Genomic DNA, 264,335 nt, shown 5'->3' on the forward strand with positions numbered 1-264,335 from the left:
CATTATTAGTGACTTTTATGTAGTTTTTGGTTATTGTGTCTTTTTTTCTAGGCAGAAGGCGGCTTTTCTCATCTCTTTATAGAGGAATAAGATCACATTCTTTTTCCTCTGCGTAGCCTTCAGCATCATCTCACTCCTTGCTGTTACCTGGTCTGATGAGTCTCTGATGATTTCTGCTGTGACATTCGGATGGAAGGTTCAGAATTTGGCGTCAACAACATAACAGCATGGATCCATCCTGCCTTGTATCAGCGGATCAGGCTGGTGGTGGTGGTGCTGAAATGGCGTTGGGAATATTTTTCTGGCACATTTTGGGCCCATTAGTACCAATTGAGCATCATGTCTCAAACGGCACAGTCTACCTGAGTATTGTTGCTGACCACGTTCATCCCTTTATGACCACAGTTTATCTGTATCTACTGATGCTACTTCCAGCAGGATAATGTACCACGTCATAAAGTGCCAATCATCTCAGACTGGTTTCTTGAACATGACAGTGAGTTCTGTACTGTACTGGAATGTCCTCCACAGTCACCAGAGATCTCAATCTAATAGAGCAGCTTTGGGATGTGGTGGAACGGGATCACATCATGGATGTGGATGTGCAGCCGACAAATGTGCAGCAACTGCGTGATGCTATCATGTCAATATGGACTAAAATCTCTGAGGAATGTTTCCAGTACCTTGTTGGATCTGTGCCACAAAGGATTAGGGCAGTTCTGAAGGCAAAAGGCGTCCTACCAGTGACCAGTGTGCTTTATATAGATCGCTTAAATAGGGCCTATAGAATGAAGTTGCCTGTTTGTTAATGCAGTAATTTGCACTTGTTATAGGATGTTGGTATTGGGCAGAGTTTGAACAATTTTTGTTTTTTTAGGTCATTTGAGAATTGTTTAGGGCAGGGGTGTCCAAACTACGTCCCGCGGGCCATTTGCAGCCCGTTTCCTTTTTTGGAGCGGCCCGCGAGGTATTTTAGAAATAGAATGAAAGTTGGCCCGCTGTTAAGCAGTTTTTTATAATGTGAGATTCAAAGTTTGAACGCTAGGTGTCAGAAACGGGCCAAAGAGTCTAAAAGCGGCGAGGGTGCGCATTTTTAGCTCAGAAAAACTGGGCAAAAAGTCTAAAAGCGGAGAGAGTGCACGTTTCTAGTGCAGAAAACGGCCCAAAGAGTCTAAAAGCGGAGAGAGCGCGCATTTCTAAGTTGCTGTAATTAAGGAGTTTAATATTAAGAGACATCATGAAATTAAACATCAGTTTGAAAAATCTTAGTTTACACAACACTGTTAAAGATAAAGGTAGTAAGTCAAGTAAAATGGTGTGAAAATGAAATAAAAAAAAGTATTATTTAAAGTGGTGTATTTCATTATTTGTTTTATTATAGAGTCTGTGGCCCGTGACTTCAAATATATTTCTCCTTCTGGCCCCCAACAAAAAAAAGTTTGGACACCCCTGATATAGATAGACATACAGTACCAGTTTGGTCACACCTTCTCAATGTGTGTGTGAAATTTTTTTTTCTCAATATATCAATATCAATATACATCATCAAAAACTGCAATTAGTCCAGCTCCCCTTAATCTTTCAGCACATCCATAGCAACCGCCACACAAAGGTCTTGGCACCACCCCTAACAACAGCAGTCAGGTAGCTCCAGTACTGTAGAAAATGTGTAATGCATAATTAAATACATTCAGGCTGAAGTGAAAAGTTTGAATTTCTGCTCCTGTAATAAGCAGATATATAGTTCTCTCCCCTGAGAATAAAAACACGCAAACAAACACGCGAAACGACACTTCTAAAGATAAAGACAGTAAGTCAAGTAAAATGGTGTGTAAATGAAATAATCAGGAAAAAAGTATTATTTAAAGTGGTATATTTCATTATTTGTTTTATTACAGAGTGTGGCCCGTGACTTCAAATATATTTCTCCTTCTGGCCCCCAACAAAAAACGTTTGGACACCCCTGGTTTAGGGGCACCTACTCTTCAGAGAAAAAGGAGAAAGTGTCCGTCTGCAATATGATAGATTTAACTGAAGTTGCTGGTCTGAACAACTAATAATTTATAAAAGGAAAATCATGAAAATGATCAGGGATGCCCAAACTTTTTTATACCACTGTAAGAGCAAAGCAGGTAATCCTCCCTTTGCTCTTAATCCATACTCAGCTCTTCAAGGCATGGGCTCCACAAGATGTTGGAGAGCCGAGACCAAGACTGAGACCAGATTAAGATTTAAAAATACAAATTCAAATTCCATTAATTCTTATTTTTAAATGTAAAAAAAACAATCACGATTTGCCCTCAAATAGCTTGTCACTAAGGTTAGCTAGCTTGCTGCTAGCTTCGGTTTCTTTCCCCGGTAGTTGTCACTAAAGTTAGCTAGCTTGTTGCTAGCTTCAGCTCACTTCCCGGTTTCATTAGTGTGTAATTTAGCTCGTTGCTAAGATAAGATAAGATAAGATAAGATAAGATAATCCTTTATTAATCCCGCAATGGGGAAATTTACAATGTTACAGCAGTACAGAGGAAAGGACAGAGAAACAGGCCAGGAAAAAAAAGATATATAAAAACAAATAATGATAAATCTATATATACAAAAACAATTACAGGAAATATATAAAAGCTACTTTAAAAAAATTATATATAGTAAAGGAAATATATATATATATATATATATATACATCTAGTGCATAGAGATATAATTATGGTAGGGTGTGACCAGTATTATTGCACAAAGAGTAGCAGTAAATAAATATCAAATAAATAGTAGATAAAAAGGTGAGAGAAATATTGCACGTTAAACATATTGCACAGATGGTAGATAAGGTGACATGTAGTGAGGTAGATATTGCACACGGTAAGCATTACAGCTATATTGAGTAGTATGTAAGTTTGTATGAAGTACTGAGATAATAAACTAGTGTTTAGTTTGAGTGCGGTGTGTTGTAAAGTCTGATGGCGTGTGGAAGGAAGGACCTGCGGTATCTCTCCTTCACACAGCGCGGGTGCAGCAGCCGGACACTGAAGGAGCTGTTCAGTGCTTTCAGAGAGTGGTGCATGGGGTGAGACAGGTTCTTCAGCATGTTCTTAAGCTTAGTCCTCATTCTCCTGTCTCCCACCACCTCCACTGGGTCCAGAGGACACCCCAGGACAGAGCTGGACTTCCTGATGATTCTGTTCAGTCTCTTCCTGTCGGTGGTGGAGATGCTGCTGCCCCAGCAGACCACTCCATAAAAGATGGCTGATGCCACCACAGCATCAAAGAAGGTCCTCAGTAGTGTCCCCCGCACGCCAAAGGACCGGAGTCTCCTCAGGAGATGCAGTCTGCTCTGACCTTTCCTGTAGAGAGCAGCCGTGTTGTCGGTCCAGTCCAGCTTAAACAAAAGGTTAGCTATCTGGCCACTAGCTTTAGTTTTCTCCCAGATAACATTAAAATTTTAGTTATCTCAGTGCTACGGTTAGCTAGCTTATCACTAAGGTTACCTATCTCATTGCTAACTTTAGTTCTCTCCCCAGTAACTTTAGTACTTTAGTAACTTTGTTGCTATGGTTAGCTAGCCTGCTGCTACCGTTAGTTATCTCATTAGTTTGCACTTACTTGTCCTTGTGCTTTCTTTCTACATGTCTGGAAAAAATAATAATGGTCTCTTAGGTCACAATGATTCATATTAACAAAGAGTATAACTCCAGTGAGCCAGTGAAAAAGAGCACATTTAACCTAACATCAGACTATTCACAATGAAAAGCGCATTGATTGAATACTGAAAGAAAAAGCGGAACTAGCTTGTTTTTTTTCGCTGCTAGCCAATCTGTGTGTAGATTTTAGGCATAATTTGGTCTGTTTGAATGATCTTTTGAATGATCTTTTTTCACCTGAGATTTTTTGGCCTTGAGACTGAGTACTACAACACTGTCATGAACATTAAAACAAGTAAACACAAATATACCAACAAGCATTCATGAAAACAGTCTATTGTCAAATGGGCTTGATATATTATAAGAGTTGACATTTGCACTGATTTTGTCAAATGGTAGCAATTCATTTGTAGCTATATCAAATTGTTTGCAAAGATATGTTTTTAAAATTTTATAGAAAAAAAGGAATATGGTGATAATAACAATGATTAAAGTAGTATTTTGGCCATTATTTGTATATGTCTGCAGTATATACGCAAGCATTTAATAGTGAAATACCAACAAAAAAGCCTATTTTGCCTTTTGTTGAACCACTCCTGGTTCTATCATTGACCCTGATGGGGCTCATCACTGAGGTCCATATGCCATCCCAGATTGGCTAACGCTACAATCCCCACAAGGGTAGGGATGCTTTTTATTTTCAAAAAGGTGCTGTGGCATAAAATATATACCATCTATAATGTTATATTTACCATTTCACGTGACCTTGCCTGGTCTCAAGGCTTTGAAATGTAAAGCATATATTTGCTAGTGTACAGATGTGAAGGACCCTGATAAACATGGCCCTGTAGCCTGCATGGCTGTGATAGCAATGCTAATAACACAAGAGAGGGGCAGCCAGCACAATAGCGATGCTAACTGTACCGTACCTCTGCCGCTAGTACCACAGTAGCAGTGTCACATACAGCAAAACGAGCTAACGTAAAGTGTGTGCTGTACCTCCAGAGCCATTTTAAAGTGGAAGAATACATATATTTTGTTAGGAAGAAACAATGCATGTTCAAGGTGACTTTTGACTTGGTTGGCGCAAGCTAGTCCATCAAATATAAAGAAAGTTTAGCAATGTCTTCGATTAGTTTAGAATGCTTCTCACACAATGTTTCCAAATAGGCGAATACTAACAGTACGCAGTATTTTTTGCTCTGTTAGGTGCACTTAGATTAAAATAATTTTTTTCCAAAAATGTATGATTTCTACCAGTCAGGTTGTAAGGAGCAGTAAAGCCACTCTGCTGAAGTACAGCTTTAAACAGATGTTTCAGTTTAGTTTCTCCAGCCCCGAGACTTGAGCAGTATTAGCATTAGCCACTAACAGCGCTAAGCGCTAGCTCTTTTGCCATTCAGAGCTGAGTATTATCAGCCTGGAGCCTGCTGTTTACTCTGGCTAGCACTGCTGGAGCAGCTTTAGCAATACCCACTAAGCGCTAACTCTTTTGCCGATCAGAGGTGAGTATTACCAGCCAGTAGCCTGCTGCTAACCCCAGCCAGCACTGCTGGAGCAGCATTCGCATTAGCCGCTAACTTTTTTTGCTCTTCAGAGGCAAGTATTATCAGCCTGTAGTCTGCTGCTAACCCTGGCTAGCACTGCTGCAGTAGCATTAGGATTATCTGCTAACCACACTAAGCGCTAGCTCTTTCGCTGTTCAGAGGCAAGAATATATCGGACTGTAGCCTGTACGCTTACTATGTTAAACCAAACCATGTGGTATGAACCGCTAGATAGTTTCACCCTGGCATACCGGAACACTCAGGGTTCCTTAGTGTGGCACTGTCAGTGGCATTTATGACCCGCAAGCAGTTAGCCGTTAATGCTAATTCTGCTGCTCCCAGCTTTAGTGTAAATCTGGAAATCTATGCTAACTGTAATTAAACAAAAGCATTTCATTCACCCAAATAAAGAGTTTTCGGGAGAGAAATTTGTGTCGATTAACATCCAGCGCTTGTTTGACTTTTTTTTGTTTATTTTTTTCTAAGAATTACTGTTTTGTTTACTTATCTTAGTTTTTAGTTACTCCCCCATGATCACCACAGCACCAAGACCTGCTGTATTAGTTGGAAAATATGGCTACGCCCATTAATGTGTGCCTTATTATCCAGGTCAAAAAATATGGTAACATTACACTGACAGAAGTGATGTTGCAGCAACATAACCAAAAAAAAAAAGAAAAAAGTTACATAAAATGTTTTAAAAACATCCAGAAAACTTGACAGATTGAATGTTCTAAGATCATCAATTGATATATTCAGAAAATATTCTACTACCAAAAAAATATTATTTATTATGGCCTGTTTAGTTAAAGTGTTACATCACTCACTATCCCTATAGGATCCCACAAATCAAACCTTGCACTAAAAAGCTCTTGTTTGGCATCAGTCGTTACATTACCATGCTGCACTTCAGCTCTGTCATTGAAACCTTTTATTATAGATAAAAATCTGACATATTTTGCAGGCCTATGGTGTGCAACAGAAAATAAGCAGAGAAAAATTGACAGAAGTGTAGAAAAACGTGTTGATTTTCTGCTTTTTTAAGGAAAATTGTCTATAAATAGGGCTATAACTAGGATTGTGCAGTGGTGCTAATCAATACCATGGTGTTAGCCTTCACAATATTCCATTACAGAAAGCTGTAGAGATCCCTCTAACCAGTGTTGTTTTGATCAATCAGGAGAAGGTGGTGGCTCAGTGGTGAGAGTGCTGGGTTATTGATCACGAGGTTGTTTGTTCAATACCTGGGTCTGCTAAGTCTTCACCGTTGGGTCTTTGATGCTAAATCCTTTCGGCTTCAGAGGCTCCAGAACACGACCGGCCACGCACTCTGACCCCGACATGAATTCCTTTTTACTGACAAACTATAGTGACAAAGAAGGTTAATAATCATGTGGGATGCTCTATTGACCTTCAAAATAGTACACCTATTTAGGGCTCATTATGCCAGAAGCTGCACTAGGTAACTCTGGTGAAGTGGGAAAGTTCCTGAAAACTGTGTAACTGAAAGCTTCATCAAATTCTATAAGTAGAAGGCAGGGGTGTCCAAACTACGGCCCGCGGGCCATTTGCGGCCCTTTTCCTTTTTTGGAGCGGCCCGCGAGGTATTTTAGAAATAGAAGTTGGCCCGCTGTTAAGCAGGTTTTTATAATATGAGATTCAAAATTTAAACGCTAGGTCTCAGAAACGGGCCAAAGAGTCTAAAAGCGGAGAGGGTGCGCATTTCTAGTGCAGAAAAACGGGCCAAAGAGTATAAAAGTTGCCGTATTTAAGGAGTGTAATATTAAGAGACATCATGAAATTAAACATCAATTTGAAAAATCTTAGTTTACACAACACTGTCAAAGATATAAAAAAAAAATAGTAAGTCAAGAAAAATGGTGAGTAAATTAAATAATCAGGAAAAAAGTATTATTCAAAGTGGTATATTTCATTATTTGTTTTATTACAGAGTCTGTGGCCCCCAACAAAAAAAGTTTGGACACCCCTGCTCTAAGGCAAAGTTTCTTAATTTTCCAGTGTGACTTGTACGCTTATGATTGCTGGCTTCAGGCAGGTTGCCAGGTTGAGAACAATGAACTACAGAAACAAGCAGAGTTCAAGAACTTTTATATTCCTGTCTGTCAGCATCTGTTGGCATGTTGTAGCATGACAGTATTACTCAGCACTAGTCTGCATCTCTTTACCTACCTCAAATACTTGCTGCCTTTATGATCTGAAGTTCTTCAGATGTTGTTCTGGCTTCTTTAAAGACCTCCTGGATGAGTTGTCCATGCCCTTTTGGATTAATTTTGGTAGGCCGGTCACTCCTGGGAAGGTTCACCAGTGTTTCATGTTTTCTCATTTGTGAATAATAATCCATTTGCTCACAGACCACTAAGCATGACTGATAGACTTAAATGTTGAAATTACTTATAATGGCAATCCTTTCTCGTGGTGGTGATAAAAAAAAAACCTAGCAATAAAGTCCTAGCTAACTTTAGCTTAATCTCAGTGTTTAGCTGTTCAAGAGAAATTTGGTCGTCATCTTATCTGTCTTGTAGTCCTTCTGGGGTAAGAGTTTAGTGGTGTTTAAGTCCATCTCTGTAGAGGAATTTTGGCCCACTCTTCTTTACAGAATTGTTTTAATTCAGACACATTTGATGATTTTCGAGCATTAACAGCCTGTTTAAAATTAGATACGTTCAGCACGATGTTCTTTTTCTGAAATTATTTGATAGTTTTATGCCAGATATAACAGTACACAACTTTAAAAAGTTCCCCTTTGGTCTCATTAGTACATTTAATATAAAAGTCTACAGTTAAATGTTGTTCTGGGTTCTTTTGTGACCTCCTGAATGAGTTGTCCATGCCCTTTTGGAGTAAACTTGGTCATCGTCACTCCTTGGAAGGTTTACTAGTGTTCCATGTTTTCCCAATTTGTGAATATTAGCTTTTACTGTGATCCACTGGAGTCCCAATGCCTTACAAATGACTTTGTGAATGTTTTGCCTGATAGACCAGTCTTTAACCTTGTTTCTCATCTGTTCTTGAGATCGGGCATTTTTGAGATACATTTTTCACACAGGGCCAGGTTGGTTTGGATAGTTTCTTTCCCTTAATAATTGAAATCATTATTTAAAAACTGCTTTTTATATTTACTTAGGTAAATTTGAAAATCTGAAAAATAAATAAATAAACTAAATAAATCTGTAAGGGGACAAATACTTTTTCACGGCAGTTCTGCTCCACCTTTCCAGGCTTGTTAACCCGAGCTCCTCCACAGCTTGTGAAGGACCCAGAGCTAATCTTCCTCCTCCCTTAGCAATGCTCATGTTCTTTCCACAATCCAGTGCTGGAGAAATGACCAGAAAGTGAGCCACAAAGCCTGGACACCTGCCTCGGCCTGCTGTTGCTAAGCTGCCTAACAGGTGGCAAAGAGACTAACAATAGAGCAGTCTACAGCTGAGACGCACTGCTGCGAACGCTCGCTGGCATTATAAGCGAATAAATTAGGCCCGGGTAACTGTTCTATAGTGCGCTAATGCAAGTCGTAGCATGCTACATTACTAAATATGAAATGATTGATGAGTGTGTTTAACGCTCCAATCTGGAATAGGCGAAACAGACACAATGACTCATTTACCTAATTTACTAATCCCCAAACACAGAATCTCATTAAACCTCACGCCCACCCGCCAATTTGCATCTTTTGTTTTAGCATGTTTGAAAGCATCAGCCCTTTTTATTTCTTTCAACATTCACTTGCACCTGGACGTCAAATGCACCTGGTTCTATTTCACATAGCTTTCTGTGGCCTGAAATACCTTAAATTTTGCATGCTGCATGTTGTTTGCATGCATCCAAACACAGGACCAAGGTGCAAATTACCCTTAAGGGGTAAAAACAATAATTTGGCCGTGTCAAAACATTTAAATATATTTTTTTACATATAATGTTAAATACTACAAAAACCAATGCAGTATCTATGCCTGGAAGAATATTATGATACAATAAATGCTGCTGTGGTGGCAAACATGCTTCAGGCTTTAGATACTATTTTTGGCGCTTTTAAGGTGGAACAGAACACTCAAATAGGAATACGGCTTCTAATAATTAAGGGGTGGGAATGAGTTCATTAAGGCGTGGCCACAGCTTATTAAGCTGTGGGAATGAGTTTATTTACTCTAGCTAAATTAATGCTCATGAAGAAACTGAATATTACACCAAAGCTCCTTTTAACCCAAGGATAATCTTTAGTAAGAAAATGGTGAGAGAATTGGTTTATTTTTATTTTTACCTTGAAAAAAATTATGGTAATATTTTGCTAGAGTCTCTAGCAGTGATAAAGGGCATAATTCTAAGTAAAAACTCATACAAATCCTCATACTAAAAGCTCTCAGACACAGACAGTATGCAGACCCATTAACTTACTTGCTTGGGGTTCCCGCTGGTCCTTAAAGTCTAAAACGTCTTAAATTAAAATGTATTAAGGTCTAAATTGTCTTAAATTTACTGAACATTTGCTGTAGATATTACAGTTTCAGACAGTCTGTTTAATGCCTATTTAGTGGCAAGTAAGCTAACATTACCGGCGAGAGAACTAAGGTTAGCGGAGCGCTAGCTAACATTGGCAGCGAGCTAGTTAACGTTACTGGAGAGAGGACTAAGGTTAGCAAAGAGTTAACTAACATTACCGGAGAGTGAACTAATGTTAGTGGAGAGCTAACTAATATTAGCGGCAAGTTAGCGAACATTACCATTAAGAAAACTAAGGTTAGCGGAGCGCTACAAACGTTACCGGGGAGAGAACTAGTGTTAGTGGAGAGCTAGCTAACATTAGTGGCAAGTTTACTAACTTTACTGGAGAGAGAACTAAGGTTAGCAGAGCGCTAGCTAACCTTAGCAGCGAGCTAGCTAACGTTACTGGAGAGAGAACTAAGGTTAGCAGAGCGCTAGCTAACATTGGCAGCGAGCTAGCTAACGTTATTGAAGAGAGAACCAAGGTTAGCGAAGAGCTAGTTAACATTACCAGGGCGAGAACTAACATTAGCGGCAAGCTAGCTAAAATTAGTGGGGAAAGAACTAAAGTTGGCAAAGAAATTATGACTACATTTTGGGTCTTGTAATTATATTTATTGAGGTCTTAAAAATGTCTTAAAAAGCATTAAATTTGACCCTGAACCCTCGAGAGCTGCTTTAGCTGTGAAACAAAAGGACCATTTGGCCACACCTTGATTTGGCTATGATTTAATGAACTCATTCCCACACCTTAATAAGTCGGGGTAATGCCTTAATTATCTCGTACATACGCATTAGGATCTCGTTTCTGTGCCTTAATAAGGCATGGTCACGCATAATTTGTTTAGTTTTTTTTAATGATGTCACTTTAGGGTCTCTGTAGATTTCTGCAATAACTGCTTTTTATTTCTTTCCTCTTTTAGAACCTTGGCAAGCAATGAGTTTCTACCAAGAATAAGCTATAACCTTAAATATGTTAGCCGCTATTGTTTAGCATAAAGCCTTCATGGAGCTCAAAACGACTGCCAGCATGAAGCATTTATGATTGGAGGATTCCTCTGTGAGATTGCGGTAGATATCGTCTGGAATAATTTAATCTGGGATCTATCAGAGCTGTATCTGCTGTAGGGGAAACGTGTCTTCCAGCGGACAAAAACAGAAAGGTGGAGAGAAGATGTCGGAGAGAGACGAGCCTAGAGAGCAGCTGACACTCCATCATCCAGCTCACTTTCTTTTGTACGCTTATCCCTTATATATCCAGACATACACATAGGCAGTCATGTACACACACACACACACACACACACAATGCTTTGAAGCCCAGTTCATCCCTCACCAGGGAGTGTGGTTTGTCCTCCAGACATACCACAGCTACGCTGGAAATGAACCCATAGAAACTCAGCAGGATTTGTAAACGCTGCGTGGGATGAATATGAAAAATGATTATTCCACAATGACTTTGTGATTCTGATGTTATATTGAAAATTTTAATGTAGCGGTACGCTCAAATCCTCTTTCCTGAGCCCACGGCTTAAATATTCAACTCAAACAAAGCAAAGTAAACGTGGAGGTAAAAAAAAATAATAATAAATTAAATAATGCTTAAAACATGCACAAATAGTGCCAATAAATCAATGAGAAATTCCTAAAATAACTGAGCAAAATAAGAGCCTTAGAGAGAGAGAATATATTTAAGAATATAAAATATACTGTTCAAATAAGGCTAAAGCTTTTAAAGAAAAACAGTAAAAAAAAAGAGAAAAAATCTAATTTATGCAATTTATCCCCTTTAACTCTACTCTAAACACAGTGAATAAGACATGTTTGGGGTTTGCGGTTTGTTGATTTTCTTCTCTTTTTCTTGGAGTTATGAGGCTAATAAGGCTTAAATCTCAAAATCTACAAATTAATCACACTCTAGACTGCAATAACTGCAATACACTTCCCTATGTGGTATACGCTACTGTATAACTTACATACTGCTGTATATAGTAATGTACATAATGTACAAAACCTAGCGGAAAAGCAACAAAGAGTTTGTGACAGCCGTCACATTTTTTTTGTAGTTGCAATTCCTACCCAGACCTTTGGGGGCAGTACTGCTTTTTTACTCCAGATTACAAGCCATTCAAAAATGGAAACCATGTGGTAACAATGGAGGTTCAGAGGAAGCTGTAGCTTCATTCCTCTTACTAAAGAACTCTTTGTTTGAGGAACTTAAAGCTCAAAGCTCAATGTAGGTGGTTTGATTATATTTGTGATAGAAAAATCTTGGTGCTTATTTGTACTTTATTGAAGATTTGTTCTGTTTTTTTATTTATTTATTTCAGAAAGGTTCTTGTCACTCTGTCAATTAACTCAGAAGGACTTCTAAGGATAAATCTTGCCACCATCTACAGCAGGTTCACTGAAGCTTCTTCACAACCAAAACAAAGTTGGATTATTTCCTCGCTTTTTCACTACATTTCTCAGGATTTCCAAGGACCCCTAAGGACTATTTCAGCCAGACCTGGTAAGAATTATCCAATTCTTTTTGAAAGACCCTTTTGAAAGAATTTAAAAGACTGGAGAAAATAACGTTAATTTCTTTGGGTGTGTTTTTGGGCATTTATCAATCAGTGAGTTGTAGATATTGATTTTCATTTCTGTGATTTTTGTTTGTGGTGAAATTATTTTAAAAAGGTGTTATTAAATCATAACCTTACAAGTTGAGATATAATCAACCTTAAATTACCAACTGGCCAAACTAATTCTTTACCCTTACAGAAGGAAAATATATGTCCCAATATGTTAACTGTCAATATATGGAATTATTTAATTCCACATTTAGAATGTATTTCAAGTCATTGTACATTTGGTCTAAAAAAATGCAGTTTAAAGGATTTGTCTTTATTGCAATATATGTTTTTATATTTAGCAATATATAGATATATACATGGTCCATGCATATATTGCCCTATATTAAACAATATATGTAAATGAAAATAGATGAAATAGATGAAAATGTATTATTTAATATATTGCACTATATTTTCCAATATATTGCCATATATTATTGTTTCATAAAGGTAGACTAATCACAGGAAAGGGTGTGCTAGGTCCTAAGCCTTGTTAATTTTTTCTCCAATTCCAACCGTATGTGGGTGTGGGTTCTGAACATAGCATGTTATAACCATCTAAACATGGGTGTTATATAACATCTAAACATAGCTGTAAACATAGGAATAACCACTGTTTCTGCTTTTTCGGCCGACATCGGCACCTCAATTTTAGCATGCTGGCTACGGGCCTTGTTCAACATTGCTACTGTGGCGTTTGCCAGCTAAAGGACTTTTCCCACTTCACTACCACACCGGTCTAAAATTGCTATAGTAGCATTAGCATGTCGGCTACAGGTCTTTTTAGTTTGGCAGAGCTAGTCAATGGGCACCTCTTCTCCTCTTTTGACTTTAAGCCTTCTCACATATTTATAAATAACACTATATGTATATATACAGTGGTATTACAAAGTTTGGGCACCCCTGATAATTTTCCTGAATTTCCTTTATAAATCATTGGTTGTTCAGATCATCAATTTCAGTTAAATATATCATATAGCAGATGAACACAGTAATACTTTAAAAGTAAAATGAAGTTTATAGGATTTTTCAGAAAGTGTGAAATAATTAGCTAAACAAAGGTGCATAAATATAGGCACCCCAACAGAAAAACTACATCAATATTCAGTAGATCCTCTTTTTGCAGAAATAACAGCCTCTAAACTCTTCCTATAGCTTCCAATGAGAGTCTGGCTTCTGGTTGAAGGTATTTTGGATCATTCTTCTTTACAGAACATCTCCAGTTCAGTCAGGTTTGATGTTTTTGAGCCTAAACAGACACTTTAAATCACACCACAGGTTTTTTTTTTTATAATATTTAGGTCTGGGGACTGAGATGATCATTCCAGAACGTTGTTCTTGTTCTTCTGTATGAATGATTTAGTGCTTTAGTAGATTTTGAGCAGAGTTTAGTGTTTGGGGTTGTTGTCTTGTTGAAGTATCCAGCCCTGTTGCTTCAACTTCAACTTTCTCACTGATTCTTAATCATTGTTCTTAAGAATATTCTGATATTGACTGAAATCCACTGAACTTTAACAAGATTCCCAGTATCTGCACTGATCACACAGCCCCACAGCATGATGATGGAACCACCACCAATTTTTTTTACTGTGGGGAGCAGTAAAGTGTTTGTGTTGGAATGCTGTGTTCTTTTTCCACCATGCATAAATAACCGCCCTCCAAATAACTCAAATTTAGCTTCATCAGTCCACACACAGCACCATATTGCAAAATGAAGCTGGCTTGTCTAAATGTGCGCTAGCTTTAGCATACCTCAAGCGACTCTGTTTGTGGCGTGTGGCTCAAAAAAGGCTTCTTCTGCATTAATTATTGTCCCATACAGCCTCTCCTTGTGTAAAGTGTTCTGAATAGTTGATGTAGGTCTTTGGGTTGACTATGGCTGTTCTCACCATCCTTTTCCTCTGCTTATCTTATCTTATCTTCTTGGCCTGCCACTTCGGGCTTTAACTAGAACTGTGTCTGTGAGAGCTTTTTGTATCTTTTTCCCTAAACTATAATGTTTAATAATCTTTTTTCAGGTCATTTGAGAGTAGTTTTGAGGATCTTGTTCGTCTTGAGCTTGTTTGTCTGCTATGATACATTTAACTGAAATTGCTGATCTGAACCACCAATGATTTAAAAAGGAAAATCATGAAAATTATCAGGGGTGCCCAAACGTTTTTACACCACTGCGGTTAGCACAATATTGTTTGCTTGCTATAGCTACACTGGACTTGTAGCGCTAGTAAAAAAAAAACACTAAGGACCTAATAACTAAAAACCATCTGACACCAAACATGTCTTGTCTGACCTGAATTCTGAAATCATACTATTGCTTTAAGGAAAAAGTGCTGCATCAATAACTCCAGTTTTGGCATTGCGTGCCCCAGGAGGAAAACAAAAATCGTAATATTCCCACAGCTTTGAACCGCATTGCTTGACATTCTGCTTCAAAGGCTGACGCTGTGCTTTCTACTCCACCCAGAGACCAATTAAAGGATTTAGACCTGTGACGGTCTCCCTTACCTTTTACCCCTGCTGTATAGTCAGTGAATGGAACACTGATCTGTCTGAACAGACAACAGTAATGATAGCCAATTAAAGACAGCTCATTAGCTCAGACAAAACAAATGAGATCTGCTTGAACGTTCTGGAACATTCTTCACCATTACCTGAGAGTTCAATCGACCCTCGGAGAAGAGTCTATTATTCAAAGAGGCAGTCTGGTAAACTCTATCTGTGACATAGTTCGGAGTGAACAGTAAATCTGTAGAATACAGAACGAGGAGCCATTCGAAAAGTTGAACCATTTGGCAAGACAAGACAGAGTACCGCGCTCCTTTCCGGCAAAGTGGCCAGTAAATGACTTTTTATGACATTTAAAGCGATGGCTCAGACAAAAATCCAATTTTCAAAGTTTCAAACGTAGTCATCCAAGCAATTTGGAGTCTGAAGTTTGCTTCTCTAACTTTTGCGCTGGACTTTCGAGACTAATGTGGCTAACAAGCAGTGAAAGCTTTGATCGGGCTAATTAGCATCATACAATATGCATGCCTTAATCATGAAACATCCTGGCTCTGAACTTACTTGTTAACAAACCTGTAAAAATAAAGGTCAGGCATTTCTGCTAGATGACTAAATGTTAAACGCTGTGATCAGTGATGGAAGTAAAAGCATTACTAACGCCGTTACTTTTTTCAGTAACGACTAATCTAACTAATCACTCTGTTACTGTAACGCCGTTACCATTTCCCATACCCCATTACTGCACGGTACTTTAGCCCAGGGGTGTCCAAACTTTTTTTGTTGGGGGCCAGAAGGAGAAATATTTGAAGTCACGGGCCACAGACACTGTAATAAAACAAATAATGAAATATACAACTTTGAATAATACTTTTTTCCTGATTATTTAATTTACTCACCATTTTTCTTGACTTACTATCTTTATCTTTGACAGTGTTGTGTAAAATAAGATTTTTCAAATTGATGTTTCATTTTGTTTCAACTTTTAGACTCGTTTTTTCTGCGCTACAACTGAGCACTTTCTCTGCTTTTAGACTTTTGGCCTGTTTTTCTGCGCTAGAAATGCGCACCCTCTCTGCTTTTAGACTCTTTGGCTCGTTTTTCTGCGCTAAAACTGCGCAGCCTCTCCGCTTTAAGACTCTTTGGCCCGTTTCTGACACCTAGCGTTCAAACTTTGAATCTCACATTATAAAAACCTGCTTAACTTTCATTCTTTCATTCTATTTCTAAAATACCTCGTGGGCCGCTCCAAAAAAGGAAACCGTAGTTTGGACACCCCTGACTTAGTAGGATATAGCAAATAGCAGCACATTTGTGTCTGTGTATGTGTGTGTAATGAAATGAAAATGAAAACACAGGTATCTTTTCTTTGCTTTTTTTTAGTAAAATACATCATTCTACTTTCTAAAATAAAATAAAAAACTTAGAACAAGTAGTTGGTCAAGCCCATTCATAGAGAACTTGGTGGTTCTCTCTTTCTGTGAGACACTATTGGCTGTAGGGAGCCCCTGCTCTCGACTCACAGTCGCTGACTGGATCAGATATTTAGCGTGTCCAATGTTTGCGGTTTGTTTACAGTAGTTTACAGTAAACGACTGTGCAAGCGCTAAAAGATCCTCGATTTGCCTCCGAGCAGATATTTTGTCAGCGATTAACGATGACTGACTGAAAAAGTCAAATTGTGTAGTGGAAACCTGGCATTAGACAAGGATATTAATAATTTTAGTAAAAAACCTGCAGATAAATACATAACTATGAATTGAAAAGAAAAATATATAGTCTTTGCCTCAATAAATCCCAGTCTTGTTCTTGACTCAGACTTGACTCTCGTACTCAGCTGTAGAGACCTTGACTACAAAACTAGCTGCACAAATATAGTTTATGAATTAACAATAGTTTAAAAAGTTTACAAAGTATCAGATTCTACCATTGTGGACATACATGGTTTTTTTTTTCACAGCAATGTACTATATATTGGCAAGATTTCTGTGGTGTGAATCACATATAGCCTCATTTAACATGTTTACCAGTCTGTTTTGTTAAGATAGGCTCACCAGTATGGGTGTTTACATTAAAAGCTAGTCAGCATGGGAATAAATCATGAAGGCGAATGCATAATATATGTGGTCTCCTCAGCCCATATGGCTCTCACATGTGTAAAGGCGTGTGTTTATCTGTGCTTTTTTTTTTTTGGGCAAGACTGTTAACTGGGCCAACTGTATTTTTCCAGTATAAACTCCTCATATAATGAACATGGACAGTACACAGCTCCGCAGCTCTGCACGCCAACAAAATAAAAAAAAAACCCACACATATGAGTAAAGGTCATGTTAGCATGTTAGCAAGTGTGAAGTGATTTTATTGGCTTGGCTGAGTTCTATTTTCTGCCCTCAGGAATGTATACGGAATAAACTGAGTATGATTGTATGCATATGGTAGATTGACTCTTACAGTCACAGTTATTGGTGGCAGCAGAGGTGGGAAGCAATTAAAGTATTAGTACTTGGATGCGGTACTTTAGTTGAATTTTTGCTTTATACTGTATTTTTACTTATATTTTCAAAATTTCTGAGATGGATAACCCAGATCCAAGGGGACGGGCCATACTGGAAAACAAGGGGTTAGGGGTTCTATTGCTTTTATACAACAGTTTATATATATATATATATATAAAATTAATTAAGAAAATAAAATAAAAGAACTTTAAGAAATTCAGTTTGAATATGCTTTAATATGGACTGTGCCTTCCGCCAAAAAGTAGTTCCACCACAACTGTAACAGAACTGAAACTTAACTACAAAACGGTGTATGGTTCATACAGACTAACACCACAAAAGTTAGCTTGAAATCAAAATTGGGAATAAGCGAAGATGGTAACATTAGGAGCGTGAAATAACGCTAATACTCTCCTCTCCTGCTCTGTGGAGTCGTCTTCAGGTGAAAGCTGCGCATTTTTTTAAGCATTTGTGTTTGTTTTGCTGGGTGGTTTTAGCTAGCCGGCTGGACTGTGGTTAGGTTAGCGTAGCTTGCTTTAGCTCAGCATTAGCTTAGCTAAGCCTAGCCTAGCCTGGCTGGTTAGCGTTCTGGCTGTCAGACTGCATTAACCGAGTGATTTTCTTTCCCTTTTTTCCACAAGACGAGCCAGCACTGCGGGCGAGCGTGCCACGGCTGAGCGCTAGCCTGTGCTACGCTAACGCTGCTGTGGGTGTCCTGTGTGTATACACGTTACAGTTTAGTGTGAGAAGGCTGTGATGTTATCACATATATCAGCACGGCTAGAACACTTCTCAACCAATCAGATTGTGAGGTCTGAACTAACTGTTGTATAAAAAGAAATATACTTGGGCCTGACCCTCTATATCAGGGGTATTTAATTAGAATTCAGTTTGGTCCAGTTAGAGAAACTTTCATCAGGCTAACTTGTGTTATAATTCAGTGTTTTATTCTGTTTACTGAAGAAGCCTATAGTAGTTCTGTCAGTGTTTTATCAACAACTGAAAGACAAAACAAATTACACATACTAGTACATTTCAACAATATGTATTGTTTTAAACAGGCCTGTCACAATAATTACATTATCAACCTATCATAAAATAAATTAAAACACCCTCAATAATTTAACATATCTAGTCTAATAATGTGAATCTGTATCTTCACTTTGTTTCAAAATGCTTTATTTATTCTATTTAATTTTATTTATATTAGATTTAGGCCTGCCTGTCATAAGAATAATTACATGAATGATAAATTGTACAATATATGGAGAAATGTTTGATGAACTTGGCCAAAATATCAGCTTTTTAAAAAAAAACAGCAGCTTTATTTTATTCAATATTATTACTGTATCAGACTTTATTACGTTGTGGGTAAAACTGATGGGCGAAGTTGCCAATGCTTTTTGTCCCCTGGGGGCTGCCTTAGTTTTGAGGTAGGGTTGTTTTGGGAGGAGAGAGAGCGCGCCTGTGAGCGAGGGATTTTTTTTTTTTTTTTTTTTGCTGAGGAAGTTCTGATCAGGTGGACTAAAGTGGAATATTTTGCACTCTTGTCTCGGTTGTTTCTCCTTAATTCCTCCAAGTAACACAGCTCAGTTAAATTACTGTTAGTATGTTTTATAACTGTAGTAATTTAATGTATTTTTTTCTGGTGCGCACCATCTGTATTTTCATCTTTTCTCGCTTTATTCTCCCACTTCTCACCATCTGCTTCGAATGTGTGGCTCCGCCCTCTCGCATCTGCGCAGATCTGATTGGTAGAGAAGAGCGTTTGGTGATTTTACAGCACACATGATTGGTCTGTGAATTTACTGCGCTGTAAAGCACGTAAACCATAAAGACAATAAACGTTCCGCCGCTTTAAATGAACACGGTCAGAATTAAATAATTCTCAGTAGTTTATCGGTTTGGGTCCAGATCCGACTGGGTCCGGACCCGGACCGCGGTCCACCTATTAGTGACCCCTGCTCTATATTTTTTAACAGAATCATGCAGCTTTTAATCAGGTATTCAGGTGTTTGTGCCTGCTGCTGTTTGTATGCTAAATATAACATCAGCTGGGAGCCACCCTACATTGATGTAGATTTCGTATATTTATATTTACTTCTGCCAGACAGCTCTGACCAATCAGAGGACACATCCTGCTCGTGTGGTTTAGGTTCATGCCTGTGTAAAACCAAACCAAACAGAGGGAGGAAACGTTCCAAATAAACAAACTCATCAACTGATTCAGAACATAGAAACAAACTACAGGTGTGAAAACGCCTTTAGACAATGCTGATCCTGTAGCTGTGAGTTCAGAGATTTACAGCTCTGGTAATTCTGTTAAAATCATAATGTCATGTACAGTGAATAAATGGCAAAGTGGCAGTAACTTAAGACTTTTAAAGGTTAAGCCTGAGAGAGAAAGAATTAGAGAAAGAGAGAAAGAGGAGAGGGAGAGAAACGGAGAGCTATTTCAGACAGCATCACAGATGAACAGATGAAAGTGTGTGTATCATGAACAAAAAAAAAATCAAAAATCAAAATTTATGATTGCATCACCTTGCCATGGCAACACAGTCCTCTCTGGGGGAAATCCACCTGGCTGTTGTCTTATCTCATAAGGTATACAATACCTGTCATTCATCACAGCTGGATTCCTCTCACTCTCTCTCTTCCTCTCTCTCTTTCTCTCTCTCTCTCTCTCTCCCCCTCTTCCTCCCTCCCCCCTCTTCCTCCCTCCCCCCTCTTCCTCCCTCCCCCCTCTCTCTCTCTCCCCCCTCTCTCTCTCTCCCCCCCCTCTCTCTCTCTCTCTCTCTCTCTCTCTCACTCTCTCTCTTCCTCTCTCTCTTTCTCTCTCTCTCTCTCTCTCTCCCCCTCTTCCTCCCTCCCCCCTCTTCCTCCCTCCCCCCCTCTCTCTCTCTCCCCCCTCTCTCTCTCTCCCCCCTCTCTCTCTCTCTCTCTCTCTCTCTCTCTCTCTCTCTCTCTCTCTCCCCCCCCTCTCTCTCTCCCCCCTCTCTCTCTCTCTCTCTCTCTCTCTCTCCCCCTCTCTCTCCCCCTCTCTCTCTCTCTCAATTTTATAATTAAATTTTTCAATTTAAAAAAGCTATATTGGCATGAATTGCAATTAACAACTTTTGCCAAAGCAATGAAACAAGAAGTTAATATACAAAAGGTAAAAAAATAAAAAATAAATACATATACAAATATGTATTGTATATGTTTCTCTCTATCCCTCTCCCTCTCTCCCCCTCTCTCTCACTCTCTCTCTCCCTCCCCCTCTCTCTCTCCCTCTTCCGCTCTCCCTCTCTGTCTCTCTCTATCCCTCTCCCTCTCTCCCTCTCTCTCCCTCCCCCTCTCTCACTCCCTCCCTCCCTCCCTCTCTCTCCCTCCCTCCCTCCCTCTCTCTCCCTCCCTCTCTCTTTCCTGTTTGACTAAAAAATCCAGTTCACACAGTGTTCCTCTTTTAACCCGTCTTCCCTCAGCTGCAAGGCTAATGTAGCTAAAATGTAACGGAAGCGTTGGAAATGAAGGTGTTTCAGACAGATTATAGACAGATTATGAAGCATAAACTAAGTTCATACTGCTGTTGTACTATATAGAGTATGTTCGGTCCTAAGACACTTCCAGGTCAGAAACCTGAAAATTAAATACAGCAACCTTGTGTAAAAACCTTGTTTAGATGACTATGAATTTGACCTAAACTTTGATCAAAACAGATCTGTGAAGTGTGCACCAGCATTTATTGCCATTGTGCAAAAAAACAAACAAAAAAAAACTAAAATTAGGCCTGCGCAAATATTGTAATTATTACGTTTGTTTTCAATCTTTTTAGGGTCATGCTTTTTGCTTTATTTTAATTTAATTTTAAGATTTTAAGTCACAGGGCGTTGCATTCACTCATCCTAAATGGTATAATTAGAGCGCAAAGAATGGCCTTCGTCAATTTACCTAAAAAATAAATTGTTAGTTTTACAGTCACTTGCTGACTATGGACAGTACAGGTAGCGATCGTGCATTTACAGTGGGTACAGAAAGTACTCAGACCATTAAAATTTTTCGAGTCGTCTCTCAAATATGATTTTTTTTTTTTTTTTTTTTTTTTAAACGTTTATGCACGTATCAATTTGCCTATGTGAGGCATTTTAAGGACCGATTCCTGTATTAATGTATTATTCAGTTTATTTCTAAGTATTGTTTATATATATATATATATAATACAAGATAGCCAAATCTGATCTGAATAAAACATCAGATTTGGGTAATGTGATGATGCCTGCTGGACCACTCGGAACCTCCACCTTGATGGATGGATGGATGAATTGAAGATCTATGTTCTTCTAATTGTGTTTTTTCTGTGTTCTTCGTTCTTCTGAACAACAGATCAGTAACTTTACTGACAATCTTGTTTTTTTTATATTACAAAAGTATACATTCCTGCGTAATTGCATTTCGTGTTCCAGGTGTTCTGCTGCGTCCTCGAACGCTTGCACCAGTAATTCACCCGCGTAACTGTTCATTCGGAGGTAATTGGGCGTGTGTGTTTTGAGTGTCGTCTCCGTTTAATGTTGATGGATTGCGTTTGCTATCTTCTCCACACAGCAGCTCTTACATAGCCGCGTTATGTGACAGGTGAAAATTGCATGTGTCGTTTCGCGTGTTTGTTTGCGTGTTTTTATTCTCAGGGGAGAGAAATATATATCTGCTTATTACAGGAGCAGAAATTCTAATTTTTCACTTCAGAATGTATTCAATTATGCTTTTTCTACAGTACTGAAGCTACCTGACTGCTGTTGTTAGGGGTGGTGCCAAGACCTTTGTGTGGCGGTTGCTATGGATATGCTGAAAGATTAAAAGGGGAGCTGGACTAATTGCAGTTTTTGATGATGTATATTGATATTGATATATTGAGAAAAAAAAAAATTCACACACGTTGAGAAGGTGTGACCAAACTGGTACTGTATGTCTATCTATATCAGGAGTGTCCAAACTTTTTTTGTTGGGGGCCAGAAGGAGAAATATATTTGAAGTCATGGCCACAGACTCTATAATAAAACAAATAATGAAATATACCACTTTAAATAATACATTTTCTTGATTATTTTCATTTACACACCATTTTACTTGACTTACTATCTTTGACAGTGTTGTGTAAACTAATTTTTCAAATTGATGTTTAATTTCATGATGTCTCTTAATATTAAACTCCTTAATTACGGCAACTTAGAAATGCACACTCTCTCCGCTTTTAGACTCTTTGGCCCATTTTTCTGCGCTAGAAATGTGCACTCTCTCCGCTTTTAGACTCTTTGGCCCATTTTTCTGCGCTAGAAATGCGCACCCTCTCCGCTTTTAGACTCTTTGGCCCCGTTTTTCTGAGCTAGAAATGCTCACTCTCTGCTTTTAGACTCTTTTGCCCCGTTTTTCTGCTCTAGAAATGCTCACTCTCTCCGCTTTTAGACTCTTTGGCCCGTTTTTCTGCTCTAGAAATGCGCACTCTCTCCGCTTTTAGACTCTTTGGCCCGTTTTTCTGCGCTAGAAATGCGCACCCTCTCCGTTTTTAGACTCTTTAGCCTGTTTTTCTGCGCACTCTCTCCGCTTTTAGACTCTTTTCCCCCGTTTTTCTGCGCTAGAAATGCGTTTGTCAGCCTGTATGCTGGAGATCAAGGGTATTTAATTAGAATTCAGTTCGGTCCAGTTAGAGAAAATTTTGCCAGGCCAAGGTCCGGACTGTCGCCATTTTTAACTTGCGTTATGTTTCAGTATTATATATTGTATTCTGAAGAAGCCTACAGTAGTTCTGTCAGTGTTTTATCAACAACTGAAAGACAAAACAAATTACACATACTAGTATATTTCAACAATATGTATTGTTTTAAATAGGTCTGTCACAATATTTACATTATCAACCCATCATAAAATAAATGGAAACACCCTGAACTTATCGAGTCTGTTAATGTGAATCTGTATGTTCACTTTTTCAAAATGCTATATTTATTCTATTTTATTTTATTTAAATTAGATTTAGGCCTGCCTGTAATGATGATAATTACATGAATGATAAATCGTACAATAAATGGAGAAATGTTTGCTGAACTTGGACAAAATATCAGCTTTTGTTTAAAAACAGTGGTTTTATTTTATTCAATATTGTCCTCTGGGGAGTGGAACACTGTGGAAAGGAGAGGTCTATGAGAATCACTGGCAAGATAGCGGCACATGCGACCAAAGAAACCCACAAATTTGAGTATTTTCCTTGTTAAAAATTACGATAACCACTGTACTACCATAGTACCACTAGTAGTTTATCTCAGTAGCTAGCTAGCTAACTAACTAAATTTCCTGTTCCACCTTAAATGGTAAAACAGACGACAGAGGTTGTAGGGTTTAAGGTGGACAAGAAACTGGGAAGATTTCATCCCTTCCCCATACAACTCTGTTCTAGAAGAAAGGGTTACGCTCGAAAACAAGGTGTAGGGGTACAAAAGACAAACAGGATTGGGCTTAACTGTAATCAGTATGGGTATTGAAATATCGAAATCGATCGAAATTATGTCCTGGTCTCGAGCCTCGAAGTCAAAAAGAGGATCTCACTTTTTTTAAGTGTTTTTCTCAATGGGTTTCTTGTAGATTTAGCTTTACTGCACTGAGATGTGATCACTATTTTTAGAAAGAGTAAGTTCTGCTCTTTCTAACCGTATATGGATTATATTTATGTGTGAAGGGATTCCTGAGTAATTAAGCTGAGAACACAAGGTGTGATTTAGGATGGAAAATCCGTCCGTAGGGTTCTAAGGGTTAATGAGCTTCCAATTTCGGCCAATTTATGATTCCCAATCTTATCTTCCTTTGTGTCCACTCTCTGTCCCTCTCCACGACACTCCTGATCCACAGCGGCGTATCTTGCCTAGACTGGGTGATCCCTGCTGGGCACAGCTGCAGTGGAGCGCTCTGGGACCGCTGGAGGTCAGGGGCTTTAGCTCGCCTAATGCGATCAAAAGCTATTAAAACAGTGAGCCTGCAGACCGACGGGCAATGAGCCCGAGACTCCACCGTCTACTGCTGCACATCCTCACTGACCACACTGAGATACTGCAGAGATTATAACCCTCAGAGATACATATACAATCTCTTACTATTACTATAACACCACTCACTTTCACAACCAAACCTCACATTCAAAAACCACTCTCACAAACCACACTGAGATACTGCAGAGATTATAACCCTCAGAGATACATATACAAGCTCATTTTAACTATCACACCACTCACACAAACAACCTCTTACATTCACAGTCACATCTGTCACACGCACAATCCAACCTCATATCCACAATAAAACCACATACATTCACACACCACCCACATTCACAATCAAAAAAACTGAGTTGGAAAATATCAAGGTTCTCATTTGATGAGTGAGATACATGCGTAACGTCTATTATATGTGAGGAAAAGATGAGATGTTTTTCTCAGGTAATAGAAAACGTTAGTTCAGACTGACAGCAAGAACAGTCTGTGCAACACTCCATAGAAAGGGGAATGATAGCAGGGTCGCGTTGTAAAGAAGGATATCTTTAGCTTTCAGACCAGTAGTTTATAGAGAGTAGTCTATATCATTTTGTTAATTAAAACATCTCCAAATCTCTCCACATATGAGTGTCTTATTATTTACATTTCTCATCATATTAAACCCAGGTAACAGACTTTAAGGGGTTACCTTAATTAATTCTTAGTTCGTATTTGTTTTGGGGTTTTTTTGTTTGTTTTTCACAATTTTTGGGAAAAACACTAGAATGTGCTCAGTGTTTTTGCTAATTCTTTGCTAAAAAATCATTCCTGTTTCTTTCAGTCCTGTTATTCATAACATAAAGAGCAACAGGAATGAGTTCCAGTAACAGGAGTGAGTTCCAGTAACGGGACTAAGTATATTGTCTCCTGGTTAATGCGCTCTTTGCACAACTACTTCCGCATTCTCATCAGTGCTGCTCCAGCGTTTCCTGTTTGGCTTTTCCAATACACTCGTTATGGCAGTATTTTCAGCTGGTGTTTACAAGAGCTTCTAAAAATTAACCTCAACGTCAAGGAGACCAGTAAAGCCTACCACTAGAAAGCTAGAGAAAGGCTTTAAACTATATGCATCTTCATACCTACACAACTACGAAGATTTTTTTCTTATATTTTACTTTAGCCCACACTGCTCAGCATTAGCTAGTATAGCTAACTAGCTTGCTAGGTGCATTACTGTTAGTTGTTAGTTTCTTCTGTTACCAAATGGAAGTCTAATAAAATGCTAGTAATAATAATAATTCTAACTATAATGATCATTATAAAAATAATTATACAAATGCTAGCCATAAGAATAATACAAATGCTAGCTATAATAATAATAATAATAATAATAATAATAATAATAATAATAATAATAATAATACAATATTAAAAATAATAATATCTAGCTATAATAATAATAATAATAATAATAATAGTAAAAATAATAATATCTAGCTATAATAATAAAAATGCCAGCTATAATAATAATAATAATAATAAAATAATAATAATAATAATAATAGTTAAAATAATATTTAGCTATAATAATAATAAAAATGCCAGCTATAATAATAATAATAATAATAATAATAATAATAATAATAATAATAATAATAATAGTAAAAATAATAATATCTAGCTATAATAATAATAATATCTAGCTATAATAATAATAATAATAATAATAATAGTAAAAATAATATCTAGCTATAATAATAATAATAATAATAATAATAATATCTAGCTATAATTATAATAATAAAAATGCCAGCTATAATAATAATAATAATATCTAGCTGAAAGGAAATAGGAGTAACAAGACTACCGTATTTTTCGGACTATAAGGCGCACCGTATTATAAGACGCACTATCAAAGAACGCCTATTTTCTGGTATTTTTCCATACATAGGGCGCATCGCATTATAAGGCGCGTTAAGTGACACTAGAAAGGGTGCCTATATCAAAGTGAACAGGGGTGGCGCCATGTTTCCCTTCCCCCACGGGGGGGGGGGGGTGTCTTGCCGGTGGAGCGTCTCAGTATACAAATCTCTTTCAAAGTCAAACGAGTGCTGGATATTAATCTACACAGATTCCTCTCCTGAAAACTGTTTATTTGGGTGAGTAACGTGCTTCAGTTTATTTACAGTAAGCTTAGATTTCCAGATGTCCACTAAGGCTTGCTGCACCAGCGTTAGCATAGCTATCCGCTAGCACGCTAGCTAGTCCCCTAAACTAGTAAAGTTAACCCAAACTTAAACGACAGCGTTACACTGAGTAATCCTGCGTGTTCTGGTAAGACAGTGAGATATTAGCTAGCGATTCGTCCCCCGTAGCTTGTTTTAACACGGTAAACAAGCAGATTACAGGCTGATAAAACTCACCTCTGAGAGAGTTAGCGCTTAGCATCTAGCTAATGCTAGCCAGGCAAAGCAGCACAGACTTACAGGCTGATAACTCACCTCTGAACGGTGAACGCTTAGCGATTAGCATCTAACTCTAATAATGCTGCTCCAGCAGTATTAAAAGTACTAAATTTAGATAATACTGATCTCTGAACAGTGAAAAAGCTAGCTAGCTTAGCGGTTAGCATCTAGCTAATGCTATTGCTGCTCCAGCCACGGAGCTGCACGGCTCTGCACGGAGTGTGTGTTTACTTTAGATAATTTAGATAATACTGATCTCTGAACAGTGAATAAGCTAGCTAATGCTATTGCTGCTCCAGCCTCGGAGCTGCACGGCTCTGGACTCTGTATAGCACTCTCTATGACGCTGCACCGAGTGTGTGTTTACTGCTCCTTACAACCTGACGGGTAAAATCCATACAAAAGGCGCACCGTATTATAAGACGCACTGTCAATTTTTGTGAAAATTAAAAGTTTTTAAGTGCGCCTTATAGTCCGAAAAATACGGTATTTTAAAATTTTAAAGAGTAGAAAGTTTAGATAATTGTGTGGAATTGTAAGAAGTAGAAGTAAAAAGTTGTGAAACAAACAAAGAAAATAATAATTATTCACAGTATCGGTAAAGTATAGATAACCAACATTTCTACTTAAGAAAGGTCACAAAATATTTGTACCTCATTACTTGGCACCTGTCTACAGAAATAATAAATAATTTGTTTCCAACAACTGACCTTCTTGGTGTGTATATTATATATACAGCTCTAGGAAGAAAAAAATAGATCACTTAAAAAAAAAAAAGATGAGTTTCTTTGATTTTACTAAATTAAAAACCTCTGAAATATAATTAAGAGGAAGATGGATGATCACAAGCCATCAAACCAAACTGAACTGCTTAAGTTTTTGCACCAGGACTGAGTAGCATAAAGTTATCCAAAAGTAGTGTGTAAGACTTGTGGAGGAGAACATGCCAAGATGCATAAAACAAAACTGTGATTAAAAAAAAAACAGGGTTATTCCAGCAAATATTGATTTCTGAACTCAAATTTTATTAATGTGAACTTGTTTTCTTTGCATTATTTGAGGTCTGAAAGCTAAAACCAGTACCAGGGTTTAAAATACAGAAGTATTTTAAACCCTAGTATCTATACATTTACCTACAGAGTAATGAAAGAGAATACTTTTCACACCTTTGTTTCTGCTTTCTTTCATCATCTTCCTATATTCAGCTCTGAAAAAAATAAGAGAACACTTAAAAAAAAGATGAGTTTCTTTGATTTTACCAAATTGAAAACCTCTGGCTTATAATCAAGAGGAAGATGGATGATCACAAGCCATCAAACAAAGCTGAACAGTTTGAATTTTTGCACCAGGAGTAAAGCAGCATAAAGTTATCCAAAAGCAGTGTGTAAGACTGAAAACTGTGATTAAAAACCAGGGTTATTCCACCAAATATTGATTACTGAACTCTTAAATCTTTATGAATATGAACTTGTTTTCTTTGCATTATTTGAGGTCTGAAAGCTCTGCATCTTTTTTGTTATTTCAGCCATTTCTCATTTTCTGTAAATAAATGCTCTAAATGACAATATTTTTATTTGGAATTTGGGAGAAATGTTGTCTGTAGTTTATACAATAAAACCACAATGTTCATTTCACTTTCAAACATATACCTATAAATAGCTAAATCAGAAAAACTGATTCAGAAACTGAAATGCTCTATATATCCAATTCCTTTTATAGAATCTAAGCCAAAAATATTTGCTGTGTTTATTTGCAATATTTGCCAATCCTCAAAAGGAAAGTATTGATATTTTAATAGCAAAAGTCTGTTCCATCCCAAGGTACCAACACACACTCTCACTCGGAATTGTGAAGTGAATGAGATGCCCTTTCCAAACTAAATTGGAACCAACTCAGTCATCAAAACACACTTAAACAGAAGGGTCGCACTCGGAGCTCCGAACCACATTGGAGAAATGGCACTCTCTCTGTCAGACTCATTCTCTCTCTCTCTTTCTTTCTCTTTTTCTTTATTTCTATTTCTCTCTCTCTCCCTTTCTCTCTCTCTCTCTTGTTCTCTTCATGCTCCAGTCGCTCTCCATGACTCAGCTCCTGGCTGTACGGCGACAGAATCGAATGAGCCTAATGAGCTTTTTGCATGGCTACTTGATTAAGACTGTGCGAAAATCAGACTTTCAAATGCTAGGGGTTACAAATTATGGGTTACTCCCTCTATCTCTCTCTTTCTCTCTCTCTCGCCATCTGAAGTCTTCCTTTAAATCTGAAGATTGACCCACCAGACGTTCTTTCGAAAGCCTCACATAACCTCTAATCAGGCCCTGATGGACTGAAGCACTAAACAAAGGCGTAGCTGGAGGAGCACGGTGGGATCAGGAGCTGGAAAACCTGGTCAAAGAAACGCTGTTTTAATTGAAACAGATGTGCCGTATAACCCATAGGTTGCACAGCCGTCTGAACTGAAACGTGCGAGGCAATTTTCCCTCTTCTCACCAGATAGCGTAGCTGTCTGCACAGATGTTCTGCTAGCGCTGGCTACGCTTGAAAGAGACAGACGTGACTAGCAGCTATAAAGTGAGTCTACGAAAAAAAAGAAGAAAAAAAAAATAACATTCACCCAAAGTTCATTTTAGTAGAAAGGAAGTATAGACATAGAGAACCTTATATCACCAAAGAAAAAACACACCCCTTGTGGAAGAAAAAAAAAATTAACATTGCACTTTAAGCTTGGTCAATTCATTCATCATAAAGACTATGTGCTCACAGTACTTGAAAGTCGCCCAAATGTGATTTATTTTATTATTTTATTTTATTTTATTTTTTAAAATGTGACCCATATCTAAACTGATGCTCATGCACTAAAGAGCTAGGAACAGGCACACTAATCAAGGATCGCTGTGAAGGTGTTCCAACTCACTGTAAAAAGGCCATAATTTGACCAGGCCCACTTATTTAGTGTGCATTGTTTTGTTTTTTTTTCAACTTTGTTTTTAAGCTATTTTGTTTAGCTTTAAATTTGCAGCTGTGTTCTGTTGGCCACATTTGGCCACACTCCTCAATAGACTAGTTTCCATTGGTATCACTCAAACTCCTCTAAATTGGTTTAAGTCATACCTCACCTGCCACACTCAGTTCATTCAGCTCAAAACTTTTACTTCTCAGCCTTCCCCTGTCACTTCAGATGTGCCCCAGGGCTCTGTCCTGGGGCCCCTCCTATTCATCATTTATCTCCTTCCCCTTGGTAATATCTTTCGCAAAAATACAACATCCAATTCCACTGTTACGCGGACGACACCCAGCTCTGCCTTGCCACCAAACCCACCTCCAATCTTCCATCCTCCTACCTTTCTGATTGTTTGGCTGAAATAAAATTATGGTTCAATTCAAATCTACTAAAACTTAACAGTGATAAAACTGAGGGGTTCTCCTCCTAGGCACAAAATCAGTTTTATCCAAAACCAACAGTTTGTCTCTTACCATTGACAATTGTTCCGTCTCCCCCTCCCCACAGGTAAAGAGTCTGGGTGTCGTCCTGGACAGTGCTCTTTCATTTCAATCACACATCAACAACATCACCCGGTCTGCCTACTTCCACCCCCGCAGTATAAACCGTCTTCGCCCTTCTCTTACTCCTCATGCTACTGCCGTTCTTGTACACAGCCTTGGTACCTCTCAAATAGACTATTGCAACTCTCTTCTCTTTGGTCTCACCAATAAAACTCTCCATAAGCTTCAACTGGTCCAGAATTCAGCTGCCCGTATCATCAGTAGAACCCCCACCTTCCACCACATCACTCCTGTTCTCCAACAGCTTCACTGGCTACCGGTCAAGTTCCGCATCAACTACAAAATCTTTCTGCTCACCTTTAAGGCCATTCACAATCTTTCTCCACCATATCTCTCTAATCTTCTCCATCTTGTTCCCTTCGATCTTCCTCCTCCATCCACCTTCTTCATCCATCTTACCGTCCCCCATCACTCGCCTCACCACCATGGGGAGCAGAGCCTTCAGCCGCTCTGCTCCCCAACTCTGGAACTCTTTACCACCTCATATCAGACAAATTATCTCACTCTCACAATTCAAATACACACTCAAAACTCACCTGTTTAAACTTGCCTATTCCATCTGATCGTTTCTTGCATTTTCTCTTTTTTTAACCTGTTTTTAATGTTGTGTATTTTGTATGTTTTATTTAAAGCTTATTTTGCACTTTGTAAGATGTCCCCGAGTGACAGAAAGGCGCCTGAAATAAAATGTATTATTATTTTTATTATTATTATTATTATTATTATTATTATTATTATTATTTTATTAAAAACACAGAAGTTACAGCACAAGCTATCTGCTATTTTTGGAGGCAGAGACAACACACCAAATATTTGAGGTCTGTTACCTCACCATCCCTGTAAAGCAGATTTGATACATTCAATTGATTCAATGCTGTTTTTTTCTTTCTTTTTTTTTGCAGATAAATATCTCCTAAATTGATGATTAGCTATCAGGTGTATTTTAATTTAATTTCATTTAATAGTTTATTTAACAGGGACAGTGTACATTAATTAACATTACTGTAAATGCACCAGAATTAGCCTAAAGGCTGTTTTTAATCCGTTGTCCCTGGACAGATCTTGAAATTGTCTAATCTAATCTAAAAACAACATTAAGATGAACAATAAACAATGCAAACATAAAAGCGCAATAAAACATATCTCACAGTGTATAAGTTTGCTAAAATACAGCTGTAGCTGAAAAGACAATCTAACTAAAGATACTTTCTACTTTTCCCAAGGGGGAAGAAAAAAAAACTGTCACATGTTATCAGTCTTTCACAGGTTTGTCAAAAGGTGCAGCTGATTTTTCTAATATTTTAAAGAGAGAACAGGTGTGTACAGACATCTGATGCGTATATATATATAACTGTATTTCATCCAGAATAATAATGAATGTAATTCATAATAGTCATGTTGTAAATCCTGGAATGTAATATATATATAATGAAACTAATGTCATGACCAATGTTCAACCAGGCCAGCTGGGATTTTTTAATCTGATATTAAACTTATACACAAGCCCATGACTAATGATTTAGACCGTCTTGTTCATAATCGATGACTAAAGAACTTTTTATTCTGGTGATTCTTGACATGTTCACTGATATGAAAACATTACCTAAGGATTTTGAGTGAAGTACATGATTTAGCTGCTCATCCATTATGTGGTGCTGTGTGTACAAACGGTTTTGAGAAATACCCACATTGTGGTGCAAATATCATTTGAAATCTAAAGGCCTACTACTGATGGAATGGGTGTTCATTTATAGATTTCCATTCAGAACAGTGCACAGGTTGTATTAGTGCTCCAAATCCTATTGGTTATATTATTGATGCAGTTTAAAACACACATATGTGTGTCTTCAGAACGTCACCATCAAATTCCCCGGTGAAAAGGAATTCCTCCACATTCAAAACAACAGTCGCAGCTCAACAAAGCTCAACCTGACCGCTCAGACACAAGTGTAAATAAATCCCAGACAAAATACCCACTCATGACCCTAAGTGACTAAGCACACAGGGGGGCTCTGCTGAGCCGATGACCAGTGGCAGTGCTTTATGGCTGGCTTTGGGGGACGAACATGAAAGCCGTAGTGCATCTTTGAAGCCTCAGAAAGCCTAAGCTGCACAATGCATCTCAAATAGATCAGAGAGGGAGAGAGGGTTTGAAAGAGGGAGGGGAGAGAGAGCTGGTGAGAGAGAGAGAGAGGGGAAAGGAAGAGAGAGAGACTGCAAGCATGAGGAAGAGTGAATAAGAAAGAAAGAAAGAAAGAAAAAACGGAGAAGGGAAAGAGAGAGAGGGAATGAAGGAGAATCAAGGATGGAGATATATGAAGAGAAAGAAAGAGATAATGAGGGTGGGTGGGAGAGAGAGCAAAAGGGTAAGAGAGAAAAAGAGGGTTTGAAAGAGAGAGGGGGGAGATGAGGGACAGATAGAAGGAGAGGGAAGAAAGACGGAGAGGGAAAGAGAGATGAAGGGAGAGAGATGGAAAGGGAGAGAAAGAAGGTGGGTGGGAGAGGGAGAGCAAAAGGGTAAGAGAGAAAAAGAGGGTTTGAAAGAGAGAGGGGGAAGATGAGAGACAGGCAGAAGGAGAGGGGAGAAAGATTGAGAAAGAGAGAGATGGAAAAGGGGTAAAGGGAGAGCAAAAGAGTAAGAGAGAAAAAGAGGGGGGGAGATGAAAGACAGACAGAAGGAGAAGGGAGAAAGAGAGAGGGTGAATGGAGGAGAGGGAGAGAGAGAGAAATAGGGGAAAGGGAGAGAGACTGCAAGCACAAGGAAGAGTGAGTAGAAGAGAGAAAGGAAAAAGAGAAGGGAGAGAGATAGGTAATGAGGAAGAACCAATGATGGAGAGAGATGGAGAGAAAGAAAGAGGGTGGGTAGAGGAGCAAGAGCAAAAGGCTAAGAGAGGAGGAGATGAGAGACAGAGAGGGGGAAGAGAGAGAGAGAGAGAGAGAGACTGCAAGTGTGAGGAAGAGTGAGTAGGAGAGAGAAAGAAAAAAAGAAAGGAGAGAGAGAGAGGGAATGAGGGAGAATGAAGGATAGAGAGATATGGAAAGAAGAAGGGATACGTGAAAGAGAGAGAGGGGGAGTGAAAGAGGATGGAGGATAGAGAGAGGAGAGGAAGAAGGAGATGGTGAGAGAGTAAGAGAGAGCCTTAGCCTTTAGATGACTGTAATCACTTCTGGCAGTGGTTTATATTAATGATCAGCTGTTTCTGGCAGTGCAGAATTAAAAGATAGTGAATCTCAGTTCTGAAAAACAGAGATATCTTCAAGAAACAAAGCTGATTATTTTCTGTTCACATGTGGCCACAGATTAAAACACTTTAACATCAAAAATCTTTAACCTCACCTGTGGAGAACAATAAGTGTTTAGTGCCGTAGATGAACTGAATAGCAGCATCTGCTGTACCACTTTAAAATAAGACTACCCTTATAAAGGGTTTATAAATGGTTTATAAATTAGATTATTTTTTTTTATTACTAATTGGGTTGTAAATGCCTTGAAAACCTTTGATAAGCACTTATTGATAATAAACACATTAATTGAAAGGCATCAGTGATCCGTTGTTCACTTATTCATTTAATTTATAGTAAGTAGTTCAACATAATTATAAATATATCAATGTGATGAATGATGAGTGTGAATAAATGAGTGTGAAATCACTATTCTTTGTTATATATATTTTTTTATTAACTGCTTATTAATAGGTTTTAAAGTATTTGCATCCTAATATTTATAAATATTAATAAATCCATTATAAAGGTAGTCTTATTTTAAAGTGGTACAGCATCTGCTAAATACATAAATACTGTGTTTACAGGAGGATTATTATCAGAACGCTGCGTCTTTTTGTATTTTTCAACTTAATTTTTTTTTTAATTCTCATCAAGCATGTGCCCACCCTGTTACCACAAGCTGCATGAGAGGGTGGACAATTTTTGCAAAATTGGCATCTCATTTTAATTACTTTAATATTTTAACATTTAAGCTTTTACCTCAGCTAAATATAGAGACAGTATAAGAAATATTAAGTGAAAATAATTTACTTTAATTTTTTTTTAACATGCAGCAGCAAGTGTCTTCACACTTTTTCCATTAAAAATGAAATTGTATAAAGACTGTGATGCAAAAATGTGGATGCCAAAGGTTACTTTTTTTCGGTACCACTTTAAAATAAGACTACCTTTATAAAGGCTTTATAAATAGTTTATAAATTACTTTATTTAAATTAATTACTATTGCTTAGGTTGTAAATGCCTTAAAAAGCTTCGATAAGCAGTTACAACACGTCAGTTAAAAAGACACCAGTGATCTGTGGATTGTTTAGTCATTTAATTCAACTAAGTAATTTAATTCATAGTAAATAGTTAAACATATTTACAAATATATTACTGTAGCAGGTCTGTTGCTGATTGATATGAGGTTTGACAGTATAAATAAGTGTAGAATCACTATTTTGCTCATTTTTAGCTCACTGTTGCCATTTCTATTCATGCGTTGTCATATATATTTGTTAACTGCTTATTAATAGGTTTTAAACTATTTCCAACCTAATTAATAACCAATAATAAACTGCTTTATAAACCATTTACAAACGCTTTATAAAGGTGGTCTTATTTTAAAGTGGTACCCTTTTTTCCTAAAGGAGTGGTTTTCTTAGAATCTGTACTAAGTAACTTGTTAGTTCCAGGTTTAGATAAAGTCCAGATTTGTATATTATCATTTCTGTTTACTGACCTTTCATAATTACATTATAAACTGAAGAAATTAATTTTTTGAGTGTGCATCATTTATTTTAATTTTCAGAGTGATATTCAGGTGCTTAGAGTTGTACAGTTTTGGGCAACCCTGATAATTTTCATGTTTTATTTTTATAAATCATTGGTTTTTCAGATCAGCAATTTCAGTTAAATGCATCATATAGCAGAAGAGCACAGTGATATTTGAAAAGTGAATTGAAGTTTCTAGGATTTACAGAAAGTGTGTAATAATTCTTTAAACAAATTTAGGCAGGTGCATACATTTGGGCACCCCAACAGAAAAATTACATCAAATATTTAGTAGTAGATCCTCCTTTTGCGGAAAATAACAGCCTCTAAACGCTTCCTATAGCTTCCAATGAGAGTCTGGCTTCTGGTTGAAGGTATTTTGGATCATTTTTCTTTACAAATCATCCCTAGTTCAGTCAGGTTTGATGGTTTCTGATCATGAACAGCCGCTTTAAATCACACCACAGATTTTCAGTAATATTCAGGTCTGGGGACTGAGATGATCATTCCAGAATGTTGTACTTGTTCCTCTGCATGAATGATTTAGTGCTTTAGTAGATTTTGAGCAGAGTTTAGTGTTTAGGGTCGTTGTCTTGTTGAAGTATCCAGCCCCGGCGCTTCAACTTCAACTTTCTCACTGATTCTTAAACATTGTTCTCTAGAATCTGCTGATATTGACTGTAATGCATGTGACCCTCAACTTTAACAAGATTCCCAGTACCTGCACTGATCACACAGCCCCACAGCATGATGATGAACCACCACCAAATTTTTACTGTGGGTTGCAGTAAAGTGTTTGTCCTGGAATGCTGTGTTCTTTTTCCTCCATGCATAAATGCATAAACTGCCCTCCAAATAACTCAATTTTAGTGTCATCAGTCCACACAGCACCTTACTCCAAAATGAAGCTGACTTGTCCAAATGTGCTTTAGCTTTAGCATACCTCAAGCGACTCTGTTTGTGGCGTGTGCTCAGAAAAGGATTCTTCTGCATTAATTACTCTCCCATACAGCCTCTCCTTGTGTAAAGTGTGATGAATAGTGAATAGTGAACGATGCACAGTGACGCCAGCAAAATGATGATGTAGGTTCTTGGAGTTGATCTGTGGCTCTGTTGACAAATGTTCTCACCATCCTTCTCCTCTGATTATCTGAGATTTTTCTTGTTCTGGCACTTCAGGCCTTCACTAGAACTGTGTCTGTGGTTCTTCCATTTCCTCACTATGTTCCTCACAGTGGAAACTGACAGCTGAAATCTCTGAGATTATTGAGATTTTTGTATCCTTCCTCTAAACCAGGGGTATTTAAATAGAATGTAGTTCGGTCCAGTTAGAGAAAATTTCTCCAGGCTAAGGTCCGGACCGTCACAATTTTTAGCTTGCGTTATGATTCAGGATTATATACTGTATACTGATGAAGCCTATAGTAGTTCTGTTGTGTTTTATCAACAACTGAAAGATAAAACAAATTACACATACTAGTATATTTCAACAATATTTGTTGTTTTAAATAGGCCTGTCACATTAATTACATTATCAACCCATCATAAAATAAATGGAAACACCCTCAATAATTTAACATATTGAGTCTATTAATGTGAATCTGTATGTTAACTTTGTTTCAAAATGCTTTATTTACTCTTTGATTTTATTTATATTAGATTTAGGCCTGCCTGTCATGATAATAATTACATGAATAATAAATCGTACAATATATGGAGAAATATTTGATGAACTTGGCCAAAATATCAGCTTTTGTTTAAAAACAGCAGCTTTATTTTATTCAACATTGTTACTGTATCAGACTTTATTATATTGTTTGTAAAACTGATTGGGGAAGTTGCCAATGCTTTTTGTCCTCTGGGGTAACACCGCTCGGTTACATTACTGTTAGTATGTTTTATAAAGGTAGTATTTTAATTTCTTTTTCTGGTGCGCACCATCTGTATTCTCATCTTTTCTCGCTTTATTCTCCGACTGCAGCTTCTCACCACCTGCTTCGCCTGTGTGGCTCCGCCCTCTCGCATCTGCACAGATCTGATTGGCAGAGGAGAGCGTTTGGTGATTTAACAGCACACGTGATTGGTCTGTGAGTTTACTGCGCTGTAAAGCACGTAAACCATAAAGACAATAAACGCTCCGCCGCTTTAAATGAACACTGTCAGAATTAAATCATTCTCAGGAGTTTATCCACCTATCCGCCTACCGGTCCACCTATTAGTGACCTCTGTTCTAAACCATGATGTTGAACAATCTTTGTTGAGTTGTGTTTTGAGGTTCCCATGTTGCCACTCTTTTGAGAAGATGCAAAGATGAGAAAACCTGCAACCGTTCACCTTAAATCTTTCTCAGAAATGGAATAATCTGTGTATGTAGGTCAAGGGTCAATAAGCTTACAAAACAGATTTCATGTTCCAGTAATTAATGCTAAATGTATTTAAATCAATAAAAGTTAGTTTAAAGAATTATTGCACAATTTCTGTAAATCCTATAAACTTATTTTTACTTCGCAAATATCATCTGCTGTTCATCTGCTATATGATATTATTATTATTATTATTATTATTATTATTATATATAACTGAAATTGCTGATCCGAACAACCAATGTTTTTTCTAAAGAAAAATCATGAAGATTATCATGGGTGGCCAAATGTTTTTCATACTACTGTAATTGCCCCCTCTGAGAGAATTATTGGCAACAGCTGCCACTACCTGGTACCCTGCCTTGCGGCCAATGGTTCTTCATCGGCTCTGGACCCGCCGTGACCCTGAGCAGGAAGAAGCAGATCAGAAGATGGACTAACTGTTTTTTTATGTTTTTTTTTTATACGCTCAGCTGGATGAACTGCAGTCCGACGTCCGGAAGTCCGAGACTCCCCTAAGCGCTTGATAATGTAATCTTGTACTGGAAGTGTGTGTGTGTGTGCGCGTGTGCGTGTGCTTGACATTTTAGGTGGGTTCTACATGCACACGCATGCTCAGGCATGGCCTTTCTTTACACTGGTGGTCACCTTTTAATGGAATACTCCAGCCTTTTTCAGCCTAATGTCCCTCTGCCAAATCTGTAGAGTACGGTCTATTACCTCTTTGACACAGAGATTAAAATGATTTGAATGCAATTCTGTGCTTTTAGAGGATGAATAGAAAACACTGGAAATGTGTATATAAATGCAGACTGTAGTCCATGGTAATAGATTTGTGGAAATCTGTAAAAAGTCTAGCAATGTGTGAAGAAAAAAAAAAATAGATGTAAATGGTGTATTTATTGTGATGTGTGGTCTTAGTTTTCCAACACACATAGAGTTTTACATTTAGGCCAAAAAGTTTGATTTGGAATATGGTCTTATCTGTGTAGAGGAAACTCCACAAATGGGACTTATATGGCTTGCTCTCTCAACTCTTCCATAAAGGACAGAATTGTGGAGTACTTGTGGGAAGACTAATATGTATCTCATGGACAGATTCTCCCACCTGAGCTGTGGATCTCTGCTGCTCCTCCAGAGTGACCATGAACTATGTTCTCCTTACCTGGGCTGTCAGTTTAGGGGTATGGCCATGTCTTAGAAGGTTAATAGTTGCGCCATACTCCATCCATATTGGAATTAAGGATTGAACAGTGCTCTGTGAGATTTTTATAAAATAAGCAAAGTAATCAGTAGGGTTGGGCTGTATTGACGGTATTTCGGTATACCACGGTATTTAAATATGGTGACGGTATTGTAAAATAGTGACGGGTTTATTATTCACGTGACGTGCCAAATCTGTACTTTGAAAAACGGGACATTTAAGACATTCTGCGCATCCAAAATGAAAGAGCAGTGGGAGGGGTAAGCAGTTGGAGCTCACTGATTGGTTATGGGGTGGGGATTCTCACTGAGGAGATCATACAGCAAAAACTCAATAAACTCTACAGGTTTCACTAATTTTTACCAAAATTATCGCCACAAATAGCCACATTTGTGCTGGAGTAGCAATAAAACCCCCAACAACCAACCAACCACTGAAATGATCAGATTTATCAGTTTATCCTGCAGCGCGGGGTGTTCAGTGTGAGTTACTCACAGATAAATTTACAGCTGCTTCTCAAATATTCCTCATCTCCTGTTTCTCTACAAAACAAAATCGCGCTCATATTCTAATCCCATACAGAATTCTGCAGTTTACTCAGGGTTTTCTGGCGTTATTTCGCGGCTAGCTCGAGTGCTGTAAATTATAAGTTATTCCGTGGACCGCGAGGCTCTGCAGTTTTCATTATTTCGTTCGTTTTCATTAACAATAATACTTTGTTACTTAGCTATATGGTGATTAGCATGCCGTAGCTTTATATAAAATAAAAATAGTATTAAAAGACAGATGACTATTTCCTGGAGCCTGGACTCGACCCGAGATTTTACATTACTTTCCATAATAATAATATAATAATATAATAACTAAACTAAGCTCAAAATGCTAAAAGAAATCTAAATTATAAAAACGAAATAGTGTACACACAGGTACAAAAATAAAATAATATAAATAACTAAAATCCCCCCCCCGTATACCGCATACCGCCATATATTCTGACCACGGTCTGACCACGGTATGAAAAAATTCAATACCGCCCAACCCTAATAATCAGACACTTACAATGCTTAGTAAAACAAAAAATTTGTATCTGGGAAACAATAAGATGTATTGCCTTTAAATTAAGGCTGTCAACATTAAAGTGTTAATGCATGCTATTAGTTCGGAATCAGTACCACACCTTTTTTTTATATATACAAAAATTGTAACACAAGTTAATTACACCACTATGGTTGCCCCCACTCAACACACTGATTTTTATGTTGCTAAATGACTGAAAAGCTCCAACACGGACAACACAATGACAGAGGAGACATCCCCCGGTGTGCAGTGTTCAGTAATAATGCTCCAGAACCCGTCTCGGTTCAGACTTCCAGCTCCGACCCAGATAGTGAGCTTTTTTGGGGGCAGGTGAAACACAAAGCACATGGAGCAGATAGAACACTCAGACTTACTCTGGTAGTATTCTCCTTATTTTTTTCACTAGTTCATACTAGGGGTGTCATATCGTATCGTACGCGATAATACCGCCAAAATCGTGAGCGATATTATACCCTGAAATATCGTGCCATATCACCCACCCCCCATTATTACATCAGGGTACTACTTTTATGCTGTTTTTAGCAAAAGAAAATCTGAGATGATTTTTCGGGAATTTTTAAAATCTCAGTTAAGTGTGTCATATCATATATGTGCAATAAGACAATTTAATATTCATTTTGGTGCAGTAGTGTATTCTTGAAATCATTTTTTAAAGTTTAGTATTTCGTCATTACGCCAAGAGTATCGTTATCGCGAAAATACCATGAAATATCATGATATTATGTTAGGACCATATCGCCCACCCCTAGTTCATACACACAGTCTGGTTCTATCTATGTATAGCTACACACATATCCCACGCAGTTAGCTTAAGAGGCTCTTAAAGGGACGGTGTACACAATACTGAATACTGGCTGTTACATATTTCCCCCAGGCCATTTAAATGGTCACCCCCCCCTATTGTGAGCATGTGTGCAATACCCTTAACAATAACACTTCCTGAGATTTTTCTATACTCAGCAAATTTTTAGTTTTAATTCAGAAACCCTTACAACTAAGCTGAGATGTTTACAATAAAGTTCAGATTTTTTTTTTATTCCAGTGCCCGACGTTGGTTTTATCTCACCTTAAACATACAAGTACATATATATACTAGTATTTTAATTGACACCACTAATATAAATATAATTGCATATTGCATTTTTTATTTACATTTAAAATATCCACTATAAAGAAAAACAAGTGCAATTAATCACAGAATATTGTCATGATTAATCTGATAATTTTTTTCTTATCGATCGACACCACAATTAGATTAGAGAAAAAGAGAGAGAAAGAGACAGAACACGTGTGTGTGTGTGTGTGTGTGTGTGTCATAAGAGTGAGAAAGTTTCAGGTGTAACACTAGCCTGTAGGTAATGTTAAATTGGGACAGAACTCTAGATGAACTTGCGTTGGGCCTCAGCAATGAGTTCAATTATAGCAACTAAGCGGAACACACTCTCCAGGCATTTGGAAGTGTGAAAGGGAAGCGAACGGCGATTAATTATATATGGAGAAAGAAAAACACCTGCTGAAAGCTCCCAGGGCTAATTAATATGATCTACTGGTTCCATTTGCATTTAAAAACCATGTTATGAAGACAGAAAAAAGGACTTTGTACATATTTAGATTTTTTTTTATTCACTCACTTTTTTATTCACTCATCTGTGTTCATTATATAATTCACGGTTTGTGTAGAATAATATTTTTAGATGTTTTATCTAAACTGTCACAGTTTCCATATGTACTCCACCAGGATACAGGAGGTACATAACATGCCATAATGAATGCGTTCACGTAGTTTGAACACACACAGCTTGTCTAGTCCCTGTAGTATTGAAGGATTACCAATAGAATAAGACCCTCTGGAACAGATAAACATGAACGTATAGATGCCAGTACTGTAGGTGTGTATAGGTATTTTGAGAGTACGGGGTTGTAAGTTGGGGATGTGGTGGCAATCATCCAAAATTCCCGACTTTGATGATTTTGTCACTAAAAGCAATCAAATCCTCACAACAATGCTCAGAAATCAAGTATAACGTCTTCCCTGGACAGTAGAGACAGTTACTCCAACAAAATCAGAAAAAAACCCTTCAGAGAAAACAATGAATAAGCCACAGTAATAATACATTTCTATCATTTTTTAGCCACAGACTCTATTCCATTTACCAAAGACTCAACTTCCCAGGATGCACCTGTGTCTAACCTCCCAGACATGCCTGGTCACGTGATGCTTTGTTGTTCTAACTCACCGGCCTTCTAATTATTTTTACCTGGTCCTTCTAGTATAAATAGCCTCCTGTTTTTGTTCATTGTTGCCCGGTATTGAATCTGTTTTCATAGCTCTTTTACCCCACTTTTTTTTTTTTGCTTTTGTCTTTTTGTTATCAAGTTATCAACTTTTTTTTTGTATATTTGATTACTCTCTTTGTCTGGGACTTAGTTGTTTGTTGGTTGCTGACCAATTTGTGTACTTTAGACTTCTTTTGCCTTGCCCTATTTCATATTTGTTTGATATACTACAATAAACACTGGTATGTTGTGTGTCTCTGCTGCCTTTTTGTTATTGACCTTGCCTGTCCCTGACCTTTCCTATAGATTAAGCCCAGTTATTTAATAAACTGTGTGTGTTTGGTGTCTGCGTGTGTCTGTAATGGGTTTGGCCACCTTGACATTTAGTGTCTCTACTATGCCTTTTAGCTTCCAAAGACCTTAAACACGTCAACCATGATGAATAATTTTTGTTTTATTGTATTCTGTAGATTTTGTCTGGTTAGGTTTGATTTCACACTGCAGTTTAAGGTACACCAAGGAACTTTACTGTGTTCTGTTATCATCAGTTCTTGTTACTGTATTTGTGGGCATACTCCCTATTCACACTGATTGGTTACAGTTACAGTATATACAGGGGTTGGAATAAAACTGAAACACCTGTCATTTTAGTGTGGGAAGTTTGGTGGCTAAATTGGAGCAGCCTGGTGGCCAATCTTCATTAATTGCACATTGCACCAGTAAGAGCGGAGTGTGAAGGTTCAATTAGCAGGGTAAGAGCACAGTTTTTCTCAAAATATTGCAATGCACACAACATTATGTGTGACGTACGTTCAAAAGAGGACAAATTGTTGGTGCACGTCTTGCCGGCACATCTGTGACCAAGACAGCAAGTCTTTGTGATGATGTATCAGGTGTCATGTAATGTCAGCATACCACCAAGAAGGACGAACCACATCCAACAGGATTAACTGTGGACGCTGTAAGATGAAGCTGTCTGAAAGGGATGTTCGGGTGCTTACCCAGAGTGTATCCAAAAAAAATATTGTACTATTTTGCTTATGCCCCGATCAGACTACACGATTTTAACCCGATTTTGACCCGATTTTGTTGGCACCGACACATTGCATGCATCAGATCTGAATTTTATTATTGCAAGCGACAAAGGTCCGTGTAGTGTGATGCAGTCAAAGAGCAGTAATTTGACGTGAGCGGCGCCGTCGGAGCGCCGACGGAAAGACTAGCATGCTAGAATTTTTTGTATTTTATCACCTAGTTTGACACATCCTGCTCCGCGACGTGCTCCCTGACTCTGACCAATAGGAAGATGGAGCGCTCTGTGGCGCACAGATGTAAACATGGGAAAAAGCAGGACTGTGCTCCTGAAGTTCTCTGGACCAGAGAAACAGAAGAATAATCTGATAATCATCTAATAATCTATTTCATCCATGAGATATTCTGTTTACATTCACTGAAACCTAAGTAGCTACATCTTTACCATTCCTTACGTTCTCTCTGGAGTACAAAAATCATGTGATGTCCATTTGGGTCACTACTGCTTAGTCTGACAAAAATGTTGTGTAGTCTGAGCTTGGCATTAGAGTGTGCTGTCGTTTGTTGGTTGGTGGTTGTTATAATAGATCCTGGCTGAGCCCTATGCATAACTCCAGTTGTTAGGTGCAGGATTAATCCTCTTCCTGTATTATTGTACTATACTGCTACACTGTGACAACGTGGTTTCCCACTTCTTTCACAGTATACTTTAATTATTCCGCATATATATATATTTTTTTTAAGTACACTATTATATTATATAAATATACAACTTTATCACAAGAGAAGCAAAATATACTTACACAATGCTTAGTAATAGTGCTGGGTGATATGGGGAAAATCATATATAACAATATGAAATTCTTATATCACGATAACGATATATATATATATATATATATATATATATATTACCACATTTAAGTATGTTTTCAGTTATTCTTCTAAAAATGACAAAATATCATTGCTTACTTTTTTCCAACTTTATTTTTTAAAGTGACATTAAACCCAACTTTCACAAATGAGAATCACTACCTTTTAGTGGAGCAATATATATATATATATATCTCAAATGAAAACAGATGAGGTAGATGCAGTAGCTAATTATTTCAAAAGAACAATGCATCTCTATTGTTCAGCTCTGATGAGTTTAATAACGTAAAGCATGTCGCAAACCGGCGTGTCCGTTCGTGTCCGTCAAATAATGTAAAGCAGCGTCATGTCACAAAACCACATTATGAAGCTTTTTTTGGGAAGATTACTTTATTAATCACTTATATAAACCGAGTTTATGCAAAGTGACCACGCTAGTACATTTCATACATTCATAGCCTACTTTATATATTTGCATGAATAATTGATGAAATTACTGCTACTTTGTAAGACAAAAATTCTAGTCAGAGAAAAAATAAGATTTATTGCCCTTAATTTAGACAATTTTTCTTGCTAAGATTTAGTATTTTGTAAAGCAGCTTTATTGTCAAAGATAATCAACTACTTTCTGATGTTTCTGCTTCACTTATAATAAGAAAAAATTACAAAATTGTCAACTCCTGAGTTTCATAAGCCTTTAGCTATGAGAAAATTATGCTGCAAGACTAGTAGTCTAGTAAAAATCACTAGTCCGTCAACACCTAACTGTTTTACGGTCTGTTACAACTCTGATATAACTGATAGAACCATGAATTGATTGGGTCTTTTTAAAAGAAAAAAAGGAAAAGCTTGCTGTGGATGCTGCCTGTAAGGTGTAACGCACATCCGCATTAATTCAGCAAATCCCCTCAGCTGTTTCCTCTGGTTTCCAGTGCCTCTGGTAAAGCGAAGGGGATGGAGAGGAAGTGAAGAACAGTCTCCCCTGTTATCGTTTTACCTCAACAGCAGTGGGCTACAGATGCCTGGGTGGGCATCGTGTCATGAGGCTGGATTAATATTAATTCATACTGAATCATTTTCATGCTGAATTATGCGTCGGGATGCTAATGCTGACTAACGCTTCCTCAGAAAGCCCCGTCTCACAATAACACAGCTGTGGACCTCCTGTTCTACCTTCTTCTAAGGCCTGATGTATTGCAGACCTGGCCTGTGTTTGTTTCTGTGATATTTATTATTAATAGGGTCTACTCATTCTGATAAACAATAATTGTATCATATCATCATGACATGAGAGACAGAAATTATATAGCGCTAATCAACATTGAACTGTCAGACATGCTTTAATAAAACAATAGAAATATGATTGGGTGTAACTGGGTTGTATATAGGCACGTAAAACAGTGTCTGAGCATATATTGCCCCCTAAAAAGTCACACTTGCTGTTCATATATCAATATTTAAATACCTAATAAATACATTAGGAAGTCTCTTTAACAATACCAGTCAGTTCTATAGACAAAGATATAGATAAAAGTATTATGAAAATAAGATTTTTTTTATTTATTTTTTTAAAGAATTTGTACATACATTTAAAAAATACTCATAAATGAAAGTAACATGACTGATTGATTAAAACATGACTGAAATAAAACAAAACAGTTAGCATATAGATTTAAAATAAATAAAAAAAAATGCATCAGATGCATCACAAAAGCAAAGAAACAAAAAAAAAAACTAACACTGTGTACACACACTGTTTAGTCTCTGCTTATCTTAGATCTTTAAAGCCTTTTAAGATCTTTAAAGCTCAAGTCCAAGTACATTTAAAAAAAATTGAATATCCCTTAAAAGTTACTTTATTTAAATAATTTAGTTCGAAATGTGAAACTCATATATTATATAGATGTATTACATACATAATTATCTATTTTAAGCATTTATTTCTGGTATTGTTGATGATTTTAGCTTAGATCCAATGAAAACTTAAAATCAGTGTTTCAGAAAATTATATTATTATATAAGACCAATTGGTGCTTTTGGAAGTGTGGGCAGTGTTGCTGCTGGACAATGAAATCTTACTGTTGGGAACTTTTATAGAGATGTGGATTTCATTTTCCAGCAGGACTTGGCACACTGCCCACACTGCCACAAGTACCAATTGATCTTATATAAGACTTTAATTTTCTGAGACACTTATTGTTGGTGATTATGACTTACAGCCAATGTAAACCCAAAAATAAAAAATAAAAACTCTTAGCATAGATCATAGTGTGTGATGCATCTATTTAATGAGTTTCACATTAAACAAACAAAAAAAGTAACTTTTTAATAATATTCTTATTTATTTGTTTTGAGGTGCACTAGTGTCATTGTCGTAGGAACTGGGGGGATGTGGGGGGACATGTCCCACCCAATATTAGAAGCAGGTGGATTTGTCCCCCCCCAAAAATATCGCTTCGCTCAGCTCAACTGTAATATTAATGAGGAGACGGAGCACTGTGTGTGAGTGGGAAATTTCTTAACGCCAATTACCGAGCCAGTTCAGGAATTAAGTTCAGCCTCTCAGTAGAAACAGCTAATCAGCTCGATGGTTTCGCGGCGCGCGGAAGAGAGTCAGCATGCTGGTGGTGGGAAGCTCCTCCCCCTCGCTGTGAGATTTAGCATTGGGAACGGGATGCAGCAGCAGCTGATGTTAAAGGTCACCTTTACTTGGATGTAACTAATAATAAACAGAATACAGAAAAAAGGGATTAATAGTGATTAAAAGTAATTCCACAAATGTTGTTCTAGGAAACTATAGGGTGGGCTTTGGTTCATTATAGCAAATGTGTCCCCGTCAAATATCAAACCCGCTCCTATGCCCTTGACTAGTGTATATATTAACCAAATCGTCTAATAAAACATGAAATGAATTTCACCAAAAAAAAGATCACATCTTCAAGTACTTGTGAATAATCTGGTTACTGCAGAACATGAATGTCTATCAGTAATCCAAAAAATTACCATGTTGTTTACATGAATGTTTACATGGGTAATCAGGTGTTTTCTTTGCAACCTGCCAATAAATGTACTTATTTCCACTACCCTGGTCTGTTTTCACTTGTGCACAGATTGAGACATCCCAGAATGCTCCAGTTAGGGGTGCTCAAGCTGTGAGAAATTGATGCTCAAGCTGTGAGAATAATTTCTCTCTCTCTATCAGATTTTTATACCTAAAGCTAGATAATAATGTTCACGACTGCTTAAATAATTGGATATGTGTGCTTGTATGAAGATCAAATGTTCATGTGTTTACCATGTTCAAAAAAAGAATAGAGGTTTAATATTTAGTATTTTTTTACATGACTATATCTGTGTGGACCTGCTTCTATTACTTTCATAGCCGTGGATTTTCTGGTGCTTCTTGCACAATTGTGTTGTTGGCAGTACTTCCTGATCCTGGCATTGCTAAAAGCTAGCCCAGCCTTCAAACACTCCAGATATCAAAACCCCTCTAATACTGCCTTTCCCATCTCTCTGCTTCCACGAGCCGGTCCCTGAAACATCACAGGCTTTAAAATACAGCGAGAGTGTATTATTATGTCGTCTGTTGTAACGCACCGCTCGCTTTGTTGCTCTCCGCTGACTCTCCGTCTGCTCTTTACCGCATTTCCCCAGCCACTTAAAACACACTTCACATGCTTCTACCCGCCGCTCTCCGCGCGCAACCCACTTGTTGTTCTAGTTTTATCTGTGGATCTCGTCGGCGGCTGCACCCTGCTGAGGGTACCGTCGCCTCCTCCTGGCATCTGTGGAACCCATCGGCGCATCTGTTGCGTGTTATCTGCTGTGAATAATGGCGGCCGAAGGAATTAAACGAAAGATCTAAGCGTCTGAACGTATAGCATGTTTAAAATAACTGTATCAAGCACCATGGAAACTGCTCTCGCCTTCATTCTCTCTCTCTCTCTCTCTCTCTCCGATAGCCCTGAATAACAAAAGAAATAGGAATTTGGTCTTTTTTTCCCTCTCTCACAATCACTCTCTCTTTTTCTTCCTCTCTCTCCCTCGCTCTCTCTCTCGCGCTCTGTCTGTCATGGCTCCAGGGCTGCCGGTAGCCTCAAATGAGAGCGTGAAACCCACAAAGAGAGGAGAGGATATACTCACAGACAGTGAAAGAGATGAATATTCAACGGAAAAATCTTGAGACAGAGAATGAGGGAGAGAGAGAGAGAGAGCGTCAGAGTGAGAGAGACAGAAAGAACGATAGAGATCAATAGAAAGAAAGTGTGAGAGCAAAACCAAGAGAAAGCAAGCAAAAGTGAGCAAGATACAGAGAAAGAGAATGAAAGAGCATGAAAAAGACTGTGAGTGGGTGATGCAGAGACAGAGAGAGAACTAGGAAAAAAGAGAAAAAAAGAAAAAGTGACCAAGATAAAGAAAGAGAATGAAAGAGAGCATGAGGGAGAGAGAAAGAGAGAGTAAGCGCAAGAGAGAGAGAGAGAGAGAGAGAGAGAGAGAGAGAAACAAACCAGCAAGAGATAGAAAATAAAAATTTCTGCAAGCACGCCACAAACAGAGTCGCATACCTCACAGTTCCCTTAGAACCAGAGTTAAATTTATGGTTCTCATAATGCTGAAGCACATTTTACTTAAACTTAATGTTAAAATGTGAAAAAAAAACCACACATATAGTATACCGCAAACAATTTACACAGCAATCCCTCAAAAGCCAGGAAATTCCCAACCTAAGAGACCCACCTATCTCCTCCTTTTTGCCGGCTATCATTTTAAAAACATGGCCACAGTGTTATAGACACAAAGCCACACTCACTGTCACTGTCCGCAGCCCTGGTGCTCAGCTGTTAGCCTATAGCTAGTGAGTGCAATTTTACGGTTGATTAGCTCAGCTTACACTGACACTGCAGCGTCTTCTATTACAGGAGTGGCACAAATGAATCATGTCAGTATTTGTACATATTCTTTTTTCCCCAGCACTGCATTTTTGGTTACTTTTGAGCACCAGAGGGGTGTTTCACAATGACCCTTTTAACACCTGCCATTAACATGCATACTGGGTGACCTGTGTCTAGCACAAAGTGTGAATGGAATACAGTGGGCCATATTTTCATGTCTAAAAGTTTAAAGGAGTTTTTCTGCTAAAATCCACTTTTTCTACAGTAGGTCTCTCTGAGTTTTACGATACACATGAAACTCTTCCTTAAAATCTATTGTCTGCATGAGCTATTAAAATAAAAAAATCAGAAAATGAGTCGATCAGGAAAAGCACAGTGTCTACGTCAACCTGTAAACTATTCACCCACATCAGTAATTCAGAGCTTAGGAACAAATGGTTTGATAGTGTCTATGGACCACCGCCAGCGAAGTACAGTTGAGATAGGTAGGCTAAGTGTTTGTTTAGAACAATTCTGTTTACACTAGTTAAAAGTGGATTTTTACTTTCTGGACCTGGACTACCCACCTCTGTGTTTACATAGGTTTACATAGGATCTCCGGTGGATTTTGCGTTTTACAGAGACTCTAAGACTAGGTCAGTGGCTGAACTGCACTTAGCAGTAACATATGACATTTGCAAATTGTTATTAGTGTAAAAATGTTCTCTCTCTATTTTAAAACGTTTCTAACTGTTAACCTCTGCGTCCTGGTGTCGCAGTGCTGTTAGCCAATCAGAGGCAATATGTTTGCATGTATGAATATTCATAAGCAAGAGCCAAAATCCTACTGTTTCTCCCCCCCACTCCTCCACCCTGACTACAGCAGCGTTATACCAGATCACCAGAGAACTAGACATTTAAAAATTAATTTAAACTAATTTAAAACAATAAAATGACACCTTTAAATAGCAAAGATAAATTCCCAAAAAACAAATTCAGAAATGGAACGCTTTATTCGTCTGCACCCACTATCAGACCTCACTCCAACTCCCATAGTTCACCTGACCTAGTATGTCCTTTATGAACAAAATAGATTAAAAAAAAATAATAATAAATAAAAAATCAATCCCTGGACACAAGGAAACCAACCAAAACCACCCAATCCATTCAATAAATCAATATTAAATAACAAAAATCAAAGAAAGATTAAGGAAGATTAGGACATTAATACAGCTCTGGAAAAAAATGCAAGACCACTTAAGTTTCAGAATCAGTTTCTCTGATTTTGCTATTTATAGGTTTATTTTCAAGTAAAATATACATTGTTGTTTTATTCTATAAACTACAGACATACAGAGGGCATTTATTTGCAGAAACAACAAAAGATTCAGAGCTTTCAGACCTCAAATAATGCGAAGAAAACAAGTTCATATTCATAAAGTTTAAAAAATTAAAAAATCAATATTTGTTCAAATAACCGTGGTTTTTAATCTCAGTTTTCATTCATTTTGGCATGGCTTCCCCCACCAGTCTTACACACTGCTTTTGGATAACTTTATGCTGCTTTACTCCTGGTGCAAAAATTCAAGCAGTTCAGCTTGGCTTGATGGTTTGTGATCATCCATCTCCATCTTAATTGTATTCCAGAGGTTTTTAATTGGGGACAATCAAAGAAGTTGATTTATTATAGATTTATTATAGTTTTATTTATTAATACGTTTTAAAATCTAATTCCAAATTATATTAAGATTAAAATGTTTTTGTTTTTTTTGCTCTTTAGTCTTTGAAGTTAATTCTGTTAGAAATGTGTTTTTCTATTTAAGTAAATAAACACGGAATGTATTGCTAATATATTTTGTGCATGTGTCTCAGATACATCCACTTACCTATGCAGCCATAATAGATCCCAAAGGTGCTTGCTAGCAGACAACAACTACTAGATAGATGGGGGTAGGGTGGGGGTCTAGCAACAGTGCACGCCACATCCCTCCTATACATGCCAAAAGCACACTTAGTCAATGGAAACTGTTCACATATATATTTCTTCCCACTCGCAAGGCCCCCCTACACAGCAACACACTCTCTGTACACAGCCTCAGCAACCCCCTCCTCTTATGCATTATCTATATGTGCCTCAGATCCATCACAAATAACCTTTAAACACACACCAGAATAGCTGTAGGCAATGTAATGTATCCAATCCAGCGCTGGGGTTTACCACCAACCTGAGCGGGCTGAAGCCTCGAGCTGTAGAGATTTGGAGGCCCCTGCTGACCACATGCAGGCATTTGAATAATAAAGAATAATAAAACATCAAGCTTTTGTTTCTCATAACAGCTAATATTAAATATTACTATTGTTAGATTTTATGAACAAGCAACACCACCACCAGTCCAGTCTCAGTACCGTCTTCTTTCACAGCCATGCCTTTGTAGTGTGTGCAGTATGTGGTTCAGCATTGTCTTGTAGAAAAAATGCACGACTATTCCTAGAAAAGATGCCGCTTTTTAAGGTCTTTATGCGATGTACTTTTAAACATTAATGCTACTGTTACAGGTTTTAAATCAGACACAGGTTCAATTTCCTGTGGAATATACAGTATATTAATTCATTAAATCTTTCGCCCTTCCATTTCAGAGACAGTGTTGGGCACGTTACTTAGAAAAAGTAATTAGTTATAGTTACTAGTTAGTACTCGTTAGTTACGGGTTACTAACTGAGTTACTCCACTACAAAAGTAACTAGTTAACAGTAAAAGTAACTATTGCGTTACTTTTGCATACCCATCAAGTTTTTAATTTAAAAATAAGGGAAATTTTCCGCCGCCCGCTTTCAGTCGTCCCACCAGCCCAACTGAGGTTCAGTATCCCTTACATTTTAAGACAAGTTTACAAGAAATCTAAAATAACCACCTGCAAACCTTTTACAAACTACAGTTAGATGATCAGAATGTAATAGTCCTACCTTTGTTGACACTGAAATGTTGTGGACATTCATACATATGTAATTCTTATAATACAGCCTAAATGAAAACACTTTTCTAGATATTAAGTCTTCACTTTTCTGTCAGGGATGCACTCTTTTATGTTAATTTATTTTATTCAGTGGATTTAAAATTGAACAAAGGGTGCACACATTCTGCAAAATGAGCTTTTACTAAAGGACATGGACCAGATATATTCCATCAGTGAATCCATTCCTCAATAAAGTACGCAAAACAGTACATCAGCAATGGATTCCACGTAGCAATGTAATAATGTAAACAATTCACTTCTTTCTGTCTAATACACTGCTGGATTTACATAATCATTGAGTTATGGTCCACAGTGGGCTAAGGGATTTTAACAGGTAACTCAGTAAAGGATTGTTTATTAGCTGATCAGTTGGATCCGGTGGAAAACACACAATTTAGAGGCAGGGAGTAGAAACTGCTTTAAACTACCAACATAAAGTACTGTACGAAATTCTGTCTATCCTCTACATCCAGCTTCTAGCAAACTAACTGAATTTTCATTTATTATAGCTTACAGTAAGTCCTGCAATCCTAAATTAGTAAATACAAGTAAAAACAAATAATTAGTTACTGGCTGATCAGGTACATCAGGGCAGGTTGAACATTATATATATATATATGGGTTCTGTTGGGGTCTGTTTTGATTGGAAGACAAGTGTTTTTAACCTGCAGAAACAGATCCAGAAACAGTGTAATCACAGGTTACATGGTTAGCTCGTTACCTTTCTTTTAGAAAAATCGCTGTATATCCAGATCTGTTTTAACGTCAGCTGCTCCGACTAGCTGCCTGAACTCACAGCGACGGAGTGAGGGGGCTTCCCCCCACTGACCCTCCTCTGCGCTCCGCAAAACCAGCAAGCTGATTGGCTGTTTCTCCTGAAAGGCGGAACTTTCTCCTTGAACAAGCACCCGCCCACAGGAAGAAGGAGCAGGCAGTGGAGGTTTTAGTTGAGAAGAGGGTATTTTAAAGCGTCGAGGGAAAAGAGCGACAACTTACGAGGAAAAAGGGCAGTAATAACAGAGCATTTCAGGCTGGACAGTAGGAGTGGGCGATATGGCTCTAAAATAATAGCACGATATTTTATGGTATTTTCACGATACCGATACTTTTGGCGATATGGTAAAACACTGAATTAGAAAAATTATTACAAATTTTATTGTTGCATGCAATATGATATGGATAATTGAGATATTAAAAGTAATAATTTGATCAGATTTGTAACAGAAGTCAATGTATCAGAATGTCATGATACTTATAATAATGCACTCCAAATATCTCCATATATCAGGATTAAAGTAAAATAAATGATACTGGACAGATATAATCTGTCTCTAGTAGATATATAATGGAAAATAAGAACAGTGTGAATTTTTCTTTTGCTAAAAACGGCAAAAAAGTAGTATCCTGTTGTGATAATTAGGGGTGGGTGATATGGCACCATTTTTCAGGGTATGATATAGTTTACGATATTCTAAATTTTTGGTGATATCACGAACAATACGATATTTGCTCTTGCCTCCCACAACAGCAGTTTTTAATGCTGCACCGTCTCAGCCGAGCACACGTTAGCCCTGGAGCCGAGAGAAGGTTAACATATAACTCATAACATATCAATGAGATTAACATTAATGTAGCTTAATAACATAACAGCGCTGTGGGGTGCTGATCTTTAATATTACTGTCTAATATGCGGTTAGTTTATAAAAACAGACAATACTGCACTTAATACAGGCTTTATGTAAGTGAACACAACGCTGAGGAGTTCTTAAACAAATGCATGCCGGCTTGGAGAGAGGAACTGGCAACATTTCTGCTGTATAGTTTTGATACTTACAAGAAATCCTTGTTGTAAAAAATGTAACTTAATTTATTAAAGTACTAATTATTAAATTATTATTATTTCTTCATTTATTTCTATTTGTGTTTGCAATTTGGAAATGTATGTTGTGAATTTAGAAATATAACTTATCTAAAAAAGGAAATCAATTATCGAAATCGTGACACCGCTAAATAAATTAAAAGCTGATTCCGATTGGGGAAGGAAAGAAAATAAAAAAAATAAGAAACTCACTGCTCCTCATGCGGGATCGAACCCAGGTCGTCAGGGCTCAGTACACTACCGCTGCCCCAGCTAGTGAATTGGGATACAGCCGTAGAAAAATGCGGTTATAAGGAGCTAGGGAGCCTGAGAACGAGCGGAAAGACGAAAACGGGCGGAAACTAAAGTCACGTCGAGAGCGACGGGAGAAAGGTACACAAAATCTGGCCAAAGAGGCATTTTATTTATTTATTTATTTTTCCCATTATATTTCAAACAACCTCACGGGCCAGATGTTTCATGCTTGTGGGCCACATCTGGCCTAGACGGTATGTACTATACCTTTTAGGTATAAGTGGACTCTATTTCTGGGTTATATTTTTGTACAGTTTATATATATGAATATATATATATATATATATATATATATATATATATATATATATATATATATTGTTGAGTCATGCGATGGAGTCATCACACAGTTTTCATATTGATTACCGCAGCGGTGCTCCTTTTACCTTTCATTTTACTCAGTTTCAGTGATGTGGCACTGTCACTAACCTCTCTCTGTCTGTTTGATCAAGTCTCTCAGTTCCTGGATGTTGCCGGCGGCCTTGTCTGTCTCATTTTCGTCTGCAAAGCAAAGATTTTTTCTTTTTTCCCCCCAAATCATTCCTTTATATCATCTGACAGCATGGCTGCTTTAAACACTGAGACCGTTCCTTTAACAGACACTACCGTGCAGGCTATAGGTAGAGTCTTATGTAATATCTAATTTGAACTTATTTAAGGGTTATTGACCTTTACGCAAGAGTCCATTAAGAGCAGTCTCCTTCAGGGAGCGAGTGAGAGACTCCTCGTATAATTGATGTGCTTTACGGGGTGACTGGGGCTTGGAAGTGAAAGAGGAGGTGGTGTACATTTACCTTCCACTGCATCCATGTCTGCTTGCCTCATCACCACCATAACCCATACCATCCTGGCATGCACCATTACATCCCCATACTTTGCCATATACATAGAAATTTGGGTACCACTTTAAAAATCATTAATAATCAGTTATAACACATACGCAGAAAGGGCAACAATATTGATGGCTGTGGGTTCACTAGAGTAGAGTAGTTATCTGTGTTACTGTAGCCTTTCTGTCAGCTCCAACAGTGCTGCTGTTCTAAAGACATTAAATAAAACCCAATAAAACTCCAATAAATCAGCAGTTGTAGAGACACTACTTTTAACCCTTTGAACCCTAGGCTGTTTTGGTGTGTTTTTTTTTTTTTTTTTTTTTTTTTGTCAGTTCCTTTTTCAGGTCTTATAACACAGTAATTATATCAGACAGACACATGCCCTGAGCTCTTTTACTCCAGAAGACATACGGCTGCTCAAAAATATAATCATTTAAAATGTAAAAGGAAGCAGAATTGTTATATTTTCCTGGAACTGATCATGTTTTGGTCAAAATTTTACAACATACAACATTTTAATGCTTGTTTGTTTTTTTTATTATTATTTTTGAATGTATAGACTTTAAATATAGTCTAGTCACACCTAAGATATCTTTTCAAAAATGGTTAGACTAGAGTGTATATGATTTGAAAGCATAAGAATATTGATGATAGTTCGTTACATGGCTTATTAATAATTACTTTGACAAAATACATGGAGAAACAGCATCAGACGGATTTATTATTCTGGATAATCAATAATCACACCTCTAGGATACATATAGATACTAAAAACCTGATACTCAGAGCAGCCTATGCCTTTCAGTATTTTTTTAGGATGCACAAAAAAACTATATACAAAAATGTAAACTTTTTAATCTAAATAAATAAAAATGTTGAGCGCAAAATATCTACTTAGTAAAAATGTGCAAGTAAAATAAAAACTATATAAAGTAGTGCACACACCATACCTAGCTTTAGTTTGAGTAAAGCAGGTAGTTTCACACTTTTTCTGTGGACACTTTTGAGTCTTTATTAACTGATATTATTTGGTTTGAAACATCATATAAATATGTTTGAAGCACTAAAGGTAAATAATATTGGTTGGGGGAGGAGATCTCACTTTTTTTTTTTTTTAGGTGATTTTCTTAATGGGTTTCTTGTAGATTTAGCTTTACCGCACTGGGATGTCATTGCAATTTTTTAGAAAGAGTAAGTTACGCCATTTCTGACCATATATGGCTTATGTTTTTGTGTGAAGGGATTCCTGAGTAATTAAGCTGAGAACACAAGGTGCGATTTTGGACGTAAAATCCGTCCGTAGGGTTCTAAGGGTTAATGCTGCCATATAACTGGCTGATTAGACAACTGCATGATTGTATAGGTGAAAAAAGTGCTTAGAGTTGGTGGCTTGTTAAGGTTTGATGACCCTTGCTATTAGCAATAGAGGTCAGAACCATGCATGAGCATCTCTTCGTAGATACATACAGCATTAGGCTGTATGTAAATGTGAGCAGTATGTTTATACTGTATGCAGAAAACATCTTCGTTAAAGTGGAAGCCAATGAAAGGATATGGAGAGAGAGAGAGAGAGGGGGAATGAGAGAAAGAAGAAGTGGAGGAAGGATGGGTACAGAGAAAAGAAACGAGAGAGAGAGGAGGAGACAAATAGCATAAAGCCGGACTGACTAACTCTGTTTCTTCATTAAAGTTTCATTGGCGAGCTGATTTATTCCTTTCTGCAGGACAAAAGGCAGACAGGTCCATTGCTCTCTCTGCTCCTGCCTTCTTTCCCTTTCTCTCTCTCCGTCCCTCTCTCTGATAAGGGCACCACCCATTCAGCCTGCAATCTAATGTATAATTCACGCCGGCGACGCCAGGAAGATCCCTCATTAGACATCCAGAAGCATTTACGGCATTCGGGCCTAATTCACTTTGCGAATGTGCTGCTTTAGAAGAGGAGATTGAGTTTTCTGACTCCGGTATTAATTGCATTACAGGACTAAACACTAACCTGAATATCAATAGTCCTAATTACTTTAATTTCTTTCATATCCCATTGTATGCTTCAACAGCAATTAATTTGTGTAGTTTATTTGGACGTCAGTGAAGCCATTTAACCCATTAGAGCCCAGACTCATGTCTGAATACTGATACCTATGGGTGTCACAATTTCGATATTTTATCGAAATCGATCGAAATTATGTCATGGTCTCAAACATCGAAGTCAAAATGTGATCGACAGTCCCTCTCTCTAAGCTACGCAAGCATGCGCACGCTACGCAAATAGCGCAACACACTGTAGCTCAAAGAGCAGCCCTTTCTTCAGAGAATGTGGACATTCTCATCTTATTAAAGAAAAACTTGAAAATATAACAATAACAGTTGTTTTGTCTAGCCTCAAATATGTTGATATTTTTGGTACCTTAAGGAGCATCTTTCTCTCAGATAAAGTTAATAATGTATCTTTATTAAATAAAAAAACTTGTCATTCTCAGGAACCGAGTCTTATTTTTCATGTTTAACTGTTATAGTAGGATAGAGTTCAGTTTATTAAGGCTCTAATTGTTCTATTATTTTGCACATGACTGTTCCTGTATTTTTTTTTTATTATTTATTTTGTTATGTTGCACATTGCTGTTTTAATGGTGCACACTGCTGATACCCAAAAAAAAAGCCACTAGATGGCATTACATATATATCTTAATTAAATTATTTAAATTTGACCATTAGTGCCTAATGTGGTGTATTACAGATCACATGTATCACTTTGCATCACTTGTATCAAGCCCACCGTTTGAAATAAGAGATTGTAAATTTGATATATCAAACCATTGACTGACCATAGACTAATCTAAAACTGGCATAGGCCTCCATGCTGTTAAAAAAAAAAAGAAAATCGAGAATCAAATCGTGACCCTAAAATCAGAAATAAAATCGAATCGAGGATTTAGAGAATCGTGACGCCCCTACTGATACCCAATTAAAAATGTAATCACATAAATTCAGTGAACAGCTCCTTTGTTTTTTTTTGCTTATTTTGGGCACATGACTCAAGGTTTCACTTGCATTTTACAATTTAAAACCAGCTCAGAAGCATCTGAATAGTTGAAACTATTATATATATAAATAATGTGTGTGTATATATGTATATATATATGTATATATATATATATATATATATATATATATATATATATATATATATATATATATATATATATATATATATATATATATATATGTATAAATCCTGCTTCTATAAACTGCAGCTTAATCGCTCTCTGGTGAGAATATGTGATTAATGTATTAATGGTGGAAAACTTTAATAATCTATAATAATCTCTCCTTCTGTTATTCGTTTAGTGCGTTATTTCTCAATTTTCAGTTTTAAACCATTTCATCGTCATCTGTAGTTTGATTTTTAGTAAGGGGGGGATAAAAATCGTTTATCAAAAATCTTAATTTTTTTGTCCAAAAAATTTGAGATTATTTTTCAGGCCATAATCGTCCAGCACTAGTTGAAACTCTTGAAACAGTAGAACCTGTACAAAAGCTTAACATTTAAAAGGAGCATGTTGTATGTCAAGCACCACTTACACTTATAGCTCAGTTAATAAGGTAAAATGAACAAACACAGATTCACACGCTGTCCTGTGATGCTCTCAGGATGTTCACAGTATATCTCACCATGGGCTCTTTTGGGTTAAAGGTCTCCTTCTGCTAAAATCCACTTTTTCTTGTTCTTTTTGAAATACTATAGGTCTCTCTGAGTTGTATATGATGCTGCTGATGAAACTCTTCTTGAACTTCCCTTGTGTGCAGTAGCTAGTAAAATTAAATATTCAGAAAAACGAGTCGATCAGGAAAAGCACCATGTCTAAGGGCGTTTTAACACTAGCACTATTTGGTCCGGTAAAAATGGTCCGTTTGTAACTTTAGTGCGGTTGGATTGAGCAGGTGTGAAAACAGTAATCGCACTCGGGTGCGGATCAAAAGAACCGGACCGAGACCAGCTAGACTCGGTCCGGTACCAAACGAACTCTGGAGCGGTTCTCTTGTGGTGAGAACGTGATCCGGTCTCGATCGGATCCAGCTATTAAATATAAGCCATTTATTTGAGCTAATCTGCTGATAAAGCAAGCACAGTTTAAACTGATATATTAGCCAGATAGCGCTAATTACCACAGCTGTGAACAAACACTGTGTCCATGCACGCACGGTCTGCGCTGCATTCACTGCTCACAGCCGCGTGACTCTGTTTATTATGTAGAAATCTTCTCGCTGTATTTACTTTTTTCGTATATTTATATTTAACGTACTCCCATGTCAGACAGCTCTGACCAATCAGAAGACACAGGCTGCTCGCATGGTTTATTGATGCGCATTTTGGTGCGTTTACATTTATGCCTGTGTGAAACCAGACCGAACAGAGCGAGAAAACGCTCCAAGAAAACGAACTCATTAACTGATTCGGACCAGAGAAACCAACTACAGGTGTGAAAACTCCCTAAGTCAGGAAAGCAGGAACTTTAGCTCTGGCTATTCAGAAAAGGCTCGCCTGAGGTTCACCCGTGTGAGACTCCTCTTTCTGTCGAGAGCTCTTCTCCTGTTCCCTGCTGCTCAGACATGCCTGACCATTCTTTGGATTGCACCTTTACTTAAAGCTTCTATTTAACATCCGCGTGTGTCTGAGTTCTGCCCAGCTATGACGCAAACAGATGTCCGGACATTCTCTTTTAGGATTTTCTGGTAGAGAGCCCAAGACCATTACACTACCACCACCATGTTTGACTTCCAGTATATTTGAAATTATGGCTGTGCCTGAAATGGCTCCCTACTCCCTCATTAGTGTTGCGCTATTTAGGAAGACACTATGTAGTTCACTAATTAGTGATAAAACAGGAGTGAATTCGGACACTATGCAAAAACACACACAGGTGAGAGAGGGAGTTGAGCTGTGTTTAAAACTCCATAAACACACTGAACTAAGACTCTGAATTAAAGTTAGTGAAGCTCTGAGCTGATCATGAAGTCATTTATCTGCCTGTTATATTTACGCTGTTTAAAAGATGATCCTCACCATATTGAACTTCATGAAGAAAACCTGAAATGAACAGCGTACACCGATACAGTATCTGTATTGGTGCAACCCTAGTAAGGAGTAATACCTTTTCATGGCAATATATCATTCTTAAAGGCACAGTAAAGACCCACCAACCATAAAAGTAGACTCATTTAAAAAAAGATAGAATATGGCTTCTTTCAGCACATGCTTGAACACATATATAGACCCACGTGACTAGCAGGCCTGTACTGAACCCAGACAGCTTTCCGTTCCTTTAACAGCAGTGTGGGGAAACTGACAAGCGAGCGATCCATCAATATGGAGAGAATGTAGTGAATGGGGAAAAGAGAGAGATGATATTTGATAGCCTTCATATTACATCTGTAGTCAGAGCGCGAGGAGAATGATTGACAGCCGCTTCAGATATTCTCCCGCTGCCATCTAACTGATCAGCGTGAAATCCATGCACGTTGTTCAGTTCACCGCCCTGCATACATATCTGCAGCTCAGGCATACCACACATGTAGAAAGGTAAATGGACACACACGGACACGGAGGCTGACGCCGGGGGGGGCGCCCGGGGTGGCCTCTTTCACTCCCGCGTTCATTTCCAGAGAATCCTAATATGAATGTCGATAAGTGAATAATTTCAGGTGTTTTTTTATAAAGCTCCCAGTAGCTCTATTCTGTAGGCCTATTAAAAAACAGTATTTGCTACAACACAGTACCGCTTATACTGCTTATGTTCATGAATTAGAAACCGAGAATTCAATTCAAACAACAAACAACGTATTGTTTTCAAAGTGCTGTCAATGTTCAGATGGTACATTTTCTTTTTATTCATGCAAAAATATGGATTAAATCACAAAGCTAACTCTCTTAATCTCACATGCATGAAATATTTGAGATTAATCACAAAATATTATTTTTTAATAGATTGATACCACTAGTTTTTTTTTTGTTTCCGTTACTTAATTCATCAGGAACCTTTGCTTTCAGAAACTGATTGCGAACTGATTATGCAGTTCTACCAGGAAAACTCCAGAGGCAAGCGTGCAATACTTATAACAGCTTTAATTTTGATAGTATTAACAATGTATTTTATAACAATTTATGTAAAGTTGGTAAATGGTGTAGGCCCAGGGGCGGAGCCAACCCCCAGACAACCAAACTGGAGGCGGTAAGGAGGAAGGAGGGAACATGAAACGGCACCTGCAAGCAGAGAAGGACGTGTAAGGGGAGGTCTTATGAACACAGGTGGAAGCTGTTGATTGGTTGAGATACGAGTGACGAGCACAAGAGTTTCCCGCTAGAACTAGCGCTGAAGCTTATAGTCCTAGCCCTGATTATCAGTCTTTGAGAGAAAGTCATGTAATGTTTGAGGGTTAGACCTTTCGGAGCAGTGGAAGACTCAAGGAGAGGTTTAGGGTTTATCTTTTACATTGTAAATTTAATATTGAAAACATTAAATTATACAGGAACATGTGGAAGTATTTTTAAACAAAGTGTGAACAAACCAGAATATGCTTTGTACTTTAGAATCACATTTATCACATTAGTATCACATTTCGTCACCTGGAATAGTTTTCTTGAATGAGTTCCTGGGGGTGCTGAACAATAGTTGCTGCTTTGTCTTCACGCTGTGAGGCTCCAGCTCATCCCAAATCACCTTAAATCACCATCTCCGTTAATCAGGTTTAGGTCAGGTCTCACACAGGCCAGACCAGGGATAGACACTCACAGATAAAATTACAAGAGTTTATTACAAAAGGGACTAGGTTTACAAGGCTTGTTAGGGACAGACAAGATCAGTAATAGAACGACAACAAATGTAAAGGTACAGCAGGATCAAACACGGTAAATCCAAAATAACAAAGAACAAGGCAAAAGAGAGGTCCAAAAATACAAAACAAAACGGTCGTCAACAGGTAATCAATAGATAATCGGCAATACAAAAAAGGATGAGTAACTAAGAAGGCAAAATAATGAAAAGTGTCATCAAAGAGCTAAGAAAAGGAAAAAAAGAACTGAGCACACAGAGTGGTATATATACTAGGGAGGGCAGGTGGAGCCAATTATTAGCCTGGAGAGCGGTAACGCTGTAGCATCATGTGATCAGTGGAGTCAGGAAAGTCCGGTGTGGGTGCATGCTGGAAAGTTGAGTCTTTTATAGCAAAGTTCAGAGTCTTGAGCAGGATGACTGACAGCATCAGGACTGACATCAGGGGATTGTGGAGGACAAACTAATTTTTTGCCGTTTACTGTTATTCCATATGTTACTATGTTATTCACTTAATAGTTTATTTCTTTAATATTAATCTACAATGCAGAAAATAAATTAAATCAATAAATAAAGTAAAATACTGAATAAGAAGGTGTGTCCAAACTTTACACTGGTACTGTATGTTAAGGAGTGCCCATCAATGGTTGCCCTTCTGCCCTTCCAGCAGTAAAAACTTCCGTTATGTAGCTCCTTCTATGAGAAGACTGAGGCAGTGTCACTACTGTACTAGGCAGTGGATTGGATATGATGTGGTGCCCTGTAAGTGCCTTACAATTGAATAAACTGTTTAAACTTATTGGTAAAAAACTTATTCCAGTATTAAGTGCAGTATTAACTACTGCATTTATTTCTTTTCTTGAGTTTTAGCCACACTCCTTTTAGACTATACAGACCCTGTGTTTTGTAGCAGGTACCCTTTTTACTTTGTCACCGCTGACATTCAAACAGCCACTGAATCCACTATGGATTTGGAGTATATGGAACATGTTAAAAAAATTTGACCTCAATTTGAACTGGTCCAGTTAACAGCCAATAGAACCTGAGTATCAAGAGTAACCACCAGTGGCAATTGCTCTAAGACTGCAAACGAAGCTCAGCTTCCCCTAAAATGTAAAAAATGAGTGATTAAATATATACTGTTGCGTGTACATGTCACTGATTAAATATGCGCTACAGAGCGCTGAACTTAGTTCAGAATCAGCTTCTTATCACTGGTAACGTCACAGCTTTCCTCTCACTCATTCCCGCAGCTTCACAGCGCTGCTTTAAACAGTGCACAGACTTTAATAGCAGAGCAAAGCGCGCAGCGAAACGAGACGAGGCATTGGATAAATGCTGGGCTTTGTCCCGCCCATCAGACGCTCAGCATCTCTGGGGGTCTATGGGGCAGTGGGCTTGGCTCGGCCGCTCAGGTTCTGCATGATGATTGGATGGTCTGTCTGAGGCGGAGTCCCTTTTTGATTGACAGCGAAATGAGCGAATCAGCGATCTTTTAGCGTAAAAATTGGTGATAGGTGCATTTTCATTCTGTTCTTGTTGAACCGGAGACTTTCCTAATCCTTATAGCGGCATTTTCTTTGATAAAAACGACTAATATTGTGTTATCATTAAAAATGATTTAAATAATTTTAATTAATAAAGGGATTTTTACCTGCATTTTTTCTATACCAACTTTAAACTTGCTGATGCCTAGAACACTTTTTATAGTTCTACCATATTTTGCACTAGTAGTTCATTCACTAGTTAATTCATCTACTGTTTACGTATCTTTTGCACTGCTTAATTTAATTTAAATTATTATATAACTGTGTATTTGCACTTTCTGTTTGGCTGACATCAGTTATCCTCACATTATGCACATCAACTGGTGTTCACTGTCTATTGTGTTCAACTGCACTACCTCCATTCTCCATCTCCATTACACACACACACACGAAGACTGTACATTTACACTGTATATTCTATTTCTTATTTGATTGTATTTATAAGTATCTTTATATTTTATCTTTTTTAACTTTGTGTATTGTGTAACCTGCTGCTGGATGCCAAGAATTTCCCCCCGGGGATCAATAAAGTATCTATCTATCTCTCTATCTCTCTATCTCTCTATCTCTCTCTCTATCTATCTATCTATCTATCTATCTATCTATCTATCTATCTATCTATCTATCTATCTATCTATCTATCTATCTATCTATCTATCTATCTATCTATCTATCTATCTATCTATCTCTTAAAGATTTTGCGTAATGTTTTTTTTAACTGATCATTTTATGTTTATTCATGTCATAGCGTCTTTTTTTATGTAATTGTTTAATGGGTACCTGTTTGTTGTGTAGTGAAAACTTATAAAAAAATAATGCGTTTTGTTTGCCAAAAAAAAAATATCTCAGGGAGAGTTGAATTTTTGTATAAATAAAACTACATATGTTAAGATGTAGGCCGAAATTAAGCTTCCCCTCCTTGAAAGACCAGCATCCGCCACTGATAAACACAGAAAGTAGCTTTACCTTTTTTTTACAGTACTGAAGTTGGCTGATGGTGGGTGCTAATAGATGGGGCATTTCATTTCTGTTTTTTTGTTTCGGGTATTTTTTTTATATTGCCTTAGCCTTAGTCCACACTGACACATGTCTACTGACAATATGTCATAGAAAGCACTAGGTTTGGTTGACTCGGACTCACAGCTCACAGCCATCAACTCACCCAGAGCAAGAGCAAGGCATATTGTGCTTTCTCGGGGCTCCAGCAGCTGATGGCAAGCTACTGGTTAGTTTTTTGTCTGGCTTCAATCGGCACGACTGGCGATTATGATGTTCTCTTTCGAGAGCAGTCGACTGCAGGCTTCAAACGCAGTCGCTGCAGCTGCTCTCCTCTAACTGTGTGAGCTGAGAGACAGCTTGATGACTGCAGATTCTGCTTGCAGTTTTAGCCGTTAATGCTGCTGCACCCAGCCTTAGTGGAAATCTGGACATCTCAGTGCTTACTGTAAATAAATGGAAGCGCTTTCAGGAGAGAAATGTGTGTAGATTAACATCCTGCGCTCATTTGACTTTAAAATATATATATATATATATATTTTTTTTTTAGGAATTACGGTTGTTTTACTTTCCGTTAGCTTTACCTAACTTGGTTACTTAGGCAAAACTCCTGTATCACATAATGTATAATTTGGTACGCCTTTTGTATGAACATAGACCATAAAATAGACGTTAATTAATAGTGTGCCTTAGTGGTGTGACACTAATATAAAAATTATATAACGCAAATTAAACAGACTGGTTTCTCTCAAATATTGATTTTATAAGAAATAAGAATAAGAATAAAAAATACAAATAAAACTTTTCTAGGTCTTATATAGTGCAAACAATAAGTGCAAATCACAACCAGTCATATTAAGACTATGGTTTGTGTTTTTTTTCCCCTAAATCTCTTGTAATTTAACTATGCACAACCATACCCAGTCATATTAAGACTATGCTTGAAGTGCAAACAGAGACAGAACATTTTTTAAATACAGTACAGAGTTAAGGGATTAGTACAGCTGCCTATGAAACAGTCACGTGTAGGATTTACTTACAGTATTTATATATGGTTTGTGTCTTGTTGGTCACTCTGTTACTGTTTATTGTTTCCACTGGAGCCAAAATGCAGCCAGACATACAACTTAAAAACGGAGTATGCAGCCTATGCGACGCATAGGGGCGCTGCACTAAAGGGGGCGCCAAATGAAAGCCCCAAATATTTTTTTCTCAGGAGAAACAGCCAATCAGTTTGCTGGTTTTGTGGAGTGCGGTGGGCTAGAAATGACAGAAAGTATCTCCTCCACCCCCTCCCCCCTGGGGGCTCTAATACTACGTTTGCGTACACCACAAACAGAACGTCCTCCTGCTGTGTTGCCAGATCCTGCTTAAAAAGTCCACACTAAACTATTTTTTTCCACAAAACAGGTTAAAACTTGACGAGAAATATCATCACGTTTAAGCCACCAGATCTCGTCATACCCCTAGTGTGCCTTATAATCCTGTGGGCCTTATAATGCAAAAATATGGTACTGTAATACTCTCAAAATGAGAAATATTAGATCTTTAAACTACATTAATAGCATGTTTTGCAGTGCAGCCTTTAAAATTGACCAGTTTTGAGTTTAATTTAGCTTTTTAAGCTGTTAAATATGAACACTATGATGTTTAACTGGTTTTCTGGTAGGAAAAGGGGGCTGGCTTTTTTTATATGCTGTTTCTCCACCAGATTTTATTAGGTTTTTTTTTTTTTTCGGCAGTGTTTTATACTGTCTGTACTTTGCTGTACTGTGTTTTTGAGCCTAGGGTTAGTATTGTATGCAGATCATGATGCCGATTGTTCCTTGTCTGATGTTCAGCTGTGGGCTTTGGCTGCTGAACACAGTGTATCCAGTTGATGCATTTTCCTACATGTGCTGCTCTGGTAATGAGCTTCTCCGGTTTAATATCTGCTCTGAACTAGCACCTGCTGTCGGCTCGGCGGTACAGACTGCAGGGATCTGGCGTCGGAGGTGTTACATTCTCTGTGTTCGGTAATGGTGTGGATTTTTATTCGTCCCCAGATGGTTATTTAACCCTCGCTTTATATGTGGACTTACTGAAGAGAACTTTACCAGCAGATGAATATTAACTGCTTGGTCAGTCTGCTTTTAAACTAGTAATGTTTAAAAAACTGCTTAAATGTTTACTAAAAAACTGTTCTGTTTCTGATCTGATGGTCAGATTTGATTATGACAGATTTGCACATCTTGGCTGGATTTTCTAAGTCAGCCTTATAAAGTAGAGTCACCTGGAGTGGCTTTCAGTTAACAGCTGTGCTGAATTTATCAAGATTTAATTACTTGAATTTCTTTAGTTGTTCAGATCAGGAATTTCAGTTAAATATATTGTATAGCAGATAAACACAGTAATAGTTAAGTGAAATTAAGTTTATAGGATTTACAGAAAGTGTAAAATAAGTATTTAAACAAAATTAGGCAAAATTTGGGCACCCTTGTCATTTTATTGATTTAAATATTAGCACTAATTATTGAAACACAAAATTAGTTTAGTAAGCTCATTGACACTGGACCTTCATACACGGTTAAATCCAATTATGAAAAAAAAAAAAGTTTAAGGTGTCCAATTGCAAGTTTTTCTCCTGAGAGCCTTGAAACACAACTCTCAAATGACCTGAAAACCAAGATTGTTCAAAATCATGGTTTAGAGGAAGATACAAAAAGCCATCTCAAAGATTTCAGCTGTCAGTTTCCACTGGAAACAGAGTGAAAAAATGGAAGATCACAGACAGTTCTAGTTAAGACCCGAAGTGGCAGAACAAGAAAAATCTCAGATAATCAGAGGAGAAGGATGGTGAGAACAGTCATAGTCAACAGAGCCACAGACCAGCTTCAAAGACCAACATCATCATCTTGCTGCAGATGGTGTCACTGTGCATCGTTCACTATTCACTATTCAGCGCACTTTACACAAGGAGAGGCTGTATGGGAGAGTAATTAATGCAGAAGAAGTCATTTCTGAGAGCTAGTGCTTAGTGTGGTTAGCCGCTAATGTTAATGCTGCTCCTGTTTCAGTGCTGGAGAAACTTCACTGAAACTCCTGTATAACGCTGGACTTCACTGGAGTGGCTTTACTGCTCTTTACAACCTGACTGGTAAAATTCATACGTAAGGCACACTAAGGCGACTCTTATTGGGAAAAAACATATTTTTTTTAGTTCCGAACAATACAGTAAATTAACTCTGACTGAGAATTGGTTGCAATATCGAGGTGTAAATATTTTTGAGTGGAAATACATATTGTGTGCATATGGTATGATTTGTGATGCATGCAACATAGGCTGATGATTAGAGTCTTCTCAGAAAATGTGATTGACCTTTTTCTATTTAGAAAGAGGTTCATTACAGATCAATAAAATACCTGATATCTCCTCTTCCACTGACATCAGAGCTGGTTTAAATATTACACGAATATTATTATTATTATTATTATTATTATTATTATTAAATACGCACCCGAGCAGCAGTGATCTAAATGACATTTCTTTGTATCTGTCTCAGCTCAACAAACACGTCAAAAAAGGCAGTCTGCCAAATCATGTAATCCCAGCACTCCCAAAATCCACCCCTAAAAGCCTCATGAAGGACTTGTTTATATTTCAAATCCTAAAATCCCCAAAACAAACAAACCCGAGCAGCAGACGAGTCAATTACAGACGCGCGGTCTAGACGCGTCAGTCTGCGCGAGTTTGTGACAACTGGAAACACAGTCTGACAGTTCTTCACCAGGAAATCGACGCCACAGGATTATTACTCCGAACTGACTGTCCTGCTGCTGCAGGAGGAGGAGGATATAGCAGGACTGTTATTATAGTCAGAAGATGATTCAGTGAACTGGAGTGTCAGAATATGAATTATTAATAAATAATATTTTTTTTCCAGTTTATTTTAAAGGGAGCTCAATTGTTGCGTGCATTTGTACAGGTAACTTAAGTAGAAATGTTGGTTAGCTATACTTTACTGGAGTAATTATTTTTCAGATTACTTTCTTTTTACTTTCTACTTCCTACATTTTCTGAACTTTCTATTCCTTACATTATAATATATAATATAGCCTCGTTACTCCTATTTCATTTCAGCTTGTTTTCATTCCAGCTTCTCATTGTTCAAAAAAAAAAAACCCTATCCAGATAAATCTCTCCATCCAGATAGAGTGAATCTGATTGTGATTGGATATAGAGAAGTATAAACATGTACCATTCCAACAACCTATTGGTTTATACACGAACAGGGTGGTTCTATTCAAGTTTCTTTATGCTAATGTCACTATAAGGAAGCCATCCAAACGGTTCATAGAAGCATATGATTCCTTAAAAGCGTATTATACACTTTCTTTCACGTGATTCTAGGGGCATTTGAGATTCAAGTGGAAATGCAAAAGCAAATATTCACTTCAATTACTCAGGTAGAAGTATAGAGAGTAGAGTTTAAAAATATTTGAAGTATCAACTCAAGCTTTTCACTCTAGTAAAGGTGTAAAAGTGCTGTTCTCAAAAATAAAAGTATAAAATTAAAAGTAATGTAGGGGGAAAAATGCCATTAAGTACAAAAGCTTAGTCTCATCAAAACACGATCAAATTCACTCTATCTGGATGAAAAGATGTTTTTTTTTTTTTGAAGATGAGAACCGGAATGAAAACAAGCTGAAATTAAATAGGAGTAATAAGGCTGTTTTTAAAATGTAAGAAGTAGAAAGTTTAGATAATTGAGTGAAACTCCAGTATGAAGCTGCATTCGTCTTTCCCTCTATCCTGACTAGTCTGCCAGTTCCTGCTGCTGAAAAACAACATCCCCATAGCATGATGCTGCCACCACCATGCTTGACTGTAGGGATGGTATTGGCCTCGTGATGAGCAGTGCCTGGTTTCCTCCAAACATGACGCCTGGCACTCACACCAGAGTTAAATCAGGGGTGTCCAAACTTTTTTTGTTGGGGGACAGAAGGAGAAATATATTTGAAGTCACGGGCCACAGACTCTGTAATAAACAAATAATGAAATATACCACTTTAAATAATACTTTTTTTCCTGATTATTTTCATTTACACACCATTTTACTTGACTTACTGTCTTTATCTTTGACAGTGTTGTGTAAACTAAGATTTTTCAAATTGATGTTTAATTTCATGATGTCTCTTAATATTAAACTCCTTAATTACGACAACTTTTAGACTCTTTTGCTCCGTTTTTCTGAGCTAGAAATGCGTACCCTCTCCGCTTTTAGACTCTTTTGCCCCGTTTTTCTGCGCTAGAAATGCGCAGATTATAAAATCCTGCTTAACAGCGGGCCAAGTTTCATTCTATTTCTAAAATACCTTGCGGGTCGCTCCAAAACAGGAAACGGGCCGCAAATGGCCCGCGGGCCGTAGTTTGGACACCCCTGAGTTAAATCTCATCAGACCAGAGAATTTTGTTTCTCATGGTCTGACACTCCTTCAGGTGCCTTTTGATAAATTCCAGATGGGCTGCCTTGTGCCTTTTACTAGGGAGTGTCTTTGGCCACTCTGCCATACAGGCCTGATTGGTTGATTGCTGCAGAGATGGTTATCCTTCTGCAGAGAAGGTTCTTCTCTCTCCACAGAAGAACGCTGGAGCTCTGTCAGAGTTCAGGTTCTTGGTCACCTTCCTGACCAAGGCCCTTCTCCCTCGATCGCTCAATTTAGACGGCCGGCCAGCTCTAGGAAGAGTCCTGGTGGTTCAAAACTTCTTCCATTTATGAATGATGGAGGCCACTGTGCTCATTGGGGCCTTCAAAGCAGCAGAACTTTTTCTGTATCCTTCCCCAGATTTGTGCCTCGAGACAATTTTGTCTCGGAGGTCTTACAGACAATTTCATTTGACTTCATGCTTGGTGTTTGTGCTCTGACATGCAGTCAACTGTGGGACCTTATATATAATAGACAGGTGTGTGCCTTTTCAAATCATGTCCAATCAACTGGATTAACCACAGGTGGACTCCAATTAAGCTGTAGAAATATCCCAAGGATGATCAGTGGAAACATGATGCACCTAAGCTCAATTCATGGCGAAGACTGTGAATACTTTAGTAAATTTCGAGGAAAGAGATTAATTTAATACAATTTGGAATAAGGCTGTAAAGGCTGTGTCCCACTGCGATTGCGTCTAAATATCCACTAAAGTACGTCCAAATTTCAGTGGACGCAGTTTAGTGGATATTTAGTGGATATTTAGACGCAATATGGACGTAGTTTAGTGGATATTTGGACGGCACCGTCCAAGTGGACGTAGTTTAGACGTTGCCGTCCACTTTAGACGCAAAAGTGGTTTTGGTACCTCCCAAAATTTTCGGAATAGACGGCGACTAATATGGACGTAATTTAGTGGATATTTAGACGCAGTACGGACGTATTTTAGTGGATATTTGGATGGCACGTAAAGGTGGACGTCGACGTCCATAAAAATATTTTTCATCGCATTTCCACACTTTCCAAGATGCCAGCCAAGAGGAAGGGTTCCGCTAAGACGGCCGCCGCCAAGCGATTTTGTACATTGAAACTGTTTTGATTTTTACATGTCAATGCTTTGCATGTTTCTGCTTTCTTCCTACAGCCTTGAAAAGAATAATTTTTTGAAACAAAGCATTCCAAAGGCCCTTCTCAGGGCCTATAACTGCTCCCAAAAGAGTTGATCATCGAAACAATGAAAGTAACATTAATTTTGCAAACATGAAAAAAAAAAAATCGTTAGAAGTAAAAAATATTTTTTTTGCATTACAGATGCTTAAAAACCCCTTTAAAACACATTTAAACATTAAAACATAAAAATACTTAGAAATCAATGATGCTGCAGGCGTCTGCTAGCCGCTAGTTTTTAGTTATTATACTGCCATTTGTTCAATGTTCTGGCTTTTTTCCCAGCCTATTGCTACTTTTAGATATAGGCATAGGCTACTGTTCCTGCACAGCATAACAAAAGAAAATATATTATGTAATTTCTATTTTTATTTGAAAAATAACAAACGAAAATAAACCCATAATGTTGACAAAAATATAATCTAACAAATTTCAAAATATAGAAACAAAAAAGGTTAAAATGGTATTAATATAACAGTTTAACAGCTGGATCAAACAGTTATACGGATTTCTCTCTCTTGTAGCTCAAGAAGAAATGATGATTCACTAGAAAAAACAACCATATATAGTTGGAAGTCGACGTCCAAAGAGTGGAAGTGGACGTACAAATTTGGAAGTCGGCGTCCAACTTCAATTTAAACGGAATATGGACGTAATTTGGACGCACTGTGTCCATTTGGACGCAGTGGACGCAGTGTTTTCTGATAAATTTGGACGTACTTTAGTGGATACTTAGACGCAATCGCAGTGGGACAGGGCCTTAACGTAACAAAATGTGGAAAAAGTGAAGCGCTGTGAATACTTTCCAGATGCGCTGTATTTCACAAAGAATAAGAAAGTGGATTTTAGCAGAATGAGACCTTTAAGGTAATCTGTTACTCATTCTGCTGTGGGATGCATCTACACCAGGGGTGTCCAAACTATGGCCTGCGGGCCATTTGCGGCCCGTTTCCTATTTTGGAGCGGCCCGTGAGGTATTTTAGAAATAGAATGAAAGTTGGGCCGCTGTTAAGCAGGTTTTTATAATGTGAGATTCAAATTTTTAAAGCTAGGTGTCAGAAACGGACCAAAGAGTCTAAAAGCGGAGAGAGTGCGCATTTCTAGCGCAGAAAAACAGAGTCCAAAAGTTGCTGTAATTAAGGAGTTTAATATTAAGAGACATCATGAAATTAAACATCAATTTGAAAAATCTTAGTTTACACAACACTGTCAAAGATAAAGATAGGAAGTCAAGTAAAATGATGTGTAAATGAAATAATCAGGAAAAATGTATTATTTAAAGTGGTATATTTCATTATTTGTTTTATTATAGAGTCTGTGGCCCGTGACTTCAAATATATTTCTCCTTCTGGCCCCCAACAAAAAAAACTCTATAGGAGTCACTGATTGTGGCAATTTTGACACCTGACACCTAAAAAAAAAGTGACTGGTTGATTTGACAACTGAACATTCTACAAATCAATTAGTGTGAAGTCATATATGATCACAGGATGAAGTAAAATTCATGGTGCCGGTGCTGGTGCCAAGTTCTTGAGCGGTTCTGTTTTTTTTTTTTTTTTCATCGCAAAATCACATCTTCTCGGCCACAAAAGTTCAAAGTCAGGAAAAGAGTTATTGGTTGCTGAACTGCAGTGTGAAACCGAAACTAAACGGACTGAATGTGGAGCATATAAAGTAGTAAACATACAAAACTTGGTTTTGACTTTGGTCTGGATTTTCAAGGTCTGAAAATGCTCTAAGGCTCATCATTGCACTCGACTACAGCTTACCAATAATTGATAGGACTCAGCCATGAAATAAATATTGGACACTGGACACACATGCACTCATACATACACTACAGTTAGCTTTTGAAGCTAATGTGTTGCTGAAGGATACTCCCCTGTTTTTTTTTTTTCTTATCTCTCTCTCACACACACACACACACACACACACACACAGACACACACACACACACGTACATCTGATGCTGCAGACGGCTGAAAGACCACAGGGAACTGATATCGGCTCCCAGTTGGCAGATGGAGTAGTCTACTTCTGCTAGAGGAACCGTACAGTTCATCTGATGGGTCCATCTAATAACCTCTCAATCCAGCACGCTACCAGCACCGGCTCATCAGAACGGAACTGGGGACCATCCCTTAAAAGCGATAAGACTGCGGGAAGGCAGTCAACACCATCGCAGTGTTGTGCCCTGAGGCAGGACTGCAGTGTGAGCGCAGAGGATGTAGTGCAGAAGTGTCATTAGAAGCCGTGAGTGCTCGAATGAGCTTTATAACGTACTGACAGAGCGGCGGGCGAGCGGCCCTGAGTGGACTGCTTTTAAAGAGCTGGTAGACGATGCAGAACAGGAAAGAATCTTATACTGTTCAGGGGGTCAACAATGACTTTATGGTTGTATTGTTAATAAGAAGTCCTGAATGCATGGATGGGCAGGGCTGCACACAGGTGGAGGTAGGGGGTTTTAGAAATTCAGCCTCTAGACAGCAATCAAAAACATTAACAGAGGGTGTTAAAGGACATAGAAAATATCATATTAAGAAGATATGATTATACATTATATATTTCCAAACCTATTCGCTCATCTGCCATCACACACAGACGAACTGGAGTGCCATCTCATTCTTACTCTACAGGGCTCTCAAGTTTTGAAGTTTGGTGGGCGTGAGATTGGGGGTGGGGGTGGGTTTTTTGTTTTTTGGTGGTGAGGGTGCGTGCAGTTCTTCCTCAGTTGTTCAACGGGGGGTGGGGGGGGGGTGTTTTTTAATAATCGGACAGTTCTTCGCGCCTGACAGTCTGCCTGACACTCCACCCTCTTTGACTAGGTCTGCCTAACAACAGAGCGATCTATACTCTGATTGGCTCAACGAGAGTACATTATAACATGCAGCAGATGGATTGGCAAGCGTGAGAAATACCACGTGTGGCGTGTGACAAAGCGTGAGACTTGAGAACACTGTTACATCTACATTTTGCAGCTATAACAGCTTTAAACCTACCGGGAAGACCTTCCCCAAGGTTTAGGAGTGTGTTTATGGACATTTTTGACCATTCTTCCAGACGCATATTTGTGTGGTTGTAGTCATGACTCTAACATTCTTGCACCATGGTTGCTCATTGGTCCTTCCTGTGTGCACTGGTGTGCAGTCATGTCATGTTAAAACAGAAAGGAGCTACCCCCAAAACTGTTCCTGCTAAATTGGGAGCATAAAAATAGTGAATAGTGCCAAGACTCTTGGTCTGCTGAACAATTGTGAGTTTATTTCCCTGGAACTAAGGGGCTGAGATCAAATCCATAAAAACCAAGCCCACACCATAATCCCCCCTCTGCCAAACTTTACACTTTACACAATGCAGTCAGACAAGTACCATTGTACTGGCAACTACCAAACCCAGACCTGTCAATCAGCTGTGTGGCACATCATGGGTCCAAGGGCGGCGAGTTCTCAAGATGCAGTATAGAGACGGACCGATCAGTGTTTTTGTGGCCGATTCCAATCGTCGTTCACCTCGATCGGCCGACTGCCGATACCCATCTTGGGCAGGGCCAAATGCCACATTAAAGCTGCTGCTGCAGCTCCGACTAGTGATTGGATGAGAAACTGCTGAAGGTTTTACCGTCCATCCACACATCCGTACTGTTTAACCCTAAACTCCTGAATCAGATCGGCTGAAATCATAGGAATATCGGCCGATCGCCGATACCGTATTTTGGCTGATACCGGTACACTGCCGATCGATCGTTCCATCTCTAATGCAGTGCAATGAGAAGTTGAGCCAGGGTGAACTTTATGCAAATTAATTCATCCTACATGATGCATCTTTCCAATCAGAAGAGAGCTGGTGTTTGCTCAATACGTCTTCTCAGTTAAATATATGAATCATTCGATCCAGGTTCAAATGTTTCGGTGGAAAGCATGGAGCAAAAGTGACCATTGTTTCAGGTTCACTGTCCCTGCAAAATTACACAGACTAGAATCAATGCAATACAGCACAGAGAAAAGCTACAGAGCTTTGGTGGGTTTTAAAGTATCAGTATATAATTTAAATTAGAAACATTTGCTTTGGTTTATTCCTAGTGCAGCGAGACAATGAGGTGTTTTAAAAACTCCAGTAAAGCACTGCCACTATGAGCGGGAGGTTGCAGGATCAAACCCCCGCTCATGCAGCTTTGCCATCAAACTGCCGGCGCTCAGAGGGAGCACAATTGGCCCTGCTCCCTCTGGGTGGGTAGATGGCGCTCTCTCCCCACATCACTCCTAGGGTGATGTCTGCAGCACAGGGCGTCTGTGAGCTGATGTATCAGAACAGAGTCGCTGCGCTTTACTCCAAGCTCGCTGTGATGCTGATCGGTAATGCTGCATCAGCAGCAGCTCGAAAAGAAGCGGTGGCTGACTTCACATGTATCGGAGGAGGCATGTGCTAGTCTTCACCCTCCTGGTGTGTTGGGGCATTACTAGTGATAGGGGGAGTCCTAATGAGTGGGTTGGGTAATTGGCTGTGTAAAGAGGAGAGAAAATGGAACAATTTTGACATAAATTTTATGGGTTTCAAAAGGGTTATACAAAGTGTGTTACTGTGTATTGGAAACACCATGCCAATACTGATCAAATCCTTCTTTTAATACGTCAAAAAGAAGAAAATAAAAAATATATAACATTCAACGTGTTATTCTCTAATCTGCAGCAGTGGTGTGGTAGAATGATGAAAGCTTACTGTGTTCATTTATTGTGTCTGTTACGAAAAAACTCTTCATATCTTCGTATCTTCATGATCACGATTCAGTCTCTACTCACTCACTCACACTACCACAGGGATAGACGATACTGGAACAGGCGGGAGATGAAAGCACTCCATCCTATTTACATTCAGACTGCAGAGGAAGTCTTTCCGCTGGATCTCTCCACTCTGAGTTAGAAGCTGTGGTGGTACAGCTCCCCCTTCTGGGCACCACCCTCCATCCTCCTGTCCTGAGATATGAGGACTCAAACCTAAAGATCACCAACTCAAACTATGAAGTATTGAGCTCAGTTACATATATTTGATATGCTGATTAGATCAGGAGTCCTTGGCACATTTACTTTTTTTATTTGTTGGTTATTTTTATCCTATTTAAGCCTGTCAACATGCATCCTCATTAGAGGACTAATAAGAGTAAATTGAATATACACTCTGTCACAAAAAATATATATGCATCCAGAAGGAAACAAGCTACCATCACAAAACTTAACATGTATGTATAGTATGAGGAGATCTTTTTATTAAGAAGTTATGGCATGAAAAACGTAACAAATCAGTAAGTCGTAAAGCCACCTCTGGCAGCTATACAAGCCGAAACACGGCGTTGCATCAAATCAATTAGGTCACCTATGATCCCCTGTGGAAGATCATGACATAATCTTTGCAACTGGGCAGTTCATTCACCAGTATTTTTTTTTTGGGACAACTGCAGTTGCCTTCCAAGCATGTCCCAGCTGTGCTCTGTTGGCGAGAGGTCTGGTGACCTGGCAGACCATGAGGGTATGTCTTATATTTGAACACATTGCTGGGAGAGTCGTGGAGTATGTGGACGAGCGTTGTCTTGCTAATAAAAGTGTGGAATCTGGGCAACTTGATAGCATAGGAAGTACAACGGGTGTTAAAATGTCGTCCGCGTAACTGTGAACCATTTATAGTGCCTTGAAGGACGACTACAGGTGATCCGTGTGTCCCAATATATCGCTCCCCACACTGTCACACCTTGTCTAATCATCGTATGCCATTTGACAACAAATGCCGGATCGAACCGCTGACCTCGCCGCCTCCACACGCGTGTGCGGGCGTCATCAGCACTCAGACTGAATCAGGATTCATCCCTGAAGATCATACGCCTCCAGTCGGTCACACTCCAGCTTGCCCGTGTTCGTTAAAAAAAAACAGTCGACACTGCCTATGATGTGGGGTCAGTAGGAGTGTGACACGAGATTAAAACGGACGATATTTCTCGTCAGGCTTAAACCTCGTGAAGGCAAAAAAACAGTTAAGTGTGGACTTTTTAAGACGGATCTGGCAACCAAGTAGCGATAGCGATAGAGTATGATGGCTGAGAAGTGAGAGCAGCTCTCAGCAGAAGAGGAAAATTCGGGCATTTGTGAAGATGCTTCTGCTACTTTTAAGTTGTATGTCTGGCTGCATTTTGGCTCCAGTGGAAACAATAAACGGTAACAGAGTGACCAACAAGACACAAACCATATATAAATACTGTAAGTACATCCTACACGTGACTGTTTCATAGGCAGTTGTTCTAATCCCTTAGCTCTGTACTGTATTTAAAAAAAAAAAATCTGTCTCTGTTTGCACTTCAAGCATAGTCTTAATATGACTGGTTATGGTTATGCATAGTTAAATTACAAGAGATTTAGGAGAAAAAAACACAAACTTATCTTAGTGGATCCTTTTACCACCGCCAGCCAGTCGTCTCCGGATGGTTTCCCTTGTTACCACCGGATGCCTGGAAGGTGGTAAATGGCGTCGAATCAAAGCTAGTGACGTTGTTGGTGCGGACGTAGCCGCTCTTATGACTGTGCGATCCTCACGGTCAGTTGTGTTCCTGGGAAACCCTAAACCTCCGCAACGGAAGACTATCCCTTCCGTAATCCATTGTTGCCAACACCGAGCAACTACCATATCACTCCGACCGAGGTGACACCAATACGTCTGTTTGACAAACCTGCTTCTCTGATGTCTACAATACGCCCTCTCTCAAAGTCCGACAACTGTTGGTACTGCTGCCGGTTACGTCGGAGGCATCTTTAGCCACAATACCGTCCATCCAAGTCAATAGATTCATTTGAATAGCCCTACGGCACGAGCAATCATGCGTTTAAACTCTTCTAGCTTCGCAGATCATATGTGCATAGCATGCTTACCCTTGTCTCATTGTCATGCAACTTTGCTAACAGATTGATTACTACACCCTTCTCAAAATCAGGAGAAGGGTCACGCAGACACAAGAGGGCAAAAGCCATTTTAAAAAGGCGCTGTTGAGATGGTGAACAATCATGTGAAGCACACGCCTTCGCTGTACTGGTTTCCATTTTTACACTCTGAAGAAAAACTCAAGCCCCAAATTATCAATTGTTTCTGACCCTGAACTTTTTTCATGTTTGGAGGAGGGTAGAAATATGACGCATCTAAAAGATTTTACGTGTTACAGATCACAGTTCAACTCTATCTGAAAAGCTCTACATGATATTTTAACTGGCAAATCAATAAAACCAGAGTAAAATAAAACCAGAGTGACCCACTATTCAGCCCAGTGTTCACATTGTTTCCGTTTAAAATGAATTAGAGTTCATTTAGCCTTTATTAAGATCACAGTGAGGACTGTCAACAGTGTGTGTTGGTGAGTAGTTTATGGTAGAACTATCACAATGTGTTTCTGAGTGAGGAACCTTAGTAGTGCTGGGCGATATGGAAAAAGTCATTTATCACGATATGGAATTTTTTATATCACGATAACAATATATATCATGATATACCACATTTAAGTATGTTTTCAGTTATTCTTCCAAAAATATAACAAAATAATATCATTGCTTACTTTTTTCCAACTTTATTTCAAAGTGACATTAAACCAAACATTTAGTGCAGCAATATGTATGTATCAAATGAAAACAGATGAGGTAGATGCAGTAGCTAATTTGCGTCTCTATTCAGCTCTCATGAGTTTAATAATGTAAAGCATGTCGCAAACCGGCGTGTCTGTGCGCGTCCGTCAAATAACATAAACCACTGCCATGTCGAAGATTACTTTATTATCACTAATATAAACCGAGTTTATGCAAAGTGACCACGCCAATACATTTCATCGTAGCCTACTTTATATATTTGCATGAATACTTGATGAAATTACTGTAGAAACGATCGGGACGATAGAAGTTAAGTAGCACGATAAGACACTTTTCTATCGTCCCCACGATATTTATCGTCATATCGCACAGCACTAAGGATTAGTGTTATATTTTCTGTAGTTCAGAGATGTATTGATCATAAAGAAACGCTCTGCTGGGTAAAAACCTGTTCGCCGTCTGAAGGCAGACTTCAGTGTAATGCGGTATTCCAAATACACTCTACCCTTTAAAGACTGGTTTATACTAGGGCTGGACCCGAATATTCGGGTATTCAGATATTCGTTCGTTGAGTAGGTATTCGGTTTTTAATTTTGGTATTCGGATATTCGTTTTTTTTCTCCTTTCCAGAGTTCCACCTCACTCTAACCACTTCTGTTCTCGCGGGTCCCGTCAGAATATCTTGCGCGCGGGACAGAACTGAACTGTTATTGGCTGGAGCGGGAGTTTAATCCAGACGATGCGGGAGCAAATTAATAAATAGTTAAGAAAACTGTAATAATTGTAAAAAAAAAAAAAAACTAAAGAAAACTCTCAATGCGCAGGATGGACCGACACACACACGCACACACCGATGGTGTTTGGACTGGGGTAAGGAACGGGACCGCACTATTCTGCGCTGCTGTTTTAATAAATATATAAGTAAATTTGAAGCATTAAATGTAGTTTATTTAATTTATATTAGGAACGTGGGGCGGGAGCGGCAGAAATGTGTATGTGGCGGGCGGGCGCGGGATTAAAAGAAGCAATTTTTTTGCGGAGCGGTAACGAGACAGAAACGCGGGAGCGTGGAAGAGTGGGTTTAAAAATCAGTCTCGCGCAGACCTCTATTATACATGATAAAAAAAACGAAACTGATTTATATAATAAAACGTAAGGGGTAATGTGGCAACAGTAGGGGCTAAATCGGTTACAAAAGCCTGGCCTACAAAAATGATGTCTGAACGAATTTCCTCTTATCTAATATAATTTAAAATGGTTTAAAAATATAAAATAATTTCTAAGCAAACGAAATATTTAATATTGAGCTTATAGCCCAAGTGCAAAAATACAAAATCAGTAATACGGCTATGCCCTGCACAATCCTTAAACCGAAATAGACCAAGTACAATAACGTCATTAACAATGAATTTCCTCTACTCTAATATAATTTAACATGGTTTAAAAATATAAAATAATTTCTAAACAAACGAAATATTTAATATTGAGCTTATAGCCCAAGTGCAAAAATACAAAATCAGTAATATGCCCTGCACAATCCTTTAACCGAAATAGACCAAGTACAGTTTACAATGACTGTCCTCTAATATAATCAACAATGTTTAAGAATATAAAATACTTCCTGAACAAACGTTTTTTTTGTTTGTTTTTTTAAGCAAATAGCCTAAGTGTGAAAACACAAACAGCAATTTACTGGGCTGGCTTGCGCAGCGGAGAAACCGTGCAGCAGCCTCCTAGCCTGCTTACGCAGCGGATAAGCCGCGATTTGCTTTTTTTTATTTATTTTTTTTACCTCTTTTTTTAAAAACGAATATTCGAATATTCGCTTCGAATCAGTGCCGAATATCCGGAGCTCAAAAAACGCTATTCGGGCCAGCCCTAGTTTATACCTGATACTTGAATTTATGAAACTACGCAGAGTTACTGACGCAGCTGCCAGGCAAGACACTGAAACTTTTGGGGGCAGTTCTGGAAGTGGACAGTATAAAGCAGCTTTAGTCCGGTCTGGAGGAGCATCCAGACACGCCAGTGGTGCTTCTTTTAACTGTGTTAAAGCTCAATAAAGAGACACCTCTCAGATTTATTTCTTTTCCCCCCACAGTCACGTTAGTATGCCAGAGATCCGGCACGGTGCCGGAATACTATCAGCCCTGTAGGAGTAGAGAGGAGAGAGCATGGCCAATTGTGCTCCCTCGGACTCCGGCTGCTGATGGAGAAGCAATGTGATCTGGGATCTTATAAAAGGTAATCAAAAATAGGTGAACTGGAGGAAATACTTTATTTAATGTTGTTCACTAGAACTAGTTAGGACTCCTCGAATCACATGACCATTGCAGAGAAAGCTACAAAAAAATTAATCAATCAAAGGTGTCGGAACTTTTTAGTAACCAAACTACACCGTTTCAGTTTGAAAAATGTGTTTAAAAGCAAAACAGAACAGCTTTTAAAGGGACCAACCCAAGGTTACATAAAGTAGCAATTCTTTTATTAAAGGTAAAATTATGTACAGGTAATCAAAGACAGTGTCCTGGAAATTGGTAAAAATTGTTTATACATATATATAGATATTTATATATATATTTCCTGCAAATGTCTTGGTTTGCATTTTTCCTCAAATAACAAAGAAAAAAAAAATGTATAAAAAAACCCCAAACAATTCAGAAAAAGTACTCTAAGCAGTCTAACGACCCATAGGCACTATTTACAGAAAATATGTACAATTTCAAAACACAAACAAGAAGAAAAAAAAAACACCCCAAATTCAAACTCTAATTAACTTATCACAAAAAACTCTTTCGCCACAGCTTTACAAAAAAAACAGAGAAAATAGAAAGGGATTTTATTCAGTATGGCTCTGCTTTATCACACGTCTGATAGAGACAGAAGACACTTAGCTTAGATTAGTCATCCGGGAGGAGCTCAGGGGCTCGGGAGTTTGGGTGGGGGGGAGGAGCTCAGGGGCTCGGGAGTTTGGGTGGGGGGGTGAAGCTCATGTTCAATTCAACCAAACACTCTAAAGCTGCTCTACATCAACGAACTGAAAGAAAACAGGGAACAGTTTAAGACATTTCCAACAGGAGATGAGAGAACAGGCTAACTCGGTACTGACAAAACCACATTTAACTAAATTCACAAGAAAGAAAGAAAGAAATCTGAAAAACTGAAAAAAGTGGAAAAAAAAAAAAAGATGGAGGAAAAGTACAACAAAATTTATCTTAAATCAAACTTTTTTGTTTTGGTATTGCAATATATAATAGAGGCCCATGAAAAACAAAAACTCATTCAATCTGGAACATGTAAACTGAATTAATAAAACAAACAAAACCCTAATTCTCCCTAATTTTATCCCATGTTTACCCTGATATATCAGCGCTGATATTTTCTACACGTTTGTGTAATGTTAATTTAATCAAAGCCACTAGAGCTGGGCAATATAACAATATGTTATTGTATTGTGATCTTATTTATATTATTTGTATATATGATATGAGTATATTATGGATTCCACAATTTCATTACATCATGTGTAATTAGTCCTGTTTAGCTGAATAAAGAAAAAAAAAACACTGTTTAAATAACTAATATTTAATTAGCCTTTTTAATGTTTTATCTGCTGCTACTTATGCATAATTCTGTCTGCGTCATGAAAATTAAAAATTCTTTTAATATGGTGACACAACCACAATTTTTTAATCATATTGCCCAGCCCCACCCAGAACTGCTGATTTTATACTTTAAAAGAAATAAAATAAAAAATAAATACACAAGTTCAACTCTCAAATCATCAAAACTTTTCAGTCAGTGATTTTTAAAAGCATTTTCCATTTCTATTCGATAACTCTTTCAAAGGAAACCTTCCAAAAATGATATGCAGGACAAGTGAGACATTTTTAATAAAGACAGTATTAAAATAATAATAAAAATAAAAAACTCCTGGCATGTTCTTAAGTTGTAGAATCTCTCTTTCAAAAGAAAAAAAGATGATGGAATTGTTTTACTGAGACACAGCGTCGTAGGCCCGTCACGATAATTATATTACCGATTTATTGTGCAATATATGAGCACGACCTCAATCATTTACAATTTCAGAGGAAACCCGTTATTTTCTTTTCTTTACAAACAAAGAAATGCAAGTCTAAATAACTCTTTTTATGTGATTAAAAATATTTAAGGAACACATAAGGAATCATGAAGTAACTTAAAAGTGTTAAACAAACCAAAATATTCTGAAGCATTTAGGTGATCTTATCTGTGGTTCTGTTAACTTGCGTTTTCTGAGGCTGTTAACTTCTTCTGTACTTATCCTGTGCAACAGAGGAACCTCTTGCTCTTCTTTTCTTGGCACAGTACTGATGAGAGCCAGTTTCATCAAAGTTTTCGATGGTCTTTGTGACTGTACTTGAAAATACTTTTTTTTTACTTAATTGAGTAGTTGAAAATTACTCAAATATTTCACTATTTACTGTATACCTGTAACTCTACCTCTTCACAACTTTACAACTGATAATCTCAAACACATTAAGAGACAAGAAGTTTAAGTAATTAACTCTTAATTAGTTCAGCACTGCTGTTAACTGAAAGCCTGAATTCCAGGTGATTCTACCTCATAAAGCTGAGTGAGCTAGTCTGCTACTTTGAAGAATCGAAAATATAAAACATATATTCTAGTTTAACACTTATTTTTGTTTACTAAATAAATGTATATGAATTTTTACATTTGTATGTATGAATCTACAATGCAGAAAAATTTCAAAAAATAACAAAACACTATATTTAAGATGTCTTAACTATTGACTTGTACTGTATATTTCAAAGCAGATGCTTCTCAGCCAGTTCAAGTCTAAAAAGAAGCAAATTATAGCTTCTCTCACTATATGAGCCTCTGTTTGGAGATTAAAAAGAGCAGAGAAAGGAGCAGAGAAACTGAAAGAATGGACATGCATTAGGGATACGGTGTTTCTAACACCTTTAACAATACACAGAATAAATATCTGATTTTATGTCTGTGTAAAAGGGCCTTTAATCAGCAATGTTCAAGACAGGGTTGACGTATTATCTGTTTCTTCCAGTGTGACAGAACAGTGTTTGAGTAGCCTGAATAGCATGATAGCCCACTTTTGGAAGCTTATCTTAAGTGAAAAGCTTCGAATAAACCAATTTTTAGTAGCTTTAAAAGAAAATCTACATTCCTTAAAAGAACATGCCAGGTACAAACAAAAATAAAATTAATAAAAAAAAAATAATAATAAATAAAAGTAGCAATTATTCAGAACATGTATGCTGAGCAAGACTGCAAAGCTTGTATTCCCACTTGAAAAAGAGAGCCAGAGAGGCTGTAGATGTTGTGAATGTCAGGGGAGTCCAGTTAAGGTGAAGGTCAGACAAATTTATTCAGCTTCAGATCTGACCTTTATCTCAGTGCCTGGTTTACCTCGCTACAACACAGCCAACAGGGCGGCACTACGGAACTCATCGTATTCTTCGCCGTGATGCTGTATAGTAGAGGGCTGCTATTTGCAAATGTCTTTTTTTTTGTGGGTGTTTGGATGAATCATGAGTCATTGCAATGATTCAACAAACCAAATCAGCCTTTGGTCAAAAGAAAATGTATAAGAAAAAAAAAAATATATATATATATAAAAAAAAAAAAAAAAAAATTAAAACAAAAAGCCAAAAATGTGTTTTAAATGCAGGGTAAAGCAGGGCACAACTTCCTAAAGAGTGGTAGCATTTAAAATATATTCAAGTACAACATGGTTTTGGTCGTCATCTCATTGTCACCGCAACGTCATCTACTTATTATTATTTAAAAAAAAAAATAATCACATATTGATTGATGAAGTGTTAAGTGATCTCGATTGCTGAGTTTGTTTAGTGAATTGTTTTAATCCCATTAATCTTTAAACTTGCTCAAATCATTAAAAAAAAAACAAAGTTAGGATGTGCTCCACTAACCCCTACTTTAACATATATAATTAAAATTGCAATAAAAAAAAAATGCATATCTGACATTTCTGTTATAAATGTTTTTTTTTCTACCAGGTATAATTTTGACAAGCCAGTCCCAAGCACTACCATCCAGAGGTAATGACTGTAATTTAATCCCAGTTATATGACTCCATTCTGTATACTGACTAATAATTTAATTGAATCATCTATAAATGCATTATTGGTTGCAATAAATAGTAACCAAGGTTTAATTTCAATTTAATTTCCTAAACAAATGTCTCACCATTATAAGCAACAGTCCAACGTGATGGCATTTGATAATAAATAGTGGATGACTTTTAAACATAAAAAATAATTATATTCTTTCTTTCTGTCCAAATACGTCACTGTGGGCCTAAAGCGGGAGGGGTTATGATTCCTTTCAGAAATTTCAATACATACGCACTGAAATGCAAATGTGTATGAGTGTGAGAAAGGTGTGAGAGAGAGAGACAGAGAGAGAGAGACACAGCATTTGAATAATGCTTGTAAAGACCCGTGAACTCTTTGTGATGAGCGTAACCCCTGTTGACGCTGACCCACTCCCACCACAGGTCTTTGTGCCTCCAGTGATGACATGCCTCCAGCGGGCTGCCAGGTCCTCCGATATTCCTCTAAACGGTGCCCCTTCGCTAACAGTGCTCCAGGTAATCAATCACCCGTGAGATGGACTTCTGCCCTGTGGTGCCGACAGAACACTGAAAAAAAAGAGAAAAGAAAAAAAAAGAGAGAGGAAATAGAGCATTATTGGTTAGTTAAAGTCTTACTAAAGTAAGAGACATCACTTCATGCTTGTTGCATCATGTATCACGTTAGTGCCGCAAAGATTTAGGTGTGAAGGTGATACAGGCATACGGGGTGGCTCAAGGACACATATGGGATCATAATCCCATTATTATTGTAGTTAGAGGTTGGACAATATATTTATATTGTGATGTAACAAATACTTTCGATCGTATCAAAACGTGATATCGAATATGAATATTTTTGCATGGAAACATGCTTTTAACTCCCTAAAATTCACTATGAAGTATAGTAGCCAACTGTCTTGATATATTGAGCATCGAAAAAATATTACATTACCAACCTTAGCAGAGTTCCTAAAGAGTGGTAGCATTTAAAATATATTCAAGTACAACATGGTTTTGGTCGTCATCTCATTGTCACCGCAACGTCATCTACTTACTATTATTAAAAAAAAAAAAAATCACATATTGATTGATGAAGTGTTAAGTGATATCGATTGCTGAGTTTGTTTAGTGAATTGTTTTAATCCCATTAATCTTTAAACTTGCTCAAATCATTAAAAAAAACGTGATACAGGCATATGGGATCATAATCCCATTATTATTGTAGTTAGAGGTTGGACAATATATTGTGATGTAACAAATACTTTCGATCGTATCAAAACTAGGCTGAAGACTCCATTCAAAGAAAATCTAAAAAAACAGGCTAGCTAGTAGCCAAAAAATATAAGGGAAAAAAAAAAAAGCTTTACTGCAGAATTCGGAGCACAACAGTATCCATGTGGTAGATCTGATTAAACTACAAGATTTTCAAAAACTGTATTTATGTAATGAGGAACAGCGTATTGTTGTGGGCATTTGCAGGAGGCTTTCCAGGTTTTGATATTGCCAAATGTATCGCAGCATTATATACATATACATATATATATATATATACATATATATATATGTGTGTGTGTATATATTTGTGTATATATGAATATATATGTATTTACATGTATATATATATGTGTATATATATGTATGTGTGCATATGTGTATATATATATATGTATGTATATACATATATATGTATAATGTGTATATATACAGGTGCTGGTCAACGAATTAGAATAATTTGAAATAGTGCAATCATGAAATTCTTTGAATGCATTTTTTGTGTAGAAAGCAAATCAGGTGTTCACCGCACCTGTCCTACTCGTTAGACTAATCACAGAACTCGTTACCTGGAAAAATTTTGCTCAGCTGAGCTTTCCAAAAGGCCCATTTAGGCCATTTAACTGTGACACTGTTGTTTTATTGAATTAGAATAATGGAGAAACCGTTTCATTGAATTAGAATAAATGCTCGAATTTTTGTTTTCTGTGAAGAGTGTTCACTGTGCAGTATAAAGTCAGGGTTGAGTAGAATTTCTAAGTTGTAAAATCAAATCATGGGTAAGCAGCGCGACCTCTCAACCGGAATAGTGGCTCAAATTCAAGCCCTTCGCCAACAAGGCTTGACCCAAACTAAAATTGCTGAGCAGCTCGGCATCAGCCAGTCTTCCGTCTGCAAAGCTCTCAAGAAAAACTGCAGCAAGCGCACCAACTGTTCCGGCGTCCGAAAAACTTCTGCTCGCGACAACAAGCAGCTGAGAAAGATCGCAGTCAGCAACCGGTTCAAGTCCACTTCCGAGCTCACCGACTTGTGGAACAAGCAGACCGGCGCTGACGTCTCCAGATCAACCACTTACCGTCGTCTGCGCGAACTCGGCTTCAAATCTCGCGTTCCAGCAGTAAAACCGATGCTGAACAAGAAACAAATGGAGAAACGGCTGAAGTGGGCCAAAGAACACGGCGAGTGGACTGCTGAAGACTGGCAGAAAGTGGTCTTCAGTGACGAATCACGCTTCTGCATCTCCTTCGGTGACCAAGGTCCTCGTGTCTGGCGTCGTGGTGGCGAAACCTACAACCACGAGTGCGTGAAAAGATCCGTCAAGTTTCCCAAGAGCGTTATGGTCTGGGGATGCATGCCCGCTCGAGGTGTAGGGAAACTCTGCTTCCTCAAGAAGACTGTCAATGCTGCCATATATCAAGATGTTCTGGAAACGTTCCTGATTCCGACTGTTGAGGAACAGTTCGGCGAAGAAGACTTCATATTTCAACAGGATCTTGCACCGACTCATGCGGCAAAGTCGACCAAAGATTGGTTCACTAAAAAACAGCTTGAAGTTTTGGCATGGCCGGCCAACTCGCCTGACCTCAATGTCATTGAAAACCTTTGGGCCATCGTCAAGCGGAAAATTTGCGACAGAAAGCCTACTACGCTGGACCAACTGAAGCAGAACATCGCCACTGCCTGGGAAGCTGTGAGTGAGGAAACTTGCGACAAGCTGCTCAAATCGATGCCGCGGAGACTTCAGGCAGTCATACAAGCCAAGGGGGCAGCCACAAAATACTGAGAAAGTGATGATTGTAATTATAATAAAAATTATTCTAATTCAATGAAACGGTTTCTCCATTATTCTAATTCAATAAAACAACAGTGTCACAGTTAAATGGCCTAAATGGGCCTTTTGGAAAGCTCAGCTGAGCAAATTTTTCCAGGTAACGAGTTCTGTGATTAGTCTAACGAGTAGGACAGGTGCGGTGAACACCTGATTTGCTTTCTGCACAAAAAATGCATTCAAAGAATTTCATGATTGCACTATTTCAAATTATTCTAATTCGTTGACCAGCACCTGTATGTGTGTGTGTATGTATGTATATGTATATATATATATATATATATATATATATATATATATATATATGTGTATATGTATGTATGTGTGTGTGTGTATATATTTGTACATACATACATACATACATATATATATATAACACATACACACATACATATATACATACATATATGTATATTTATTTATTTATTTGTATGTATGTATATATATACACACACACACATACATACGTGTGTGTGTGCATGTATGTACGTACGTACGTGTATATATATATACACACATATATGAATATATGTGTATGTGTACATGTGTGTGTACATATGTACACATATATATCTATGTCACTATATCTCTAATATATAGATACATATATGGAGAGAAATTATTATTAAATAAAAATATAAACAAACAATAGCAAATATATGTAGCCGTTTGTTTATTTTTATTTAATAATTTCTATTTAAAAAGAAGTTAAACCTAAAAATATGAAGTGAGATGAAAGGAAAAAAAAAAAAAAAAAAAAAAAAAAGAATAAGTTTGCCTTATAGTGCAAAAAAAATACGGTTAGCTGTGTGGGTTGTGAGCTCTGCCAGGAGTTATTATCTAGTTAATAAGGTAAAAATTCTTCATTCTATTTTCTCATTATTGTGATGAGTATATTACAATATAACAAAAAAACATAAATGCAGACCTCTAGCTGACATGGAACAATATCCTGTAAGATGTAAAATAATACTGGATTAAGAGCCTCAGAGTGGTCCAGTGGACTATGCCACAGTCACTATAATCAGAGCATAATTAATTGGCCTTCAAATGATTATAAAGTAAAATATACACTTTAAATGCATTAATTAAGATAATTGGAAGCTGCTATAACCACTAGATGACCTAAAACACTGTGCTAAAAGATCAAAAGGCTAACAAAACAAAAAAAAAAATCATATGTAAATGGATGTAACAAGTTCTTCTTAAACCCCCAACAAGTTTTGTGCTGGTTTTATTCATTTACTGTTAATGTAATTGGCATAGTTAGTTCTAATAAGGCAAGTTATGTATGAGTTATGAGTTATTCTAAACTTAAAATGACAATCTACTCCCATTTTCAGGTGCATTTACAGTCCTTACCGTCAGATTCATAAAGTTTAGGAACTTCTTCAGCATCTCCGTCATAATGGAGAAATCCCCTTTAGGAAGGCTCTCCCTCACTGACTTCACATTCAGCTGAAACAGACAGCGCGACATTAATTGTTAAACCATTGCTAGTACATAAAACATTAGTTATTTTAGTAAAAGTAAAATCACTAACCGGACTGTCTTGACAGAGGCAGCCCAGCAGCAGGGCAGTGTAAGACGCTACAATACTGTCCTCCATGTGCTTCCCAGCATGCTGCAGTGCTGTTACAGAGACAGAAGAGGAGAGAACACACCCATCAACACACCCATCAATCTGAAAAATGGACTGTTAACGCTGAGAAACGCCTCAGCACCTTTATTAAGGTCCAGCTCCTCGTCTTCTTCCTCCTTTTCCTTCTCTTTTGTGTCGTTCGTCTCGTTGTTTTCTGTGGCAACCCACTGAATCTCCCCCGAGGTCTCCTGCCACTCTCCGCTCTGGTCAGCCTGAGACTTGGGCGCTTCACTGATGAGGTCGTCAGTCTGGGCTTCGGCCAGAACCGCCGCTCTCTCCCGCTCCAGGAACAGCTGAGCACACAGACGCACACATCTCTGTCAGATTCTGATAAACTCTTTAGAGATGAAGCAGAGACGATGACATCAGCGAACAAATGTGTCCCCGTCCTAAATCGTCTCAGAAATTATTGACATAATTGGAACCAACAGTACTAAATACAGTACTATTTTTTAAATAATCTTTTAAACCATTGCACATATTACTGAAAATGAGTGTGTGCAAATGTATATATACACACCCATATATATATACAGTTGTGGTCAAAAGTTTACATACACTTGTAAAAAAACATAATGTTATGGCTGTCTTGAGTTTTCAATAAGTTCTACAACTCTTATTTTTCTGTGATAGAGTGATCGGAACACATACATGTTTGTCACAAAAAACAGTCATAAAATTTGGTTCTTTCATAAATTTATTATGGGTCTGCTGAAAATGTCACCAAATCTGCTGGGTCAAAAATATACATACAGCAACAAAATTTGTCAATTTTGGTGATGTAGCGAGTTGTGTCAATCAAATTAGCTTCATGTCATGGCCTCTTCACTTCTTGTAAGTGATTCTGATTGACTACAGCTGTTGACTTCTCATGAGCCCATTTAAATAGGGCTCATTTGACCCAGTGATTAGACTCAGCTACAAAAGCTACAATGGGAAAGTCAAAGGAACTCAGTGTGGATCTGAAAAAGCGAATTATTGACTTGAACAAGTCAGGGAAGTCACTTGGAGCCATTTCAAAGCAGCTACAGGTCCCAAGAGCAACTGTGCAGACAATTATACGCAAGTATAAAGTGCATGGAACAGTTGCGTCACTGCCACGATCAGGAAGAAAACGCAAGCTATCACATGCTGCCGAGAGGAGATTGGTCAGGATGGTCAAGAGTCAACCAAGAATCACCAAGAAGCAGGTCTGCAAGGATTTGGAAGCTGATGGAACACAGGTGTCAGTCTCCACAGTCAAGCGTGTTTTACATCGCCATGGACTGAGAGGCTGCCGTGCAAGAAAGAAGCCCTTGCTCCAGAAAAGGCACCTTAAGACTCGGCTGAAGTTTGCTGCTGATCACATGGACAAAGATAAAACCTTCTGGAGGAAAGTTCTCTGGTCAGACGAAACAAAAATTGAGCTGTTTGGCCACAACACCCAGCAATATGTTTGGAGGAGAAAAGGTGAGGCCTTTAATCCCAGGAACACCATGCCTACTGTCAAGCATGGTGGTGGTAGTATTATGCTCTGGGGATGTTTTGCTGCCAGTGGAACTGGTTCTTTGCAGAAAGTAAATGGGATAATGAAGAAGGAGGATTACCTCCAAATTCTGCAGGAAAACTTAAAACCATCAGCCCGAAGGTTGGGTCTTGGGCGCAGTTGGGTGTTCCAACAAGACAATGACCCAAAACACACATCAAAAGTGGTAAAGGAATGGCTAAACCAGGCTAGAATTAAGGTTTTAGAATGGCCTTCCCAAAGTCCTGACTTAAACCCCACTGAGAACATGTGGACAGTGCTAAAGAAACGGGTTCATGCAAGAAAACCATCACATTTAGCTGAACTGCACCTATTCTGTCAAGAAGAGTGGTCAAACATTCGACCTGAAGCTTGCCAGGAGCTTGTGGATGGCTACCAAAAGCGCCTAGTTGCCGTGAAAATGGCCAAGGGACATGTAACCAAATACTAATGTTGCTGTATGTATATTTTTGACCCAGCAGATTTGGTGACATTTTCAGCAGACCCATAATAAATTTATGAAAGAACCAAATTTTATGACTGTTTTTTGTGACAAACATGTATGTGTTCCGATCACTCTATCACAGAAAAATAAGAGTTGTAGAACTTATTGAAAACTCAAGACAGCCATAACATTATGTTTTTTTACAAGTGTATGTAAACTTTTGACCACAACTGTATATATATATATATATATATATATACACATACATACATACACACACACACTGCTATGAGAGACTTTTTTATTGTATTTAATACATGGTAAATATACAGTTCAAGTCAAAAACTCTCTTTATTTATTTTCTACATCATGGATTAATAAGACACATTTATTCAGTTATAATAGAAGTGTTTTTACATGACTGCATTCATTAAAACATCTAAACTCTTATAGAGTCTAGTATTGTTTTTATGCCGTATTATCAGCCTGTAGCCTGCTACTAACACCGGCTAGCACTGCTGGAGCAGCATTAGCCTTAGCCGCTAACCACACTAAGCGCTAGCTATTTTGCTGGTCAGAGGTGAGTATTATTGGTCGGTGTGGGACGGACTGCAAGCTAATATCACCCTGGCTTACCGGAACCCTCAGGGTTCCTTAGTGTAGCGCCGTCAGACGGCATTTACTAACGCTTATATTTAAATACGTTAATACTACTGCACTCAGCCTTAGTTGAAATCTGGAAATCTTAGTTTACTGTATATAAACAGTATATAATGTGCCCTAGACAATGTGCTTAGGTGCCCAAAACCTCTGCACAGTACTAAGTATATAAATAAATCTGATTATTACTACTTCAACATACCTGCACCAGAGCAGTCAGTGCATTTGCAGAACCCTGAATGCTTGGTTTATTCTCTTCTTCTCCTCTTTCTTCTTTCATCTCCACATCCTGCACCTTCACCTGGGCCTCTACCACAGCGCCATCTTCTGTTTCCTTCTTCACTTCTTTCTCTGGCTCGATCAGACAGGAAGTGTCCACCTCCATTTCTACAAGACCGTACCGGTTTCTGGAGCTGTACTCCACCAGGTTTATCAACAGCCCCAGACCCTGCAGACACAACACACACACACACACACACAATTAACAGCCATTAAAAATATTACAATCAGTGATCTTCATTTTTAAGATGCACAAAAGAGGGGTAGTGTGGTGATTCTTGTCGGGATAGAGGGGTAGGGTGTGGTGATTCGCGCTGGGATGGAGGGGTAGAGTGTTCCGATTCTTTTTAGGGACAGAGGGGAGGGGTGTTCCGATTCTTGTTGGGATAGCGGTAGGGTGTTCTGTCTTACAACAAGTATATTCTGATATAACTGTTTGTCTCTTTTCTTTACCATAAAAGAAAAAAGGTTATAGCTTTTGTAAGGTTTGACAATCTATGCAGTTATTCATCCCGAACACATTTCACATTTACACACGTCAAGATTTTATAAGGGCATGCTAAAAAGAAATTCAGAACACGTACAAGCACCCGGATGTCAAAACGCTGCTCCGGAGGTATGAAACGGGGGACTTTGAGGACACAGTTCAGCGCTGTGATGATTAGCTGATCCTGTTCGCCAGTCTTCGTGCTGCCCCACTCTACAGAGAGACAGAGAGAGAGGAAATAGACGTAAATGAAAGAAAGGGAGCAAAAGACACATAGAAATTTTTTTCCATGCCTGTATAGACCTTTTACTGATATATACATTAAAAGTTTTAGAACAATCCCAGGTTTTACCTTTATTTTTTTCTTATTTAGGCCTCTTGGGGTTCAGTAAATAACTGGAAATTATACAAAACCCAGTGTACAAAGAAAGAAAAAAAAAAAAACGTGGTAAAGCAGTATTAAAGCAGTTTGTGTTACTGCACTCTTTAATGCAGCACATTCACAATTTCATAATAAATCTTTCATAAGAAATCTGTAACTATTAAAAGTATAAGTATTTTCTTTAAAGAAATTACAAATAAAGCTAAAGAGCAGTTAGTACTTCTTCCTACACTCTCAGAATACTCTTTGTGGTATCTGGAGAAAACTGCCTCAGGAACAGGTCTTGCTGACCCACATGGCAACAGCGCCTTCAGCTCAGCTTAACATTGGACCAAGTTTCAGTTTCAGCAGTGAAGAGAAGAATTACAGCTCTGACAGGTAGCAGTACAGTAATAAAGTCATTAATATGATGATTAAATAAAATAGCAGATTGTCTGGGCAGCACTGCTACTGGACAACTAAACAATACAGTGTTATAAAACCTCTGACCGGTAGTATACCTACAGGTAATATACACACTGGATTAATAAGACAAGATAAGGTAATATATGAGCACTTTTTTTATTTAGGAAGAGTATATTCTGTATAGTAGTGGTAATGTGATAATATGGCCCTAGCATATTATGACAATACTTCAGGGCATTTTTGTGATGATAATATTATTGGCAAAAAAAAACAAAAGTATTAATTTTAAGAATATACTACTGCCACAAAATGTTTAGAGCCCCATGAGTAGGGCTGTAACTAATTACTATTTTAGTAATTAACTAATCTGCTAAACTTTTTTCGGGACCACTTTAAAATAAGTCTACCTTTATAAAGGGATTATTAATGGTTACTAATTAGGTTGTAAATGCTTAAAAATCATTAATGATCAGTTATAACACATACGTAGAAAGGGCAACAATGACCTGTTGTTTGCCAAATAGTGAACCCATAGCCATCATGTTGTTGCCATGTTGTTACTTTCAAAGAATGTGTTATAACTGATTATTAAGGCATTTACAACCTAATTAATAACCAATAATAAGCCAATTGTAAACCATTTATGAACCCTTTATAAAGGTAGCCTTATTTTAAAGTGGTACCATTTTTCTAAGGATATTTCTCCCTTAATTGATAGATAAATAAATAAAATAAAGTCTGTAGTTACAACATAACGTACCGTATTTTTCGGACTATAAGGCGCACCGTATTATAAGACGCACTATCAAAGAACGCCTATTTTCTGCTATTTTTCCATACATAGGGCGCATCGCATTATAAGGCGCGTTAAGTGACACTAGAAAGGGTGCCTATATCAAAGTGAACAGGGGTGGCGCCATGTTTCCCTTCCCCCACCGGGGGTGGTCGCTTGCCGGTGGAGCGTCTCAGTATATATAAATCTAGCTCTTTCAAAGTCAAACGAGTGCTGGATATTAATCTGCACAGATTCCTCTCCTGAAAACTGTTTATTTGGGTGAGTAACGTGCTTCAGTTTATTTACAGTAAGCTTAGATTTCCAGATGTCCACTAAGGCTTGCTGCACCAGCGTTAGCATAGCTATCCGCTAGCACGCTAGCTAGTCACCTAAACTAGTAAAGTTAACCCAAACTTAAACGACAGCGTTACACTGAGTAATCCTGCGTGTTCTGGTAAGACAGTGAGATATTAGCTAGCGATTCGTCCCCCGTAGCTTGTTTTAACACGGTAAACAAGCAGATTACAGGCTGATAAAACTCACCTCTGAGAGAGTTAGCGCTTAGCATCTAGCTAATGCTAGCCAGGCAAAGCAGCACAGACTTACAGGCCGATAACTCACCTCTGAACGGTGAACGCTTAGCGATTAGCATCTAACTCTAATAATACTGCTCCAGCAGTATTAAAAGTGCTAAATTTAGAAAATACTGATCTCTGAACAGTGAAAAAGCTAGCTAGCTAAGCGGTTAGCATCTAGCTAATGCTATTGCTGCTCTGCACGGAGTGTGTGTTTACTGCTCCTTACACCTGACGGGTAAAATTTAGATAATACTGATCTCTGAACAGTGAATAAGCTAGCTAATGCTATTTGCTGCTCCAGCCTCGGAGCTGCACGGCTCTGGACTCTGTATAGCACTGAAACTCTGTATAACGCTGCACGGAGTGTGTGTTTACTGCTCCTTACAACCTGACGAGTAAAATTTAGATAATACTGATCTCAGTGAATAAGCTAGCTAGCTTAGCGGTTAGCATCTAGCTAATGCTATTGCTGCTCAGCCTCGGAGCTGCACGGCTCTGGACTCTGTATAGCACTGAAACTCTCTATAACGCTGCACGGAGTGTGTGTTTACTGCTCCTTACAACCTGACGAGTAAAATCCATACAAAAGGCGCACCGTATTATAAGACGCACTGTCAATTTTTGTGAAAATTAAAAGTTTTTAAGTGCGCCTTATAGTCCGAAAAATACGGTAATTTTAATGGAGTGGACAGAGTACAGTATCTCCCCAACACAGCCAGCTAATGTTAGTTTAACTAATGTCAGTAATGTTAATAAAGGAGTGAAGCAGCTCTCTGCAGTAAATTAACTCTTTTTTCTCATTCAATGTTTTTTATTTTTTCCACATTGTAAGTTTATACTAAAGTCATACAGATTATAAAGGAACACGTAAGGAATCATGTAGTAACTTAAAAGTGTTAAACAATCCAAAAACAAACTCTGTGAAGCATTTAGCTGGCTCTTATCTAGGGTGCTCCTAACTTGAAGTTATACTAATGACCTTAGTATTAATAACCTACAAGGCAGAAAATATTTAAAATAATGGAAAAAAGCACAGAATTTTAAATGTCAAAACTTTGGCCTGTACTGTAAGCTCTAGTATATAAACACATGACTCATAATGTCTAAGAGTCTTACCATTATCGTGTGTGAGGTTGAGAAGCACTCCTATCACTGCTCTCATGCAGTCCTCCACGGCTTTGCCAACGTTACTATGGCTACAGTGAGGCAGGGCCGTGCCAGAAGACGACAGGGAGCTGTTGACCTCACGGCTATACCGCTGAATCATCTCCTCACAATAGCGAAGGCCCCTGTAAACACACACACATTATAAACATCCATACTGTTCTTTAAGGCTGACTTATCCCCAGGATCATGAACATACACAAAGATAAACAACAATACTAATTATGAACCATGATACACAATAACCAAATCATAACATTATGACCACCTCCTCATCATCAGCACGACTGAGAACAGAGAAGCACATGGTAGTTCTATGATTACAGACGGTCAGACTAAAAATGCCAATCAGTGCCACTGCAGTGCCGAGAAGGACCCATCAGCCAAATAATAAAAGATGCTCTCTGGTGGTCCAGTGGGGTCCAGCCAATTACTGCATTACCACACTTAAAATTCTTTTTTTTCTTTTTTCTAAAAATCGCCGGTGCAAGGAGCACTGCTGCTAAAGTCCAGCGTTATACAGGAGTTGCTGTAGTAGCATTAGCATTAGTCGCTAACTGCTATTTCATCATTCAGAGGTGAATATATCATCGGCCTGTAGCCTGCTGCTAACCCTGGCTAGCACTGCTGGAGCAGCATTAGCATTACCCACTAACCACGCTACCTCTTTCTTCTTTCAGAGGAGAGAATATCGGACTGCATTCTGTGTGTTTACAGTGTTAAAAAGAGCTATGTGGAACAAACGCTATCCAAAACTGACCTGGCTTACCGGAGCACTCAGGGTTCCTCAGTGTAGCGCTGTTGGGCGGCATTAACTGGTAACAGCTAGCAGTTAGCCACTAATGCTAATGCTCCAGCCTTAGTGATGGAGAAATTCGAGAATCGAATCTTTCTGTTAAAAAGCGGAAGTGCTTTAATCACCAGAATAAACAGTTCTCAGGAGAGAAATCTGTGTAGATTGACATCCAGCGCTCATTTAAAAGAAAGTCTTTTTTTATTAAAGTTTCGTTTACTTAGCTTAGTTTTACTTAACTTAGTAAGCTACCCCCACCCACCCAGCAGGAAGACCTGCTGAATAAGACGTGCCTTATAGTGTCTCTTAAAATGCACCTTATAATCCAGTGCTCGTTATGTAAGAAAATAGACCAGAAAATAGATGTTGATTGATGGTGCCCCTTATTATACAACAGTATAAAAAATACAGTAAATAATAGTTTTTTTTTTGTGTGTTTTGTGCCATATTAGAAACATATTGGCTATTTTATGACATCAAACATGTTTGTGTCCTGAGCATTACAGACTTTCTTCATACGAAGGACTTCCAGAAAATTAAGTATTTTAGCTGATGGAATATTGTCAAAGTATATAAAAGTTATTTCTGGTGGTTAAAAGTGCAGGGCAGTCTACTAAGATGTGTTTAACAGTTGAGGACTATCAATGAAGTCAGAGAAGGATAAATAATGAATATATATATATATATATATATATATATATATATATATATATAGGTAGAGTTGAAGAAAAACTGTAGAATGTTTGGAGAAACAAGGTGGTTGTCGATGTAATGCTTAATGACTGTAAATTCCCACCGTGAAATAACACACACACACACACACACACACACACATCACTCACCTCGCTGAGGACACAATTAACTGCGACTCTTTATAGGCGATCAGGTAAGCCTGGTTCTCCGGGTTATGGACCGTTACCTGAATTTGAAAGAGAGACACACAGAAAGCTAAATTAAAAGCCATACTTGATCAGACACATTCCCACTCCACCTACACACGGCCGGGTACTCACACTCTCTAGAACCCGCAAACACCGCTCTGCTCCCCATAACGAGGCCACCAGGTTCTCCTTATCCTCCTCTTTATCCAGGCTTTCCACACACTCTTTCACTGGGAAACAGAGAGAGAGAGAGAGAGCCAGAGCGAGTGAGTCAGAGCATCAAACCAAAACCCTGTATTCTCAAAGGTACTTCAACTGAATCCTATTTATATCAGGCCCGTGTAGTCAACACTGGAAACTGTAATCTGAGCCTCTTATCTGGTAATGGCACTAGCTGTCCAATAAAATACATAAAATCACAGAAATATTTCTCTGCATATTGCGATCAAAAGATGTCGCTCACTACGTATATTAACCCATAGGAGCCCAGACCCATTTCTAAATACTGATACCAAGTTTAAAATTTAAGGGATCAGATATATATCAGTAATTATTTTACGGTTAAAATCCTGATTTCAGAACATACTTTAAAATAACAAATCTAAGGGTTGTAAACCAATGCAATTGCAATTATGTTCCCCACTGTGGATTAAAAAAAAATGGATTGAAATTTTATTATCATATTTAACCTGTAAAGTGATAAAATATCTGCAGCCTGATTTGATGGATCCTTTTAGTAGCAATTAATAAAGCATAATATCCCTGAAGCTTACAGTGTAGAGTGCAACCCACACTACCTTTATCTACGATGTGATCCAGTCCACCCAACAACCGTAACTCCTCCTTAAACCAGTCCCCTGCTCTCTTAGAGGTCAGAGAGAGAAGCGTCTCCATCGCTAGGTGACCCGTCTGGAGAAAGAAACAAACTATTAATGATGAAAATAAGCTTGACTATAGTTTGCAGCAAAACTACACAGTTTAATATCAGTTTCAAAGTATATTACTGTATGGATTTGAAGTAATGGCCTAATTAATTAATTATTATTAATTATGGTGGTACATAGGTTGTATAAGGTAGTTCTATAAAACATGAAAATTAAAGAGGTATAACAGCACAGGTATACTCTAACAGATATAACTCTAATTTCATGAAGAAACTCTCATGCATTCAAGGTATAGGTTTAAAGTAATACTACAGCTCTGGAACAAATAAAGATACCACTTCAGTTTCTGAATCAGTTTTGCTATTTGCTGATTTTGCTATTTATAGGTATATGTTTGAGTAAATGAACATCGATATAATCTAAAAACTACAGACATCATCGCAAATTCCAAATAAAAATATTGTCAAAATGAAAAATATTCAAAAATGGCTGTAATATAAACAAAGATGCAGAGCTTTCAGACCACATATAATGCAAAGAAAACAAGTTCATATTCGTAAAGTTTCAGAAACCAATATTTGGTGAAATAACACTGTTTTTAGTTACAGTTTTCATGCATCTTGGCATGTTCTCCTCCACCAGTCTTACACACTGCTTTTGGATAAATTTATGCCTTTACTCCTGGTGCAAAAATGTAAGTAGTTCAGTTTGGTCAGATGGCTTGTGATCATCCATCTTCCACTTGATTATATTCCAAAGGTTTTCAATTTGGTAAAATCAAAGAAACTCATTTAAGTGGTCTCTCTTTTTTTCAGAGCTGTAGATGACCTGGGAGTGTAATAGCAGGAAAATACTAAAAACAGCAGTGTGGTGCTCCAGGACCAGGATTGAGAACCAGTGGTTTAGCACAGTTCCAAGATATGTCTGGCACAGACCATTTGTTTTTTAGCAATTACAATGAATGCCTTTAATTAGAATATTCACCACTTTATTCCACCATGCCCATCTAAACTCCCATACTTCTGCTTCTAGCCTTCTGCAGAGGGAATACTAGTTATAAGGCTTCCATGAAACAGAAGCGCCAGGTTCTGTGAGGCTGCTGGAGAACACTTTAGCTTTAGAGCTAATCTACTAAAGCAGGAGCACAGGGTGTGTTGATAGTAAACCTCACACACCTTATAAGTGAGCCATTCCTCTGGGTTAGGATGTTCTGGTGTTGATTTTCCTCCACAGAATAGTAAGAGCAGACGTATGGGTGTTTGAATGGATGTTTTAAATTTAGCTGTTAGCATTGTTTAGCGCTAGTAAACGCCACTTGAGAGCGCTACACTGAGGAACCCTGAGTGTTCCGCTAACCGAGGGCGCTACCAGCTAGCGGTTAGTCCCATGTTGCTTGTTTTAACACCTCTGAACAGCAAAAGAGCTAACACTGCAGTTAGTGCCTAATGCTAATACTGCTTCAGCCTTAGTTCTGGAGAAACTTCACTGAAAAAAGTCACCTCTATAACGCTGTACTTCAGCAGAGTGGCATTACTGATCTGTACGACCTGACTGCTAAAACTCATACATAATGCACAACAAATTATAAGGTGCACTGACGATTTCTGAGAAAATTAAAGGACTTTAAGTGTGCCTCATACTGCGAAAATTACCAGTTGGGTAGTAAGGAGCGGTAAAGCCACTCTGCTGAAGTACAGCGTTATAAAGGTGAACTTTCAGTGAAGTTTCTCCAGCACTAAGGCTGTACGTCAGCAGAGTGACTTTAAAAATAAATGTAAAATTCATACATAAGGTGCACCAAATTATAAGGCGCAGTGTTGATTTTAGGAGAAATTAAAGAAATTTAAGTGAATCTTATATAAAAAAAAAATTTAAATACGGGTCTGAATAACTCACATTGATGTTCTCCAGGTCCAGATGTTTATTGTGCACCATTTCACACAGTTTGCGAATCTTCTCCTTGACCTTGCTGATCTCTTTCGCAGTGAGCTGATCTTCCACTGTATTGTCCTGTTCCAGTTCCAGCAGCCGGATCATCAGCTCTAAGCAGGCCCGGTCCAGGTCCATATTCAGCCGGTCTCGACTCAAAATGTACATCAGAGAGGCAGTGCACAAAGCCAGGTTCTAACACATGAGGAGAAAAGGAATAAAAAGTAAATATTATTATTTGCCAGTTTATTAGGTACAGGTTTTGGTTATTAAGCCAGCAGGTACGGACTGTATTCCATCCATTGCAACACAATTAAGAAACAAATAAGGCCACTAAGTAGATATTTTTTGAGTTTTCTACCAATATGTAGAAGGGATGATGTGCTGAATTTTTGGCCTCTAACCAACTTTGTGCCCTTTGCGTATTGCATACGGGGTGTGGAACATCAGCGAGTAAGCATGCTCAAAAGACAACTAAAATGCACTTGATTCGAGCTAAATTAAGTCCTATTTTAAATAGAGCTTATAACTCTGAACACACTGACCTGAGTCATCAGCACATTTAAAGATCAAATGACTGAAATAAGTTTTATTGGGATTTGTTGGTACAGGACCAGTCACATTTTTTTCTTTATTTTTTTTACACGATAAACAGGGTAAATGAGGCATTAACACTATACCAAGGACTTTATATGTACAATTAATTGTTTTTCTCCTGATGTATCTCTTTTGCATATATCAAGATGCCCTGTTCCTGATGTTGCTCAGCCTGGCTCTCCACTGCCCTGCTGCCCACTCTGATGCAGTCCTGCTTTGGAATCATGCACAGATCAATTCTTGCCACACTTCATAGCAGTTCATGTTTAAACTGTCTGTGTCCATCACCTACTCACAACTCAAAACGTATGACCCGTTTCTACATTAGCTATAGCTCCACATTATCTCTCTTTACAGTCGTGTGTGTTATTTGTTTGTACTAACCGAGTCGACCAGAGGAGGATGGGTTCCTCTTCCTGTGTCTTGGTTTCTTTTTCTTAGTATGAGGAAGTTTTTCCTTGCCCCTGTTGCTGCCACCAATTTGACAATTTTGGCATTATCGCTGTGATGCTTACTTACGAGAGATTTGGACCCGCTGCTTTGTGACATCATTTTTGTATGTTGTAAAAAGAGCTATATAAATAAAACTGAACTGAAGTGAATTTAATTGAATCATGGTCCTGGCACTCCCCTGTGCATGCTTTAACACACCACTGTAACTCTGAAAGGACTTGATAATAAGCCGATTGGGTGGGCAAGGCAAATCGCACTACCTACATTGCCTTATTATTATGTGCATACTCAGACCGTCCCCTTCATTTAAACCATCACCTTGTTCTACATCCATTTATTAGCTCCTCTATTAAGATAAAAGCACTGCAAAGATCTAGTATCACAGACTGTATAATAATGTATATCTTATTCTTTACAGCAAGTGAACACAGTGTTTAAAAACTCCAGCAGCAATGCTGTGTTTGATCCACTTGTACCATCACAACACACAAACACCTCATACACCAGCAGCACAATGCTAATCAGATGCTAATCACCGCAGTGCTGAGAATAACGACCCCTCAAAAAATCACCACCCAAATAATAACAGCTGCTCTGTGGTAGTCTCTCCTGTATCGTGTTCTGAGCATTAAAGAACAGGGTGAGAGAGGGATAATAATAAATATGCTACAGTCCGTAATTATAGAACTACAGAGTGCTCCTACATTCTCACTGGAGCTGAAAGAAATGGACAGTGAGTGCAAATTCACTGTCACAGATCAGTGTGTATGGAAGCTCACCGGATGCTGTGGAGCGTCGCTGAGCATTTTAAAGACCTGCGCCACCTTCCCTCGGGCCCTCAGGTGCATGCGGAAACTTGGCATAGCGCAGCGTGTGGCCAGACCTATTATACTGAAAAGAGTAAAAGAGGGAAGAAAAAAAAAGTTAATACATTCATAAACGCACAAATTGCCTCTAAATAAGTATAAACTGAAGGTTTGTAGAAGCAGAAATATTTAAATAGAAAAACCTTGAATTCAAATGAACAGAATAACAACACACATACACACCACAAGAAGCAGAAGACTGGTGTATTGTCTATATTTTCACCATGCTGCAACCAGTTACTCCTCATACCCACATACTGAGAGTGTGTTTTATTATTTTGTCCGCATCATGGGGTGGAAAAATTCTTATTCTGATTTGTGGCAATTTTCTAGACAATAACTGGAGGCAAAAGGCAGAACTGCTTTTAATATTAATATATTAGCTGCTGTTTCACTGTTTTTTTCATTGTACATTTTCTAAGAATTTTAATTTTAAGTTTTAATAAATGTCCAAAAAAATAATACTTAGTGCTGTTGTCCTTTTTGTTTTACAGGTAAGCAGGGATGCACATCTGTGTGTATATAAAGTATATAACGCCTATTAAAATGTGTTGCTTTCTATTATACCATAGTAATGGTATATGAGTGTATGGAAGCCCAGTAATGCACTGTAACTGAAGCTCTTCATGTATTACTCTGCCACATACAGGTAACCTAGCAACAATTGCAGCGCTTACAAGCCAAACAGTGCAGCTACAAACAGAGCAGCAATATAACTATTTTATCTTGCAGAGTTTTTATAACCAAACAGATTGTATTTTCTCGTCCTCTTTAACTCAACATCTTTCAATAAACAGAGATAATGGAACTGTGGTATATTCGCAATATTACACTCGCAGTGTATTCTCCAGAAATTTGAGTGTGCTTCTGTTGCTTTGGATTTGCCTATTCTCTGACACTTTCAGCCATGGTGCCAGAACCACATGGGACATACACAAACACCATGCATTTTACCTGTCAATAGACAAAAATTTCTCTCAGAACAGCTCCATCTTACTTGCCAAAGTACGACATGTCATGTTCCTCTTTTAAAGCAATATAAGAGCTTTTTTAGAAAAATCTAATAATTGTGCAAAAAAAATATTATTTCAGGCCCAATCACAGTCAAGTTTTAAAAAAGGAAAACACATATTGATGATGGCTTTCACAAAGAGTCTGAACCTTGGACTGCAGAGCTGCAATTTTCTTGTTGTTTTAAATGTTCTCCACTCCACTGTTAATGATACAGTGCAATACCTGATGTCTAACAGTCTGAGATCTTTACATCTTTTATTTTTATCTTTTTCCCCAGACTCAACTGCATATACATCCCTCATTCTGAAGGTTTCAGAGAGTTCTCTGGATCTGGCTATGGTGATCTCCTCATTCCAACAATCAAGATCAAAGCAAATTAAATTAAATGAGATTAAAGTAAGGCCGAATCCTTCAACATCCTGATGTGCTAAATTTAATTCAAATTTGACACATTTTAAGTAGCAATAAATGTGGGGGGTCAAAGAAAGGCAGCATTAGGATGAGGCGAATAGCGGCATCTGTTGGTTGAATATGTTACTGTGCCATTTATCACCTGTTGCTACACCAACCCTATTTTTTATTGTGAAGACGCAAATTGTCTGGCAACTGGATAGGATACAACAACCCCTTGTTTTTATGGGAAGGATATGTGGAGGTAAGATAATTATTTATATAAAGTAAACTGCTTGCTCACATAGGCCTGTGCGTATATGCAATTTGTTCTCATCAAGGCTTACCGATTTTCTGCAGGAAGATTTTCTCCTAATATACTGGTAAAATACTCTAGACATTTTAGTCTTTATTTTCTTTACTATCTTTTTTGTCTAAACCCAATGTGTATATACATTAAATAGAGTTGTGAAAAGTACAATCCCTTTTGGGCTTTCTGTACTTTCCTGTTTTGTTTCTTTTTCTGTGCTGTATATTTATTGCATTGTGCATAAAATACAAGTAAGCAAGTAATTTACTTAATGAAAGAATGAGTGTAACCGCAAAGTAGGGCTGCACGATTTGGGCAAAATATCTAACTGCGATTTAAATTGTGATGATTATTTTTAATCTATTAAACACTAAACCTGTATTAGTGGTTAACATATCTATTAAATATAATTATAAATTCTTTCCACATAAAATATCCCCCGGGGTTCTCAGATTAAATGCAGGTGTCAGTTTTATTTTAAAATTTCAAGGAACAAAAAATATATATTAATAAATAAAATGTGCAGGTTCTTTTTTAGTCTTGAAGACTGAGTTTGCTGTTTCTGATATCTCCATGTTTGCAGTAGCTCTTATGTCAGCACGATAAACAGCACCATGGTTCATCAGGTTACCAGCAAAAGCTGTGATAGCTGTTAAAAAAAAAAAAAAAAGCTTTTTAGGCTTTTTTTTCTTATACTTCTTTTCCACTGAGGAAGACTTTCGCTTTCTAATTAAAAGAAAAAATCTTAAGGACTGCTGCTTTAAAGTAACCTCTAGTTTTTCCATCCACCCTCAGTGAGTCATGTGGTGTGTTTAGGTGTGTGTGTGTGTGTGTGTGTGTGGTACCTAAGGCAGCGTGTGTTGAGAGGTTGAGTGCTCTTCAGGCCGGTCTCCAGATACTCGAAGTCATCAGTGAACTCCTGATTCTCCCCGAACTCTACCACATCATTAAAGTGCTTCACATGCTGGACTACTGTATACAGCTATACACACACAAAAACACCATACAGATATGGGTTACTCTTTAAAAACACAGGTCATAAAACATTAAAACAATAATATCCTGTTTCAGACTGTTCACAAGATACAGCCATATTTTAATATTTTGAGTAAATTAACATGTAGATATATTTTTTTTCATTTATATAAAAGCTTTTGCCCAGTTGTGAACCTCAAGTTCTTATTTCAAAGACCTTACTTCAAATAAATAAAGCCCTTTATAGTTTAAACTGGTTTGTTCATCAACACGGTTCAGTCCTTCATGGTCACTGGTGCAGTGTACAGCCTGCCTACTAGCTGAACACACCTGCCAGTGGCACATCGTGTGTTTTTATCGCCTGCTCTGTGCACAAGCCGAGAGCACGCACACAAATGCAGACAGCACATTGTTGACAGACCAATGCGTTCTCTCGCTCGCTGTCTCTCTCTTTCTCCCTCACCTGCTGTCTCTCTCTTACTGTAGATGCAATACAGTGTAACACAGTCCTCCCAACACTGTATAGAAGATCACCAGATTTTCCATAATGAGGCTTGAAGTGTACACACTCATTAAATTGTCTTATCAGACATTCATTAATCAATTCATGTTTCTTCATTTCTTTATTCTTTTTTTTTCTTCAGATCAGATTGGGGATCTAAATGGTCAAATCCGTAAATGAAAACGCATTGAACGCATTGAATGTGAACTCTGAAGAGAGCCAAAACTGATCCGAGCAATGAGGCTGATTCATTAATGAAGCTTGTATTGTAATTGCAGGCAAACTGTCTGATTTTATAAATCATGAAAAAAAAAAGGATTTGTAAAAGTGTTTAGTCTACAAAATGAGCTACATCATAAAGGCATAAATCCCTACATGAAATGAAATACCAGATACAGCTTCTCATTTATGTTGAACTATATGCAAAGGTTATAATGTATGCAATAAATCAATGTTAGACCTTTTCTTTGGCACAGTGGAAACAGACCTGATTTGAAACTCTATTATTCACACAATAAAGGATCAAACAGCAGTCACCTCCAGCTCACTAATTCCAGAATTCAACTTTAAATGTCAATGTGGATTAAAGAAAGCGGTGTTTTTTTTATTTAAACAGTAAAACCTTTCTTCCTTCTGTGCTCCTGTTCAGCCATGCAATATTTATTCCTCTGACTAATGGCTGTAATTAATGAAATAAGAACTTCATTATATTCTGATCTGATGTATTATAAATCATTCTATAAGTTAGCTGCAAGATTTTTTTTTTTCACACACTCAATGCATTTCTCACCTCTTTGTGCTCCTTGTTGCATTTGAGTGAAGTGACGATGTCCTGGTAGGGTTCGGTGGGGACAGTCACGGTTTTTATGACTTTCGGAGGAGGAGGAGGGGCTTTGAACACTCCATCATCTTTTTTGGAATTTGCATCTTTGCTTCCACTCGGTACAACGGGCTTCTAGAAACATAAAATCAGACATGAAACTCCAGTTAAAAAAAAAAAAAAAAAAAAAAAAAAAAACCTTCAGAGGTTCAGGAACCTATTGCATTTGTATGAAAAATATGTATGGCACTGGAATTGGTAAATTACATATCGTTGCTGTCCGATGAAAAACACTTCTCTCCAAATCAGGAACTTTACAGGAGAGAAAAAAAAACTTGTAAACTTTCAATGTAAAAAGTCAATGTAAAAATATTTTTTTTCAGGTCATTTTGAAGAATTTCTATTGGTCCGTTCATCAAGGAATTTTGGCACAGTGTAAGGGACAGTTTGTCTGTTCAAATTATGTAATAAACTAAAAATGGACAAAATGGAGATACGTGTTTTTCCATAGAACAGTGACGATATAAAGATACATTAGATAATTATAAAAAACATTTTGAGGACCCACATCTACAAGCTTGCATAAAAAATAATACTCAGAAATTAAAATGCCTGTTTTAAGATTTTTAAGATGCTTTCACATGAAGGCAATAAGACAATATATTTATATATTTGGGCTAAAAGGAGGTAAATTCTTTAACTCTTTAATGTGTAGTTTTCAAACTTTATGGCCAAATTCTTCATAACAAGCACAAAAAAAAAAAAAAAAAAAAAAATGGGATAAAGGGGTAAAATGGGATTGGGCCTAACTCCTAATAACAGACTATGACAATCTTATTTGACTGCTGTTTGTATACGTGCATCATGAAAAATACTGATACTGGCAACAGAGGGCAAATAATGTTTAGGTTGAAGCAGAACTCATGAATAGGGTAGACAGTGACCACATGATCAAGATAGACAGGTTATAATCAAGAGGTCATAAAAGGTAAGATGTCAATACATACAGGTGCCACGACAGTGCGGGAGGGAGCAGGAGGGGACACGTCCTCTACCTCAGGCTGGTTCCAGTGACGAGCATTATACACTGCCTTACCAGAAGCCTGAAACACACACACACAAACAGTAAGATCATAATCTTCTAGCAAAGATTCCCTTGAAGGAGATGGGATTTTGATGCTACTCATTACCGCTTCTCAAAAGCTCTCCAAACTACAAAGTATAAATGGGTTATAAAAATGAAAAATTAAGGTACTAATGGCAGAGCAGCTATTTCATTAGGACTGGACTGAAGCCTGCAGGTAATAACATTTTATGATAAATAACAAACAAATATTATAAAACAGACATTAAAATATGACTGATGAATTAAAAAGGCTCCCAGCTTATTGAACGGCATACATTATTTTTCCATCAAAGGAGTTATTAGGAGTAACTTAATAGTGTAGAAGGCTAAACATTAGGCACAATGATATCGGAATTATATTGGTATCTGCTGATGCATTTTAAGAGACACTATACTGAACTTCTAATTCAGCAGGTCTCGCCGCTGGGTGGTGTTAAGTTAAATAAACAAAACTGTAAGAAAAAAAGACTCTCTTAAATTCAAACGAGTGTTGGATTTAAATCTACACAGATTTATCTCCTGAAAAACAGTTTAATTTGAGGAGTAAAGTGCTGTATTTATTTATAGTAAGCTTAGATTCCTGAATTTCTCCAGGACTAAAGCTGGAGCATTAGCATTAGTGGCTAACCACTAACGCTACACTGAGGAACCCTGAGTGCTTCGGTAAGACAGGGGGATATTAGCTAGCGGTTCTTCCTATGTTGCTTGTTTTAACACGATAAACATGCAAACTACTGTCCGATATACTCTCATCTGAACAACAAAAAGCTAGCGCAGTTATCATGTAATGCTAATGCTGCTCCAGCAGTGCTTGCTGGGGTTAGCAGCAGGCTACAGGCAGATAATACGCACCTCTGAACGGGGAAATGTTGGTTAGCAGCTAATGCTACTCCAGCCCACGAAACAATGCTAAGCTTGCCCACAATACTGATGAGAATACTGTAATTCTCGATAGATCACATCCCAAGATAGTTTTCCACTATACTTCAAAGAATCTGTGTTTCTCAAGAGTATATTTATTGCATTTATTGGAGTCAGTTTCAAAGAAATTAACAACCAATATAAGAAACATACTACAAAGTGCATACCTTAGCTTGCTTGTGTCTCTTTAACACACACGCACACAATGACTGCAACGGTAATTAACTATAATCTGCCATATATTAAGAGCACTTCAGCTGCAATTATCATTGGTAGGTAGAACAGAGCTACACTACACTTAAATAATTCATCCTTTCAAACTGTGTATCAATATAATATAATTAATTTTAGTTTTTTTTTTTCTGTAAGCTTAAAATCAAATAGCAATGTCTGACGACATGCAAAAAAACTATATGATACTGCTTACAGTGGAGTGGGTGGAGTCTGATGCTACAGACACGCCCACAAAGGTGCAAGTCTGGTGCAGGTACTAAAAACGAGCAGTCAGAGTAGGATATATTTTTTAATTTTTTTATTATTTTTTTTTTTTATTATTTTTTTTCTAATATGAAAAATAACCTAATCTGTTACACCTTGTATGTGAACATGAATATAGCCAGAAGAGGCAACATCCATCACTCTTATTTCACAAGATTTTACAGGATTTTCCTTTAAAAGCTGTTCTAAACATCTAATTCTAAGTGGTCTGTCTCTGAGACCCCAATTACCTGGACGACTTGTGTAGGGTCTCTAAGAGCATGTGAATATACGGTATGGGTGTGCTTTTCCAGAAAAGAAGCTGCCTAAAACGCAGGCAGCTCTCCTACTGTGTAAGTGAATTTAGCAGCTGTACCTTTTTAGGCCCGCTGAAGATTTTGCGGCTGATTTCTTTCGCCTTGTCTGATGATTTTCCTGTTCGCTCTTTTTGTGAGTTAGAGCCGACAGCGCCAGGCTCATCCAGCCACTCCTGAGAATCTGAAAAGAGAAAAATACAGCTGTTAAAGACTTGCAGCAAGAACTTACAGTGGAAATCATTACTATATTGCAGCTTTTCCAAAACATACATTCAGCAATGGCAGCTCAACTATGCACAAATAATCCCACTGCTGCTTCCAAATGTTATGAAACTTCATGATGAAATGCCAATTACAAAACTCTAAAGAGGACTTTTAATTTGAAATGATGGATGAAGACAGTGATAGGAGAGACGATAGCAAGGTGAACATTAAGTAGAGCTGAACCATATAGGTAAAATTTATATCAGAATATATTCGTCTATAATTATACATTATATATTATATATTATATAATTATACAATATTCAGTACCAGTCAAAAGCTTTGATTATTGGAAAAAAAATCTGCATTGTAGATTAACAGAAAAGTCATTCAAACTACAAAGAAAGACATGGAATTAATTAGTAAACAAAAATATATATTTTATGTTTTAGATGACATTTTCGCACATTTTGGCTGGATTTTTTTCAGTCAGCTTTACAACGTAGAGTCACCTGGAATACAGGCTTTCAGTTAACAGCTGTGCTGAACTTATAAAGAGTTAATTACTTAAATTTCTTGTCTTTTAATGTGTTTGAGAGCATTAGTTGTAAAGTTGTGAAGAGGTAGAGTTACAGGTATACAGTAAAAAAAAGCTAGCCGTAAAGTAGTCATCTAACAAATTGCAGACCACTGGGGCTAAACTCAGTTCAGATTCATTGGTACTGCTGCCCTGAGGGTAGATTATTTACTGCAGAAGAGTCTCAGACTTAATGAACAACATTCTGACCCAGCCGCAGGTTTCACCACAAGTTGATCATCATATATCTAATAAAATAAGAAAAACATGCTAATAGACGTACCTGCGTTAGTGCTCGTTTGACTCTCCTGAGAGTCGCTCGTCTGAGGGCTGTCCACTCCGCCCATCAGAGCCTCAGAAGCAGCTTTCTTGGCCTTCTTCCTGTCCCGAGCTGCTGTATCCTCCTCATCCTCACTGTCGCTCTCGCTCAGGTCATCGAAACCAAAGTATTTAATTTTGTAACTTGTGCTGCCAGAGGCACCAGGCTCTCCATCTGCGTCCTGACCCTCGTTCTCCTCAAAACCGAAAAACTCCAGCTTGGTCTCCTTTTTAGTCTTCGTCTGAGTGGGACGAAACCTGAGAAAAAAAGAGGGATGTAGAGAAAGAAACAATGGAGAGAGAGAAAAATGGAGAGAAAGATTTGAGATTTGAGGGATTTCCTGAAATTAATATGTGAAACATATCAGAGCTTGGCATCAGAGCTTGGCAGTACAGTACACCACTTTGACAGATTATTGTTGCTATAGAATTGGTTCTAAGGCTATGTTCACATTACCAGTCTGAAGAGACTTATTTTTTTTTTGGCCAATGTGGCTCAGATCAGTTTTTTTTTTAACGGCTGAGTGAGCATGCCAAATCCGATTTTTTTTCAAATCAGTATTGAGTCACTATCATATGTGGTCCTAAATAGGATACGTATCCAAACCATAGATGTGCGACATGAATGTGAATGGCCAAATTGGAATTAATGCGTCTTTTTGCTTTTATGCATTAGCATTAGCGCCACGTGCTTCTCTCTCGTACACATCACACATCACCTGATGCAGGTGATAGCTGCAAAAACAGCAAAAGCAAACCGCCTGGCCTTTTTTCGCCTCCTCATCCTGAACATGAACTTCAGACCAGCTGTTTGCTGTATCTCCACTCCAGCAAAAGATGCTCCACATATGATCTGCTAACAAACTCATCCATTTCCCTTTATAAAGCTATGAGTCTCTTAAATATGACGTTTTTGTTGGTGGTGAAGGTGACTTTTATACACGCATCAGTTTGCGCATGTGAGGTGTTTCAGGGACAAATTCGTTCACATTACACACAGATACAGATCACTTACATTTGTGAATGTGAACCGTCAGGATAGCCAAATCTGATCTGAGCTAAAAATTTGATTTGAGCAATGTGGCTTGTAATGTGAACGTAGCCTAAGTAACCAAACCAAAATAATAGGAAATATTTCTTCTAATTCAATTTTGTAGACTTTAAACAGAAACAATCAGTGTCAAATGCCTACAGCAGTCCAATTTTCAAACACTGGAGAAAGTTGACTGCCCTGCCCTTTTTCCTTAGACACAAAGCTCTTTCATAGAGTCTTATTTGGTAAGCTGATCAGCGAACTAATACATAGTGGATTTTATAAAATATTATACATTTTCAGCCAAAGTTAAACCTATTATCCAATAAAAACTCCACTGTCCTGAAAATGCACATCTGTTGATTCTGATGATGATACAGATACACATAATTATGACTTACAAAGAGCACAGCCACCCTTGACATACAAGTGTAACATTAACTGGCCTTAAATTTTAGCTTTAGGTAACTGGATTCAAACAATTAATTAGTTGACAATTTTGAGGGGTTCACACTCTTCAGCAAGAGATCTATTTAAACTAATACCAATAACTAGCAAATTGAAGTAACACCGCCAGAATCACTTTCAATTTTTCAGCATACAATAAATAAACCAGAAATAATCAGTTTGAAATATTGTATGAATCGGCTGATGACGATTTATGTGTATTTGTTTGTTTTTTTGTGCCATATCAGCATCATATTGGCTATTTTATGGCACTGACAACATTCTTGACTTGAGCATCACAGACTTAAATCAGTTTATTCATATGAAGGACTTACAGAAAATTAAGTATTTTAGCTGGTGGAAATAACAGTTCTTGTATATTTGTAACCCTATTAAAGTTATTTCTGATGGTTAAAAGTGCAAGGCAGTCTACTAAGATGTGTTTTATTACAGAATTGGCAGGCTGGTCAATTCTGGCCTGTTCGCCAACCAGGAGGTGAAGGTGGGTAAGAGCTGATTATTTGTAAAAAGGCAATCATTGATTACAGTACAGATATAATTCTTGACATCATTGTGAATCCCTAACAGAGTGGAACTTTGCTTTCTGTCATATATTTCAGTCACGCTGGTTGCTGCAGAGGTAGTAATTAGCTGTGTTTATTTAACTTTCTGATGATACATCCTGATCATGTTATGAGCTACTAAAGAAAACCTAATCCTTAATGATCTATATCTCTCTTGAAAATTGTTGGATAAGTAAACCACTTCCATTAATTTACAATTTATCGATCGTGATCAGCCCTGGTGAACTAATGCACTACCTGGTAGGTTTAGCAGCTTGTGCGTCCGTTTTCTTTCGGAAGGTTCCAGCCTCTCCCAGATCTGTTGGCGTCGTGTTGACGAGCTCGTCCATACTCCTGTCCATAGAGTCCTGGATGGTGACGTTACACACCGAAACACACGACGGGTGCAGTACCGTATAGTCCCGCACCCTGCCCCGGCCTGGAGCAGGTTTGACCTCTGAACCACTGGCCACTCCTCCACTGGCTCCTTTAACCTGTGCAGTTGCTGATGTACCGGCCCCGGCACCTGCACCTGTCGACGTCTCCAGGAATCCGGAAGTTTCCAGCTGGTCTCTGCTCCGATTGGGCCGTCGATAAACCCTGTTGCTGGCTGGCTTGAGGAGAGGCAGTTGATCAAATTCGACCGGCTGTGGGGGAAGCTCCGCCTCTGCGGGGCTGGGCTCAGTCGTTTTAAGGCTGTCTGAGGTGTTGGAGATTTGCGTAGAGGCTCCCTGTCCAGGGCCTGACAGAGAATCATCCCTGTGCGAGTCCCAGTTGTCTGCCGAGTCTCTGGTGGATGTTTCAATGATGTATGGCTGAGAGATGGGTTTGTCCGCTGCACTCGAGGACTTGTACCAGGCTGTTCCTGCGCTTGCATTCGATGAGGTTTGCTGAGGCTTGACTGCGGGGAAAGGGAAATAAACAAAAAGTAAATAAAGTAAATAAATCTGAAGTAGGCAATATGATTTTTTTTATCACAATTAAACATTTTATTCAATACACAATAAACTTTTTTAATTTTATTGAGGATATAATCAGTGCTTTAAAAACACTGACCCAACAATTCATTTGATTGCAGAGAGCATAATTACTTGTTAATTAAGTAATTAAGTGGTGCTGAGTGGTATGGCCAAAAATGCATATAACAATATTTTTCAAGATTCTGACGGTTTCACATTACATCACGGTATTTTTATTTTTTATTTATATATTTTTTTGCATGACTGGGCTTTAATATAGGTTTGTGAGTTACTGTAATGTTAGGAGTACATATAATATAATATAAAACATTAAGGCTTTAAATTAAGGCTTTGATTAGTATAGGGTTTACTTTGTCCAACAAAATTACACAATATATGAAGAAATCAGACTTTATTAGCAAAACACAGCTATATTTTTAAGTCATTAGAGGCATTACAGTAAAGAAATCAGCCCCATTTCCTTTTTTCTTTTCCTTCAAGCTACAATAATAATATATTTAGAAGTGCTATAGTTACTGCTCTGTATTACTGGGATAAAAACACTCATACAGCCTGGCAGGAGATCCTTCCCACCCACTACACAGCTTCTTTAGCCTGCTGCCATTAGGACTGAGGGACAGCTCCATCCACTGGGCTATGAGGATGCTCAACTCTCTCTCTGCTTTAACCCTCCCTCCCATCCTGCCCTCAGCACACACTCACACAGCATGCTGAAAAGTCCTGTTATCTCCTGAGAAATCTCCTCACTGCACAGGGCTGTGAATAATGCAAGTTAACAGAGCCTAGAAGCTGCAAGAAGCCGTATTACTCGAACACAGTGGTAAAAACAAAGGATCTGAACTCCTTGGCTTTAAAATAGACAGTATCCTATGCTTTAAAATATGCCTGATCAGGACATCCCTAAAAATATAGTCCAGGCAAGAACTTCCTCCAACACTGCATAGGGCAGCTAAAAACAACTCAAAAACTCCTGAGTCAGAGCACTAGTAACAGCACTGAGAGCAAGAGCGAGCGAGCTAGAGGTCTCACAGAAGCACTTCAACTGTCAACAGAAATAGCCTCCCTGTGCTCATCACTCTGAGACAACACAGGAGTGTTAGGTCACCATTCTGTGACACTTTCTTGCCCTCACACCTCACAACTGAGGTCAACACCTGCCATAACAACAAAAACACTCTTCTAAACAGGATGTCAGAGTGGTGTACTGATTTAACACACAGTATATGCATTGGTAGAAATCACAGAAGCAGTAGTGCCGCAAAGCTGCACATTAGGTTTAACTATTATGAAACCTACCAAAACTTCAACAATGACAAACAATGACTCTTTCCAGCTTCTGCCAGAGTGTCTGTATGTATGTTTGTAAAGAATAAACAAGTGGTCCTTGTAGAACTGTTATAACTAAAGGTCGGAAAGCAGGTCACAGTTCCCGTGAGTGTTGGTCGCGGCCGCCTCGGAAAACTGGTTTAAGCTCAGAGGAGCTTCGGCACAGACACGAGAGCACTGCTATTCCTACTATTACACCTCAATGGAGCACTGCAGAGAGTTTCAAGCTGTAATTTCACTTCTTTAAAAAGATCTAAAATCAAGGAAATCCTACCTAGTGCTGCTTTAATACTGGCAATTACGATTTTTCACTTTTTAAATCTAATAATCGCTACTATTAGCATTAATATACACTATATTGCCACTAGTGTTCACTCACCCATTCAAATGTCTGAATTCAGATGTTCCAAACAATCAATACCATGATGACCATAGGTGTTTAAAGCTAAGAACATATGCATGCGGAACTGACTGGGGGTCACTCTCAAGGGCTTAAAGAAGCGACTCACATCTGGCATTCTGATAGACAAGTCTGGTCATTTCCAGGAGAGCAGCACTTTTTGTCTGCATTGTGCCAAGTGTAAAGTTTGGTGGCGGGGAGGGATTATGGTGAAGGGTTTTTTTTTCAGGAGCTTAGAACCAGTGAAAGGAATTCATAATGCTTCAATATATCAAAAGATTTGCCAATTTCATGCTCCCAACTTGGTCCATAAAGACATGGATGAGCAAGTTTGCTGTGGAAGAACTTAACTGGCCTGCACCTCAACCTGATTAAAACATGTTTGGGATGAATTAGAGCAAAGACTGCGAGCCAGTGCTTCTCTGCCAACATCAACGTCTGACTTTACAAAAATGTGTCTCTGGAACAATGGTTTAAAAAAAAAAAAATAAATAAATAAAAATAATAATTTCTTAACCTTTTGGAAAGTCTTTCCAGTAGAGTTAAATCTACGATAGCTGTACAGGGTGTGTCAACAAGATATTAAACCCTGAGGATTAAGAATGGGATGTCACTCAAGTTCATGTGTACGAAGGCAGACAAGCAAATACTTTTAGCAATATATTGTCTTTTATACAAAGCAAGTGAAAAACGTATAAAAAAAAAATGCACAGAACGCCTCTGCTAGCAGCCAGCTCTGCCCGTGTTCAGTGTTTGGGATCAGCTTATGATACTGAAATGTGATCGGAAATCAGTAACTGCAACAAACATATAGATTGGTCTATCTCATGGGTGTATTTTTATGGGAGATTGGTGACCATGTTAGGCTGAATACGCAACAACATCCATTTTTATTTTTGTTCCAATTGTGTCCTGCTTTGGTGGGCTTAGTTTTACAATAAATGCCAAAATGGCTTTCCCAAAGCGTTCAGAAGCATTGTATGTCATGCAACACCTTGGATTTCTACATATTTGAACGACCATAGGTATCTGTGCCATTCATAACAAAACTTAATGCCTCCACAAATGACAAAACAGAGAAAAATTCCTTAGCCAAAGAACATGCTTAAATATTTACACACAGCGAACACCCAGTCTGCAAAAATGAAGGTGTAACACTGTTAAACCTCAGCAAAAATTATACTATCATACCTCCCAATGTAAATTAAACCTCTGTAGTGGCATAATTTAGAAAGAAAGGTGTTAAAATTAAAATTCAAAGCTTAAAAGATTTGTTAAAGCAAAACAGGACCAAGAAGCCTTTTTTGAGACTCAAAAAAATATATATAAAAATAAGGCGAGTCTAAAAACAGTGCTCGTAATTTGTGCTCAACTGGCTCTAAAAAGGTGCACAGGACCCCAATGTGTGCTACATACAATATAATTTGCAGTGATTTAAAGAAGATCACTAAACAGTAATATGTAAAATCAATGTTATTATGTTGTACAATGCCCATTTCTGCCTCCATAGGGGTGCACAGTGTAATTTGTTTTTTAAAATTTATCTTTAAACTATAGCATTGCACATCACAACTGCAATATTTAATAAAACAATTACAACATGGTGTGATAACTTTTTCTTAAACTCTATAAAGTGTGTATTCAATCTTTAAAATAGGTCTGTCTTACCTGTAGTTGTGCTGTTAGTGGTCGCAAGGCTCCTGCTTACATTACTTCCCAAAGCCAGCGTGCCTCCACTGACCAGTGCAGCTCCATGGGCCTTGGGCTTCTCGTTCCCGGAGCCTGCTGCACCAGAGCCCATATCCGACTGAGGGGTTCCTCTGGACGTGACTGTATTGGACTCTTCATCACTGTCGAAGCCGAACGGATCATCCGAGTCGTCGTCTTCCTCAAAGCGTGGCCTCTTGACCATGTCCGACACCTCGGGTTTGTACGTGGGCCGCTTGGTTCCGAGCTGAGCCTTGTAGGTGGTCTCGCCCCATTTGGTGCTGAGGGTGGCCTTCTTGTTCGCGAACACCTCCTCGAACTTGGAGTTGGCCTCCCCTCCTTTCCGTGTGTAGGTTTTACTGAATCTAGACGTCATGATGATGCCTGCTGTTGCATATGTTACATATTCCCTACAAAAAAAGACATAAAAAGCAAGATAAACATTGGTTTGTCGAGGAAGTGAACATGCATTGGTTTTTAATTATTAGTACATATGTGAAGATTGGTTTAAATCCTGCCCAATAGATAGCAGTGTGGTACTCTGTCATTAAAACCCATTTCATTAGAACCCGTCTGTTCGCATAAAAAAATATATTCTATTACTTTTATTCAGATCAGAAGGCCTTTTCTTATATTACCACTGATTTTTTTTCTCAAATATGTCTTAAACATTCACAATACTCATTCACTGGCTTCCATTATAACAAAGTTAACTAAGTTGTTGACAATAAACAGCCCTAGTTCATCTGTGTATTCACAAACTAGTTGCAATAAACATTATGAATAGAATTTTCTGTATTTCTGCATAAGTTTGACCTAAATTTTAATCAATTTTTCTTTCATTTTTCCTAAAAGTACATAGGGGAACCAAATAAAAAAATCATACACAAATATTATACTTGCTTGCTCAGAAAGAGAGTCTGTCATCCATGATCAGAGTGTAAAAATTGAGAAAAATTCAAGACCTATTCATTACTACCCTGCCCTGGAGTGATTAACCCTGTTCACACCAAGAACAAGATGTGTAATAGTCCACAAGCTTGCAAAGAAATCAAAGTAACTTCTAAGCAACTAAAGGCCTTTCACACATTGGCTTATGGTAATGTTTATAAGTGTATAAACATTACCATCAAGGGAACATTAAACAACAATAGCAGGCATGGAAGGGCTGCAATGAGAAAGTTGATGCCCGTCTGTACTTTGCTAAAGCCCACATGGACAAGCAAGAGGTCTTCTGGAATGTTTTGGAAATAGATGTTAATAGAGGTAAAACTAGTTCTTTTAAGTTTAAATGAGAGGTAATATGTTTGGAGAAAGAAAAACACTGCATTTTAGCATCAACACCTTCAACATCATCTGTGAAACACATGGTGGTGGTAGTATCATGTTTTGGGCCTATCTTGCTGCATTTGAGCCAAAACAGCTCAACAACGTTGAGACCAAGAACTCTGCATTGTACAAACTAATTTTTTAGAAAACTGTAATACATCCATGAGGAATCTTGAGACAATGTGTGTCATGCAGCAAGACAATGTCAATGATTTAGCACATAGGACGTTTAACCAAAAAAGGTTGAAAAATTATGTATACAATTTTTGTCTTATTTGTATGATTTGTTTCTCATCGTCTACTTCTAGGACTTGTGAAATGTGAAAAGGGTGTAGAGCCACATTTATGCAAAAATATCAAACATTCTAAATAGTTTACAAACGTTTTAAGCACCACTTAAGTTTACTGTAGGTTTATTTCAAGACATGGCATGGTGTTAAAGCTTTGTTTGCAGGTTTATAAACCCCACCCCTCCAACCCCACCCCACACACATCCCAGTTACCCCTCATAAACAGTTAGCTGGCCCGTGAAGCAATGTGCTAAACATTTGTCCAGCCAGCAGATGCACTGCTGGTTTAAAATAACAGAAATTGAACAGAACAGATGTATGGACAAATGGGCTTAGCTAAGCTCTGGCTCACACTACATTACTTACAACCTCAAATCAAAATTTAAGACAGACACAAAACTCTTGTTAATGACTTGTTAACTCTCTACTTACATGAATCAAAGCGAAATGTATAAGAATGTATAAAATACAAAGAACAAAATGTTTAAAAAATGTGTCTAAAAATTCTAACAGTAAAAACATATACACAAAGATAACTGGTAGCTGGTTTTAAAGGTCCTAACTGGTCAGTGATGGTCAAAGTGGATAAAAGCTGGTCATAGATGAACACATACCCTACACAAGCTGAGTGTAAAACAAGCTAAACAAGCTGAGAAAACAAGCTGAGTAAGCTGGTTACCCACCAACATAGGTCATGTTTTCAATTGGGTTTGTTGACCAGGTCGTTCAAGCAGGTCATACTGGTCGATCAGTGGGTTTAAACAGGTCATGCTGGTCAACCACCTTAGTTTAAGCTTTAAACAGCTTGAGCCGGCCAGGCTGTTTTTCTTTTTCAGCAGGGAGTAAAATATGTACAGTAAGGGTGGGACAAAATTAAGATATTGCAATATATCCTATCAGTTTTTTGGGGATAAATTATCAATACATGGTGTCAAATATCAATATTTTCATCAAAACATAGATGATCTAAACTCCCTAATGCCAACCTTACACCTAACGGTTTTCTAGCAACTTCACTGTCGCAGACACATTTCCAGAGTTGGGATAAAATCACAAGAGTCCTGCTAGAGTTGAGTTGCAGTCCCATCATCTCGATCGGTCAGCGTAAGGTGGTTAGGATTGAAAGTTAGGACTTGGCTCACACAAATAAGGACGAGAAGAATGTCAACAACCCATAGGAGATCTACAGGAAACCGCAAGGCAAGAATATTTTACGATACTGTTTACAAACTGCTTTTGAAAAAAAGAACGCATTTGCCGGTAACATGTCTAATAAGGTTCTTACTTTAATATGTACAGTATTATAAACACAGGTAGCACTTTTAAGTCATTATAAGTTATTTTATATTGTTCAGTAATGTAAACTGTGACAATTCTCTGGTAGATGACAGTATTGGCAAATACCAGAGTCTCTGGTAAATCACAGTATTGATATACACAATATTTGTACCTTAATGTGTAATATGTATTGTATCAAAATCTTAGTCTCTGAGTAAGTCTATGCCTTAATTAAATATCCTGTTTAAAAAGACATGGCCAGCTCAAGTTGACTAACCATTTTAGACCAATATAACATATGGTTTTGTTCAAGTTCAGTGGTTTAGCTGGACTAAATGCACCAATATTACTAATACTGACCAAGCTGGTTGACCATTATGATCAGCAAGTCCAAGCTGGTCAACCAACATCACCACAACCAAATGTAACAGACACTATATTGATCCAGAGCTGGTTAGCAAACTGGCTTACCAGTATACAGTATGATGGATAACCAGCCTTTCAGCCAGCTTGACCTTTAAAGACCAACTAAGCTACCATCAAACTGGTAGGAATGTTTCAGAAGATAATATACAGCTACACACAACACAGAAACATAAATATGAAAGAACTGGGCATCTGGTGTGAAATGTGAGGTAGGCATGGTTAAGTATAAAGTGCAAAAAAACCCAGAATGTAGTGAAACAATCATTACAGCAAACTAAGTGCAGAATATTTAAGGAAATGTCCTTTGTGCCAAAAACTCTAGTTTGTTATCATCTGTCATATACTAGGGCTGCAACGATTCGTTGACATAGTCGACAATGTCAATTTCAGTGTTGCCTAATAACTTGTAACTGCACCACACTGCACAAAGTGCTGCGGACAGAAACGCAATGTTATATACTCAAGCTCTTTGTGACCAGGCTATGCAATGTTTTCACATTTGAAAGTTGAGTTTAGGGCTGCCACAAACGATTATTTTTATAGTCGACTAATCACCGATTATTTTTTATGATTAGTCGACTAATCGGATCATACGTTAATTGAATATAAAACACAGTTTATCACAATAGAATGCAGCTGCTATTATACAACCATCATTAGATTTCAGCTATATGCTAACTAAAAATAAAAACAATTAAAATCATAGTTCATTAAACCTTTAATGAAATATGCAGCTTGTTGTAACAGACAATTATTTTACTGTTTAGCATAAAGTGTAAACAACTGTGTAAAATAAGGATAAGGCACTGGCATTTATGAAACATCTCAACTGTGAGGTTGTTTGAACTATTATGAAAAAAAAGTATATTAATAAAAAATGCCTCTCTGTCCAGATATTGTGTACATTACCGTCTCTCTGTCGCACTCAGTGTGTCTTTAGTTTCTGCCCGATCTTGTTTTTCTGCCAGTTCTTGGGCTCCCTATCTCTTTATAAAGGCGTTTTTCCCCGTCCGCGTCCCAATTCACTAGCCAGGGCAGCGGTCTGCACAGATCTGATTGGCAGAGGAGAGCGTTTGGTGATTTTACACCACACATGACTGATCTGTGAGTTTACTGCACCGAAAAGCACTGAAAACAGAAGCCACTGTCAGAATGAAATCCTTCTCTGTAGTTTATCGGTTTGGGACGGCATTTGTGACAACGTCTGGGTCTGGATCCGGATCGCGGTCCGCCTATTAGTGACCTCTGTTTTAAAGCTATCAAGATGAGTAAGTTAAGTACTAAGTTAACGCTCTGTTTACGCTAATTTTAGCAGCTAAATAGCAATTTAGCTTCTTCATCATTTAATCAGCCACAACATGCCTCCTTTTCAGGTGCTCGTGCATCGCGGTTGTGCTGCCGAGGAAGGCAAGTTCTTCATTGCAGATATTGCATTGCACGCGTTTCACTTTTATTTTCTTGGTGATCCCACACTTTTGAGTTCTGTAGCGGGGTAGCCATGAAACCAGAGCCTGTCTGTATAATGTCCTGAGATGTCGTCCACTACCTACCCCGGTTTCCACTACTGCGCATGTGCGTCCAGGACAGAAAGGCAGTCGCAGCAGTTTGGAGAGAAAAACAAAGAAAAAAAAAAACAAACGACTAATCGACTATTAAATTAGTCGTCGACTATTTTAATAGTCGACATAATCGTGACTAGTCGACTAATCGTGGCAGCCCTAGTTGAGTTGTATGTGAACTCAAAGCTACGGATGTCCTCTCTCTCAGATTCTGTGTGTTTTTAATTGTCCGTGAACATCTATATTTCTTTAGTGACAGTCTTTTTTTTTTTTTTTACCAATGGCATGAGGGCTGGATCATGTTGGTGTTCAAAGGTGTCCAATTAAATCAGGTCATAGCTTTATTCCAGAGTCACAAAAAGTGATTGACACCTGTTTTATCCAATAGTACTCCTTCAGACAAAAACAGAGATAGGTCAAGGACCTGATGCTGCACTCCATATCTCTACATACAACTAAATTACATCAGCTTTGAGCCTGTTAGCAATTAATCTAATATTGTTTTGCAAGCTGTTAAACATGAAGGTACTGTGAGGTGTAAAATATAACATAAGACACGCATTATCATATATGCGTATATAAATGAGTAGACATACTGTAATACCTATTATACACAGCCCTATATATAGCACATTAAAATATAACTTTTATATAGAATATTACATTGTATATTTTATTCTATTATGTTATCATATAACTGTCATACATAATATTACATTATATTGTTATTAAATAACTATTACATACAGAATATATTATTTTATGCTATATATAATAAATAATCCACAGAATATTACATTATATAACTATTACATACAGAATATATTATTTTACGCTGTATAAAATAAAACTTCTACAAAACATTACATTATATAACTAGTACATACAGAATATTAAAGGTGTCCACTGCTATAAAGCAAGTGGCTGGAAGAGGGATGCACGTTTGAGACGGGTCAGCTGTTATTAGCCTAGTAAAATGTTTTATCTATTTGGTCGTGCTGTTCTGTCTTTTTCTCATAGTGAAGATGATTCATACAGCACTTCTCCCAGCTCTTCAGAACCACTCCCAGGGCCTTTATACTTCTGTGGACATACCCCACACCTCTGCTGGTGGTCAGGCACCAGAAGCACAAGCCCACCTCCAACAAAAAGAAGAGTGCTTATACTATCACATCATATATAATGTTTGCAGATGTACTGGCTAACTGGCTGTAGAATTGATTAACTATTGCCTCTAAAAAACTATGATGTCCTATTTTGACATTGGAGAGGTTTTTGCATTTTGAATAAGGTTCAATTCTCAAAATAAATATTAATACTACTCTGAAATTGACTTACATGTGTTTGTTCTATCACATACACAAAGAAATAATAAACTCTTGTTGTGTAGTTCCAGACTTCTTTGTATTTGGAGAGGTTTGGACACTCTGGAAACGCCTAGAAGACACCTAATTTAATGCTGTGTACCATTTCAAGGTTTTCTTGTATCTTCTTCAACTGTTGTACTTTGTTTGTCAGGACCCTGATAAATCAGCAAATGCATGATATGCATAATAATCAGCATTCATACTCAGATAATAAACTCCAAAAATAAAACCCCCCTCCCCCATTTTCTTCTGAAATTAATGTTCTCAAATTTAACCTATGTTTTTTTCTGCCAAGTATCTACTTCATTGTATTCCCCAAATTATCATTGTGCTATTTGTAAAACTTAAGATAAGTTTTGGACAGATAAAATAAGCATAAAATTGGATCTGTGAAAAAGGGGTTAAATCTTTTATCAGTTTGAAGCTTAGAGAATGCTAGAAACAGGGGCCATACCCACAGAAAGGCATGGCAGACAGAAATACGTATTGATTAATCAATAATTAGAAAAATAATAATCAGATTAGTTAACTATATATTATCATTATATGATCATTAGACGAAGCCCCACTGTACAAAGTGATGGAGACAGAAACGCTTATATTGGTCACCAAATGTGCCCAAAACACAACGAATTAAATATTTTATCACTAAATATTAGAACATTTACGCTATGTTTAAACAGCTGATACTTCTTCAATTGAAAGAACATTTAACCTAAATCCCGCACTCATCTGTTTTTTGTGTTTTTAAAGCGACTGAGAAAGCTAGGAACATGAGCCGTACCCACAGAAGGAGAATAATCGTTAATTCACAGACTAATCCGAAAAAAATAATCGTCAGATAAGAAGCTAACTAGTTAGCTATCCTAGCAAACAAGACTTGTAAATAATCATCAGTTGCTGCTCTATAATCTGCTTCATTCACGTTAGCTCGTTAGCTAGCTAGTTAGGTTAGCATTTGAACAAAGTGGACGAAACTGTGGTCAGACCATAAAAAGTGTCTATAAAGCATTTTCAATTCATTATTACAACTTTCTGAAGATGTTCAAAGCGAAACATGAACGCTGTGCTGACGAGGCTCGACAATGACAGTTGCGACTCGTCCAGTTTAAGTTAGCTTAGCTAACTATAGCTAACAAGTAGCCTAGCTTAGCGGCGAGCTAACCGCTGTTTATCCGTCTGCAGGTCGTGTTTAAACAGCGGGTTTAGGGGCCTCCACACGACAAAATTCACATTTAACAGCCACAAAAAGTCTCACGACTGTTTACTGCCATGGTCAGCAGACTGAACACCGGCTAAAATCCCGCTCCGCTGGAATTAGCGCGGTTTAACCGACCAGAACACTCACCTCTCTGCACTCCGCTCCGGCCGCCCGCTCCTCCTCCTGCTGCTGCTGCTGCTGCTTAAGTGGATAACCTAGCTAGCCTAGCCTAGCTTAGCTAGCTAGGTTAGCTAACTCTCCGGCTAGGCCTCCGGTTACACCTTAACAGACACACTAGCTAGCTGAGCTAATGCAGTAACGCTCCGCTGATACGCGACCTGACCAATCCAGCAGGTTCCAGATTTCCCCTAAAACCCCGAGGTTATGGTTTCTGTACAGCACGGTGGATCAGTCCGACCCGCTGCGCCATTAAAATCACCCCTCCTCTTCCAGCCTCCCGTCCGCCACAGCGAGGTCCCGCCCCGGCGCGGATCTGTCCAATCAGCACGGCGCTTCAGATCTCGCGGAGTTTAGTATAAGTTTAGAACTGTTAAATGGATGAACGGACGGACAGACAGACAGACAGATAGATACCCTTATTATTATTTTTTTTAGCTTTTATTTTATTTGAAATGCTGGAGCTTCTGCCGTCTGTTGCACCATTTAATATGGAATGGTAATGTTATCTAGCTACTAAAATGAACTATTTACATTTTTTTACGAGGAAAATGGTAATACAACATAAAAACTACACATTAAACTATGGTAACATAGTGGTTGTCATAATTTTTTTATATAATTCAATATAAATACTCTTTTTTTATTTTGTGGGTTTCTTTGGTTGCCATCTTCATACCTGTCAAGTTTTGAATTTAAAAATAAGGGAAATTTTCCGCTGTCCACTCTGAGCCGTCCCACCAGCCCAACAGAGGTTCAGTATTCCATTTTAAGACAGGTTGACTAGAAATCTAAAATAACCACCTGTGAATGACTTACAAACTATGATTAGATGATCAGAATCTAATAGGTCTACCTTTGTTGACATTGAAATGTTGTGGACATTCCTACATATGTAATTCTTATAATACAGCCTAAATGAAAACACTTTTCTAAATGCACTCTCTTATGTTATTTTTTTTTTTATTCAATGGATTTGAACAAATGGGTGCACAAATTCTGCAAAATGAGCTTTTACTAAAGGATGGATTTCATGTGGCAATGCAATAATGTAAACAATTCACTTGTTTCTCATTTGTTCTTTTACCTTTTATAATACAAAGGAACAAATTATTTAAATAAATATTAATAAATATCAGTTCTAAGGGGCCTACACAATTAATAATCTTTATTTAATTTTCCTCTAGCAGGCAACAAAAACAGCTCGGGAGTACTTCCGCCTAATAAAGTAAGTGGTGGTATGAGGTTAGATTAGATTAGATTAGATTAGATAATACTTTATTGTCAGATCCATGATCTGAAATTTGTTTTGCATAAAAACAGTAGCTCCGTTACAACATCATACATTAACAACACAACATAAAAGGGCACAAACAACCATTATAAAAGGGAAGAAAAAAAAAAAAAAAAGAAAAGGGGGTACATTAAATACATAGTTCGCTCGCATCATCTCGCTTCATAAAGATCTTGTATGATTATAGATTAGGCTCCCGGTTCAATTTAAGGATTGACTGGTGCACGAAAGAGTGCTTCAGTCTGACTTTATTAAACCGCGGAACACTGTATCGTCGTCCCGATGGGAGAAGTACATATTCGCTGTTCAGAACATGATTAGCATCAGAAAGAATGTTTTTAGCTAACCGCATTGTGTTGTTATGATAAGCGGTCTCATACAGACCTTCTAAACGCTGACCCACAATTTTTGAGCAAACTTTGATCAAGCGTTTCAGTCCAGACTTTTCAGATAAGGACAAGCAATTGTACCACACAGCATTACAGTACTGCAGAACACTCAAAATAACAGCAGTATAGAACAGTAGGAGTATCTGCCGAGTAGCTCCAAAGGATCGGAGACGACGAAGAAAATAAATTCTTTGTTTAGTTTTTTTACAAATATAGTCCATATGCTGCTTCCATGATAAGGTGGCATCAATCATTACACCAAGATATTTATATGACTGCACCTGTTTGATTATTTTCATTATTAACAATGGTGGGGTTTATAATTAAAGATTTTAAACTAAACACAATTTCTTCTGTTTTCTTTGTGTTTATTTCCAGAGCGTTGTTTTTGCTCCATATAGCAATTTTATTAACCCCTTGTTGGTGCAGGGGTTAATAAAATTGCTATATGGAGCAAAAACAACGCTCTGGAAATAAACACAAAGAAAACAGAAGAAATTGTGTTTAGTTTAAAATCTTTAATTATAAACCCCACCATTGTTAATAATGAAAATAATCAAACAGGTGCAGTCATATAAATATCTTGGTGTAATGATTGATGCCACCTTATCATGGAAGCAGCATGTCTAATACACTGCTGGATTTACATAATCATTGAGTTATGGTCCACAGTGGGCTGTGGGGTTTTAACAGGTAAACTCAGTAAAGGATTGTTTATTAGCTGATCAGTTGGATCCGGTGAAAAACACACAGTTTAGAGGCAGTGAGCAGAAACTGCTTTAAACTACCAACATAAAGTACTGTACTAAATTATGTCTATCCTCTACATCCAGCTTTTAGCAAACAAGTTAGCAAATTTATTTTTTTGTTTATTATAGCTTACAGTAAGTCCTGCAATCCTAAATTAGTAAATACAAGTAAAAACAAATAATTAGTTACTGGCTGAACAGGTACATCGGGGCAGGTTGAACATTATATTGGGAGACGACTGTTTTTAACCTGCAGAAACAGCTCCAGAAACAATGTTTAGCTCCGTTACCTTTCTTTTAGACAAATCTCCATACATCCAGATATGTTTTAACGTCAGCTGCTCCGACTAGCTGCCTGAACTCACAGCGAAGCTTTCTCACACTGACCCTCCTCTGCGCTCCGCAAATCCAGCAAGCTGATTGGCTGTTTCTTTTGAAAGGCGGGACTTTCTCATTGAACTGGCACCATGATTGGCTTTAAGAGTTTTATTAATCTCTCGTTAATATGTTTTTTACTTTTTACGGGAATACGGGAAATTTACGGGAAAATACTAATACGGGAGGACGGCGGGAAAGAGGGGTAAAATACGGTAGGGGTAAAATACGGTAGGGGTAAAATAAGGAGCAAATTTAGGTGTTTCTGTACGCAGCCCGCACATGGAAGGCTTACATACGTCACTGGCAGTGAGCAAAAGAAGAAGACGAGACTGCTAGGCTTTCTAGTTTTCTGGCTCAATCTGAAATGGCGGCAGTGTTGAATACAATGAATTGGTGGCTATTTTATTAGTTTTACCTTTATTCACCTTATGTTACTCTTTCTGGGAAAGCAAGGACTAGCTTTCCGGGGACATAAAGGGATGCTTGATATTTTGGCTGGGTATGACAGCACCCTCTGCTGTTTTCTTGAAACTCATATGAGATTTATTTGCAGGAAATAAGAAATGACTGAAATAACAAAAAAGACGCAGAGCTTTCAGACCTCAAATAATGCAAAGAAACCTAAATCATAATCATAAAGTTTTAAGAGTTTAGAGAAGTCAATATTTGGTGGAATTACCCTGGTTTTCAATCACAGGTTTTATGCATCTTGGCATGTTCTCCATCAGTCTTACACACTGCTTTTGGATAAATTTATGCCACTCCTGGTGCAAACATTCAAGCATTTCAGTTCGGTTTGATGGCTTGTGATCATCCATCTTCCTCTTGATTATATTCCAGAGGTTTTCAATCTGGTAAAATCAAAGAAACTCATAATTTTTAAGTTGTCTCTTATTTTCATAAAACCACTTAAATTCTTTAATTCAGTAATTAACACACTGAAGTTGGAAAATTGGCTACTCCTATGTTAATGTTTTTTGTGTTTTATTGGAAAAAACCCTGTAGTTCTTCACTATAGTTGGTACATCTGTTGCTTATAAATATTCTTTGTTCTCCTTTCAGTTGTTGTTCAGTCACCTGTTTAAGAGGTATCAGAGACAATAGCCTCAGATAGAGATCAGTGCAGACTGCAGTAAAAAGCCTACAGATTGATTTGTTTAAATATCTGGCAGAGCTGTATTTTTAACAATCTGTGCAACAGCGTTCAGCACAACAACAAATGTGCCAAAACATGCTGTGAAATTGAGATGTCCAGCAACAAAACGTGATGAAATTCATTCCCAATCGCAGCCTGCGTTCATTGTCAGTCTGAGCACTCTTTAGGTGTTTACAGCAGATCTTCTTCTATTTTTTGGTTAATATCTTTGGAAAAATGAAAACATTTCAAAGTGGGAGAGGTTACCTTTGAAGATGAAATTGCAGAGGTGACATGAGCTAACCTCTCTGTGAATGTATTCTGCAGTAACCCCCTGATAATGGTTAGAAAACACAACATCTGTAGAAAAAGTTGTATTCAGAAGCTAAATATGTACCATGCTGTAAAATGTGATAGGTTGATTTTACTTGAGAAAATTAGTTAAAGCCATTGTCCTGGAAAAGTAATTAAAAAAGTAATTATTTCCTATATAGGTTTACGTAATGACTAATATTAAATTGTACTTAAAACACAACTTTATTTACTCAGTTTAGCTTAGTTGTATTGCCTGTAAAAGCCTTTAATAGTGTAAAAAAGCAGCAAAGCAGTCCCAGATCATCACACTACCATGGTTTACGTTCAGTACAGTCATATGAAAAAGTTTGGACACCCCTATTAATCTTAATCATTTTTAGTTCTAAATATTTGGGTGTTTGCAACAGCTCACAACCATTTCAGTTTGATATATCTAATAACTGATGAACACAGTAATATTTCAGGATTTAAATAAGGTTTATTGTACTAACAGAAAATGTGCAATATGCATTAAACCAAAATTTGACCGGTGCAAAAGTATGGGCACCCTTATCATTTTATTGATTTAAATACTCCTAACTAAGGATACAAAAAGTTGTCTCAGAGATTTTACCTGTCAGTTTCCACTGTGAGGAACATAGTAAGGAAATGGAAGACCACAGGGACAGTTCTTGTTAAGCCCAGAAGTGGCAGGCCAAGAAAAATAATCAGAAAGGCAGAGAAGAAGAATGGTGAGAACAGTCAAGGACAATCCACAGACCACCTCCAAAGACCTGCAGCATCATCTTGCTGCAGATGGTGTCACTGTGCATCGGTCAACACGCCACAGAGTCACATGAGGTGTGCATTTGCGTACTTCCATTTCCTTACTATGTTCCTCACAGTGGAAACTGACAGGTTAAATCTCTGAGACAACTTTTTGTATTCTTCCCCTGAACAACTATGTTGAACAATCTTTGTTTTAGATCATTTGAGAGTTGTTTTGATGAGCCCATGATGCCACTCTTCAGAGGAGATTCAAATAGGAGAACAACTTGCAATTGGCCACCTTAAATACCTTTTCTCATGATTGGATACACCTGGCTATGAAGTTCAAAGCTCAATGAGGTTACCAAACCAATTTTGTGCTTCAGTAAGTCAGTAAAAAGTAGTTAGGAGTATTCAAATCAATAAAATGATAAGGGTGCCCATACTTTTGCACCGGTCAAATTTTGGTTTAATGCATATTGCACATTTTCTGTACAATAAATCTTTCAATCCTGAAATATTACTGTGTCCATCAGTTATTAGATATATCAAACTGAAATGGCTGTTGCAAACACCCAAATATTTAGAACTAAAAATTATTAAGATTAATAGGGGTGCCCAAACTTTTCATATGACTGTATGATGTTCTTTTTCTGAAAGTATGTGTTAGTTTTATACCAGATGTAACAGAACACACACCTTTCAAAAAGTTCCACTTTTGTCACGTCACTGCAAAGACGTGTCCAAAAGTTCAAAGTCTTGGAGATCATCAAGATGTTTTTTGGCGAATGTGAGATGGGCTGTTGTGCTCTTTTAGGTCAGCTCTGTTTCTTGCCTTGGAATACCATGGATATCATGGATTTTCGACTAGCCTCTATCTTATTATTAAATCATAAAAAAACATGAATTTCACATACATAACCACACATATTTCATGGGCTAGACATGTAGGTAAATACTAAAAATGGTTCCCTGTTTCTTTATGTTATCTTTATATGATCATATGATCATATTTTCAGAAATAACAATCTTTGTTTCCTGAAATATGTTTTAAATCTGAACATTAGGTAAAAGTGTGGATTTTAAACAAAACTTTTTATTAAATCACTAACTCAATTCTTTTGTGTAAATTTTATATTTACTATCCCATGAGTCTTTTTTGTTATGGTGTATGTACAAACATTTTTATTTTCTGGAAGGGACCCTCAAATCCTTAAAAAGTCCTAAAATGTCTTATATTTATAAGTTTTAATGTATTCTAGGTATAAAATTGTAGAAGGGAGGCATGAAATTATATTGGCAAATTTTATGGCGATTGAGCCATTCCACCAAATGGGTTATTTTTAAATATTTTTTCAACTCTAAATCTAATAACACATGTATTTAACTCTTCAAAACATGTACTGGTCAAACTCAGGCAGCTTTATTTAATTTTTACAAGGTTTCTAATCCAAAGATGGTTACAAAACTCATGTGACATTTAAAAAGCATGTTTAAAAGCCAGTCTACTAATTTCTTTGATTTTCTCTCAAGAAAGTTTTTTTTTTTTTTTTTAAGAAATGGTTGCCTGTATGTTCAAATAATTGATATTTTTTGACAAAAAAGAAAAATCATTCCTGTTAATGGCACTTATTCCTGCTACTGGAATGTTTTGAATAACAGAAATGAATTTAGCACAAAATTAGCAAAAACAGGAAAAAATAGCTAAATGGCGGCTATGCTAATAGCATTTTTAATTTAACAATATACAAATAAGTGTTACAATGAGATTATAAATAATATACAGAAAAACAGATAAGGGAACTTTATTTTGGTCTTTCCATGATCTTCAGAAGAACCAACTGATGTCACTTCCTGTTTTAGATGTGACTTGTAGAATGTTCCAGATGTTTCAGATGGGGTAATGTGTAAGAGTAATAGGAACAACTAAAACCCAGGGACACAACTAAAATGTGCATTTTAACATTTTAATAGTATGGATTTATTATGAAAGAAAAATATTTTTAAAGCATAGATAGTATTTGATCTTTAAAATATTTTAATATTTATATTTCATGGTAAAGTTTATAGTTAGAGAGTGTAACAGGTAACAAATGTATTTTTTCAGTGTTCTAAGTAGCTTTTATTATGTTTTTAATTACATATCTTATTGCAATTAGGTCAATGTACGAGACACTATGCTTAATAATAAAATGTATTTTAAAGTTATTTTGTGTGCACAATTACACATGGGATTTCCTGGGGGCAAAAATGGCACACATTCGGTGGAATGAATCTTTTACTGCCCTTTTAGAGTTAAACAGAGAATCCACTAAAATGTGCAGATCAGGCTGCTTCAGCGCCGGGAGGAAGCTTTAGGAAGCAGATGTTCATGTGTAGTTAGTTATGATCACCAGTGGGGAGCACTCTGAGCTTGCTAAACACACTTCTGATGAACTGTTCTGCAGTAAACTCTGCTGTGTTTACTTTCTCCTCAATAGCATCTGTAATTAATTCTCCAGTTTTTTTGCAATAAATGTTCCTTTACTTTAAAACACTGAAGTTAAAGTGAATTAGTCTGTTTACTTGTGGGTATTGTAAACCCCTACACTGTGATTGCAGATGGAATTGGTGGTTTTACTATCAAAAATAATCATTTTATTCTGTTATGTTTTTGAAAGATCGTGAAAAGTAAATATATATATATATATATATATATATATATATATATATATATATATATATATATATATATATATATATATATATATATATATATATATATATATATTCAGTTTAGCCCTGCCCATTTACATAGTTATAAGTTATAAGGAGTGTGTCAACACAGACTGCTTTTTCACAATCAAAAGAGCAACCAATCATAACAGAGCTCATTGACTTGCTATTCATACTATTCCTAAAGTGACAGTCAGTTTTATTCTAAGGGATGAAGGGAGGTTGGATTTTACAGGTTGTTGGATGAATTAAAAAAATACTGTACAGAAGGGAGGCTTTTAATTATATCTGGGGCATAATAAATAAACATGTGTTTGTGATTTATTGGACTTTTTTCCCACAGTAATAGCATAATTGCCTTGAACAACACACTGCTACATAAGCAATGCATTTATACATTAACTAGAGTTAAGTTATGTTTCATAGACAAGTTATCATATTTTTTTTGCAATGTGTCACTATGATAATGAAAGGAAAGAAGGAAAAATAAACTAAATAAAAGGCCATTTAACTTTGGGAGAATTAAAGTATAATGGATTATGACTGTTTGTGATGAAACAAACCAATATTACAAGAAACAAAGTGAACCACGTCAAATCATAGTAAGGGCATAGTTTTGTAATATGAATATTTTTTTGCAAGCACGATGTTTTTCATTAGATCTGGGGCCTGTGCCTTTTAGCCAGTGTGTGTGTGTGTGTGTGTGTGTGTGTGTGTGTGTGTGTGTGCACATATACACACACACAATAGACGCAATGCAATAAATCTAAAGCAGACACAGGATGTTTTCTGTGCCACTGGGCGTGAGTCAGTGGTTTTCTGTCGCTCTGTTATAAAAGTGGTCAGTCTTTGTGCTGGACGGCAGTAGAGTTAAAAACAAAGGGCTTTGTGGTTATGGAAAGGTATTATTTGGGTGGAGGCAGATTAAATTATCTTAGCTACACTGTAACCAATTCATGTATTTTTTTTTTTTTTTACAGTAAATTCAAACAGTAAATAACTGTTTAATGACGTTCCGTAGTAAAAGTGTAGAACACAATGAATCTTGGGATTCCCTATTAAAAACAGCTGCCACCTGTATATATGTAACAGTAACCTTTAAATTACATAAATCTATCAAATGAATAAGCTACATTGACCCAATAATATACTGTAATATATATATATATATATATATATATATATATATATATATATATATATATATATAAAATCTGCTTAATACATTTCAAGCAACAGTTTTCTCTAACATTGTTTGGGTAGAGTTTACTCCATTAATTGAGTTAATATTACTGGACTAGACTAAACCACTAAGAGACACTAAAAAATCTAACATTTCTTAATATGTAGCACAAAATAATTACAGCTTTCTTATTGGCTACTGATCATCATTTAGTTGCATCCTATCTCACACCATCAGAGAACCATCTTAAAGGAAAATTAAAGATTATATTGTCAGTAGTGAATGATAAAATGATCAGGATGTACGTTATCAGTGTTTGTTTTGGCCTCTGACTGCGCCTACTGCTTATTCCCAAATGTTAACTCCATCCAACACACAACAGCGAGCCAACAGGTTGCCAGTAAACAACAGCGAGCGAGCGGTGCTGCAGCATGGAAGCTAGTAAGTGGGCTGCTATAGCTGAAACCTGAAATCACAGTATTGCTATTTCAGTGGTCAGTGTATTATGATACAGTATTGTGAGATGCTCTGTGATCCCACCCCTAGTTTTTAATGACTATTTTTGTGTGTCAACACTCACCAAGGAGAAATGATGTAAAAAAATGGAAAAAAGTGGCTGTTATAATTGTTTATAGTCTTGCCAACGAATGCCAACCTTGAGTAAAGCGTAGCCCCAGATGATGATGGTAGCTCCACCTTGCCAGTGTGGTTACAGACCTTCTGCTATGTCCACTGTGTGCATGGCAACGTCCTCTGTTCCATCATTAATGGTCAGGTTCTGACCACAGGTCTGCTCTTAGCCGGATATTTTTGGGAGGTGGCCCACTTTCAACCTTCCAGGGCTGTGGGCAAAAACCCAGCAACCGTGGCTGATACGCTAATACCAGTACCACACGCATTCCAGTGTCAGTGCCACTGTTGTACTGGGACTTTGTGCACTTTGTGGTTAACAGTGTCCACATGAAAATGCAGTGTATGACAAATGTCCCTACATTAAAAGTGGTGTTTCCATCACTATCACCAGTAGTCTCCCCTCTGCTCTGCTCAACCTTAAGGCACTTTTACATTGCACTATGCACGCCACTGCAGATCCAGATTAAGACTCATCATCACTTCATCATCGTCATTATGTGTCAATCTGGCAACCCATCTATCCATTGTTTGGAAATTGGACTCCACTAGCTATTTCATACACTTGCTTTTTTTACTGATTGTTCCTTTAGGTACATTTATAAATACAATTCAACCAAATGTTTAATTTAGTTTGGTGTAGGCCAAAAAAAATTATAAATTTCTAGTGTGCACCATGTGGTTTATCAAAAGAATTGTAGGCTGAACGCGTTTCATCCAAAGACAAAGTCACATACAATTCTTCAATGAAATCATTTGTGCAGCTGAATTCCCTACTAATAAAAAGAATGTGTGTTCACAAACGTTTGCAACAAACCCAATGTTTCAAGTGTATAAGGTTGATGGTGAGTGCAGTGAAGATCACTACTAATACATTTCACACTCTGCATTGTGTTCAATGTCTTTGGAAGCAAAAATATCAAATGTCTTTTATTCTTTTTTTGTACATAATGAAAAAGTCAAATTTTTATTTTACAAAAAATTGTATAAAATCCAAAAACATTTAGGTTTAAATTTTAAACTTTTATAAATTGCTTTACATCGGCATTGATGGGCTGGACACAGCTAAGAAAGATGCTTCATTTTGTATTTTATGGGAAAAAGTATTTTTGAGAACTAACCATGGCTTATTTTACCTGGTAAACAGTAGTAACATTTATTAGTAATATAATATTAAAAAAAAACATAAACAAACAAAAAAAAATTCATAATACATGTGAAAAGGGGTCTAAATTAATGCACTTTATACAGTCTGTAAGACAGAGCCTTTCACCCTGCCGGTCATCAGAAGGCCAGTGGGTGTGGCCTCAGACATGCCCAGTGAGTTCATTGCTGTGGAGAATTAGCACCAGCTCCAGTCAAGGTCAAGGGTCGATTTCCATGGGGATCACAGTGAGCATGACGTCCTCGTTGCTGCGGCGAACAACCATGCGCAGAGTGGAGTCTTTTTTGATGGCTGTGCTGACGTCTGTGGCTGTGGAGATCCGCTGGCTGTTGATGGAGATGATGACATCATGTTCCTTCAGGCCAGCACTGCAAAAAAGAAAAGAAAAACAGAAACAAATAGAAAAAATGTTTTATTGGTTAGTTAGCAGAATTTGTTTATTGCAAACATTTCTCTTTTGTACCACGACCCCTTGCCATCACAGATGTGGCTAAAGTCCAGCAACCTAGCTGCTGGCTAACTAGGTAACTTTATTTCTTCAGAAAGGGGTTATGAAGTGCAACAATGAATTATTACTGTCCATTCTTTAATTCCTCTGTGATGCGGAGCTAAAACAATCTTTTTCTTAACTTTTATTTTTCTGTTCCACCAAAAATCCTGTAGCCTCTGTTGGTTGTTGAACCATTTAAGGTGGAATGGGAAAGTTAGCTAGCTAGTTATACATTGTAAACAGGCACCTACTGCACGACATGGGGATTGTATATTCTAGAGGGGGCTTGGCTAAAAATGAAAACATACATGAACACGAAACTGATGCAATATTAAGAATGGAAATGGAAATTTAATTTAGCAATTTAATTTAGCTTGTACCATCAAATACAGTTAAACCAAATGTGGGGGCATCTATAGCTGGCACCACATCACATTACATCACATTAATTGACCGGTGGGCCCTTTGTTATTAGAGGAGCACCTAACCAGCACTTCTGGGAGAACACATTTACTTTACTGGAAAGGGCACCTATGGGACACTGTCTAGTAGGGATGGAATAGAAGGCACTTGATATTGGCACCCTTTTCAATAGGTAGGGCAAAAGGGCAATTTTTTGTTTTGCTATTGGGGCAACCTATTGGGCACTTTGTCACTCTAAAAGACACTTTTACACAACACCAATGTTTTGCTCATTGTTACATTGCACATATACTGTTAATCTGATGTTTATACCTTACGCCCAAATGCTCTTGATCTACATGGCAAAAAAAGAAAAGAGGACAAGACGGAGGGGCCAAAACAACTAGAAAAACAAAGCATGAGCCAAACTGTAAGGCGGACAAGCAGAAATACTGTCACACCCCAGACTAAAACTCCTCCAGTCATTTCCCAGAATTCTGTTGTGACCATTTCCAAAGCAAACAGTAAACATCATATGCAATGTATTTTTAAGTGGCTGAAAAACTGAGCACTTTATCAAATAAACTATAATAAAACTCAAATCAAAAGTCAGTAGAGGCAAGTCTCAAGTCAGTATACAATCAAGTTAGTACATGCAGGCAGTAAAAAATCAGCATATATTATCAAATATGAGCAAGTCTCAAGCCAGTATGGTTTAAGCAAGTCTTAAGCCAGTACTATGAAGTCTTAATTCAGTACAAGTCTCCAGTAAGTACAGGCAAGTCTCAGGTAGGTATATTATATCAAGCCATTACAGGTAAGTCTGAAGTCAGTAAATAGTCTGTAGTCTGTACAGATAAGTCTCAAGTCAGTATAGGCAAACCTTAATTCAGTATAAAGTCTCCAGTAATGATAGGCAAGTTCCAAGTCAGTATACACAAATCTGAATTCAGCAAGTTTTTTTTATCAATACCGGCAAGTCTCAAAGTCAGTACAGGCAAGTATCAAGTCTACATTGGCCAGTCTTAGGTAGCAGTAGCGATAGCGACAGTAGCGAAACCTACTGTCGCTATCGCTAAGAGGGATCTGGCAACACATTAGCGATAGCAATGAGTGTGGTGCTATCGCTAATGTGTTGCCAGATCCACTGTTTTTTTCCCCGCGAGACAGGTTTAAGCTTGACGTGAAATATTGTCACGTTTTAATCGCGCAAAATCTTGTGCCACGAGATTTCGTCACACCCCTAGACCTGAGACTTTACTCTCGTCTATATTAGTGTCTCGTCACACCCCTACTCAGGTCTGTATAGGAAAGTCTTAGGTCTGTATGGGAAAGTCTCAAACCAGTACAAGGAAGTCTCAAGTCTGTATAGGCAAGTCTCAGGTCTGTATGGGAAAGCTCAAGCCAGTATAGAAAAGTTTCAAGTCTATATAGGCAAGTCTCAAGTCAGTATAGGAAAGTCTCAAGTCTGTATAATCAAGTCTGTATGGGAAAGTCTTAAGTCAGTACAGGAAAGTCTGAAGTCAGTATAGGCAGGCCTCAAGTCTGTTGGGGCAGGTCTCAGGTCTGTATGGGAAAGTCTCAAGCTAGTAAAAGAAAGTGTTGAATCTGTTTGGGCAACTCTCAGGCCAGTACAGGCAACTTTCTGGTCAATAGACAGGTCTCAAGTCAATATAGGCAGGCCTCAATTCAGTACAGGTAGGCCTCAAGTCAGTATAGGCAAGCTTTAAGTCATTATAGTCAAGTTTCAAGTCAATTTATGCAGGCTTCAAGTCAGTATAGGTAAGTCTCAAGCCAGTATAGGCAGGCCTCAATTCAGTATGGGCATGCTTCAAGTCAGTATAGTCAAGTCTTAAGTCAGTATAGGCAGGCATTAAGTCAGTATAGGTAAGTCTCAAGCCAGTAGAGGAAGGTCAGTATAGGTCAGTATAGGTAAGTCTCAAGCCAGTAGAGGAAGGTCTCAAGTCAGTATAGTCAAATTTCAAGCCAGTACAGAAAAGTCTCAAGTCTGTATATATAAGTCTTGATTCAGAACAGACAAGTTTAATCCCAACCAACCCCAACAAACAGCTGCCACTGCTGAAAAAAACATTACATTAAAGGAAACTGTAATATTACTTAACACAAAATAAAAATAGCCATTATTCTACATAAATGATTCAGCCTTCTCACTTATTCTACTGAAGACTGACTTTATTATTTTTCTTTACGTTTTCTGCTGAATAACATTGGTTGCCAAATATTTAGTGCACCCCTGCCTTTAATACTTGTGAGTAAATTAACTGTAACCAAGACTGCAATACAGTCAAATATGAGACATTTATACATGGAAAAATGGACAGTTATTTCAGGCAGCAGTGAACTTCAGACCAAGAAGCCTGGCATTTGGAGCTCATCAGTCTCCACACTGTGAGTCATGAGTGTGGCAGGAAGGGCCTGTGGTTAGCCTGTGTGTGTATGTGAGCTGAACACACACACAGCACTCGCTCCGGGAACATGCAATATTAGAACTCCAGTAATGGGTGTGCACTTTTGGGAAATTACAGAGGGCTGACAATTCGCCTGCAAATATTAAAAATCTCAATGTCTGAATCATCAAGCAATGTATATTTACAAATAGTTACTTACAGTTAAGCATGATTCAGATACAGATAAAAGCTGAAAGCATCAGAGCTGCTTGATTAGGGCTGTGTGGGCGTGTCAGACAGAATGATGATTGACAGTGGTGTAGCCACAGCAATGTAAACTATTCTATAACAGCAGGTTTAGGGTTAATTTTATGTCCAGCTCTGAATCTGCGAGATATCAGATTACTGAGGTAAAATTGCGTTCAAGTGGGAGTAATCACTGTAAGCCTTATTTAAATTCTAGGAGTGGGCTAATATTGCAATTTAATTCATTTAGGCAACTTAATCCTTAATATATAAGGAAGGACTGCACAAAAATGGTAAAAATAACGGATAGAGGGGGTAAAATAAAGTACAAATAAGCAGTGCAGCCTAAAAAAAAAACAAGTTGAGTATGTCCTAGTTTTGATTTGTGAGGGAAAATGTGGCAAACCCACAGGTAACACTAATATACACATTCAGCATATGCAGTTTGCATTAATATATAATTGTATTTTATACATCTTCAATTATGTATTGAATAAATAGTGTAGCATTGTTACCATAAATAACCTCTTTAAAATCATGTTAATGCTCCACTAACAAACAGTAACAAGCAGATAGTGTCTATATCACATTTAATCTGAGCTTGGTATGCTGATAACTGCACTATGTAACTCTGTTAAAGCAGACAGAGCTACATTTAAGAAAACTACATATTACTGCATAACCCGAGTAATATTAGTGTAAAATCTTGTATTACCCTACTGCCTTACTCAGCATGTTCCTTTAACTTTTACTGACAGTTCAATGAATCTCTCAGCTTGTCCAGAAATGCATGTAAGCATGTGCTTCTGGAGTGTGAACTTCCCTTCCCTTCCCTTCCCTTTACTTCTCATAAATGGAGATGATGTAAAGTTATTATCACCAGAGTTTCTAGTTGAATTTTGTTATGTCTGATCGAATAGTGTCAAGACATTTTTACGGACTGTGTGCTCTGTGTCAGAAAACATTCTGGTCTGGTCTTTTTTCCTCTGCAAAATAAGCCTTAAAATAACTTCATCATGTTAATCCCCTGTGTGAATCGAAATGTGGGTAAATATTTCTCTATATACTGTAGATTATTAAAGTCTATGGCAAACCTTAATGTACAACATTCAAATCCAGACCAGAGGCACAATGCAGCAAGCAACTTTAGATAAGTATGTTTTTTTGCAGTTATAAACTGTATTTTAAAAAGATGAGTTTCTTTGATTTTACCAAATTGAAAACCTCTGGAATATAATCAAGAGGAAGCTGGATGATTTTTTGCACCAGGAGTAAAGCAGCATAAAGTTATCCAAAAGCAGTGTGTAAGACTGGTGGAGGAGAACATGCCAACATGTATGAAAACAGTGATTAAAAACCAGGGTTATTCCACCAAATATTGATTTTTGAACTCATAAACTTTATGAATATGAACTTGTTTTCTTTGCATTATTTGAGGTCTGAAAGCTCTGCATCTTTTTTGTTATTTCAGCCATTTCTCATTTTTCACAAATAAATGCTCTAAATGACAATATTTTTTTGGAATTTGGGAGAAATGTTGTTAATTTTACTCAAACATATATAATCGCAAAATTAAAGAAACTGATTCAGAAACTGAAGTGGTCTCTTAAATCTTTCCAGAGCTGTATATCTGCATAACAACATTTTGTTTTTAGGATTACAGTGTTTTAAACTTTGTTTAAAACACAGGTTTAATCATGTGACATATCTCAAAGAACAATCTATTTTATAATACATTTTCCAGAGAACCAAATTACAGGGAAATACTGGAAAATACAATTTTTACAGTGCTTTCTTTTTGATAGCATTAGCTCAAGGCAGCATTATGTAAGAATTCCAGTGACTAGTTAGCTTAGAGGCTAACAGTTTTCAACCAAAAAACAGACATTTCCACAATCACCCACCAAATGCCACAGGCATGACTGTGCTTATGACACTTCCTGAGGTTATATGGAGTAAAAAGTGTAGTGGATTGAGGCTAAAGTGCTATGCTGAATCAGCACTAAACAAGTGTACTGTCCCCATTGCGCACACACACACACACACACACACACACACACACACACACACACACACACACACACACACAGGGGTTTAGCCTCATGGCCTTGCATGTTTATTCACCCTTAAAAATCCTCTTACTCAGTGTTTTCTGTGACCACAGTTTTACAGTTCTGTGTGTGTGTGTGTGTTATGAGGGTGGGGGGTCTAACATAATCTGAATCATAAATATGTAGTTTATGTGAATCTGAATCATAAAATATGTAGTTTGACGAAGCCAAAGACAATAAGACTGGAACGGTATTAGCATTAGCTGCAACCCTAATAATACCCTGATAAGTGCTAGCTCTTTCACCGTTTAGAGGGGAGTATTATTGGCCTGTAGCCTGCTGCTAACCCCGGCTAGCACTGCTGGAGCAGCATTAGCATTATCTAAGCACTAGCTCTTTCACCGTTCAAGGGAGTATACTGGACTGTAGCCTATATGTACCGTGTTAAAACAAGCCATGTGGAACAAACTGCTAGCTAACATCCTCATGGCTTACCAGAACAGCGCTAGCCGCTAATACTAATGCTGCTGCATCCAGTTTTCGTCCAATAAATGGAAGTGCTTTACTCACCCAAGCACACAGTTTTCAAGACAGAAACCTGTGTAGATTATCATCCAGTGCCTATCTGACTTTGAATTTATTTATTTTTTTGTTCACTTAGCTTAGCTTTTAGTTAGCACCCCACCACTACCCAGTGATGAGACCTGCTAAATTAGAAGGAAAAAATGGTGACACCCCGGTCGAAAATATTGCACCTTATAATCTGGTGAACCTTATCTATGAAAATAGACGAAAAAAATTATGAATAAATGAAAAAAAGGTAAACTGTGGTGAAGAATATTGGTTGTCAGTGAATTGTCACAATATTGTATCATGAGACGTCTGTTTTTCTCAACCCTTGTAGCATGTGAGCAGTACATTTTTTTTTTTTTTCTGAATAAGGGCATTTTATCACAGAGGTTGTTTGACCTGCATGCTTCCAGTCCCAGTTCTGAACTGCTTTGAGTTGGTGGGTAATGATGGGTGTATATAATGGCTGACGCATGTCTTTAGTTGGTTAGAGTATGAAATGCCAGGCCTACATTTAATAGAGCAGAAATTTGCTAATGGCTTTGTGGACATTTTAGGCCAAATTCATATACTGACAGATTTACAGAGACATTAATGCTGCGTTACACTGACCTCAGATGTTGGATGTCGGAGCTGGGAATTACATCACACCCGAGTTTCAGTTAAACATTTAGATATCAGCTATCATTGTAAGCACTGTCCATGGATAGCATTGCTAGCAGTACTAGTTGATGACAACAAATTATGGGACATTCCAGGATTTTGGTACATTTCCTGTCCCACCACTTAAATTTCAAATGTACATATCCAAAATATCTAAATGACTATTTTTTGTGATAAATGTACTTGTTATAAGACAAACTGTAAAATATGGTGGAAAAATAAGCTCCTTAGATATTATTCAAAAGACCGAATACCTTTGGACCACCTCAAAAAATGGCCGTTTTCTCTTGTCCCACACATTGGGTGACCAACTCCTTTGGCAAATTTAACAATTAAAATAAGCTCTAAATAAATGACTTCCTCTTGTATATTGTTGATATGCATCTCCTTTACTTATGAAAACAACTTCTTTGGTCTACATTGTTTTGCATGTTACAGTTTTTTATGTTATTAAGTTATATGCGCTCAACCCTGTTACCATAAGGAATTTTACCTGCAGAGAAAGAGTTAAAATATTTGTCTACTGGAACAAAGGAAGTGACATCACAAGGACATTTTCTGCCCACATGGCAAGACCAAGAGTAAGTGCTCTAACAATTTTCAAGTTTTTTTTCCAAATATGTTTGTCCAAGTTGTGTGTGTCACTCAGTGAACGCAACCCTGTTACTCATATTGTAAGACTAATATTGAGTAGAGTCCAAATTTACTTTATATACTTATATAACCATGTTTGATCTTGATCTTGTATACATAGCTAAATTTTACAGTTAGCATCTGTTTCTGGGTTAAACCACAACTTAGCCTAGATTTGCAACCCTGTTACTCACAACCCTGTTACTGTAAGTTACCAAATTTAATGCATAATATAATTTAAAAAACTGCTTTGATACCTGAGCTTGACGAATCAAACTTTTTGATAGTCTATTACCTGTATTTAATAAATATATGACTAAAAATTATCAAATTGAAGATCAAATTTTCAGAAGTGACCACCCCTGAAATGTACCAAAATCCTGGAATGTCCCTTATATAGTATATCTTTTTTTTAACTCTAAATCTAATAACACATATATTTAACTATTTAAAACATGTACTGGTCAAACTCAGGCAGCTTTACTTCATTTTTTACAAGGTTTCTAAGCCAATGATAGTTACAAAACTCATGTGATATTAAAAAAGTCCACTAATTGTCCACTAATTCCTTTGAAGAAATGGTTGACTCTATGTTCAAATAATTGATATTTATGACAAAAAAAAATCACTTCTGTTACTGTAACTTACTCCTGTTACTTTTTTTTATTTTTAGTAAAATGGCTGGAAGTAACGGGAATGAGTTTTTAGCATAGAATTAGCACAAATGAACAACCATTAAAAATAAACAAATAAGATCTAAAAACGAATTTAGGCAACAGGACAGAGTGTTGAGACTAATCTCTTTAGTTATAGTTACAATAAAATCAAATATACATAAAAACAAATAAGAGAACTTAATTTTTTGTCTTCCCATGATCTTCAGAAGAACCAGCTGATGTCACTTCCTGTTGTAGTGTAATGTAATGTGTTACGGTAACAGGACTGAGTAAAACCCAGGGACACAATTAAAATGCGTATTTTAACTTATATATTATGGATTTTTTTAATTAAAAAAATATTTTAAAGCATAGATGGGATTCAGAGTCATTTTGGCCCTGTTCAGCACAATAGGAACTGAAGTTACTTACACAGCAGCTGGGGTTTTGGTGATGACCTCGATTACGTAGGCTCCAGATGTAATATCAGGGAAGTCCCTCTGTTTAGCTTTCAGCTCTTTAGCCAACCTAGAGAAATATTAATATATATATATATATTACTAAACAGGATCTGCTGGGAGTGGAGTTATTTACATTTATATATGAGTTAAATAGCTTGAATACTAACGCAGGGGTCAGTGTCATCATTCGGACACCAATGTATTTCTTCTTCGCTCCTCCTCTACCTGTAAAGAAAATCAAATTTCAAAATCAATACAAGATTATTAGTTTTGTTTAATTTAATTTATTTCTATTATATCTACATTGTAACTGTAGATCCTTGCAAAATATACATCAATTCCACTGATCATCTATTAAAAAACAGTTAACTTAAAACTCACTAATGATAGAACAGTTGCTGATGTCAGAAATATGTTTATGTTTAATGTTAATAGTATTTAGTAGACATTTTTATCCAGAGTGAATTATAAGTCTTTATAAATCCTCAATTTAATTCAAAATATTTCTGGCCTCCAATACTCCAGAATACAGTGGTCTGATAAATTTCATGATTTTCCTTTAAAAATCATTGGTTGTTCGGATCAGCAATTTCAGTTTAATATATCCTATAGCAGACTGAAGAGTGGCAAAATGGGATTCCAGTCAATATCAGCAGATTCTTGAGAACAATGTTTAAGAATCAGTGAGAAAGTTGAAGTTGAAGCGCCGGGGCTGGATACTTCAACAAGACAACGACCCCAAACACTAAACTCTGCTCTAAATCTACTAAAGCACTAAATCATTCATGCAGAGCAACAAGTACAACGTTCTGGAATGATCATCTCAGTCCTCAGAACTGAATATTATTGAAAATCTGTGGTATGATTTAAAGCGGCTGTTCATGATCAGAAACATCAAACCTGACTGAACTGGAGATGTTCTGTAAAGAAGAATGATCCAAAATACCTTCAATCAGAAGTCAGACTCTTATTGGAAGCTATAGGAAGCGTTTAGAAGCTGTTATTTTTTCAGCAAAAGGAGGATCTACTAAATATTAATGTCATTTTTCTGTTCGGGGCCCAAATTTATGCACCTGCCTAATTTTGCTTAAATAATTTTTGGACACTTTCTGTAAATCCTATAAACTTCCTTTCACTTCTCAAGTATTACTGTGTTCATCTGATATACGATATATTTAACTGAAATTTTTGATCCAAACAACCAATGAAAGGAAAATCATGAAAATGATCAGGGGTGCCATAATTACCTTAATTTAAGCGGTACATAATTATTTAACTATTAAAAACCCAAGTAGAAAAACAGGAAATGCAATAAAACCGTACCCTTTTTTTAACTAAGATTTTCAGTAACTTTTTGTTCACTAAGAACCAATTTCTCTTATATCTCTTGTCCAAACTTAACACACATGCTGAATGTACTACACTTCTGGAAAAAATAAACACTTTACGCAGAACAATATTTTGTTAATTTTAAGTCATAGTGCAGTGTTTTTTTACATGAGGATTTTTAAGGCCCACACTGAAGTAACTGTATTGTATACATGTTTTGTTGGTTGTCTGCCACGACAGTGTAAAAATATATTAAAACTGTAATTTTGTAATTGTTTTCTTTAAAAGGCAAGACAATGATGCTAATGTTCAATATGTTTAATGATAAAAGTAACTAATTAAAACCTATGAAAATAGTGTTTGGTTTTGCTCAAAAATTTTCCATGTAGTGTCCAAACTTTTTTTGTTGGGGGCCAGAAGGAGAAATATATTTGAAGTAACGGGCCACACTCTGTAATAAAACAAATAATGAAATATACCACTTTAAATAATACTTTTTTCCTGATTATTTCATTTACACACCATTTTACTTTACTACCTTTATCTTTGACAGTGTTGTGTAAACTAAGAATTTTCAAATTGATGTTTTATTTCGTGATGTTTCTTAATATAAAACTCCTTAATCACGGCAACTTTTAGACTCTTTGGCCCGATTTTCTGCGCTAGATATGCGCACTCTCTCCGCTTTTAGACTCTTTGGCCTGTTTTTCTGCGCTAGAAACGCGCACCCTCTCCGCGTTTAGAGTTTTTACGCTACAAATTCGCACTCTCTCCACTTTTAGACTCTTTGGCCTGTTTTTCTGCGCTAGAAATGTGCACCCTCTCCGACTCTTTGACCCGTTTCTGACACCTAGCGTTCAAACTTTGGATCTCACGTTATAAAAAACCTGCTTAACAGCGGGCCAACTTTCATTCTATGTCTAAAATACCTTGCCCCTGAGGGACACCCCTGATGTAGTGTATCTCTAGTGTTGACTGGTGAAACAGCAAAAAAAACGGGTACCACTTCTGGCCTGTCTGTCGTAGGACTCAGACAGGAACTGTGTAATCTTGTCTGAAGGAATGGCAAAGGAGATCCCGGCTGTAACCTTAAGAGTGTTTATCCCAATCACCTCACCATCCTGCAGACATAAGAGTTTTTTATTCCAGATCCAAAATAACACAAACGTAACAGCTAACATAAACACACATCACAACATAATGATACATAAAATCTGAGAAAATCTTACCAGATTAACTAGAGGTCCTCCGGAGTTTCCGTACTGTAAAAAAACAAAAATAAACAAATTTAGATAAGTACATATATCTATATGTCGATAAAATTACTCTAAACACTCTTGATTCAGCTCATCAATTAGTTCCTTGCATTTGTAAATAGTTTTCTCTTAAAACAGTTGCACAGTAGCCTTCTTTCCAGACCTGGAAGCGCATTTTCTGGGTATTTTGATACTTTATTCATGTTTAAAATCTGCTTTGGAGACCAGGAGCTGTCCAGTTACGGAAGCTATCTGCTCCCGGTGCTGCGTATGGGGGAGTGTGGTTGGTTTATTTTGTAACAGCATGGAGAAAAATCTTTTCATACCAGAATGGCTGCTGGTTTGAAGGAGCTCCTGCACGGTGAAATGCTGAAGAGCTCTGTACATAGTGTTTATATTCAAGAAAAATGAAAAAAAAAAAAAAAAAAAGCAGCCAACAGCCAAAGCTTTTGCAAATCTGCGTACAGGAAAATGATGCATGGAATTGTGCAATTGATTGACAATTTGAATAAAGTTCTTTTGTGTGAAAGTAAACCAGTGAAAATAAGCCCCTCCCCCAAACAGGCCCAGAATTGGACCCAGGTGAGGATCTCTTTGTTCGGGTCGAGTGACAAAACTTTAGCCATTGAAAGTCAAAACTATCAGAAAGACTATCAATAGTAGTTTTGGCTGAATCAGGTGAATACTGATTCACTTACTGTCAGCTTAAGTTTCCAGTTATATTACAGGTCAAATTGACCTGTTTTAAAGTTTGAAGATCTAGGGAAAATAGTTTAAAGTATTTTTTTTTTCAGTATAAAACTTCTTTTGCTTGCCTGAATCAGTGTAATCAACATATAATATGATAATGGTTCCTCTCACATACTAAAACAAAATTGTAATTTTATGTTTCAATGTTAAGTAAAATTATTGTGTTTTATATGTTGATCTTTCAAACTAATAAAGTAGTGAAACATTAAAAAAAGTTTGAACAGTGAGTGAATTATTCTAATTGAACCATTACCTGTTAGAGGTAAGGAATAATTAATTAAATTAGTTAATAATTAAATATTTACATTGCTGTTAGGAGTTTTTGGGTTTCAGACATCAGACTTTTGGATAATTAAATATACACCAGTTCAAATTGTCCCAGAAACACCATTACTGTTACTGACAAATTAACACAACAGGGGAATTAACTCAATGCAGAGTTTAGCAACCAGAGCTCATTATATGGATAAATAAATAGCTTGTTTCCTGCAAAAAAAATTAAAAAAGAGATAAAAAAAAATCTGTCTATTAGAGCTGGACAATATGGACAAAATTTATATCACAATATATTTAGGTCTATACAATATAATTCCGATAAATTGATATGATCAGAATAAAAGCCATTGCCTTTGTTGTCACCCTACACAGATAGTGTACATAGCTGACATACACACACTGATATATATATTCAGAAAACAAACTTTTACTCCTATCAAAACAAACTTTTCACACACACACACACTTTTGCACAAATGTTCAGGTAAGTGTGGTCAGATATTTAGATATTGCTGCTGTCACGCAAAACCTTTTATCTCTCAATTGCAATGTTGCAGGTGAAGAAAAACACTTTGTTAACTTTCCTGTTTTATTCTAATGAATTTACTATATTTACTATACTATGTAATGAGAAACAGGCAAATTCACTTGTCAAAAAAATGTGAAACAGTAAAAATTAAAAGACAGAGGAGGTACGCTTTATGTTTCACACTTACATTAATGATGGCATCAGTCTGAATGTAGTCCATGTCGGAGTTCCTCAGGCCCAGCTCCTTGCCGCCTCTCTGAGTGGTGCTGACGATGCCGGTGGTGACGGTGTTCTGGAGGGAGAACGGGCTGCCAATGGCCACCACAAACTCGCCAGGCCTGAGATCAGCTGAGCGACCCAGAGACAGCACAGAAAGTTTACTCTGTGGAACAAAGAACTCATATTACTGACAGACAACTGCTTTTATTTCACTGCCTAATAGTGAGGCTCATCAGCAACATAACTAGAGGTGGAAGCATCACAATAAACCTCATATCCTGGATGACAATTTTCCTATTTATCATTTCTAAATAATGAAAAAGATGCAGTGCTTAAATAATGCAAAGGAAACAAGTCCATTATCATAGAAACAACAATAGCAATGTTTTAAGAGTCCAGAACCCTGATTTTTAATCACAGCTTTCATGTGTTTTGGCATGCTCTCCGCCAGTCTTACACACTGATTTTGGGTGACCTTATGCCACTCGTTCAAAAATTCAGGCAATTTTTTTACAGAGCTGTATGTTATCTATCAGAATCGGTTGACCACCATTACCCCAGTCCCATTTGCCAGATATAGACAATAGCATGAAAACAGTGTGTTAAAGCCATGGAAATTAGTGAACTGGCAACTGCTAAACATGTAATCACTGAGCTTCAGTAAGGTTGCTGAATTACCCATAGCTGGGTATTTTATCACCACCACTAGCATGGTACAGAGAGGCATTTTAGACATTGACATTCATTATATATGAACCGATCAGCTACAGAGTAAGATCGTTATCGCTTTGCCACTGTGTGGTAATCCGTCAACCTGTGTGAGCTTTGTGTCTGAGGAGAAGCGAGTGGGGAAGAAAACTCGATCCAGTGTTTGGAAATTGAACTCCTAAAGCCATTTCATACATTAGCTCATGTTTATTACTGATTGTTCCTTTAAAGGTTTCAGTGTTAAGAACGAAATGTTTGATTGATTTTGATTAATCACAGCAAACAGAGTGATTTATTTATGTATTTATTATTGATTTAAATCAACTGAGAAATAATTAAGAGACTGCTTCAGTTTCTAAATCAGTTTCTCTGATTTTGGTATTTATATGTATATGTTTGAGTATATAAACTTATTTTATAAACTACAGACAACATTTCTCCCAAGTTACAAAAATACAAATATTGTCATTTAGAGAGTTTATTTGCAGAAAATGAGAAATGGTCAAAATAATGAAAAAGGTGCAATGCCTTTAAACCTTAAATAATGCAAAGAGAACAAGTTCATATTCATAAAGTTTTAGGAGTACAGAGATCAATATTTGGTGGGATAACCCTGGTTTTAAATCACAGTTTTCATCTTGGCATGTTCTTCTCCTCCACCAGTCTTACACACTGCTTTTGGATAACTTTATGCTGCTTTACTCCTGGTGCAAAAATTCAAGCAGTTCAGTTTGGTTTGATGGCTTGTGATCATCCAGCTTCCTCTTGATTATATTCCAGAGGTTTTCAATTTGGTAAAATCAAAGAAACTCATCATTTTTAAGTGGTCTCTTACTTGTTTCTAGAGCTGTATATTTCTTATATATGAGAGTAAGGTGATACATGAGTGACGGTGCGTCCAAACATTCTAAAGCTAGAACAGGACAGACTAACCTTTTCCAGCATTCCGCTGCGAGTGTGAAGGTATGTCCCGTAAAAACTAGCATTTGAAATTCAGGCTATATCTGAAACCTTATCGTCAGGCAACCTTTCGGACGGGATGGAATGGCACACGAGTATTGGGACATGCTTTTTCCATTCCTTCTGGGAATCGTTTCCGGAATCCTCCCCCTCCCAACAGTGAGGACTCACTAGGGCTACCAGATTAGCATCACGACAACACAAACCTGTGTTTAGCAGTGGCACTGGTGTCCATTCTGTTTACTAACTGTAAAAATAGAGTTAGTGTACAGACCGCAGGGGAACTGAGACTGATGTGGATACCAGAGCCACCAGCGCTCTCACCTCCGTATCTCTCTGTGCGGGAATGACTTTAATACTAATATACAATGTGGAAAATAAAAAAATATATAAAAAAAGCAATAAAGAAAACCACTGAATAAAAATGTGTTTCCAAACTCTGACTGGTACTGAATATTTTAACACATAACCAGCCAATCAAAAAGTTTAAAAGACAATAAAACAGTAGCATTCATACATGCACTCAACGAGTCAATGAGGCAATGTAATGAGTTAATTTTTAGTAATATATTGTTTTAGACACTTTTTAATACTTCTATTAAGGGTTGACCTGTGAAATAAAAGGTCAGTTTGAAATATAAAATAATTCCAATTTATATTAGAAGAGTCTACTTCTGTGTGGAACATCACTGAACCATATTTCAAGCTTGAAAGGATTTAGGATAAGGTGCTGGTTAAGGATAATTGATGATTTGGTGACATATCAAATTAGCTTCTTTAGTTTTGCAGCTTGAAAGCTATGAGGCTAAAGTAGCTAACAATTAGCTTCTAACCAATAAATTCCTTCATTATTTTCCACAATCTTTTTTTCAGACAGAATAAAATAAACAGGGCAGTTACAAAAACAGGGATTAAGCCTAGTTTTAGACTACACTGTATTTTAAATAGAAATTTCCCATTAAAATGAAAATTTCTTTTAGGACTAAGTCCAAGCGGATCTTTAATAGTGAAGGGGCTTGAAAAGCTTTTTTTCTTAACTTTGGAAGATTTTGCTTGATTTAGGGCAGTGGTAGTTTGGTGGCAGCTCAGTGGTTTGAGCACTGGGCCATCAATGACAAGGTTGTGGATTCAATAACCAGGCCTACATCTACCTAAAAACAAATACTCAGTTTTGCCTCCTTTAACCTCAGAACTCTCTCATGTCTCATTTTCCTATTTTGCTATTTCTATTTCTAAGCAATTTTATGAGAATCATCTGTGACAAAGTTGACCACTTAATGATACTGTATGCTGGTTGAAAAGTTTGGCCATGCTGTTTTTTTTCAGTAGAGTAGTTGGCTTGGTGACAAATTTGCTTATTAAGTTATGGAGCCACCAAAGAGCTTCTAACCACCAATCAGCATCAAAAAGTGAAGGGCCTATAAAAGCAGAGATGTATACTAGAAGTACTACAGACCCAGACTTAGAAGAGTAGAAGTTGAAGTGTTCTTTAAGTTCCACAAAGTACTATATTATTCAATGTTGTAATTCAGTATTTCAAGTAGTTGACCACATGTGGAGCACATCTAGAGAACCTAGCTCACATTCCACCCATGATTTAAGTTCCACAAATTAGAAAACTTAAACAATTATGAATTTAACCCATTTTGGAACTCACTCTTTATTCAGACCCTAGTTGTGTTTTTTAGTGCCCTTTAATTTTTATTTTTTTTTTGTGGTATTGATCATCCTGTCATCCTGCATTAGTGAAATGTTTGTATGTACGTTCCTTTGATCGCAATAACTAAAGTAAAGCAGCGGAACCCCGTGCAAAGCAATGCGGGCTATCCTGCCATGGCAGGCTTCTCTGTATTATCTGTAACTGTATTATCTGTAACTGTAACACTAGAGCATCAATAAGCAGCAGGTTGATAATCAACTGATGATAATCACAGCAGCCCTGTGACAAGATCATGAGTGGAAAATCCTCCTTTCCCACAGAGTTTCTTAAACTGGCAGCACAAGTAAATATATCTACTTTTAACTTTTAATATTATGACTTGACGTGACTTTTCCTTGTAGGCTACTGTTTTTTTTTTGTAAACCAGCTATGTTGCAGCACTGTTCAAAGTACTTATGTTATTTGTCTACATAGCTTATTTAATTTAAAGAGTGAATTATAGTAAAGTGTGGCTTATATTTTTTTTTAATTAGTGGGTGCACTCAACAGTCTGAAAATTCCAATAAACGCACAAACATATTTGTTTAATACTCGAACATGTGCCTGGGTACATCTGGGTTCTACACTGCTCATGGGGCCAAAATGAGACCCAAGCACAATTACATTCAGCTGTAATGATGAGGATCACACCTAAAATCCAATTCAGAGTCCATCAAAGCCCATCTAGCCCACATTCTACTCACTGGGTAGCCAACTGTATTAGCCTTGTAGCTACCTATTCAAGTGCTTTAGCTACTCGGTACTGAGGAAGTGAACTGGCAGTCCTAAACAGTAAACCTATCCGGAGGGTTGCATAGTGAACCCTAAGCGAACCGGACCTGAGCTATAGCTTATAAATAGAAAAGGATGAAGGTGATAATGAGTAGAACCTCTCCCCCCACACACACACCCCCTCGCAACACTCGTTCTGCTTCTCTTCTTCCACTCAGTTGGGACGTGACACAGGAATAGCATTATCACTGCAAATGACTACTGCTTGGATGATAACAGCATAAACATATGGGAGCACAGGGTTGCCAGGTCCCAGATAAATCTCCAGCCCAATGTTTCCAGACACAAAATCTGTTTAAATGCAAAAGAAACATGAAATATCCAACCAAACTGAGTACACCCCCCCCCCTCTCACACTTCTGCAAATATTTTATTGTAACTTTTTATAGAACACCTCACAGTGAACCCACTGAGCAGTAACTCTGTGAGGAGCAGTTTAGAGACAGTATATGGATTTTTATTAGCTGTACATGCTAGGCAATATACATGCACAGCACATATCTTAGTATATCTTAGTAAAGTATTACTAAGAATCATTCAGATAATAATATAATCACCTATGCTTAAAAATACTGTTACATTAAAACATTGTCACAACTCCTCTGCAGAGCTGTTTGTCTGCTAGCATAATGTTGCCAATATTAGCATCCGGCTAATAAAGATATGGCCTCCATCCATGTCCTGGGCCGGAGAGCCAGTCACAGCTCTAAAATAGCAGTTCCAAGTTATGCCAAATGTAGCTAACAAGACTAAATAAAGTGTACTGTTATTGTTAGTGTACTGTGAACTACGTTTGACACCATTGACCTACCTATGGAAAATTCCAGTAAGTCATAAAATCATATTAGTTCCGTTAAATATCAACTTTACCTGAGGAACTCACAAAAAGCCTGTTTTTCTGCATGAGCCTAATGTTGACAATGTTAGCAAAAAGCTAATAAAATAAGATTTTTGATTTGATCACATTTAAAAAATGATATGTGTGCAAATTCTGTATAGACAGCAGAATCTTTACCCAGCTTTAATGTTTAATATAAGCATTGCATTATCAGTTTTGAACCACAGCATTCTCTTCACTGTCCATGACGCTAGCTGCCGACGGTCTCTCAGGCTCTGCAGATAAATGATATTCATATTTCTTAAGGCAGTTTTGGTAAAGTTTTCAGGCGTAGAAAATTTATTTCACATACTTTTTTTACCTAAGAAATTGCTGTGTTACTGTATATATGGATTTATTCTGTGAATATTTCAACTTTAAGCCTGTAATTCTAAAGGAAAAACCTTGTTAACCGGTATCCAGCTTTGAGGTTAACGGCAAACTGAATTACATTCATTTCTGTGGTGTGTTTGCTGTGGTTTAATGCAATTTCTGACTGCATTTCTACATCCCCTGCTGTTCTGTACTCTACGCTCTGTGTGAAATCAGTGGAATTCCCCAGTAAATGCTGCTTACCCATTATAGGACTTTTATTGGAAGGCGGGGTAGAGAGTGCAGAGAGTGCTGGGGGTGCTGGGGGTCTGAAACATGTGCTCAGTAAGATTAGGTAATGCTGAGGTGAGGGAAAGTGAAGAGATATTTTTGTTATGCTGTTGCCCGATACCTGCCCTTTGCCACACCGGCCAGCTGGCCTGTAAAACACTATGTTACCCAGGTGTCTGTGTTTATGACAACGCATTCTGAAAATACCTCATCAGCAGGGGACACATAAAGCACCATAACTCTTAAAATCTACCGAAAGCAAAAGCAGAGGGGGAATAGAACAACATTATGTAATAAATTACAGTTAAGGAAATAATTATTTGATCCCTTGCTAATTTTGTAAGTTTGCCTACTGACAAAGACATAAACAGTCTAAAAATTTAAGGGTAGGTTAGTTTTAACAGTAAGAGATAGAATATTAAAAATCATATAGTAAAAATTATATACATTTATTTGCAGACGAAATAAGTATTTGATCCCTCTTACAAACAAGACTTACTACTAGCTGGCAAACCTTAAGCACAGCAGTCGGAGATTTTTAGTAGTTTTAGTAGTTGATCAAACTTGCAAATCATCTCTTAATCATTAAGATATTGAGGCTGTCGCTTGGCAACTTGGAGCTCGAACGCCCTCCATAATTTTCTATAGGATTAAGGTCTGGAGATTAGCAAGGCAACTCCATGACCTTAATGTGCTTCTTTTTGAGCCACTTCATTGTTACCTTGACTGTATGTTTCGGGTCATTGTCGTGCTGGAAGACCCAGCCACGACCCATTTTTTATGTACTGAAGGAGGCTCCATCCATTCTCCTACTGATGCGGTAAAGTAGTCCTGTTCACTTAGCAGAGAAACACCCCCAAAACATAATGTTTCCACCTCCATTCTTGACAGTGGGGACAATGTCCTTTGGGTGGGTCATAGTCAGCATTTCACTTTCTCCAAACATGGCGAGTTAAGTTAATGCCAAAGAGCTCAATTTTTGTCTTATCTGACCACAGCACCTTCTCCCAGTCACTCTCAGAATCATCCAGGTGTTCATTGGCAAGCTTCAGACAGGCCTGCACATGTGCCTTCTTGAGCAAAGGAACCTTGTGGGCACTGCAGGATTCTAATCCATCATGGCATAATGTGTTACCAATGGTTTTCTTGGTGACTGTGGTCCCAGCTGCCTTGAGATCATTAACAATTTCCCCCTGTGTAGTTTCAGGCTGACTTCAAAAATGGTAAATCCAGAGGACCGTACAGAAAAACAGTATGCAAAGATAACACCCAAAACGAAAGTGGACGCGTGTAGCCTTGCTGGTTGTTTTGGAAAGAAATGGCTGTGAATAATATGGCTATTATAGTGTTTCAGACATCGTGACCCCTGGTTCCCACCAGCAGCAGCGTTGTGATGTGTATCATGCAGCTTCAGAGGAATGCAGTCTGGAAATCTGTGTGCAGTTTTATGAGATGATAAACTGAGAGAATGAGACATGCTGAAACCTGTGTGGCTGCTGTGTGTGCATACACACGTGTGTGTGGGGATTTCACTGACAAACTGTTTACAAATTGTCCTGTATGTGTATGTGGTGAACTTACTGTATGTACACTCTAGAGCAGGGGTATTTAATTTGGATTCCCCGGTCTCTCTCTCTCTCGCACTTGGAGTGTCTTTAGTTTCCACCCGTTCTGGTTTTCGCCATGTCTCGGGCTCAAACTGATATTAACAGAGACACTGCCACACTACAGTAGTCTATAGTGTTCTGCCCTTTCTGCTTAGCCTCAGAATTGACATAAGCTTTAAATATGGTATACCTCTAAGAAGCCATTTACTTATAATTTAATGCACCTTTATTTGCTTGAGAAGTGAAATGAAGTTTATAGGATTTACAGAAATTTTAAACAAATTTAGGCAGGTGCATAAATTTGAGCACCCATGTCAATTTATTAATTTGAAAACCTTAAACACTAATTACTGGAACAAGGTCACTGAAAGCTCACTGGTAAGCTCACTGAAACTTGACCTACATACACAGGTGAATCCAATTATGAGAAAGGGTTAAGGTGGTCAAGATGCTCTTTGCATCTTCTCTGAAGAGTGGCAACATGGGAGCCTTAAAACACACAACTCTCAAATGACCTGAAAACAAAGATTGTTCAACATCATGGTTTAGAGGAAGGATACAAAAATCTCAATAATCTCAGAGATTTCAGCTGTCAGTTTACACTGTGAGGAACATAGTGAGGAAATGAAAGACCACAGACACAGTTCTAGTTAAGACCTGATATAACAGAACAAGAAAAATCTTAGATAATAAGAGGAGAAGCATGGTAAGAACAGTCATGGTCAACAGAGCCACAGATCAGCTCCAAACACCTACAACATCATCTTGCTGCAGATGGAGTCACTGTGTGTTGTTCAACTATTCACTACTCATCTCACTTTGCACAAGGAGAGTCTGTATGGGAGAGTAACTAATGCAGAAGAAGCCTTTTCTGAGCCACACGCCACAAACAGAGTCACTTGAGGTATGCTAAAGCTACAGCACATTTGAACAAGATAGCTTCATTTTGGAATAAGGTGCTGTGTGGACTGATGAAACTAAAATTGAGTTATTGATACGCCAAGATAAACTCTTTACTGCTCCCCACAGTAAAATTAGGTGGCAGTGCTATCATGCTGTGGGGCTGTGTGATCAGTGCAGGTACTGGGAATCTTGTTAAAGTTAAGGGTCTCATACATTTCAGTCAATATCAGCAGATTTGTAAGAACAATGTTGAAGAATTGGTGAGAAAGTTGAAGTTAAAGCGCCGAGGCTGGATACTTCAACAAGACAACGACTCTAAACACTAAACTCTGCTCTAAATCTACTAAATCATTCATGCAGAGGAACAAGTACAACGTTCTGGAATTATCATCTCAGTCCTCAGACCTGAATATTATTATAATTGAAAATCTGTGGTGTAATTTAAAGTGGGCTGTTCAAGATCAGAAACCATCAAACCTGACTGAACTGGAGATGTTTTATAAAGAAGAATGATCCAAAATACCTTCAACCAGAAGTCAGATTCTTATTGAAAGCTATAGGAAGCGTTTAGAGGCTTAAGTGTGCAATCTAAAGCTCATCCCTATATACAAGCAACATTTATGCTGTTCCCTGAAATCGTATGACTCAGTTTTACCCTCTGTTTTTTGGGCAGCCACATGAAAGCGGTGTCGGACCGCAGCGTGGGCCGCTGGGACGTGGGTAATCTAAGGAAACTGCTGTTCCTGAATGGATTCATCAGCCCAACATATGGTCTTCAATACGTCTGAACCTAACTGGGCAGCGCTGGCTTTTCTTTGGCACATGTTGAGCGCTGTGTGGAAACAGACAGACATGGGAGATTTAAATCAGGGAGGGTTAAATTAGGGATGAGTGGAGTCGTGGAAGTGATTCATTTCCCTGCAGGGCCAGCGGCCGCAGAAACCGTTCAGGATCAGAATCACAGTGTAACCTGTTACTACAAAATATATAGACCACTTCTGACACCAATGGTCAGCCTTTGTTGTATTTGCTGACATATTGTAGTCATGCTATATCAGTATATATTTCTTAATATATAAAAAAACACTCTTGGGAGTAGTTATGAACTCCAAAGAGTGCCCACAAAGGATGTCTGTATCTACTGAAAAAAAATATTATTTCTCAACTCATTTAATACACCCTGTAATGATACACCTGTGTTAGAAAGCTTTATTCAGTACCAGTAAAAAGTTTGGACACACCTCCTCATTCAATGTTTTTTTCCTATATTGTAAACTAATACTGAAATCAGCCAGACTAAGAAGGAACACATGTTAACTTGTGGTTTCTGAGGCTGGTAACTCCTGTCTAAATGAGGGAACTCTTGCTCTTCCTCTCCTGGGGCAGCCCTGATGAGAGCCAGTTTCATCATAACATTTTTGATGGTCTTTGCAACTGCACTTAAGTATATTTTTTAAAGTTCTTGATTATTTTGAATTCACTGATCTTCACTGTATACCAACTAGGGCTGGGCGATATGAAAAAAAAATCTTATCACGATATAGTTTTCCATATCAGCCGATATCGATATGTATCACGATATAAATCAAATCACTTTCTGTTATACCTAAAGATTTCTTTTTACTCATAAGTGACACATGTATGGCCCTTAAAACGAGTACAAGAGGAAAAATATATCAACTAAAAAAAAATGCAATAGCACTTGGATTTTTAATAAAATTTTATTTAATCAAAGGATTATTCCCCTCCCTAAATGCAGGCAGCTACGTTAAGCAAAATACAAGACAGGTTTTGACAGGTGATCTTGATTTAGTTTTAGTCTTTTGACTAAAATTTATATTAGTTTTAGTTACATTTTAGTCTAGTTTTAGTCTAATAAATTTTGGTCATATAAAAAGTATGTATTGCAAATGTTTATTGTTTTTCTATTTTATATTTGTTGTTATTTTGAAATTATTAATTGCTATTGTTTATTAAAATGATCGCGTGCTGTGCTTGTTCACAGCGCTACTTAAACGGGAAATAGAAAATAAAGTTTATCGAATCCTATCGTCCGGCTTATTATAGCTTTAGCAATATACAATTTCCTCGATAACTATCGTTTTATCGCCCAGCACTAATACCAACTCTACCTCTTCATAACTTTACAGCTGATGCTGTCAAACACTGAAAAATTAAGAGCAATTCAAGTAATTAACTCTTGACAAGTTCAGCACAGCTGTTAACTAAAAGCCTGAATTCCAGTTCCTCGCCATTCCTAACGAATCACTCTAAAGAATCTAAAATATAAAACATATTTTGGTTTGTTTAACACGTACTTCTTCATGGTTTGGGTGACTTTAGTATTAATCTACAATGCAGAAAGGTTTAAGTTAGAAAAGAAACACTGAATTTAAGGTGTATCCAATGCTTTTGACTGGTACTGTATATCATACAGTTCACATTTAAGGACATCCTTAGACTGCAGCATCAGGTTTCAAATAAAACAGCTTCAGGTCACACCTGAAAAAACGAACTCTAGATGAGATCATTAGCCAAGTGCAATAAATGTAGGTGTTTCTATAATAAAAAAAAAGTGGCTGGGAACGACAGGAAGGTGGATGGTGGTTGATTTTCTCCTCCCCTTTACACCAGCATCTATCTGACTGAGTGACCTCATTAACTCTACTCACACATATGGATTCACTTTCCTTGTTTAAGCCCATCCCATGAACCACACTCTCTCTTTCTCTCTCTCTTTCTTACTCATTCTTTCTCACACACTCTTTTCCACTCTCTTCCACACTGTTTCTTTCTCCCTCACATCCCTGAATACACGCTGAGTACATAGTGAGTAAATTCTGTGTTCTGGTGCACATATATCTGTGCAGTGTGAAACTACTTTAACAGAATGCACAGAATGCGGAAAATTCGCTGCTGTACTTTCAAACACCGTGTGACGCGGCTGCAAGCAGTGACCGCAGAACAGACCGCCCATGTTAACAGCATGGAACAGAGACAGAGTTTGTTTTAATAGCTGAGATAATATTAGCATTACAAGGCAATTTTTTATTTTTATTAAATTGCGCCTTATAAGCAGTTCAGCCCAAATAACAGGAGTATATTTGATTGCTGGGTCGGATCGAGAACAGATCACGTTCTCACCACAAGCGAACCGGTTCGTTTGGGATTTAGCAGGTGTGAAAACAGCAATCGCATTAGGGTTCGGCTCAACTGGACCACCTCCACTAGCTGGTCTCGGTCCGGTTGTCTTAATCCGAACCCAGGTGCGATTACTGTTTTCACACCTGCTTAATCAAACTGCACTAAGGGTACAAACAAACCATCTGGTTTAACCAGACCAAATAGTGCTGGTGTGAAAACGCCCCAAAACCAGAGGTGGAAAGTAATAAATTACATTTACTCAAGTTACTGTAACTGAGTAGATTTTTTAAGTAGTTTTTAAAATAGATAATTTTACTTTTACTCAAGTACATTTTGACACAAGTAATTTACTTTGCTACATTGGAAAACTCCCAATTACTGAGTAAAAAATAAAATGCTGGGGAAAAAAAACAACTGTCTGAATAAAAAAATAAATAATTGTCACAGATGCTCGTGCGTGGAATAACGAGGCAATAACGTCCTCATGCAATACAAAATGTGCCCCGCCGGACAGAGCTCTCAGCTTTCAAAACATCCACATCAAACCTGAGAAAGCATGTGGTGTAAGTATTTTTATCATTAAACAATCTGCTTAAATGTAAAAAAAAAAAACATGTAAATATCAGTTAAATTATAGCAATTGCAAGTTAAAATAACAATGACCTGTAAAACTAAAAAAATCCGGTTTATAGTCACATATATGACCTTAACTTTTTAACAGTAAAGAAAAAAAAGTATGATAGAAACCTATGCCACTTGTTCTTGAAAAAGTTTTATGGGCTGGTCTGAACAAATACTGCCTGAAAGGTCCAAATTATTAGGTGAAATAATAGTTCATTAGAAACAATTTAATTTATGATTTGTTGTACTTTTTTCATCAAATAATTAAAAGTAACTATGTCACTTTCACTCAAAGTACATTATAAATTGAGTACTTTTTTACTTTTACTCGATTAGATTTTTAGATGGGTACTTTTACTTTTACTTGAGTAGAATTTAAGCAAAGTAAAGGTACTATTACTTAATTACAATTTTTCTGTACTTGTTCCACCTCTGGAAAACAGCAATCGCATTCGGGTTCGGCTCAAAACAACTGGACCGGGACCAGCTAGTGGAGGTGGTCTTGGTCCGGTTGTCTTAATCCGAACCCGGGTGAGATTACTGTTTTCACACCTGCTAAATCAAACTGCACTAAGGGTACAAACAAACCATCGGGTTTAACCAGACCAAATAGTGCTGGTGTGAAAATGCCCCAAAACACATATCTAGTGCTGACCATGTTAACACTATAATGCATGCAAACAATCTAAAAAAACTTCAATGCGGTCATTTTTCGAAATGTCAGCTAACTAGTTAACCTAGCTACAGTTATGTGGTGTCCTCACATATTCTCCCAAATAGCTGTAAACAATGTTTTATAGCCTGTAGAACTGCTGATAGGCCTGTCGCGATAACTATGTTATCGACTTATCGTACGATCTTTTTTTTATCGCGATAATTTTGCTGGTATGTACTGGTACTGGTAAATCATAAGAACCCCCATACACATTTCTTTCCTCTTTCTCCAAATGCTTCACTAATTAGTGGCAAGCCATCAAATTGCGTCAACCATAAATCAGAGACAAGTTTTAACATATTCCATTCCAACTTCTTTTTCTCTCTTTTGATCCCTTTCCCTTTCTTTCTATCTTTTGTGCTCTCCCTTCTTTTCTCTCTGTCATTCTGTCCTGTTTTTTTCTCTAAATTGTGCTCTCTCTCCTTTTTTCCTTTTCTTTCTTTCTTTCTTTCTTTCTTTCTCTCTTTCTCTCTCTCTCTCTCGCTCCTCTTGCTCCTCAATCTCTGTGATTCTCTCTCTCTCACTGTCATTCTCTCTCTCCTTTTCTCTCTGGTGTTCTCTCAGGCCTGGGTCCACTTTCTTTTCTTTCTTTTTTCTTTTTTTGCGCTCTCTGACACTGTGGATTGAGGAATGTTAAACACCCACAGTCCCTTTCACCTGCACCCACTATCAGACCTCGCTCCATCTCCATGCTGGCTCATGGTGCTCATAAGATAACACCTCAAAACTTATACAGGTGGCGGCGTTCTCAATCTGTCCCTGAGATAACCCTTCTGATCAATTTACCCATAACCTAATCAACCTATTGATAGTATAAATATGCTGTGTAAAAAAAAACTATTGTATAAAATTAATTGCTAAATAACTTTGTAAATACACAGGAAATCAAAGAATTTGTTGCAAAAAAAAGTGTTGTACTTAGAAGGAAGTGCAATTTGAAAGAAAGATACATGTTTTAAGTGATTAACAGTTAAGACTTACATGCAGAATTCATTGAGCCAAACATAAGTAGTATTTAATACATGTTTAATTTACAAGCCAGACACCACAGCATGAAGTTGTAGAGGTTCCTAATGATAGATTATGCGGTAAGGGTGTAGAAGTATTGATAGCGTTTCCAATAACATTCGTCACAATTTCAATCAGGAATAGGTCTGGCCATGTGAATGATCATGATATAACAGCTGTATAATAATATAATATAATAATGTCTTCAAGGCAAGCTCTTGAGCCTATCTTGTCGCCACAATCAAATTCACTAGGCGTTTTTTATCAAGACAAAAACAAGACTCATCACTGAAGATGACCCACTCCTATTCTGACATGACTGTCCAACAGGTTTCATTCTTCTTCTGTCTGATTCTGTCTGCAACAATTTTTTTGGAGAATCAGCTTTTATATTGGTTATTTATCTAAAATAAAATCAGCCCCAGTCCAAATATGAGCAATTCTGGATTTGATTTCAGTGTACTGCTATAATCTCTCACAAACAAACACTTTAATGAGCTATGTGCTGGTGATTTACTGCGAAACAAATAGGCTGTAGCCTATAAAAAGCCTGCAACAGCTGAACCCAGGCCAAGCTCTAATGATTAGGTTTATAAGGTTTCAGGTCTGCCAGTGTGGGGTTCTGCAAACACGTGGTTCTGTAGGCTGGTCGACTGAAATGAGTACATGCATTATTCCAGTTTAGGTACAGGGATAATACCACTGCTGCTCAGGCAAACTGGGCTAAACTGTTCACCAGCTGGGCTTCTGACAGCAATCCAGCTCCACACAATCACCACTGACTGTTCCACTGCATGAACTCACGCAGTGCCAGCCATGTCTGAACGCTTGATCGGACGCACAGGCAGACAGACATAGAGCCTCAGGACCCCACTGGTGTCAATTTGACAAGCTATGTTTTGGCCCAGTGCCATGCCACTTAGCACTACCAGTTGATTTCACATGTTCACACCTAGGTGTAGGGTGTATTTATTCTTGTTAGGATAGAGGGCTAGAGTTAAGTGATTAGTTTTGGGCTAAAGGTTTATCCCATTTCTTAGAGGGAGGACTTCCTAAACTTTCTCTTCCTCTTAGTTCCAATGGAAAAAAAAGAGTGACTCTCAAACACCAAAGGTAGAGGAACAAATGAGATTGAAAGCTGTAATAGTTAACAAGCAATGCAAGCTAACACCCCACTAATTAGCCCAAATAATTTGACAAAAATTGAGTAATTGTCCAATTACAGATACACAAATATGCTTGTTTATGTGGTTTCTGACTCTTAATGCCAGAACTGTAAAAACCAACAGTAAAAGTGGTTCAGCCCGACCAATGGTTTCCAAACTTGCAGACTATGTTCTGATGCCCCGAGTGGGCACCGCATGCTAACCAATAAAAGTCCTTGGGAAAGGAATCTAACGCTACATTAAATCTGAATTAAAAGTCTGTCATTTGATTTAAATGTAAGGCATTCTGGGTTAGAACATCAATGTACATTACATAAATGTAAATCAGGGATGGGCAACTGGCGGCCCGGGGGCCGCACACGGCCCTCGTCATCACTCAGTGCGGCCCGCGAATAGATCAAAATAATTTCATAATTTCATAATAAAAAATAAAAAAAATTCTATAATATAATAATTCTACTTTTGACCGCTAGAGAGCGCGCCGCTGCCAAATAATAGCAGGCACGGGCGCACAGTGAGGAAGAAAGTCAACAGCCATACCTTTTCACCGAATTCAAGGGAAAACGCATTTGATGTGCACGAGGAGTTACTGAAATTGGCATCTCTGCACGACACCACTAAAGGCAGCGATATATTCAAAGCCGTTACCAGTGCTGTGGGTGAATATGGTGGCTTTGAAAAGCTGTCAACTGTTGTTACGGATGGCGCACCTGCGATGCAGGGAAGACACAGAGGTTTCGAGGGGCTACTCAGGCAGAGCGGAGTAAACTGCCCTATACTGCACTGCATTATCCATCAGGTGGGTAGAGTCATATACACGCCCTGGCCCGCCGGCGGGCCAGAAATTTATGAAAAATAATATCTGGCTATGTTTATGAATAGTTATGAACAGTTATAGGCTCAATATAGACAAACAATATACTTTATATACAACATACTATATATTTTAAAGCTTAGAAACTCTGCTTTTCAGTTATCTCGCCTATTTAGCAGTATTTCCTTTCAGAAAATAAGTATTTAGGGCGAAATATGCCTAGTTTCATAAAGATATTAAATACTGTTTTCATATTTGCGTTTATCGCACGTCCATATTTGGTCGGATGCGGTATCATGTTATACATTTCAAACCGTCTGGCTCTCTTGATTCCGGAACTGTGCTCCGTTTTACTGTAGGGTGTACGGTTCCTAAATTAGAGCTGAACGCGCGCGTCGGAGCGCGTGTTTACAGTTAAAACCTGCTCGGGTTTTGTCCTGGGGTTACCTCAGGACACACCACACACCCCCCCCAACCCCCACCAGCGCGTCCCCCAAACTCTTACCTTCAAAACGCGTCCAAACTTAAGATAATCCATCAATCCAGTCTCCTATAATCCCCATTTATATCTAATCAGTACTGGAAATCATTTCAGGCAGAAATAAATTAATAAAAACTTTAACTCCTTATTAAACGCGCTGTATTCGAGGCTGCACGTGTTAACGCACGTGTGGTGACTCGGCCAAGCCTACTGCACGTGACGATATGCAAATGAGGACTGTCAGCCAATCAGGGGCCGAGTTCAGACACCTTCATACTGCAGAATAAAGTATAAAATGAGTAGTTTTTATTATTATAAAGTTTCCAGTCCTTTGGAGAAAGAAAATACCATTACTGCTTCAGATCACTATAATATTTAATCAGTAAAATGGAGCAGTTTATAATTTTATATTTATAATGCATATTAAAATGCATTAATATGCAGAAAATAGTTGTTGATAAATGTTGGTGCTGTAAACATACAGATATAAATTCATATAAAATTTGTTCTTATTGAAAATAATTTGTAGCGTTTTTCATATTCAATTATTTGAAGTGCGAGGTCATGTGGCCCTCCAAGGGTCATGCTGAAAAAAATGTGGCCCTCTCCATCATGGAAGTTGCCCATCCCTGATGTAAATATACACGTAACACTTAACTACTATACATTTCAATCAGATTTTTGTGTAAATCTGTGCAAAAAAAGCGCCATTTTTTGCTGGCAGTAGGTGAATCAAAAACAACTTCAGCCAAACTATAAGTGGTCCCCTCTAACATGTGCCAGGATAATTTTTTGGAGCGGTTGAGGGGTTGAGTAAAGCATATGGATGAGACATTTTTTTCCATGCATGTGGTTTAAACCCCTTAAACTCTATAGAAGCCCATACCTCAAACTGAACATCAGCCACTGGAAGCCACCAAAATCTCCAGTAATTCCAGTCTGGCTCCAGTTAGTCCTTGATTGCATAATTTTGGCCAATTAAGGGCTGGTGGTAAGCAAATCAGTGCTGAGGAGGACCAACTGGAGCCAGACTGTGAGCGATGGTCAGCCACAGACATGATAAAACAATTCCATTTGCCAGAAGGATGTTCACCGTGGTGGGCCGGGTTTATTATTACACTGACATGCCAAAAGTCATGGGATGGCAGTGTGTAAATTGTAAATTGATCATGAAGTGTCATAGAGTGTCATAGAGTCAAGTGTGATAGTGGTAATCAGATGGACACTCCATTTCATTCCATAATTGGATGTAGTTAAAATGGACACAATTATCCAACAATACAGAGCAAAACAGAAGGGAGCTACAGAGTATAGTACATTAATAAATAAAACGTATTGTATCCGGTATGGGATAGCATTTGCTGTATTTTTCGCACTTTAAGGCACACTGGATTATAAGGCGCAAGTTTAATAAACGTCTATTTTCTCAATCAAGCGCTGGATGTTAATCTCCACAAATGTATCTCCTGAAAACTGTTTATTTAGGTGAGTAAAGCACTTCTATTTATTTACAGTAACCTTAGATTTCCATAATTCCACTAAGGCTGACAGTGCAACACTGAGGAACCGAAAAAGTTAGCATTTAGCGTGGTTAGTGGCAAATGCTAATGCTGCTCCAGCAGTGCTAGCCAGGGTTAGTAGCAAGCTACAGGCTGACAATACTAACCTCTGAATGCGGTTAGGGGCTAATGCTAATACTGCTCCAGCCTTGTTGCTGGAGAACTAAACAGAATCTCCTGTATAATGCTGTACTTCAGTGGAGTGGCTTTACTGCTCCTTACAACCTGACTGGTAGAATTTATACACTGGATTATAAGGCGCACTGACAATGTATGGGAAAATTAAAGGATCTTAAGGATTGCCTTATAGTGCAAAAAATATGATAAGAAGTTTTTAAAGATCTGTCACTACTTTTGGAGTTTAAATACAATCATATTATACACAATAAATATTGTGTATTGTGAAAAAGTCTTTAAATAATATAAAACATTTTTTTTTTTTTTTTTAGCAAATTGCAACACTGATAATGTGACACTTTGATACAATTCACTATAGTCAGTGTACAGTTTATATACCAGTGTAAATATGTTGTGCCCTTAAATTAACTCAACTGTGGCAAGCTACAGTTCATTAAATGGGACCATAAATGCCCCAACATGTACTGTGACATACTGAAGCAGAGCATGATCCTCTCCCTTCTGAAACTGGGACACAGAGCTGTATTTTAACATGATAACTCCAAACACACCTCAAAGACGACAACTGCCTTCCTTAAAGAAACTGAGGGTAAAGGTGCTGGACTGGCCAAGCATGTCTCCAGACCTAAAACTTATTGAGTAGGAGTGACCAAACGTACGTACTTCCCGGGACATGTCGGTATTTCACGTCCTGTCCCGGGCATCCCGAGTGAGGAAATGTCCTGTTTTTTAAATGACCTTCATTGGACCCTTAAATATACAGGCACTAGGGCACTGCGCAAGGCGCTGCGTGTGACATAATCCCTAAACCGCTTCAGTGAGAGCAGTAGACCCACAGTAGGTGTCCTGGTTTACCCAAATAAAAATATAGTCACCCTACTATTGAGCATATGTGGGGCATCCTCAAATGGAAGATCTCTGACATCCAACAGCTAAGTGATTCTAGTGGCAACCTGTGAAGCTCCAGTGAATTTCATGCCCAAGAGGGTTAAGGCAGTGATGGAAAAACAATGGTGGCCACTATTGACACTCTGGGCACAATTTGGCCAGTGGTTTTGACATTAATTTCTATGTGTTTTGAATTGTTTTGAAGGAAGAATGAATTTACACTGTTATACAAGCTGTACACTGACTACTTTATATTGTATCAAAGTGTCATATCTTCAGTGTTGTCCCACGAGAACATATAATAAAATATTTACAGAAATGCAACACACATGCTTTATTTAAAGCAGACATAGTAAAGTAAATGTGTCGTGTAATGTAATGTCCCACTGGTGATCTGGAGGAAAGACAAAATTCAGTCCATTTCGTTTTTTGCCGACCAAGCAAATCCCATCAGCGCTGGAATCCCATTAGATGCAGATGAATTAGCAGCTGGAATGTATATTTGGGTGAGTGAGAAGTCATTCTGTGGCTTTAAACAAGCAACAGAAATGCCTCCATGAAAACCTTCCGGGATACTCTACACGTCTCAAAGGAGAAATGCAAAAAGTGTGTGTGTGCATGTCTAACTGTAAGTGAAATAGTTACAGCACAGAAACCTTATAAGGAGAGCAATAGCCAGTTCACAATTATGTGGTCAGATATGTTTCTATTCTGGTAAAGCAATAGAACTCTCATTTTCTGAGATTATCTTCTCAAAACATTATACACCACAGAGAATGCCAACAATGCTGCAGAGACTGCCAAGCTGGAATTCTGCCAACAGGACCCTCTACTGAACATGTCAAACTTTTTTCTCACCTGCCTCGCAGTTACACCCTGAATTTACAGTGCCATGCAAACATTTGTGCACTTTAGGTAAAAATACTGTGTGTTGTTCAGTATTTACAGTTCAGTACAGTTCACAGAGTAGAGGATGCACTGAAGTAAAAAAAAAAAATATGAGTATAGGCGTGTATTTTTGGACTTTATGCAATATCCTGGACTTTATGCAACAGTGTAGGCAATAGTGTAAAGTCCATTTGATTTTAGTTTTGACATAATTATATTAAATTATATATATAAATATATATATTAAAAAATATATATGTATATATAAATTAATTATATTATTATTTTTTTACTTTTCCCAAACAAGCATAATTTTAAGAAATTATGCTTAAATAAAAAAAAAAAAAGAGATTTGCTATTTTGAAACATCCCAACAGCCTATGGCTATTTAGGAAGAAATTGTGATAAGTCAGAAGTAGCGATAACAAAGTTAAGGGGAGGAGATAGCGTAGTATAGGGTTGCTAAAACTCAACACGACACGCAAGAAAGGTTCAGGGGGTTTATAAGATGTTAGATTAGAATGGGAGGAGTTTCAGGTGCAGTGCTTTAAAAAAAAGTATTTTCCCTCTACAGATTTAATTGGTCTTATAGCTTATGGCTATTTAGGAAGAGACAGTAGAGAGGGGAGATAACTTGGAGAACTTGTCGTAGGAAGCCAGTATCCAAACATTTCAAGTGAATTGGGAACTGTTCCAACTTTAAATTTCAGAGAGTTTCATACCAAGCTAATCAAAATGGTATGGAATTATGGAAAGAGCGGTATCAGGAGATAGGGCTGAGAGGTTTTTTACGTTTCCTGATAAGGTATACTTTTCCCAACGTTACGATAGCAAAGACACACTGACGCCCTTAATCAAGGGCAAATCAATTACCCCAGCGTGATCATGTGATATCAGAACCACAGGCTTTCGGGGGAATAATAGAAAGTAATAAGAAAGTAATTAGCGCAGTAAGGTGACGGGGGTTTTTACCGTGAAGTTCTACAGCACACCGCGGTTAGCTTTAGCAAGTTTATCAAGCTCTGTGCTCTGTGCTTTTTCTTCCACTGATTAAAAACATATATTAAAAGAACATTTTAATATAACACTTTTTGTGAACACATTCCTAATGTTCTTAATCACTGGGGCTATAAAAGTCAGTCAGAGGCTATAGAAAACCTTTGTTCCCATTTTTATTATGTTTTTCATTTATCACTTTTTTTCCAATCTTCTTCCAGCATGTCTCTTCTGCTGAGCTCATGGTGTTTTCCAGCAGTAAACACACTTGTCAAAAGAACAATACTGAAGGCAACATTAAATACATGCTTTTTACTTCTGGCAGTGAAGGTGTAAACACAGCTTTAAATTCCTCAGGGCAGAGATTTTAGCAGATCAGAAAAATGTACAATATAAAAATACTGTCATGGTTTGACTTTAGTTCATATTATAAAATTAAATATTAATAACTTAATTTTAATATACTGAAAATCAAAACATGCAAATGCTGATTACGCATAGTAAGATCTCCAAGTGGTCCAGCGGCTTTAACACTGACACTATGATCGGGAGATCGCTGGTTCGAATCCCCTTCATGTAGTTTGCCATCAGCTGCCCTGAGAGAGCACAATTGGCCTTGCTCTCTTTACGGGTGGGTAGATGGCGCTCTCTGCCCACATTACTTTAAAGGGTGATGTTGATCAGCACAAGGCGTCTGTGAGCTGATGTATCAGAACCGATGTTATGTGATGCTGTGGTGCTACTGAGCAATGCTGCATCAGCAGCAGTTGGAAAAGGGGCGGTGGCTGACTTTACATGTGTTGGGGGAGGCATGTGCTGGTGTTGGGGTATTACCAGAGATAGGGGAGTCCTATTGAGTGGGTTGGGTAATTGGCCATGTAAATTGGGGAGAAAATGGGATTTAAAACATTTCTACTTGTACGTTCAGCAAACCTGATTTAAAAACTGAAAACTCACAAATCACAAGTACAATGTCTAATGTCTAATTTTACAGAACAAAATTTTACAGAAAACTTAAATTCCACAATCTGAAAACAGAAATTTTACAGTCTGTAAAATATATGAAATTTCTATTTTCTCATGTTTAAAAATCAAAACCTTACATCCTTAAAAAGCAGTTTATTCCCCATACTGTTATGGTTTAATGTTGGTGCTTTCTCTTACCGGAGAGTCAATCTTTATGAGAGCGATGTCTGATTTCTCATCTACGTCTTTGATCTTTGCATCGTAGGACGCCCCGTTCTTCAGCTCCACCTTCACCCTGTTCTTATTGGCCACCACGTGGGCGTTGGTCACAATGAGTCCATCGTCTGACACGACAAAGCCCGATCCACTAGCCACTGCCATCTCACGCTTAGAATACACCATCCTAAGAGAGAGAGACATACGTATGTACTTTACACTGGTAAATTTATACACATACACTATATTGATACACGTATTTGTTCGTCGAGTTTTTATGTTTTTATGGGAATTTGTTTACCATTCTTTGAGAAACACATTTGTGAAGTCAGACATTGATGTGGGATGAAAAGACCTGGCTCAGAGTCTCTGGTTTTTGGACTTTGCTTTGTGCACTGGTGTGCAGTCATGTTGGAACAGGAAGGGCCTGTCCCCAAAAATGGGAGCATGAAATTCTAAAAAGTCTGACATCTCTTGGCATTAAGAATCCCTTTCCCTAGAACTAAGGGACCAAACCCAACTCTTGAAAAACAACCCTGCTGCATAATCCCCCCTCCAACAAACTTTACACTTGGCACAGTTCAGTCAGACAAGTACGGTTCTCCTGGTCGTAATTTGTCACAGAGATAATATTACTTTGATTATTTAAATGAAAAATTGTACATGTTTTCAGTCCACGTCAGAGAATTCCTATGTCCACATATATAAATGTTCTTACTTGCGATATAGTTCAATATGAACTACAGCAGGGGCAATCTTCTCGACCACGTCAGCGATGAAGTTGTACTTGTACCGCAGGCTGTTTGGGTGCTCCAGAGCTGCGGAGGAGACAGAACAGGGCAGTGAACAACAGGGAAAAACACGGCACAGCTGAGAACAGCCACCAGAAATATTAAATTACATCACCTCACAGGAAAAGAACAAAACATCAAACTGGTGTTTAACTTAAAAAAAGAAAAAAGAGTTCTCTAAATATACAAGGGACACTTTCTGCTTATACAAGGCATTCTCTTTCTCTCTCTCTCTCCACACACACACACACACACTCACACACACACGCTCCTAAAACCTGTTCTTATATCCTTCAGGACATGGAATTATAAATAGACTCCTAGGTAAAAACTAACATTTTTAATCATATTCTTAAAAATAATGACTAATTACATTTATAGCAAATTAATAAAAAAATATTTTAACCCTTTGGGGCACAGGTGTCAATGTAAGAATGTAAAATAAGTTTTTGTCTGTTTAAAAAGGAAATCGCTACATTTATTGAAAAATTTAAATATTTTTCTCTGGGCTATTAATAATGCAGCCCACAGTAAGTGATGTAATAAAGTTTTGTCCAGTCCAATGAATATGTTATGGCTTATTTTATGATATTTTAGAGCACATCTAACTAACTAACTAACTAACCACTACCTCCTACTGTTATATTAATACATACCTCCTACTGTTATTAAATGTTATTAAATATTGTCCTTGACTGTTCTCACCATTCTTCTTCTCTGCCTTTCTGATATTTATCTTGGCCTGCCACTTCTGGGCTTAACAAGAACTGTCCCTGTGGTCTTCCATTTCCTTACTATGTTCCTCACAGTGGAAACCGACAGGTTAAATCTCGGAGACAACTTTTTGTATTCTTCCCCTGAACAACTATGTTGAACAATCTTTGTTTTTAGATTATTTGAGAGTTGTTTTGATGAGCCCATGATGCCACTCTTCAGAGGAGATTCAAATAGGAGAACAACTTGCAGTTGGCCACCTTAAATACCTCTTCTCATGATTGGATACACCTGGCTATGAAGTTCAAAGCTCAATGAGGTTACCAAACCAATTTTGTGCTTCAGTAAGTCAGTAAAAAGTAGTTAGGAGTATTCAAATCAATAAAATGATAAGGGTGCCCATACTTTTGCAACGGTCAAATTTTGGTTTAGTGCATATTGCACATTTTCTGTTAGTACAATAAACCTCATTTCAATCCTGAAATATTACTGTGTTCATCAGTTATTAGATATATCAAACTGATATGGATGTTGAAAACACCCAAATATTTAGAACTAAAAATGTTTAAGATTAATAGGGGTGCCCAAACTTTTCATATGACTGTATATATATATATATATATATATATATATATATATATATATATATATATATATATATATATATATATATGTACTTCTAACAGTACAGTAACTCACAAACCTATATTAAAGCCCAGTCATGCAAAATAAAAAATAAAAAATAATAATAATAATAAAAATACCGTGATATACTGTAAAACCGTCAAAATCTTGAAAAATACCGTGATATACATTTTTGGTCATACCACCCAGCACTACTTTTATCCATTTAAAACAACTCTAATATTTTAGAATATTTTTAGAGTACTCTATAAGCAGTTCACAAAGCAAGGAGTCCTGAATGACTTCAAATTCAGGATCTTTAAAATGCACAAACATGCACAGAAGCCGCCAGTTCTGAAGCACCTTTATTCAGACATGTCTGGAAATGTTGACTTTTGAGCACTCTGTAATTTCACCACTGAGCTAGAGGAGAAGTGAGAGTGTATTTTTTCGTTAAAAACCCCTAACTGTTTATTATCGCCACTCGCAGGCTCGTAATAAACATTCCCCTTTGTAAAATAAAGAGCCCAAAAATTACGCTTTCATTTTCCTCCCTCGCTCTTTCCATAGCCCTCGGCCTCAGACTGTTTGGAATGTTCAGACGCGTACTTTCACACACTCACACACATTTACACACACACAGAACGGAATGGCAGGGCTCATGGTCATGTGTTAACACTCGTATACGATGTACTGCGGTACGTGTGACACACCGAACAGCGTCTTTTTGATGTATAGCTTAGCGTGTTGTTGTTGATGTGCTGCTCCTCAGCGGTGCTGGAACTGGTTAATTATACAGTATAGAGGGGAAAGTCACAGCATAAAAAGTGTGAGAGATGAAAGTAGCTGCGGCCGGTTGGTTTTGCACCGAGGGAACAAGGAATGGAGGGATGCGGGTGAAAAGAAGAAGCGAAGCAACTCTCGTCCCACTCCGATGAAAGCCACATCCAGCGTGGCGTTGACGCTAGCTTAGCTAATTACAGCCCTGCCTGGCGCTGGTCTCGCACATCCACATGAGGGAAAGTTCCACATAAACCATCTCCACTGTTTTACAGCCAGAGTGTCACTTTTGGAGCCGTCAGTCCTGCTTCAGATGCAGGGGAAGGACTGGAGTTGTGCTAGCGGCGCGAGAAAAAAGAAAACATGTCAATAAAGCCTAAATCTGATTTACACAGGATACGGAAACACGAGCGGGTAAATCAGAACATTTGTGAGTGTGCATTTCTGTCATGTTACAGCATGTACTAGCGTTAGATATTAAGATTATTAAATTATTAGACTCACATACCGCCATACTGCTAGAGGCGCTGCAGAGCACTGTGTAAAACAGCACCGCTAAAGAAGTATACAGTTTACTAGATAACACTAGCCAGTTAGCATAAGAAGCTAATACACTGCAGTGAGGACTGCACTCTCGTGACCCAGACAAGCCCAGAATTGGCCCTGGGTTCCGAGTCATTTATTCAGCACAAGAGACATTGTACTAGCGTTAGATATTAAGATTATTAAATTATTAGACTTTATTAGAAGATACGGTATTGATTTTCAAAAATTACGTATTGATTTTTAATTAAAACAAAATCCAACAGATCACTGTAATCTAGCTGAGTCGACCCAGCTAACAGAGAACATTATGAAAAGGTTCCAGGAAGGTTAGTCTGTAACATAACAGAAATACTGTTTCAGGAATGTTCTGAAAACGTGTGACATAAAAATGGTTTGTATAACAACGTTATTAGAACATTCTCACATAACATTCCCAGCTAGGCTAACATTGAGGAAATGTCAAAAGTAACATTCTCAAAATTAAAAATTTAAACACTGACAAGTGACACTGCAACATTTCAAAAACTTTAAAAAACATTATATTAAAACATTCAAGACATCCAGACAATTGGATGAATAGAACATTTTAAGAACATTAATTGTAACATCCTGATAATTAAAATAATTCAAAAATTGTTAGCTGGGTGTTTAGGGATCTGATTTTTTTTATTATTTATTTTATTATTATTATAATTTTTTTTTACTTTTTTAAAATGTGAAAATTGTACCTTTTTTTTTTTACACTATAAGGCACACCGGATTATAAGGCACACGATCAATAAACGTCTATTTTCTGGTCTATTTTCATACATAAGGCGCTTCAGATTATAAGACTCATAATTTTATGGGACACTAATACTGCCATGTTTTCCTTCTAAATTCAGCAAGCTAAGCTAAGTAAACAAAACTAATTCTTAAAACAACATTTCAGACGAGTCAGACAAGTCAAACGAGCACTGGATGTTAATCTACACAGATTTCTCTCCTGAAAACTGTTTATTTGGGTGAGTAAATCACTTCTGTTTATTTACAGATTTCCACTAAAGCTGGAGCATTAGCATTAGCAGCTTAGGGTTTCTTAGTGTTTGTCAGGGCGATAGTTAGCGGTTTGTCGCACGCAGCTTGTTTTAACTCTTGTGTGGGACCCGTTTTCATTTTTCATCAAATGATACTAAAAAAAAATGCTTTTTCTAACTCAAACTCATTGGCATTGGCTCAAACACATACTGTACACCCCCCCCCCCCCACACATTTATATTACATACAGTATGTTTGGCCAAGGGCTAATAAACATGGCTTCATTTGTAAATTTGAAACTAAACAAATTTTCTACTCATATCTTGAGTTTAATTCATTTTCTTTTACATTTTATAAAAAAACGAATAAAAAAAAGAGTAGCACTTTTTGAAAGAAATGTAACATAAGAAAGGTAAAGGGCAAATATTAACCATGTAAGCTGTTTATATTGCTTGCAATTTAGGTGAAGCGAGCATGTGTAAAGCATTTTAATGTAAAATTGCTTAATTTTGCTGAATTAAATACAAGTAACAAAGTAAACGAGTAACAAAAATATGAACACCACACAAGGGTTAATGCGGTAAACACGCAGACTACAGTCCAATATACTCACCTCTGAACGGCCAAAAAAGCTACTGGCTAGAGCGGTTAGCAGCTAATGCTAATACTGCTGGGGAACTAAACTGAAACTCCTGTATAACCCTGTACTTCAGCAGGCTTTACTGCTCCCTCATACATCAGTCACAATGAAAAGATTTTAAGTGCACCCTATAGTGCAAAAAATACGGTAAATTATTTTTTTACTTATGTGTGTTTCGCCTACAATTTTCAGCACCTCAAAAAACACAAAAATTTTAAGACTCAAATTTAATATTTCAAAATAGGAACAGGTAAATTTTATTCCAATTTAAGCTCCATGAGCGAATAGCCATGCTTTAAACCTGAATTTCCATTCTGTGATGGAAAGGCATTGGGCCCTTCTTCTGGTCTGAAGATTTCTTTTGTGAACGTCCAGCTCAGCGTTATGCAGCAGAGGATCAAATATGCCAAGTTCAGCCGATTCCAACACTACAATATAGACCAAAGAATAGACAATACTGCAGTGAAGACCCCGTCTTTCCACAAATATACTATATTTTAATGGCTGAAGTGGCAAAGAGTCTTGTTAGGGGCGATTTGGAAGCAAATATGATGCCTGATGAGTGTTTTAATGATAGAACAACATCTTAACACTCCTAAATCAAATCTGACAGCAGCACAACCTGTGTTAAAAGCGCTTCTCCAGCTGACTCATTATAGCCTATGAACCCTCTGCACAGAACCACAGACAGCCTCATCTCCCTGCTTTTCTAAAGGCCCCTGAAAAGACAGCACAGCTCATCATTACATCATTACGTCCAGTGTGTGGATGCTGGCACAGTCTGGAGATGGACGGCGTCCAAGCCACCTCTGCAGTAAAAAACGCTCCAGTAGAGTAAACAGATAAACAAAACACATAATTTGGACCGAAGGTTTTACCAGTCATGACTGTTCTGAATTAAGGTCAAAAGTTTCATTTGCACATAATTCACTTATAAAAAACATATCTAAAATATTTTAAAATATAAAAGTTAACACACTAAGTGAAGCCCCATGCTCACTGCAAGCTAACGCAGTAAATGTATGTATGTAATGAACTGTGAAATACAAGTAAATGCTCTGTCAATATGTCTGCCTCTGCAGTAAGAAGATTCAGCAGAGTAAACAGATAAACAAAAACACATAATTACAAAGGTTTTACTAGTCCATGAATTTTTGCGTGCTTTTGTATTTCCACTTGGGTCTTAACTGCTCCTATAAAACAAAAAAAAATCCATCTGTTTTTATTCATAAAGAAAACCTGCATAGAACCACCCTGGCTCCACCCTTCACACTTTAACTCCCACCAGAGCTCCACCCACTAGATCAGTGAAAGAAACGCCATTCCGAACTGATGGTTGAAAACCTCAGACAGTACACAGCAGGATTAGCCAGCAGACTTTGTCTGAGGGAGGGATCTGTACCTAATGTCGGTGGAGGTTAGCAGATATTTGAGGTCCTTTCAAATAATGAATTCTGTGCTTCTATTACAGTTAAGTATGAATTAGCTTGTTTGTGATTTGCCATTTAGCACAAGCTAACACTAATGTGTGGCAAATACTCAGCATAACACCTTATTTGCATAAAAAAGTAACAGAACCATTAAATGGCTCATTCTGAAAGGGATTGAAACTGGCAAGAATAGACCTGGGGAGATCTCTTTAAGTGAGATCGATTTTGTGCCATATTCACATTCATATTGACAAAATTACATTACATTATTGAATTAATTGAAATTAAAATAAATATGGATGTAACTTCAATCATTTTGATTGATTGGTTAATATTGCCCCATATAGCCAGCACGTTGACTTTGTTTAAAAACAGTGGTTTTATTGCATTTATGCTTAATTTATATAGAATATTTAACATGTTTCAATATCTAAATATCTGTAATAATTAAAATGTCACTGCTTTTTAAAAGTAATGTATAAATGCATCACTATTCCACTTTGCCACAACCACAGGATGTGTCTTTTGACACAGTTGTTTTACAAATGTGAAGCTACTCACTGCATCAGTTAGGCTTAAATAATGATAGTGATCTAATTTATTGCAATTATTTCTCTGACAATATGTCTTCAATATGCCCTCTTTATCGGTCATAAACCATCTAAGCAAGTCTACTAGACATTACTCAACATGGTTTGAGGTAAGGCTGTGGTTTGCACAATGCTAATTACTGGGATTAAAGCTTCTGTTGCTTGTTAGCAACAGACGCTAATGTAGTAGCGTCACTCCAAAGCAAAGAAGCAGACCTCTTTTGGCTGATCGACTGCCTTTAGGTAAATGGGAAAGTTGTGTAAATTTGATTTCATGCCAAACTGTCCCCTAATGAGGCCCATGTCCAGGAATGTGACGGATATTTTCAGCCATGACCCAAATCCATCAAACAGCCCATTTCTGTTTTACTTTTCACTGAGACCAGGCAAGATAACAGCATATGGTTTGAGTGAACAAGCTGATTTAGGTTACGTTTGTTTCTGAGACCCCAGGGGGAATGTCGGCTGAGGAACGTTAGTTAGACACTAAGCACGGCGACTGTTTTACGGGGCCAGACGTATCACATATTCCCTCTGGTTCTGCTATCAGTTATGGTACAGACGGCTAATCAGTTTAGCTGATCTGAGAAATCTCAGGACGTTTCATGTGCGTCAGGCATCTGATTGTGATCTATGAGTTCATTTAACTGTTGAAACATTTGGGTACCTCTTTAAAATAAGACTACCTTTATAAAGGGTTTATAAATGGTTTAGTTTATTAATGGTTACTAATTAGGTTGTAAATGCCTTAAAAATCATTAATAATCAGTTATATCACATACATAGACATGTACATAGACCTGTTGTTTGCCAAATAGTGGACCCACAGACACATAACTGATTATTAATGATTTTTAAGGCATTTACAACCTAATCAGTAACCAATAATAAACTAATGGTAAACCATTTATAAACCCTTTATAAAGGTAGGCTTATTTTAAAGTGGTACCAACATTTGTTATAGACATGTTGTAGACATTACGTGAAACACAAGGGGCAATATAAACTAATAAACAACCAAATCCAAATTCAACCAAAATGTCTCAGTTCTAGTACTAGTAGCAAAAGGTCCAAAAAACATCTGTGCTTATTTTCGATATTTTCGATTCAATGAAAAGCAACGTGCCAAAAGCGTTTAAAAAAAAGCCTTCAATTTGCTAGGGAACATAAAGATTGGACTCTGGAGCAATGGAAGAAGGTCATGTGGTCTGATGAGTCCAGATTTACCCTGTTACCTTGCATCAATGGTAGGCAATATGACGATAATTTAATGGATGATGATGAATTTGCTTATTGACAGCATTTCGTGGATATCATCATTGCATAATTGACTGAAATGTAAAAAAAAACACTAATTTCTTTACAGAGACTGTTAAAATCCTGTTTAATTGGATGATGTGCAGTTGAAACTGAATTAAAAAAAAAAAACGCTGTACTACGCATAAAATAGTTTTATTACAGCAGTTTTTAAGAAGCAATGTCTGCATCAAAAAACACTTCAATAAGCATATAAATGTCATAAAATAACATGATGTAATATTTTTAACATCACCCAGCTCTACACCAAATGTAGATATTTTTTATTTAAACTTAGACACTTTAAATTCCAGAGGAGTCGACCCCAATCTGACTTACTAAACATTGAGTGAAACTGACACCAATAAATCCATAATTACTGGTATTTGAAGAATTGTCTTATGATATATTAAGTATTATTACCACAGTTTGTTCTGACCTTGCAGTGTGATTGGCTGAGAGGCATTTTATAAGTAACATTATCAGCTGGTAATGCACTGTAACCGAAGCTCTCCATGTGTTACTCCACCACATACAGGTAACCTAGCATTGATGCAGCGCTTACAAGCCAAACAGCACAGCTACAAACAGAGCAGCTACAAACAGAGCAGCAATGGAAATATTTTATCTCACGAAGTGTTTATAACCAAAGACATCATATTTTCTTTTCTCATCCTCTTTAACTCAAAATCTTTTAGTAAACAGCAATAATGGAACTGTGGAATAATCGCAATAATACACTCGAGGTTTGTGCTGTAACGTGTAATATTGGCACTGCTGTGCTGCGGTCATAGGTAATTACACATTATAGCACTCCCTCTCATGCATTATTGCTTAATTGCAGAATCACAGTATCATGATATCATTGTTATAATAGAAAATGTACTGTGATAATATCGTATCATGCGATGCCCTGGGATTCTTACCCTTACTTGAGTCTGAATTAGGCGTCTACATCCCAGTGTGGTGTCTGAAGCTCTGCAGGCCTGGTTGAGGCACTTCTGCAGAGTTTGTGGACAGCAGAGGCCTTAAGTGCCCTGTTTATTTGAGTTCTGTCAGAGCATCTGGAGAAAGCAGAAAGTAGAAAAAGAATCTTTACTGTGGGAAAGTCCTACTGGCCTATATTACATTAGCAGGGTGGGTCGGGGGAGGTGAGGGTAGAGTTATTTTTATGGGATTTGCTGGATTGTGAAGGATAGTGGTGCCACTGGGATGGATCTAGGCTGGGAAAGGGTGACAGACGGACAAATTATAATAAAATGATGACATGCAGTCTGGCTGGCTAGTCATCCTAACCATTACAGCATGCTAATATGGCCAGTTTCACACTGGTTCTCATGGCCCTAAATAGGTGCAGCCAATAAACGAAATACTAGTTAACATTAAACTTGTTACTTTTAAAACTTTTAAACTGGATTTTGACAGTCAGTTTGACAACAGTGCATGCTGTGCACTTTATCTGTTGTCTTTGGATCCGCATATGAATTTGGCTAGGCTTAAGAGTAATTTATTATCCTTGAGTCAGAGTTGGATCTGGGTCTGAAGTTTCCTTCTGCATGTTGAACCACATCTGAAATTTTAGGTTAGACCTTCAGGGCACAGCTGACTGACTTATCACAGAAATAAATGTGGTTTTAAGCTGCATATGCTGCATGTCATCTACCAACGCAGCATTATTCAATTGAATTCAGTGAATTCTAACAAAAAAGAGACTGAATGATTATTTGGTTGTGTATCAGTAGAGCTAGGCGATATGGCCCAAAAAAAAATCTTAGATTTAAAAAAAAAAAATATATATATATGATTTTCGATTTAAATAGATTTGTTCCCCTACTAAAATTCTAATTAAAGATGATAAAGAAATGTTTAAAAACTAGTTTGTTTTTAATTTGTTTTCACTTAAAATGTTCCCTTTGTGGTTAAAGTGCAACCAGAAACAAGCAAAACAACAATTGTAAACAGTGAGAACATCTAGTAACTTTTAGAAAGCTTTCTCCAACATAGTTTAGGTACTGACACAATGCACCCTCAAACTTAAAAAATAAATAAATAAACACACCCTCAAAAAACAAATAGAAAGAAATAAAATGGTGCCCTTTTTTGATAGGGAAGGAGGGAGGGGCTAAGCTCACTCGGAGCGTCGGTGGTAAAAATGAAAACTCAGAGACAATCGATTTTCATAAAAACACATCGTCCTTAACTGTAAATTTGAATTAATCGATAAAATCGATTAATCGCCCAGCTCTATGTATCAGTATCTGCCGATTTTCAACCTAAATACGCAATCACTGATTGCAGGTAATCTTATCCGCATGTTCAATCTGCATATTCAAGCTGCTGCAGCTTTGTGCCTTGTTGAACAGAAGGAAAACATGGCGACACCACTGTTCCTTACTAGTGTTGCATAATGTGCGGTAAAACTTTACTTGGATGGTCCATTTTATTGCCTTGTTGACGATCAACTGATATTCAACTAACACTGAATTGAATGGCCATTAAATTTAACTTAAGCCTATGTTGAATGTTAATGATTCTAACCCTACACCTAACCCTAACCTTAACCCTTAATCAACCCTAAAATCTAACCCTACACCTAACCCTTACCTTAACCCTTAATCAACCATAAAATCTAACCCTACACCTAACCCTTACCTTAACCCTTAATCAACCATAAAATCCAACCCTACACCCAACCCTAACCTTAACCCTTAATCAACCCTAAAATCTAACCCTACACCTAACCCTAACCTTAACCCTTAATCAACCATAAAATCCAACCCTACACCTAACCCTAACCTTAACCCTTAATCAACCATAAAATCAAACCCTACACCTAACCCTAACCTTAACCATTAATCAACCCTAAAATCTAACCCTACACCTAACCCTTACCCTAACCTTAACCTAAGCTTAAAATCTAACCCTAAACCCAATCCTAAATATTAAGATAAGTGTTTGGATTAGAGTTGAATGTAGGGTTATTTTCAATAGAGAATCATTTACTTTCACCTTTTAGTTCATTTGCATTTAATAGACATGTGGTTGAATGTTAGTTGAGCATCAAAGAGGCCATCAAATGGACCATCCAAGTAAATTGTTACCTAATGTGCCTTATAATCCAGTGCGCCTTATGTGTGAAAATAGACCAGAAAAAAATAGACGTTTATTGGTCCACGTTATAGTTCGAAAAATAAGGTAATGGAATATGACATTTGGTATATCAGTGTAGAACAACCTAGCAATCACCCAAAATAACCCAGGATTAACCTAACAACACCCTAGACCAACCACCTATAAACCAACCAGCAACCACACTGAACACTTCAGCCACCATCTCATCTAGTGGCTCGGTGGTTAGATGCCCATACACACACACAGATGTGTGATTCAGAAGTTTCCAGACAGAAGCTGCTTTAGAGAATAGAAGATGGAACAAGTGACCCATCCTCTGTCGCGTCAGGGTCTCCTTATGCACACAGCAAAACACTATCACATTACACTATACAACACATTATAGTATAATAAAGATTTTAGATTATAAATCAAGCTATTATGTATTCAAATATTTTTATATGTTTGAACAGGCCTTTTGAACGTTAATGAACTTTAATTGTAAACTGATTATGAAGTGTTACAACAGAGGACAGTTTGGGAACACCCACACCTAAATACGCTGTTAGGTGTTATCTTGTGAGTCCACCCAGACACTGGCCAGTAGGGGTTTCACGATTTCGATATTTAATCGAAATCAATACATATTTTAATACAGTCTGATGGCCTCTTTGGGTTTGTTTTTTTATTATGTTTTACACCAAAGTAATCACCCTGTAAAACTGCAGCAACCACACTGAACCCCTTAGAAACCATCTGGGCAGTAATCAGTGGCTAAAGCAGTGAGGTACATGTTTACAGAGTTGTTGGTTTGACAGCCAGGTTTTCTCTAAAACTGTTCAAGAGCAAGGCCATTAACCTTTTGCTCCAGTGGCATGGCTGCTCCTACGCTGTGACCGCATTTCATAGCTTTTTACACCAAGTCGACAGTAACACCCAGACACCACAGAACAAACCCAAAACCAGACACCTACTATACCCTGACTATAAATCCTGACTGTATTCAAGGTTGGTAAACATTTCATTCAGGTGTGTTCAAAAAGGCTTCAATTTATGACCATCAGGCATCGCTGACAGTAAGTGAATAATGCAAGTCACGGCTATACAGTACTGCTGAATTTTTATTTTCCTAGTGATGTAAGCAGACAGACTAAGCTCATAGTGTGTTGTATTATCTGCACTTCTATGTAAGGGTGTTTTTTTTTTTGCACCAGCACAGTTTAGTCCAGTTAAAACAGATTTCACTTCGGGTGCGGTTTGTTTCGTCAACTGTTAAAACAGTAATCACTCTCAGTGAAGGCCAAAACAACCACACAAAGAGACCCACGAGACAAGGTGGTCGGGTCCCAAGCATACTCCACAAATGTTAATTTGTGGTTGTAATATAAAATATACTTCTCATATTTGAGCTAAAGGGCTTTTCAGGTGCAGTTTAACTTGATTTATGCAAAGCTGCAATGAAAAGTAATGAAAACTGCTAATCCAGAACAAAGAACCTTCCTGTATTTACTTTCTTGCTCCACCCCAACCAGCTTTGACCAATAAGATGAGACCATGTGCTCATGTGGTTTGTTGTGCTGCATTTTGTTGCACTTGCTTTAGTTTTCCAAACTTAACTAAACCAAACCAAGTCAGAAAACACGTCAAGTTAACAAACATTTAACTGAATCCATAGACTGTGTATAGCTGGACAGAGCATCGTTTCTCAAAAGTGAAGCCACCACAGGTCGGGTGCCCCCTGCTGTTCGGTTGCAGAAAGCTGTGTAACCCCACCCACCCATCCCCATAGGTTTCAATGGCAAAACAGACAACTTTCAATCACGTTTTTTTCTAATATACTGTAATTCTACCTCCTTTATTTAAATGCAGCAGCTAGCGTAACCTCTGCTTATATTGGTAAATCCCCACAGAAATCGTTTATTAAAACATTATTCAGCTCTATTCAAAAAAGGTGTGGTTATTGTAAAAGGGCTGGTTATGGGCGGGGCCAATAACAGACCGTCAGCTCCGCTCCACTCTCCAGCCTGTGACCTCGAGGCAGCCCTCAGGGCGGGGTTATTTAAATGAGTAAGCTGTCTCTCCACAGTCTTTCTCCCTCCTCTGGTCTCTACTGCGCAGACTCGGGTATCAGGATCGCCAACATGGCGGAAGATTTTGGCTTCATTTTCATTGAATGAATGGGAACGACGACGCGACGTCCATCTTTTTTTACAGTCTCTGACTGAATCAGATGAGAAAAAAAAACACTACAGGTGTAAAAAAAAAAAAAACAGGGGCTCTGAAACCTAAAGCAAAGGTTCTAAAGCAAAGTATGAAAGATACAAAAGGTGCTGCCAACCAAATTCTGAAAAAGGATTCATCTTTGGTCCAAACAAAAGTGGTGGTCTCACCGGGATAAACTGAACTACAGTCCAGTCCAGTGCGTCTTTAGTGTGAAAACACTTTTCCTAGATGGCTCAGGCTTTTAAACCAATTATAGAAAGTGGAGACAATCAGTACACTCAGCACACATTAAACAATAGAAGAAGAAAAAGAACCAGTGATGGTTGAAATCTGACTCCTCTTGATGTTCAAGTGTGTCATGCAGCAGTATGTGTACAATAGAATACGCTGGTGACTACCCTATCTACTGTAACTGTAGATTAACCCTGATTAAAGGAAATCCAAGGAGAATCTGATACATTCGTTTTGATGTGGGATGCACCTGCCCTCGAATAGACACAACACCTGGAAAGGCAACTTGCCGAACTGACAACATTCTATAAACCAATCAGTGTCAAGTATAAAGAGACTCTGCCCAGGTAGGTGATGGTGCCAGAATGTAGTAGAAAGTAGGAAACCCAAATTTACCGGAATAAATGTACAGAAGTCAGTGTAGCAAACACATCAACCATGGTTCAGACTCTGGTCCAGACTTCGAGGTGTAAAAATGTCCTAAAACCTATGCTAACCTCAAATATATGACGCTGCCAATGATATATCATATAATTTCTCAATCTCTGTTGGTTTTCATGGCTAATCAGTATTAGATCAGTGTGTAATGATAGGAGAGCCACACACACCCACACCCACACACACTGCATGGTTTATCAGCTCATGATCTGACAGCCAGGGTTTAGAGAATGGCTGTGTGTATCTAGTAGCAGGATGTGAACAGAGATTTCACTCGTTCACACTCAGAAAGAGAAGGGAAGGGAGGATAGACGGAGCAGGGTGGAGGAAAGATGTGACACAAAAGACAAAAATAGAGAGTGAGAGGTGGGTGGAGTGGACGACAGCCTGAGAGAACAAAAAGTAAATATCAGCATGTGTAAGTCAAGTGACTCAAGTCTTAAGTCTCTTCTGCAAATCTAAGTCAAGTTTCAAATCTCTGCCGTTTAAGTGGAAGAGAAAACTTGGGTCTGTATGAAATATATTCGAATGGTCTAGAGATTTGATTCTGAGTCAAGTCTTGAGTCTCAGAGATTTGAGTTGGAATCAAGTCTTGAATCTCAGAGATTTAAGTTGGAATCAAGTATTGAATCTCTGAAAGTTAAATTTTATTCATGTTTCAAGTTTTGCGGGTTTGAGTCTAAGAGAAATCTTAAATCAAATCTTAAATCTTATGGGTTTGAGTCTGAAGCAGGTCTTGATTCTCTGGAATTTGAATCTGAGTCAAGTCTTGAGTCTCAGAGATTTGAGTTGGAATCAAGTCTTGAATCTCAGAGATTTAAGTTGGAATCAAGTATTGAATCTCTGAAGGTTGAATTTTATTCATGTTTCAAGTTTTGCGGGTTTGAGTCTAAGCAAAATCTTGGATCAAATCTTAAATCTTATGGGTTTGAGTCTGAATCAGGTTTTGATTCTCTGGAATTTGAATCGGAGTCAAGTCTTGAGTCTCAGAGATTTATGTTGGAATCAAGTATGGAATTTCTGAGGGTTGAGTTTTATTTATGTCTCAAGTTTTGGGGGTTTGGGTCTAAGCGAAATCTTGGATTAAATCTTAAATCTTATAGGTTTAAGTCTGAATCAGGTTTAGATTCTCTGGAATTTGAATCGGAGTCAAGTCTTGAATCTCAGAGATTTAAGTTGGAATCAAGTATGGAATCTCAGAGATTTAAGTTGGAATTAATATGGAATCTCTGAGGGAAATTTTTTATTTATGTCTCAAGTTTTGGGGTTTGAGTCCAAGTGAAATCTTTGATCAAATCTTAAATCTTATGGGTTTGAGTCTGAATCAGGTTTGGATTCTCTGGAATTTGAATCTCAGTTAAGTCTTGAGTCTCAGAGATTTAAGTTGGAATCAATATGGAATCTCGGAGGGTTGAGTTTTATTTAAGTCTCAAGTTTTGGGGGTTTGAGTCTAAGCGAAATCTTGGATCAAATCTTAAATCTTATTGGTTTGAGTCTGAAGCAGGTTTTGATTCTCTGGAATTTGAATCGGAGTCAAGTCTTGGGTCTTCAGGGTTTAAGCCCAAGTATCAAAACATTTTGTTTTGCAGAGCTGTACTGATTTCCATGTAAAGGTTGGTGTCAGACCGTGGTGCATTTAATGTTGTGTTGGGCCCAAGAGTGAACACAAATGTCATTCTCTTGAGTACTGAGTGTTTTAACCTCTATAATAACGATATAAAAATGTACGTAGAGTTTGTACAGCAGGACCATGAATTTGAGGTGTTGTCCAAGCATTGGAATCTGCATTTACAACCTTGTGTTGAGTCTGTTTTGGGCCTAACAGTTCGGGCAAATCTGGTAGAGCAGGCAGTGACCCATTTAATGAGGGCTGAAGTCACTGTACCATTTTCCTGTTGCTCGCTGAACTATATGCTGGAAACTGTTCTGAGAGGACATAATGCCAAACACACGGCTTTTTTAATGCTACACTGTTACTAACTTGGTAAAATCTTTTTCCATAATCATTCACTTACATTTCTTCTTTATCAATCACCCAAATATTCCTGCTCATCCAAAAGGTACCAACATATTTTATTGCAATGTATGGGCTTTTTTTTTATAGCTGGCTTTTCCATCTGTGGTTTTTATATGTGCATTTTTAAATTTGCCATAAAAGTAATGGTTAAAAAACCATTAATAGTCAGAACAGGGAGCAGAGTTTTAAGCTTCAGTGGTAGTTGATTGGTATAACAGTTGCTTTATTGCTGTAATTAACTTAAACGGTCTTAAGATTTAATCTTCAACAATATTTTTCTAAATTTCACACCTAATGTAGAAATGACCTCATGCATTGCTTAAGCCTGTGTGTCATGTGTAGATGTAAAAATCATTTTAACTCATCAACTCACATAAACAAGATCATTAAGTAATGCCAATACTGTACCCAACCCAGCTTTCATTGACCATAACTTCTGGGGTAAACTGGGGTAAACTGGTTTGGGGGACTGCACATACTATCATTCCAAGGAGTGTATTTTATTGTGGGGGAACAACAGGCAAGAGAATTAGGAAAAAAAAAGACAAAAAAAGTGGGGCTTGGAGAAAAAGAGAGAGGGGGAGCTGAAGGGAGCTGAGGGAACTGAGGTTAAATATGTGCTACATCAGCATTTACTGAGGTCCTGCCGGCCACTGAACTACAGACGGAACTACAGCAGTGAATGCAGAGATAGTGACCACAAAACTATAGAGAACTGGCAGAGACAATTAAAAAAACACATAACTAACCAACAAAAAGCGCAAATGCCGCATATATGAACTGAAATTTATTTAGCATTTATTTATCTTTTACCCTAATGCTAATCATGTAAGCATCATCATTGTGATGTGTGAATGTGCAATAGTCACATCACAGCACGTGCGATGGCAATTATATCGAACACGTCATGTTGCAATCTTTTAATTCTTAACACAAGAAGTGAATACGAAGTATTGTAATTTTCTGAGTGGACAGCGCTGTCTCTGTGTCTGTCTGAGTGACAGACTGCTGCTGCCTGAGAAGCGTGAGGGGGAGGGGGAGAGGGCGATGCAGTGGGTGTAAACATGAGGTAACCACATGGCTGGGCACGCAGATGTAAACACAGTGGCAGCCTATCAAAAGCTGTGCACCTCAGTCTGCCACAGTTTTGTGCAGATATATCCAGTAGAGGTGTGCCAAAAAATCGATTCACATAAGAATCTTGATTCTCATTTACTACGATTCAGAATCGATTTAAAATGTCCCAAAATCGATTCTGAGGGGCGGGTTTTAGACTGATTTTGGGCTGGGTATTTTTGTTGGACCTGGCAACCCTGGGGATAGCGCTTGTCCTTTCAAACGGAGATCTTCCAGACACACACAGAGCGTAGGTGTTTGAGAATCACCGGTAAGATGGCAGAACAAGCACTATATTACATTAGATTAACGTGTAGTTTCAATGTTTTATGGCAGAATGCTTCATAACAAGCATAAAAAAGATCGCTAGTAGTTAGTTTCAGTAACTGTTAGCTAGCTAACTAGCTAACTTTCCAGTTCCACCTTAAATAACGCTACAGGTGGCAGCGGGCTGCAGCATTTAAGGCGGAACGGAAAAATACAATAAGCTAATCAGAGCTAATTTCAGCTCCTCATCACAGAGGAATTAAGGAATGGACCATATGAATTAATTTCTCCACCTCCTGCCCCCTTTCTGAAGAAATACAACGACCTTAAATTAACTAGTTAATCAGCAGCTGCTCCTGAACTTTAGCGCTCCACTGCTATCATCACATCAGCCCAGCAGCGTCACCTACACACCACCGCTAGTAGCCTGGTAATAAAGCAGTGTTATTTATTATTTATTTATTGTTCATTAACGTCATTGTGATATCCCAGTGATTCCTCTGTCACTGAGGACCCACATTCCTGCACATTTTATTGTTTTTGTAACACATTACCTGCTCCAGGACCAGTGTATATTATGGAGGGTTTTTTTTTCAATAAGATTCATAAGCCAGAAGCAGAAATTTTTATAATTCAAATCGTTTTGAATCAAAAATCGATTTTGAATCGAATCGTGGCCCCCAAAATCGGAATCGAATCGAATCGTGAGATAGTAAACGATTCCCACCCCTAATATCCAGTTACTTAGTGATAAAATCTGCACAATTTACTTTTTAAAAAAAGCCATTTTTAAGGTCTCATTCCATCATTTTTTTTTTTCATTCATTTTAAAATGTCTTGTTGTGGACTTTGTAAAAAAAAAAGTGATCTGATATTTCTGCCCGTTTTCTGATAGGCTAACAGCACTGCAGCAGAGAACATCTACCTGCCTTCCCCCCACAGTCAATTTTACAGCTCTAAAACTCAAAGGACAAAATGTTTTCAGAGATACAGGCTTAGTTATAAAGATAAAGTTAACCCCTAAACTTCATTTAACATCAGACTCTTAGCGTCACCCCACGCCCTGTTGCCCCACAGCCAAAAGAAGCGTTATCGATGCCGCAGTACGAGTGGAGGCTATGACCGTTAGTCAATAGAGAACTTGCTCACAGGCTCCTTCTAGAGTTTAACAGTGATATAACAGGAAGCAGAAAGTGTTCAGACTATCCATAAACTGCTCTGGTCATGTAGAAGATGCGTTTGGACCTCTCTTTCTATTAACTCTTTTCCACCAACAAAGTGCCAGTAACTAAGCCGGTGCCAGTTCCTGCGAACCTGCAAACCTTTTAAGAACCGGGCCAGGTATCCACTGCTTTAAGGAGTCACTCACTACACATGTAAAAATGGGCATGTTCTACAAACCGGAAACAGAAGTCAGGTGGCGGTTTGAACACCTTTTTCCTGGTTTGCTTGTTCCAGAAAGATTGCCAATCCAGAACTGCATTGAATTTTCTGGCCAAGGACCTGTGATTTTGTGGTGGAAAAGCACAGAACCGTTCGTGAACTAAGCACCAGCACTGGCACCATGCTAGTGGAAAAGCATATTATGTGATCCCATTGGCTGTGCTGATATTTCGAATATTTAAAATTTAGCACGTGACTCGTCTGTGATCACTTGGCGATGGCTCGGTAAGCTTCTCTCTTACGGTAGATTACACCTCACGACTTAACAAGCACAGAGATCCCCGATTTGCCACTGAAAAACTGTCGACTAAAATCGTGTAGTCTAAACTAGAGCTGGGCGATTAATCGATTTTATCGATTAATTCGAATTTACAGTTAAGACGATGTGTTTTTATGAAAATTTATTTTCTCTGAGTTTTAATTTTCACCACCAAAAACCCTCAAGCTTAGCCCCGCCCCTCTCTCCCACACGCAGCGCAGCCCCACCCTGCCCCTCCCTCCCTCTCTCTCTCCCTCTCTCTCTCCCTCCCTCCCTCCCTCCCACACACACACACACACAACATGACAGCAGATCAGTGTTGCCAACTTTGTCGCTATATTTAGCTACTTTTCAGACCCTCTAGCGACCTTTTTTGTAAAAAAAAAGCAGCTAGCGACAAATCTAGCGAGTTTTTGAGGTGTTATTGGAGACTTTTGGAGACTCTGAGATGAACCCACGCTCTTCAGTTACTGTCCTCCGCGCTGCAGCGGACGCTGCCGTGAGCCCCGCCCCACACCACTCACAGTGCAGTCTCATACACTCAGCACACACACACACCGCTCCACAAACACACTGCAAATGAACAGCACACACCCAAAGCCACTGCTGACTGACCCCGCCCCGTATTTACAGAGCAGAAATATAAATATAAAAGTGTCTTCAGTGTAACACGAAAAAAAAAAAAACTCACGGAATTTAACTCACACAGTCTCAGTCAGTCACTCACCTCATTCACCACGTAGCCTGTCACTCACCTCCTACACAGTGTCTCCCTCTTTGTAAAAAGCTATTTAACAATTTGTGTATAATAGGTTTGAAATAATTTGTGTATAATAGGTAAGAAAGCTAAAAAAAAATAAATAAATAAATAAAAAACTGCTCTTATAATAACATTTAACAACACGGCAAAAAACTGATTCATGTTATTTACGTAAAAATAAAGTTATTTTGAGACGTGACTGCCTATTTAAAAAGCAACAGAAGTTGTTAGTTTGTTGAAGTTTATTTGTATCATTTCTAACATATTTAGGGTGTTTTTTACTCACTTTTTTCTCTGTCACAATGTTAATCCTTTACAGTTTCAAAAATATGTATTATGCAAATTAGGCGATGACGTCATTTTGCGACTTCTAGCGACTTTTAGGCAATTTTAGTAGGGGAAAAAATCGATTTAAATCGAAAATCAGATTTTTTTTTTTAAATCGAAGATATTTTTTTTTTTTGAGTCACATCGCCCAGCTCTAGTCTAAACGTGGCATAACCGTCCCCTGTACATAACTGTCTCACACCTGGTAGGAACTCTCCTTAATTTAGGTTATACTCCATAGTTGTTTTGTTAAGTGGGAAGTGGTGCTGAATTTGTCTATAATTTTAATGCTAGAACCCTAGACTTTCACAGCAAGGCTACATTGCATCCGCCTACAAAATGCATGTGTTGGAACAGTTAATAAGAACCATACAGAGAGAAACGCCAGCACACAAAACAAAGCTGCGTAATTCTGCTTTATGAGCAAAGAGCCGGAGAGGCAGCACTGGTCCAGGGTTAGCCAGAGGAAAACAAACCCATATTCTTTCCCTCTTTTACACACACACACTTTTAAAAGAATGGCTTGAGCAAATCTCAAACCTCGCAATCATAAAACACAAGCACACATGCTCTCTCATTTATTGTCTCTCTTACTGTCCACACTCACACTCAAACACACACACACACACACACACACACACACACACACACAAATAAACTGTTGCTTGTGGTACTGAGGGCACGCTCAGGGGCAGCACTAGTGGTTGGCGTGGGTCTGGAACAATCAGTGGCACTGTCAAACAGATTCATCTCCTCTCTCCTCAGGGCTCTAACACTCTCCAGCTTACACCGTCAACTCCACAACATCTCAAATACTCGAGGTAAAGATCTAAAACAGCCCCAATCCACACATCTCATGCATGCAACCCAGTAGCAGAACCAATCTGCTCTCAGCCCCAGAACACACGCAACAACGGCTTCATCTGACCTACATCCCACGCCAGCGCAAATAACGCTTCCAGATGAGCATGACATCATACACATCGCTGTTCAGCGTGACTTCTCTTGGCCAGAGAAACCCAGAGACCCTCACAGCCTAGCACTGAGTTAACACTCTCCGCCAGAGCCAACACGGCCTCGGCTGGACTCCTGCTGCCTGCATGTGCTTTCAGAATCATCGTAAACTGGACGTCCCAGCCTGAAAGATGCACATGAAGCTCATTAAACCAATGTTACAAATGTTTAATCTTGAATCTTGGTTTTAATGCTGCTTAGTTGTGGTATTCAACAGTTAGTTAATATCTTTACCAACTTCATGCTAAACTAATTTTTAGAATGGGTTTTAAATTGGTCACACTAATATTTGTGCATTGGTAACAGACAAACCAAGTCTCCCTGAAGCTGCGGGAGTCTCCCGCATTTGGGTAGTGGCTCCCTGATGCCCGCGAGTCACATACAATCTCCCGGAATTCAGAACGAGTGCCCCAAACGCGCACACAGGCCACAGACTTTTTTTTCCTCTAATCGTGTGTGGGAAGAAGAGAGAGAAAACAGAGAGGGTTGTGATTGGTCTGATCTCTGCAAAGAGTCTGTGAGACAGCCAATCAGTTTTTAGTGTGGGCGGGCAGTGTTTTTCCCCCCTCCCGGACGGGAATTGTTCAGTGAGTGAGAGAAAGCAGATCATGGCGGAGGCAATATTAATAATTATTGTAATATTGTAATGTTACTTAGCACTGTGGATAACACCACTACCTGCCAGTGAGCTATCTACCACATCACATGGGAGACTGCGGTTTAATTCCTGACCTGGGGGACTAAACGCTGCACTTAACCAATAGGAGTCCTTGGGCTAGACTCCTAACACTCCTTCCATTGGCTCACCTTTGTAATAAGAATAAACTTGGAAGTCGCTCTGGATAAGAGCATCAGCCTAATGCCTTAAATAAAAAAAATGTAAATGTTAAGCACAATTAGACTAACAGCGAAACACTAATCCAGTATGTGAACAGGTTTAGTCAAGACAGAGTGTTATATTAAGGCCCTGATAAAGTAGCATATAGTACCTAAAGTTCCTCAAGTTATTTTCTACTCTTTTCCTATAGGATATCCTGCATTATTGAGTATTTGTTGCTTAGTAATATAAAGTAGGCTTAGAGTTTTAGAGCCACTTGAGAGGAACAGACAGGCGGTGACTCAAAACTATAAACAGAAAGCTAGCAAATTAGCTCAGTAATAAGCAGGTACGAAAAACTCTCATTTTCTCATTATCTCTGCCTCTCTCATGTGACTTATGTGGTGATTGAGGCTCATATGTTCCATTGATGTAGACAGTGTGTGTGTGTGTGTGTGTGTGTGTGTGTTGGAGAACGAGTCAAACAGCTGGCGTGATCGTATTTGGCCGAGTTCCTACAGTTACAGAGCTCACAGGTGAGGCAGCTGCTGACAGACTGAGTGATCTGTTGTTGGACGAGTTCAGCAATGTACGTTACTATGCATTTTAGAAACCATTGAAGCTCTGCCAGGGTTTTGATATTAAATCTTTCTGGTAATAAGATTTAAAGGTATAATACGTGTGACTGTGGTGATTTTTCTTTTGTTTAAATGATGGTTAGTTACAGTGGTGCTGTGGTATTTGTGCTATAAGGCGAACTTAAACACCTAAAAAGTATTTTTTTAATACTTTTTTTAAAAAGTTGTATGAATTGCACCTTATGTATGAATTTTTCCAGTCAGGTTGTAAGGATCAGTAAAGTCACTCCACTCAAGTACAGAGTTATACAGGAGTTTTGGTTTAGTTCTCCAGAGACTGGAGACTGGACTAACATTAGCATTAGCAGCTAACCACTACTTCCCCGTTCAGAGGTGAGCATTATCGGACTGTAGCCTGCTGCTAACTCTGGCTAGCACTGCTGGAGCAGCATTAGCATTATTGGCTATCCACTAGCATTGAGTAACCCTAAGTGTTCTGAGTGGCCAGAGCAATATTAGCTTGCGGTTCGTCCCACATAGCTAGTTTTAACATGAAAAAATTAAGGTCTACGGTCCAATATACTCGTCAATATTCAATAACAGCGAAAGAGCTAGCGCAGTTAGCGGGTAATGCTAATGCCGCATCAGCAGTGCTAGCCAAAGTTAAAAGCAGACTACAGGCCAATAATACTCATCTCTATATGAGGAAAAAGCGAGCGCAGTTAAGGGGTAATAATTATGCTGCTTTACTGCTGGGTATATTCTGGAATCTAAGCTTACTGTAAATAAACAGAAGCACTTTACTCACCCAAATAAACAGTTTTCAGGAGAGAAATCTGTGTAGATTAACTTCTAGCGCTCGTTTGTCTTTTTTTATTACAGTTTTGTTTACGTAGCTTAGCTTTACTTAACTTTAGCTAGTTAAGTTCCTTACAGTATCTCTTAAAATGTGCCTTATAATACGGTGCACCTTATATTGCAGAACATACAGTAATGTCCTTTTAATATAGACGCACCAACATGAACATTTTTAAACATTTGACCGCATATATTGTATTTTATCTTGCTTTTAATAAACACTGATAATTTTTTTTAGATACCAACAGACATACAAAGTGCAAAAAAGTCACCTCAGCAGTGCTATTCTAATCATGGATTTAATTTAGAAGTGCTATACTAATAAAATAACGTACCTCAGCAGTGCCACTCTAGTCCCATGTGAGTGAAATGGGCACAGAGAAAGGCAGCCAGTCTTTTGAAAAACAAATGCTATATGCCAAAGTTACTATTCTAGCCCTGTACAGCTTAGTGCTGGAACATTCAGCAACCAGAGAAGGAAGCAGGGCTAAAGGGTTATATAGGCCAAAATCAACACTTTTACAGATGCCTGTGTTGTTTTGTTGTTATGGTGTAACTACCTTTAATGGAAGAAACTAAAAGCTAGAATTAAAGTCAAATTCAAACACATGCTAGGAAGTCTTTTCTAAAACACTCCTTATAACTTCAGTGTGAATAGGTGGGGCTAAGCTACTAAACAGTGCTGCTATAAAGTTTGTAAATCCCTTCTATTTTCTGTATCTTTAAAACATTTAACCTAAAACTATGGACGAAACTAACGGCTGTTTTAACAGTTGACTAATAATAATCGTTACATCATCAATTTATTTTTCCAAAATACTTCTGGTTTGTTTGTGTGGTCTTGAGGAAACTTCAGACCACTAGCAGTGTTCCTTTAAGAGAGTTTTGGTTTCCTTCTCACTATTATGCCATGCACATTGTTCCTGTTCTGTATTTGCTTGAGGGTGCACTCATGAACTGTGGCATAACTTCAAGAGGCCTGTGGGTTCTGAGATGGTACTCTGGGGTTCTTGCTGACTTCCTGTAATAATGTTCTTCATGCTCTTGGAGTGATTTTTGTTGGACAATCTCCCGTCGGGAGAGTAACAGTGGTGCTACGTTTCTTCCGTTTGTATATCATCTGTCTGGACTGTTGGAGGCCAAAATCTTTAAAAAATGATTTTGATGATGCAACCTTTTCCAGTCTGGTGAGTTTCGATTACTCCTTTAGGGGTCCTAAGGAAAATGCTTTGTCTGAGACATGGAACACTTTCATAAACCTTTGATTTGGTGATAAAACCCAACATTATTGCTGCATTTCATTTACCTTGGAAATAGAGGTTGTAAATATGATATGATACAATAGTTTATTGTATAGTGATAAAAAAAACAACAACATATTTTTGCACTATAAGACGCAGCGGATTAAAAAGCGCACTATCAATGAACATCTATTTTCTGGTCTATTTTCATACATAAGGCATATTATAAGGTGCATTATGCGTAAGTAGTAAGGAACAGGGGTGTCGCCATGTTTTCCTCCTGATTCCGCTGGGTGGCAAGACCTGTAAAGCTAAGATAAGTTAAGTAAACAAAACAGTAAACAACAACAACAAAAGAATTCATTTTAAAAAAACGAAGCACTGGATGTTAATCTATACAGATTTCTCTCCCGAAAACTGTTTATTTGGGTAAGTAAAGCGCTTCTGTTTATTTATAGAAAGCTTAGATCAGAGACTGTAAAAAATATGGACGCCGTCTCGCCGTTCCCATTCATTCAATGAAAATGAAGCCAAAATCTTCCGCCATGCTGGAGATCCTGAAACTGCCTAGCGGTCACAGGTTGCAGAGGGGAGCGGAACTGACGGTCTGTTATTGGTCCCACCCATAACCTGCCCTTTTACAATAATTACCTTTTTTGAATAGAGCTGAATAATGTTTTTAAAAACGAATTCTGTGTATATAAAAATTTGACAATATAAATAGAGGTAACACTAGCTGTTGCATTTAAATAATGGTGGTAGAATTACAGTATATTGGAAAAAAACGTGATTGAAAGTTGTCTGTTTTGCCATTGGAACCTATGGGGGTGGGTGGGGTTACACAGCTTTCTGCAACCGAACAGCAGGAGGTGCCCGACCTGTGGTGGCTTCACTTTTGAGAGACGATGCTCTGTCCAGCTATACACAGACTGTGGCTTAGATTTCCAGATTGCCACTAAGGCTGGGTGCAGCAGCACCAGCAGTGCTAGTCCCTCTTAGCAGCTTATACATGTACTTCAGCGGAGTGGCTTTACTGCTCCCTACAACCTTACTGGTAGATTGCATACATAAGTCGCACTGGGTTATAAAGCGCACTGACAAATTATGGGAAAATAAAAGGATTTTAAGTGCGCCTTATAGCGCAATAAATACGATCCTACTATTAATGTCCTACTGTTTATTTCCTAGGTTTAGGAAATTAGGAAATCCAATCCATGTGGTTGTTTCAATTTAAATGTACTACTTGAAACTATAAGATTTCAACCTCTGAAATTAAATGCAACATAGCATATGTTTTTGAGACATTGGAGGGTCTGCTTCTGAACCCATAATTGGTAGAATTTTGATTAAAATACCTGACTTTAATTAAACCTTGGAAATTAAAAATTCATGATGAAGTTCTCTTAGCAGGCATATATATATATATATATATATATATATATACGTTATACAAGACCGGACGCCTATGTCTTTGAATAGGAAGAGCCCAAAATACTGGAAACAGAAAGTTAAATTACTGATGCATAAACATATTTGAAGTCACTGATTACAGGATGGTCAGTTTGTAGCATTTGCACCAATAACAAATTTGATACAAAAAAAAGAAAGGATTTTTTGGCTTATTATGGTTACTGCAATTGCGCTGATCTCCTCATTTAGAGGAGCTTCACCTCTAGCATGCTGATTTTCCTACACTCTCAACATAAACAAGCAGCAAGCAAAGTGGTTCTTTTAGTTGAAGGGCGGGGCTTTATCTGTAAACAGATTAATCCATTCATATTTCACCCGGAGGCTGGTCTCATCATTGATTATGTCTCTGGATTTGCTCAATGAAGGTATAAAGAGGGGTAGATAAAAAGGCTGTTTCCTTGATATGGTTATATACAGTTATAGATGTGTTTTATTTAGCAGGCTTCACTGTTAAACAACTAAACACTGTCCTGCTAGTTGAAGACATGGAGACATACGGAGAGGAAAACCTGAGCCGCTTCACTTCAGACTAATAATAATAGCAGTTCTCCAAAGCAAAATCCTCCAATCACAGCTAAAGGTAACTAGATGAAGAGTAATGGGTACAAAAACCCACATTAAAGCTTTTACAACATACAGAAAACATCGTAATTCTAATTTTAATCTAATACCATAGCCCAGAAGGCCACAGCAGTGTGTGTTTCAGTGTGACCTGGCGTAGGGTTAATGTGGTGAGGTAGGCTGCAGCAGTCTGTTTCAGTAGTTTAAAAATTCTCCCTCAAAAAGATTTTTCATAACCATTATATGAGCAATAAAAAGGAAGTAGACAGTGGGTTATAGGTTATAAACTTAATAAAAGTCTCTGCTATGGAACACATTTTTAAATGGTAGTTTTGGTGGCTTTTTAAAAAAAAAAAATTGTATCTGTTTTGACACAAAGAAGTTCAATATGGCTGTTTCAGAATCACACAGTCCGAGCTGTAATGGATGGGTCCTGTACTGTTTAAAGTACAGGTGCCGAAAAGAGTTCTTGGGAGTCATTCCGTGCACATTCTTGGTTTCGCAAATGAATGGGATGAAGGATTTTAAACACCAAGACTAGGGGTGTGCCATATCGTATCATTCGCAATAATATCGCCAACATTTTTGAATATCGTGAACAATATTATATTTAGAAATATTATACCCATAACTAATACATCAGGCTACTACTTTTTTGCTGTTTTTAGCAAAAGAAAAATTCACACTGCTCTCATTCATCTCAGATAGGGGTGTGCCACATTATATCGAAATATATCATATACATTTTTTTTATTCAGTGTTTTGTCATATCACCAAGAGTACAGTTATCGCAAAAATACCATGAAATATTGTGATATTATTTTAGGGCCATATTGCCAACCCTACTTGAGTTTAGATTCTCTGCCCAAGCCCGACCCGAACTCGTGCCGGGTAGGCCAGAGATTTACCACCACTTTCCTCGGGCAACCTGCTGTTACCTGATTGACTGGATGCAGCACGGCGGCTAGATTAATTTAAATAAATAACAGCTTCAATATCTATTTTGTATCATCCCAGAATTAATAGCGATAAGCATGTTTTTCTGCTAAAAATGGATCGGATGCAGCAGTGCTGCTGAACTTTTTCGCCGGATTGTGGGGCTGCGTTCAATGCAACGCAAACCAGCATGCACTACGGCATGTGGTGGCTCTCCATTGAAATGTATGGGATGTGCTAGTGGACACGTACCGTAACAAGGAGGTGCTTAAAAACTCCAGCAGCACTGCTGCATCTGATCCATTTTTAGCAGAAAAACATGCTTATCGCTATTAATTCTGGGATGATACAAAATAGTTATTGTGACAAGCCTACGATACTACCATTATTAATATCTTTTATGAAATACTTTTACAAATGTCAATATATACAACATATTTTTTTTTGCCCTACTTATAACACACTGATAGTTTGTGCATTCAGTGCATTCTGGCTAGATTTTTTTTTGTTTGTTTATTATTTCTTTCTGAAATTGTTTACATTCCTTTAAAGAATAAAGTGGAATGTGTTGGTGCTAGTGCGTGGTGGGAACACTCTGCTGAATTATATACACTGCCATCATAGTTTGAAGCTGTTATCAGAAAACAATGCAAAGGAAACACGTTTATTTATGGGTAGAGTACACTAGAACCTTTTTCAGTATTATAAAAAATCCCGTGGCACGAGATCCCGCAAGATTAAAACGGACGATATTTCTCGTCAGGCTTAAACCTGTCTCTTGGGGCAAAAAAACAGTTAAGTGTGGACTTTTTAAGAGGGATCTGGCAACCCAGTAGCATTAGCGATAGAGTATGGTGGCTGAGCAGTGAGAGCAGCTCTCAGCAGAAGAGGAAAATTTGGGTATTTGCATAGAAGATGCTTCTGCTACTTTTAAGTTGTAGGTCTGGCTGCATTTTGGCTTCAGTGGAAACAATAAACGGTAACAGAGTGACCAACAAGACACAAACCGTATATAAATACTGTAAGTAAATCCTACACGTGACTGTTTCATAGACAGTTGTACTAATCCCTTAGCTCTGTACTGTATTTAAAAAAATGTTCTGTCTCTGTTTGCACTTCAAGCATAGTCTTAATATGACTGGTTATGGTTATACATAGTTAAATTACAAGAGAATTAGGGGAAAAAAAACACAAACCATAGTCTTAATATGACTGGTTGTGGTTTGCACTTATTGTTTGCACTATATAAGACCTAAAAAAGTTATATTTTTATTTTTTTATTCTTATTCTTATTTCTATTTCTTATAGAATCAATGTGTGAGAGAAACCAGTCTGTTAAGTTTGTTATATGATTTTGTCAAATAAAAATTTAGTTTTCAAGCCATTTTTCATTTTTGACGTTTTCTTTAAAATTTTATATTTAAGTCTCGTCTCGTTCTCGTGAACCCAATGTTGTGTCTCGTCTCGTCTCGTGATATTAGTGTTTCGTCACACCCCTAATATTCATGCATCTCTAGTCCTGAGCATTGAAGAACTTAGAGAAAGGAGGATGGATGATGGTTGTAGAAACAATGGTGATTGATGGTATACAGTCACTGGTTTGGCATTATTATGGATTTTGTTTTAGACAGTAAATCTAAACCAGGTTCAAAGCAATCAAATTATACTAAAGTCCATGGAGAAGACTGATCAGAGAGGCATGTTTGTATTGCTGGTGTGTTTCCACTGGTGTCAGTATGACTGTATATAAATGCTGTTATGTCTACATCCTAACCTCGCGGTGGTGACCAGACAAATGTCACCACAACACAGCAGACCTTTCAAATTTTCCATCATCTAGTAGACGACTGGTCTCCACAAATGGCTAAATACATGACCAGACACACACACACACACACATACGCCACTGTGTTGTACCCATCTTCTTTTTGCCAGACTATACAGTCAACCAAAGGCGCCAATTCTGAATCACAATGGGGTTGTGATCTTGGAGTTTGTTTGGTTAGAGAACGGAACTACAGGCACCGGAAAAATTCTAGTACATAACGTTTATGTGTGGTGTGGTTTAGAATTACTTTTGACATAAAATTATGTATTAAGTAAACAACATTAAAGTGTCTGTAAAAATATATTGACAAAGCAATTTATTGGTAAGACCAAACTAATTCTGGTTAGTGGTTTGATTTTAAACAGAGCTGATTCATTATGACACTGACTACAGAAAATGTTGAAAACGGAACATATTGACATTTCTTTTTCTTTTTTGGAGTTTAATGCTGTAAATCTCCCATTTTACCGCACCCCAAAGGGGTTCTGTTGGTTTCAGATCCATCAACCCCTTGACAGACCTTGGCCCTTATACAGGCCACAGGTGTAGATGATACAAACCCCTTTTTCTCTGCAGTAAAATAAGTAAAAAGCACCAATTTTGCAATGTTTATTGTTGATTTACTTCCATTTTTATAATACTTTCTATTACAATTACACTTAGGATTTCCATTAATGTTTCTTATTACACATGAAACATTTTTATGTAATGCTTGAATAGAAATCAGCCAGAAAATTCACAAAAATGCCTGCCTGTTAAGGGGTTAACTGAACAAGTTGGAGTAAGGGACACTGAACTCATGCTTATCTTCAAAAATAACAGTTTAAGATGACTTCAAGATAATAGTACTGATGAAGACATGCTAAAAGATGGATAAATTATGATCATGGTCAAGGGATGCACATAGTCAACAATGATACTGAAACAGGCTTTAGCTTTGATTGGTTGGTGATGACTGATTAAAAAAGGCTCAAAGTGTTCAAAGAACACCACTGCAATACCCAACCCATGTTGGGTTTTGACATTAACCAAAACAAGCGCCAACATCTGTTGAACTTTAAAGTGTGGTGTCAAGCAATGTTTGTCCCCATGTTTGTATTTAGCAGATGTGTGAAATATCATATCAACATGTGGGCGATCAGAAAATATCCTCGTATATATCTGCTAAACATTTGTAATGTTAACATCCATAAAATGTGAAACTCTAATGTTAGATATCATGGAGTTAGGTACAAACCAAATTTCAAACTCAACATCTGTACAACGTTGGAGCATATCATCAACCCATTGCGTTTATTTTTTCATGGATAGGTTATATTTATAGTTCGACAAAATTTTGAATCTGAACAGTTTCGGATTTTGACATTAACCAAAACAAGCTTCAAAATCTGTTTCGTGTCAGCAATGTTTGTCCCAATGTTTGTTTTTAGCAGATTTTCAACCAAAATGTAACTTTTGTTAAATTATTTTATTGTTGAGTAATGAATTATCTTCAAAACGTCACATGCAATCATAATACTAATTTAAATAACGTTAAATATCCAAAACGAAAAAAAAATCTAATGTCAGCTGTCATGATGTTAGCTTAAAGTTAACCCAATGTTGATTTCCAACGTCTGGGCAACGTTTTACCAACTTCTTATTTGACCAGGTGGACAATATCAGTACCAGTGCTCGATACATTGATTTTAACACTCTCACGCGCACACAAGTAGTGGAACTCTGACTCACCGGTGCCGCACGCGCCGCGCTGGATGAGCAGCACGGGCGGCTGCTGGAGTCTCTGCGCCCTCTCGTTGGCGCGCCTCAGCTCGCACGCGCTCCGGTAGGTCTGGCCGTCGCTCCCGCACACGGGCTCGCGGTCCCCGCTTCGGCACACGCACACGCCGCTCTGCCCCCTGCGCCTGACCGTGGCCGTGTAGCCCACCGCCCCGCCGCTCACCGAGCACTCCAGCCCCTCCGCGCACACCGGGTCCCCCAGCTTCCCCACGCCGCCGCACGCCTCGCCCTCTCCGGACGCGCAGACCGGGCAGCAGCCGCACTGGTCCATCACCTGGCCGGTGGTGCAGAGCCTGGGCATGGCCGGGCACGTGCTCGTATCGCAGTGTCCCGGGCACCCGCCGATCACGAAGCGCTTACTTACACGCGCTCCCGCGGTACCCGAGGCGCACGCGGCGCACACGCACAGCAGCAGCACGATCCACATGGCGCTGCTGCAGTAGCTGTAAACACCGGAGAAGCAGAGCGCGCGCGGGGATCAGTGAGTCTCAGGATGTTTCGCTGCTCTAAAACTGTCGTTTGTTCGGAAAAGGGCGCGTGCACGCGGGGCGCAGGACGCGTTCACGACTGGGATTTCGCTGGCGCAGCGTTTTGTTAACGCTCTCTCTCTCTCACTCCCTCTCCCTCTCCCTCTCTTTCTCTCTCTTTCTCAGAGCGCAGTGGCAACAAAGTAGAGGGGAGCGCGAGGTCTGGCCGGGCTAAAAGAGGAGGGTTTGGCCTCCAGTTTGATGTCACTCACTGACCACAGAAAAAACCCGTATGACCAAACTGCAGTAGAAACTCTACCAGATGATCTTAAAGGGAAAGTTCAGTTCAAATTAAATCACAGTATCGGTCAAAAGATTAAAAGTCATCCAGACTATGAAGAAATATAAAAACATGTAGTGTTTAACTGTTAAACCAAAATACTCTGTAAAGCATCCAGGTGTTCTTATCTGGGGTGCTCTCTGAACAGGATAAGTTCACCAGAACAAGCATAATGGGGCGGTCCTGATTAGTGCCGGTTTCATCGTAACATTTTTGCTTGTCTTTAGCCCTATCCGTACGGGATTAGTTTCTCAGGGGGCAGTCTGTGAAAATTATTTTACACTTTTAGGCAAAGAATTTGTCATTCCCACACTAAGTAATTGGTCAGTATCTTCTGCATTTCTACCCGCTGTTGTGTTTACGTGGATCTACGTAGAAACTTGCACCCAAAGTGTAATTACGGTGCATGGCAGTGGACAAATAGCTATTTTATTAAACGTGAGAACGAGAAAAACATATACATGGTTGTTCCGGACGGGAATAAAAACACCCATAAAAGAGAAAATTACCCCAGGACCCCCTGAGAAACTAATCCTGTCTGGATAGGGCTATTGTGACTGCACTTTTTTCATTACTTAGTTGAGTAGTTTTTCCAATAATATGGATTAAAACATTACTTAAATAGAGCTATTCACTGTATACCAACTCTACCTCTTTGCAGCTTTAAAACTGATGCTCTCAAACACATTAATTTTAAGTAATTAACTCTTGACGAGTTCAGCAAAGCTGTTAACTGAAAGCCTGAATTCCAGGGGACTTTACCTCATAAAGCTGCCTCAGAAAATCCAGCCAAGATGTGCAGGACAAGAGGTGCTACTTTAAAAAAAGTTTTGAACATATTCAAAACTTTTTTCTTTACAAAATAATTCCAGTATTAATCTATTAATCTAGTATTAATCTATTAGTATTATAAAAAAAATAAAATAAAGAAAAAACGCTGAATTAAACGCTGAATCCAAACTTCTGACTGGTATAAAATTGAGTTTAATCAAAGTGGCCAAAGGTATGAGTGGCATTTGCAAGTAAAAAAAAAAAAAAAACGAGTCAGTGGTGTCAGCAATATACAGCAACCTTTGTGCAATACAGTCTTTATAATGGTTAACTGCCTGGTCTCGTCGTATATTTCCATGTTGGCAGTGTGCAATTTATTTGAGTTAGTTTAACAATGACAGTTTTGTAGCTTTATCTTAATAATTCTAGTTGGGGTTATTAAAACAATGCATTTGTCACATATGTGTTACACGATTTTTTTAATAGTAGATCTATCATATTTTTTAATAATTATATATTGTTTAGATATAATTCAACCATTCCTATGTTGTGGTACATCTCTTTCAGAAGAATGTTTGTTTTAATTTAATTACATTTAGTGATTTCAACTGCCAGAATTCAGCAAGAACAGACAGCAGACTCTTAACACATCTGCAACTCATTTCCCCAAACACTTACAGAACGAGATAACTTAAAGCCATAAAACCCCCCATCTCCTCCGTCCCGGCTGGTGATAAACTGTTTTTAATATACTGTATTTGGAACAAAGAGTTCTCTGTGTTGGGTAGAAACCCTCTCCGCTGGGTTTCTACAGCTCAGTAGTTTAGCAGGGGGCTGTAACGAGTTGTTTAACTGCAGGCCTGTGTGTTATAATGCAGCATTAAACAGAAACTGAGGAAAAGATGTTATACACTAAGAGTCAACTTATATGTTTTTTATTAACTAGGCAATTAAAAAATAAAGAATCTTTGTGGAGGGGTAAAAGAGTCTAAAAGCGGAGAGAGTGCGCATTTCTAGCGCAGAAAAACAGACCAAAGAATCTTAAGGCAGAGAGAGTGCGCATTTCTAGCGCAGAGAAACGGGCCAAAGAGTCTAAAAGCGGAGAGAGTGCGCATTTCTAGCGCAGAAAAACGGGCCAAAGAGTCTAAAAGTTGCCGTAATGAAGGAGTTTAATATTAAGAGACATCATGAAATTAAACATTATTTTGAAAAATCTTAGTTTACACAACACTGTCAAATATAAAGATAGTAAGTCAAGTAAAATGGTGTGTAAATGAAATAATCAGGAAAAAAGTATTATTCAAAGTGGTATATTTCATTATTTATTTTATTACAGAGTCTGTGGCCCGTGACTTCAAATATATTTCTCCTTCTGGCCCCCAACAAAAAAAGTTTGGACACTCCTGATATAGAAGGAGTGTAATCACTTACTCCTCATAGAATTACTGCTTTAAATTGAATGAATTTCATTTCGTGTTCAAGATTCAAGCCAATATGAACACATTTGATGAAGCAGATGTAGAATTTAAGGTGAAAAACCAAATACAAGCCCTTAAATCATAGTGAAGCACACTATGTGTACATAACTGGTCACATAACACAAATAAATTATAGTAATTTCAATAAATTACAGCCCTAATTTGCTGCTAAATAAATAAATAGGTCAATGTAATGATGTGGTTCATAATAAACTTGGTGGTGGGTGTATCAATACATTTTTAATGACTTATTTTTCTGTCCACGCCCTTCATAAAAACAGTGGTTTGGAAGACAATCCAAGCTAGAAGAGTTCACTGAAGATTTAGGGCAGGAGAGTACGAGGTCAGGGGAGGAGTCATGGTGTTGGAGGGGGAATCTGATCATAGCAGCTTCAGTTATCATTTAAGTGCTTTTACAGAGCAACAGCACCTCATAAACCCCCAACACACGTGCTGTTATGTGTCTTTAGTGGGCAGTAACATGTCAGGGTGAACACACTGATCATTGTTATGAAAGAGTATACGTGAGGAGTGGACTGGTTTCATGATGCCAGGTTTATGGGAGCACTGGGTATTAAGAGAAGCCTATAAAAGAAGACTGTAGCGAAGCTGTTTCTTGGATTATTGTGAGGGGTGATGATAGGATTTGGGGGTAGAAATATAAAAATATAAATATATATATAAAATAAAAAAATATATAAAAAACTATGAAAAAAAATTATCCTTACCCCAAAATTAGTCCACAAGAAAAAAAAAATAATAATAATAAAAAAAATAAGAATAAAACTCTAAGCTTTCTGTAAATAAATGGAAGCTCACGCAAATAAACAGTTTTCAGGAGAGAAATCTGTGTAGATTAACATCCAACGCTCATTTGACATTGATCTGCCCAACAGTACTACACTAGGTCACTAGGTAACCCTGAGTGTTCTGTGGTATTAGATAGCAGTTTGTCCCATGTTGCTTGTTTTAACACAGTAAACGCACAGGCTAGTCAGGATATACTTGCCTTTGAACAGCAAAAGAGCTAGCACTTAGCATGGTTAGAGATTAATGTCAATGTAGCTCCAGCAGTGCTAGCTGGGGTTAGCGGCAGGCTATAGACCGATAACACTCATCTCTGAACGAAAAAAGAGCTAGAGCTTAGCACGGCTAGTGGTTAATGCTAATATGAAGAAAAAAAAAACAGATTCTCTTTACTCACTCAATTAAACAGTTTTCAGGAGAGAAATCTGTGTAGATTAACATCCAGCACTCCTTTGATTTTGAAAGAAAATGTTTAAGAATTACAGTTTTATTTACTTATAGTATATAGTTACCCCCCCACCAAGCAATAAGACCTGCTGAATTAGAAAGAAAACATGGCAACACCCCTGTTCCTTGCTAGTGTAGCATAATGCACCTTATAATCCAGTGTGCCTTGTGTATAAAAATAATCCAGAAAATAGATGTTTATTGATAGTGCACCTATAATCTGCTGTGCCTTATAGTGCAAAAAAAAAAAACGGTATTAAACATAAAAAACAAGACAATAATAAACCCATTGCTTGTGTTCCCTAAAAATGAGATGTTTCTAATGATTATTATTTTACATTACATATATTTCTGTTCTTTAGCTTCCATTAAATATGGCAAAAGTCATGGGACACAATTCTAGTTTCTTTCCCATAATAACCAAGGTTTTTTTTTTATATTACTGAGTTGTAAGTAACAATCACTATTCACTATTGAATTCAATATTTAATTATTTGTTAATTAAACTGTGGGTGGCTGTAATGTAGCAACAATTTGAAGCTTTTAAACAACTTCTGTGAGACCTCGCCAGACCAAAACCAGACACACCAGACATGCAGTGACAGTTTACCGCACTTAAAGTTACAGTTAAGCCTTGATTAACTCCTCAACACAATGTTCTATAACTTAATCCATTCCACTCAATTAAAACAATTAACAGCATGTTCTGTACGAAGGGTTGAGCCTGAAGAAAATTATCAGTTTGCCTGAATTAATTTGACTGCAGATCTCAAAGGTTCCTTATGTACGCAATAAAAATAGTGTACATAATAGACAATGGTTTGACCTTTGGTCTAGCTTGTTTCTTCATCTGCCACAGCATCTGCCTTTTAGTGAGTCATTTATACTGAATTCTTCAGTTATCCAATTAACACATTTATAAGAACTTGGATAATTAGATAATGGGAGAGTTTACATAATTTAGACAATAATTAGAGGTAGACCAGCCAATAAACCCAATAAACTCCTTCAGTATCAGTTCAAATCAATATTTGGTGGAATAATCCTGTTTTTTTAATCACAGTCTTCATGCATCTTGGCATGTTCTCCTCCACCAGTCTTACACACTGCTTTTGGATAACTATATGCCACTCCTGCTTGGTTTGATGGCTTGTGATTATCCATCTACCTATGTATATAGATAAAGAAAAAGAAAAGAAATATTATATTAATTCTTGTTATTAATAATAAGCTTTTCCAAGCCACAGTGGGAGAAGAGTTCCTCCATCTTCTACCGCAGCTAAACTGTGACAGAGTTCCACTAAACATTTTATTTTTAAATGCTAACATCCTTTGCAATTCTCTGTGTAACAGCCAGACATATTTTCAGCCTGTTTAAAAAGTTGCACTAATTAGTGCATTCACTGCCACGCAGGTAGCCAACATTACCCATATATGTTGTTGGTAGTCTACCCGCTATTAATTACACAATTTGTACTAAACATTTACTGTAGGCTTAATTTATCCAGTGTAAACTATAATTTCCTGCTGTTTCTTATTTTTCCTGAACTTTCTTAAGTTTCATATTTTGTCGGCTGCAGGAATAACTAACCTGGCTGGTTGGCTACTGACAGAAATGGGAGAAGTGGGAGGAGCCCCCTTGAGGGGGATTTCCGTCACAGTCTTGTTGTACTTTTCTGAATTGACTCTCACAGAATTTAAAGGGGGGTCACAGTTTGTCGCTGCATTCAATTCATAACCAGTCTTTTTTTAGGGGCCCCATGCCAACTGATCGGTTTGCTTGCCTTGTTGCATCACATATCTGAAATCATTATAATCACACAGTTGGACGTGCAGTCCCCTTCAAAAGTATTGGAACGTTGAGACTGAAAACATTTTAATTTGACATTAAAAGATTAATATGAAACAAAAAAAATCTACATTTCAGCTTTTATTTGCAGGTATTTATCTAATACACAGTTTAGAACAGGGGTGTCCAAACCTTTTTTGTTGGGGGCCAAAAGAAGAAATATATTTGAAGTCACGGGCCACAGACAGTGTAATAAAACAAATAATGAAATATAGCACTTTAAATAATACTTTTTTCCTGATTATTTCATTTACACATCATTTTACTTGACTTACTATCTTTATCTTTGACAGTGTTGTGTAAACTAAGATTTTTCAAAATTGATGTTTAATTTCATGATGTCTCTTAATATTAAACTCCTTAATTACGGGCACTTTTAGACTCTTTGGACCTGTTTTTGTGCGCTAGAAATGTGCACCCTCTCCGCTTTTAGACTCTTTTGCCCCGTTTTTCTGCACTAGAAATGCGCACCCTCTCCGCTTTTAGACTCTTTTGCCCCGTTTTTCTGCTCTAGAAATTCGCACCCTCTTCGCTTTTAGTCTCTTTGGCCCGTTTCTGACACTTAGCATTCAAACTTTGAATCTCACATTATAAAAACCTGCTTAACAGCGGGCTAACTTTCATTCTATTTCTAAAATACCTCGCGGGCTGCTCCAAAGAAGGAAACGGGCCTTCTGGCCGTAGTTTGGACACCCCTGGTTTAGAAGATAGCACCTTCTGTCTGAACCCACCCATTTTTCTTACGAGCAAAAGTATTGGAACAAATAAACTTAAAATAAATTAGTGAATAAGATTTACTATTTAGTAATACCTGCATCACATCTGTGACCCACTGATATCACAATCCTTCTGCATTCTTCTTCTGTGATGCTTTTCCAGGATGCAGTGGGTTTTGGGTCACTATCCTGCTGAATGATAAAGGATCTCCTGATCAGTTTGGTTTCATCTTTCCTCAAATAGATAGACAAAAAGATTCTGGTGAATTCTTAACTGAGTTTATTTAACTTCAATTCAGATTAATGAGCCTATCCTAGAAAAAGCCATCTGAGCTTAAGCCATGACACTACCTCCACTGTGTTTCACAGATGAGCTGGTATGTTTGGGATCATGAGCAAATCCTTTCTTTCTCAAAACTTTAGCCTTTCTATCACACTGGTAAATGTTACTCTGTGTCTCATCAGTCCATAATCAGTTCACATAGCTTGTTTCTGTACTTAATGGAAAATTCCAAAGTGGCCTTCCTATACTTATTGCTAATCAATCGTTTTCATCTTTTGCTAAAGCCTCTGTACTTTTATTCATAAAGTCTTCTGTAAACAGCAGATTGTGACACATTCACTCCTGCCATCTGGAGGTTGTTGCTGATATCAATAACAGTTGTTTATTTATTTATTTTTTTTTTTACAGCACTAACAATGTTTCTGTCATCAGCTGCTGTGGTTTTCCTTGGTCTACCTGTTCGACATCTGTTACTTAGTACACCAGTGACGACTTTCTTCTTCAGGAAATTCAATATGGTTGTTCTGGCTCTGGACAATATTTAAGCAATGGCTTTGATTGATTTTCTGATCTTCTCTCAGCTTCACAAATGCTTGTTTTTCACCCATAGACAGCTCTCTGCTTTTGATGTTGGTTACTCCTCTAACTATAAATGTTCCAAATCTGAAACTGAGTGCATGCAGATATTCAGTGCCATTTATTGTTTGAATAATCAATATAACAGGACACACATTAGAGTCATGTTTCAATACTTTTGCTCACAAGACAAACTGGTGGGTTCAGACAGGAGGTGCTATCTTCTAAACTGTGTATCAGATCCAGATGTAAATATATGGAAATAAAAGCTGAAATGTTGATCTTTTGATTCATATTTTAGTATTAAACGCAATACTTTTGGAGAGGACTGTATAAAGCAGATGTGAACAGTCGCCTGGTCCAGTTCCGCTCTGGCTGCAGCAGACTCTCATTAGGCTCAAACACTCTGAAATATCCCTTTAACTGCTCCTCTCTGAGGCCCCATGAACCTGGAAAGGCAGGAGAAGGCAGCTCAGGCAGGGTCAGGCCGAGGGCCACTCGCTTTTCCACTCCGTCATCTACGCTTACATCACCCACACAGCTGCCAGCACCATCACCATCTCACCATGACCTCACATCCTGGCCGGGACAGCAGTAATGATGGCACGAGTCAGGCCTAGAAACAAACGTGAAGCACATGTGTAAAGTGAAGAAGCAGGCAGGTGAACAGGTGAAGCGTAGTAAAGATCTGCCACCACTAGAGGACAGCAGAGTCTACTTCACTATACTGGTTTGTAATACACACTTCTTATGTGTAAATTTCCCATACAGGGATTAAGCCCAGTTTTGGACTATACAGCAGTCTGAATATAAAGATTCTATTAAAAAGAAAAATATAATCTAATATAGGCCTAATCCCTGTCCAGTATATAGTGGATATTTAAATGTAAAAAAAAGAAAAAAAAAGAATGAATGTAATGTAAGTAATGTAAAATGAAGTAATGTAAAATGCAATTATATTCATATTAGTGGTGTCAATTTAAATACTATATACTTGTATGTTTGAGGGGAGATAAAGCCAACATGGGGTGCTGGAATAAAGAATGCATGACACATTGTATAAAAGTAACCATTTTTTACTTAATATTAAACATCTCAGCTTGTTTGTAAGGATTTCTAAATTAATATTTAATAAGTTGAGTATAAAAGAGCGTTTCACACCTGTAGTTGGTTTCTATGATCCGGATCAAAAGATGAGTTCTTTAAAATGAGTTCGTTTCCTCCCTCTGTTTGGTTTGGTTTCACACAAGCACAAACCTAAACGCACCAAAACGCACACCAATAAACCAAGCGAGCACATATTCTCCGATGATTGGTTAAAGCTGCCTGGTGCAGGAAAAAGAAAGTAAATAAAGAGAGAAGATTCTGTGTTCCAGTGTGTATATCTATGCAGTGTGAAGTTGCTTTAACCGCGCATTTAAAGTGTTTTTAATGGTTTGTACAATGCAGATAGGAACAGTGAACGCTGCACATACAATGTTCTTAGTGTGTATACAGCATGAAGTAGCAGTGACAGCGTTTGTTCACAGCAGTATATCATCTGTCTAATAATATATCAGATTAACTGTGCCTTATCAGCAATTCAGCTCAATTAAAAAGAAATAAATTTGATAGCTGGGTCGGATCGAGACCAGATCACATTATCACAAGTGAACCGCGCAGATTACGGGTAGTTAGGGTCAAACTCTGTGGTGTAATTAATTGCGTTAAAAAACAAAACTTAAAAAAAAAAAACATTAAAAAGGTGTTACTGATTCCAAATGAATCGCGTGCATTAACGCTTTAATGTTTTTGACAGCTCTATGGTCTAATTTTAATTCAAGTCATTGTGGAGCATTTCTATTGGTCCACTAATATAATTTTTTTTTTACACTCTGTAAAGAAGAGATGCAAGATTAAGAAGAATACACAAAGCTTTTGGACGATAGCAACAATATATTGCATGTACAATATATTGCATGTATGTCAATATAAGTTACTTAAATTGTATGGTACTTATTTTATTTCATTTTTTCATACTTTCTTAAATTTGACCAATTTAACTTTACCTGAGGACAACTTTTTGCGCATCTTTCCACGGTTTACTTTTTACTTCACAATTGTTTCCACAAATTTACTTTAACTTGCTTTCATTTACAGTACTGTACCTTAAGAGTAGTGGTTCTCAATCAGCCCCCCAATCTTCATCCTACCTGGGGTAAAAACTGACAACTTTACTCTGTGATCTGTTACACCATCAGGCACGTTTTTTTAAGATATGAACAAATTAGATAATGATAAATGGACATAATTTTAAATAACATATAAAATATACCACTTGTAATATATAGTTTGAGAAATGCTGGCTTAAGGGGCTTTTACAATGCACATGGTAGTCGCAACACTGTACACTGATCCCCGCTGGATCAGGAGAAATTGTAGTCCAAACTATAAATAACACAGGTGAGGGACTAATAATAATTAGAGAATACCCTGAGCTGTACAACACTCCTATTTACAAATATAGAGATAACCGGAGAAAGACCAGTATAATTAAAGCTTTACTCTGACTATTAGAGACAGATACACATGTACATATACTGTAGCTACATCACACACCAAAACACCGGTCGCAGTTGATGCTCTGCAATGTGAAAGCACCTTCAGAGTACTGTATTTTTCGCACTATAAGGCACACGATCAACGAACGTCTATTTTCTGGTCTGTTTTCATACATAAGGTGCATGATGCGACAATAGAAAGGACCAGGGGTGTTGCCATGATTTCTTTCTAATTCAGCAGGTCTCAACACTGGGTGACAAGACCTGTAAACTAAGTAAACACAGAATTCTTTCCTGAAAACTGTTTATTTGGGTGAGTAAAGCAGATTTCCACTAAAGCTAGCTGCGGTTAGCGGCCAATGCCACCCTACAGCGCTACACTGAGGAACCCTGAGTGTTTTGGTAAACCAGAACAATGTAAGCTAGCAATTCATCCAATGTAGCTTGTTTAAACACAGTAAACACGCAGACTACAGGCTGATAATATTCACCTCTGAACATTAAAAGAGCTAGCTTGGCTAGCCAGGGTTAGCCGCAGCCTACAGGCTAATATACTCACCTCTGAGAGACAAAGGAGATAGCGCTTAGCACAGTTAGCGGGTAATGCTAATCCTACTTCAGCATTGCTATCCGGGTTTGCAGCAGGCTACAAGCCGATAATACTCAGCTCTGAACAGTGGCAAAAGAACCAGCGCTTAGCATGGTTAGCGGCTAATGCTAATACTGCTGGAGAACTAAACTGAAACTCCTGTATAACGCTGTACTTCAGCAGAGTGGCTTTACTGCTCCCTCCAACCTGACTGGTAAAATGTATAGGTAAGGTGCAACGAATTATAAGGTGCACTGAAGATTTTTGGGAAAATTAAAGGATTGTAAAAAATATGGTATGTGGTAACATTTTACAGTAAGGGTCGCCAATAATATTGTTAATTGATTATTAATGTAATTATAAACAACAGTAAAGCACATAAAATTAAACTTTATTTTTTAACATTTGCATGTAATAAATAATACAAAAATATGAGATATCAGTCACCAAACAAAAGACAAAAAAACGTGTTAATACAGAAAATTACACAGTCACTCACCGAGGTTCTTATAGGACCTTAATAGCAGGAAGTTCTAAATCTAACCTTAAGAGTCTGCAACTTTCTGGCCTGGACTCTTTTTTTTGTGTTCTGGTTCCTTTTTCCCTCCTTATACAGGTCACAGATTAGTTCATTAGATGAAGGTTTGTTAGATAGTATTTGAGCTGCGAGATACATAGTGTTCATTGTTATTGCTATATCAGCTGACCTTAAGATGTGACACTGGAGAACGCAGCAATGTGAAATTATGTATGCTGTTTAAATTGTAGTAAAAAAAAAAAAAAAAAAAGCAGGACAATCTATGACGGATATAATGTAATAAATCATATATTTTAAAAATTCCTCTTATCATCAAAAAAATAGCTGCACTCTGAAGGAAGTGTGGGATTGCAATGCTATTTGAAAAGAAGATAAAAGCTACCAGGAACATTAAATTAAAAAAATGTGTGTCTCAGTTGGGGTTCCAACACCATATTTACAAACACAAACAAAATGCCAGATGTAGAGGTTCCTAATGGTGTCCTGCAACAATCCATCCCATGCAGCTCCAATATCCTAACACAGTTTCTGTAAATTTTGCAGTAGTGGTGTAGTAATGAGCACTTGGACGTGTGACACGTCAAAGCATTGATTTTTGTACAGACCATGGAGCCTCCTCGCACGGACTGGTTGGACCTCCGCCAAGCTGTTCTGAGACACTCTATGACAATCTGGCACAACAACATTGCAGTCTTTGGTGGTCTTTTTGTGGTGTTAAGGGCCGTCTGCCAAAGGTGCTGGCACTAACAGGATGACTCATGGAGTGCATTACTTGCTGCTGAAATCGATTTCGAATTACTCTGAGGCTTTATATTGTACTTTCAAGCCATCAACACAACAGCACGAGAATGAAAAGCACACATAACAGGACAACTTCACACAGTCAGTATGTTACATGCACGGTTCTTGAATTATTTTCATGTCTTACAATATCAACCTACGCACCACATTCCTGTCAATTGATTCTTTCTGGCTGCAACTAATTTATTGACGATGAGTGTAGTTGAGGAAATTTACTCTACTGTAGTAGCAGTCTGCTAGGATAATCTCACACAATTTGGCTTTATGTGAACAGGCACATTAGATATCTATACGAAACTCGACAAATAATACAAGCTTATACAAGTGCAAAGGCACACAGCCGCCATCAGACAGATTTTAAATTGAGAGAGAGGACTACAGAGTCTGCATTTCCACAGCAGGTCCAAATGGTTACCGTTACCCTGGTTATGGTTACGGAACAATATTGTGGCTTGTGTCAGATATCAAGTCTCATACTAGCTAACTAAATGCAAACTAGAGAACTGTTTATATGCAGTTACTTGGCATCATCCCACCTTACTATCAGTATAATCTAACATTGTCAATACCGCATTAGAATGCCAGGGACTAAACTAATGCAATTGCTAATGCCTGCTAGCATGCTGCCAACAGGGCTTAGGCAACTTCATTAACATGGCACTAGAATGACGGCCACCCTTCTGAAATCTAATATCACCAACATGAGATTAGCATGCTGACGACAGGGCTCATTCAACGTCACCAATGCAGCATTAGTATGTCGGTGAACGTGCTCATCACCCATCACCAATGCAGCATTAGCATGCTGGCGACAGGGCTCATCCAACGTCACAAAAGCAGCATTAGCATGCCGGTGAACAGGCTCTTCCAATGTTGCTAATGCAGCATTAGCATGCTGGGGACCAGCGTCATCCAGCATCACCAATGCAGCATTAGCATGCCGGTGAATGGGCTCGTCCACCATCACCAATGCAGCATTAGCATGCCGGTGAATGGGCTCGTCCACCATCACCAATGCAGCATTAGCATGCCGGTGAATGGGCTCGTCCACCATCACCAATGCAGCATTAGCATGCCGGTGAATGGGCTCGTCCACCATCACCAATGCAGCATTAGCATGCCGGTGAATGGGCTCGTCCACCATCACCAATGCAGCATTAGCATGCCAGTAAACAGGCTCGTCCACCATCACCAATGCAGCATTAGCATGCCGGTGAACGGGCTCTTACAATGTTGCTAATGCAGTCTTAGAATTTGAACTCAGATGTCAGAATTGCAAATTCTGCAGAGTTGCAAGCAGGAATTTTCAATGTAATGGCACCACAGGAAGCTGCTACTCTGAAGGTTGATTAACAAAAATGTAATTAAATTGAGTAAGCAGATTTTCATAAAAATTACTGTACTGGACCCAATTTCTTTAATTACGTTAAATATTAATAATCTAGTAAAATATTTCTTTTAAGATATGATAAGCCAATTTTGTGACCAGTGTCTAAGCCTGTTGTTTGAAGAATCAACAGAATTAGTGGCATTAGTGGCAATAGAGGCCTATCACGATAAATAAAGTTATCAACTAATCATACAACTTTGACATTACCTCAATTATTTTATTGACCTCAATTGTGTTTGTCAACTATGTTTTCTGAGTTCGGAGTAAATGTTTCTGTTGGTTTATAAAAAGTAGTTTAATTAAATGTAGTTAGTTTACTTAAAATGTTTATATCCCATTTTCTACCTATAAATCTTATATCATCTTATATTATTGGCATAAAACTGTTTTAAAATTACTAATATATTTGATCATACTTGTTTGGACAATATATTGTCACAGAAATGAGTTATTGTGTCCATTCGAGATGTAATATTTGAAAAGTGAATTTAGAGCAGGTTTTTGATTAATTTGACTATTAAAAAATTACACTTAAATCCAAAAGTCCTAAATGTAAGTCTATTGAGCTGGACCTGACCTGATCTATGCAGGATTGCAGATCTCCATGATCTCCAGAACCTAAACTGGGGTAAATAATGGTTTAACTATGTGAAATAAAGCATTAGAACAATAAATCATTCCAAACTACGGGTAAACTCAAAAGATTACCACAGCTGCTACCAGTACCAGTGTTGTCATACTGCCTCTAGTAGTCTGCGATTCACAGTTCAATTTGCACACTTCAGCTCCCAGTTACATTGTTCCTGCAGTATTCAATCACTCATTCATATTTACCACACTTTTCTTTTTTTTCAACCATTTTTAACAGTTAAAGAGGAATTCCACCAAAAAAAAAAAAAGATAATTCAGCATAGTTAAATTAAGTCATTAAGTCAGGCGAAGTCAGTTTGTTAACTCAGAGTGGTTTGATGTGAAATGTTTCATTCATTAATAAGAATCATCCAGAGTGTTTTGTTTAGCTTCTCTAAACGCTGTATCACAATGCCTTGAGGGTCAGTGTAACGTTCATCAGTTCAATCTTTATGTTGCGAAAACTGAAGTATTTTTTTTTAGTATCAGGATACAATATATCATCATGATACCTTGCCAAGACAACAATACCAAAACACTGTGACTCTGCGAAACTAAATAATCAAATACCAGGAATTATGGTTGATTTTTAATGTCAGTTTCCCATCATTTGACTATCAATACTTTTCACTACACATTTTACCTATTAATTTGATTATAGCACCACTACGTAGTGTAATTAAGCAATAATCTATAATTACCTATAATGTATCACAAAAAAAATTATAAAATATACCGTGATATTGATATTTTGTTCCATCCCTATTTAGTTTAGTAAAAAAAAAAGGATTAATCACTAATCCATTTATTACATTTTCTAGTTTTCAATTCATGCACATCTAAATCTGAATCAGAAAATGTAGAAAATTGAAATTCTGATAGTGATTGGCAGAAAAGAAAATTCAGAAAATTAAAGATATTACACAAATGTTTGCGTTAAACATTGAGAAAACTTAACTAATAAACTTAACATTGACCCTGTGATACTGTTTTATTAAAGTGTATGATTAGAATAAACAAGCAAATCCACGTTCAATGCAGAAGACCCCACACACACGAAGAGTCTGCAAGTTTCTCAACAATGACCCATCTCAAACCAAACCACTCTAAATTTTTATTTTTTTTTAAACAACTCAATGACTGAATTATAATGAACTTTTTGAATGCTATAGTGAAATTCCCCTTTAACATCTACATACACCTAAATCTACTACACTCAGATTATTTTCTACCTTATAAAATGAAAGATTTATCAATTCGGGTGGCTGAGAATCTGGAGACAAGAACGAAAAAAAAAAAAAAAAAAAGAGGTGTAAAAAAAAAAAACAACAAAAAAAAAACATTAAAATTAAAAGTACCCTGAAATAATGAGTCAGCCCAACACATAAGAGGTCATTAAACAAACTCTGGTTAGTCCAGTTGGTAGTGAGTCCTCTCCCTACAGTGGTTAGCACAGTTACTATCTGCTATCACGTAATATATCCCACTCACTCGCGAACACACACACACACACACACTTATTCACAAATACTCACAGATACACTCACAGATACAAGTCCTTGCGTCACTGCCCCTATTAGTGTAGTATAGTCCAAGTTTCTTTAATCCCTCAGTTCCTTTTATGTGCACTAGGTCAATGCCAGCATGCTAACTGATGGTTACTAATGTTAATATTATTAACGTTGGCATGTTTTATTATGCCTTTCCTTAAAAAAACAAACAAAAAAATAAACGAGGCCTTAAAAACTATTTTAGAACCTGTTTACACTTGGCATTAACAAGCGTCCTAGGGGCATCTCATAGCCGTGTACATATCGGGACCTGTCTCGATACCATTTTACTGGATAATATATATGATTTATTCCAGAAATACTTGCAGTAGGCTCTGACAAGGCACCAATTAATCACGATAATCTAAGGCTCTGGATTCTTAATCTTACCAAAAAACATAAGTTCTGATTATTTCATACCCTGCTGATCAATTTTACATTGACATTCATCGAGTCTTTATCAAGAGCTGAACTTAAGAAGAAATGCGACTTCAACATATTTCAAGGGAGCTTCATCAACATGCATGGCAAATAGTCCTCTACCTGATGACTCCCAACTTAATTACCAAACTTCATCTAAAATGAGAGTTCATTTATTGAAACTAATAATTGCTATGAAATATGACAATATAATATTTTTGCCATTGCATCAATCTAAATATTTAAAAAGTTCATTTGTGTGTAAAAAAAAAAAAGTTAGCAAAACTTAGTCATGTCCAACTATCGCAACTAGGGTTGCAGCGATTAGTCGATTTAATTAACAGTGTTGATTATTTTAATTTGTCGACTACAAATTTCACTGTTGACTAATCGTTAATTCATAACAGTACCGCATCACACGAAGTGCTGAGAACAGAGCCGCAATGGTAGATGGGTAAAAGGTTACATTTTACACAGGTTACATTAAACTTATATGTTTAAACTTATGTAATCTGTGTCTACGAAAGTGCCCAAACACAACAGATTACAATTATACTAACTAAATATCAGTACTTTCCACATTTTTCCCATTTTCTCCACAATCTACACGGCCAATTATCCAACCCACTCATTAGGACTCATTAGGACTCCCCACTCGCCACTTTCCACATTTTAAAAAGACATTTAAATGCCTTTTAAATCTTATGTTCAGCTGTTTCTATTTAGAAAGTTTTTAGAGATGGAGGACATGACAGAAATAACCGTGGACTAATCGACTAATAAAAAAAAAAAAAATAAAAAAAATCTGATTAGTCGACTACCAAAATAATCATTAGTTGCAGCCCTAATCGTGACAGACCTCTGCGTCTCCCGTCAGTGCTTATAGATTGTTCAGCTGGAGGCGAGGCTGGGGGCGGGGACAGTTACAGTAAAAGTCTTCCAGTTTTCTTTGGAAAGAGTCCTCAGCCCAAATTCCTTGCGAGGCAGCTAATTTGTCTTGTGCTCCAGCCACTATTATCACCTTTATCCATTAGCCAGTTACTGTAGCATGCTCAGCTAACCCCTGCGGACGGTGGATTGTGTGGTCTCATGGTTATTACGCATGTTTTAGCAGGGGGAGTTACGTAGTTAATGTTAAATAATGTGGTCATACGCATCTCTGACCTCCTCCAGATATGATCGGAATGATCAGGAGTTCACATCTGTTCTTTGTGCTGGAAACTTCTGATCAGATAACCCAGGACGCATGCATGTTAATGCCAGGTGTATATGGATTCATTAGGTGTATATATATATATTTAAAAAAAAGAACATGCCACTGCTACGATCTCAGCTTCTCCAGGATTCATCTAATCTACTCCCAACATCTTATGTTAAAAGGAGTCAAAAATAGTCAAAAATAAAAAAAACTGCAACTGTAGCTTTTAGCAACGGCAATCCTCCCTGTATTTATATTACTGAAGAAAAAAAAATCTAGCTTGGTCCCAGATTCTATAAGAGGCTTTGAGAAGGGGAACAATCTGGCAACCACTTATTGTCAAACCCTCCGTTAAGGATTTCAGGGCACCTCCTCGTCCTCACTGAAGAATCCCTCTACGATTGACTTATGCTAAAATCACATTCTTCCAGAACCTTCAGGAGCTAGACCTCGCTAACAGGCAGCTCAACATCGTCCAGGTCTAGAGGAAGAGCAGGCGGTAGAGACAGGGCGTCGGACTTCCCGAAACTGCTGCGCCGGCGCCACGGTGACTCGTGCGTCACTTGGAGAGGCGGGTCTCTTGCAGTGACAGGCGGGCGTGCTGCCGGGGCAACGGCAACAGGCTCATGAAGTGCTCGCTGTCCCACGCCAGGCCGCGCGGCACCACGGCACTCTGAGTAGACTGGCACGGCAGGGCTGGCCTTCCGGGGGGAGGAGCCAAGCGAGGGGGCGCAGTAGAATGAGGAGGAGCCAACAGTGTGCACCTATAAGGAGAGAGAGAGAGAGAGAGAGAGAGAGAGAGAGAAATGGAGAGAGAAAAAGAAAGACAAAAGGAAGACAGAAGTGAGGGGCAAGGGAGGAAAATAAAAAAATAAAAAGAGAGGGAGAGAAATTAAGTAAGAGAAAGAAAGAAAGAAAGAAAGAAAGAAAGAAAGAAAGAAAGAAAGAAAGAAAAAGAAATAAAAAAGAAAGAAAGAAAGAAAGCAGAAGTGAGAGAAATACAGGGGTAAGGGAGGGAGTCAGGGGACACCGAGGAAGGGTGAGGCACGGAAAGAAAAGAAGGAAGGACAGAAATGAGGGGGAGAAAAAACAAAGATATTGAAAGAGAGAGAAAGAAAACAACAGAAGTGAGGGAGACAAATGGTAAGAAAGAAAGAAAAAGAGATTGGAACAAAAAAGACAAGGTAAAACAGATGAAGGGTGAGGCAGGGAAAGAAAAATGAGAATGAGAGAAAGAGTGGAAGAAATAAATAAACAAAGGGAGAGAAATAAAGAAAGTAAAAAAGAGGGAGAAGTGAGAGAGACAAAGGGTAAGGAAGGGAGAAAAAAGATAGATTGGGACAAAGAAAGACAGAGGTGAGACAGAGAGACGAAGGTAAGGGAGTGGAAAAAAGAGGGAAGGAGAGAAAAGAAAGAAAGAAACAGCAGAAGTAAGAGAGAAAGAGTCAGAGAGGAAGAGAGAGAGAGAGATAACAAAGAAAAGAACAAAGAAAGACGGGAGAGAGATAAAGGGTGAAGCAGGGAAAAAATAAGGGAAGGAGAGAAAACAACAGAAGTGAGAGACAAATGCAAGAGCAAGGGGGTGAAAGAGAGATTGGAACAAAGAAAGAGGGGAGAGATAAAGGGTGAGAGAGGGAAATAAAAGAGGGAGGGAGAGAAAAGAGAGAGTGATTGAGAGAGAGAGAGAGAGAGAGAGTTCCAAATTATTAAGGATGTGTCATATGTAGCATCTGTAAGACTAGCTGGGATAAAAATGTATTAATACAACCTGGATTGGTTTAAACTGGGGAGATTGTTATTTAATAGATCAACAATTGGAACTGTAAAAATAATTCAGTTAAAATTTTAAAGGGTCACATACAAAATTAAATGGTCAATACAAAAATGTATATATGTATATGTATATATGAGCTATTAGCAGCTTTCATCCAATCCACCTTAATATGATCAAATATAATTACAAAAACTCCCCAATTAATCAAATCCATTTGTGATCAATTCTAAACTCGCTGGACAAAAAAAAGTAGTCACACATGATTTCTTTTCCAATACTTGCTTTAAAGGAACAGTTCAAATGAACGTGAATTATCCCTGACATCAGATTCATCAAGACATGTTTTTGTGAAGACATTTTTACTGGAGCCTGTAGATCAATAAAATCATACTGGGTACAAGACAAAAGTTATATTGCCCATCTCTAAAACTAACTTTTAAATGACTTTAAAAGCTAAACAAAGACAGGCGGCATTCATATGTAATTACATGCCAGATTATAATTTTTTTGCTCCAAAGCTCTATAAAAATACAGACAAATACGTTGAAAAGAATAAAAAAAAAAAAAATAGAAAATTATGAAAACCTTTAGCTGGACTGCAGTGCATTGACTAATACCACATAATACACTGAGTTTAAAGTGGTTTGTGGTTAGTCAAATTCATTTTAGATTATAGATTATAAATACTGTATACTGCATATTCTAATTAAGGACATACAATAATAATGTGTCTAATGCAAACAAATGTTAAGATCTAAATGTGTTTTTATAGATTCTTAGCAGGGACGATGATATATCGGAATTATATCAGTATCAGCCAATATTTCACTCTTTATATTAATTGTATGCAAGAAAAGGACCAAGTCAGCGACTTAAACTTTAATTTAATTGATTAAATCTAGTTATATTTTGTAGTAATTATAAAGTTATATCATTTTACCAGGGTGTCTAATTTCTCTGTAAGTTATAAATATGTAGCGATTGCATATGCATGTACAGATGCATCTCAAAAAAATAAAATATCACTGAAAAGGATACATTATTTCAGTAATTCAGTTGAATTCAAAATGTGAAACTCACTCAGTGTATTATATACTTTTATGGAGATGTGGATTTCATTTTCCAGCAGGACTTGGCACACTGCCCACACTGCCAAAAGTAGTAATTGTTCTTATATAATATAATACTTTTCTGAGATACTGACTTTTGGGTTTTCATTGGCTGTAACCCATAATCAACAACAGTGTTCCTGAATCAATCAGATACTTATTTTGACCTGTTTTCATTAAGAAAACTGAGAATGTTAAAAAGAGGATCCCATTCTGTAAAGCGTAGAGAAATGGAAGTAACCGAGTGAGCAAAAACGAACTGAAGATTGTTAAACCTTCCTTTACAGAACTAAAGCTGTAACTAAAGTAAAGAACAACTGACCAGAAAATACAGGGGAAAAAAAAAAACATGTGTAAATACATAATTTTTTGTCCAGAAACTTCAATTCAAACGACTATAGAGGGACCACTGGCAGCAGCAGAACTGTAGAGGATTACAAGCGGTGAAAGTGAGCGAGTACCAGACACAGTGTGAGCGAGCAGAGCACCAGCTGAGGAATGTTAGCATGTCAAAGCACCCACCGATTCCCTTTACTGCACAAAGATAGAGAGCAGAGAAGAGAGGAGACTGAGGCTGGAGACACAGTAAGAAGAGTTTATGTTAATACACTGCAAATAAGAAAGCTGGGATCTTTTCTTTTACTGGAAAATGACACTTTATCTCACCCACTCGTCCACATCGACATGAAAAATCTATATATTAACACTAAAAGTGAATAAACGTGAATTAAAGGAGAAATCTGGTGTGAAACAGACTTGGGTTAAAATGAAACAAAATCACTTAGCCCTTAGCCGATGCTCCGAATAGGCTTACACTGCTAGTGATGGGGGCATACTGTTGCCCATGCAAAGAAATCACTCTATGTTTACACCATTAACCAACTCAAAGTAGCTCCACACTTCATTTGTAGAATTCTGAGGGCCCTTACATTTAAAACAAGACACTTAATTTTGCACTGTTTCTCCTTCCTACGTAATCGTTCGCATTACGCTGCATTAGCACTGCTTCGTTGCATCAACGCACAGCGACCTATCCCCTTCATTTTGAATGGGAGGCATCAGATGCAATGAAAAAGTTGAGCCGAGGCGAACTTTATGCAAATAAAAGTTACTATGACAGTCCTGTTATCTCGAAAACAATACATTTGAGATAAGGTAGCAAACAGAGTAAACTGATACCAGTTATGACAAGAGATGCTGAATGAGGAACAAACGCTTAATTTTATTTAATTTATTTTACAACCTCTACACACAATCCATCTGTGTTTTACTGGTTTAGTATCACAGATTTGTTTATATTAATGCTTTTTTTTTGTAATTTAGATCAACATTTTCTCAAATAAAAATCGAATCAAATTAAATCCATCATATACAGAGCTTAAGGAAACCGTGACAGTCAAGTGTTACAGAAGGGCATGGGTAGTGACTGCAGTGGTCTGGGGAGGGGGGGGGGGGGGAAATTAACATGAACACCAATGATAAAACGGTCATTAATGAGCCATTAATAATTCATGATATTAATGATAATTAGATTGCAAAACTAGTTTAAGAGCCACTCGCTAGAGAAGAACAAAGGAAGGAGTCTAGCACAGGAGAAATACTCAGCTTTAAAGCGTAAAATGCTGTGTGCATGATTAGTTCATCTGGTTAGCTTATGGGTATGATCAAGATGTGTATTGGTTATGTGTGTATCGTGTGCTTGTGCGCATGTGTGCATGAGCTGCTTTTCTTAAGCAAGACGAAAGGGTACAGGAAGGGGCGGGGCAAAGCGGGTGGAGCTCACATACGTGCTGCCTTGAGTGACACGTGGTGTGTACCTCTGAATACATGGGTTCGAATGCCTTCTTGCCTGACGCATCTGAAACAACACAGTGCACTACATTAGAGAAAAGGGGGAGGGGACAAGACAGACAAGGAGGTAGAGATGGAGAGAAGGACTGGGGGAGAGAACGAGAGGTTTTACTCGTTCTGCTTCTATTACATCTCTTCTTTCCAGACCACTGCAGTCACTCCCAGCATCCATCCCTGTGGGTGTGTGTGTAACTGTGCGTGGGTAGGCCAGAGCGACTGTGGGACATGTAACAACTTGATATGATGTTTCTCCTTTTCTAATCAAAGCAAACATTAAAGGAATGATACAAGACAAAAAAAGTCTAATTTATTTTAATATGTACCCAACTTCTTCCCTTTTTTTTCACAATTTGAAGGGTGTTCATGTGGCGCCTCCTGGTGGAAAACTCAATATTGCAATAAAAGTAAGACCACCTAGAAGCAACGAGTGACCCTGGTTTCAAAATCAGAACAAAAACAGTCCTAAAAAGTAGTTTTGCAGTGAAGACCACAAGAGTAGAATCTGAATCTAAGGGGGTTTTTAGACCTGCAGTTTGGTTCTCTGCTCTGAATCAGTTAATAAGTTCACTTTTTTTTGTACAGGCAAAAACCTAAACGCACCAAAATATGCACCAATAAACCACACAAGCATGTCGTCTCCTCTGATTGGACAGAGCTGTCTGGTCTGGTGTTCTAGAGCACCATGTACCGTGCACCATCTGTGCAGTGTGAAGCTAGACGCAGACAACTCAACGGGATGTCCTGTAGTAAACAGAGTTGCATGGCCACAAGCAGTGAACGCTGCACACACACTGTTAAGTGTGAAACTGCTTAGCATGGAGCAGCAGCAGAGAGAATGTTAGTGTTTTAACTGACCACCTCTTTTAGCGGGTCTTGGTATGAGTACTGATTTCACAACTGCTGAAAAAAAAGAAAAAAAAAAAAAAAAAAACACACACCAAGAGCACAAACCAACCAGAGCCCGTTTTAACCAAACCAAATAGTGCTGGTGTGAATAAACCCTAAGAGTGGGAGTCGCAAAGACATACAAAGACCATAAAAGCAAAAAATAAAATAAAAATAAATACATAAATAAATTTAGTAGTAATTTATAGTACATTCAATATTAATTGAAATATAAATAGAACATTTGTAAAAATAACAATAAATAATATATAGCCAAAATTCAGATAAATTTACACTGCCTGGCAAAAAATAAATAAAAAAGTCTCCACCTGGATTTAAGGAAGTAAACGATGTGTGGTTGATGCTGCAGTTGGTCTGCAGGTTTAGGTTCAGCTACAGTATGTGCTGAAAGAATGGTGTCAGCTGACTACCTGAATATACTGAATATAGACCAGGTTATTCCATCAATAGATTTTTTTCTTTCCTGATGACACGGCCATATTCCAAAATTGACAATGCCAGGATTCATGCAGCTGGAATTGTGAAAGAGTTCAGGGTTCAGGGAGCATGAGATCATCATTTTCACACATGGATTGAGAGAGAGTTCACCACAGAGTCCAGACCTTAACCTTAATTGAGAGTCTTTGGGATGTGGAGCTGGATCTGGAGAAGTGCTGCTTTATGCAGCGGTTGGTCAGACTCTACCATCATCAATGCTGCTGCAAGATCTTGGTTAAAAATTAATTAATGCAAGACTGGATTGAAATAAATCTTGTGACATTGGAGAAGCTTATTGAAACAACGCCACAGTGAATGTGTGCTGCAATCAAAGCTAAAGGCAGACCAACATTTTTTTTTTGTGGTGAGTTTTTTTTTTTTTGGATAGGGAGTGTATAATGAACCTTTTAATGTTATAGCAACAATTTTGGAGTTCACCTCATTCAGAAAACGCAAGACAAGACAGATTCTAAATAATTTCAAGACCAAGAAATAACCTAGACAAAGTGCCAAAACTTTATAAACAGCAAAATATCAAAATTGGGAAAGAATTAGTTGCCCTAAACACAGGCAGCTGGACCTCCACACAAGAAGAAAGTTACATGACTATCAGCTTACATCATCATAGCACAGTGGGAGGTAGGGGTGTGCCATATCGGATCGCACGCGATAATATCGCCAATATTTGTGTATATCGCGAACAATATTTTACCCTGAAATATTCCCTATATCCCTATATATAATATGCCCTAATTATCACATCAGGATACTACTGTTTGCTGTTTTTAACAAAAGACAAATTCCCACTGTTCTCATTTCCCATTATATATCTACTAGTGACAGATTATATCTGTCCAGTATCATTTATTTTACTTTAAGTGCATTATTAGGATCATGACATTCTGGATCATTGACTTCTGTTACAAATCTGATAAAATTCTTGTATTTTTTTAATATCTCAGTTAGGGGTGTGCCATATCATATGCAATAATAAGATTTAATTTTTATTTTGTTGCAGTAGCATATTCCAACATGGGTGGGACAATCTATTAATATTGTGATGCATCATATCACCTCAATCATATGATATTGCATCGATACAAAGCACCAACATGGATACATTTACTGAAACATAAACTTGCCTTCCAATTTGAGTTACTAATGTTACTGCCTCATTACTCACGCTGGGATATATTAAGAATTGTAGAATCACAGTATTGTGATATCGTCGATATCATAGGCAGCATATAGGGATAATATCGCATCATGCGGTGTCCTGTGATTATAACCTCTAATACAGCGTTTATAACAAACAGCTTCAAAAATGTCCATCTGTGATAAAGGAGTAACTGGTATTTTGACTTTTTTGCCAACGTATTCCTTTAACCGGCACACAGCAGCTCACATGCAGTGCAGACTTCATGCTGATGTCTACAATTAAAACCATGCACTAATTATAAAGCAGCTGAAGGTTCTGCAGGCTGTAAGTGTAAGGCTACACATACAGACACATATATATATATATATATATATATATATATATATATATATATATATATATATATATATATATATATAATAATAATCTCCTGAGAGAGACTAGACTCTGATGTATGGGTGTGTACTGTTGGATACATACAGATGCAGCAGATCTCCCAGGGCCCCTCTGTGCCACGATGGCTCCCGAAATGGCCTTAATCCAGCTGTGCATCTCTTCAGGACTGTCCGCCTGAGATCCGGAGAAGAAGAGAAGAAAAAAAAGTAGATTTATATTAAAGACACAATTTAATACAATAAAGAGGCACATATGGTATTACGTAGTAATTTATCATAGCTGAGCTAACTTAGCCTTAGCATTTGTTTTTCCTTATGTCTCTACTTCTTTTATCCATTATTTTATTTTAAATGACAACTGTAAATTTATATAATCCTCGGTTTTGGTTTGTTTTCACACAGGCACAAACCTAATTGAACCAACATGTGCCCAAACAAACAAGCACATTGTCCTCATATATATATATATATATATATATATATATATATATATATATATATATATATATATATATATATATATATATATATATACAGAAAGAATGTTCTGTGTTCTAGACCGCCATGTTTATTTGTGCAGTGTGAAGTTGCTTTAACACTGAAAGCACTCAGGACTAAATTTTCAGCACTGAAACACTGAATTTATTGGGTATCATGGTGTTTATGCAAATGTGTCTTTATACTCAGTGGCACTGGTATGATCGGCAAGTGCTGCACATACAGCGATCAGTGTGAAAACAGATTAGCATGGAGCAGCATCAGAGACAGCCTGTGTTCATTGGAGTAGTATTTATCTGGGTTAATTAATCAGGTTAAACTGTGCCTTATACTCAAATATAATTAGAATATTTGATAGTTGGGTCGAATCAAGACTGGATTATGTTCTCACCACAACCATCTGGTCCTGGGTCTCAGTACAGTTGTTTCGGTGTGCAACTAAGTGTGATTACGGTTTCCACACCCACCCAAACGGACTGCACCAAGGGTACAAATGAACCAGAGTCCCAATAATGCCAGTGTGAAAACACCCATAGAGATTTCTTATCAATCAACACAGAAATCCAGGCAATTCGGAAAGGTTCACTCGATTTTTCTTAACTTACGATAAAAGTTAAGATATTTTGGACACACGTTTTAATCAATGACAATATAACAATCAACTCTTACCTGAATATAAAACGTTCTGGACATGGTGACCACTTCAAAGAGGTTATCTCTCATTAATATGTCACTGTCAAACAAAATGAAAAACGTGAAGTGAAAAGTGATCATGTATCTGAAATCTGATGAAGCGATCTGATGAAATGTTATCTAGTAATAAATATATGAAGGAGATTGCACCACTTCTTCACACCTGTGTTTACACTCCTGAACTTTATGAACCTCTTTAAGGGGAATCATCCTCAAAGGCTCCTTCTCCTGCAGAGACAGAGAGGGTGAGAATGGAGCGAATATCAGATATTTACTCATTGATACAACAATGCATTCATAGCTTCAACTAAGGAACATAACGATGGATTGTCAGGGAAACTCACACTGCAAACTACAGGTGCATGCTTCATAAACAACCACCATATCACGTTATTTCATGGTATTTCGTGATAACGATAAAATATATATATCCTAGAATACACTACTGCAACAGAATGAAAATGTAATTTTATTTAAGCAATAACACAAGAGGGAGTGCTATAACGTGTAATATTGACTTGCAGTCTAGTGCCTACGACCGCAACACAGCGGTGCCGATATTACACGTTATAGCACAAACCTCAAGTGTATTATTGCAATTATAGTTCAGTTCTATTTTTCTGCTTATTGAAAGAATTTGAGTTAAAGTGGACAAGAAAATACGATGTTTGGTTATAAACACTCCGCGAGTTAAAATAGTTCCAATGCTTCTCTGTTTGTAGCTGCGCTGTTTGGCTTGTAAGCGCTGCGTCGTTGCTAGTTTACCTGTATGTGATGGAGTAATACACGGAGCGCTTCAGTTACAGTGCAATACTGGCTGATAATGCCAATCATAGAATGCCTCTCAGCCAATCAAATTGCAGGGTCAGAACCAACTGTGGTACAATATTGCATATGATGTGGCTAAATAAATACATGTTAAAGTTACCTGCTCATGAACCTATTGTATTGTCATTTAGCAAAGATGCACAACATAAAGTCAATGGTCATGCCTTTATTACTGATTAATGCCCCATATTTAATACTTTAATACTAATCCTAAATTAAAATAATGTAACTTCATTTATAAAATTATTAATTATTAAATTATTGCTTGTGGTATTGATGTCTATTTTGTGTTTTATTTATTTCTATTTGTGTTTGCAATGTGGAAATGTATGTTGTGAATTTAAAAATTAAACCAAATGGTCATTCATTATTAAGAAAATTTTCTTATTATTTTTGAAATCTCTTATTTAATGTTTTATCCGATAACTCGATCAATCGAATCGATTTTTCAGTAGAGTACTCCATTACTAGAATAATCGATAGGTGCAGCCCTATTATAGATCTATAATTACAAACTGTAGTGCTGTATCTTTTTCTCCGAATACTTTATTATTATCCTCTTTTTACCCTGTTCTTTAATGCTCAGAACCCCAAGGGATAGAAAACCACCACAGAGCAGCTATTATTATTTGGGTGATGGGTGATTATTCTCAGCACTGCAGTGATTAGCACTGATTAGCATGATTGTGGAGGTGCATGAGGTGCTAGTGTGTGTTGCATTGGTTGTACGAGTGGATCAGATGCAGCAGCAGTGCTGCTGGAGTTTTTAAACACTGTGTTTAATCATTCACCTCCTCCACTCTATTACACACTCCTACATATAGCTGCTCCACCTTGTAGATGAAGTAAAAAAGTGAGAGACAGAAGCTCTGAATCTGTTGCTGCACAGTTTGTGTTGGTCATCCTCTAGTCCTTCATCAGTGTGCATAGGATGTCGCCCAAAACGTGCTGCCAACAGGACGCTGCCAACAAGACGCTGCCCACAGGACGCTGTTGCTGTTGGTGGACTTTTCTCAGTCAAGCAGTGACTCTGAGGTGTTTAAAAACTCCAGCAGTGAAGCTCAAAAGTGAAGCCACCACAGGTCGGGCGCCCCCTTTTCGATTGCAGAAAGCTGTGTAACCCCACCCATCCCCATAGGTTTCAATGGCAAAACAGACAACTTTCAATCACGTTTTTTTTTCCAATATACTGTAATTCTACCTCCTTTATTTAAATGCAACAGCTAGTGTAACCTCTGCTTATATTGTCAGCTGCTCTGTGGTGGTCTCTTCTGTGGGGTCCTGAGTATTAAAGAACAAGTAATACCTGTTCTGTGGTGATCCAGTCACATGACTTTTGCCATTTAGTATATTTAAAATAACGTAAAACCTTCTTAAACCTGGGAAACAATGGAAACACTAATTGCACAGCAAACCCAGTCTGAATGACTATGTCTATAACTTAATGATTCAGTTAAGCAGGATTTTTATTTATAAAGCAAAAAAATAACTTGTCTCTAGATGGGAGTATTCTGAAACCAATTCTGTCAAAAAGCAGCTGAACCAGTCTGAGACGGTGGAGTACATCATGATAACATCTCATCTGCCCCAGACATAAACGGGTATGTGTGCTCACACGCGTAGATAAGCAAGCAAAAACACAGTGTACATGCTGAGGCAAAAAATCCCCCAGTGCCAGTTCAAAAGGAATCTCAGTGCTGACCTAGCTTCAGATCCCTCCATTATTCTATGAGTTATCTTCATCCAAAAAACAGTCCCCAGATCAGCACACCTGCTCTGAAAGCACAGGTGAATCCTGACCCTATTCATCCAAAATTCAAACTGATAATCTTCCTCCTCAAACGAAGCTGAACAGCCAAAACATGTCTGGTGTAGTCTGGAGTACATGGAGACCTTGTTACCTTTTATGAACCATCACAAAACCATCATGACAAAATGCAATTAAATTATTTTTATTTTTAAGACCACTTTCTTAATATCAAAATGGAAAAAAAAAAATACACGAAACACCACTAAGTTTATAGACTTTACAAGCTCTGAGTGGGCTAAGCGCTGCCACTATGATCAGAAGATTGCTGGCTCGAATCCTGCTCATGCAGCTTGCCGTCCGCTGCCGGAGCCCTGAGAGAGCATAATTGGACTTGCTCTCTCTGAGTGGGTAGGTGGCGCTCTCTCTCTCCTCATCACTCCAACAAATAATGCCGCTCAGCACAAGACTTCAGAATAGTTTGCTTTTTCTTGTTGCACTACAACAGTATGGATTTCAAGTGAAATGGGATATTAACCCTATAAAGGCTGAAACAAGGCCTTTTTAATTCTAATCATTTAAAACTATGTGCATTTGATATTTTGCCCAGTTATTTTAAAATTAAGTAACTAGAAGAAAAATAATTAAATTATTTTATTAAATAACACATATGAACATTACTTAGAATGTATCATATTTGAAACATCCGCAATTTAATCATTTCTGAAGTTGTGTAGGCATTTAACAATCCTCTATCCACAGTTTCATGTGTAAAATTGGTGAAATAGTAATAGGTTATAGCATTAAGGCATTACCACCCACAACGGGCAGCACAGATATGGCTTTAAAGTGTTATGAAAGCATAGTACAAAAACTTGTAAAACATTTTAAATAGAACAACTTACAAGTTCAGATTTGAAGTAGCTCATGGAGTTTTCCTCCAGAATAAAGTATCTTCGCTTCCAGTTTTTCATCTGGTAAAATACAGACACAAAAAGAGCAGTGATGAATTAACAAACACTCACACACTGGTGTGCATTAGCTTATTACGTACCGTGTTTACTATAAGGAGCGCTTAAAATTATTTAACTTTCCAAAAAAATTGTTGGTGCGCCTTGTATGTATGAATTTTACCAGTCAGGTTGTAAGGAGCAGTAAAGCCATTTCACTGAAGTACAGTGTTATACAGAGTTTCAGTTTAGTTCTCCAGCAGTATTAGCATTAGCCGCTAACCACACTAAGTGCTAGCTCTTTTGCTGTTCAAAGGTAAGTATTATCGGCTTGTAGCCTGCTGCTAACCCCAGCTAGCACTGCTGGAGCAGCATTAGCATTATCCACTCAGCGCACTAGGCCCTAGCTTTTTCGCCATTCAAAAGTGAGTATTATCGGCCTGTAGTCTGCGTATTTCTCGTGTTAACACAAACTACGTGGGGCGATCCACTAGCTTATATTGCTCTGGCTTACCAGAACACTCTGGGTTTCTTTAGTGTAGCGCTGTCGGGCGGCATTAGCCACTAACCACAGCTAGCACTAGCAGTTAACTGCTAATGATAATATTGCTGCACCCAGCTTTACTGGAAATCTGAAAATCTAGGCTCACTGTAAATAAACAAAAGCTCTTTTCTTACCCAAATAAACAGTTTCAGAAGATAAATCTGTATAGATTAACATTTAGCGCTTGTTTGACTTTTTTTTAAAGAATTAATTTTATTTACTTAGCTTAGCTTTACTTAACTTAGTTACTCCCCCACCCCCTCACCACCCAGCGGGGATAACTGCTGAATTAAAAGAAAAACATGGCGACACCCCTGTTTCCTACTAGTGTAATGCGCCTTAAAATACAGTACACTAGATAAGGCAATTGACGGGTACCAGGGCATCAGTCTGAAATTAACAGAAAATGCTGGATCAGATTTCAAAGTATAGAATTTTCAATGAAACTGGATTAAAAGCAGATTATAAACAACAAATGAACTTATTTCAGTTGGTAAGGAGTGTTAAGGTGGGTCAGTCCCTAAAAAAGCCCAGTGCAGTACTCACCACAGCACCCTGTTTCACACAGTAGCCTGCCTTGATCACACTCTGCTCCTGAGCTGGTCTACACTGGAAGTAGGGAAGGTGACTGTAAGGTCGTTTCAGGGCTTCCTTTTCTCTCCCAGCCGGCTGCCCATCATTCCCTTCCTGCTGAGAAAGTAAAGACAAAATCAAGAGGCTTTTATTGTTGTTCTATCAAATACACACTGATAGAGTGCTTTAAAGAGAGAATACTACTGTGTGCTGATATTATGTGTACAATACAAAATTAAACACCCCTAATCCTAATTAGATTTTAAACATATGCATTTATACCTTGTGTAATAGCAAAAACATACTTAAACATACATAAAAAGCTGGGTTTGATAACAGATGGATGGTGTTGTGCTGGTTAGATTAGTAGGTTCTGGGGTTTGATAACAGATGGATAGAGCTGTGCTGGTTATATTAATAGGTTCTGGCATTTGATAACAGATGGATGGAGCTGTGCTGGTTAGATTAGTAGGTTCTGGGGTTTGATAACAGATGGATGGTGCTGTGCTGGTTAGATTAGTAGGTTCTGGGGTTTGATAACAGATGGATGGTGCTGTGCTGGTTAGATTAGTAGGTTCTGGGGTTTGATAACAGATGCAAGCACATGCAATCACTGTGCATTTATTTCAGTATGCATTACCTGTGTCCGTGTGACGATCGGCACTCCCCCGATTATATCTGTCCGATAGGACACCTGCTTCCTGCTGCCCTGAATATCACACACGGCTCTCTGGCAGTCAGAATTATGAACCACATCACATGACTTGGGCACCTACAGACAGAAAGAGAAGGGTAAAGGGAAAATTAGTAACACCCTTGTCAGAGCATAGCTCTGTGTGTGTGTGTGTGTGTGTGTGTGTAACAAGAGTCAGCCAGGGAAGTGAAACAGAGAGTGGGCGGGAGTCGGCAAAGCATTAAATGATGATGGATGGTTGAGGTTAACGAACAATACAATACATTACCTAACAATACAACATCCTGCTGGTCAGGACGGGCTTGACTCACACATCCAAAGTCATCAGAATGAAAAGTAATGCAGTCGTGACTAATGTGATTAATATGACAAATACACAATGACACTGTGCCAATGTCACAGATAGGCCTGTAACAATAACAATTGTTATTGTCTAATGTATTGTGCCACTAGTTTCTGCAGTAAACTGACAAGGCTAAAAAAAAATAATAATACATTTACAAGTTCATATCTGTAGCAAAGCAATGCTTTTACACACTTGCACACAGCGCATTCACGCTTTCATCATAATAACTAGAAAAAGACACAGAAACAAAGAACTCTGTAACTATTAAAACTATCATTTTTATTTTAAGTGTTTTCGCACTCTTACCGTGATTTTGGTGGCGTTGTTGAGTGCATTGACCCATTCTACAAGGTCCTGCTGATCATTAGCCTGCAGGAAGAACTTCCTCCTGCCTGCATTAATGACTAGAAAAAGAGAAAGAAAGAAAGAAAGAGAGAGAGAGAGAGAGAAAGAGAGAGAGAGAGAGAGACAGAATAAAGGTAGGTAGATTGAATATGAGCATGACTGTATGTGTGAGCATTTGCCTGATAGGGGTGGGCGATACTAAATTAATATTATGATATTTCATAGTATTTACCTGATAACGATATTCTTTGCGATATAACAAAACACTGAATGAAAAACATATTTCAAGAATACTCTACTGCAACAAAATGAAAATTAGATTTTTTTTTATTGTATATGATATGATACCCCTAACTGAGATATTAAAAAATACAACAATTTTATCAGATATGTAACAGAAGTCAATGATCCAGAATGTCATGAAACTAATATTGCACTCCAAATGTCTCCATATATCCAGAATTAAAGTAAAATAAAAATAAAAACAGACAGATATAATCTCTAGTCTCTAGTAGATATAGAACGGGAAATGAGAACATTTTTCTTTTGCTAAAAAGAGAAAAATTTAGTACCCTGATGTGATAATTGGGGGTGGATGATCTACACAAAAAAAAAAAAAAAAAAAAAAAAAAAGGAGTGTTGAAAAAGCAGCGGCTGGCTCGATAGGTAGCTTGGTAGATTAGCATAAAACCACTGATAAGTGAATTAGGGCTAGATTAGGGCTCATTAGAACGCTGCTGCATTCTGAGATATAACTAGGGCTGGGTAATGAAATTCTGACCGAAATGTCTCTATACTACAGAGTACCGAAAGGTCTTAAAAAAATAAATAAATAAATAAAATATCAGGGTTTATTTTCGATTCTTTGCATGAAACACACAAACATGCCAACGCAGGGAGCATGCACAGCGAGGTGTATAAATAAATACATAGAAAAATAAAGCGCAAAAAAACTTGCTCATTGTTTTTATTGCAACAAGATCTAAAAAGCTGGAGTCTCTCATGATGACAGTATGAGATTGATATTAAATAAATCAAATAAGTAAGTATGTTGTGTGGGGAAAAATTAGCACTTTTTGTATTTTCCTTTCGTTTTCTTTTTTTTTTTTACATAGTTTTATTTCTAATCGAGAAAAAGGTATAAAAAAATAATTGTTTAGGTATCAGTATCGAAAATTTTAAGACAATACCCAGCCCTAGATATCTCCACAGTAAAAGTTAATGAATGATATACTGTACAGCCCTGCTGCCCCCACACTGACACTCTGACTGAATGACTCAACTGTGATGGCTTCTGATTCCCTGCCCTCATCCTTGGCCTGGTTGATGAATCACAGCCCATTTCCTGTAAGCCACTATTCCCAAAACTCCAGGCTTCTAAACATGGTTTTAATAAGCATGTTTGTTATTGAGACTCTGCATCCACATTTAATTTACAATGTAAAAGACTATGGTACTAAACTGTAATGTAATGCACTTTATAGTATCTCACAAAGGTGAGTAAATGTGACTGTGAAAGCTCTCTCATAGTGGTAACTACAAGTTAAACATGGCACCTCATTGTAAAGAACTTGCTGAGGATCTGAAGAAAAGGATTGTTGCTCTACATAAAGATGGCCTGGGCTATGTCACTATGTAAAAGCTGCTGAAGAGTGAAATTACAGAATTTATTAAGGCATGTCATATTGCACGCCCCAACTGTGACAGCATTCAATTCCATCTTTTCTGGAAGTTGCCATAGCATTTATCCATGAAAGGATTTCTTGAGGAAGCTGGAACTACAAGTTTTATTGAGGGGCATAATGAAGTACTATAAGGTAACAGCCTGTTTACAGCCCTATAACTTTTTTGTACTATATATTCCTTATTACTTAAAAGTGTGGATAAGTTTGGAGATATATATATTTTTTATTGTGATTTTAAACAAGCACATCAGACAGAAACACAGAGAAAACAGCAATTCACAGGTGCAGTAGTATGTTGGAAGAGCATCAGAGAGTGAATTATACACAGTGATAAAATCAACACACTTACCAAAGCAGAATTCAGCTTTTGGTCTGAGCTTGGTGGCGTCACTAACCTGAAAAAAAAGAGAAAGACATCGGTCATGATGTTTTCAGTGTTGGAGGCTCTGTTCAGTTCTACTGTTTTAAACTACTAGTTGGTTAAATGCAAAATACTTTAAAAAGTATTTTGTCAATAGACTATGTGCACATAATGTGATGTAAAGTCTTATACCGTCCGGTTATAAGCAGAGGTGGAAAAAGTACTGAAAAATAGTAATTAAGTAAAAGTACCTTTACTTTGCTAAAATTCTACTCAAGTAAAAGTAAAAAAAGTACTCAATTTATAATGTACTTTGAGTAAAAGTTACATAGTTACTTTTAAATTATTTGATGTAAAAAAGCACAAAAATCATAAATTAAATAATTATTACCATAAATAATTTGGATCTTTCAGGCAGTATTTGTTCAGAACACCCCATAAACATTTTCAAGAACAAGTGGCATAGGTCTCTATGATCCATTGTTTTCTTTACTGTTAAAAAGTTAAAAGGTTCCCCCGAGCCGCACACACAGACCCCAGGCTACACAGCTGATTCACACAGCGTCTCTACGGCTAACCATAATAAACACTACATGAAGAAGTTCAGCTGCGCTGCCATGGAGAACAAAACTCATTTTTTTTTTATTCAGACAATTTGTTTTTTTCCCCAGCATTTTATTTTTTACTCAGTAATGAGGAGTTTTCCAATGTAGTGAAGTAAATTACTTGTGTCAAAGAGTAATTGAGTAAAAGTAAAATTACCTATTTTAAAAACTACTTTAAAAATTACAAATTACTCATAAAATCTACTCAATTACAGTAATGTGAGTAAATGTAATTAGTTACTTTCCACCTCTAGTTATAAGAGAGCATAGACAAGCAACACTTTTTATACTCAGCATTTACAAGTGGCACACACTGCACAATTCTCTATTGGACACAATGTGCACTGTTTGATTGTAAATAAAACTACTTTAGTAATCAGTCCTGTGAATTTTCTAGGGTCTAGGGAGCCTTTTGGGACTTGATATTCAAATACAGCAGCCTTCAGAATCACATCACAGTCTCTAGGTCCCAGATTCTATTAGGCCATGCGTGAAAAAGCTAAATCAAAATAAAACAGCAGTAAACCTTACTTTGGATATGTAGGTGAGTTTGAGTGACCCCACACATTCCGCTCCTATCGGCAGATTCTGAAATTCAAGAACAGAATAAAGTTACAAAAAAAAAAAAAAAAAAAACATCTTTTTAATCATATGTGAAACAAGTCAGCTGTGTGGCAGTGTGAATCAGATATCTTTCATTCTGATTTGGGTCCCTTTACTCTGTGGTATTAAAATCCGTCAAGCCTGCCTTATATGCTGAAAAAATGTGTTTTGATGTACCATTCCCAGCACATAACTTACTTCCAGCTTGGATCTTCACCAGCTTCAACTCTTCTGGTAAGGCTTTCCACAAGGTTCAGGAGTGTGTTTATGGGAATTCTTGACTGTTCTTCCAGAAGAGCATTTGTAAAGTCAAACACTGGTGTTGGAGGAAAGGGCCTGGCTCACAGCCTATTATTCATCCCAAAGGTGTTCTATAAGGTTGAAGTCAGAATTCTGTGCAGGCAAGTCAAGTTCTTCTACAATGAACTCGCTCATTCATTTCTTTATGGACCTTTTTTGTGCACTGGTGTGCAGTCATATTGAAACAAAAAGGGCCTCAAAACTGTTTCTGCAAATTTGGGAGCCTGAAATTGTCCAAAATCATTAAGACAGGGTTCATAAAATGTTTAATCAAGAAATTTCCATGACTTTTCATGCCTTTTTCAAATTCTCATGACCATACAATTGTTAACACATCAGAGCAGACATGGACAATAAACACAATCATAATCATAATCGATCACAGTAGGGCTAAAATTAATTTGATTTTAAAAATCTTTAAACAATGTTGACACAATATTCAATAATAAAATGTGTGTCAAATATTGAGAGCTCCATTGTGTAGGGCTAAATTAGTGAATTAACTCTGAGCCGAGCTCAAAAAACATATTTTCTCCATCGATAAACTGGAACACAAAGATTTATAGAGCAAATTTCCATGAACTTTCCAAAACTTTCTGATACTTTTATTTTTCTGAAACTTACCCAGGCCTGGAAATTTTTTATTTTGAAATTCCATGACTTTTCCGGGTTTTTCATGACCGTATGAACCCTGATAAGAAAGCCTTTCACTTGAACTGAAGGGCCGAGGCCAAATGCCACACCATAATCCCCCCTCCACCAAACTTGCACTTGTCACATCGCTGTCAGACAAGCAACGTTCACCTGGCAACCAGCGAACGCCAGTGAACAAGAGTCCAGTGATGGTCTGGATTACACCACAGCATCCAACACTTTGCATTGTGCTTGGTGAAGTAATTCTTGGATGCAATTTCTTAGGGTGCTTTCACACCTGAAAGTCCAGACCGTGGTCCGAACCAAAGTTCATGTGTTGCTACATTGTATATATTTGGTCCGCTTATTTTTGTTTTCACACTGCAGTTTAGGGAGCTCACCAAAGATCTTTGTGTGATACTCCTACATCCTTTCATCATCACTTACGTATCAACGCGTTTTCCTCAACTTGGGGCTGATTGGTTTTAGAAGGACATGCGTCTGACGTTGGTGTGTTGACAATTCAGCGGGTGGTTCAGATTAATTTCATCTCCACAGTAGTGCTGCTATTGCAGCAGCAGCAGCAGCAGCTTCAGGCACATTACTCTAGGTTAGTTAGCATAAGCATTAGCAGCTAACCTCACTAGCTACACTGTGGAACCTTAAGTGTTCCGGTAAGACAGGCGATATTAGCTGGCGGTCCGTCCCACGTAGCTTGTCTTAACACGGTAAACACGCAGGTTACAGTCCAATAATACTCAACTGTGAATGACGAAAGCGCTAGCACTTAGCACAGTTAGTGGCTAATGCTAATGCTGCTCCAGCAGCATTGCTAGCCAGGGTTAGCAGATGGCTGATAATATTCGCCTTTGAACAGAAATAGAGCTGGCGCTTAGAGCGGTTAGTAGCTAATGCTAATGCTGATTCAGCCTTGGTGCTAGAGAATCTAAACTTAAACTCCTGTATAAAGCTGCACTTCAGCAGAGTAGCTATACTGCTCCTTACAACCTGACTGGTAAAATAAATATACACATAAGGCGTTCCAGATTTATAGTGTGAAAAATAAGATACCAGAAATCATGGAATTATTGTGGTTAGTTTCACAGAATTTGACAACCAATATAAAACAATGTACTACTATGTGCAAAGCATAGCTTCCTCTAAGGATGGCTTTTTTTAATATTATAAAATAAAAAAAAAAGGCTAAAGATTCAAAAATTAGAACAATAAATTATGTGGTTTAACATAAGTTTACAGAAATACAATAAATTAAAACAAGAATATCAAATATTGATATTTGACACCACGTTTCTCAGACGAAACAATGCAATATCTCTCCATATATCTATATTTTATCCCTACTGCTGACAGTGACTGATAGCGTTCTTGTACCTGTGGGTTGTCCATGTACCAGAACAGGTTGCCTTGCTGGGTGTCCAGGAGGAAGTAGCGGCGGAGGAACTTGCCGCTGCTCTCCAGCTCCTCAATATCCAGGAAGCCGCAGATGCGGTTCTGTCGGTCCACGTAAGGCATCGCTCCTCTTCACTGCTCATTCCCCCTCCCTGTATCAGTGCACCGCAGCTGCAGGACAGAGAGAGCGAGAGAGAGAAAACGAGTGGAGAGCGTGAGGGGCTGTGTTATAACAATAAGCATGCATGACAATATCCAAGACGTCCTCCTCCTCCCCCTCCGTTATTCGCTCCTTTGGCAACACGCCAGCAACTCTAACACTGCCGTTAGTCATACCCTCACATCCATCCTCACAGGATCTGAATCAGAGCATGTGCACGCAGAGGGTACCCCCCCCATCCACCCCCCCATCCAATCCCCCCCTCCCCACCGCCCCCTCCCCACCCCCTGCTGTAGGCAAAGTCTGTAGCCCAGAATACATAAAAGGGGGATGAGTCGAACTCAAATGCTCAAAGTTTTGAAGAATAGAAGAATAAACTTGGCAGTTGGACTATTGAAAAATGAGCTAATTAGCATTTTCTGGAATAGGGAGAAACAGAAGACACATGCAAAGCACTTCGCAAAGAACTGACACAAAACTAAATAAACGGATTAAATAAGCATGGCCGAAACAAAAGCATATTTATGCAATGCTTGTGCTCGGAAAAGTTGCTTTCCCTGATTCCTGTATGAAACAGGTTTACCCTGCTTTTAAGTGGTCTTGATTTTACCATACTTAAAAAAAGAACGAGGCAAAAAAAAACCAAAAAAAAAAAAACACACCACATGAGCATTTTAAAGCGGGATAATGAAGGTGGGTACATACAATAAAAACATAAATAAATAACAGTGCTATTTAAATTTTTCTAATCATTGGTTTTATATTTTTTATATTTACAATATTATTCATTTATATTTTTATAATTTAGACAGTCATGCAATGATCAATGCTTTGATTACTGTGACTCCATACCAGTGTTGTTTTTGACAGGTGATTTTGATTTAGTTTTAGTCTTAGTCTTTTGATTAAAACAGTTAAGCTACTATTTTAACTTCAGATTCAAATACAAGATATCTGTTTCTGCCACAAGGCTTCTGAACAATCCTCAAGTGCTGGTATAGTGCCAAGCAACCATTTCTCATGGACATGCTTGTTCATACATTCCATGTGTTAGCAGATCTGCAAGCTCAGCAGACTGACCTAATAGTCTATACACACAGCTGTGCAGAAACCAAGCCACTGGGTATACTGATTAATAGGAACTGTAAAATTAGACTGTAATGCGGTCTTACCAATGGGGTTATATAGAGAGGAGGATGAGCTGTATGTAAGGTTGATTTGGGGTGGGAATCACAGGGCTTAATATTAAAATATTAACATATTACGATTACGATTAGGGGTGGGCGAAATGGCTCTAAAATATTATCACGATATTTCAGGGTATTTTTGCGATAACGATGTACTTGGCGATATAGGAAACAAGAAAAATAATTTATTTATTTTCAGGAACATAGTATAAGAGTATGACAGCATAATCATAATGTGGCAAAATAAATCATGCAGCAAAGAATATTGTAGAATATTTAGTGCATGCATATAAACTGCAAACTAAAACAATTAAACAATAAATACACTTAAAGCTTCACAGTAAATAATAGACCACTTTTAAGAAAGGACATCTCTATTATCACGATATGGATTTTTAATATCACAATATTTCTGTGTCACGATATATTGTAAACGATATAATATTGCCCACCCCTAATCACAATGATATCAAAAGTGATACTGTGATTCTGTAATAGGGCTGCCACTACTAATCTGGTCTAGTCTAGTCTACTAATCTGATGATTATTTTTTCAATCATAGTATAGTCATAGTCATAGTCATAATTGTATTTGTACTTCCTACTGGTGCAGCCCTATTCTGTGATTCTGTGAATATATCACAGGAGATTTCTCCACAATAGTTCTCGTCATCTGTGTTAGTGAAGAAGATAAAACAAAGAATTTAACAGATTTACCAAATTCTTGTAGGTTTAAATTTTTTTATTATTTTTTTTTATTCAAACAAACACTGGATGTTAATCTACACAGATTTCTCATCTGAAAATTGTTTAATTGGGTGAGTAAAGTGCTTCCGTTTATTTACAGTAAGCTTAGATTTCCATTAAGGCTAGCCGTGGTTAGCAGCTTATGCCGCCGAGTATCCCTGAGTGTTCCGGTAAGCCAGGGTAACATCTTCCTGTGTAGCTTGTTTTAACACGGTAAACGTGCAGACTACAGGCCGATATTACTCACCTCTGAACAGCAAAAGAGCTAGTGAGGTTACCTGGTAATGCTAATGCTGCTCCAGCAACGCTAGCTGCGGTTAGAAGCAGGCTACAGGCCGATAATACCCACTTCTGAACAGCAAAAGAGATAGGGTGGTTAGCGGGTAATGCTAATACTGCTCCAGTCTCCAGTCTCGGTGCTGGAGAACTAAACTGAAACTCCTGTATAACTCTGTACTTCAGTGGAGTGGCTCTACTGCTTCTTACAACCTGACTGGTAAAATTCATAAAGTGCACTGGATTAAAAGGTGCACAGATGATTTTTGTAAAAATTTAAGCATTTTAAGTGTTCCTAATAGTGCGAAAAATACCATAATTATTATCTGGCAGTAGTATATTCTAATATATTCTAATAAAAACATAATACCCTGAAATACTCCAAGATATTATTTTAGGATGAAATCATCCACCCTATTATACGTCCATTCATTCACCTTTAACCCTCATCCTTAAATGGTGCACAGTGCTTGTTTCCCAGGGATTGCCAATTGTGGCCTGGCTTAGTTCTCACAGATTTGTTACAGCAGTCTAAAGGAATCAACTTGTTCAAGAAAATTAAAATAGATAAAATAGATTGTTTTCCTCTTCAACAAATGACTTAGCTTAACTTAGATTACATGTTTTTGTTCATAATCAGCAAAATAACTGTAATAAATAAACAACTTAAAACGCGCTCACTACAAATAAGTGCAGCAAAGTGCTGAAGTCAATAGACGGAGAGTGTGAGCGGACACTCAGCCGCTCTCTCGCTCAGCAGATAAAGACAGCATTATTCCCTCTATTCTGAAGGCCGAGACATTTATGGCAGAAGCTGAGGACGTAAAGAAATAAACAGGCAAAGCTTGTGACCAAAACAAGGCCTGCTGTGTCATCAGCCAGAGAGAGGAGAACAATGCACCACATGAGTCACCCAATCAGAGCACACCAAACACACTTGCACTGATTTCTACAGCACAGAGTGAGCCTTGTGCTCCAGAATGTTCCAGGACTCGGTGAAGGCCTTGCTCTCCAACAGTGCAAAGATCACCAACTGACCAACTAACTATAATATAGATATTATATAACAGCCTTTCAGAATTGAGCTGCTCCATATTATAACAATATAACAACCCTTTCTTTGATTTGGAAAAATCCGTTATTTTTTCTGTTTCTTTAAATTTGGTCAAGATTTCTTTTTCTTTTTTTTTTTTATTAAACACACTCAAATCAGCTTTATTTAGACACAAAATCAGTTTTTGGTTAATGATTTACATATTAAATATATGGTACAGAAATATAATACATATCCAATGTGCAGCAATGAGACTCTTGCTAAGGAGACCCTATCTTACACCCTGCAAAAGGCGGGTTGCGATGCTTACTGCTATCTTACACCTCGCCAACATTTTATTTTCATGCCTTGTGCCTGCATCATTTAAATAGCAACAGGGCTTGTGAATATATCTATGCAGATAGCCATGGTGGTCTGGAAATGAGGTGTGTTCAGCTAAATTTCTGGTGTAATGCTGTCCTTGCAACAGAAAACACAGGTGCACCACTGACTGAATACAACGTAGACAGACACCAAGAGTCAGGCATTCATGGCTATCTTGGCCACACAGGCTCATGGACTTTTTAAATGAAATTTTAAATGAACAATAAAAAGAACAGAAAATAAAATAACACAGCTGTTCCGTTAAATTTCCAGCTTGCCCACTTTCACAGTGTGAATGACAATGTCAATTTCCGTTAGACACATCCAGGTAGCTGCACTGTTAAAATAGCAATCTGCCAAATTCCGACTTTACTGTTTCTGCTAGTTAACTTGTCATTTTCCAAATACATTACAAACTAAGGAAACTTAGTTTACTCCGCTACCTTCTTTAATTCTTCTCTAGTTGAGAATTGGACTGAAATGCCGTAGAAACCAAAAGTTCAGAGACCATGTTCACGTCTATGATTTGTCTGGTCAATCAATTTAGAATGTAATTTTATCGAGTTATATTTAGTTTGTATAGAGTTAAGGAAAATTTAACTTGTCACTAGGGATGTGCCATATCGTATCGCACGTGATAATATTGCCAAAAACTTTGAATATCGTGAACGATATTATACCCTGAAATATCGTTCCATATCACCCACCCCTAATTATCATATCAGGATACTACTTTTTTGCTGTTTTTAGCAAAAGAAAAATTCACACTGTTCTCATTTCCCATTATATATCTAAAAGAGACAGATTATATATGTCCAGTATAATTTATTTTACTTTAATCCTGGATATATGGAGATATTTGAAATGCATTATTAGTATCATAGGATCACTGACTTGTTACACTGTTACAAATCTGATATATATATTTTTTTTTTAATATCTCAGTTAGCCATATAATATTGCAAGCAATAATAAAATTCTAAATAATTTTTCAAATTCAGTATTTTGTCATTTCGGCAAAAGTATTGTTATCGTGAAAATACCATGAATATTGTGATATTATTTTAGCGTCATATCGCCCACCCCTACTAGTCAGTTGTAGGGCTGCAGGGCTGCAACTAAATATTTTGGTAGTCGACTAATCTGACGATTATTTTTTCGATTAGTCAACGATTATTTCTGCCAACTCTAAAAACAATAGAAACAGCAGAACATGAGGTTTAAATGGCATTTACATATCTGAATGTTGTTTAAACATGGAAATTACTGATATTTAGTGATTTAATATGTAATCTGTTGTGTTTGGGCACATTTGGAAAGTCTCCCATTGCACTTTTGTCCCCTGTACTTTGTGTAATGTGTTACTGTTACAAATTAACGATTAGTCGACAATTAAATTTGTAGACGACAAATTTAAATAATCAAAATTGTCGATTATATCGACTAATCGTTGCAGCCCTACTTAGTTGCAGATACAAATCCTGAGGTCCCACAGAAAAAAACTGGTTGGTTGTCGCCCTGTCTCCTGCTAATGTGAACGCAGGATAGGCAGCTGCTTAGAGCTGCTGATTCTGGGACAAGGTTTGAAGAGTGCAGAATAATTATTTAATGTTCTGAAATTAGTATCATCTGGCCTTTTCTACTAATAGCTGTGAAAAAAAAAAACTATTGTACTAACTAGATAAACTGAGTCTTATTTTAGACGCTTGGCTAGTTTACAGTAACGAATTTACCAAAAGTGCCCAAACTTACAGAGGTGCATACTACTCTGTGTGTGGAAAATGTATATAAAATATAGTCTCAGAGTTAAGCAGATTTGCCTGGATCTCTAAATCCATGCATGATCATTCTTCCCACTCTCCCAGACACAGGTCTCAGTGCTTTTCACTGCTTCCATCTCTCTTATCAGTGTTTGTAGCTGCAGCAGAGGCAGAAAGAATACAGTGCAAGTCTGGTCTTGTCAGAACTTCACCAGTCATGTTCACAAATACAGTGACTTACTGTCAGCATGATGTCATAATTCTAAAGTTGATTCCAAAAAATACAGCTGTAAAAATGTCAAGAACAAGTCTTCGTTCAAATTGACTCCTTCAAGCTATAGGACGAATACAAGGGATCAATAAAGTTTCATGTGAGATTGTATGTTTTTTATTTAGATTTATATGTGGCACAATAAGAGTTACCTGTCTGTATAATAGATAATTACACGGCACATGTGAGTTCAAGGTATAGCTATAAAGAAATATACAGTTAACATAAGATACAGGGTAGAAACACTGTTTACAAGGTAAAATTCAAGCACTTTCAAGGTCCATTTTCAAGTTTTTTTCAGCACCTTTCAGCTGTGGTAAATTAATGATAACGGTGATATCTCAAAACTGCAAATCAGTGATAATCAATATATCGCAAAACTATTCCCCACACTTTACATCGACATCGAAGTAAATAGCAAGAATTATGGATTTATTAGTGTCAGTTTCACACAATTTAAATACCATTGGTCTTTACCGTATTTTTACGCTATTCATTTAATTGAGCAGTTACTGTAGTATGTCAAATTTGGGATTGAGTTGAGAGCATTTATACATACATATGCTCAAAATGATTGATTTGCTTTTTGTCACACTGCAAGAGATGGTATTATGTTTACGTGAGCACATTCAGAATTGTGTTTGGTAACAGCAGAAGGAGAAGAAATTAAATCAAAAGTTTTATGATTCAAAATGTATCACCTGTCTCTAGAATTTGCTTGCTATCCAACTTGATTGGGTCAATAATGAAATTGAGACACAAAAGATTACTAGGCAAAAAACTGTTAATAATTTTTTTTACTGAAAATGTAGAGGTGGGTAACCCAGATCCAGAAAATAAAAAAGGCCACCCATGGCTTTGTACTGAACGGCTTTGCTGCAGATAAAAAACCCTGGGTTGATTTTTTACCTTCTGGACCTGGGTTACCCACCTGTAGTATTTTATTGATAATTTAGTTTTTTTCCCGGGTGCACTGTACAATCTGGACTCAGTTATCGTTTGCTTAAGGGTTACAATTGTGTAAAAAAGATTTAAAAAAATGTAATTACATTTTTTTTACAGTTAAACAATAGGAAAGCACGGTTTGACAGGGTTGCAGAACTCGACAGTTTTTTTTCTTAAAGCGAACTTATGTAGTCAGATAGATATTTGTTGTAATGTAAATGCAGTCACAATTTCAAGCATTTTTAAGCACTTTCTCCAAAATTCCAGCACTTTTTAGGCCTTTAGAACCTTAAAAATAACATAATTTATTAAGTTGGAGATGGCAAGCTGCAGTTCCTAAAGGGAACTATAAAACTGGCACTAGGGATGTGCCATATCGTATCGTATGCAACATCATCGCCAACATTTCTCAATTTCGTGAACGATGTTATACCCTGAAATATCGTGCCATATCACCCACCCCTAGTTATCACATTAGGGTACTACTACTACTGGAGTGCATTATTAGTGTCATGACATTCTGGATCATTGGCTTCTGTTACAAATCTGATAAAATTATTGTATTTTTTTAATATCTTAGTTAGGGGTGTGTGCCATATCATAATATGCAATAATAAACTTTTATTTCCATTTTGTTGCAGCAGTGTATTCTTGCAATATTTTTTTTTATTCAGTGTTTTGTTATATTGCCAAGAATATCGTCATCACAAAAATAGCAAGAAATATTGTGAAATTATTTTTCGGCCACCCCTAACTGGCACACAGGTGCAGATACTAATTATCAGTCAGTGTAAACATTTACACAGAGTCTATCTATTATAAATGGATACACTCATAATAAATTATTATTTTAAATGCAAATCACAAAGATGACCAAATCCAATCTTAACAAAAACTTCAAATTAATTAAATTAAGTTTATAATGTGAATACAGACATACCACAGATTTGTTTGCACCTGATATAATTAAATTACATAGCAAATCATGGCATTATATTGCTACAGCACTGAGAGGTCAAAAAAAGACTAAAAATGCCCTCATCCTAAAATAACCATAAAATATCACCAAGAGTTTACATGCAAAACAAAGAGATTATCGGTTCTTTACACTCAAAACACTGCATCACATTCAGCACAGCAGTGAATAAAACATCATACCTGGGATGTGACACTGTCAACGGCAATCACTGAATACAGATATTGGTATTGGTATTCATAATGCAATACAACTTGCTCTATATTGACTTATATTGAGATATTACATGGCAATTTCACAACAATAGCTAGACAGCTGTTCATGGTGGATTCATTAAATTTTGGAGCCCCTGGGAATATAAAGCCTCTATACTACATACTGATTTTCTTGTATAGTAAACACTACTCACATATTACCAAAATGCATTATTTAGACCTCTGTGAGAAGTGCCTGGGCATGATCATATTTATCTAGTGAAACTGCGTGGCTGACAGCTGTCCATCACTGTTGAAATTAACCCAATAAGAAATTTATTTAAGCTCAGGTTCCCAAAATAACTAACAGAACCACTATAGAAGTGTACACATGGCAGTCAGCTGTGTCAAGTCAAAGAAACACAAGGAATTAAGTGTTTATTTATAAAGAGATAAATGTACGTTAAAAACATAGCAATTAATAATAAATCTTTGCAAATGAATTCTTGAAATACTGCTGTACTGAAACAAAAAAAAGTGTTTTTATGGTTCCACTTAACACTTCAATATATTGAAACCCAGTGTATATTTGTTTTGTCATTATTAAGTGAATTGTTCATTTTTATTATAAAGATACAAAGTAATTATTTTGAGACTTACTAAAGCAAGATACTAAGTCATTATTTTGAGGTACTCTTTATATCATGTTTTTATTTTGATGTGCTAAGTCATTAACTTGAGAAGTTAAGTCAGTATTTTGAGGCACTAAGTCATTATTTTAAGATACTAAGTCATTACTTTCAGACAATAAATCATTATTTTGCGACACTATCTCAATAATGTGAGATACTCTCATTACTTTAAGATGCCTCTCATTATGTCAAGATAGTAAAGTCTTATTTTGAGATACTACGATATTATTTCGAGATCCTAAGTCATAACTTTGTAGATGTTCTTGTTATTTTGTGACGCCTTCTCATTAATCCGAGATGCTATCTCCGACATTCGCGTTATTTTGAGATACTAAGTCGTCATTTTATGAAACAAGCTAAGTCAGCAAAACATATTTAGTTAAATAACCACATAGTAAAACAAGATAGCAATTTATTTAACCTAACAGTGGGAAAATATATGTTGGATTTATTCATGTTAGGTGGGAGAATGGGCTTCCAATATTAGGAACATTTAGCTAACAATGCTACACATTGCGCTGCACTCCATATATCTCAATATATCCAGGATTAAATTCAAATTAATTATACTGGACAGACATGATCTGTGTCTTATAGATATACAGCTCTGGATTTAAACTTATATGTTTGAGTAAAACGAACACTGTTGTTTTATTCTATAAACTACATTTCTCCCAAATTCCAAAATACAAATATTGTCATTTAGAGTATTTATTTGCAGAAAATGAGAAATGGCTGAAATAACAAAAAAGATGCAGAGCTTTCAGACCTCAAATAATCCAAAGAAAACAAGTTAATATTCATAACATTTTAGGAGTTTTAATCACAGTTTTCATGCATCTTGGCATGTTCTCCTCCACCAGTCTTACACACTGCTTTTGGATAACTTTATGCCACTCATGGAGCAGTTTGGTTTGATGGGTTGTGATCATTCATCTTCCTCTTGATTATATTCCAGAAATTGATATCGTTCACAATATTGAAAAACGTGTGCGATATTATTGCGTACGATCCGATATGGCACACCTCTACTGTCTTGTTACCTAGGTTAGATATTTAGTTAGTTAAGGTTAATTAGTTAGCTAGTTAGCTAAAGTGAAGTGAAGTCAAGTGAAGTTAGCTAGCAGAAAGCAGCACAGGTCTCAGGTTTAATAGAAAGCAGTAAGTTAACTGTAGCGTACACTCAGAGCTTATTTATAGAATAAATACTAATGAAACACGATATAAAGAGTTTAAGAGAGAGAGAGAAAAGCGCAACTACAGACTCTGATCCTGCCATTATTATCCAACGCTAGCTAGCCTAGCAGCTAACCAGCTGAGGAGTGAGGTTAGCTTCCTAAAGTAAAGAGGAAATCTCAGCGGCCGCCACTCTCTCTGTATTTACAGTAAAACCCGTGAAAAGTCTGGTTCTCTGTGAGACAGATATTAATGTGATAGTGCTGATAATGTGATTTTAAACACTCACTCGGGTTCAGCGTGTTGTGATATTCTTCCAGAACTGCCAGAATTTGATTCAGCCCATATCCCTTCTCCAGCACTCCAGTCTACTCCAGCCCACTCACTGCGCAGGGTTCCTGAAACGGAAGCTGTTCTACGTCACATTTTGGGACTTTTAATAATAATATTCCAAAATTATGGAAAACTTCAGAATACAAGTTTTATATTATTAATAAAGTCAGAGAAGTGAATTTAATATGTTGCATAATACCCACCCATGCAATTATAATATTTCCAAATGCTCGTTTTGCACAAAAAAAAAAAATCAGAAAAAGGTTAGGAAATATATGTATATTTATTTATTGATTGCTGTTATTCAAATAGTATTTTATGAAACATTAATGGCTATCCAGATATTTCCTTTTAATAAAATAGATTATAGGGTGGATATAAAATGTAAAGATGTTATACTTTCTTGGTTTTTTACACTGCCTTATTCTACTTTTCCTTTTTATATTTATGTTTATTTATCTTGTTTTCATTATTTTATATTTTATATATCAAGAGTGTGATTTGTTAATTATATTCAAAATATATATATTTTTACAATATTAACTGTTTTCTATCTTTAAATTACTATTTTACAATTCTAAATTAGGATTGTTTCTGGTTGGTTTTACTGCTAAACTGAATGAAAGTTACAGTTATTGTTCTCAGAACCTTCAAACTCTCAAGTTTTCTGGATGTTCTAAAATTCTAAAAATAAATCTAAAATATTATATATATATATATATATGTTTAAATTATTTGTGCTTTCTTGTTGTGACAACAAATATTAAGTAACCAGAAGGAAGGCTGATTTAAATTTAGCATATATGACCATATATGGACTGGAGGACTATTCTCAGTGCAGCAGTAACACTGAGGTAGCACTGCTGTATCTGATACACACACTAAAACACCTCAAACACCACCACCATACTGATCAGTGCTAATCACTGCAGTGCTGAGAAGAGTGACCCACCAACCAAATAATAATATCTGTTCTGTGGTGGTCTCTCCTGTGGGGTCCTGAGCATTGAAGAACAGGGTAAAATCGGATAATAATAAAGTATACAGAGAAACAGATAAAGGAATACTGTCTGTAATTATAGAAAAACAACATATAAAGGTATGGTGAGTCAGTCTTTTACTAAACTCTTGCTCCATCTGCTGGTAGGTGAATGTTCAGGTTATGAGTGACTCTTAACTCAATTTCAAACCAAATTGAGTGGAGCTTCACAGGGTGAAAGAAAAGAAGCAACTATTGTTCAGAACCTCCAGGAACTTCTTCAAGATGCTGAGAAAACTATTTCAGGTGACTCTCCTTCATGAAGACACTGAGATTAAAAACCAAGAGTGAGCAGATATGTCCTCAAAGATAAATGTGCTACTTAGAAGAATCTAGTAGTAATCTAGAAGTATAAAACTTATTCTGGTTTGTTTAACAGTCTTTGTTTATGTAGCCGGTAGGGCTACAAGTAAAACTTTTATTTTGAAAGGAATCCCTGGGGGCAGCCATAGCAGTGGGGAAGCCCATAGGGAGAGTGCTAGAGATTAGGGGGGGGGACTTTTATTTTGAAGTTCGGTGGTGGGGGCGGCCATTTTAGAGGGGCATTTTAGTCTCGCGGTAGTTTGCCAAGGATCGTTTGGTCTCGTTGGGTCACCGGTGGGCCGCAGGCACGGTGTGTAGTACCGGTAACTGGTTTAATGCGGATAATTATATCCTTGTTTTATAACTCGAGTGAGTTTTTTTTAGAAAATAGACTGTTGCGATTCTGGATCCGAGGTGTGAAACCTCCTGAGGGGAGTGAGGAGCTTCTGGAGTGGAGGGAGACTGCGTGAGCTTGTGTATGAGCTAACCATATGAGGTGAGAGCTTCACCTGGAGGGTGGGCAGGAGCTGAAGGAATACTCTTAATTGGGCAAATACTGCTGTTGCACAGGATGGCGCATGCCTGTGATAGTAGCCACTGTTCTACATACTGTTTTTAGAATGTTTTATTATATAGTTTAATTCTAGTGTTATACTCCCTGCTGTAGTCTCAACCTTGTGGGAGACCCAGTCCTAGTCCTAACTAGAATTTGGTTGATATAACCCAAAATACCGATTTAACCTACTGCTGATATTAGTGGGGTGCCTGAATCAACCCAAGTTACTAATTCAATAATGGTTAGGTTTCCTTTTTTTTATGGAGTATAACCTCAGTAAGCTCTGAGTAATTAGGATTCACCTCAGTATTGTATTTGGTTTTCAATTCTGGATGTATGGGTTTAATGAGTGTGTATATTTATTTTTCTAAGTTTGGGATTTGCTTTGTGTAGGTTGTGATTTTTTTTTTTTTTTTTTTTGTTATTTTCATCGCAGTATATTTATATGCATGTGAGTGTAGTGTGAGGTGATACAGCCGTACTGAGTGTGAGCCCTTGGTTGCTCGAGATTAAAGTGGGTACATTCCTCTTTCTTGGGGAACCACCATTTGATACTTGAATAATTTTATTGTCTTGGAACATTTTTTAGCTACCCTAATAAAATTATCTACGTTTTATTTTATAATCTAAATACTGAATGAGTAAAATTGTGTTTATAGAATTGTGTATGGTTGTTTACCCCGTTGTGGGTTGAGAGTGTACTCTGACATTTAAAAACAAGAAAATAAAGATTCCTTGTTTGCATCAGACTCCATGAGAATGTACTTGTGTCCTTAACTGTTAGAGGGTGTATGTGGGACTAATAGATTACGATCAAAGGTTGAATTGTGGGCATTTTGGTCAATCTTTTTTTTATTAGGGGTCTCCCACCCGATATAACAAGGGAGTGGCGTAGTCATATTGCCTTAAATGGTGGGTCAAGGTCACATTTATGGCGTAGTCGGCAGGGTGGAGTTTTGATGCAAGAAAGGAAAAATTATACTTATAGTAAGATATAATCGTATACTAATAGTGGCTGTAGTTGTGTTGAATTTTGGCACCCCATGGTTTATATATAAGGGAGAACAGAGAACAGTGGCTATTATCTGAAGACCAGCTGGGATCCAGGACCAAACCTTCAAAGAAGATTTTTTTTTTTCCCTTCTTTGTTTTTCTTTTGGGGTTGGAGAAGTAATTTGTTTTGCTGCTTATCTTGGGACTCTGGAAATATACATATAGATAGATAGATATAACAAAAAAAAAAAATATATATATATATATATATTTTTTTTTTGTTTTTTTCCCTTTTCCCTTTCCGCTCTCTTAATGTCTGTAGTAGATTCTGATATGGAAGAGCAGCTTAGAGTTTTGGCTGAGCGTGTACAACAGCTACAAGCTGATAATGAACGTTTGCGCTCCAATGTAGGGGCTAGTGCTAGTGCTAGTGATAATGCTACTGAAGGGAGTGTTAATCTTTCAGAGACACGTGGGGTAACTGAACGATATGTATATATGCCTAGAGAGAGAAAATGCCCTAGATTTTCAGGGAAACCTACTGATGTGTTAACAGTGGAGGACTGGGTTGAAGAGGTCCATCGGTCCTTGGAGAGCCGTCACATGTCTCAAATCGAGCAAGCTTTGTTCATATATGATCAATTGGACGGTGAGGCTAAAAATGAAATCAAATTCCGCCCCATTAGTGAAAGAAATGACCCGAAGAAAATTTTAGATATTTTAAAAGAAATTTATGGATGTTCTCAATCCTATATAGGCCTTCAGAAACAATTTTTTCAGCGTAGACAACTAGACGGGGAATCTTTACGTGAGTATTCCCACGTTTTGCTGTCCCTTATGGAAGCAATCAAACGTAGAAGCCCCCGGTTGATTTCAAATGCAGACCATCTGGTGCGTGATCAATTTATTGAACACGTAAGAGATGGTATGCTTCGAAGGGAACTTAAGCGATCAGTGAGACTTGACCCTAATGTTTCTTTTTTGACTATTCGCAGCGAAGCCATCCGATGGGTGGAAGAAGGCGAGCATGTGGGCAATCCAAGGGCCAGGGCGTATTCTTGTGACACTCAGGTTGAAGTCATGGGTGAGTGTAACATGGAAAGCCAGACTGTAACACCTAAAGCTAATACGGAACTATCTGAATTAAAGGAGTGCCTGAGAAAGCAGCAAGCACAGTTAGACATGCTGATGAACCATCTTTCCTTGACTAGCACCCACCCTCCGCCTCATAGGGAACCTATGGCTAATGCAGCTGGACAGTTTCGTTACGATCCTACAGGGAAGCCTATTTGTTTGCGGTGCAACCAGGTAGGACACATTGCAAGGTTTTGTAGGGCAGGAAGGGGACCAGGTATGGTGCCTAGAGGGGGGGACAGTCGCTCCAGTCCTAGGACGGGTGTGGTGGCCAGCATTTCAGAGCCGCAGGGAAACTAGAACCCTCTGGTGGCGAGAGCCAAACATCAGGTCAGGGTAAAGTGGGCTCAAGGTTAACTTCTGGGGATGGGTCAAAGCTTATGGGGGAGTGCCCGGTAGTAGAAGTAGTGATGGGAGGGGTTCCGGTGTCTTGTCTGTTAGACACAGGCTCCATGGTAACCACCGTGACAGAAAAATTCTTTGATGAACATTTACAGTCTCTATCAGGCCAACTTCAAGAGTGTCGCTGGCTTCAACTCAGAGCAGCTAATGGGTTGGAAGTTCCTTATTTGGGTTATCTAGAGGTTGACATTCAAGTCTTGGGTAGAACTTTACCAGGGATGGGTGTCTTGGTAGTAAGGGATCCTAGTGATCCCCATACTAGAGTCCAAAAGTCCAAGGTTCCAGGTTTACTAGGCATGAATGTGATTAGCCCATGTTACAGCGAAATATTCCAGCAGCATGGTTCTTCCTTGTTCCAGACCACTCTTTTGCAGTCAAAAAGGAATGCCTGGAGACAGGTGTTTGCCGAATGCCAAAAATTAGAGTGTTTGCCAGCAACCGGGTATCTAGGACCAGCTAAGGTGGCCGGGCGTACAGCAGTGCGTGTCCCTGCAGGATCAGTGAAGTTGGTGGAGGCCATAGGAAACCAGCATTTGGGGCCATCACTGCAGTCTGTGCTCCTTGAACCGGGCAATGGAAGGCTCCCTCCAGGTATTTTATTATCTAGAGCTTTTCTTTCGTTTAATAGAGGACAGTTGGTTGTACCAGTGGTAAATGTAGAAACTAGGGATATATGGATCCCTCCCGCTACTGTGCTTGGAGCATTGTTTTGTGCAGAACAGCAGACGAGTAGGCAGGTACTGTCTTTTGAGGAACAGACTGGAGTAGAAGGGCGAGTAGCAGTGATTAGGTCCTTGAGTGTCGGACATAGCGAATTGGATTTGTCTAGTCTTTCTTGGCCTACATTGTCTACAGAGCAGGAACAGCAAGGAAAGGCTCTACTCCAACAGTTTAGTGGAGTGTTCAGCCATAGTGAGGGTGATGTGGGGTGTACTAACTTGATCGCCCATGAGATTCCTGTTTTAGATGATATTCCAGTTCGTCAGCGGTACCGCCGTCTCCCGCCGTCACAGTATGAGCAGGTCAAAGCCCATATTCAAGATTTGGTGGATAGGGAGATTGTCCGGGTGAGCTGTAGCCCCTACTCGTCTCCAATTGTCGTGGTCCAGAAGAAGGATGGGACGATACGGCTGTGCGTGGACTATCGACAGTTAAACGCCAAGACTCGAAAAGACGCTTATCCTCTGCCAAGGATAGAGGAGTCCTTGGATGCTTTGGCAGGGGCAAGACTGTTTTCCACCCTTGATCTTACCAGTGGCTATAACCAAGTTCCCATGGCTGAAAAAGATAAACAAAAGACTGCTTTCTGTACCCCATTTGGGCTCTTCGAGTTCAATCGAATGCCCTTTGGACTTTGTAACGCCCCGAGTACTTTTCAGCGTTTAATGGAGCGTATTTTTGGTGATAAACGGTTCCATTCGCTATTATTATATTTGGATGACATAGTTATTTTTTCTCCATCATTTGACACTCACCTACAGCGTCTGGAAATGGTACTGGGAAGACTGCAACAGTACAATTTAAAATTGAAACTTGAGAAGTGCCATTTCTTTCAGTCAGAGGTTCACTATTTGGGACATGTGATTTCTTCGAATGGGGTGGCAACAGATCCTGAAAAGATTCGAGCGGTTGCAGAATGGAGACGTCCCGAGACGGTAAAAGAACTTAGATCCTTTCTCGGGTTTGCGTCATATTATCGCCGCTTTGTGGACCAGTTTGCCAAAATCGCCGCCCCTTTGCATAAGCTGGTAGCAACCTTGCAAGAGGGTAAAAGGAAGATGAGTAACAGGTCTTTGGAAGGGAGGTGGGATAATCTGTGTGAGGTCGCCTTTAATGCTTTGAAAAATAAGTTAGTGACTGCACCAGTGCTAGCGTATGCTGATTTTTCAAAGCCATTTATCTTGGAAATTGATGCAAGCCATAGTGGTCTTGGGGCCGTTCTGTCGCAGGAACACGAAGGAAAGAAAAGACCTGTTGCTTACGCCAGTAGAGGGCTTCACCCAACAGAGAGAAACATGTCAAACTATAGCTCTATGAAGTTGGAACTCCTGGGGCTGAAATGGGCAATAACCGAGAAGTTCCGTGAGTACCTGTTGGGGGCCAAATTCATGGTATTTACTGACAATAATCCATTGAGCTACCTACAGACAGCAAAATTGGGAGCAGTAGAGCAGCGGTGGGCATCCCAACTGGCCCTCTTTGACTTTGATATCAAGTATCGCCCTGGAGGGGCGAATCGCAATGCTGACGCTTTATCTCGGCAGGTCGAGCGGCCACCCCCTGTGACGATCCAAGAAGTAACACCAGGGATTGCAGTACCATGTATTGACCAGGAATTGCCAGGGGTACAAAACACCGGAATGATTGCCGAAATGAACACTCTCCCTTTGCGACGAAAGGCTGACTTAATGGCTCTGCAAGCAGATGACCCCATTATTGGGGCATTTTTGGTGTACTGGAGAAGGGGCTACCCGCCTTCGGCAGAAGAACGAAAAACAGAGGCACGGCCAGTTCTAGAACTGACCAACCAGTGGAAAAGGATCAGAAACCATAGTGGAGTACTGTACAGACTAACTCATATGCCAGGGGAATGTAAAGAAGTGTTACAGCTGTTGTTGCCAGAGGTATTAATATCTGAGGTGTTGACAGCTCTCCACGATAATCACGGACACCAAGGGTGTGAGAGAACCACTCACCTGGTAAGAGAGCGATGTTATTGGCCCCAGATGAGGAAGGAGATCGAGCAGTGGTGCCAACAGTGTTCTCGTTGTGTGGCCGCCAAAGCGGTGTACCCAAAGGTGCGAACTTTTCCAGGTAGTCTAATTGCTTGTAAACCCTTGGAGATTGTGGCAGTGGACTTCACAGTACTAGAGCGGGCGAGTGATGGCCGAGAGAATGTGTTGGTCGTGACTGATATATTTTCAAAGTTCACTCAGGCTTACCCCACCACCGACCAAAAGGCCAGTACAGTGGTGCGTATTCTGACCGAAAAATGGTTCTATCTGTATGGTATCCCTCAGCGAATACATTCAGACCAAGGTCGAAATTTTGAAGGAGAACTGATGAAGGCTCTTTGTAAGGTGTATGGGGTGGAGAAAAGCCGCACTACTCCGTACCATCCAGCCGGAAATGGACAGTGTGAAAGGTTCAACCGGACGATGCATGACTTGCTGCGAACGTTGCCAGTGGAAAAGAAGCGCAGGTGGCCCCAACATCTTCCACAGTTAATTTTTGCATACAATACTACCGTGCATCAATCCACTGGCCACACTCCATATGAGCTCATGTTTGGCCGAAAACCACAATTGCCCATCGACTCATTGCTGGGGAGAGTGGAGGAGCAGTTTATGGACGGATCAGTGGAAGATTGGATGACGGAACAGAAAGAATTTCTTCAATTCGCTTATGCCAGTGCGGAATGCCACTTGAAAGCAGCAAGCACCCAACGGGCTCAGAAACATCAGACTGGGATAGCCCCAGTACTTCCTGTTGGGACTGTTGTTTTTAGGAAGAATCATGTGCAAGGCCGTAATAAAATTCGGTACAAGGTGGTGAAGTGTTTAGATGGAGATGGTAGAGTATATACAATTCGCCCAGAAGGAGAACAAGGGCCAGATAGAAACATTCACCGGACAGAATTGCGAGTGGTTCCGGGACAAGATGTTGCTGGCCCCGCAGACGTCCCGAAAGAAAAGCAGGGGGCCCCAGAAGAGGAGCAATGGGAAGGTAGCCAGAGCACAATTGAGGAGGAGGAGTCCCAATGTTGGGTAGTAGAGCTTGAAACTGACATTCCTACTACAGATCCGCAGCCTCCCCAACCAGAAGTTTGTCCACCCCAGCCAGTACAGGTAGCACTGAGGCGCTCAACAAGAACCACAGCAGGTAAACACTCAAACCCTCATAATCTCCCCCGCCCAATGGCTGATCCAAGGGGGTCAGAGGGGACTACAGTTCACCCGGTCCTTAATACAGTGCAAGGGTTTTTTAGACCCTGGTAAGAGCAGGGAAGGTCACCGAGACGGTGACATTTCAAAGTGGGGTTGAATGTAGCCGGTAGGGCTACAAGTAAAACTTTTATTTTGAAAGGAATCCCTGGGGGCAGCCATAGCAGTGGGGAAGCCCATAGGGAGAGTGCTAGAGATTAGGGGGGGGGACTTTTATTTTGAAGTTCGGTGGTGGGGGCGGCCATTTTAGAGGGGCATTTTAGTCTCGCGGTAGTTTGCCAAGGATCGTTTGGTCTCGTTGGGTCACCGGTGGGCCGCAGGCACGGTGTGTAGTACCGGTAACTGGTTTAATGCGGATAATTATATCCTTGTTTTATAACTCGAGTGAGTTTTTTTTAGAAAATAGACTGTTGCGATTCTGGATCCGAGGTGTGAAACCTCCTGAGGGGAGTGAGGAGCTTCTGGAGTGGAGGGAGACTGCGTGAGCTTGTGTATGAGCTAACCATATGAGGTGAGAGCTTCACCTGGAGGGTGGGCAGGAGCTGAAGGAATACTCTTAATTGGGCAAATACTGCTGTTGCACAGGATGGCGCATGCCTGTGATAGTAGCCACTGTTCTACATACTGTTTTTAGAATGTTTTATTATATAGTTTAATTCTAGTGTTATACTCCCTGCTGTAGTCTCAACCTTGTGGGAGACCCAGTCCTAGTCCTAACTAGAATTTGGTTGATATAACCCAAAATACCGATTTAACCTACTGCTGATATTAGTGGGGTGCCTGAATCAACCCAAGTTACTAATTCAATAATGGTTAGGTTTCCTTTTTTTTATGGAGTATAACCTCAGTAAGCTCTGAGTAATTAGGATTCACCTCAGTATTGTATTTGGTTTTCAATTCTGGATGTATGGGTTTAATGAGTGTGTATATTTATTTTTCTAAGTTTGGGATTTGCTTTGTGTAGGTTGTGATTTTTTTTTTTTTTTTTTTTTTGTTATTTTCATCGCAGTATATTTATATGCATGTGAGTGTAGTGTGAGGTGATACAGCCGTACTGAGTGTGAGCCCTTGGTTGCTCGAGATTAAAGTGGGTACATTCCTCTTTCTTGGGGAACCACCATTTGATACTTGAATAATTTTATTGTCTTGGAACATTTTTTAGCTACCCTAATAAAATTATCTACGTTTTATTTTATAATCTAAATACTGAATGAGTAAAATTGTGTTTATAGAATTGTGTATGGTTGTTTACCCCGTTGTGGGTTGAGAGTGTACTCTGACATTTAAAAACAAGAAAATAAAGATTCCTTGTTTGCATCAGACTCCATGAGAATGTACTTGTGTCCTTAACTGTTAGAGGGTGTATGTGGGACTAATAGATTACGATCAAAGGTTGAATTGTGGGCATTTTGGTCAATCTTTTTTTTATTAGGGGTCTCCCACCCGATATAACAAGGGAGTGGCGTAGTCATATTGCCTTAAATGGTGGGTCAAGGTCACATTTACAAAATAATTCAGCATGTGTTCCTGTATATATAGGGGGGGGGGGGGGGGTAACTAAGTATAGTATAAGCTAAGTAAACAAAATGTTATTCCTAAAAAAAAACAAAAACATTTTATTTTGAAATCAAACGCATGTGGATGTTAAACTACACAGATTTTTGTCCTGAAAACTGATTATATGGGTAAGTTAAGGGCTTCCATTTATTTACAGATTTACAGAAGTCTGTGGCAGCAGCATTAGAACTAGCGGCTAACTGCTAGCGCTATCCGCAGTTAGCACCAGTACAGCCAGACAGCGCTACACTGAGGAACACTGCCTGTTCCAGTAGGCCAGGGTGATATTAGCTAGCGGTTTGTCCCACGTAGCTTTTTTTTTTTTTTTGTTACTTTCCTCTGAACGGCAAAAGAGCTAGCGCTTAGCGGCTAATGCTAATTCTGCTCCAGCAGTGCTAGCTGGGGTAAGTAGCAGGCTACAGGCCAATAATTCTCACCTCTTACCGGTGAAAGCACTAAACCTGTATGCTGTTCTTCATTGGAGTGGCTTTACTGCTCCTTACAACCGGACAGGTAAAGTTTATGCATAAGGCGCAGTGGATTATAAGGCACACCGACGATTTTTGGGAAAATTAAAGCATTTTAGGTGCTTCAAACATCTACATCACAGCCAAATGTCAGAGGGATTTTCTGATTCTAAACAAACCAATAGTGTACCAACAAACAGTGTTTAAAAACTCATCCATATCACACTACAGGACAGCATTTTTACTTGAAAACCTTTAAAGTATTTACTGTGATAATTATGGTAGGAGTCTGGCACATTTAAAAAACGTATCTTGGTAAAGTAAACATATTTAAATAAAATGCCAGATTTGATTATAAAAAGTGCAGGTGTTACCGATTTAACCTTCTACTAAAAATAAATAAATAAAAAAGCATATATTTATCTAAAAGTAAAAAAGTCATAAAACTTTTTTTTTGCTGTACTAACACAGGGTGTTTAAGGAAAAATAGAGTGGCGATACTTCCCATCCATATACAACCTGTGTGTGAGGACATCTTCTTCTCTGTGTAATCCTTAACCATGACAGGGGTCTTATCAGCTTTTATAAAGAAGCATTTAGAATTACTATTAACAAACAGTATGCGTGAATGTCTCTTAAATTGCAGTTTTTTCTGCTGTTAATGTACTTACAAAGGTTCAGTTAACTCAAAATGTTAAAGCAACCTGCTAACTAACATCAGTAAGTTTGTTAGGGTCTGTTACTGTGCGTATCCGATCACTGTCAGGTCTGTTGTCAGATGAGTATGTATCCTGTTACCAGATCCTGTATTTGCATATTGTGTGTGAGGAGCACAGCATCTGCAGTATAAACCGAGCCAGGTACTGTGTGAAACATCACAGCTTGATCAAATGACTAATGTGTTAAAAAAGATTTCAGTGGTTAAAAATTAAACAGATTTCTACAAAGTGGTTTTGGTGTTAAATAGTTCTCTGCACAGAATCTTACAGACTCTGTGTCAGTGTTTGCCATGTCTATAAAACAAATTTAGAGGTGAGTAATCTTGAAAAGTCATGTTTTACGTCTTGACACTCAAGTCAAAAATAAATTATCTTGCACTGGTACTGAAGTCCCAAATCAAGTCCCTAGTCTAGACTCTCAAGCCTCAAATCAAGTCCCAAGTCTTGACTCTCAAGTCAGGAAGTAAACTCTCAAGCACTGGCACTGAACTTCTGAGATAAGTCCAAAGTCTTGGCACTCAAGTCCCAAATCATATCCCAAGTCGTGACTCTTAAGTCCAAGACAAGTTCCCAGTAGATCCACATATCTATAAAACAAATTCAGAGGTGGGAACAGAGTATTAAGTTGCATGCAACAAGTAAGTTGCAAGTCTTGACCTGCAGGTCCCAAGTCAGTTCCAAAATCTTCAATCTTAAATCCAAAATCAAGTCTTGAATTTCAAGTCCCAAGTCTTTACTCTGATGTCAATTCAGAGGTGGGAACAAGTGACTAAGTTGCACGTAACTCAGTAAGTTGCAAGTCTTGACTATCAAGTCCCAAATCAAGTCCCAAGACAAGTCCAAAGTCTTGGCTCTCAAGTCCTAAATTAAGTCCAGGAACAGTATTTTTCACTTTGTTTGAGATTATTTTACCCCATAAATCGTTAATGTCTACCTAACATGTCTTAGTACATAATTTTACATACATTGCTTAGTATGTATTTAGTCAAAACCCATTGTAATGCAGCCCTCACACTGATTGTGATTAAGGAAAGAGCGAACATGCACTTTATTTAAATAAACGAGGCCAGGTGCCATTAGGAAAAATGTACTTTTTGTGTGATGTACAAAGAAATGTTAGGTAAACTTTATTTTTTTCCAGAAATTAGTTAAACAATTATCTCCTACTGTTACTGTTACTCTGCACCAGAGTCTATTTAATGGTCACACACCACACTTACAATCAGTTGATTAAACTCACATGTGGTTAATTCCAAAGGGCAGATAATTGTATGTATAAAGTGGATATTCTTTGTTTTGTCTGTTATTATATTTTACATAGATCACCCAAGGTATTTGTGATAGATTTAAGTATAGATTCATGTTTATAAAGGGGCCCAAAATTACAGTGCAATACCAGCAAAGGAGAGAATTAGGTGGAACAGAGTGTGGGAATATTCCCAGTCATTAACATGTGTTCTTTTATTGTTTAAGTTGCCGGAGATAATAAAACTGTGTGTACTTAAGACTGAGAATGAACCAGATTATAAATGGCATTTATGAATACCGGATTATAAACGGCATTTAAACAGATGCACTTACATGTCACTCTATTAGAAACACCTGCTTCTTCAGAAACATGTTAATGAAAGCAAATCAATGAATAATTAAGGCGTGTTGTCATGCTCATTTCGTGCTAATCACCCTCTGGCTCTTTGCATTTGTTATGGAGCTGGACCACTATTTATAAATTAATGATCACAAGCCATCAAACCAAGCTGAACTGCTAGAATTTTTGCACCAGGAGTAAAGGCATAAAGTTGTCCAAAAGCAGTGTGTAAGACTGGTGGAGGAGAACATGATGCCAAGATGCATGAAAACTGTGATTAAAAACCAAGGTTATTCCACTAAATATTGATTTCTGAACACTTAAAGCTTTATGAAGAAATATGAACTTGTTTTCTTTGCATTATTTAAGGTCTGAAAGCTCTACATCTTTTTTGTTATTTTAGCCATTTCTCATTTTCTGCAAATAAATGCTCTAAATGAAAATATTCTTATTTGGAATTTGGGGGAAATGTTGCCTGTAGTTTAAGGAATAAAACAACAATGTTCATTTTATTTAAACATATACCTATAAATAGCAAAATCAGAGAAACTGATTCAGAAACTGAAGTTCTCAGATACCTAAAAAAATCTAATTACTATTACTAGACTATTTATCATATCATATAAAACTTTGAAATACACTGAAATCATATTTTCAAGCTTAATCACTTATTTGGCAAATATTTTAGCTTGGTGGGCAATTTTATTGAAAGTTGGCATTTAATAGAAACATGGTTGCTCTAAAGTTTTAGACATACTGTTCATGGTGACCTTGTTCTAATTCAAAGATATATTTTGATTGTCTGAAAGTATTTTATTACCATGATATTTTATTACGATAGAGTAGACAGCTTAAGCTCAGTATGGATGTCAGGGTTGACCCAGGCAGAGAGACGAGGAGGCGGACGTAAACACAGGTAGGGCGAAATTTATTAAATAAATATATAAACAAATAAACAAGTAAACAAGAAACAAACCAAAACAAACTAGGGAGACTAGAGAACATAAATAAAACAAACAAGAGATAATAAGAATAACTAAAGAAGATAAACAAAGAACAAGGGACTCGGGCTAAGGCTATGAAACACTGAGAACAGAGAAACGCAGAGGGACAGACAACGGGAGACAGTGCAAAGACCGACCAGGACAGGTGACAGAGGAAAGCTATTTAACTAGACAGGAAACACACTGGGAGTGGAAACACCTGGGGAAGGGGTGGAGCTACAAATGAGACATGAGGTAATGGAAAATCACAGGCAGAACACAGGGGCACGGGTCACGTGGGACAACACAGGCACGAGGACAGACAGGAAACAGGGCCAGGCGTGACAATGGAGACAATATGAGAAATGTTAAGTTGCATTACATGTATTAAAACAACAAAATAAAACAGTGTATGGGTTGTGATGGGGTGGAGTTATCCCAAGATGACAGGGAGGACAGGGAATTCTTAGACTGAAAATAATTGAAATGTCTTAATTATTAGAATATCATCTGCAAAACTTAAATAAAAAAAAAACAAAATGTGTTGCAGCATAGTTGTTTAATATTCATACAAACATTGTGTAACAATACATTTTTCATCATTTACTCTGAATGAACACATTATTACACACATAGAAGCATAACAGTAACCTTCACTTAAAATAACTTTTATACCTTTTATTCAGTTTTCCTGCATTCCTTGGCATGTTCTCCTCCACCAGTCTTACACACTGCTTTTGGATAACTTTATGCCTTTACAAAAATTGGTGCAAAAATTCAAGCAGTTCAGCTTTGTTTGATGGCTTGTGATCATCCATCTTCCTCTTGATTATATTCCAGAGGTTTTCAATTTGGTAAATTCATAATTTTAAAGTGGTCTCAGAGCTGTATATTAATATAAGCACATACAACTCATATACGTCTTTTATGTAGTTTTTTCCCATGGATTTTTTTTGCAGAGTATAATTACAAGTCAAGCAATTCCAGTAAAGTAGATGATGAGTTTACAATCAAACAAATTATCTAAACAGGATTCCTCCATAAAGCATCAGCTGCTGCTTTTCCACACTTTTGATGATGCTATAGCTCTTTTACTGCACGCTCCAGGACACGAGCATGTCATGAGGAAGTTGTTTAGGCAGCG

General features: G+C 37.8%; 3 protein-coding genes and 1 long non-coding RNA gene across 8 annotated transcripts; 1 reads left to right on the forward strand and 3 right to left on the reverse strand.

The window, feature by feature from the left end:
- The first annotated feature begins 12,018 nt into the window (after window positions 1-12,018).
- On the forward strand, window positions 12,019-84,555 carry LOC125781092 (uncharacterized). Its single transcript, XR_007424189.1, has 3 exons — window positions 12,019-12,194; window positions 80,532-80,674; window positions 84,473-84,555. It is a non-coding gene; the product is annotated as an uncharacterized LOC125781092 (long non-coding RNA).
- wapla (WAPL cohesin release factor a) lies at window positions 84,247-124,699 on the reverse strand. Its single transcript, XM_049464093.1, has 20 exons — window positions 124,378-124,699; window positions 116,742-117,190; window positions 112,626-113,268; window positions 110,290-110,582; window positions 109,285-109,406; window positions 107,392-107,487; window positions 106,355-106,519; window positions 104,933-105,069; window positions 102,287-102,398; window positions 100,425-100,652; window positions 98,442-98,553; window positions 97,777-97,874; window positions 97,606-97,682; window positions 95,923-96,095; window positions 92,764-92,879; window positions 92,103-92,348; window positions 89,374-89,584; window positions 89,193-89,281; window positions 89,012-89,107; window positions 84,247-85,116 (listed from the first exon to the last, which is right to left on the reverse strand). The coding sequence occupies exons 2-20, from the start codon at window positions 117,154-117,156 to the stop codon at window positions 85,051-85,053; spliced, it is 3,495 nt and encodes a 1,164-aa protein (XP_049320050.1). The 5' UTR covers window positions 117,157-117,190; window positions 124,378-124,699; the 3' UTR covers window positions 84,247-85,050.
- Window positions 124,700-134,857: 10,158 nt separating this feature from the next.
- htra1a (HtrA serine peptidase 1a) lies at window positions 134,858-202,273 on the reverse strand. Of its 2 annotated transcripts, none has more exons than XM_022666284.2 (9): window positions 201,450-202,273; window positions 170,514-170,613; window positions 169,778-169,982; window positions 148,015-148,209; window positions 146,246-146,278; window positions 146,020-146,137; window positions 143,855-143,912; window positions 143,659-143,754; window positions 134,858-135,475 (listed from the first exon to the last, which is right to left on the reverse strand). In XM_022666284.2, the coding sequence occupies exons 1-9, from the start codon at window positions 201,922-201,924 to the stop codon at window positions 135,307-135,309; spliced, it is 1,449 nt and encodes a 482-aa protein (XP_022522005.2). In that variant the 5' UTR covers window positions 201,925-202,273; the 3' UTR covers window positions 134,858-135,306. The 2 variants fall into 2 exon arrangements, with proteins under 2 accessions (XP_022522005.2, XP_007230685.3); XM_007230623.4 differs by having other exon boundaries at window positions 146,023-146,137; window positions 201,450-202,269.
- A 16,977-nt stretch (window positions 202,274-219,250) lies between these two features.
- Window positions 219,251-249,570, reverse strand: plekha1a (pleckstrin homology domain containing, family A (phosphoinositide binding specific) member 1a). 4 transcript variants are annotated; one of them, XM_049463930.1, is made up of 13 exons: window positions 249,463-249,570; window positions 239,356-239,544; window positions 236,959-237,015; window positions 235,811-235,856; window positions 233,738-233,835; window positions 233,032-233,163; window positions 232,365-232,508; window positions 231,230-231,298; window positions 227,913-227,977; window positions 227,726-227,789; window positions 226,644-226,733; window positions 223,588-223,628; window positions 219,338-219,651 (listed from the first exon to the last, which is right to left on the reverse strand). In XM_049463930.1, exons 2-13 carry the CDS (start codon window positions 239,494-239,496, stop codon window positions 219,447-219,449), a joined length of 1,152 nt encoding a protein of 383 aa, XP_049319887.1. In that variant the 5' UTR covers window positions 239,497-239,544; window positions 249,463-249,570; the 3' UTR covers window positions 219,338-219,446. The 4 variants fall into 4 exon arrangements, with proteins under 4 accessions (XP_049319885.1, XP_049319884.1, XP_049319887.1 ...); XM_049463929.1 differs by having other exon boundaries at window positions 223,558-223,628; XM_049463928.1 differs by lacking the exon at window positions 223,588-223,628 and having other exon boundaries at window positions 219,251-219,651; window positions 232,365-232,505.
- Between the last annotated feature and the right edge of the window lie 14,765 nt (window positions 249,571-264,335).

This window comes from Astyanax mexicanus, chromosome 14 (genome assembly GCF_023375975.1).
Source record: "Astyanax mexicanus isolate ESR-SI-001 chromosome 14, AstMex3_surface, whole genome shotgun sequence".
Taxonomy (NCBI): Eukaryota; Metazoa; Chordata; class Actinopteri; order Characiformes; family Acestrorhamphidae; genus Astyanax; species Astyanax mexicanus.

Bases quoted from the DNA above. Each gene is read 5' to 3' on its own strand.
- plekha1a (XM_049463927.1), bottom strand. From the start codon at position 239,496: ATGCCTTACGTGGACCGACAGAACCGCATCTGCGGCTTCCTGGATATT. The intron at 227,978-231,229 runs GTAAGTTGTTCT...CTGTCTCTGCAG, and splicing joins GCTACTTCAAATCTGAACTT to GAGAAGGAGCCTTTGAGGAT. The intron at 227,790-227,912 runs GTGTGAAGAAGT...TTTGTTTGACAG, and splicing joins GTTCAGGAGTGTAAACACAG to TGACATATTAATGAGAGATA.
- wapla (XM_049464093.1), bottom strand. From the start codon at position 117,156: ATGACGTCTAGATTCAGTAAAACCTACACACGGAAAGGAGGGGAGGCC. The intron at 97,683-97,776 runs GTGAGTACCCGG...TTTCAAATTCAG, and splicing joins GTTTGCGGGTTCTAGAGAGT to GTAACGGTCCATAACCCGGA. The intron at 85,117-89,011 runs GTAAGGACTGTA...CTTTTTTTTCAG, and splicing joins TAAACTTTATGAATCTGACG to TGTTCTGTCGGCACCACAGG.
- htra1a (XM_022666284.2), bottom strand. From the start codon at position 201,924: ATGTGGATCGTGCTGCTGCTGTGCGTGTGCGCCGCGTGCGCCTCGGGT. The intron at 146,279-148,014 runs GTAAGTGTGAAA...GTTTTTTTACAG, and splicing joins AGACTGATGCCATCATTAAT to TACGGAAACTCCGGAGGACC. The intron at 143,755-143,854 runs GTTAGTATTCAA...ATATTTCTCTAG, and splicing joins ATGATGACACTGACCCCTGC to GTTGGCTAAAGAGCTGAAAG.